This window comes from Nuphar pumila, chromosome 8, assembly GCF_984573655.1.
Source record: "Nuphar pumila chromosome 8, dmNupPumi1.hap1.1, whole genome shotgun sequence".
NCBI classification, from domain to species: Eukaryota; Viridiplantae; Streptophyta; class Magnoliopsida; order Nymphaeales; family Nymphaeaceae; genus Nuphar; species Nuphar pumila.
Window position 1 is genome coordinate 48,303,897 of NC_143256.1, and position 288,358 is coordinate 48,592,254.

Sequence of the window (288,358 nt, forward strand, 5' to 3'; positions counted from 1 at the left end):
GATCTACTCAATGTGAATCCATATCACTTTACAGATCTAAAATCGGATATAAGATGAGAGAAATATCATCACAGCAAGTTACCTTCTTGATTTTAACCACGATTTTAAAGCTTTAAAAACCCGATTTGATGTCTGATTTTTTTGACAAGGTTCCCGAGGTCCAAAACCTCTGATTTTTCTACAGTAACTCAATAACTCATTCATGCATCACATAAAAAATCAGAAATAAACAATGAGAACTTCAATCCGAAATAACATTATCTTTACTGTTCTAAATCTAAAACACACAGAAATTTAAGAAACTTGAAAAACCATGCATTAACTAATGTAAATAAATAAAATAAACCATAAAACAGTAAATAAAACTTATTTCTATGCTATAGAACGTAAAACAAACATGAATAAACCATGAAAATAAAATAAAAACAGGGAATCAATGGCTGGAATTTGATATCACCTTTAAAACATAGATTTAACCCATTAAAAAGGGTAAATCATATATTTTATTGGTTAATAATGTAAATAATCATATTAAAATCAATTCTAATGGATTAAAATCCCTGTAAATCACCCAAAACAGGGTTATATCACCATATTGGATCATTCTTGCTGATTCTTGATGGTTCTTGAGGTGAAACTATGGTTGATCTTCCATAAGGAGGGGTATCTAAGCCTAGATCTAGGTTTAAAACATTAAAATCATTAAATAAAATATGAAAAAGGCAAAGGAATTCATACCTTGGAGTTGCAGCAATGGAGGAAGGGCTGGAGAGGAGAGAGAAGCTCCAAGAATCCAAAGGAAAGCAAGTTGGAAAAATCGACCCCCCTATGGCTTTCTATTTATAAAAAAAAATTAGGTTAAAAATCAAATGTTTTAAAAAAATTGGACTCTTCTAAGGGGGGCGATTTTGGGGTGTAAAGACTATCCTACCCCTAGCCTAAATTATCCTATTTAATACCTAATTAACCCCTAGACTCTCCTAAAAAATCCCCAAATGTAATGCCACTTGGCATTTTCTACATTTGGCTTTTTTAAAACACCTTTAAAAACCTTTAAAAACACTAGTTTTAAAAACTAAACTTCAAAATGGGTTTTCAAAATGATATTAACTCTTCTAAACCCCTAACACTAACCAAGACACTGACTAACCCTAGTCTAGCCCTGACTTACTCGAATATGGCGCCACCCCGAGTGGGCCCTACTTGAGTTTTTCAAAAAGCGATTTTAGAACTTGAAATTGAAGGAGTTTTCAAAAGATTTTCAAAAGTAATCTTAAAATTAGGATTTTTGAAATGGCATAGGGTTCTAACTGAATTAGAATTCCTCTGGATATGGTGCCAACTGAGTGGGCCCACATCGAATTTTGAAAATTTTGAAATACACACTGAAAATGGCTTTGAAAAGGGGTTAAAATCGATATTTGAAATTCAAGATCTTTGAAAATAGGGTCTCAAGCGAACTGGAACTCAGGGTTAGAGTCCGGAACTCTTAGGACTCTGAGATTTTAGATTTTAAAAGCCAAATGAAAGAATTTTCAAAAGATTTTATCAAGAAATGATGAAATAAGTCAGAAAATACAGTCAGGGTTAGACTCCTAACTCGACCGAACTCTAAAATAGAGTCCTGAACTAACTGGACTCTGTAAAATGACCTAAATTTTGAAAACAACCGAAAAAGACTGTAGATGGAAGTAAACAGACTTCAAAATAGATTTTTGACTGGATTTGGACTCTGGGACAGAGTCCTGATCGGACTGAAACTTTCAAAAATTTGAGAAATTTGATGAATAGAGAAATTCAGAAGCGACACCATCTCAATGGGCCTCATCTGTGAATTGAAATCGATTAAAATTTGAATTTGAAATGAATCCAGATTGTTTTCTGAGAAAATATTTCGAAATATAAAGTCCTGGGGTTGGAAAATGACAAAGTATTGAATAAAAACCCAGGTTTTGAAATTGATTTTGAAATAAAAGCTTTAAAATTCAAATCTGGATTGAATGTTTTGAAATAGGAGTGCTAGATATCGAAAATGAAATGCAATGACATGCAATGCTATGCAGAATACATGCAATGACATGCAATGATCTGTAATGACACTGGATGAGGGTGAAAATTTGGGGTGTTTACAGATGCCCCTCTTTGCTGCTAAGCCGATTGAAAGCCGAGCTTAGTGGCAAAGAAAACACACCAAATTTGGATTATAAAAATGCCCCAGTTAGATGAATCTGACTGGGTACGAAAGAATTAGTTCAAGTGATGATGATAGATATGAAATGAAGAATAAGGAAAAAATTTTACTTCGAAAAGAAGTGAGATTCAGGTTTTGCCCTTAACCGGGATGGGATGGGAAATACCTCGTATGGAACGAAGCTCAGGCTTAACCCTTAACCTGACCGGGTTGAAAATGAAATACCTCATCAAGGGAGGCTCAGGTTTGTACCCTTGACCTGATTGGGTGGAAAATGGAATACCTCATCAAAGGAGGCCCAAGTTTATACCCTTAACCTGATTGGGCGGAAAATGAAATACCTCATCAAAGGAGGCTCAGGTTTATACCCTTATCCTGATCGGGCAGAAAATGGAATACCTCATCAAAGGAGGACCAGGTTTATACCCTTAACCTGATTGGGCAATGAAAATGAAATACCTCATCAAAGGAGGCTCAGGTTTATAACCTTATCCTGATTGGGCAGAAAATGAAATACCTCATCAAAGGAGGCTCAGGTTTATACCCTTATCCTGATCGGGCAGAAAATGAAATACCTCATCAAAGGAGGCCCAGGTTTGTACCCTTATCCTGATTGGGCAGAAAATGAAATACCTCATCAAAGGAGGCTCAGGTTTATACCCTTAACCTGATCGGGCAGAAAATGAAATACCTCATCAAAGGAGGCTCAGGTTTATACCCTTAACCTGATCGGCCAGAAAATGAAATACCTCATCAAAGGAGGCTCAGGTTTATACCCTTAACCTGATTGGGCAGAAAAATGGAATACCTCATCAAAGGAGGCTCAGGTTTATACCCTTAACCTGATTGGGCAGAAAGATGGAATACCTCATCAAAGGAGGCTCAGGTTTATACCCTTAACCTGATTGGGCAGAAAATGGAATACCTCGTCAAATGAGTCTCATGTTTATTCCCTTAACCTGATTGGGCAGAAAATGAAATACCTCATCAAATGAGGCTCAGGTTTATACCCTTATCCTGATCGGGCAGAAAATGGACGGAATCCTCGAAAGAAGAGACCGTGATGAAACCTTCGGATTTCCGCACAATGAATCCGATAGGGGTTTTGCAAAAGGAAGGAAATTGGGGTCCCTAAAGTTTGAAAAGGGATTGATTTTGGGTGCCTCATTGCTGAGACTAATTAACTTTTGAAATTGCCTTTTGCTGAAATTGGTGGCTTAACCTCAAGCCGAAATTGGACTGTCTATGGTGGGACAGTGGGGACACAGGGAAGTGTGCGAATCTGAGAGCCCGTGCGCTCAGATTATACCAATAGAAGGGAAGGAATCTTGAAAACTCCCGTTATCAAGTCCTTAAAAGGGATAACAACTGATGTCAGGATGCACCAAAGATGAACCTCAAGCTCTCGCTTTACGCCAGAATAGCTAGAAAATATTGTCAAAATGTTGAAAATTATTGTTGATTCAAAATAATTGAAAATAATGCACATTGTTTTGAAAGTATTCCCTCTTTTTTACCTGAAGTATTACCTCCGACTGGGCTTAACTCCGTAGAATCAAGATTCGAATTCAAATTACTTGCGATTGACTTTCTTTCAAGGAAGCTATCAATTTCCTTGATATGGACGGAAAAGAAAGTATTCTTGATATTGCGAGAGCTATTGGTGAAAGAATATTGATAAAAGAATTTCACAAAATTAAAGAAGATTCTTGATAGATTTGGAAGTCTGATATCCTGGGATTCTTTTCTCATGATGATCTTTCTGCACTCTCTTTTTATCAGATTGGAGCTCTCTTGGATTTTTTGGGAATTACATCATCCTTCATTTTGGAGATGTCCTGACTTTTCTCTCTTTTTTTCCTTGGGAAGGGTACGTCATAAACTCCTTCATCTCAGAGATGTTCCGATCCTTCTTTTCTCTCAGGGATTATCTTGATAGTTATTGGCTTATTGGTTGGGAATCTCTTGATGATAGCTGGAATCAAATATCTTTTAGGGTTTGTCGGTAGGCTCATCACACTCGCCTTCATCTCGACGGTGATCTGAACTTTCCCTGGAAGAATCCGTCACAAACTTCATCATCTTGGAGATGATCCAAATCTTCTTTGGCCCCGGGGGTCGATTCGCTTAATTCGCCTTCATCTTGACGACAATTGAGAGATCCCTTTTGCAGATATTTAATTGCAGCTTAGGTGATTGAGGAGATATGAAAATTGAGTGGAATTTTCTGTATCACCCAGGATATTTCGACTGCTTTATTTTTCAAGAATGGTCTTTAAAAATGTGCCATTAACTGCGATCAATATCAATCACTCATGGCTTTGCAACAACATTGAATTCTCTTTGCTGGCCATATCGCGGATTTATTCTTTATCCTTTTGGTTGGCCAATAAAAAGATTTTGAACTTTGAATCCTTTTTCGCGAAAGCTTTGTCCTTTCGGAAGTAATACTGAGGGTATTCTGAGGTAATAATTTTGTGCAATAAAGATTTTTGAAATCAACAAATATTTAATGACAAATTGGCAAAACTTTCTTGAAATCCTTTTGTGAAAGCGAGCATTTGAAGCACAACGCAACACATCCATGACAAAAATTCTCTTCTCCTTTCCCCAAAGGAGAAGATTCAGAAATTAGAATTGGGAATTACTCCTCTCTTCCCTGAAGAGGAGGTGTTTGCAAAACGAACTTTCGAAGAGAAATTAAGCTTTCGTCAAAACTTCCTAACATTAGGCTTCTCTTATGGAAAGGGGCCCGGAATTGGTGAGGTTGGTAAATTGGTCATGAAGGAACGAGTTCATCACACTCTCCCTGAAAAGAGGGTCCTTCATGATGAAATGGCCTAGTCTGGAATCATGGGGCCACAAGGAAAGCAAGTCTCCGTCGAGTCTCTCCCTATAAAAAGGGTTCCTTGTGTGAAATTTGGAATTTTGTTTTGCAAACGGTTCACAAAGACACGAGTCCCTTCAAACTCTCCCCGAAAAGGGGCTAAGTGAACGAATTGGATAGCATGCGAAAAGAGCGAGCTCCCTCGAACTCTCCCTATAAAAAGGGTCTCTCGCAAGAGAAAATAATTGAAATTGGGTATTGGGTGACTCAAAAGGGTCAAATTTTGGAAATTGGAATTTTGAAATTGGAAATTGGAAATTGGAAATTGGAAATTGAAAATTGAAAATTGATAATTGGAAATTGGAAATTGGAAATTGGAAATTGGAAATTTGGAAATTGATGTTCGGAAATTGGAAATTGATTGACCCGAAGGTCGAAATTGTGAATTGGTTTACTGAGAATGACATGGGTTCTGTAGGGATTCGACCTATGAACTATCTATTCCATAGGGATTTAACCTAAGGATCATAGTTTAAGAAGGAATGATTCCAACTTGTGAGCTTTGAATGGACCAGGTGCTAAACTGGGTTTTTGAGGGAAGATTCGAATCGGAATTCAACTCTTCAAGGAAAACTAGATGAATTGGATTTTGAAAGAGAATTCGAGTCGGAACTCGAATCTTCTAGACCAGTTCTGAATTGGATTTAGAAGAAGATTCAAGTCGGGACTCGGATCTTCTAGACCAACTCTGAAGGAAAGGAAAACTCGGATCGGAACCCGAATCTTTGAAGGAAAACTAGATCCATCGTGGAAGGAGAAGAAATTCAAGTCGGAACCCGAATCCCAAAGGCAAACTGGATCAACTAGAAGGAAAGAAGATTCGAGTCGGAACTCGAATCTCGAAGGAAAACTAAACCGGTTAGAAGGAAAGGAAATTCGAGTCGAAACTCGAATTCCGGAGGAAAACTAGGTTAACCAAAAGGAAAGAGGATTCGAGTCGGAACTCGAATCCCGCAGGAAAACTTAAACCGGTGTGGAAGGAAAGGAAATTCGAGTCGGAACTCGAATTCCGAAGGAAAACTAGGTTAACCAGAAGGAAAGAAGATTCGAGTCGGAACTCAAATCCCAAAGGCAAACTTAAACCGGTGTGGAAGGAAAGGAAATTCGAGTCGGAACTCGAATCCCAAAGGAAAACTAAATTAGTGGACACTGAATTTTAAAGTGTACCAGTGCAAACACCGGATTTTGAAAATGTGCCAATACAAGCATTATGTTTCGAAAAATTACCAGTACGAATACCGGGTTTTGGAAGATTACCAGTACGAGTGTTAGATTTTGGAAGGTTACCAGTACGAGCACTGGATTTTAAAAGGTTATCAGTACGAGCGATGGATTTTAAATGGTTACCAGTACGAGCACTGGGTTTTGGAAATTTACCAGCACGAACACTGGATTTTTGAAAAATTACCAGCACAACACTGGATTCTGAAGAATTACTAATTGATTTTGACAGAAAATTTTCAGTCTTCACCCTCACGACGACTTGGACAACTGTTGGGGTCTCAGGATTTATCCCTTATCCTGAATGTGTAATCGATGCAAATGCAAATTGATGCAGATGAATGCGAATGAATGCATGCAAATGCAAATGAATGTAAATGGGTGCACATGCATGCAAAATGAGAGATTTGTTTGATCCTGCCTGCATACAAGATATTTGTAGGTAAAAACAAAATTTCAAAAATGCCCCAGTGTAACTGGGAAAAGAATTTTGATTATTATTGAAGAAAATTTGGAAGAATTACAAAGAATAGGGAATTTTTCAAGTATAGAATTTTTTCAAATGTCGAGCATTGATGAAATCTGGTAATTCTATTCCATCAGCATTGATGAGCCGATATGAATTGCGAGGTAGTGCCTCTTTGACAACATAAGGACCTTCCCAATTTGGCGACCATTTGCCGCCCGGGCGATGCCTGAGGTAAGCTGTTGATCTGAGCACTAGATCATTGACCCAAAATTTTCTCTCAATGACAGATTTTGCATATTGTCGGGCTATCCTCTGGCGATAGGATTGAGCATGCTCTGCTGCTCTGAGCCTTCTTTCATCGAGCAAATCAAGTTATACCAGTCGCTGTTGCTGATACTGATCAAGAGGTAATTCTAGAAGTGATGCAAATTTCAGAGCAGGTTTCTGAACATGTAGAGGCAGTACTACTTCAGTTCCGTAGACAAGTTCTGACGGAGTAACATTCGTTGGAGTTCGAATGGTGGTTCTGTATGCCCATAATGCATCATGAATCTTTTCATGCCAGTCACGGCCCGTTTCTAAAGTTCGCTCCAGGATTCGAATCAGAATCTTGTTGGTGGCCTCTGCCTGACCATTCCCTTGAGGATAATAAGGAGCGGAAAAATGATGATGAATTTTCAATTTTGAGCAGAATGTCCTCATTCTTGAAATGACTGCCATTATCCGACACAATATCATGCGGTATACCGAAACGGCAAAGGATATTCTTATGGATGAAAGAAACCACGTGTCGACCTTCTACTGTGCGTAGAGTGACTGCTTCTACCCATTTAGTAAAATATTCTGTTGCGGCCAGAAAATATTTATGACCATTGGAGGCTGAAGGAGTGATGGGGCCTACGACATCGAAAGCCCACATGGAAAATGGCCATGGCAAGACGACAGATTGCAAGTATGTCGTTGGCGCATGAATGGAAGGCGCATGCATCTGACATTGAACGCACTTCTTCACAAAACGATAGCAATCTTGTTGCATAGCTCTCCAATAATATTCTGCTTGGATGATTTGTTTGACGAGAGTCTGATAGCCAAACATCTAGAATACTCAGAACTGAATCCACGACGATAAAGGACGTCGGTAAGAATAAAATATCGAGCAGACATGCGTTGAATTGCTCGCTGCTCTCTCTTTGATAATTCTGGAGGAAATTCGCCAGTTTTAATGAAATTCTTGATATCATGATACCAGGGCTTCTTCTTTTGCTCAGCCTGGTTTATCCGCTCTACTGAGACGAAAGCAAGTTGATCAAGTCCACCAATTTCAAATGAGCGACAAGATTCTCCGTTCTTGAAAGACATGATGGATCCCAGATTGGCTAAACTGTCTGCAACTTGATTGAAATCTCTCTTGATATGAAAAAGTTGGAATTCTTCGAATTTGTTGGCAAGAGCTGAGACAATCTTCTGGTAAGGAAGTAATTTTTGATCTTTCACTTGCCATTCGGCCAGAACTTGATTGGCGATTAACAAAGAATCGCCATAAACATGCACTCTTCTGACATTAAAATCCTGTAGAATTTTCAGACCTTGTATCAAAGCTTCATACTCGGCCATATTGTGAGTGCACTAAAAATCCAGTTTGAGAGAAAAGGGAATCATCTCTTTCACTGGTGTGATTAGCAGAATTCCGATTCCTATGCCTGCCATATTCTTGGAACCGTCGAAGAATAAATTCCAAATTGGGGATTGTTTAATATTGCAGATCCGCTCATCGGGGAAATCATCCTCAGCTTTAACATCCTCTGCTAGGGGAAAATCTGCTAATTGGTCTGCAATTGCTTGGCCTTTGATAGATTGCTGAGAGACATATTCCAAGTCGTATTGCATTAATAGGACTTGCCATTTGGCGATTCATCCGCTGAGAAATGGTTGTTCAAGAACGTACTTGAGAGGATTTAATTTAGATAGAATCTTGACTTCAGACGCCAATAGATAATGTCGCAATTTCTGACACATCCATACCAGAGCTAGGCATGTCTTCTCTATCTGAGAGTATTTCTTCTCATAATCAATAAAGGTCTTGCTCACATAGTAAATGGCATGTTCTATCAAGATGCCTTCTTCGTATTGCGCCAAGAATTCGCCGCAAGCAACTTGATTAACTTAAATGTATAGCAATAGGGGTTTTCCTAATTCTGGCGGCTTTAAAACAGGAGGATTGAGAAGATATTTCTTGATGCGTTCGAACGACTGCTGACACTCTGGTCCCCATTCGAACCTCACTCCTTTTCTGAGCAAATGATTGAAAGGCTCACATCTCATGGCCAAATTGGAATTGAATCGCCGAATTGATTGCATGTGTCCTTGAAGGCTACGCAATTCTTTGAGATTAGTCGGGGGCGGCATGCCAATGATAGCTTTGGCCTTAGCGGGATCCATTTCTATCCCCTTCTTGCTGACCAAGAAGCCTAGCAACTTGCCTGATTCGACTCCAAAAACACATTTTTGTGGATTGAGTCTTAGCTTGTAAAGAATGAGTCGCTTGAAAACTTGATTAAGAGCTTCGATGTGATCTTCCTCTTCTTTGGATTTCACCAGAATATCATCGACATATGCATCCATGATTTTGTGCATCTGATCATGGAATATAACGGCCATAGCGCGCTGATAAGTGGTTCCAGCATTCCTGAGCCCAAAAGGCATGACTGTGTAACAGAAAGTGCCCCATGGCGTGGTAAAGGATGTTTTGGATTGGTCACGAGCGGCCAACTTGATTTGATTATATCCGGAGTATCCGTCCATAAAGGAGAACATAGCATGCCCGGCTGTGCTATCGACTAGGAGATCAATGTTTGGGAGCGGATAGTCATCCTTTGGAGTGGCTTTATTGAGATCACGGAAGTCGATACAGATTCGCACTTTCTCATTCTTCTTAGGAACTGCTACGATATTCGCCAACCAATCCGGGTAATCGATTGCTCGAATGAATCCTGCTTTAAGCAGATCCTCAAGTCCTTCCTTGACCTGTTGCTCGATTCGAGGATCCATTTTTCTCAACTTCTGCTTGACTGGTTTCGCCTCAGGCTTCAAAACGAGGCGATGTTCCACCAATTTCGGATCTAAACCTGGCATATCCTCATAAGTCCATGCGAATACTTCTTCATGCTGCTTGAGGAAATTAGTGAGCCTTTTTTTCTCTCCTGGGCTCAAACCACTGCCAATTTTGAGAATTCTAGGATTGTCTTCTGATCCGATATTGATATCCTCAGTCGGATCTTGAACTAAGGATGATGGCTCATCTTGCTTCTGAACCGATGCAAATTCTGGCAGTTCCTGAAGAGCTGAATCGAACTCTGCGGATTCTTCTGACTGTTTTGCAGTTTGACCACATTCTGCTCTTATTCTGACCTGATGAATTATTGCTGATTTCGAACAAGCTTTTGGGTTAAAGACGAGCTTCTTGATAGATCGGGAAGACATTCTGAAAATTGGAGGATAAATTGATTTAGGGAAATTGCTCATCATGAAATAAATTGCTTTTATTGAAAATAATTGGAAAGATAAAAGAGCAAAATAATTTCAATTTTGTGAAGATTTAATATTGAGGAGTAAAGAGACAAACGGCATCAAGATAGACAAAGGAAACTGGAAACTTTATTGAAAGATAGAATTAATCAAAATGACAATGATGAAAATGAAATGGGATATCATCCCGACAAAAGAATAGAAAAAGAAAGACAAAGGAATTCTTCTAATGCGCTCCCTTAATGAAAATAGTCCCTTTCTGAGATCTTCGGCCATTAAAGCCCAATCTGGTTCTTTTAGGGCAGTGCTGAGGAATCACTGGTTCAAGACGACCATCTTCATTTTTGCCTAGGCCTCGAAAAGGCTGGTAGCCGTGCTTCACTAATAAATCAAATCCCTTCTTAGCTTTCATAAATTGGGAGAAAAGCGGATGATCCTTAAGTGTGCTGTAATCAATTCGTCCTCCAATCTTGAAGAACTGTGGACCTCCCCATCGGGTCGCAGCCACTGTATGCTCGGGTCGCTCTGTCGTCTGCATGATTCCTGAATCCTCTTCGAAGCTGACCTCTTCAATACCCCTAATGCTAGGGATATCAGTAGTGAAGGAGGGCCTGGGAACCATGGGCTGTGCTAGCCTTCGCTCCGGATCTTCGCCTAAGACTGTCGTGATCATACCACCTTTTGATCACTTGATGCACTGATGAAGAGTAGACGGTACTGCGTTTGTGTTGTGGATCCATGGTCTCCCGAGAAGTAGATTATAAGTGGGCGGCACATTGACCACGTGAAAGAGAATTGAATGGACCGAGTAGTTAATGAAGATCTCTAGGAATATTTTTCCTTTCGCTGTTTGGCCATGATTGTCGAATCCATAAATGGTGATTGGATCTGGAATGTATTCTTCTTCTTTTATGCCCGAAGCTTTGGCGGTCATTTCCGGACATATATTGAGGTTGCTGCCTCCATCGATCAGCACATGAGGAACTGTCATCCCTCTGGTTCGAACCACAACATACAAGGCGTTGTTATGGAACACATGAGGCTTAGGGAGATCCTCATCGAAGAAAGTAACTGGAGCATTAGTCATGGCCTGATTGACTATGTGGGCCATGTCTTTCGGAGTTATGCTTGGTTTCACCTTGATTTTCTGCAACAGATTATTTAATACTTGCTGATGTTTAGCGGAAGCTTGGGTTAAGTCCAAAATTGAGACATTAGATAATGTTGTAATAGGCTTTAGAGTGGATGTCTCGCTTTTCTTTGTGGTGGACTTAATGAGATGCTTAGGGAGCCATGGCATACTTTTGGCTACCTCGGGAGATATCCCAGCGGGCTTGTCAGATACTTTCAATTTGCCGAAAGCTGAAATAAGGTCCATCTTCTGGGCCTTGGACCGAGCCTACTGCAATACCAGGACTTGATGCTGAGCTTGCATGTCATTTTCAGAGCACGGCTTGATATGCTCCTGTGGTTGAAACGACTGTTCGGTGATGACTACTGTAGAATGATGAGGAAATGGCTCTTTTAGAATATCTATATTTTCATCTTCCGCACCTTCTACCAGAAGATTTTTATCAATAAGGTACTGAACAATATTCTTCAGAACGAAGCAATTCTCAGTGTTGTGCCCCACTGTTCTGTGGAACTTGCAGAATTGGTCTTTGAATTTTCTCATAGGAACGGGAGGATCGGCCAGCCTTGGCAACTTGACCATCTCCTTGGTCAACATGTACTCGAGCACAGTCTCGAGTGATTGATCTAATGGAGTGAATTTCCTGTCATAGCTCCATCCTTCATGCTTCACTTTCTCTCGGGGTTTTGATCCCTGCTCTAGCGGCTTGCTGAATTGCGGGATCGACTTCCCTTTCTGATCATTCCTGTTTGAACCTCCTGCCCCATAACAGAAGTCTCTATTCTGCCCCTTGCGATGATTCCATTTATTATTACTGACAGAATTAGTGAAGTGAGTCTTCTTCTTTGACTCGTTCTGGCCGCTGTTCTTGGTGAAAGTGAAACCTTCATAGAAACCATTCTCCATACTCAATTCGAGCCATTCGGCTCGCTCTGTTAACTCTATAAAGGTTCTGGATGGTGTGGTGGAGATGAGGCCTTTTAGAGGCTGCGAGAAATTGCTTAGAATCAAGGACAAAGCATGCCCTTCTGATATGGGGTCTCTCATCTTGTTGCAAGCTGACCTCCAGCGGTGGATGAAGTCTCTAGCTTTTTCATTTTCTCTCTGTTTCAGGCCACAGAGGTGGCTAAGGGTCGGGAGCGCCTCAGCATTGAACATAAAGCGCTCAATGAACATATTTACCACCTTATCAAATTCTTTCAGCTCTATGGGGTTGATGTGCTCCGAGTACCATTTAGCTGCCGTTCCCTCCAGACTGCGAGGGAAGCAAAGGAAGAGTGCCCGATTGTCACGCTTGAATCATGAACATTCAGCGAAAAACATGGCGAAATGAGCCTTAGGGTCGCCAGAACCATCAAACTTGATAAATTTTCTAGGGAGATTATCCAGATTGTCATCCCCATCTAAACCATCATAGAAGTCTTCGCTGGTGAAGACTTTCTTGCCCTTGTCGCGGGCCTACAGATCTTTGACCATCCTCATCATATCTTTTAATTGTGACTGAGTAGGGTCATCAACAGACTGATTTTTGGATTTGTAAGCCGACCCCTGACCCTGAGTTGACCTTTTGGATTCATATTTATTTTCACATTCCTTGTCAGCATCGTCAGCTGATTCTGACTCATCAAATATTTCCTCGTGACGACTCTGCTTTTTGCTGATCTTCACATTCTTGACGGCATGACCTTTATCTTTTTGTTTGGTCTGAATTTGCTCAGTACTGTCCTCAGCTTGCTCTGCCAGCATCTGGGTCATCATTTTTTTGAACATGACGTACATTTGGGGATCGATGCCATCATCCGCCTGCTGACCCTGACTCTGGATTGATCGAGGTGAGTCCATCTCTTCTTCTGAAGCTACTGAATACGCGACGCCTTCAACTGATGCGGTTTTCTTTCTGGATCTTGTATGAACCATCGGGTATCACAAATGTTCTCTTGGATGTTGCTGGTGCTCTCTGCAGGGCAGAACTGATGGTTAGGCTTCTGAAGGAAATTTGGTTTGGAGGAAAATATTTGTTGAGAATTTTGGTAGACAATTGAAATAATGTCCCATTACTAGGGATTGAGTCGTCGCTGGGATTACGACAATTATGTTGCTATTATTTGCAAGATAAACAACTGAAAATATGCCTTGTTACCTAGGCGAGGTCGTCAAACCAAAGTGAAATGTAAAATAAAGGAATTTTATTGTGGCGAAAAACATGATTTTATCAATAATACACTTGACAGAGGGGAGGGGGACAGACAATTTTCCACCACTCTACAAAATCAGAAGACACACGAGGACCAGGAAAAATAGTAAGATTGACAAAGGAATCTCAGCCATATCTGGCAGAATGGTATGCTCCGGACCACTGATCTGATGCGAGATCGAATTCTGGCAGAACCCCGGCTAGTTGACGAATCTCTACGCGCTTCTGCCTCTGAGAGAACTGCCTGACACACCGCTCTGGATGATAGTATGCGCAGAAAAACGGGCCAAGTAGTCTGAATCGCTTGCCGTAAGCATAAGTGTATATGGGAGGTGATTTCTGGCGATCAAAGTAGTCCCATACGACCTCTTCCTCCTGAAGGTTGTCGATCAAGAACCGGTATCGCGCAACTGAAAGAAGCTTTTCACCATTGTATCTAAAGGAACTGGCTCGGACTGGCACATGTCGGAGGAACCAAGACTGCAAGGCATAGGTGCACCCTTCGACTAGGATCGACTCTCCAAGTGCGAAACGAGTCAACCCTCGGTATAGAAAAGCGAGTGCGGCCATGGCTATTGAGAGGTGGCTGGTCTGTCGACTTCCCCATCTTCTGAACTATTCTGATATCCATGTAAATCCATCCATCGGGAAAGAAAGCTAATCCTACCGTGCACAGAACCATCGCGTGCTGAATTCTCTCTCGAGCTGTTCTGGACAGCGAGCTGACTTCCACAAATGTCCCATACTGTCTGTAGATTTCGAGCAGGTCCACATATTCATTTCCATCCTCCTCTATCAATGGCCAAGACTTGCATCCTGTCATGCGAGCTAAGGCATCCTTAGGGTCCAGACCCTTAACATTAATCAGAAACTGTTTCTCCAATGGATCTCCAGGCTGACCGGCTGGCTCGGGCAATCCCATAATCTCTGAAAATTCATCCATCAGTACTGTCATCTCGCCCCACGGGAACCAGAAGGTAGAAGTGCTTGGATTCCACCGCTCTGCTAGTGCATGAATCAAGTTGCTGTTGACTGTCTGCTTTCCTACTGCGGACGCCAGTTCCAATCCACACTCGTCCAGATGGTCCGAAAACATACGAGAGAAGTTCTTGAACCATGAATAATACCACCGGGGAAAGAAGGATCCGGTGCTGAGGACTCGATGTTCGGGAAGACTTTGTCGCACCTCGTAGGAGATGTGACCCTCAGGGAAGACTGAATCAAGCTGACTGGATGCCATCGGACTGGAAGACATGGAAATTGGAATAAGACTTGGGAAAATACAGGAAATTTGAGAAAAATGCAGGCAGGATAAAAATAAAGCAGGAAATTCGAGATCCAGAAAAAAGGAAAGATGGGAAATCACCTGGAGTTTTGAAGGAAATTAAGGGAAATTTGGAAAATCATCCAGGGTTTGATGAAATATGAAGAAATAAATGGAAAATGAAGTATTTGGAAAATCGTCCAAGGTTTAAAACATGGACAGTACATAGATTGGGGAATTTTGAGAAAATCGTCCAGTATTTTAGAAAATTGGGAAAATATGGAAAATAAAAAGGAAATAACATATTCAATCAAATTTTGCATAAACAAGTATGCATAAACAACATTCCCTAAAAACTGACTCTAGATGCACAAATTTTGAAATGGCTGTGGGACCTTAATCCTAACTCTAAGGCTCAGATCATCTGTATCCAATCCAGTTATGCCTATATACTCAAGCCAAGGCTCAATGTACGTGGCATAAAATCAATTTCTCCGGTTCTAGGTTCAAGTTTTCCAACATCCTTGAGCACCTGCCGATATATGTTGGACTATGGCCCTTGGTACGTGGCAGGGGGGTTTTCACCCAAATAGGTGGCCCAGTTGTGAGGCTCTGTCCCGAACTATGGTTCTGGAAGAGAGCCCAGCAACGTGAAGACCGGGACAATATAGGTGGGGGTGGTTTTTGAAAAACATGAGCACATGCAATCAAATAGAAGGCTCTAAGTCCTTAAGAGATAGATTTTTGAAATATTTGAAGAAGCAAGCATTGTTTTCATACAATTCCTAAATTGAGGAGTGTTGTATTAGACCTAAGTCTATGTGAGCATGAATAATTCTCCTCAATATGGTCCTACCAAACCATACCTAGTCTATATGCATTCCATGTCAGCTGGGTTCAAGTCTAGGTTCCTAGGTTCACATGATATCATAAAGCAAAACTGACATTCCATGGAAATCGATTTTGACAATTTGAACTAAGTAGAGCATTAGATTGATCAGGCAAAGACAGGTCCCATCACGGTCGCCAAACCTGTTATCATCGCAAAATTTTACTTTTGCAAATCAAACTGACCTTTGAAAAAGATTTTTGAAAATAACTCGCCTCCGTTTTAAAATGCGGAAAAATTCCAAAGAATGGGACTCGCCTGTCGGTACGAGGTTCAACCGTTCCTGCCGCCTTTAACAGGGGTAATTGAACCAAGGATCAATCTTACGCTCTACTCTATTCAACTTGTCTAAATCATATTCTAATTTCTAAATGCACATAGAATCAGGCATGTGCTATGAATTTTCAGAAAATGCACATTTGAAAACATGATGTTTGCTTTGAATGATTGAAATATTTAGAAAATGTAAATCTTGGAAATGATATCACATGAGAAATCGTGAAATGGGATTTGAAATGTACTTCAGAGAGAAGTAAAAATCAATTTTGAGGAATCCTTGACATTTGGTGAAAATCGATTCTGAGAGACTTGGTTTCTCTGAATTCAAACTTTGAAATTGAAATTCTAACTTAGAAAATTTGAATTTGGAACTTGGGAAATACTTGAAATATTCTTTGAAATTCAATGCTTTTGGGAAAATCAATTTTGCTATAAGACTTAGGAGATTTTAAGGAATTCAATTTCCTTGACTTAGAATTTGAATTGGAATTGGCAAATGCATGAAATGAATGAATATGGATTTGAGGAATTGAGAAATACTTTTTTGTATTTTCTGAAATGTAGTGCATTTTGAAGTTAGCCTAAGAGTGTAGGCTGAATGTGGCTAATGTGAAGATCCTAAATCTAGATATCCTTCATATTCTGACTATGGCCATAAATACGAATTCCACCAAGTTTATAAACTTCATAAAAGCTAGTGTATGTGCCATTCGTGTAGACCATGGTGAATTTGTAAAAATATGCATGAATCATCATCCATCACACATTAAAATTATAAAAATAAACTATATGCAATGCAACCTAAGCTAAGCAGGAAATGTAAATTCTTATTCCAAAGTTTAATTACAAGTTACATCACTATTGAAATTTAAATACATGAAAAAAATAAAGTCTTCAATGTACCTGCAAAACTAGAAAACTTTGTTGATGAAAATATGTTGGCTTTTCTAGATTTATCCAACAATATCAGGAAATTGTTGGATTTTGCTAGATATAAGCCTTTTCCTTGATTCCCTTAAAAAAAAATGATAAAGTATGAAATAAAATTGAATAAATATGAAAGAGAAGATATGAAATTTCGAAATTGGGGTCAAAATGACCAAAATACCCCTAATAACAAGACTATGGCCTTGAAATTAGGGTTTTTAGAAAGATATTTTGATAAAATGCAAATTTTGAAATTTGAATGGAATAAACTCAAACCAAATATGCTATGACATGATTAAAAATATGAAATTAGGGTTAGGGATTTCGAAATTTAGGTCAAATGACCAAATTGCCCCCAATAGCAAGACTATGGCCTTGAAATCAGGGTTTTTAGAAATAGATTTTTTTGTAAAAACTTAGGTTTTATGCACTAAATGAAACCAAATGAGCATAAAATTAAACCTAAAGCATCCTAATATGATTATGAACATGATTAAATCTTAAAAATATATGCTCATGCACGAAAATCCAATAATATCACAAAAACTGTGATTTTAGCAGTGTTTTTGGATCTTTCAGGAACCCGGTTTTGCAATTTGCTTAATTCAGCCATCAAATGGATTCCAAAATCCATAGAAATTGGTACCTGCACTTGTTATAACCCTAATATCGAATTGGAATTATAAAAAAAAAAATTTGACAATAAATTAATCCGAAAATTGCATTAAACCCTAAAATATGTTATTTTTGACCTAATTCACCAACCAGTCTCAATCCAAGACCTGAACCAGGGATCAAATCTCCATGGAAATTTATTAAATTTTACAGAGACTAACTAAAAAGAAAAACAGAGATTTCCCAATTTACAGATCGGAAAAATCATCTCCGGTTAGGGAGAAACTCTTCCAGCAATCTGAGCTAAAATATATCACTCTTAACAGGGATTAAAACAGCTCTTCCAGATTGAAAATACAGACATAAATAGCAATTCTTAACAAAAATCTCTGAAATTTTAGTGGTGAATATTAGACAGAAAAATAACAATACTCACTTTTTACAGATCATGAATCGGATCTGTGGTTTGGGATTTATGACTAACACAAGTCTGATTAGGGTTTTGGTAAACCCTAACGAGTTTTAAATTTAAAAACAGATTCTCTAAAAGGGGAAAAATACTAAACAGAGATAAAAAAATCCGAAAATTTCACAGCAGACAGATCTACGCAATGTGAATCCATAGCACTTTACAGATCTAAAATCGGATATAAGATGAGAGAAATATCAACACAGCAAGTTACCTTCTTGATTTTAACCATGATTTTAAAGCTTTAAAAACCCGATTTGATGTCTGATTTTTTTGACAGAGTTTCCGAGGTGTAAAACCTCTGATTTTTCTACAGTAACTCAATAACTCATTCATGCATCACATATAAAAAAATCAGAAATAAACAATGAGAACTTAAATCCGAAATAACATTATCTTTACTGTTCTAAACCTAAAACACACAGAAATTTAAGAAACTTGAAAAACCATGCATTAACTAATGTAAATAAATAAAATAAACCATAAAACAGTAAATAAAACTTATTTCTATGCTATAGAACGTAAAACAAACATGAATAAACCATAAAAATAAAATAAAAATAGGGAAGCAATGGCTGGAATTTGATATCACCTTTAAAACATAGATTTAACCCATTAAAAAGGGTAAATCATATATTTTATTGGTTAATAATATAAAGAATCATATTAAAATCAATTCTAATGGATTAAAATACCTGTAAATCACCCAAAATAGGGTTAGATCACCTTCTTGGATCGTTCTTGCTGATTCTTGATGGTTCTTGAGGTAAAACTATGGTTGATCTTCCATAAGGAGGGGTATCTAAGCCTAGATCTAGGTTTAAAACATTAAAATCATTAAATAAAATATGAAAAAGGCAAAGGAATTCATACCTTGGAGTTGCAGCAATGGAGGAAGGGCTGGAGAGGAGAGAGAAGCTCCAAGAATCCAAAGGAAAGCAAGTTGGAAAAATCGACCCCCCTATGGCTTTCTATTTATAAAAAAAAATTAGGTTAAAAATCAAATGTTTTAAAAAAATTGGACTCTTCTAAGGGGGGCGATTTTGGGGTGTAAAGACTATCCTACCCCTAGCCTAAATTATCCTATTTAATACCTAATTAACCCCTAGACTCTCCTAAAAAATTCCCAAATGTAATGCCACTTGGCATTTTCTACATTTGGCTTTTTTAAAACACCTTTAAAAACCTTTAAAAACACTAGTTTTAAAAACTAAACTTCAAAATGGGTTTTCAAAATGATATTAACTCTTCTAAACCCCTAACACTAACCAAGACACTGACTAACCCTAGTCTAGCCCTGACTTACTCGAATATGGCGCCACCTCGAGTGGGCCCTACTTGAGTTTTTCAAAATGCGATTTTAGAACTTGAAATTGAAGGAGTTTTCAAAAGATTTTCAAAAGTAATCTTAAAATTAGGATTTTTGAAATGGCATAGGGTTCTAACTGAATTAGAATTCCTCTGGATATGGTGCCAACTGAGTGGGCCCACATCGAATTTTGAAAATTTTGAAATACACAATGAAAATGGCTTTGAAAAGGGGTTAAAATCGATATTTGAAATTAAAGATCTTTGAAAATAGGGTCTCAAGCGAACTGGAACTCCGGGTTAGAGTCCTGAACTCTTAGGACTCTGAGATTTTAGATTTTAAAAGCCAAATGAAAGAATTTTCAAAAAATTTTATCAAGAAATGATGAAATAAGTCAGAAAACACAGTCATGGTTAGACTCCTAACTCGACCGAACTCTAAAATAGAGTCCTGAACTAACTGGACTCTGTAAAATGACCTAAATTTTGAAAACAACCGAAAAAGACTGAAGATGGAAGTAAACAGACTTCAAAACAGATTTTTGACTGGATTTGGACTCTGGGACAGAGTCCTGATCGGACTGAAACTTTCAAAAATTTGAGAAATTTGATGAATAGAGAAATTCAGAAGCGACACCATCTCAATGGTCCTCATCTGTGAATTGAAATTGATTAAAATTTGAATTTGAAATGAATCCAGATTGTTTTCTGAGAAAATATTTCGAAATATAAAGTCTTGGGGTTGGAAAATGATAGAGTATTGAATAAAAACCCAGGTTTTGAAATTGATTTTGAAATAAAAGCTTTAAAATTCAAATCTGGATTGAATGTTTTGAAATAGGAGTGCTAGATCTCGAAAATGAAATGCAATGACATGCAATGCTATGCAATGACATGCAATGCTATGCAGAATACATGCAATGACATGCAATGATCTGTAATGACACTGGATGAGGGTGAAAATTTGGGGTGTTTACACTATAGAACCTTCAAAATGATATGAATGCACGAATGAAGATTCTCAGAATGCTCTTTTCTTTTCACACAGATGATTCTCTTTGTCAAAGAGCTTTTCTTGACTTTTTCTCTTTCTTTTTCTAGGCTCTCTCTTTTCAAATATTGAATAGGAATTTTTCTCTTTGTAAGCTCACATGTCTTGTTCGAAATACTATTTTGTTAGTGTATATATAGCCTCAAAAAAATAGTCGTTGCCTTTTTTAAATGATGGTCCTTTTAAGATGTGAGATGTCAAGTCAATTAAAAAACAACTTTGTGTAAAAAGATATGTGTACTATATTGCTTTTTCGAAAAGTCTTCTTTCCATAAGTGTAGCATTTGGGGTACACTATTTATTGTTGTATTTTAGATGAGATATAATTTGTAAAAGGTCTATTCTTATAATAAATGATTTGTAGTACATTGAACGTTGGAGTGTAAGTTATCATGTAGTTTTGTCTTTATTCAATTTAATGATTTGTAGTACATTAGTATTTTTATTACAAATCGTCACTTCTTTACTTAAATATATGTAAGTACAATAAATGCTTTGTTGAGTACTTTATTTATAAATGGTCATTTCACAAATGCTTTTTGAGGTGTCATTTAATGTTTACAGAAAGAATGATGACTTTAAGTAAGTCAACATTCTTGAGTGTGGATTTTATTATTAAATAAATAGTCATTTTTCAAATGCTTTTGACGTGGATTTTAATGCTTACAGAAAGAATGATGACTTTAAGTATAAGTTGACATTCTTGAGTGTGGATTTTAGTATTAAATAAATAAATGGTCATATCCTGAGTAAATGCTTTGAAGTACCATTTAATGCTTATTAAAAACTGATGTTCTCAAATATAAGTCGTCATTTCTTGAGTGAGTATTTTTGAAATACATTTAGTGCTTTGAATAATACATATATTAAAATTGTCATTTCTTGAATTAATTGCTTTAAAGTACAATTATTGCTTGAGTATTTTAAATAATGTTTTCAAATACAAGTCGTCATTTCTTAAAAAACTGTTTTGTTCAACAATAAATGTTTGTGTATAAAAATAATGTTCATTTTCTCAAATCATCATTTTTCAAATGAATGCTTGTGTATATCTTTTCACAATTTGTCTTTTCTTACATAAATACTTATGTATTATGAACCAAAATTTCTTACGTAAATGTTTGTGTATTATGAACCAATGCATTTTGTCTTTTCTTACATAAATGCTTATGTATTATGTACCAATACATCTTTTCACAATTTGTCTTTTCTTACATAAATGTTTGTAGGAAGTACAATTAATGCTTTTGAAATCATGAGCTATTATATCTTGTCAAAATGTCTTTTTCATAAATGCTTGTAGAAAGTACAATGATTTGTTTCAAAAAGGTGTTTTTGAAATACTACAATATACATAACGTATCCTTTTATGAAAGCTTTACTTTTTGTAAATAAATGTCTTGTATGATTTCAAAGCATATAGTCTAATATGAAATATGCATGCTTTTGAATGTTCAGTTACATATGACTATAAAGAAGAAAAAAATCTTCATCTTAAAGTAGCCATTCTTCTTGGATAATCTTTATGGATGTATGGCCCATCAAGCTTTTTCTTCAGAGTAGTATGATTGCATCAACTAGTTGCACTTGATCAAGTTGTCTTCACTCTTCTTAAGTGAAATAACCTTGCATCAAATACTCGTTAAATACATAGCGCATCATATCCAGTCATAGTATAACATGTTCAGTTTCATATATGAAAGCATATCATATTTATCATATCTCATGAAAGCATATTATGTATTTATCATGTATCATATATATGCATCATGAAAGCATATCATATTTATCATGTATCATCAAAACATAGTTTCTCAACATTCTTCCCCTTTTTGATGATGACAATATATGCTCCCGCTTTCAATAAGCCATATATATATAATGTTTTGAATATGATATCAGAAATAAAAAATACATAAAAAATAGTAATCATAAGAAAACACCATAATTAACATAAAAAAGTTTGTGTACACTTCATGTGTATGAGATAAAGAGTTAAACGTTTTTCTCCTACATAGGAGAGGTAGGTTTTCTCTACCCCTTTGTCATTGACAAAAAGGAGGGATCAAAGTAGAAGAGTTAATATTATAGACTAGGTTGAAGCAAGTTGAGAGTTGAAGACAACAATTCAAGAAATGGATTTCATAAAATACATGGGGCGATCCATTGTTTTGAGAAAGGGTGAAGAAGAAAGTGAGCTCAATTCATGTGAAAGAGATGAATAGAGATAAAGTCAAGCTATGACATCATGTCATAATAATGAAAAGACATAAAGAGAAATTTTAAGTTGGGCGTATGAGGAGAAGTTCAATAATGTCATAAAGAAGCAAACAACAAGTTGAGAGAGTAGTCAAAGAAAAGAGTGATGAGAGACATGAATTTTCCAATAAGACATGGATAGATAAGAGGACAAAAATAATTAATGAGTGACATGAGATGAAAGACATAAAAAAAATGTCATGATTGTCTTGAATTAATGTTTATAGCTCATATAGGTATAACAGACATATTGTTGAAAGACATAGTTTTAAAGACAAAAGAAACTCGACATGGGAGAGTCCATTTGTTTGTGAGAATAAAAAGTGAAGTTTTAAAATCTTGTCATAGGGCCAAATCCATGGTTTTGAGATGACAAAAGGTGAATTCAAATTTTGTGAAAGAGAGAGAAAGATGGGACCAATGAAAAATAGGACAACTAAACTTAATTAATTTGCTATGTAAAAAATATAAGAAGAAAGACATGATTGTCTAAAATGAGTTTTGTATAGATTCCTATAGAGATGTGTAAAAGAGGTGATTAGACATAAAGTTGAGTGTACTTAAAGATAATATATTTGTGAATAAGGGTAAAAAAAATTGGCGATAAAGAAGAAGTTCAATAATGAAAAACACACAATACATTGAGAGAAATATCAAAGAGAAGAGAGATGAGAGACATGGGGGTCGATCCAAAGTTCAGAAACATAAAGGAATGTCATGATTAATTTATGTTCCCTTATTGATAGTCGTGAGAGAGGAGAGGATGATGGTGAAGTGACTTGTATTTGATAAAAAGAATAATAATAATTTTTTAAGAAAGAGGGGCCAAAAATGGCTTGTAAAGATGATGAGACCTAAAGTAGAATAAATCAGAAGTAGTATTTGAGAGAGGATACCAAAAGTGACGAGAGAAGCAAAAAAATAAAAATAATTGGTTTTAAAAAAGAAAACACAATGCATGAATGAACCAAAGTGACATGGGTGACAGGATAGAATACAATAAAATGAACATAAGAGTATAAAATATGGTTAAATAAGAATTCGAAACGAATCGTGAAGAAAAAGAGGTCAATAAAAAATGTGAACTCGTGTAAGATGGTTTTACTATGTTCTGGTTAGACATATATTAGATTCAGTGAATTTAAACAAATTAATTATAGCTTATAAATTACTTAGTTTACAGATTCTTAATTCTCTTCTGATTCGTATAAAGTCTTCATGTTTTAAAGGTTTAGTGAAAATGTCTCCTAATTGTTGATTAGTGGGTATAAATTCAAGTTTAATTATGTTATTTAAAACTTGTTCTCTTAAAAAGTGGTGTCTAATTTGTATGTTCTTTGTACGTGAGTGAAGAAAAGGATTTTTAGACAAATTGACTGCACTTGTATTATCACAGAAAATAGTTGTATTTTCAAATATTAAACCAAAATCATTTAAGGTTTGTTTCATCAAAGTCAATACCTTCCTTCTGATTGTATCCTTGAGCCACAAGCCTTGCCTTGTTTTTTATAACATTACCTGATTCATCCAGCTTGTTTCTGAAGATCCATCTGGTCTCAATGATTTGATGATCTTTTGGTTTTGGTACAAGATCCCACACATCATTTCTTTGGAACTGGTTAAGTTCTTCAGTCATGGCTAGCATCCAGAACTCGTCAATGATAGCTTCATTAATCTTCTTAGGTTCAAGTTGAGAAATGAAAGCTATATTTGCAATACGTTCCAGCTAAGCTCTTGTTTGAACCCCCTTAGTCAGGTCTCCCAAAATTTGCTTTTGAGGATGATTTTTGATTTCAGCAAAAGTTCTTTGATGATCATCTTCATTAGATTTAGCTGTGTTATCTAAGAAAAAATATGTACTTTCAAGATCATCATTGTTAGTCTGTTTATGAACAGATTGATCAACAGATTCACAAAAACTGACATGCATAGATTCTTCAATAGAATTAGAACTCTTATTAAAAACTCTGTAAGCTTTACTATGACTTGAATATCCTAAGAGTATGCCTTCAACGGATTCAGCATCAAATTTATCAAGGCTATCTTTTGTGTTAAGGATAAAGCATTTACACCCAAAGACTTTGAAGTAGTCTATTCTTGGAGTTCTGTCATAGAATAGTTCATAGGGAGTTTTATTCAATAAGGGCCTGATAAGAACTCTATTTGAGATATAGCATGTAGTGTTAACAGCTTCAACCCAAAAATATTTAGCAAGATTATTATGTTGGAGCATAGTTCTAGTAGATTCTTGAAAGGTTCTATTCTTTCTTTCTACTACACCATTTTGAGGTGTAGCTCTAGGAAATGCAAAGTTATGTGAAATATCATGCAAGTTACAAAAATTTACAAAAAGATCATTATCAAATTATCATCCATGGTTACTACGATTTTTAACAATTGTAGAAGATTTTTCATTTTGTAATTTTTTTACATAAAATTTCAAATTCACAAAACGTATTACTTTTGTTTTTCAAAAATATTACCCAAGTGAACCTTGAGTAATCATCAACAATGACAAAAGCATATTTATTACGATTAAGACTAGCTACCCTAGAAGGACCAAAAAGATCCAGGTGGAGAAGCTCTAAAGGTCTTTTACTTGAAACAATATTTTTTGATTTGAAAGATGATTTTGACAATTTTCCTAATTGACATGCATCACAAAAATAGTCATTTTTAAATGATATTTTAGGTAACCCACGTACTAAATTGTTTTTAGCTAATTTAGACATGTATTTTGAGTTGACATGACCCATTCTTATGTGTCATAAATTTTGAGTGTCATTATTAGCTATAAGACAGTGTTCAGTAATGTTCTCTAGGTATAATTCATATATATTATTTCTTCTTATACCTTTTAAAATGATATTTTCGTTGGTGTCTGCTATAAGGCATGCATCATGTTTAAAGCTAATATTATAACCTGTGTCACACATTTGACTTATACTTAAGAGGTTATGTTTTAAGCCTTTAACAAGGAGAACATCTTTGATAAAAGGTTTATCGATATTACCAATATTGTCAATACCAATTATCAAACCTTTGTTGTTATCTCCAAAGGTGACGGTTCCTCCTTCTTTATGATGAAGAACAACAAAAATATCTAGATGCCCTGTCATATGTTTTGAACATCCACTGTCTAGTATCCATCTGTTCTTCTTTGGAGCCTGCAAAACATTAAGTAAAAGTTCTTTTTGGTACCCGATCGGGTCCCTTTTTGTTAGACTTTGGAACCCATATCCATTTTGATTTGGGTTTATCTATAATCTTAGAGGAGTACAAGGAATTAAAATTAAGATTATAATACTCCTTTTCAGGTTCAGAAGAACATTTGACAAAAGTGATCTTTTGATTCATACAAGAAGGTTTGCTGAAGTGAGAGTAACCAATACCATTCTTGTAAAAAGAGAATTTTTGAGAGGATAGGAGTTTATCCAAGTTCTCTTTTCCTTTGGTAAACTCGAAAACCGTTTTCATAAGGTTTTCAGTTTTACTTTTTAATTCTGAAATTTGTACTTGAAGATTTTTAGTATTGGAGCTAGTAGAAGAGATTTCAAAAGTAAGCATAAAATTTTTCTTTTTCAACTCAGAAATTTCAATACTGAGTTTTTCAATTTTTTGAGAAAGCTCTAAATTTTCAGATATTAAACTTTTATTTTTTAGACTCATTTTTCTAGATTCTTCAAATAGTTCTTGAAAAGCATCTAGAAGTTCTTCAAAGAAAAAGTCAGAAATTTCACTTACAGAGCTTTCGTTTGCCATGAAGCACATGTTTGCAATTTCGGCTTCATCATCCTTAACTTTTCACTGGTGGATGGTTCTGAATCATCCCATTTAGCATAGAGAGCCTTCTTCTTGAAGAATCTTTTCTTTGGTTCATCGACTTTAGATCTTCTCTTTAGAAGAGGACAATCATGTTTTACGTGACCTGACTTATTGCATTGATAGCACATAGTGTTTTTTTTAGAATCTTTCTTTTCTTTGTGCTTTTTGGACAACCTGTTCTTTCTCATGAAGCGCTGAAATCTTTGAGTAAGTAGCGCAATTTCAGACTCATTTTCTGAGTCCTCATTCTTAGAGATGGCTGGGAAGGCTAGATTTTTCTTTGGAGATTGTTCTTCTTCCCTTCTTTCCTTCATATGAACTTCATAGGCCATAAGATTGCCTATTAAGTCGTTTAGAGTAAGCTTGCAAAGATCTTGGGCTTCTTCAATAGCTGTAGTCTTTTTCTCTCAGTCAGTTGTGAGAGATCTCAAAATCTTTTTCACCTTATCAGTCTGGGAATAAGTTTCTCCCAGAGATTTAAGATCATTGGTAATATTGGTGAATCTAGTGAACATTTCAGTAATGGTTTCATCTTTGATCATCTTGAAAAGTTCATATTTTCGAACCAATGATGAGATCTTAGCTTCTTTTACTCTGTTTGTTCCCTCATGAATAACTTCCAGAGAATGCCAAATATCATGAGCAGAATCACAAATGGATATTCTGTTAAATTCATTTTGGTCTATGGCACAGTATAGAGCATTCATGGCTTTTGCATTTAAGTTTGTCATTTTTCTTTCTTCATTAGTCCATGAAGAGTAGTCTGATGTAGGAGAAGAATATGGACATTCTACGATATTCCATACAACAAAATCTACAGACTTGAGAAATATGGTCATTCTACATTTCTAATATCCATAGTTAGTGCCATTAAAAAATGGAGGGCGAGATGAGTGTTGACCTTCGATGTCACGAGCATAAGAGGTTGATGTCATTTTTGTGTTGGAAGACTTGTTATGTCGAAACCAGCAGAACCTGCGTTGATACCAAATGAAATTCCACTAGAGGGGGGGTGAATAGTGAAATTTGTTGCAGATCGATAATATAAAAAATATGATAATAAGGCACAACACAATAAACACAGAATTTATACTGGTTCGGCCGAGTTACTGCCCTATATCCAGTCCTCAAGTAAAATACTTGAGCCTTTCACTATAAAATCCGAGTTACCCGATAAATAGTACAACACCCTCTTCCTCAGAGGTCTACTTCTCTCAACAGAGAAGGGAAACACCCTCTTTCTCAGAGGTCTACTTCTCTCAACAGAGAAGGGAACACCCTCTTTCACAGAGGTCTACTTCTCTCAACAGAGAAGGGAAACACCCTTTTTCTCAGAGGTCTACTTCTCTCAACAGAGAAGGGATACAGTGAATAACAGAAAGTTACAATACTTTCTATAGAACCTTTAGAATGATATGAATGCACGAATGAAGATTCTCAGAATGCTCTTTTCTTTTCACACAGATGATTCTCTTTGTCAAAGAGCTTTTTTTGACTTTTTCTCTTTCTTTTCTAGGCTCTCTCTTTTCAAATATTGAATAGGATTCTTTCTCTTTGTAAGCTCACATCTCTTGTTCGAAATACTATTTTTTTAGTGTATATATAGCCTCAAAAAAATAGTCGTTGCCTTTTTTAAATGATGGTCCTTTTAAGATGTGAGATGTCAAGTCAATTAAAAAACAACTTTGTGTAAAAAGATATGTGTACTATATTGCTTTTTCGAAAAGTCTTCTTTCCATAAGTGTAGCATTTGGGGTACACTATTTATTGTTGTATTTTAGATGAGATATAATTTGTAAAAGGTCTATTCTTATAATAAATGATTTGTAGTACATTGAACGTTGGAGTGTAAGTTATCATGTAGTTTTGTCTTTATTCAATTTAATGATTTGTAGTACATTAGTATTTTTATTACAAATCGTCACTTCTTTACTTAAATATATGTAAGTACAATAAATGCTTTGTTGAGTACTTTATTTATAAATGGTCATTTCACAAATGCTTTTTGAGGTGTCATTTAATGTTTACAGAAAGAATGATGACTTTAAGTAAGTCGACATTCTTGAGTGTGGATTTTATTATTAAATAAATAGTCATTTTTCAAATGCTTTTGACGTGGCTTTTAATGCTTACAGAAAGAATGATGACTTTAAATATAAGTCGACATTCTTGAGTGTGGATTTTAGTATTAAATAAATAAATGGTCATATCCTGAGTAAATGCTTTGAAGTACCATTTAATGCTTATTAAAAAATGATGTTCTCAAATATAAGTCGTCATTTCTTGAGTGAGTATTTTTGAAATACATTTACTGCTTTGAATAATACATATATTAAAATTGTCATTTCTTGAATTAATTGCTTTAAAGTACAATTATTGCTTGAGTATTTTAAATAATGTTTTCAAATACAAGTCGTCATTTCTTAAAAAAATGTTTTGTTCAACAATAAATGTTTGTGTATAAAAATAATGTTCATTTTCTCAAATCATCATTTTTCAAATGAATGCTTGTGTATATTTTTTCACAATTTGTCTTTTCTTACATAAATGCTTGTGTATTATGAACCAAAATTTCTTACGTAAATGTTTGTGTATTATAAACCAATACATTTTGTCTTTTCTTACATAAATGCTTATGTATTATGAACCAATACATCTTTTCACAATTTGTCTTTTCTTACATAAATGCTTGTAGGAAGTACAATTAATGCTTTTGAAATCATGAGCTATTATATCTTGTCAAAATGTCTTTTTCATAAATGCTTGTAGAAAGTACAATGATTTGTTTAAAAAATGTATTTTTGAAATGCTACAATATACATAACGTATCCTTTTATGAAAGCTTTACTTTTTGTAAATAAATGGCTTGTATGATTTCAAAGCATATAGTCTAATATGAAATATGCATGCTTCTGAAGGTTCAGTTATATATGACTATAAAGAAGAAAAAATTCTTCATCTTGAAGTAGCCGATCTTCTTGGATAATCTTTATGGATGTATGGCCCATCAAGCTTTTTCTTCAAAGTAGTATGATTGCATCAACTAGTTGCACTTGATCAAGTTGTCTTCACTATTCTTAAGTGAAATAACCTTGCATCAAATACTCGTTAAATACATAGCACATCATATCCAGTCATAATATAACATGTTCAGTTTCATATATGAAAGCATATCATATTTATCATATCTCATGAAAGCATATCATGTATTTATCGTGTATCATATATATGCATCATGAAAGCATATCATATTTATCATGTATCATCAAAACATAGTTTTTCAACACCTTTCCCCTCTCTACTCTTTTCTCTTTCTCCCAACCGTGGACACCATCTCCATCTTTTTGAAAGCCTCGAAGGTGAGACACCGCTTCCCTTATCCATGTTGGGAGAAACGTTGGATTTTATTTGAGCATGCTTGCATGCATTTCGTTGAGCAAAATAGTGGTAAGACTCCATGAGATCAGATTCCATTTGCTCTTGTTTTTCCATTTCATGTATTTGCTTTTCCTCGTTATTGCAATGTAGTTGCACAATGGTTGGAAGCCATTAAACATTTCTTGCGTTTTCCTTTGTTCGTCGCATCTTGTTCATTATGGCTTGTTTCGTGACAGCTAAGGTTTTGTCAAGGCATGATTCAGTTGGTAAGGAGGCCACGGTTTGGCACAAGCCCAGCAAACCCACCTATTCGGGTTAGCCCCTTTTTGGGTGCTGCTGGCTTAGGCTAAATAGGCTGAGCCATGGTGGAGTGCACCATTGCTTCTCTTCTTTTTTTTATCTCATTTTGTTTTCTGTTCGTTGGGCCATGGACGCCATGAGCCATTTGCTTTTAATGTTGTTCGGTTGGACGAGTCCAGCCTACTGGACGTGTCCAGTAGGTGCGTCTCAGGTCGACCACAAACGGGTCTGCCTGGGCGCCCCTCTCTTTTACCTTTTTGGTTCAACGTGAACCTTGGCCGAACCCACCAACTAAGGTGGGTGTGGGCCAGTTTGCCTCCGGCCTAACATGGTCTGGACCGAATATGGTCCAGACCTGTCAAAGGCCGTTCCATAGCTATGTCCGGCTGGGGCGTTGAGCCCTTCATATTTTTTTTTTGGTTGCTGTCATGATGCAGCCATGCAACGGTTAGGCTGCAGCCGGGTGCAGGTTGTTGGGCCTGCACCCCTCCCTTCGGTGCTGGTTGAGCCCAGCCTGGGTCTGGACAATTGGTCCAGACTGTATTCAAGCCTGAGCACGACCTGCATGGTCTGAACCAGTTGGTCCAGACCTGGACATGTTTTGGTGGCTGAGCCACGCTTGGTCTGGACGCCCAGTCCAGACCCCTGCATATTGTTTGAGCCAGCCTAGCGTGGGCCTGGACTAATCACTCTAGGCCTGGGTTGTCTTTCACTTGCTGAGACCCCCGCCCATGGCCTCAACCTGGACCGGACCCACTCGGTCCAGGTGGATTGGCTCCTGCGATGGGGTGACAACATAGTCTGTTGTCTCCCTTTCGTTTCAGCAGTGTCGCCCATATCGGGCCTGCTGTGTGCGCGTGGTGCCCATGGCACCGAGTGGCTGGTAAGTTAGTGAGTATGTTTTGGACAACTCCAGCCCAACAGTTGGAACTTCCTCCATTTCGCCGCACTTTTTGCTTTGTTAGCGAGCCTCCGGTTGCAGCCTTTAAGGCTGCATATGAGCTTGACACAGGTTGAATTACCCAAGTGGTAACATAGGTTCTGACATGTTACGACATGAATGAAGAGCGCGCGATTGCCCCAAAGCAAGTATAAAAATGTATACGTAGCTATGTATGCGCAAAGAAATGATAAAATCGTCAATTTGTGTAGTGTAGATTCCCCCCCCCCCCCCCTCGTTGGGTATGGTCGCTTTTGCATAGAACACAATGTTGCAAATGATACCTTCTTAAATGACTTCAAAATAAGAGTTTTACGTAATCAAGAGATTTATGGCACTTCTCTTGTCATACACGACACAACACAAATTATGTAAGTGTATCATCACGAGTTATGTGTTGCAAGATATCGTAACAAAGTGCGCAATAAAATGATAAACCCATCAATACGGGTAATGTGGATGCATACTTTTAAGCATGTGTCCGCTTTCGCAATAGAACGCAAAATGCTTGCAAATGACACCTTATTGAATGCCTTCAAGTAAAATGAGGTTTTTGCGTAATTAAGAAACCTATGGCATATGTCATCAAATAAATGCATTCATCATGCTCATATCTGTCATATTTGAAGGTACAAATCACTTTGGCAATTGGATACATTTCCTTAAGTACGAAGGGACCTTGAGGCACGTGTATGGAAATATAGTCTTTTGAGACTTATGTGATATTTGGAACTCCTTAGCGAGTTTTGGTGCGAGTGATGGCCCCACCTCGCGAGACGAGCTCGCTTACGTTAAAAATACATGGTTTTTATGCTTCAACACGTCTCTTGATTCGTTCTAGTAATGCTTTCCATGGCAAAATGTTTCTAACTGTCTCATCGTAATGCTCGATGTTCTATGTCGTCACATTGCTAGTTCACGTACTATCACACATATATGTCCACTTGTATCTATGCACAGTTCACGATAACTTATTTGTTCTCCATGACACATTCTCCTGTGTGGTTACATTAATTGATTATGTTCTGTGATGCATATCATGCTATGATTGCTATGATTTGTGAAATGAGTAGTCGTAGTTATTTTCTCATGTCTTGCTTAATTGCATTGACTCATGCTAGTTGTTATTGTAAGACCCACGAATTTTCTGAGGAATTTATTGCTTACTTAAGGTTGAAATGTATGCTTTTGTGTGATTATGAGATATAGCACGTGATTTGAAGTGAATTGACTGTGCTTTGTATTTCTACCTTATACGCGCGACCCAAAAAAAATCACATAAATACACTGTGTAAGTAAGAAGTGCCTAATTCTGGATGACTTAGCTTCTGAAATTTTAAGGGTTAATTTATAATATATTTTTATAGCTTGTCCCCGAATTGGGGACTTATACGACGTAAAAACCTTGTCAGTGCATGTGAATTATTCTAAATTTCCCCTATTTTTCAGAAACCCTAGGTGTATATTTTTATCTACCTACATTTCTTTTCTCTCTTTAGATCAAATTTTCTTCAAAAACCCTGGAAAATTTCCTTTAAAAAATCCTCGATCTTTTAGAAATTTCCAGGTTTGATTCTTCAAGAGTCTATCCGTAAGTCCTGCATTCTATCTAATTCTCCTCATTCTTCTTTGCCCCAGTATCATTTCGATGGAGACCGATTCTCTCGATGTTGTCTTTCCCCGAGATCATGTCTTCTATCAAATACAAGATAAATCCCCAGATCATCGGGTCATCCAGTCTCATCCTTTCTTCCCTCGGTGGTATTATTCTTGGTTCGCCACCTTCTCGCGTATGTTCCCAGACCACTTGGATGACTGTGGGTTAGAGATGGCATTGGCAGTAGGCAAGCGAACTATCAACAGAAGTTTAATTCAAGTTATGGAAGAACAGTAGAATCCACGTACCTGCACATTTTGGTTTCCATGGGGAGAAATGACTCTACTCATGGACGAATTCAATGATATTATGGGATTGCCCGAACTAGCTGGTCAGCCAGATGATCCTGTCAAGCAACAATTTCTGATCAACATCAAAGGAGTGGATGTTCGAGAAGCCTTGGCCAGAGCAACAGAGAGCAGATCCTGGCCTCTCACTGAGATCGATGGAAATCAGTTCATTGACCTATTCGGACTCTATCGCAAGTACGGAGCTTACGAAGAGGTTGACACTTTGTCTCGAGCAGCAAAAGACATAATTCACCATGCAATGATCCTATGCACAGTGGGACTAGCTTTCTTCCAAGATGGTCAAAATTTCATAGATATTAGAGTTGCTCAGCTCTTTCGAAGATGGGGAAGCAAGCAGACCTGTCAGCTTTCAGTTTCTATGGCAGCCTTGGCTTTTCTTTACCAAGGCTTGGCTCGTTTTGCCCTCGGAGAGACTATTCTGGTAGAAGGATGCACTTATGCTGTACAGTCATGGTTCCTGCGACATGTGCCATCAAAGGCCAATTCTTTCAGATTCAACAGTAAGCAGCCGAAGTCGGCCAGTCAATATCGAGCCTTGATCGAGAAACTGCATCAGGAGTTGATTGTTTGGGACTTCTTTGTCAGAAAAGAATCAGTTCATCGTTACACCTATGCTCGCAGCAAGCGCTACAGATTGCTTGGCCCCTTCTTCTGTGTTGATTATCAGCCAGAAAGATGTCTCAGGCAGTTTTCGCAGCGGCAAGTTGGTGCCAACATCCGCTTCCTGATGGGCAACATGCCAGAATTCAACCTACAGTCGGATCAGTGGTCTGGGGCATACCATGTCACCAAATATACTTGGGATTCCTTCATTTCCCTATCTTTATTTCCGGGATCAAATGTATCTTCCGAATATCAAGAGTGGTGGCAAACTGTCTGCCCACCCTCTCTTTGTCTTTGAATATTACTATCAATAAAAATTACTTTTTGGGCAAAATTTTATTCTTTTATTTTATTTTATAGCACAAATGGTCACGATTCTGGTGACGACCTCATCCCGGGTAAATGGGACATTCCTCCTACTTCTCTTTAATATCTCTTATCATGGTTGACGACCTCGCCTAGGTAACAATGCACATTTCTCTGTTACCATAAAGATGGTAACACAATTATCACAAGTCTTGTGATGACCCAATCCAGGGTAATGGGATAATCTCTTAAAATTGTTTACCAAAGCCCTTCATTCTTGCTTTTCTCAAAGAATTGTGATTTTCAAAAGGTTTCTTCCATACTCTAACCATTCCCGTATCTTGCAGAAAAACTTTGGCATCTCAAAAATGGTTCAGACAAGAGCTGGTAAACAAACTGTTCAGCAACACAGTGATAGCGAGAGAGAAGAGATGAATTCTCCCAGATCATCTAAGAAGCATGACTCAGGGGACGAGAGTGATGTTGATCCTGCTATGTACAGAGTCTTCCAAAAGATGATGTCCAAAATGAAAGCAGCTTCTAAAAGCAAGATTAAGAAAAAGCCCATGAAAAAGCCTGTCAAGATCAGTAAACGGAAAGTACAGCGTGACAGCACCTCGGAAGATTCTGAATCAGCAGAAGAAGTCTCTGAAGAAGAAGAGCAGCTGATTTATATCCCCAAGCATCTGCGACAGCCTAAGAGAACAGTTGAAGAGCCTGTGCCAATAAGCAAACCCAAATACGGGGCACCTGCGGAAGATCCCATTCAGGCATTAACGAAAATAGTCAAGGATCTACAAATCCGAGACAAGGGAAATAGGTCATACACCAGGCAGGATTTCTACCTTGGCTTAGAAGGGGATAAAAATCTGGAAAACCTCCCTCGAAAATTCATTAAGTTCGATGGAACCGGCGATCCTAAAGCTCATTTGGCCATGTTTTTCGCAGAATGCACTCGGTTCAACGAGGATAACCGTGCCCTTTTCCTCAGTTTCCCCCGCAGTTTCAAGGGGATAGCTGCCAAGTGGTACACCGAGCACGTCAATTTCATTGAATTGAGGGATTTTGATAAAGTTGTTAATATGTTTGTCGAGCGTTTTCTGTTCAATACAGAAGCTCTGCCCACACTAAACCATTTGTGCAACCTCAAGCAGGAACCCAATGAAAAGGCCAGAGATTTTATAGATAAGTGGAGTATTTATAATAAGATGAGAAATCCCATTTCTGAAGAGCACGCCCTCCAAATCATTCTCAATAACTTTTGTCAGCCTTTGAAAAGCCTCATTTTCCCATACCCATCCAAATCATTTATTGAATTGACAGAACGAGCAGAATGACTCGAAATGGGAGTCGAAAATGGAATGTATGAAGGTGTCACTTTGGCCAAGAATATCTAGGATCCAAAGAAAAAGGCACACTTTACTTACTCAGCCGACGCTCCCGGGGATAATCAAGGCAGTAGCAGCAAGAATGGCAGTGGCAGTGGCACGAAGCCTGAGCAGAACAAAGGTAGAAAATGAAAGTTCTTCAAGAACAATGATAAGCCTCTCTTAAGCGGTCCTCAACAAAAAGGGGATCTTCAGGAAAAGCCCAAGCATATCGATTGGAGCAGGGATCGAAAATTTACTCCCCTCGATCAGCCTTTGGAAAAAGTTCTGGAATATTTACTATCCCATGGAATGGTAAAACTTCCTAAAGTTGCAGATCCGCCAGTAATCATGAGAAGATTCAAGAAGCAGTATTGCAAGTTTCACAGAGCGACAGGGCATGATACAGAATATTGCTTTGTCCTGAAAAGTTTGATTCAGGACTGCATTGACAAAAGCATCCTCATAGAAGACGAAGAGGAAGGCAAAATGGAAATCCTGTCTGCCCCATTCCCAAAACATTCAGCATCGACCATTTCAAAACATTCATTTCTTCCACAAAACCATATACATCCATGCTCCAGTGAAAAACTAAGTCTCCAGCATCAGGTAATGGTTCTACATCAGGATCAACCTACATCTCAGAAGATGAATATCTTCTCATTTCTGAACCAAAGGAATATATCAGTTGAGAATGGAAAAACTCAAGTTTTTCCAAAAAGATTCCTTAAGAAAGAAGCCTGCGCAGAGGAAGCAGAAACCTCTAAGGCAGCAGAAGAGCGAGCCAATAGTTTCCAAAAGCCGATTACAGCGCTCTCCAACATTTTCATCCTTGAATTAACTCATGATTCTCCTAAGCATCAAGAGAAGCTAGATGATTTATTGAGAAAGATTAAGGTGAAGCTAGGCACCACGCCAAAAGATATGGCACAAATAGAGAATCAGGCGATGACTAATGCGCCTATCACATTTTCAGATAAGGACCTGCCAAAGCCTCATTCTTTTCACAACAATGCATTATACATCGTGGTAAGGACCAGGGGCATGATTGTCCCACATGTACTTGTTGATGGAGGCAGCAAGCTCAACATTTGCCTAGAAATGACAGCAAAGGCTTTAGGATTGAAAGAAGAAGAATATGTGCCTGATCCTATCACCATCTATGGCTTCGACAATCATGGGCAGACTGCCAAGGGCAAGATCTTTCTGGAAATCTTCATTAATTACTCGGTGCACATAGTTTTGTTCTACGTCGTCAATGTGCCGCCAACTTACAATCTTTTATTCGGATGAACATGGATCCACAATGCTAATGTTGTTCCATCAACCCTCCATTAGTGCATGAAATGGTCCAAGGGAAGAATGATTACCACCATCTTGGGAGAAGATCCTGAAGAGAGGCTGCCACAGCCTATGATTCCCCGCCCAACATTTATGGCAGATATTCCAAGCATCCGAGAAGCTGATGAAACCATCCTCAGTGAAAGTTTAGAAATGTTGAAGCTGAGAGATGTCATGGATGAAGAAAATGTTGCAGCCACAGTCCAATGGCAGGGACCTTGTTTCTTCAAATTAGGAGGACGTATCAACTACACCTCCTTCAGAGATCATCCTTTATTTCCACAATTTTCCAAAGCAAGAAAAGGATTTGATCTGTTGATAAAACATGGATATCAGCCATTCCAAGGCATGGGGAAAAATGAGGACGGCATAGTGAAGCCTATCATTCTCGTTCAACATGCAGACAGTTCAGGGTTGGGGTTCACCGGCCAAGATTCTAGCAAGAAAACAGTTTTTGTCAGAGGAAATGAATGAAGATGATGTCTTAGTTTTCCTATTTTTCTTATCTTTCCGTTAAATCTTGTAGGGATAGCACTGTCCCAATCCTTTTGTTCAGTTTTGTAAATATTTTATTCTCAATCAATGAAAAACTTAATCTTTCCTTCATATTTGAGCATCTATCATTCTTTCTTATATTTTGTTCATGCCATTATTCTTTGCTATGTACAAAAAGCTTGTTGTTGGCTTATACTTTTCCTTAAAAACCTTTCTGGGCATTTTCAGGATCATAACTCCTAAATCAATGAAGAAATTCATTATCAACCCCAAATATTTAAAATTGGCAAGGATTCCTAAGATGAAAGACAGAGCAGAGGTCAGCTAGGCAGCAAAGCAGACCGAAGAGCTAGTAGAATTTGATTCCACTATCCAAGAATTGCGAGAATTTGCCCACATTCAGAAACAGGATGAAGAAGTCTTTGGTTCAAGGTCCAACTGAGGATATCAACATTGGTTCAAAAGATGATCCGAAAATTCTCAAAATCGGTTCGGGCCTACAAGCAGTAGAGAAAGAAAGACTTGTCTGATTCCTTAAGCAACATCAAGAAGTATTTGCCTGGACTTATGAAGATATGCCAGGATTAGATCCCAAGCTGGTTGAGCATCGACTCAAATTGAAACCAGATTTCAGACCGATCAAGCAGAAACTAAGGAAGTTAGACCCTCAAATTGAGCAGCAAGTCAAGGAAGGACTTGAAGATTTGTTAAAAGCAGGCTTTATCTGAGCCATTGATTACCCAAATTGGTTGGCAAATATCGTAGCAGTCCCTAAAAAGAACGGAAAAGTTCGGATCTGCATTGATTTCAGGGATCTCAACAAGGCTACCCCAAAAGATGATTATCCACTTCCCAACATTGATTTGTTGATCGATACTACAGCGGGTCACGCCATATTTTCTTTCATGGATGGATATTCAGAATATAACCAGATCAAGCTGGCCGTTCGTGATCAGTCAAAGACTTCCTTTACCATACCATGGGTAACCTTCTGCTATACAGTTATGATGTTTGGGCTAAAAAATGTTGGGGCAACCTATCAGAAGTGAATGGCCGTTATTTTTCATGATCAAATGCATAAAAATATAGATGCATATATGGATGACATTTTGGTCAAGTCTAAAGAAGAAGAGGATCACCTTGATGCTCTTGGTCAAGTCTTTGAAAGGCTTATCCTCTACAAGTTAAGACTTAATCCTCAGAAATGTGTTTTCAGAGTTGAGTTCGGCAAATTGCTCGGCTTCATTATCAGTAAGAAAGGAATAAAGGTGGACCCGGCCAAAGCAAAAGCCATTATTGATATGCCGCCTCCAACTAATCTCAGAGAACTACGAAGCCTGCAAGGGCGTATTCAGTCTATTCGCAGATTCATTTCCAATTTGGCTATGAGATATGAACCTTTCAATCATTTGCTAAGAAAAGGAGTTAAATTTGAATGGGGATCGGAATGTCAATGCTCGTTTGAGCGCATCAAGCAGTATCTCCTTAATCCACCAGTTTTGAAGCAGCCAAAATTGGGGAAGCCTCTCTTACTGTACATTTCTGTCAATCAGAATGCCTATGGTGGATTCCTTGCACAGTATGAAGGAGGCAGTCTGATAAAGCATGCCATCTACTATGTGAGCAAAACCTTTATTGATTATGAAAAGAAGTATTCTCAAATGGAGAAAACTTGTCTAGCGCTGGTTTGGATGTGCCAGAAATTAAGACATTACTTGTTGGCATCTGAAATCAAATTTCTATCAAAGCTTAATCCTATCAGATACATTCTTGAGCAACCATTTCTCACTGGACGGATTGCGAAGTGGCAAGTCCTTCTAATGCAATATGACTTAGAGTATGTTTCTCAAAAGTTGATTAAAGGCCAAGCGATCGCAGATCAGTTGGCAGATTTTCCTTTGACAGGAGAAATTAAAGCAGAGGATGATTTTCCTGATGAGCACAACTGCAATGTCCAACAACCTCCAATTTGGAATCTATTCTTCGATGGCTCTAAAAATATGTCTGGCATAGGGATTGGAATTTTGCTAATCACTCCAGAAAAAGAAATGATCCCTTATTCTCTCAAGCTTGGTTTCCAATGCACTCATAATATGGCCTAGTATGAAGCTCTAATACAAGGCCTCAAAATTCTGCAAAATTTCAAAGTTAAGAGAGTGCATGCCTTTGGCAATTCATTACTTGTTGTCAGTCAAGTTAACACTGAATGGCAAGTGAAAGATTCCAAATTGATTCCCTATCAAAAGATCGTCCTAGCTCTTGTGGACAACTTCGAAGAATTTCAGTTCAATCACATCAAAAGAGAGCACAATCAGATAGTCGATGGCTTAGCCAGCCTAAGCTTCATTCTACCCTTCAAAGGCAGTGAATCATGTCATTCTTTTAAAGTTGGCAGACTTGAGCAACCTGCTTTCATTTCAACCATACAAGTAAACCAGGTCAATCAAAAGGAGAAGCCTTGGTACCAAAATATCAAAAATTTTATTGAGACTGGTGAATTTCCACCAGAAATGCCAAAAAGGGAGCAACGTGCAATTCAGCGTATGTCCACCCATTATTTCATTCTTGCCAATGTCCTCTACCGCCGTGGGTTCAGTTCTGAGTATGCAAGATGCTTAGACAAAGAAGAAGCTATGAAAATTATCCAAGAGGCACATGAAGGGATTTGTGGTGGCCATGTTAGCTATCAAACTCTCGTCAAACAGATCGTCCGAGCAGGGTACTACTGGAATACCATGCAGCAGGACTGCCATCGATTTGTGAAGAAGTGCGTCAAGTGCCAAATGCACGCATCTTCCATTCATGCACCGGTCACATATCTACAATCAGTTGTTTCTCCTTGGCCATTTTCTATGTGGGCTTTCAACGTCGTAGGCCCGATTACTCCTTCTGCTTCAAATGGCCACAAATACTTTCTGGCTGCGACAGAATATTTCACCAAATGGGTTGAAGTTGTTGCTCTACGCACAGTAGAAGGCCGCCATGTGGTTTCTTTCATTCACAAGAACATTCTATGTCGCTTTGGCATACCACATGACATCGTGTCAGATAATGAAAACCATTTAAAAAATGAGATGATGAAAACTTTCTGTTCTAAATTCAAAATTTGTCACCATTTCTCAGCTCCCTACTATCCTCAAGGGAATTGCCAAGCAGAGGCTACCAATAAGGTTCTGATCCGCATTTTGGAAAGAACTGTGAGAACAGGTCGAGATTGGCATGAGAAAATTCATGATGCACTTTGGGCTTACCGAACCACTATTCGGACTCCGACTAACGCCACTCTTTCAGAACTTGTTTACGGAACTGAAGTAGTGTTGTCTCTCCATGTTCAGAAGTCTGCTCTCAAATTTGCTTCCTTTATAGAATTGCCACTTGATCAGTATCAGCAACAGAGATTGGTGCAGCTGGATCTACTGGATGAAAAGACTAGCTCAACACTATGCCAAGTCCGTCATTGAGAGAAAATTTCGAGTTAACGATTTGGTGCTCAGATCAACGGCTCATCTCAAGCATCGACCACGGGGCAAGTGGTCACCCAATTTGGAAGGCCCTTATGTGGTTAAGGAAGCATTGCCTCGCAACTCGTATCGTCTAATCAATGCAGATGGGGTGAAAATGCCAGATCTTGTCCACGCTCTGCATCTGAAGAAATTTTATACTTAGAATTTTCATTCTAAAGCATGTTGTACTATTCAAAGAGCCATTTCAATAAAACAATGATCTTCTATCAATTTTTACATTCTTCTCCATGACACTGGGGCATTTTTTTTTTTCATTTGTGATCTATAATCATCTTCCTTCATCATATGCAGGCAGGATTAGACAAAATTCTTTTCTCAAATCCTACTAACTTTCAAATGATCTGGTGATCTTTGATAATTTCCTTCATATGTTTTATTTTCTCAAATTAAATTTTCATCAAATTATTATCAATGTTTGTCAAAGTTTTAAACAATTTTCAACAATCTTATCTTTTATCCACCTTTGTCTTTAAAAAAGTACCCTTTCAGGTTAAGGGATAAACCTGATGCCTCCTTTCAATGAGGTATTCTTTTATTATTCCCCCCATTCAGGATAAGGGGATAAATCCTGAAAGCCGACCACATGCAATTAAACTATGATGGTCCACTAATTCTCACCAAGAACCTTTATCTTTTAAATTCATTTTGAAAATCTACCTCATCTTCAAAACCCAGTCCTCGCACTGGTTATTTCTCAAACTTTTCAATCATATATTGAGCTCATTTAGAAAATCCGATTCTCACACCGATAAGTTTCTAAATCCAGTCTTCTGATCAAAGACCTTCCTTCTGCAAAATTCAAGTTTTGACTTGAACATCCCAAAATTTGATATATTTCCAAAGGATCCAGCATCTCGCTCGTCATGTACTTCCAAAGGATCCAGCATCTCGCTGGTCATGTATTTTCAAAAGGATCCAACACTCGTTGGTCATGTCTTCCAAAAGATCCAGCATCTCGCTGGTCATATATTTCCAAAGGATCCAGCATCTCGCTGGTCACGTATTTTCAAAAGGATCCAACCCTTGTTGGTCATGTATTTCCAAAAGGATCCAACACTCGTTGGTCATGTCTTCCAAAAGACCCAGCTCCCGCTGGTCATGTATTCCAAAAGGATCCAACATCTCCCTGGTCATGTATTTCGAAAAATCCCAGCTCACAAGTGTCGAGCTCCCAAATCAATGTGTTCCACAAATCAAACCTTCAGTGTGCGATTTCTCCATTTTCTCATTTCCAAACCTTCAGTTCTCTAATCCCCCAAATCCATTAGTTTCCCAACATTTCATCGTTTTCTCAACCCTCGGGTTATAATCTCTCAATTTCAATCATTTTCAAATCTTCAAAACCTTTTCAAATCAAAATCCAGTTTCTCATAACTGGTCGGGATTCAAAATCCAGTTTTTCATAACTGGTCGAGATTTAAAATCCAGTGTTTTCACTGGTTGGGATTTTTAAAATCCAGTTTTTTATAACTGGTCGGGATTTAAAATCCAGTGTTTTCACTAGTCAGGATTTTCAAAATCCAGTTTTTCATAACTGGTCAGGATTTAAAATCCAGTTTTTCATAACTGGTCGGGATTTAAAATCCAGTGTTTTCACTGGTCAAGATTTTCAAAATCCAGTTTTTCATAACTGGTCGGGATTTAAAATCTAGTGTTTTCACTGGTCGGGATTTTCAAAACCCAGTTTTTCATAACTGGTCGGGATTTAAAATCCAGTGTTTTGACTGGTCAGGATTTTTAAAATCCAGTTTTTTATAACTGGTCGGGAATTAAAATCCAGTTTTTCATAACTGGTCGGGATTTGAAATCCAGTTTTTCATAACTGGTCGGGATTTAAAATCCAGTGTTTTCACTATTCGGGATTTTCAAAATCCATTTTTTCATAACTAGTCGGGATTTAAAATCCAGTGTTTTCACTGGTTGGGATTTAAAAAAAAAAATCAGTTTTTCATATCTGGTCGAGATTTAAAATTCAGTGTTTTCACTAGTCGGGATTTTCAAAATCCAGCTTTTCATCACTGGTCGGGATTCAAAATCTAGTGTTTTCACTGGTCAAGATTTTTAAAATCCAGTTTTTCATAACTGGTCGGGATTTAAAATCCAGTGTTTTCACTGGTCGGGATTTTCAAAATCCAGTTTTTCATAACTGGTTGGGATTTAAAATCCAGTGTTTTCACTGGTCGGGATTTTCAAAATCCAGTTTTTCATAACTGGTCGGGATTCAAAATCCAATGTTTTCACTAGTCGGGATTTTAAAAATTCAGTTTTTCATAACTGGTTGGGATTTAAAATCCAGTGTTTTCACTGGTCGGGATTTTCAAAATACAGTTTTTCATAACTGGTCGAGATTTAAAATCTAGTGTTTTCACTGGTCGGGATTTTTTAAAAACCAGTTTTTCATAACTGGTCAGGACTTAAAATCCAGTGTTTTCACTGGTCGGGATTTTCAAAATCCAGTTTTTCATAACTGGTCAGGATTTAAAATCCAGTGTTTTCCCTGGTCAGGGTTTTTAAAAATCCAGTTTTTCATAACTAGTCTAGATTTAAAATCCAGTGTTTTCACTGGTCAGGATTTTCAAAATCCAGTTTTTCATAACTGGTCGGGATTTAAAATCCAGTGTTTTCACTGGTCGGTATTTAAAATCCAGTGTTTTCATTGGTCGGGATTTTCAAAATCTAGTTTTTCATAACTGGTCGGGATTTAAAATCCAGTGTTTTCACTGGTCGGGATTTTCAAAACCCAGTTTTTCATAACTGGTCAAGATTTTAAATCCAGGTTCTCATAACTGGTCTGGATTTCCAAAATCCAAAGTTCTCTCATCAATCAAGTTATCCATGGTCTGATTTTTATAACATTCCTCTAAATTACAGCTAAAGGTCTCATCAAAATTCATATTGAGTGATTATTTCATAAAAGAATGCTGGAACATTATGCCAATTTGCTAAAAACAGTTGTTGATTCCAATATTCTTACTACATGAAAGAATTACCTCAGATTACCACTAGTATTTCTTTCCAAAGGGGTGAAACCTTTTGCAAAAAGAGGTAAAATTCAAAGCTTTTCCTATTGATAAACCAAAAGGATGTAAGAAATGTCCTCGGTATGATCAATGAAAGAAATCTTTAATGATGTTGAAAAGCCAGAAGCGAATTGATATTGATCATGGCTATGGCGCATGTTTAAAGACGACTATCTGGTAATCAGGTAGTGGAAATATCTTCAGCTACAAAAGAATCCACTCAATCCATGTCTCACATTCATTTAAAAGTTGCAATCAAATATCTGCAAAAGGGATCCCTCAACTGTCGTCAAGATGAAGACAAATATGCGAGATAGACCCCCGGGGCCAAAGAAGATTTGGATCATCTCCGAGATTAAGGAGTTTGTGACAGATCCTTCTAGAGAAAGTTCAGATCACCGTCAAGATGAAGGCGAGTGTGATGAACCTACCGACAAACCCTAAAAGATATTTGATTTCTGCTATCATCTAAAGACCTTTTGAGTCAATGTCATCAATAGAATCCCTGAGATAAAAGAAGGATCACAACATCTCCAAGATAAAGGAGTTTGTGACGTACCCTTCCCTGAAAAAGAGAGAAAAGTATGGACACATCCAAATGAAGGATGATGTGAAAAACCGAGAAAGTTCAGTGACTCAAAAAGAGTGCAAAAGGATCATCATGGGAAAACACCCAGATATCAGACTGCCAAATTTGTCAGAAGTCATCTTTTCTCGTGCAAAATTCTTTTATCAATATCTCTTCACTACTTGCTTTCATGAAATTAAGAATATTTCTTCTCTTCTCATATCAAGAAAATAGATAACTTCCTTGAAGAAAATCATGAGTGCTAAAATTTTGAATTTGACTCTTAGAACCAAGGAGTTAACCTCATTGGAGGAAATACTCTAAGTAAAAGAGGGAATATCTTTGCACATACGTGCACATTTTCAAGCGTTTGAGTCAACTAAAATTTTATCTTATTGGCAAAATTTTTTAGCTATTCTAAAAATGAAATAAATATTCAATATTCATTTTGATGCGACCTAGCGTTGTTTATATTTTTCAAAAAGAGTTGCCTCCTTCAGGAGAAGTATTTCTTCCTGTCCCATCACGGTTTTCTCATTTAAGAATCTCGTATGGTAGTACCCACTCAGGTTAAGGGTCAAAACCCGAATTTTCTGCGAAAGGTCATTCATTTCAAAAGCTATTTCAGTCTCAGCAAATGAGACGCCCATATCACCCCTTTTCCAAGCTTTAGGGAATCCCAATTTCATCCTTTTGCAAACCCTTTTCGGATTTGTTCGTCCAAACTCTGAAGGTCCCATCATGGTTTTTTCGTCTGAGGATTCCATTTGGTCGTCCTCTTCAGATTAAGGGTTAAGCCTGAACCTCGCTTCGCGAGGTATCTTCCTTTTTTAGGTTTGGGTTAAACCTAAGTCTTGTTCCTACAAACTTCCTCATTTTGACAAGATGTTTTCTTCCAAGTCCCATCATGGTTCTTCTCATCGAGGAATCCATGTTTTGCATATCCATTCAGGAAAGGATCATACTTGAGCTTCATCTCATGAAGCATTCTCCAAAAATGTCCCATCAAGATCCTCATGTATTCCATTCCTCATTCAATTCATCTTGATATAATTTTGTCCCATCCAGATTAAGGGCTAAACTTGAATCATTCCAAAAGGCATATCTTGTCCCACCCATGAGACTTGATCAAAATTCTTATTTCCACCATTTCGGGATTCTCATCCAAAGTCCCATCACGATTTCCTCATCTTCTATTGCTTAGTCATATCCTTTTTTGAGGATTTCGTTTCCCCAAAACCATTCAGGATAAGGTATTTAGCCTCAGAAGTCATATTTTCAAAATAATTCTTCCACACCCAGTTGAGATCTGCTGACTAGGGCATTTTCAAAATTTGGAGTGTTATCTTTGCCACTAAGCTCAGCTTTCAACCGGCTTAGTAGCAAAGAGGGGCATCTGTGAACACCCCAAAATTTTCAAAGTTTTGTAAAAATGTTCTTTTTGCCCCTGGCTCTATCTTCTGAGAAAATCAAGGCAATTTCAAAGCCAAATTTCAATTATTCTTCAGATCTTCTGGGTTAAATTCCATGTCAATATATCCAACTCTATTCTGAATCCGAACCCAGTGTTTTAAATCCAAATCTGAGCCTCGTTGTCCAATTTCCAAATTAAAATTACAAAAATACCAAAAAATGGTTTTGAATGGCTCAGGCAGTTCATCAGGCATTCTATTGGATCCGCAACTCTATATTTCTCGATTCGAGGTTTTAAACCTCGAATATTTCTTGAAAATCCAGATCCAAACTCATTTTCTGAAGAAATTTTTCCAAAATAGCCTTGAATTCTCAGAAAAACTCTCCTTTGTAAATATTTTGCAAAAATACAAAAAAAATAGTCTTAAATCTTTAGTTTTCTTATAAATCTTAGGATTTTACTCTAAAAATACAAAAAATGGAAAAACAACACAAAAACCAAAAAAATTGGAAAAACTACGAGAAAAACAAATGATTTTAAACTTTTTTTTAAGTTAATTTTGCTAAAAACGTCATTTTAAACCATTTTTTAAATTTTTTTCTTAAAAGGGACCCTTCTTTTGAAAAAAGGGAAAAACTTGCAACAACTCCTTCACGTGCATCCCTTCTCTCCTCACCAGCGTCGATCCTCAAACAACCTTCCCTATTTTCCACCTTCCATCTTCAACTGACCTCCCTCTCGAACCCTCCACTTTTTCTTTAAGAGGAGGCCTCCACCCATTATCGAGGGGAGCCACCAGAGCACCATCCATTGATTTTTCTCATATCCACCTTCATGCAGCAACCCTCGAGGCATCCATTTTCTTCCTTCGATAACCCATTATCGAGTTTTCTTCTGATCCATCCATCCATCATCCGTTGGTACACAACAAATTCTCCTTCAGCATCATCCATTATCAGACGGAAAATCATTCAGAGACATTTATAATTACAGTAAAGGAGATAAACCCATCCAACGGTTGCACGCAGAGAACTCATCTCTTCTACCTCCATCTCAGTGAATCAAGGAATTTTGTTGAGCAGGAAAGCAAGGAGAGAATCCTTCCTTGAATTCACAGTAAGCGAGTCTTCTATTCTCTTCTGTTTATTGTTTTCATAAACCTCGGAGTTGTTCTTCGTTATATGATAAGTAAGCCTTTGTTGTAATGTCGATCTGCATACAGCAGAATCAGCTTACATATGGCAACATTAACGGAACAACAAGCGTTCCAACATTTCTTTGTGTTTTCATTTTATTTATACTGTAATTTCACTCTTATTGGGTTGAGGCCATCAGATTCAATGATCTAATAGGGTTCATTTGAATCCTGGTCTAATTTATTTTTCTTTTTTTACCAAACTTTGTTTTCGTTTTTTATCTTCATGTGAGTTTTTGAATCGCCTATATGATCTCTATTTTTAACATTTGATCTCTTGCCTCTGTTAGCTATCGTTTTTTTATTTCCATTAACATGGTGGCTTCAGATAACTTGATTGTCGGCCTCACATCGGCCACTATATCATATATGCATCGCCATTCACTGCTTAAACATGAAGACATCACGTAGGAAGAGATCGTGCATCTCCTTATTTGATAGTTAGATCATGTACATTTAGATATTATATTTTTTTTTTGTTACAGTTGAATAATATGCATCCAGAGGTTAGGTCCTTTGGTAAATTCATTCATATAGATTCATTTAGAGGTTTGTTCCATCATATTTTCTTTCACAAGCATTTATACTTCGATGAAGGTATAATCCCCTGTTGCATTTGTGTTCATTGTTTTATATTCCATCAACACATTCACGATGCCTGCGCTTTCTTTACATAGTGTAAGCACCTGCTGTCACTAATTACAAACCTAGATGCACTCATATTGTAAGAACCATGATAATTCTGATATATATATTGAATTAAAATATGATTCAGTAATAGTAGTCTCTTGCTTTGACGCGAGAATTTTCTCGTAATTGTGCCAAAGTAGCGATACAAAGTCTTCATCGCGTAAAAATTTGAATTTCTAAGCGACGAAGGACAACCCTAGCAATCTAAGGTCCCATATTCTTAGATTCGATTTATAACATATCGAAGTAGGTTCACTCCGAATTTGGAACCTAAACGAGAAAAAAAAATAACTCGTTATTTCATGTATTTTGGTGAAAGGGGTATATCGGTAAATATGAGTCGGATCGAGGCCGAAATTCGTCGAAACTGGAGATCTAAATACGTAATATTGAAATCTAGGTCTTAAAATTATGAAATATAATTTAGAAATAAAGCATTTAAATTATTTAAATCTAACTTTTAAATAAGAAAGCAATTAGGGGTTTTGAATAACTAAATAGCAATTTTTATAAAACCTAATTCAGCTTTTTCAAAAAGTTTAAAGGAAGAAGCTTGTTTGGAAAATATTTAAGAAGTGGTTAGCATGGGCCCATGTCAGCCCATGCTACCTTGAAAAAAAAAAAAATTTAAAACAAGAAAAAAAAATGCATTTAATAAAGGATTTTTGAAAAGTTTGAAAAGAGACAAACTCAAGGTTTGTTTTTGGAAATTTGAAAAGGTGGGTGGCATGAAGCCACGTGAGCATGGGCTCAGCCCATGCTACTTCCTAAAAAAAAAGAGAAGTTTGAAAAAGTAGCTTTGAAAAGTCAATGGTCAAGGGAGTGGGTGGGGGTAGGTAGTCCTTGATGGGAGTGGGTAAAGGAGTAGGTAGAGAGTGGTTAGAGGGGAGGAGCCTTGTAGTCAAAACCTAGAGAGAGCTAGGGAGGGCTGGGGAGATGGAGAACCCTCCATCTCCTCTCCATTGTTCCCCACCCTTCATCTCCAACCACTCCAATTCCTCTCTATAAATCTTGAAGAAAGAGAGGAGAGAGAAAGAGTTGGCTCTTTCTCCTCCCCTCTCTCTCCTTCTTCTCTCTTCTCCCCCATCTTCTCTTTTGTTTTTTTTTGTGCTGTGTGTGTGAGGGTGGCACAGCCTCCAGCTGAAGGATTCCATCCCCTTTTTGCAAGGTGAGTTATCTTCCTACGTTTGAATTTTTTTTTGGATTAGCATATGCATGTTTTTGGTTTTGCCTTCTTGCTAAAAACCAAGTTGCATACATGATGAGGAATGAATTTTTGTGGTGGATTTAGATCCACAAAGGTTTCGTTTAAGTTGTTTAAGTTGTTGTTTCCAACTAGAGAATGTTTCTCATATATGTATTTTCCCTTGATTGCTTCTCGTTTTTCCCGAGTTGTCAGGGAACCCTCCGAAAAAACAAGCGTATCTTCCTGGATACGTGTCGGATCGGAGTGTTCTTAAACATTCTGGAAAGGGTAGACAGAGTTCTATAACTTCTCAGTTAAGAACTTTGTCTGTTTCGGCCTTCAGAGGTGTCAAAAATCCACGTTACGGGATGACAATGTTTCCCAAAAGCAACTCAGAAATGTCCTGGGTGACGCTTGGTCTTTCTGCGGTAACTCCTGGACTGCTTATCGGAGTGCGTACTTCTTAGACATTATGAAAAGCCCTAACCAAGCTCTACAACATTGTTGTTAATTGTTTTGTCTGTTTCGGCCTGTAGAGTTGTTGTTTTTCATCATTGTCAGCGGATGACTTGTTTCGTCAGCGGTCTGAAAATGATCCAGACAATGTCCGGCGTTTCCGATGTAACTCCTGGCCCATTTGACAAAACTCAGACTTTTTGACGTCTGTGGAAAGGTAACGAGTAGCTCCACAACTTTCATGTTCGGCATTTTTGCCGAAACAGCTTGTAAGCTGCCAGAAAATGGCTGCCTTTCGACTGCAGTTTATAAAAAAAAAATATATAAATAAATGTATATAGTGTTCAACGTTTTTAGTCCCTAACGTCCTGTCCATTCCTTGTGGGGTGGTGCTACCTGTCCGGTCTGTACCATTGTGGGACAGACCCAACTAGGTGCACACTGGTCCGAGCATGAGCTCGACCAAGTGCACCTAGCTGGACCTTTGGCGCAGCCTTTGTCCGCCGGGCGCTAGGCACCCCACCTCTCTTGGGCGCACCTAGGTGCGAGTATGGGCTGCGGTCTGCAGCTTTGGTTCGGACCCTTCCCTGGGTCTGACCAGGGGTACAGAAGTAGTACACACCTCCGTGTGCTACTCTGTCTCTTTTGAACTAGCTGGGTCTGGACCAACAGGGTCCCGACCATGCTGGTTGGCTTGACCCCCAGATGGAGGTCGTTGGGCAAGCGTGCGCCCCTTGGGTGCGGGCTGGGCCTACTACCCCTGGTCCGAACCCCCTGGGTTCAGACCAGGGGCTTTTCTTGCGGCCCATCTGGGTCTGGTCACCCCTGGACCAGACCCTGCTGGTGTGGGTTTTAGCCCTTGCCCACTTGGGCATTTGACCCAGCCGAGCCCCACTATGGGAGCTCGCCTAGGCACAGCCGGGTGCGGCTGCACCCGGGTGAGCTAGGCTTTGGCCCTTGGCCAGTGCTGCATCAAGGCAGCAGTTGGTCTGCACTTAAAGTACAGACCTAGTTTGACTTGGGCCTAGTGGCCCAGTCATGCAGCAGGCCCGACTTGGGCCTTGATCTTTGCCTTGGTGCCAAGTTGGCACCGGGTGCTAAGGCACCCGGCTACTCTGCCGCTCCTTTAGCAACCCGTGGGGCTGGGTTGGCAGCCCGTGGTCTGATCCATTCTCGGGCTCAAACCTATGTCTTTTTTACCACAAGTGGTCTGATTCAAAGGACCAAACCTTACGGCTTTGCCTTTGGGTCGGTTGGGACACCACCAACCGGTTCCCCGTGGTGGCACCAGTTCAGTCCGAACCACCTTGGATTCAGACCAAGGTGGGTTTATGGGCCTTGCCGGGTCTGATCCCACTGGGACCAGACCTAGCTGAGCGTCTCTTGGGAGCTCAGCAGACTAGTTACAACTTCCCTTTCATCGTAGCGAATGTGCAAGGCGAGAAAGTAGCTATAAAGTGAGAAAATTAGCTAGTGAGCAACGAGATAGTTGCGATCATGGGCATCGGATGCCCGTGCCTCATTGTCCTATCATGGCAGTGATGTGTTGAGCTTGTGACGTGTGTCATGCTACACTCTTGCGTGTACTTTCCCACCTGCGTTGGACGCCTCAGGCAGATAGCATCGTTCGTGCCCCTTTTTGGTGCGGGCAGAGTGCGGCCACGCACTTAGATATGCTAATGTAATTTCCATACGAGTGGGATTAAGTTAGGTCTCGCTCTCAACACACTTGATTGACGATTTTGTGAAGGTCCTCCACATAAGGTTTTGCTACGCGAGATTTGCCGCGATACGACGAGTGAGATACACGTATTTGGGAAAATATTTATTCCAGTCTTTGGACACTCGTCGCATATACAATGGCTATCGTATATGCATTTTGAGCCTTGTGCCACTCAAAAATAGCGAGTTGTATCATTTTAAAAAAAATATATATATTTGTTTGTATCGTTGCCCCTGCTCGATACCTGTGCTATTGATTTTGACTTTACGACCTTTCTTGTTTCGCACGTGCACGTTGGCACATCTTGATCGTAGGTTACCAAGTGCGGGTAGTCGAGTGTTACTTGTTGATTCATGTTCATATGTGATGACTATTTTACGCACCAGAGGCGTGCTTCACACTCGACGCGACATATGCTTGAAAGCTAGAACACCATCTGGGTATTTGCACAGTTTGACCTGTTTAGGTTTGGGACTCAGTTGGAGTCTTCGGGCAATGGCTCACGATCGTGAGAGAGCTCACGTATTGTGATACCCTAGAAATGGAAATGGTAGTGATGTGAGATCACTTTCACCGGCAGCGTGCTCTTCATGGGTCGGGTGAGGCCGAGCACGTGGGTGACATGGCTAAGACCTCGCTGCGCCCCGTGGGGACCACGAGGCATTTGTGAAGTTTTAAATTTGTGAAAAAGGCATGGGTTGGATATGCGTGCATTATCATAGTGCGAATATCACAATACGATCACTTGTTTACTGCCTTGTTAAATGCCACTTAGCCCTTGTACGTGTTCGCACGTGAGTAGAATGGAGATACGTAAATATGAACATTTACATTTGATGGTTGAGTCGTTATACTTTGCTTTTGCACCTATTGACATGTACGTCATGTGGATCGTATGCGACATCGGTACACATATATATATATATATATATATGTGGTAGTTCACCTCTTGGCATTAAGCTAATGCTTGTCGCATCCCCTGATTATTAAGGTATGATCATCGCCTTCGCCGGCAAGGCTCTTCACTATGCTGGTTGTACTGGAGCACGTAAATGTTCGAGTGTGACCTCGACATTTCTGCTCGTTTTGCCCTGCGGGGAACACAAGGCCAGATGAGCCTAAGTACCTCGGAATGAGGAATTGTGACTAGATACGCCTAATTGTGGATTGGGATACGCGATGATTTAATTGCTTTACTGCTTAAATGTCTGATTAGTTTCGTGTGCATTTTCATTGGGCACACGATTTACCCTTGGAATTTGCTCCATCTCGAACAGGAAAGAGGGGACTTGAAATATATTGTAGAACTATATACTTATCTTTGAAGACTGTTATGGATGTTATGAACTCCGTGGCGAGTTTGTGTGGGCTGTAGATCCATCTCGTGAGTTGAGCTCACCTGTGCTAAGGACGAGTGGTTACACGTATTTTTCCTTGTAGTATATCCTGTGTGTTTTGGATATATATAATTGATGAACATTCATCGTCACCCTGGAATGTGAATGCTAACCATTTGATCACGATAGTGCTGCTCATCCTTGATCGTGATGCTAGAGTTGTAGCTTCTTTGCTTACTCGCTTAGATGACTGCCGTCACTGTCTAAGTTGTTAGTGTTCGACACCGTCGCTTATCACTTGGAAGTACTCGTTACTTTGCTTACTTACTCAGATGTTTGAGGTTACTATCTAAACGTGTTAAGGCTTGATATTATCGCTTATCACTTAGTATTATTTTTACTTCACTGCTTGTGTTGGTACTGTCCTTGCGCTTGTCTCGTGCTTGGTACCTTAGTCGTTTCGTTGTTCAGTAGATGCTGGGCTTGTTTTCTTTGCTCAGTTCGTAGTAGTTGTTGTACTTGCTACTTTCACTGTTGCTTGGACTTGTAACACGTACACTTGCTTACTTGACACGCGCACTTGTACTTTGGTTTAAATGTTTCTAACTGTTCCATCATGTTAGAAATAGCCTGTTACTTGCAGTTTTCAAGCATGACATATCTGTATCCTATTTCATGCTTTATACCTTATGCTTTTCCTTAGAAATGATAAATGTATGGATGGTTTATCTCACCAGCTTGCAAGAGTACTGACCCCATTTTATGGGGATACAGGTGTTTGGCTTCTAGTGGTGTGATGGAGCTCGATGTGCGGCGGAGGACTGAACCCACACTCTAGAACTCGAAGATCTTGGCAGTGGTCGTTGGAAAAGGGAAATGATGTATATTGCTCACGTATCAATTTGTAATAAATAAAATGTTTCTTATTGTTGTTTCTTCCTGTGACTCGCTCAAAATTTCTCACTGTTTTCCCCTGCTAGTTTTCCTTTATGCGCAATGTTTTCAAAAAAAAAATTTACTCTGAAAATTTAAGGATTTTTCGACTTGGGATTTTGGGGCGTCGCAGAACTTGGTATCAAAGCCATGTTTTAGGAGTGTGGTTCAAGTCTCTGCACGCATCGACCATCGCACTGTAAGTATGCCTCATTTAGCATGATTGTGATTCTGTTGTTTAGTTGTCCTTTCTGCATGCTTGTGGTAGATTTCTCTTAAAAGGGTTTGTGTTGCGCTTGTGGATGTGGATTCCCAAACTAGTTCGTACTTCCTTTGTGTTTTCCAACGTCGTTGGATATGTTCATAATCTTATCCTTGTGAACGGTATATTTTTGGAAGCGATCTTTCGGTCAGAAGGTTAGAGCCCTGTCTGTGCCAATTGAATCTTTGTGTTCCTCGTTGGAGGATGTTGTTGTTCCCAGTTGTTTTTGGTGATGAGAACACGTGCGCCTAGCAGTGGCTTTTGCGTTGCCGATGATGGCAATCGACTTTTGAGAGGGTCGTTATTGGGAACGACATAACACCAAACTTCAGAGTGTTGTTGCTCTTGAGAGAGCATTGTGGGTATTCTTGTTTCCCAGCCATAGTCTGAGGGACTCGTGGTATCTTGAGTTGGCTCAGGTGATGATTCCTGGTAGTGCCAACGATGCCATCAGAGTGGTGATTCTCCGATGATGCCATTAGGGTGGTGATTCCCTAATGATGCTACTGAAGTGGTGACTCTTCAGTATTGCCGTTAGAGTAGTGACTCTCTAACGATGTCGTCGGGGTGACGATTCTCTGATGATGCCATTAGGGTGGTGATTCCCTAGTGATGCTACTGAGGTGGTGATTCCTCAGTATTGCCGTTAGAGTGGTGACTCTCTAACGATGCCATTAGGGTGGTGATTCCCTAATAATGCTACTGAAGTGGTGACTCTTCTGTATTGCCGTTAGAGTAGTGACTCTCTAACGATGCCGTCAGGGTAGTGATTCTCTGACGATGCCATTAGGGTGGTGACTCTCTAGTGATGCTACAGAGGTGGTGATTCCTCAGTATTGCCGTTAGAGTGTTGACTCTCTAACGATGCCATTAGGGTGGTGATTCCCTAGTGATGCTACTGAAGTGGTGATTCTTCAGTAATGCCGCTAGAGTGGTGATTCTCTAGCGATGCCGTCAAGGTGGTGACTCTTTGACGATGCCATTGAGGTGGTGATTCCCTCATGATGCTACTGGGGTGGTGACTCTCCAGTAATGCCGCTAGAGTGGTGATTCTCTAGCGATGCCATTAGAGTGGTGATTCTCTGATGAAGGTTGTTGAAGTGATGATTCTTCAACAATGTCATTTGAATGATGATTCACTTGTGATGATGTCGGAGTAGTGATCCTCCAAGCAACGTGTTAGAGTGGTGATTCTCTAATGTTGGTCATCAAGAATAGTGATTTTCTGATGACAGCGGCCCTATGTGGCATCGCTTGAGATATTGCACAATTAGATTTGTGTTGTGACATTGTTTGAATTATGCATCGTGTACTCGAAAACTTTTGAATGATTGTTGTGGTTATTACTTAGCAAAACCTATCGCTTAATAACTATTATATATGTTTGTCCTGATAGATGGCTTGGGAAGCCCAATACAACGATATTGTGGGTACTGTGAACAACCTTGCAGAGGTTGTACAACAGCAGGAGGTTGCGATGCAACAGATGGGTGCGAACCTTCAGCGGGTCGCCCATGATAGGCAGAACGTAGATACGGTCACCTACAAGCGCTTTATGGAATTAGATCCTCCTGCTTTCCTGGGTAAGACAGACCCTGAAGCTGCTGAGTCATGGTTACGAGAGATAGAACGTATTTTTCGCATTCTAGATGTCCCTGAGGAGCGGAAAGTGAACTTTGGCACCTATCGTTTGAAAGACCATGCTGAGAAGTGGTGGGACACGATCTCTACGGTTAAATTTCAAAATGGGAATGTTACGTGGGATGAATTTGTAGAGGTTTTTAACTCTGCATATTTTCCCAAGCATGAACGAAGCAAGAAGATGCAAGAGTTTTTGGATCTGCAACAGGGGACGATGACCCTATCTGATTATATCACCAAGTTTCGCAGTTTAGAACGATATTGTCCGAATGTGTACGTCCTGGAAAAGGATCGAGCAATGAAGTTTGCTCGTGGATTGAAGCCAACTCTGAGAACCAACGTGTTCACTAACGCACCAAAGTCACTTGACGAGGCCATCGAGGTAGCAACACTATTGGAAGAAGCCCAGATTGAGGAGCAGAAAAACCAGTGGAGTGGAGCCGAATCACAGACAAAGATTTTCGCGTGTACCAGTGAGAATGATCCCAAAGGAGATGAGTCCACACAGCCTACAAGGAAGCAAAAGCGTTAGGAAGACTACCAGAACCGCCAGCAACGAAGTCGATCTCGACGACAAAGTGTGCAACGAAAGTGCCGGCGATGCAACAGAGATCACGCTTTTGGAGTTTGCCCTCTCTACGACGGCAAGTGTTTCAAGTGTGAACAACCAGGACATATTGCTAAGTTTTGTCCAAAGAGGTCTATTGGAGACCTTGCTCATGCTCATTAAGCTCTATCGACAGAAGATGACGTGATGACGAACGAGGAAGCTGTCAGGATCGTTGATCATCGAGATCAAAGTTTTGCGTACCGAAACCATTCCGTTGGTAAAGGTACGGTGGCAACACCATGGCATCGAAGAATGCTCATGGGAGCCTGAAGCGTGTATAAGGGAAGACTGTCCCGACTTTTGTGTTTGTGATTTCGTGGACGAAATCCTCTTTAAGGAGGGTAGGATATAAGAACCATGATAATTCTGATATATATATTGAATTAAAATATGATTCAGTAATAGTAGTCTCTTGCTTTGACGCGAGAATTTTCTCGTAATTGTGCCAAAGTAGCGATACAAAGTCTTCATCGCGTAAAAATTTGAATTTCTAAGCGACGAAGGACAACCCTAGCAATCTAAGGTCCCATATTCTTAGATTCGATTTATAACATATCGAAGTAGGTTCACTCCGAATTTGGAACCTAAACGAGAAAAAAAAATATCTCGTTATTTCATGTATTTTGGTGAAAGGGGTATATCGGTAAATATGAGTCGGATCGAGACCCGAATTCGTCGAAACTGGAGATCTAAATATGTAATATTGAAATCTAGGTCTTAAAATTATGAAATGTAATTTAGAAATAAAGCATTTAAATTATTTAAATCTAACTTTTAAATAAGAAAGCAATTAGGGGTTTTGAATAACTAAATAGCAATTTTTATAAAACCTAATTCAGCTTTTTCAAAAAGTCTAAAGGAAGAAGCTTGTTTGGAGAATATTTAAGAAGTGGTTAGCATGGGCCCATGTCAGCCCATGCTACCTTGAAAAAAAACAAAATTTAAAACAAGAAAAAAAAATGCATTTAATAAAGGATTTTTGAAAAGTTTGAAAAGAGACAAACTCAAGGTTTTTTTTGGAAATTTGAAAAGGTGGGTGGCATGAAGCCACGTGAGCATGGGCTCAGCCCATGCTACTTCCTAAAAAAAAGAGAAGTTTGAAAAAGTAGCTTTGAAAAGTCAAGGGTCAAGGGAGTGCGTGGGGGTAGGTAGTCCTTGATGGGAGTGGGTAAAGGAGTAGGTAGAGAGTGGTTAGAGGGGAGGAGCCTTGTAGTCAAAACCTAGAGAGAGCTAGGGAGGGCTGGGGAGATGGAGAACTCTCCATCTCCTCTCCATTGTTCCCCACCCTTCATCTCCAACCACTCCAATTCCTCTCTATAAATCTTGAAGAAAGAGAGGAGAGAGAAAGAGTTGGCTCTTTCTCCTCCCCTCTCTCTCCTTCTCTCTTCTCCCCCATCTTCTCTTTTGTTTTTTTTGTGCTGTGTGTGTGAGGGTGGCACAGCCTCCAGCTGAAGGATTCCATCCCCTTTTTGCAAGGTGAGTTATCTTCCTACGTTTGAATTTTTTTTTGGATTAGCATATGCATGTTTTTGGTTTTGCCTTCTTGCTAAAAACCAAGTTGCATACATGATGAGGAATGAATTTTTGTGGTGGATTTAGATCCACAAAGGTTTTGTTTAAGTTGTTTAAGTTGTTGTTTCCAACTAGAAAATGTTTCTCATATATGTATTTTCCCTTGATTGCTTCTCGTTTTTCCCTAGTTGTCAGGAAACCCTCTGATAAAACAAGCGTATCTCCCTGGATACGTGTCGGATCGGAGTGTTCTTGGACATTCTGGAAAGGGTAGACAGAGTTATACAACTTCCCAGTTAAGCACTTTGTCTGTTTCGGCATTCAGGGAGGTCAAAAATCTACGTTACGGGATGACAATGTTTCCCATCAGCAACTCAGAAATGTCCTGGGTGACGCTTGGTCTTTCTGCGGTAACTCCTGGACTGCTTATCAGAGTGCGTACTTCTTAGACATTATGAAAAGCCCTAACCGAGCTCTACAACATTGTTGTTAATCGTTTTGTCTGTTTCGGCCTGTAGAGTTGTTGTTTTTCATCATTGTCGGCGGATGACTTGTTTCGTCAGCGGTCTGAAAATGATCCAGACAATGTCCGGCGTTTCCGCTGTAACTCCTGGCCCATTTGACAAAACTCAGACTTTTTAACGTCTGTGGAAAGGTAACGAGTAGCTCCACAACTTTCATGTTCGGCATTTTTGCCGAAACAGCTTGCAAGCTGCCAGAAAATGGCAGCCTTTCGACTGCAGTTTAGAAAAAAAAAATATATAAATATATGTATATAGTGTTCAACGTTTTTAGTCCCTAACATCCTGTCCATTCCTTGTGGGGTGGTGCTACCTGTCCGGTCTGTACCATTGTGGGACAGACCCAACTAGGTGCACACTGGTCCGAGCATGAGCTCGACCAAGTGCACCTAGCTGGACCTTTGGCGCAGCCTTTGGCCGCCGGGCGCTAGGCACCCCACCTCTCTTGGGCGCACCTAGGTGCGAGTATGGGCTGCGGTCTGCAGCTTTGGTTCGGACCCTTCCCTGGGTCCGACCAGGGGTACAGGAGTAGTACACACCTCCGTGTGCTACTATGTCTCTTTTGAACTAGCTGGGTCTGGACCCACAGCGTCCCGACCATGCTGGTTGGCTTGACCCCCGGATGGAGGTCGTTGGGCAAGCGTGCGCCCCTTGGGTGCGGGCTGGGCCTACTACCCCTGGTCCGAACCCCTTGGGTTCAGACCAGGGGCTTTTCTTGCGGCCCATCTGGGTCTGGTCACCCCTGGACCAGACCCTGCTGGTGTGGGTTTTAGCCCTTGCCCACTTGGGCATTTGACCCAGCCGAGCCCCACTATGGGAGCTCGCCTAGGCACAGCCGGGTGCGGCTGCACCCGGGTGAGCTAGGCTTTGGCCCTTGGCCAGTGCTGCATCAAGGCAGCAGTTGGTCTGCACTTAAAGTACAGACCTAGTTTGACTTGGGCCTAGTGGCCCAGTCATGCAGCAGGCCCGACTTGGGCCTCGATCTTTGCCTTGGTGCCAAGTTGGCACCGGGTGCTAAGGCACCCGGCTACTCTGCCGCCCCTTTAGCAACCCGTGGGGCTGGGTTGGCAGCCCGTGGTCTGAGCCATTCTCGGGCTCAAACCTATGTCTTTTTTACCACAAGTGGTCTGATTCAAAGGACCAAACCTTACGGCTTTGCCTTTGGGTCGGTTGGGACACCACCAACCGGTTCCCCGTGGTGGCACCAGTTCAGTCTGAACCACCTTGGATTCAGACCAAGGTGGGTTTATGGGCCTTGCCGGGTCTGATCCCACTGGGACCAGACCTAGCTGAGCGTCTCTTGGGAGCTCAGCAGACTAGTTACAACTTCCCCTTCATCGTAGCGAATGTGCAAGGCGAGAAAGTAGCTATAAAGTGAGAAAATTAGCTAGTGAGCAACGAGATAGTTGCGATCATGGGCATCGGATGCCCGTGCCTCATTGTCCTATCATGGCAGTGATGTGTTGAGCTTGTGACGTGTGTCATGCTACACACTTGCGTGTACTTTCCCACCTGTGTTGGACGCCTCAGGCAGATAGCATCGTTCGTGCCCCTTTTTGGTGCGGGCAGAGTGCGGCCACGCACTTGGATATGCTAATGTAATTTCCATACGAGTGGGATTAAGTTAGGTCTCACTCTCAGCACACTTGATTGACGATTTTGTGAAGGTCCTCCACATAAGGTTTTGCTACGCGAGATTTGCCGCGATACGACGATTGAGATACACGTATTTTGGAAAATATTTATTCCAGTCTTTGGACACTCGTCGCATATACAATGGCTATCGTATATGCATTTTGAGCCTTGTGCCACTCAAAAATAGCGAGTTGTGTCATTTTAAAAAAAAATATATATTTGTTTGTATCGTTGCCCCGGCTCGATACCTGTGCTATTGATTTTGACTTTACGACCTTTCTTGTTTCGCACGTGCACGTTGGCACATCTTGATCGTAGGTCACCGAGTGCGGGTAGTCGAGTGTTACTTGTTGATTCATGTTCATATGTGATGACTATTTTACGCACCAGAGGCGTGCTTCACACTCGATGCGACATATGCTTGAAAGCTAGAACACCATCTGGGTATTTGCACAGTTTGACCTGTTTAGGTTTGGGACTCAGTTGGAGTCTTCGGGCAATGGCTCACGATCGTGAGAGAGCTCACGTATTGTGATACCCTAGAAATGGAAATGGTAGTGATGTGAGATCACTTTCACCGGCAGCGTGCTCTTCATGGGTCGGGTGAGGCCGAGCACGTGGGTGACATGGCTAAGACCTCGCTGCGTGCCCCGTGGGGACCACGAGGCATTTGTGAAGTTTTAAATTTGTGAAAAAGGCTTGGGTTGGATATGCGTGCATTATCATAGTGCGAATATCACAATACGATCACTTGTTTACTGCCTTGTTAAATGCCACTTAGCCCTTGTACGTGTTCGCACGTGAGTAGAATGGAGATACGTAAATATGAACATTTACATTTGATGGTTGAGTCGTTATACTTTGCTTTTGCACCTATTGACATGTACGTCATGTGGATCGTATGCGACATCGGTACACATATATATATATGCGGTAGTTCACCTCTTGGCATTAAGCTAATGCTTGTTGCATCCCCTGATTATTAAGGTATGATCATCGCCTTCGCCGGCAAGGCTCTTCACTATGCTGGTTGTACTGGAGCACGTAAATGTTCGAGTGTGACCTCGACATTCCTGCTCGTTTTGCCCTGCGGGGAACACAAGGCCAGATGAGCCTAAGTACCTCGGAATGAGGAATTGTGACTAGATACGCCTAATTGTGGATTGGGATACGCGATGATTTAATTGCTTTACTACTTAAATGTCTGATTAGTTTCGTGTGCATTTTCATTGGGCACACGATTTACCCTTGGAATTTGCTCCATCTCGAACGGGAAAGAGGGGACTTGAAGTATATTGTAGAACTATATACTTATCTTTGAAGACTGTTATGGATGTTATGAACTCCATGGCGAGTTTGTGTGGGCTGTAGATCCATCTCGTGAGTTGAGCTCACCTGTGCTAAGGACGAGTGGTTACACGTATTTTTCCTTGTAGTATATCCTGTGTGTTTTGGATATATATAATTGATGAACATTCATTGTCACCCTGGAATGTGAATGCTAACCATTTGATCACGATAGTGCTGCTCATCCTTGATCGTGATGCTAGAGTTGTAGCTTCTTTGCTTACTCGCTTAGATGACTGCCGTCACTGTCTAAGTTGTTAGTGTTCGACACCATCGCTTATCACTTGGAAGTACTCGTTACTTTGCTTACTTACTCAGATGTTTGAGGTTACTATCTAAACGTGTTAAGGCTTGATATTATCGCTTATCACTTAGTATTATTTTTACTTCACTGCTTGTGTTGGTACTGTCCTTGCGCTTGTCTCGTGCTTGGTTCCTTAGTCGTTTCGTTGTTCAGTAGATGCTGGGCTTGTTTTCTTTGCTCAGTTCGTAGTAGTTGTTGTACTTGCTACTTTCACTGTTGCTTGGACTTGTAACACGTACACTTGCTTACTTGACACGCGCACTTGTACTTTGGTTTAAATGTTTCTAACTGTTCCATCATGTTAGAAATAGCCTGTTACTTGCAGTTTTCAAGCATGACATATCTGTATCCTATTTCATGCTTTATACCTTATGCTTTTCCTTAGAAATGATAAATGTATGGATCGTTTATCTCACCAGCTCGCAAGAGTACTGACCCCATTTTATGGGGATACAGGTGTTTGGCTTCTAGTGGTGCGATGGAGCTCGATGTGTGGCGGAGGACTGAACCCACACTCTAGAACTCGAAGATCTTGGCAGTGGTCGTTGGAAAAGGGAAATGATGTATATTGCTCACGTATCAATTTGTAATAAATAAAATGTTTCTTATTGTTGTTTCTTCTTGTGACTCGCTCAAAAATTCCCACTGTTTTCCCCTGCTAGTTTTCCTTTATGCGCAATGTTTTCAAAAAAAAAATTTACTCTGAAAATTTAAGGATTTTTCAACTTGGGATTTTGGGGCGTCGCAGAACTTGGTATCAAAGCCATGTTTTAGGAGTGTGGTTCAAGTCTCTGCACGCATCGACCATCGCACTGTAAGTATGCCTCATTTAGCATGATTGTGATTCTGTTGTTTAGTTGTCCTTTCTGCATGCTTGTGGTAGATTTCTCTTAAAAGGGTTTGTGTTGCGCTTGTGGATGTGGATTCCCAAACTAGTTCGTACTTCCTTTGTGTTTTCCAACGTCGTTGGATATATTCATAATCTTATCCTTGTGAACGGTATATTTTTGGAAGCGATCTTTCGGTCAGAAGGTTAGAGCCCTGTCTGTGCCGATTGAATCTTTGTGTTCCTCGTTGGAGGATGTTGTTGTTCCCAGTTGTTTTTGGTGATGAGAACACGTGCGCCTAGCAGTGGCTTTTGCGTTGCCGATGATGGCAATCGACTTTTGAGAGGGTCGTTATTGGGAACGACATAACACCAAACTTCAGAGTGTTGTTGCTCTTGAGAGAGCATTGTGGGTATTCTTGTTTCCCAGCCATAGTCTGAGGGACTCGTGGTATCTTGAGTTGGCTCACGTGATGATTCCTGGTAGTGCCAACGACGCCTTCGGAGTGGTGATTCTCCGATGATGCCATTAGGGTGGTGATTCCCTAATGATGCTACTGAAGTGGTGACTCTTCAGTATTGCCGTTAGAGTAGTGACTCTCTAACGATGTCGTCGGGGTGACGATTCTCTGATGATGCCATTAGGGTGGTGATTCCCTAGTGATGCTACTGAGGTGGTGATTCCTCAGTATTGCCGTTAGAGTGGTGACTCTCTAACGATGCCATTAGAGTGGTGATTCCCTAATAATGCTACTGAAGTGGTGACTCTTCAGTATTACCGTTAGAGTAGTGACACTCTAACGATGCCGTCAGGGTAGTGATTATCTGACGATGCCATTAGGGTGGTGACTCTCTAGTGATGCTACTGAGGTGGTGATTCCTCAGTATTGCCGTTAAAGTGTTGACTCTCTAACGATGCCATTAGGGTGGTGATTCCCTAGTGATGCTACTGAAGTGGTGATTCTTCAGTAATGCCGCTAGAGTGGTGATTCTCTAGCGATGCCGTCAAGGTGGTGACTCTTTGACGATGCCATTGAGATGGTGATTCCCTCATGATGCTACTGGGGTGGTGACTCTCCAGTAATGCCGCTAGAGTGGTGATTCTCTAGCGATGCCATTAGAGTGGTGATTCTCTGATGAAGGTTGTTGAAGTGATGATTCTTCAACAATGTCATTTGAATGATGATTCACTTGTGATGATGTCGGAGTAGTGATCTTCCGGGCAACGTGTTAGAGTGGTGATTCTCTAATGTTGGTCATCAAGAATAGTGATTTTCTGATGACAGCGGCCCTATGTGGCATCGCTTGAGATATTGCGCAATTAGATTTGTGTTGTGACATTGTTTGAATTATGCATCGTGTACTCAAAAACTTTTGAATGATTGTTGTGGTTATTACTTAGCAAAACCTATCGCTTAATAACTATTATATTTGTTTGTCCTGATAGATGGCCTGGGAAGCCCAATGCAACGATATTATGGGTACTGTGAACAACCTTGCAGAGGTTGTACAACAGCAGGTGGTTGCGATGCAACAGATGGGTGCGAACCTTCAGCGGGTCGCCCATGATAGGCAGAACGTAGGTACGGTCACCTACAAGCGCTTTATGGAATTAGATCCTCCTGCTTTCCTGGGTAAGACAGACCCTGAAGCTGCTGAGTCATGGTTACGAGAGATAGAACGTATTTTTCGCGTTCTGGATGTCCCTGAGGAGCGGAAAGTGAACTTTGGCACCTATCGTTTGAAAGACCATGCTGAGAAGTGGTGGGACACGATCTCTACGGTTAAATTTCAAAATGGGAATGTTACGTGGGATGAATTTGTAGAGGTTTTTAACTCTGCATATTTTCCTAAGCATGAACGAAGCAAGAAGATGCAAGAGTTTTTGGATCTGCAACAGGGGACGATGACCCTATCTGATTATATCACCAAGTTTCGCAGTTTGGAACGATATTGTCCGAATGTGTACGTCCTGGAAAAGGATCGAGCAATGAAGTTTGCTCGTGGATTGAAGCCAACTCTGAGAACCAACGTGTTCACTAACGCACCAAAGTCACTTGACGAGGCCATCGAGGTAGCAACACTATTGGAAGAAGCCCAGATTGAGGAGCAGAAAAACCAGTGGAGTGGAGCCGGATCACAGACAAAGATTTTCGCGTGTACCAGTGAGAAGGATCCCAGAGGAGATGAGTCCACACAGCCTACAAGGAAGCAAAAGCGTCAGGAAGACTACCAGAACCGCCAGCAACGAAGTCGATCTCGACGACAAAGTGTGCAATGAAAGTGCCGGCGATGCAACAGAGATCACGCTTTTGGAGTTTGCCCTCTCTACGACGGCAAGTGTTTCAAGTGTGAACAACCAGGACATATTGCTAAGTTTTGTCCAAAGAGGTCTATTGGAGACTTTGCTCATGCTGATTAAGCTCTATCGACAGAAGATGACGTGATGACGAACGAGGAAGCTGTCAGGATCGTTGATCATCGAGATCAAAGTTTTGCGTATCGAAACCATTCCGTTGGTAAAGGTACGGTGGCAACACCATGGCATCGAAGAATGCTCATGGGAGCCTGAAGCGTGTATAAGGGAAGACTGTCCCGACTTTTGTGTTTATGATTTCGTGGATGAAATCCTCTTTAAGGAGGGTAGGATGTAAGAACCATGATAATTCTGATATATATATTGAATTAAAATATGATTCAGTAATAGTAGTCTCTTGCTTTGACGCGAGAATTTTCTCGTAATTGTGCCAAAGTAGCGATACAAAGTCTTCATCGCGTAAAAATTTGAATTTCTAAGCGACGAAGGACAACCCTAGCAATCTAAGGTCCCATATTCTTAGATTCGATTTATAACATATCGAAGTAGGTTCACTCCGAATTTGGAAACTAAACGAGAAAAAAAAATATCTCGTTATTTTATGTATTTTGGTGAAAGGGGTATATCGGTAAATACGAGTCGGATCGAGGCCCGAATTCGTCGAAACTGGAGATCTAAATACGTAATATTGAAATCTAGGTCTTAAAATTATGAAATATAATTTAGAAATAAAGCATTTAAATTATTTAAATCTAACTTTTAAATAAGAAAGCAATTAGGGGTTTTGAATAACTAAATAGCAATTTTATAAAACCTAATTCAGCTTTTTCAAAAAGTTTAAAGGAAGAAGCTTGTTTGGAGAATATTTAAGAAGTGGTTAGCATGGGCCCATGTCAGCCCATGCTACCTTGAAAAAAAAAAATTTTAAAACAAGAAAAAAAAATGCATTTAATAAAGGATTTTTGAAAAGTTTGAAAAGAGACAAACTCAAGGTTTGTTTTTAGAAATTTGAAAAGGTGGGTGGCATGAAGCCACGTGAGCATGGGCACAGCCCATGCTACTTCCTAAAAAAAAAGAGAAGTTTGAAAAAGTAGCTTTGAAAAGTCAATGGTCAAGGGAGTGGGTGGGGGTAGGTAGTCCTTGATGGGAGTGGGTAAAGGAGTAGGTAGAGAGTGGTTAGAGGGGAGGAGCCTTGTAGTCAAAACCTAGAGAGAGCTAGGGAGGGCTGGGGAGATGGAGAACCCTCCATCTCCTCTCCATTGTTCCCCACCCTTCATCTCCAACCACTCCAATTCCTCTCTATAAATCTTGAAGAAAGAGAGGAGAGAGAAAGAGTTGGCTCTTTCTCCTCCCCTCTCTCTCCTTCTTCTCTCTTCTCCCCCATCTTCTCTTTTGTTTTTTTTGTGCTGTGTGTGTGAGGGTGGCACAGCCTCCAGCTGAAGGATTCCATCCCCTTTTTGCAAGGTGAGTTATCTTCCTACGTTTGAATTTTTTTTTGGATTAGCATATGCATGTTTTTGGTTTTGCCTTCTTGCTAAAAACCAAGTTGCATACATGATGAGGAATGAATTTTTGTGGTGGATTTAGATCCACAAAGGTTTCATTTAAGTTGTTTAAGTTGTTGTTTCCAACTAGAAAATGTTTCTCATATATGTATTTTCCCTTGATTGCTTCTCGTTTTTCCCGAGTTGTCAGGGAACCCTTCGATAAAACAAGCGTATCTCCCTGGATACGTGTCGGATCGGAGTGTTCTTGGACATTCTGGAAAGGGTAGACAGATTTCTACAACTTTTCAGTTAAGAACTTTGTCTGTTTTGGCTTTTAGAGACGTCAAAAATCCACGTTACGGGATGACAATGTTTCCCATCAGCAACTCAGAAATGTCCTGGGTGACGCTTGGTCTTTCTGCGGTAACTCCTGGACTGCTTATCAGAGTGCGTACTTCTTAGACATTATGAAAATCCCTAACCGAGCTCTACAACATTGTTGTTAATCGTTTTGTCTGTTTCGGCCTGTAGAGTTGTTGTTTTTCATCATTGTCGGCGGATGACTTGTTTCGTCAGCGGTCTGAAAATGATCCAGACAATGTCCGGCATTTCCGCTGTAACTCCTGGCCCATTTGACGAAACTCAGACTTTTTGACGTCTGTGGAAAGGTAACGAGTAGCTCCACAACTTTCATGTTCGGCATTTTTGCCGAAATCTGCCAGAAAATGGCAGCCTTTCGACTGCAGTTTAGAAAAAAAAATATATAAATATATGTATATAGTGTTCAACGTTTTTAGTCCCTAACATCCTGTCCATTCCTTGTGGGGTGGTGCTACCTGTCCGGTCTGTACCATTGTGGGACAGACCCAACTAGGTGCACACTGGTCCGAGCATGAGCTCGACCAAGTGCACCTAGCTGGACCTTTGGCGCAGCCTTTGGCCGCCGGGCGCTAGGCACCCCACCTCTCTTGGGCGCACCTAGGTGCGAGTATGGGCTGCGGTCTGCAGCTTTGGTTCGGACCCTTCCCTGGGTCCGACCAGGGGTACAGGAGTAGTACACACCTCCGTGTGCTACTTTGTCTCTTTTGAACTAGCTGGGTCTGGACCCACAGGGTCTCGACCGTGCTGGTTGGCTTGACCCCCGGATGGAGGTCGTTGGGCAAGCGTGCGCCCCTTGGGTGCGGGCTGGGCCTACTACCCCTGGTCCGAACCCCTTGGGTTCAGACCAGGGGCTTTTCTTGCGGCCCATCTGGGTCTGGTCACCCCTGGACCAGACCCTGCTGGTGTGGGTTTTAGCCCTTGCCCACTTGGGCATTTGACCCAGCCGAGCCCCACTATGGGAGCTCGTCTAGGCACAGCCGGGTGCGGCTGCACCCGGGTGAGCTAGGCTTTGGCCCTTGGCCAGTGCTGAATCAAGGCAGCAGTTGGTCTGCAGTTAAAGTACAGACCTAGTTTGACTTGGGCCTAGTGGCCCAGTCATGCAGCAAGCCCGACTTGGGCCTCGATCTTTGCCTTGGTGCCAAGTTGGCACCGGGTGCTAAGGCACCCGGCTACTCTGCCGCCCCTTTAGCAACCCGTGGGGCTGGGTTGGCAGCCCATGGTCTGAGCCATTCTCGGGCTCAAACCTATGTCTTTTTTACCACAAGTGGTCTGATTCAAAGGACCAAACCTTACGGCTTTGCCTTTGGGTCGGTTGGGACACCACCAACCGGTTCCCCGTGGTGGCACCAGTTCAGTCCGAACCACCTTGGATTCAGACCAAGGTGGGTTTATGGGCCTTGCCGGGTCTGATCCCACTGGGACCAGACCTAGCTGAGCGTCTCTTGGGAGCTCAGCAGACTAGTTCCCCTTCATCGTAGCGAATCTGCAAGGCGAGAAAGTAGCTATAAAGTGAGAAAATTAGCTAGTGAGCAACGAGATAGTTGCAATCTTGGGCATCGGATGCCCGTGCCTCATTGTCCTATCGTGGCAGTGATGTGTTGAGCTTGTGACGTGTGTCATGCTACACACTTGCGTGTACTTTCCCACCTGCGTTGGACGCCTCAGGCAGATAGCATCATTCGTGCCCCTTTTTGGTGCGGGCAGAGTGCGGCCATGCACTTGGATATGCTAATGTAATTTCCATACGAGTGGGATTAAGTTAGGTCTCATTCTCAACACACTTGATTGACGATTTTGTGAAGGTCCTCCACAGAAGGTTTTGCTACGCGAGATTTGCCGCGATACGATGATTGAGATACACGTATTTGGGAAAATATTTATTCCAGTCTTTGGACACTCGTCGCATATACAATGGCTATCGTATATGCATTTTGAGCCTTGTGCCACTCAAAAATAGCGAGTTGTGTCATTTTAAAAAAATATATATATTTGTTTGTATCGTTGCCCCGGCTCGATACCTGTGCTATTGATTTTGACTTTACGACCTTTCTTGTTTCGCACGTGCACGTTGGCACATCTTGATCGTAGGTCACCGAGTGTGGGTAGTCGAGTGTTACTTGTTGATTCATGTTCATATGTGATGATTATTTTACGCACGAGAGGCGTGCTTCACACTCGACGCGACATATGCTTGAAAGCTAGAACACCATCTGGGTATTTGCACAGTTTGACCTGTTTAGGTTTGGGACTCAGTTGGAGTCTTCGGGCAATGGCTCACGATCGTGAGAGAGCTCACGTATTGTGATACCCTAGAAATGGAAATGGTAGTGATGTGAGATCACTTTCACCGGCAGCGTGCTCTTCATGGGTCGGGTGAGGCCGAGCACGTGGGTGACATGGCTAAGACCTCGCTGCGTGCCCCGTGGGGACCATGAGGCATTTGTGAAGTTTTAAATTTGTGAAAAAGGCATGGGTTGGATATGCGTGCATTATCATAGTGCGAATATCACAATACAATCACTTGTTTACTGCCTTGTTAAATGCCACTTAGCCCTTGTACGTGTTCGCACGTGAGTAGAATGGAGATACGTAAATATGAACATTTACATTTGATGGTTGAGTCGTTATACTTTGCTTTTGCACCTATTGACATGTACGTCATGTGGATCGTATGCGACATCGGTACACATATATATATATATGCGGTAGTTCAGCTCTTGGCATTAAGCTAATGCTTGTTGCATCCCCTGATTATTAAGGTATGATCATCGCCTTCGCCGGCAAGGCTCTTCACTATGCTGGTTGTACTGGAGCACGTAAATGTTCGAGTGTGACCTCGACATTTCTGCTCGTTTTGCCCTGCGGGGAACACAAGGCCAGATGAGCCTAAGTACCTCGGAATGAGGAATTGTGACTAGATACACCTAATTGTGGATTGGGATACGCGATGATTTAATTGCTTTACTGCTTAAATGTCTGATTAGTTTCGTGTGCATTTTCATTGGGCACACGATTTACCCTTGGAATTTGCTCCATCTCGAACGGGAAAGAGGGGACTTGAAGTATATTGTAGAACTATATACTTATCTTTGAAGACTGTTATGGATGTTATGAACTCCGTGGCGAGTTTGTGTGGGCTGTAGATCCATCTCGTGAGTTGAGCTCACCTGTGCTAAGGACGAGTGGTTACACGTATTTTTCCTTGTAGTATATCCTGTGTGTTTTGGATATATATAATTGATGAACATTCATCGTCACCCTGGAATGTGAATGCTAACCATTTGATCACGATAGTGCTGCTCATCCTTGATCGTGATGCTAGAGTTGTAGCTTCTTTGCTTACTCGCTTAGATGACTGCCGTCACTGTCTAAGTTGTTAGTGTTCGACACCGTCGCTTATCACTTGGAAGTACTCGTTACTTTGCTTACTTACTCAGATGTTTGAGGTTACTATCTAAACGTGTTAAGGCTTGATATTATCGCTTATCACTTAGTATTATTTTTACTTCACTGCTTGTGTTGGTACTGTCCTTGCGCTTGTCTCGTGCTTGGTTCCTTAGTCGTTTCGTTGTTCAGTAGATGCTGGGCTTGTTTTCTTTGCTCAGTTCGTAGTAGTTGTTGTACTTGCTACTTTCACTGTTGCTTGGACTTGTAACACGTACACTTGCTTACTTGACACGCGCACTTGTACTTTGGTTTAAATGTTTCTAACTGTTCCATCATGTTAGAAATAGCCTGTTACTTGCAGTTTTCAAGCATGACATATCTGTATCCTATTTCATGCTTTATACCTTATGCTTTTCCTTAGAAATGATAAATGTATGGATCGTTTATCTCACCAGCTCGCAAGAGTACTGACCCCATTTTATGGGGATACAGGTGTTTGGCTTCTAGTGGTGCGATGGAGCTCGATGTGCGGCGGAGGACTGAACCCACACTCTAGAACTCGAAGATCTTGGCAGTGGTCGTTGGAAAAGGGAAATGATGTATATTGCTCATGTATCAATTTGTAATAAATAAAATGTTTCTTATTGTTGTTTCTTCCTGTGACTCGCTCAAAAATTCCCACTGTTTTCCCCTGCTAGTTTTCCTTTATGCGCAATGTTTTCAAAAAAAAAATTTACTCTGAAAATTTAAGGATTTTCCAACTTGGGATTTTGGGGCGTCACACATATCCAGTCATGCCATTTGTGCGTTACTGTCTCCAGACATAATCAGTGAGCTCATTCATAGAGCTCGCTAGGGATTTACATCCTTTTCATGGATCTGTCTGTTGAACCCACTCACTGGACTCACCCAATATATACACTCTCTGTAAGTATACCCATTGAATTCATCACATTAGTTTCAATTCTAACAGTGGTACAATCCCTTACATCTGAACTTCTTTCTTGCTCACTATTTGAAAATCACTTACAGAAGGATGCCATAACACAACAACCAATTGGCTCTCCAATTCAAATCACCAGGTCTGGTGTACCTTCTCTGCAGTAGAAGGCTATGAGGGTCCTTGGAAATATCATTTCAATTAGGCCAAATATCATTGCAGCTGCAGAGACGTATGCTTCAACAACAACACAATGCAGTATACCACGCGAGCTTCCAAAGATACCTTCATTCCATAAATTTGCCAGACGTGAGCAATATGCACAAAGAGATGAATTAGAGTCTAATAGGAAGTGGTGGCCTGGAAGTGATCTAGAAAAACAAGATTTTACAGCAGAAATTGATTCTAGAAATTACAGGGTTAGGAATTGGTATGTTGACTTTTCTGCAACTTGTGGTAATCTTGAGGGGTCAAGAATATCTGGTGAAAATTCCCAGCTAGATTTTTCAAGTGATATCCGATTGAATTTCCATGAGCATTCTGGGGAAAGGGGAGCAGTGCGAAACAGATTCTTTCTTGGTTTATGCTTTATGAGAATCTGTTTTGTCTCGCTTTTTTTTTTCATTTAATTTCGAAATATTATCTTGAAGTGCCAGCTGTTACATTAGTGAGAATGATTCATTCTGGTATATAAAATCATTGTTGTGGATACATTGAATGTTTCTGCTAAATGTTGGGAAACGACAGTGCAGTTAGCATTGAAGTAATGGCATAACAGGAGACCACCGATGCTCTCTCTTCTGAGTGCATCTCAGATCCCATCTATATTGTATATCCCACAGTGTGCACACCACCCACTGTGTGGATAGATCACCATTTCTAGCACACACCAAGACACCTCCCAGCACCTTTTTACGGCAGCGATTTTGCATTCACTGCTTATCCTGAACCTGTGAAGGCATTGTACAGTAGTTTGCATCACACCTTTCCTTATACCTTCACCTTCCTTTACTATTCATTGTTCTACTTCCTACTATCCATACTTTCATCATATACAGCATAGAGTATATCTTTGCTGTCATCATTTTTTTTCTTTTTCTATTCATCATTGTCATAGAGACAACGCACTTGGCGCAACTTACTTGCATCAATTCCTTGCTGTTGTCATTTGTTATGGCATCATACCACACACTGCCATTCCAACTGGCACCATCCTCTTACACTTTAATGTCTAAATTTCTCTCCATTTATGAACATTGCTGCCCCCACATCCTATTACCTGCAGTAAGTATCTCAAACAACACCCTGCTGTTGTCATCCAACAACATCCCCTGTACAATGCTTTTGTGTCCCCACTTAGGTATAACTCACTGCTAGTATTGCTGCACCTGTATAGTTCCTTCCCATTCACCATTCCACCTATATACATATATATATATATAGATAGATAGATAGATATGTATATATATATATATATATTCATATATGTATACATATATGTATATAGATATACATATAAATGTATATATATGCATATATACATGTACATAGGTATATATCACTTTCATCTTTTCGACACTTTAGATCTTAAATATCTTGGCATGTGAGCATTTTTATCATTGACACCCATATATGTGCAATTTTCCTCTATTTTCATACTAATGAAGTGTTTTGCAGGAAATATGTGGAAAATGTCATTACTTGGGATTTGTATTTTCAATTATAAGCGTTGTAATAAATTAGATCTTAATGAGAATTTACATTTTCTGTTCTAGATTAGAATGAATGAGCATATAAATATCATTTGTTGCATCATTTTCCTTCATTTCAAAGTTTCACAAATGGGAACACGAATGGCACGTGCACCATTTCGTAAGAGGTAATTAATCCTAAATCGATGATTTACATCAATGACCATAGTCAGGATGTAAACAAAACTTAGGATTTTTATCTTTTATAAAATAACACTAGATCCACACTAAAATAATACTGGATCCTTTTCAAAATTCATCATATTTTCTTTAAATATTTTCCTCTTTTATCAGAGTTTAGTCTAAAATTGATTCAATACATATATCAATGGCCATAGTCAGGATATATTGAGAATTAATTTCATTTTAAACTGTATAAAAGCACCAAAATGTATTTTATTCTTCATTTGAATTTAGATATGATTATTATATAATACATTCAATGACCATAGTCAGGAGTGTATTATATCATTAATCTTATTTACATTCATTTAAAGAATGAAATATGACTTTCAAATACAATTTCAAAAATTATTTAAATTCATTCATCATTTAGGATAGAATTGCATCATATTTTTAAAATTCCCTTTTCAAAATTCCAAGTGATTCTTTTTCTTTATTTCTCAGATCAAATCTTATTTATGGATTCAAATTCAATTCTATCTCATTTTCAAGATTCAAACTCGATTTCAAAGTCCAATTTGACTTTGAAATTTCAAAATCTTTTTTGTATTCAAAATTCAAATTTCCAATTCAATTCAAAATTCAATTTCAAAGTTCAATGTAACTTTGAAGTTTCTGATTCATTTTCAAAATCAAAATCAAGTTTATCTTCTCATCTTCAAAATTCAAAATCAAAGTTTGAGATTGATTCTGAATCTCAAAGCTTGACCCTTCCTAAGTTTTAAATTCAATCTGAGTTTCCAAAAACCCAGATCCATCTTCAAAAGTCCCATATGGACTTTCAAAATCCAAATCCAAAGTTAAAACCAACTTCACCTTGGATCTCAGACCTTCAAGATCCAAAAAACCATTTTAGGATCCAAAATTCAATTCTATCTCAGAATCTCAGACTTCAGATCCAAATTCCATTTAGGATCCAGAATCCAATTCCATCTTGGATCTTAGACTTCATATTCAATCCCCATTTAGGATCTTAAATCCAAAATCCAACCTCACCTTGGATCTCAGACTTTAAATCCAAAATCCATTTTAGGATCCAGAATCAAACTTCACCTTGGATCTCAGACTTCAAATCCAAAATTCATTTTAGGATCCAGAATCCACTTCTATCTTGGATCTCAGACTTCAGATCCAAATTCCATCATTGGATCTCAGATTTCAGATCCAATTCCCATTTGGGATTCTAAATCCAGCATTCAATCTCATCTTGGATCTCGATTCCATTTAGGATTCAAACTTGGGATTCAAATTCCATCTTGAATTCCAAATTTTTGAATCAAATTTTATTCCAACTCTCAAATCCAATCCCATTTCATTCCAGGTTTCAAAATCCCAGTTTATCTTGATCTCCAAAATTTCAAAAACCAATTCTGTTTCTCAAATCCTATTTGGACTTCTTAAATCTCATTCTGATTTTAAACTTCAAAAGTTAGGATTCAATTTTAAACATATATTCTGGTCCAAAACTCTAATTCAGAGTCCATTTTATGACTTTGAAAATTCCATTCTCCTCCTTTTATTTCAACTTCAAAAACATTCCTTTCAAAGTCCAGATTTATTTTTTTTCAAACTCTGATTATTCTAAAACTCGGAACCTTAAAATCTTAAAGTTCTAAGTTAGAAACCATTTCTTCACTCTATTCATCAGAAACACTTGGAGATTTCCAAAATCATTTTTAAAAAAGCATACATCCTTGCATCTGCACAAGCATGATTCTTTGTGCATCTAGACTTAGAATAAATTCTTAGATAATCTTTTTAGCAAAGCAAAAGGCATAAATTCGACCCTTTGTTCGATTACCTTTGGTAAAGGCGCCAGGAACGGTCGAACCTCATACCGATGAGCGAATCATGTCTCCTAGTTTTCCCGCAAATATTTCAAAAAAAAAATGGAGGCGAGTTATTTTCTTAAATATCTTCAAAATTAAGGTCAAGTGAGACCCCGCAAAAGAGTTCCTCTCTCTTCTTCCTTTTCTCATTTCTCTTCTCTCTTTCTTTCTATCTTTTATTTTCTCCCTTCAAAAAGGAGGAAATAGAGGTTGGAAAGGAAAAGAAAAGGAAGAGAGAGAAATACCAAGATAGGAAAATTTTTGCGATGATCACACCTCCTTGTCGGTTGGTTTTGGCTGTAGCGCCTAGCACTGCTTCTTGGCTAGTGCGAGCTGCACCATGGTTGGTTTGGACGCCTTTGTCCAGACCAGTGACCATTGTTCTTCCCCTCCCGAGTTTGAACTCGGGCCTGCGGCAGGCCCGAATCCTAGTCGCTGCACTTGAACAGATTTCGGTTTAGGTGTCATTCTTGTTCGGCATGGTGCAAGTCTGGACCAGACTTGTCAAGGGCTCCCTGTCCCTTTGACGCACGCACAAGTTTGTTCCAGACTTGTGTTTGGCCCTTTACACCTGAACCCAGCTTGGTTCAGGGTGTTTCTCGTGGACCCTTGAGCTGGGACAAGTCTGGACCAAATTCCAGACTTGCTGCCATTTGTTTCCGGACCCCATGGTTCAGCTGTCCGGGGCTGGACACTTGTCCATACCGATGGCGGCGTGCCCGCAGGTCAGCAGCACCCAGTGACGATGCTTGCGGTTACTACAATTTCGTGGTTGTGTTAGCCGGTTCGAGTAAGTCTGGACCGAATGTCCAGACTTGCCACCGAGCCTTTCCGGACCCCATGGTCCAGATGTGTGGGTTTGGACTGTTGTCCAGACCTGCAGGCCACTTGGACTCGCGTGGTAGTGGCACCTATACAGTGTTTCGGGTAGCTTCTATTTCCATGTTGTGCGGCTGCAGTCTGATGACAACAGCATGTGTGTTTTGATGATGCATAAATATCACGTTTTATTAATACATTTTCACTGCATAAATGCATCATCTATAGGTTTAAAGCATATACTTAGGTGCATAATGATGTTAGGGAGCTCTGGTTCGAATTTCATCAAAATCGGAGTTAATTTGAAGGAATTATGGCATTTACAGTGTAACGGGTCAAATATCGGATCCGATTTGAGAGATTTGGATCCAGACGCCCATTTGGACTTTGGATCTGGACCAAATTACATGGATTTAACCCAGATCCAGCCCACTTAAGTTTTGTAAAAACATTTTCTAAAAACCCCCTGCAGAAAGAGGCGCCCAACAAATATTTTTATTTTAAACCTGTTTTTGAAAATAAACCCAAAGTAGCCAAAACGTCAAAAGGGAGAGGGGGCGCCCATTCCAGCTTGTCTTTGCCTTGGTTTTTGTGCCCTAGGGGCATGATTCTAACTCCAGCCCCCGTCTCATCCTCCATCTTCACGCCATCTCCATTAGAGCATGAAAATAAGCTTGAGATCCAAGCTTTTTCTTGCCTTCTTTCACAACCTCTCCATTTCTTTAATCTCCATTGTTGTTGTGTTTTGCAGGTGCAGCAGAGGTGGGAAACACTTTTCTTGGGTGGAAGTGCGAAACACTCCAACGAGAAGGGCCGGCTCTACCTCCATCCGGTCTTCTACGCCCCCCGATCGAGAATCGGTTCACACTTCATCTTCGGTGGATTTCCAACGTGTTGTAGCTGTAGGACATGGTACCATGGTGTATTTCCAGCATCAACGAGGTCCCGAACGGTGCAAAGCCAAGCAAAGTCCGCTCTTCTTCATCCCCCCACTCTTCGGATCGCCCAAAAGGTAGGTCTTCTCACCCATTGCTTCCAGTTAAAACCTATCATGTGCGTGTGTAATATGTGGGTGTTTTTCTGTATTTTTGTCAGCCTTAGTATAGCTTTTGTTCGTGCAAAAGCCAGCACGTAGTGTGTTTAGGTTTTATGTTGGTGAAAATCATCTTTTTCATCCAACGTTTGGAGTTTTTAGCTCTTTTTGGGTGCGTGCGTGTGTTTGAAATGAGAGTTCTATATGTCTGCATTTTTTCAGTTGTTCTAAGTCCATTAGTTCTTATTTTGTTCGAGTTTAGTACCTTAGGAAAAGTGACTATGTGATTTTCTATTTTGTGCGTTTTTAGATTTTGCTAAAATTATCTAGTCGAGTGTAGTTTTTCCGGTTTTTAGGTAGGACGTCCAACAGTTTGTAATTTGTTTTTGTGTGCTATTTTAATGTTAGTTTGTCAATTATTGTTTAGGTTTTTCATAGATTTTAATTCGTGTATTGTGTTTAGTATGAAATTCTGTTTTGTTCTTAGTCTAGCCGATTGTAGGAATATGTTAGAATTTGTTTTCTGTTATGATTTGATTTCCAGCATGTTAGTTGTTTAGTTTGTGTGTTTTTAGCTTCATGTAGATTGTTCTAATTATGTGTTAGTTTAGTTTAAATTAGATTTATATTTGGTGTTATGTTAGTAGTTAAATTAGCTATTTCGTTTTTCATATAGGTGTAGTCGTCTTCTCCAAATGTAGGTCGGCCATTAGAGGTCCAGCAAGGTTGCATGTTTCAGTTATTAGGTCATTAGGTTTTAGGAAATTAGAATTAAAATGTCTAGGTGCAATGTATTTTGTTTTAGGTAATTTAGCATTAATTGAGTAAGTTCGAATTGTGTGTAGGAATTAACTTAGATAGAATTGCTAATATCGGTTTTAATGTAGTATTAACTTAGTGATTTTTAATTTTTGTGTAGTAGTTAATATGGATAAGTTTGATTTTTGGTAGCTTTCCCTTTATGCCCTTTGTTTGAGTTGTATATATATTAATTTAGTTAGGTTAGTTTTATTTTAAGTCTAGGATGTAAATTCATGTAGATTTTAGTCAAAGGGCAGTAGCGTCTTTATGGTTGAGCATACGAATTTGGTAGAAGACTAATCCCTCTAAAATCGTGAATTGTAATTAAGAGGAAAGCCCTAATTCCCAACCAAGTCATAAATGCCTTCTCATTTTCAAAGTTGGAAACCCTTTGGAATTCAAAAGGGTCTTTTAATGAGGGTTACACGACTTTTGGAAACCCTTTGGAATTCCAAAGGTCCTTCCAAAAGCATACACGAATTTTGGGAAGTTTTGAACTTATAAATACTCATTTAAAGTCAACCCCAAAATCGTGTGGGATGCTTTGGGAATGTTTTCAAAAAGAGGATTTAATGCTTAATTCTCAAAAGAGTTCCAAAATAGTTACTCGATTTTGGCAAGAAGTTAAATGTTATCTCTTCTTTCAAGAGTTAGCCAAAATCGTGTAGTGTGATTTTAGAAGGTTTTCAAAAGGGATTCAATAGTTTTTTAATGCCTATTTGGAAAAACATGTGGATTTAAATAGCTGGACGGTTTTTGAAGATGAGTCTTTCCCTAAGAGCAATTAAGGCAATAATGAGAGAAGTTGGCCCCTACCAAAATCGTGTGTCTCAAATTCATTAGCCCTCTTTACTATTTTTGTTATTTGAATTAGCATTAATTAGGTGTTAATTAAATTAGTAATGTAGCATTAAAGTAGATTTTCTAAATTCGTGTATACTTATTTAGGTAGTTTTTAGTTTTAGGTTACATTTAAGTTAGGATTTAAATTAGATTTACATTAGTGTTTTAGGAAATAACATTTAGTTATTAGTGTAATTAATGATTTTAGGGTGGCGTGTAATGTAAAGCCCCATCTCTTAAAACCGCCCCCTACTAACCCTAGTTAGTGTATAACCTATGTAGTTAATTTAATTTATTAATTGTTAATTGTAGGTAATTAGTTATCCTAACTAACCATAGTTAATTACTAACCCTACCCTTAGTTAAAACCCAAATGCCTTAGTCAACCTAACCCTAGTTAGAACAAACCTTAGTTAGTTAGTAGTTCTAATTAGTTAACCCTAGTAGTTAGTCAAACCTAATTAACCCAAACCGACCTACTTATTAGACCCTAGTTAACCCTTACCTAAACCTAGTTAGCCATATAACCTTACCCCTAGTTAAACCTAGTTAGTTCTAACCGACCTTCATTAACCGAACCCTAGTTACACCCTCTTAACCATAACCACCCTTATCTAACCATAGTCAACTTTAGTAGACCGAAATTAGTTAGCCTACCCTTAGTCAACTAACCCTTGTTAGTTAGATTAACCCTAGGTATTTAGTTAACTTAATTAACCCAAACCGACCTTAGCTAGTTGACCTACTTACCCCAGTCGCCCCCTAGTCAAATCCATAACCTTAACCGACCCCTACCTTATCCCATCCGACCCTTGTCCACCATAGTTAAACCCTAGCTAACATAAACCGTAGTTAATTACTAACCCTAGCCTTAGTTAAACCCCTAATCCTATTTAGAATCTAACCCTAGTTAGTTTAACCGTAGATTAGTAATTGCTTTATTAGGTTAGAATTAACATTAGATTAATTAGTTCATTAGGTAATCATGTTAGCTAGAGTATGTTAGATTTAGTTAGATTTGTTATTTAGGTTAGATAGTTAATTAAGTTAGTTAGTAAGTTAGTAGTTGTTTTAGTAGGTATAATTAATATTAGAATAGATAGTTAAGTTAGTTAGTGATATTAGATATTATGCATTAGGTTTAATTAGAGTTTAGATTAATTTAGATATCTTATTTAGAGTGCTAGTGAGTTTAGGTTAGGTTAGTTCTTAAATTTTATAATGTAATGTAATTGTTATTGTTTTCTGTATTCTAACAGTAGATTAGGTTCAGTTAGGACTGCTTTTGTATGTAGTTCAATGTCCAAATGTCAAATGTGGATTAAAAGGGATGAATAGTGCACTGAACCAAAACCCTAATTTTTACCCGATCGTGCACTAGCTAGTTCATGTGGATTTTTCGTGAGTTTTCTGAATATTATTTTTCTATTCTCCACATTCGTGTGTTAACTGTCTGCCGACAAAATTTCAGCTCGATCCGAGTTGATTTGGTCTAGTTTTTAAGCGTATTATGAAAACAGCTTTTTCTGATTTTGAAATTTCGGGTCCAGCGATTTCCCAAATTATCCTGATTTTGAAACGCTTCGTTCTGGAGATCCAGAACGTATTTTTCACTTCTGTAAAATGTGTCAGTTCCTTGGATCTGTCTTTTATAGAATAGAAGTGATTTGACTAATTTTGGAATTCGTTTGACCACTCAAACTGTCGTTTTGCGAAAAGCTGTCATAATCCATTTTTGCCTTCTTTAGGGACAAAACAGTCTTTTAAGTAATTGTTTAATTTCGGGTAGTTTTACTGTTTTCTAGTTGTGTAATCAGTAAATTAATAGTATTTAGAGTAATTATAGTTATTTAGCTTAGTTAGTTTACTCAGTTAGTATAATCTTAGTTTTAGATGTTTAAATTAACTTTAATTTAATTTAGAAATAGTTTAGAAATAATGTAGATGTAATCTAGATAAATTCTTGATTTAGTTACTGACTTTGTGTTTTTATTGTGTAGGTTGTTAAGTTAGAACAGGTTCACAGGTGTAATTCAATTATAATGTGCGACTGCACTTGATGTGAAAAGACAGAAATGCCTCTGGAGACCTGCAGAAGACTTAGCCTCCGATTTTATTTTATTTTCATAGTTTAGAATGTTATTTAATGTAACTTGTAAACATTGACATAGTTGTAAACTTTGTTTTTATTAATAAAGTGTTATTTTAGAATTAATTCAGAATGTTCTCGTTCCCTGTGGATTCGACCCGTACTCGCCACTTCGGTGGAAAGTCGGTTTTATATCTTTGGTTGACGATTTTCCCATGTTTTCATTGAAAAATAATGTTGAAAAAAATATTCACTCCAAAAGTGCAACCATGTTTGTTGCAATCGTAGCATGACCTTTATTGCAACCAGAGTAGGTTGTTGCTGCAGTAGTTTCGGGGCAGCAAAGGTTCAGACTCCCGCCCTTGTGTGTTCGCAGGCGTTACGCATAGTATGGCTATCTTGGTTTGGCAGCACATCGCAATGTGCACGGCATAGTTGCCGAATCAACCTTTCGCAAACAACAACACACCTTGTCGCCTCTAGGGCAGAAAATGCATATAGTTAAATAAGTTTTTTTACCTTGTGCAACGGCATGCTTATGCTTCATAATCAGCCCTTACGTAATTTTGGGGTTCACAAACTATAAAGCAATTAAAGATATGCATGCAAAGCTTGTATTCATAATGTAAGGGTAAGAACTATAAATTTTTGTAGTTCGACTCACCTACGTTGAGGTTATGGTCGCCTCGACATAAACATGATATAGTCGCAAATGAATGCCTTCAAGTAAAATAGGGGTTTTCATAACTACGAAACTTAAGGCACAGGTCATCAAATGAAATTAGACACATAATCGTGCACGTTGTGTTTGTTTATGCACTCCCATGACTTGCTCGCACTACTTGAACATATTAGTCACATTGGAAAATGAATGGTTTCCCCTAAGCACGAGGGAGCTCGAGGCACTTCGTATGATTTTGCAGTCTTTTTAGACTTGTGCAACTCCTTGGCGAGTTGTTGTGGGCGATGGCCCCACTTAGCGAGAGGAGCTCGCTTATAGTTGTAATATATGGTTTATGAACCTTGGCACAGCTTGTGAGTCACGCATTACGTGACAAATGTTTCTAACTGTCTCATCATAACGTACAATGTTTGGTATTGGCACTTAACTAGTTCTCTCACTTATGACACGATGCACATGCTTGTCCACTTGTACTTGTGCACAGTTCATGATGACACATCTACTTGCATATCATAGTCTGTTGTTAGTACTTTATGTTCTGTGATGCATGCCTTGTTACAATGTTATGTATCGTGTTAGAAATTTATGTTCCTTGATGCATACCTTGCTATTTGATATGAGTTGTGAACTGAATAGTCGTAGATAGTTGCTCATGCTTTGTCTACTTGCACTGATTTCTGTTAGTTGCAGTCTTTAGTAGATCCATGTATAGTTTTATACTTGTTCATGCTGTATTTGCTCAAGTAATATAAGATTAGCATGCTATGTATGTCTTGAATAGCTTGCTTTCGATTTCCACACTTGATATATCGTGGTTTGGTTTGTCTCACCAGCTCGAAAGAGTACTGACCCTGTTTTATGGGGATACAGGTTTACTTAGACGTGCGATGGAGCTCGGTGTGCTGCAGCGGACTCAGAACCCACACTTCTGAACCTCACTTGTTGGATCCTGTCAGGTTGGTTTTGTATAAGGGAATGATATGTAAATTGGTAAAATGATTAATAAAAGTTGTTCCACTTTACTGTTGTTTCACTCATGTAGTGGCTGCCCAATATTTTCCGCTTATTCTATCCCTTTTTGGTTTCTTCCACACTTGCGTACTTGTTTCAAAAAAAAAAAGGAAAGTTTACTCAAAATTCAAAAGGATTTATAAGTGGGAAATCTGGGGGCGCTACAGTTTGGTATCAGAGCAGGTTTTAAAAGAGTTAAGAAGTGTGGTTCAAGTCTCTGCATGCATCAGCCTTCGCACTGTAAGTATTTCTTGTTCAGTTTCTGATTGTTTAATGACTTGTTCTGCCTGATTTGATGACCTTGTGTGTTTTTCGGGTGTCGTTTGATGTGAGACCCTATTTCGTGCTTAAGCCTCGTATATTGGGCTTAAGGCATCGATTATCAGAACCTAAGGGTTTGTTCACGCTTGTGGATCTAGTTTCCCAAGCTGTTTCGAGTTGACTTCTGTGAGATTGGAGATCTTTCGACTAAGATCTCAAGGGACTACTTGTGTAGTTCGCCCTTCTCGTTCCACATCATGTGGTGGAGACGATTGATTTATCGTAGCAATTATCGAGCTCTTAGCCTTATCGTGTTGTAGACGAGATGGCTTTGATAGAGATCGTCGTGTAAGGCTCAGAGTGGATGTTATCGCTCTCTTCCAACCTTGTTGGAATTGTTTGTAACCCTGTCATTGACAAAGGGTATCTCGTTTGATGTGATCCTTTTCTGGACAGAAGGCTGAAGCCTTGTCTGTGCCAGTGAGCCTCTGCGTATCCCATTGGCGGATACTGCTGATTTCCCCCCAGTCGTTCTTGACGATGAGAAAGTATCTGTTGTTTCGCGCTTAGCATAGTGCTCTTCAGTTGCCTATGATGGCACTTTGACTCCTGAGAGGGTCGTGTTCTGGGGATTGTTAACACCGATCATTCGGGTGTTGTTGCTCGAGAGAGAGCGTTGTAGAAATTTTTGTTTCCCCCACCACTGTCTGAAAGATTGTGATGCGTTGGCTCAAGAGGTGATTCATGGTAGCGCCAACTATGCCGCTGGATGGAGTAGCTCTCCAGCGATGCTGTTAGCATGGTGATTCGCTGATGATGCCATTAGAGTGGTGATTCTCTAATGAAGGTCATTGGAGTGGTGATTCTCCAGTGATACTGTTGGAGTAGCGACACTTTAGCAATGTCGTTAGCATGGTGATTCGCTGACAATGCCATTAGAGTGGCGATTCTCTAATGAAGGTCATTGGAGTGATGATTCTCTAGTAATACCGTTGGAGCGGCGACACTTCAGCAATACCGTTAGCGTGGTGATTCGCTAACGATGCCATTAGAGTGGTGATTCTCTAATGAAGGTCATTAGAGTGGTGATTCTCCAGTGATACAGTTAGAGCGGCAACGCTTTAGCGATGCCGTTGGCGTGGCGATTCGCTAATGATGCCATTAGGATGGTGATTTTCTAATGATGCCATTAGGATGGTGATTTCCTAATGAGGTTGCTGAGATGGTGATTCCCTGGCAAGGCCGTCAGCATGGCAATGCACTGATGTTGCCGTTAGCATAGTGATCCGCTGGCGATGTCATTAGGATGGCGATTTGCTAATGATGCCATTAGGATGGTGATTTCCTAATGATGCCGCTAGGGTGGTGTTTTCCGTAACGGTGATGTGATTAACGAGGTTACGATGAAGATATCCTGTGACGATGCTAGATGAGTAACGATGACTCTCGTGTTTTGTTGTGTCATGTGATAATGACTCTCCTTGTTTCGTTAGAATGGTGTTTCTCTAACGTTTGTCATCTAGAATAGTGATTTTCTAGCGATAGCGACCTTGTTTGGTGTCACTGGAGATCGTTTGTAGAACGTGCTTTCGTTGTGTTGTGTTGCACGATTGAATTGTGATGTGATTCCTGTCTGAATTATGTGTGTTTTGTGCTCATGATTGTTGTTTGATTTCTGCGATTGTCGTTTCGCAAGTATGGTTTTTCAAACCTACCGATTGACTTGCTTCATCTTCTTGTCATGATAGATGACTTGGAAGACTAGATGCAACGATATTATGGAGGTTGTGCAGCAGCAGACGGCTGCGATGCAACAGATGGGTGTGAATCTTCAGCACGTAGCCCAAGATGTGCAGAACAGTAGTGCAGTTACGTATAAGCGATTCATGGAATTAGATCCTTCTGCTTTTATGGGTAAGACAGACCCTGAAGCTGCTGAGTCATGGTTACGTGAGATAGAACGTATTTTTCGTGTTCTGGATGTCCCAGAGGAGAAAAAAGTGAGTTTTGGTACTTATCGCTTGAAAGACCATGCTGAGAAGTGGTGGGACATTGTTTCTTTGGTCAGATTCAAGGACGCGACTGTTACGTGGGACGAATTCGTTGAAGTTTTAACTCTGCTTACTTTCTGAAGCACGAGCGCAGAAGAAGATGCAAGAATTTCTAGATCTTCAGCAAGGAACGATGACCTTGTCTAATTATATTACGAGATTTCGTTGTTTGGAACGATATTGTCCGGACGTTTACATTGTGGAGCATGATCGAGCACTGAAGTTTGCTTGTGGTTTGAGGCCTACTTTGAGAACTAAGGTGTTCACTAGCGGGCCTAAATCGCTCGAAGAAGCTATTGAGGTAGCTACTCTGCTGGATGAAGACCAAGCGGAGCATCAGGCTCAGATTTGTGCGATTACCAGCGAGAAGAAACCTAGAAGGGTAGAGTCTTCGCCACCTACTAGGGAGCGAAAGCGTCAGAAAGTGCAGCCGAATCGCCAGTGTAAGCGATCCCAGCGATCGAATGTCCTGCGAAAGCGACCTCAGAGACCAAAAGTTCAACGAAAGTGTCGACAATGTGACGTAGATCACGGTCTTGGAACTTGTCCTTGTTTCAATGGCAAGTGTTTCAAGTGTGGACAGCCTGGGCATGTCGCCAAGTTTTGTCTAAAGAAGTCTGCGAGAGACTTAGTTGTGGACGATTAGGCGTTGTCAGACGAGATCTGACCATTTTGTTGTTTTGTGATTTCGCGGACGAAATCCTTCTTATGGAGGGTAGAATGTAAGACCCGCGAATTTTCTTAGGAATTTACTGCTTACTTAAGGTTGAAATGTATGCTTTGGTGTGATTATGAGATATAGCACGTGATTTGATGTGAATTGACTGTGCTTTGTATTTTTGCCTTGTACGCGCGACCCAAAAAAAAATCGCATAAATACACTGTGTAAGTAAGAAGTGCCTAATTATTGACAAATTAGCTTCTGAAATTTTAAGGGTTAATTTATAATATATTTTTATAGCTTGTCCCCAAATTCGGGACTTATACGACGTAAAAACCTTGTCAGTGCATGTGAATTACGAGTTTTGCTCTACGATTGAACCTGAATCGTAATACGCTTAATTCTCGCAATCGAATGAGAATTTGCTTGAGAGGCTTCAACCATTTCATATTAATTGAGGTTATATACAACACTAAATGATTTATCAGAATTTATTTAATATTTTAATGCATTAATTAAGCGTTGTTTTGAAACTTAAGGCATATCGGATTTTGGATTTGGATTCGGGTCAACTAGAGGACCCAAACCCTTTGGGCGTCCTCTCTAGAGGACCCTTTTGGGCTTGGTTGACCAACTGGTCAAGGTTTGACCAGATGGGTGGCAATTTTGAAATGTTTTTGCATGGCTTTTGAAATAGAGGCCTTGATTGGCCCTTGATCTTGTCAAAATCCTCATGATGGAGCCCAAAGCTCATCATGAGGGGACATTTTTCCAATAAAGGAGGCATGTGGCTGGCGCCCCATGGCTCATTTGTAATATCTTTAAAGCTTTTTAAATAGCCAAAGCCGATTGGCTAGCCTTAGGGGCACCCCATGTGATTTCTACAAACTTTAAGGGCTTTTCTAAAACCTTTTTGATGGCACACTTGAAAACCTTTTTAGAATTTCAAATACTAAACATGCAATGGGCATGGGTTGGCCATGGGGGGGCGTGGAGCACCCCAGTTGTCCATCTAGGCTGGACTAATCCCAGCCATCTGTTCCTCCTAACCCTAGCTACTTAAGCTTTGAAGAGAGAGAAAGAACTCATCCCTTGGGCGATTTTCTTGGAGGAGCCTCTCTCTCCCTTCTCTTGCTCTTCTTCCCCTAGGTGTGTGAGTGTGGTGTGGAGCACCACCTAGTTCCAGCCGTGAGCACCTCCTTCATCTCCTTATTTTCTATTGTAAAGCCGCGAAGGTGAGACACCTCCTTCCCTTTTTAACGATTGTGGATTTCGTTCAAGCAAAGTTCTATCTTTGTTTGCATTATTGAGCATTTTCGTTTTGATTCCTCATTTCCTGTTTATGTATTTTGCAAATGGGATGCACACTATGAGAATGTGTTTTTCGTTTTTAAGCAAGTCTTTATGCATTTGCTTTCGCCGCCATACCATGAGCATGGTTGGCTTGAGAGCATCACGATTTTTATCTTCCATTTGTTGATTTCCATAAGGATACATGCATTCATTTCCATTTCAGGTCCATGCACCATCTGCTTCTTTTCTTCCTTTGCATCTAATAACTTTTAGTTTTTGTTTCGCTTGGCTTTTGTCGTCGTACGCTCCTTCATTTGGCCCAACCGAATCTGGTCCAGACTGCTAGACGTGTCCAGCAGCCTGTTGACTTTGGAACGACTCCCTGCTAGGGCATCTTTCCCTTCTTCTTGCTTGTGGTGTGCTACGAACCGTGGCCAAGCCCACCGAACTGGATGGGTGTGGGTCGATTTGGCCCTGGCCTGACATGGTCTGGACCGACTGGTCCAGACCTGTCAAAAGCTTGCCTCACGCTGTTGGTTGGGGCATCCTTTTACTCGCCTCACTTCGGTCTTTCTCCTTTTGACCGCGCCCTCCCCGGGTGACTTGGGTGCGCAGGCACCCATGCGTTGTGCGCTAGCACTTTGGTGCTGGTCTCCTTGTCGGCTGGTGTTGGCTGCAGCGCCCAGCACTGCTTCCTGGCTAGTGCAAGCTGCACCATGGTTGGTCTGGAAGCCTTTGTCCAGACCAGTGACCAGCGCTCTTCCCCTCCCGAGTTTGAACTCGGGCCTACGGCAGGCCCGAATCCTAGTCGCTGCACCTGAACCGATTTCGGTTCAGGTGTCATCCTTGTTCGGCATGGTGCAAGTCTGGAGCAGACTTGCTGAGGGCTCCCTGGCCCTTTGACGCAGGCACAAGTCTGTTCCAGACTTGTGTTTGGCCCTTTACACCTGAACCCAGCTTGGTTCAGGGTGTTTCTCATGGACCTTTGAGCTGGGGCAAGTCTGGACCAAATTCTAGACTTGCTGCCATTTGTTTCCGGACCCCATGGTCCAGCTGTCCGGGGGCTGGACTCTTGTCTAGACCGGTGGCGGCGTGCCCGCAAGACAGCAGCACCTAGTGACGATGCTTGCGGTTACTACGATTCCGTGGTTGTGTTAGCCGGTTCAGGTAAGTCTGGACTGAATGTCCAGACTTCCCACCGAGGCTTTTCGGACCCCATGGTCAAGCTGCGTGGGTCTGGACTGTTGTCCAGACCTGTGGGCCACTTGGACTCGCGTGGCAGCGGCACCTATACGGTGTTTCGGGTAACTTCTATTCCCACGTTGTGCGGCTGCAGTCTGATGACAGCAGCATGTGTGTTTGTTGCAATCGTAGCATGACCTTTATTGCAACCATAGTAGGTTGTTGCTGCAATAGTTTCGGGGCAGCAAAGGTTCGGACCCCCACACTTGTGTGTTTGCGGGCGTTACGCGTAGTATGACTATCTTGGTTTGTCAGCACATCGCAATGTGCATGGCATAGTTGCCGAATCAACCTTTCGCAAACAACAACACACCTTGTCACCTCTAGGGCAGGAAATGCATATAGGTAAATAAGTTTTTTTTACCCTGTGCAATGGCATGCTTATGCTTCGTAATCAGCCCTTACGTAATTTTGGGGTTCGCAAACTGTAAAGCAATTAAAGATATGCATGCAAAGCTTGTATTAGCAACGTAAGGGTAAGAACTATCAATTTTTGTAGTTCGACTCACCTACGTTGAGGTTATGGTCGCCTCGACATAAACATGATATAGTCACAAATGAATGCCTTCAAGTAAAATAGGGGTTTTCATAACTACGAAACTTAAGGCACAGGTCATCAAATGAAATTAGCCACATAATCCTTCGCGTTATGTTTGTTTATGCACTCCCATGACTTGCTTGCACTACTTGAACGTATTAGTCACATTGGCAAATGAATGGTTTCCCCTAAGCACGACGGAGCTCGAGGCACTTGGTATGATTTTGCAATCTTTTGAGACTTGTGCAACTCCTTGGAGAGTTGTTGTGGGCGATGGCCCCACTTAGCGAGAGGAGCTCGCTTATAGTTGTAATATATGGTTTATGAACCTTGGCACAACTTGTGAGTCACGCATTACGTGACAAATGTTTCTAACTGTCTCATCATAACGTACAATGTTTGGTATTGGCACTTAACTAGTTCTCTCACTTATGACACGATGCACATGCTTGACCACTTGTACTTGTGCACAGTTCACGATGACACATCTACTTGCATATCACAGTCTATTGTTAGTACTTTATGTTCTGTGATGCATGCCTTGTTACAATGTTATGTATCGTGTTAGAAATTTATGTTCCTTGATGCATACCTTACTATTTGATATGAGCTGTGAACTGAATAGTCATAGATATTTGCTAATGCTTTGCCTACTTGCACTGATTTCTGTTAGTTGCAGTCTTTAGTAGATCCATGTATAGTTTTATACTTGTTCATGTTGTATTTGCTCAAGTATTGTAATATTAGCATGCTATTGAAATTCCACTAGAGGGGGGGTGAATAGTGAAATACGATGCAAGTTGATATAATAAAAAATAAAGCAATAAGACACAACACAATAAACACAGGATTTATACTGGTTCGGTGAAAACCCTGACCTACATCCAGTCCCCAAGCAAACCACTTGAGTTTTCCACTATAACATCCGAGTCACCGGATAAATAGTACAACACCCTCTTCCTCAGAGGTCTTCTTCTCTCAACAGAGAAGGGGCACACCCTCTTCCACAGAGGTCTTCTTCTCTCAACAGAGAAGGACAACACCCTCTTTCACAGAGGTCTTCTTCTCTCAACAGAGAAGGGCAACACCCTCTTTCACAGAGGTTTACTTCTTTCAACAAAGAAGGATTACAGTGAATAACAGAAAGTTACAATACTTCCTATAGAACCTTCAGGATGATATGAATGCACGAATGAAGGATTCTCAGAATGTTCTGTTTGTCACTCAGAAGATACTCTTTGTCAAAGAGTTATTTTTGACTTTTTCTCTTTCTTTTTCTAGGCTCTCTTTCAAATATCGAATAGGTATTTTTCTTGTTGTAAGCTCACTTGTCTATTTCATTCTCATCTGAATAGTTCATTTGAGTGTGTTTTTATAGCTTAAAAAAATAGTCGTTGGCTTTTTGAAATCATAGCCTTTTTGAGATGTGAAATGTCATGTCATTTCAAAAAACATCTTTAGAGAGATTCGAGAAAGTCTTCTATCCATAAAAGTAAAATATAGGGTACACTAGTCGTTGTAATATTTTAGGTAATATATATTTTATGTAAAAAGTCTATTTCTTACAATAGTACATTGAACGTTGGATTGTAGGTTGTCATATGGTTTTGTCTTTATCCTAATTAATGATTTGTGGTACATAGGTACTTCTTTACTTTAAATGAGTGTAAGTACAATGAGTGCTTTGAGATATTTATTTGTACATAGTCATGTCAAGTGTTTTCTTTATGTTGTGTTTTTCAAAGTCTACAGAGAGAATGAAGACTACAAGTTAGTCGACATTTTTGAGAAGGATATTTAACAAGGATTCTTTACAGAAGGTATTTAATGCTATACAAAGAGAATGATGACTTTAAGTAAGTCGACATTCTATGAGTTTGTAAAAAGGTAACTAGAGTCTTTTTCAAAACATATTATATTTGGTTTCTTTGTGTAGCCGATTTCATGTTTTGTCTTTTTCCTATATTTGAAATCATTTCTTTAAAGAGGGTAACTAGAGTCTTTTCAAAACATATTATATTTGTTTTCTTTGTGTAGTTGATTTCATGTTTTGTCTTTTTCCTATATTTGAAATCATTTCTTTAAAGAAGGTAACTAGAGTCTTTTCAAAACATATTATATTTGTTTTCTTTGTGTAGCCGATTTCATGTTTTGTCTTTTTCCTATATTTGAAATCATTTCTTTTCATGTTGTCTTGTATATGATATAAGGTACAATTATTACATTTTGAAATCATGTCAAAATACCTTTTTCATAAAGGGTTGTAAGAAGGTACAATTATTTGTTTTCAAAAAGGAGCTTTTTGAAACTATCGTATACTTTTATGAAATAGCTTTTATGAGTGAGTATGTAATATGCAATATGCATCCTTCTGAAGGTTCTGTTACAAATGACTCTAAAAAAGAAAAAATCTTCAACTTGAGGAAGCCGATCTCTTTAGATGGTCTTTAGGAGTGCATGGCTCAACAAGCTTTTTCTTCAAGGAGTATGATTGCATCATAGTTGTACTTGAACAAGAGGTCTCCATCCTTTTTGAGTGAGATATCCTTGCATCAAATACTCGTTAGATATATGGCAAAACATATCCAGTCATTATATTGAAAGTGCACTAGGATCGAGGCAACGAGCACTAGAGGGGGGTGAATAGTGCTTTTAAAACTTTCTGCGGAATATTGAATGATTTTGCAAATCTCAAAGCAAACACACAAAGAACACAAGATTTTATCCTGGTTCGGTCAAACCCGACCTACATCCAGTCCCCAAGCAAAACCCGCTTGAGATTTTCCACTATCAACCTTGTAAACTACAAGATCACACAGACCATAACCGGTCCCACTTTCAGTAACAATCCTACTGAAAGCAAACAACTCCTTTACACCAAGGAGTCCTTTTTACACAAAAGAAATAACAACTTACAATACAACCTATGAGCCTTCCTTTTGAATGCAAATGAGATGCAATTGGCTTTTGAGGTTGTTGAAATACTCTACTCACGAATTCACTATCTCTCAAAGTGATTTGAGTGAAAAACTGAAGTGAAAGTATCACGTGAGTGAGAAAACAAATACTTGAATGGATAGGAGTGAAAAGCAAGAAGTAATTCAATATAATTCTATTGAATTTCATTGTTTTGAGTGTAGAATGCACTCATATTTATAGTTAAAATATTTCATACGTTGAGAGTATGAAAGGGTGTCAAAACTGTCCATTTTGAACGATCAAAATGTTTGAAAAATGAAAAGACACGCCTTTTTGAAGTTTCAGGAAAACGGCAAAATTAGTCGACTGAAACATCAGTTAGTCGACTAATAGTTAGTTATTAGTAGACTGACAGTTATCGTCGGTCGACTGATCTGTTAATCGAGCCATTTGAAAATCTGAACTTTTGAAACTTAGTCGACTGGAGAAAAGTTAGTCGACTGATAATATCATCAGTAGTCTGAAAAAACTTTTAGTCGACTGCTGCTAAAAACTTCTGAAAAACAAACATTCTGTTCGGTCGACTGATAAAAAGAATTAGTCGACTGCTGCTAAATTTTTCAGAAAACACATGTTCTGTTCAGTCGACTGAAAAACCATTAGTCGACTGCTGCTAAATTTTACAGAAAACACATGTTCTGTTCAGTCGACTGAAAAATCATTAGTCGACTGCTGCTAATTTTCCAGAAAACATACATTCTGTCCAGTCGACTGATAAAATCTTCGGTCGACTAATTTGACAAAAATGACTTTTTAGAAAATATGGCGCGAAAGGATTAGTCGACTGATAAGTCTATTGGTCGACTAATAAACATGAAAATTTAAGAAAAGAGTTTTCTAAAAAGATTTTCAAAAGAGTTTCTTTTAGAAAAGTTTTTCTAAAGACTTTTAAGGTGAAATGCAACCTAAATATGCACTCTAAGTAAGGCTCTTACAAGAATCTAAGACTTTTAATGAATTAAACATTTGCACACTAGTCTTCAAGGATTCTTCACTGAATTCTTCAATTTCTTCATAGCCTTAGCTGAAATGCAGTTGATTCCACTTTCTCATCATCAAAACCTTGTACTTGAAGTATCATGTATGGCTTCATTGTCGTAACATATATAACATTTTTTAAGAAGACATATTATCATATCATATGACATTTAAATAAGACAGTGTATCATATTATGTGACATCAAAACAGAGTTTCTCAACATTCTCCCCCTTTTTGATGATGACAAAATATGCTCCCCCTGTCAAAAAGACATTATGCATAGAAATAATAATATCATAAATATTAAAAAAATGTTTAAAGAGAGAGTATTTCTCCAATAATGGAGACCGGGTTTCTCCCCCTTTGTCACAGACAAAAAGGAAGGGATCAGAGTATCAGAGTTATTACAGACCAAAAGTGATTAAAGTTATTACAGTCCCAAAAAAATAAGTTTATTTTGAGCCGGAGGAAGGGTGAAACTGTCGGAGTAATGCATCTTGGCCGAGTTGTAGTGAAGCTTGATTCTGCAGAAGGAGATCTTGGGTGTTCTGGACAGTGACAAGAGCTGTGAAGATGTCAAGGTCAGAAGTTGCTGCTTGATCTGCTTCGTGAGGGCCTTCGTCGTCAGAGTTTAAAGTAGAGGACTCTTCTTCATGGAGAGAGGAGTCATCAATTATATTGTTTGAGTAGTAGACGACATCTGTTGCACGAGGAATCTGGAAGAATTCAAGAATGAGTGTGATGAAATATCCGAAGGGAAGAGACTTAAGAGAACGAAAGTTGATCATGTTGTGGAAGATGACACTGGACCAGTTGATGGGAAAGGCATAGAAGATGGCATAAAGAAGAAGGGAGACTTCATTTGCAATAAATCCCCTGGAGGGCGACTTGGGGACGATATTGGAGGAAAGAATTTTGGATAGCAATAGAGCATGAGGTTTGAGATTGCTCTCATGCCATGGGAAGTGAGTGGAGCGAGTGGAGAGGAGGATTTTCTGAAACACAGAGTGGTCGAGAGGAACAATGTTGGAAAGTTCAATACCGTAAGAAGAAATATTCAAAATATTGCCTAACTGAGATATGTCAAAGGAGAAAATTTTTCCATGTACCATGGAAGTGATAGAAGAGTGATCATGGTCGATAGAAAGGTTGGTGTAGAAAACTTTGATAAGGTGAGGATAGATGGGCATTTGTTTAGGAGAGGCTAGAACATGAATAAGTTCAGAAAGAGAAGTTTGTAAGTCAAACGCTGGAAAGGCTTCAAGATGAACCAAGCTGCCTGGTAGGATTGTCAAAGATTTTATGTAGTGATAAGTGTGAATGAGATCCGGAAATCTCAACTCTGAAGCTTGGGGTAAGTCGGATGTGCAAGAGAATGCCATTGCAAGAGCCTAAAAAAAATGAGCAAGAGAGAAAGACTTGGAAAGGAGTAAGAGTTTGTAAGAGAATAGAGAAAATCGTGGGAAGGAGATATGAATCAATCTAATAAATAGAAGAAGAAATATAATGGTGATAAGAAATGAATGACATTGGAAGTGAAGGATTTTTAGATTTTAGTGGAAAGAGGAAATGCGTGAGTTGTAAAATAAGAGACTTGTGAATGACAAATCAAATCAATTTCGGAAGATAGTGTATTATATTAGTGAAGATATTAAGGACATAGTTTCAAAATAATATGTAACAAATTTTCTATGGGCAATCTTGTTGGATAGTGAGAAGAGTCATGAATTGAGTATGGAGTGTCATATTAAACGTAAGAGAAAGAATGATTCAAGAGTTTTTAAAGATTTTCGTGAAGATCATGAAGAATAGAGAGTGAATAATGGCCTAATAAGAACAAACAACTTTTTCAAAGGTTTACTTTATGTGAAAGCATTCCAAAATCGTGAAGAGGGAGTTTGGAATAGGACAAACATGAGAATATGATGAAATGCAATAATTTCTTATTTAAAAAGTGTATATTTTGATATACGTGAAAGGAGTGTGAATAGATATAAAGGAAGGTGATACGGATGTGTGAAGAAATGAGAGTGGTCATAAAAGACACAAATCACTTGAAGTTGGATAGGAAATGTATGACATAAAGTGGAGTAAAGGACAAGGTTTTAATGAGTCTCGATTGGAGAGAGATATAAAATATATGAGAGTGTCATGGTCACGGATGAAAAGGAACTTCGTATAATGTAGAGAGAGAGAGAGAGAGATAAAAAGGTGATACAAAACGTACTAATGAGTGGAGTACAAGTTTTTGAATAGAGAATTTTTACAATACTTTTTGTAAAAGATGTAAAGCATGAAGAGATGATAATAGATTGTTCTTAGGCTATGATATAATAGATGATATAGTAAAAATTTACGTGAGATATAATAACTTAAAAGGTGGTACGAGAGGATAATCATTTGAATTTTTCATGAAAGGCATTAATGTTTTAGTGATGTGTCTCGATAGGAAGAAAAGGAAGATATGATAGAGATAGAGTGTACGTAATATATGATATAACAAATGATATAGTAAAAATTTTACGTAAAAACATAGCAACTAGATCTTTAGAAGAAGGTAAAAAGAACCAAAAAATAATTATTCGATTTTGACTAAAATTTGAAAAGCAAGATTTCTCATAAACTAATATGTTATCATGTTGAAGGTGAATCAACTTATCGTAAGATAAGTTTTCACAAAAGGACAAAAAAAAATAATAAAAGAGTTATGAGATGAGTGATGTGAACAATGTCATGATAGCCTTTAATATAATTAGTTCTTATGGATATGAGTGAAAGGAGATAGGACAAGGAGTCATTATGAAGGTGTACTTGAAAGATGACAAGTTGAAAGACATAAAGAATGTGTCTTAAGAATTTAGAGTATACGTGAATATGGAAACCTAGTTTAAAAAAAATCGATAAGAAGAAAAAAACTTTTAAAGTAAGATTTTATCAAAACTTACAAGAAGTATTATAATAAGTGTGATTAATTTATAAGTCACTTAGTTTGCATATTCCTAGTTCTCTTCTAATTCGTATAAAGTCTTCATGTTTCAATGGTTTAGTGAATGTCTGCTAACTGTTGATTAGTGGGTATGAATTCGAGTTTAATTATGTTGTTTAAGACTTGTTCTCTTAAGAAGTGGTGTCTTATTTGAATGTGCTTAGTTCGTGAGTGTAAAATCGGATTCTTAGATAAGTTTATAGCAGTAGTATTATCACAGAAAATAGTTGTATTTTCAAAATTTAAACCAAAATCTTTTAAGGTTTGTTTCATCCAGATAACTTGTGTACAGACTAGGTTAGCAGCAATGTATTCGGCTTCAGTAGTTGATAAGGATACACAGTTTTGTTTCTTACTGAACCATGATACAAGTGAGTGTCCTAGCGTATGACATGTTCCACTTGTGCTTTTTCTGTCAGATTTACTTCCAGTAAAGTCAGCATCGCTGTATGAGATTAAATCAAATATAGAGGATTTTGAATAGAATAATACAAAATCAACTGTGTCTTTTAAATATCTCATTATTCTTTTTACAGCCTTAAGATGTGATTCTTTTGGATTTGACTGAAATCTAGCACACAAGCAAACACTGAACATAATATCTGGACGGCTAGCAGTTAAATAGAGAAGTGATCCTATCATACCTCGGTATACCTTTGTATCAACAGACTTACCATCTTCATCTTTGTCCAAAACAGTAGTAGTGCTCATAGGAGTAGATTTTGAAGCAGTTGAGTTCATGTTGAACCTCTTCAGAAGTTCACGAGCATACTTAGACTGATTGATGAAAACTCCATCCTTGGTTTGCTTAATATGCAGTCCAAGAAAGTAGGTGAGTTCTCCCATCATACTCATTTCAAATTCTTTCTGCATGGACTTAGAAAATTCTTCACAAAGAGTGCTGTTAGAAGATCCAAAGATGATATCGTCCACATATATTTGAACAATTAGGGTATGATTATTCACTATTTTCACAAATAAAGTAGAGTCTGCTTTGCCTACAGAAAAACCAGTTTTTAATAAAAAGGTTTTAAGTCTATCATACCAAGCACGAGGTGCTTGTTTTAATCCATACAAAGCACGTTTGAGTTTGAAAACATGATCTGGATATTGTTCATTTTTAAATCCTGGAGGTTGTTTTACATAAACTTCTTCATTTATAAGACCATTTAAAAAGGCACTTTTAATATCCATTTGATATAATTTGAAATCCATATAGCTTGCATATGCTAAAAACATTCTAATGGATTCAAGTCTAGCAAGAGGAGCAAATGTTTCATCAAAATCAATACCTTCCTCCTGGTTGTATCCTTGAGCTACTAGTCTTGCTTTGTTTCTTATAACATTACCTGTTTCATCTAGCTTGTTTCTGAAGATCCATCTTGTCCCAATGATCGGATGATCCTTTGGTCTTGGTACAAGATCCCAAACTTCATTCCTTTGGAATTGATTCAGTTCTTCAGTCATGGCTAGCATCCAGAACTCATCGATGATGGCTTCATCAATCTTCTTTGGTTCAAGTTGAGAAAGGAATGCCATATTTGCAATCCGTTCTAGCTGAGCTCTAGTCTGAACCCCCTTTGTTAGTTCTCCCAAAATCTGCTTTTGAGGATGATCTTTGATATCAACAAATGTTCTTTGATGATCATCTTCATTAGACTTAGCTGTGTTATCTAAAAATAAATCTATACTTTCAACATCATCATCGTTAGTTTGCTTATGAACAGATTGATCAATAGATTCACAGAAACTAACATGCATAGATTCTTCAATAGACTTAGAACTCTTATTGAAAACCCTGTATGCTTTACTATGACTTGAATATCCTAAAAATATGCCTTCAATAGATTTAGCATCAAATTTATCTAGGCTATCTTTTGTGTTTAGGATAAAGCATTTACATCCAAAGACTTTGAAATAGTCTATTCTTGGAGTTCTGTCATAGAATAGTTCATAGGGAGTTTTATTTAATAAGGGTCTAATGAGAACTCTATTTGTTATGTAGCATGCAGTATTAACAGCTTCTGCCCAAAATGATTTAGCAAGATTATTGTGTTGGAGCATAGTTCTAGCAGATTCCTGAAGGGTTCTATTCTTTCTTTCTACTACACCATTTTGAGGTGCAGCTCTAAGAAAGGCAAAGTTATGAGAAATACCATGCAAGTTACAAAATTTTTCAAAAAGTTCATTTTCAAATTCTCCTCCATGGTCACTACGGATTTTAACAATAGAACAAGATTTTTCATTTTGTAATTTTTTACATAAAATTTCAAATTGACAAAACGTATCACTTTTGTTTTTCAAAAATATTACCCAAGTAAATCTTGAGTAGTCATCTACAATGACAAAGACGTATTTATTGTGATTATGACTAGCTACTCTAGAAGGACCAAAGAGATCCAGGTGGAGAAGCTCTAGAGGTCTTTTGCTTGAAATGATATTTTTTGATTTAAAAGATGATTTGGACAGTTTTCCTAATTGACATACATCACAAAAATAATCTTTTTTAAAAGATATTTTGGGTAACCTACGTACCAACTTATCTTTAGCTAATTTAGACATATACTTAGAATTGACATGACCCATTCTCATGTGCCATAGATGTTGAGAGTCATTATTAGCTATGAGGCAATGTTCTGTGATGTTTTCTAGGTATAGTTCATATATATTATTTTTTCTTATACCTTTTAAGATAATATTTTCATTGATGTCTGCTATAAGACAAACATTATGATTAAAGCTAACATTATAACCTGTATCACACATTTGACTAATACTTAGAAGGTTATGTTTTAAGCCTTTAACCAGGAGAACGTCTTTGATAAGAGGTTTATCTATATTTCCAATATTACCAATACCTATTATCAAACCTTTGTTGTTATCCCCAAAGGTGACGATTCCTCCTTTTTTATGAAGAACAGCAAAGAGATCTGAATGTCCAGTCATGTGTTTTGAACATCCACTGCCTAGAATCCATCTGTTCTTCTTGTTTGGAGCCTATAAATCATTAAGTAAAATTTCTTTTTGGTACCCAATCGGGTCCCTTTTTGTTAGACTTTGGAACCCATATCCATTTGGATTTGGGTTTGTCTACAGCCTTAGAGGAGTTCAAAAAGTTAAAATTATAATACTCCTTATTTTGTTCAGAAGAACTTTTCACAAAAGTGGTCTTTTGATTCATACAAGAAGGCTTGTTGAAATGAGAGTAGCCAATACCATTCTTGTAGAAAGAGACTTTTTGAGAGGATAGGAGTTTATCCAAGTTCTCTTTTCCTTTAGTAAACTTGAAAACCGTTTTTATAAGGTTCTCAGTTTTACTTTTTAATTCTGAAATTTCTACTTGCAGATTTTTAGTCTTGAAGCTAGTAGACGAGATTTCAGAAGTAATAAGAAGATTTTTCTTTTGTAACTCAGAATTTTTAATACTGAGTTTTTCATTTTTCAAAAGGAGCTCTAGATTCTCAGATTTTAACTGTTTATTTTTTAGAATCGTTTTCCTTGATTCTTTAAAAAGTTCCTGAAAAGCATTTTGAAGATCTTCAAAGGAGAAATCAAGAGATTCACTTATAGAGCTTTCTGCCATGAAGCACATGTTGGCGGTTTTTGCTTCATCATCATTTGACTCTTCACTGGTGGATGGTTCTGAATCATCCCATTGAGCATGCAGAGCCTTTTTCTTGAAGAACCTTTTCTTTGGTTCCTCAGTCTTGGATTTTCTTTTGAGAAGAGGACAGTCACGTCTCAGGTGACCTGGCTTATTACACTGGTAGCACATAGAATCTTCTTTTGGGTCTTTTCTTTCTTTGTGCTTATTTGGAAGCCGGTTCCTTCTCATAAAGCGCTGAAATTTTCTGGTGAGTAGCGCAATCTCAGTTTCTTTTTCTGAGTCTTCATCCTCAGAATGGGCTGGGAAGGCTAGAGTTTTCTTGTTCTTCTTCCCTTCATGTGGACTTCATATGCCATAAGATTTCCTATTAGATCGTCCAGGGAAAGTTTGGATAAATCTTGAGCTTCTTCAATAGCAGTAGTCTTTTTCTCCCAATCAGTTGTGAGAGATCTCAAGATTTTCTTCACCTTTTCTGTCTGAGAGTGGGTTACACCCAGAGATTTCAGACAGTTGGTGATGTTGGTGAATCTGGTGAACATCTCTGTGATGGGTTCATCTTTGTTCATTTTGAACAACTCATATTTTCTGACAAAAGATGAGATTTTGGCTTCTTTCACTTTGTTGGTTCCTTCATGAATAACCTCCAAAGAATGCCAAATATCATATGCAGATTCACATACAGATATTCTATTGAATTCATTATGATCGATGGCACAATATAAGGCATTCATAGCCTTTGCATTTAGGTTTGCCATTTTCTTTTCTTCATCAGACCATAAGTTATAGTCTGCGGAAGGAGATGTGTATGGATGCTCAACAATTTTCCATACAGCAAAATTTATGGATTTGAGAAATATAGTCATTCTGCACTTCCAGTATCCATAGTTGGAGCCGTTAAAGAAAGGAGGACGAGATGCGTGTTGACCTTCAATATCACGAGCATAAGAGGTAGATGCCATATGTGCTGGAAGACTTGTTATGTCGAAACCAGCAAACCTGCTCTGATACCAAATGAAATTCCACTAGAGGGGGGGGGGGTGAATAGTGAAATACGATGCAAGTTGATATAATAAAAAATAAAGCAATAAGGCACAACACAATAAACACAGGATTTATACTGGTTCGGTCAAAACCCTGACCTACATCCTGTCCCCAAGCAAACCACTTGAGCTTTCCACTATAACATCCGAGTCACCGGATAAATAGTACAACACCCTCTTCCTCAGAGGTCTTCTTCTCTCAACAGAGAAGGGGCACACCCTCTTCCACAGAGGTCTTCTTCTCTCAACAGAGAAGGACAACACCCTCTTTCACAGAGGTCTTCTTCTCTCAACAGAGAAGGGCAACACCCTCTTTCACAGAGGTCTACTTCTTTCAACAAAGAAGGATTACAGTGAATAACAGAAAGTTATAATACTTCCTATAGAACCTTCAGGATGATATGAATGCACGAATGAAGGATTCTCAGAATGTTCTGTTTGTCACTCAGAAGATACTCTTTGTCAAAGAGTTATTTTTGACTTTTTCTCTTTCTTTTTCTAGGCTCTCTTTCAAATATCGAATAGGTATTTTTCTTGTTGTAAGCTCACTTGTCTATTTCATTCTCATCTGAATAGTTCATTTGAGTGTGTTTTTATAGCTTAAAAAAATAGTCGTTGGCTTTTTGAAATCATAGCCTTTTTGAGATGTGAAATGTCATGTCATTTCAAAAAACATCTTTAGAGAGATTCGAGAAAGTCTTCTATCCATAAAAGTAAAATATAGGGTACACTAGTCGTTGTAATATTTTAGGTAATATATATTTTATGTAAAAAGTCTATTTCTTATAATAGTACATTGAACGTTGGATTGTAGGTTGTCATATGGTTTTGTCTTTATCCTAATTAATGATTTGTGGTACATAGGTACTTCTTTACTTTAAATGAGTGTAAGTACAATGAGTGCTTTGAGATATTTATTTGTACATAGTCATGTCAAGTGTTTTCTTTATGTTGTGTTTTTCAAAGTCTACAGAGAGAATGAAGACTACAAGTTAGTCGACATTTTTGAGAAGGATATTTAACAAGGATTCTTTACAGAAGGTATTTAATGCTATACAAAGAGAATGATGACTTTAAGTAAGTCGACATTCTATGAGTTTGTAAAAAGGTAACTAGAGTCTTTTTCAAAACATATTATATTTGGTTTCTTTGTGTAGCCGATTTCATGTTTTGTCTTTTTCCTATATTTGAAATCATTTCTTTAAAGAGGGTAACTAGAGTCTTTTCAAAACATATTATATTTGTTTTCTTTGTGTAGTTGATTTCATGTTTTGTCTTTTTCCTATATTTGAAATCATTTCTTTAAAGAAGGTAACTAGAGTCTTTTCAAAACATATTATATTTGTTTTCTTTGTGTAGCCGATTTCATGTTTTGTCTTTTTCCTATATTTGAAATCATTTCTTTTCATGTTGTCTTGTATATGATATAAGGTACAATTATTACATTTTGAAATCATGTCAAAATACCTTTTTCATAAAGGGTTGTAAGAAGGTACAATTATTTGTTTTCAAAAAGGAGCTTTTTGAAACTATCGTATACTTTTATGAAATAGCTTTTATGAGTGAGTATGTAATATGCAATATGCATCCTTCTGAAGGTTCTGTTACAAATGACTCTAAAAAAGAAAAAATCTTCAACTTGAGGAAGCCGATCTCTTTAGATGGTCTTTAGGAGTGCATGGCTCAACAAGCTTTTTCTTCAAGGAGTATGATTGCATCATAGTTGTACTTGAACAAGAGGTCTCCATCCTTTTTGAGTGAGATATCCTTGCATCAAATACTCGTTAGATATATGGCAAAACATATCCAGTCATTATATAACATTTTCAAGAAGACATATTATCATATCATATGACATTTAAATAAGACAGTGTATCATATTATGTGACATCAAAACAGAGTTTCTCAACAGCTATGTATGTCTTGAATAGCTTGCTTTCGATTTCCACACTTGGTATATCGTGGTTTGGTTTTTCTCACCAGCTCGAAAGAGTACTGACCCCATTTTATGGGGATACAGGTTTACTTAGGCATGCAATGGAGCTCGGTGTGCTGCAGCGGACTCAGAACCCGCACTTTTGAACCTCACTTATTGGATCCTGGCAGTTTGGTTTTGTATAAGGGAATGATATGTAAATTGGTAAAATGATTAATAAAAGTTGTTCCACGTTACTGTTGTTTCACTCATGTAGTGGCCGCACAGGTGTAAACACCCCAAATTTTCACCCTCATCCAATGTTTGTCCATTTCATGTGTCATTGCATATCATTGCATGCATTCGGCATATCATTTCATCGCATTGCATGCCATTACATCTCATTCTCGAGATCCAACACTCCTGTTTTCAAAACATTCAATCCAGATTTGAATTTTAAAAACTTTTATTTCAAAATCAATTTCAAAACCTGGGTTTTTATTCAATACTCTGTCATTTTCCAACCCCAGGACTTTATATTTCGAAATATTTTCTCAAGGAAACAATCTGGATTCATTTCAAATTCAAATTTCAATCGATTTCAATTCACAGATGAGACCCATTGAGGTGGTGTCGCTTCTGAAGTCCTCTATTCATCAAATTTTTCAAATTTTTGAAAGTTTCAGTCCGATCAGTACTCTGTCTCAGAGTCCTGATCCGGTCAGGAGTCTGTTTTGAAGTCTGTTTTACTTCCATTTTCAATCTTTTCCGTTTGTTTTCGAAATTTAGGTCATTTTACAGAGTCCAGTTAGTTCAGGATTCTATTTTAGAGTTCGGTCGAGTTAGGAGTCTAACCCTGACTGTGTTTTCTGACTTATTTCATCATTTCTTGATAAAATCTTTTGAAAATTCTTTCATTTGGCTTTTAAAATCTAAAATCTCAGAGTCCTAAGAGTTCAGGACTCTAACCCGGAGTTCCAGTTCGCTTGAGACCCTATTTTCAAAGATCTTGAATTTCAAATATCAATTTTAACCCCTTTTCAAAGCCATTTTCAGTGTTTATTTCAAAATTTCCAAAACTCGATGTGGGCCCACTCAGTTGGCACCATATCCAGAGGAATTCTAACTCAGTTAGAACCCTATGCCATTTCAAAAATTTTAATTTTAAGATTGTCTTTGAAAATCCTTTTGAAAACTCCTTCAATTTCAAGTTTTAAAATCACTTTTTGAAAAACTCAAGTAGGGCCCACTCGGGTGGCGCCATATTTGAGTAAGTCAGGGCTAGACTAGGGTTAGTTGATGTCTTGGTTAGTGTTAGAGGTTTAGAAGAGTCAAAACCATTTTGAAAAACTCATTTTGAAAGTTAGTTTTTAAAACTAGTGTTTTTAAAGGTTTTTAAAGGTGTTTTAAAAACCCAATGTGAGAAAATGCCAAGTGGCACCACATTTGGGGGATTCTTAGGTTTAGCTAGGGGTTAATTAGGGATTAATTAGGATAATTTAGGTCAAGGGCATATAGGTAACTCCACCCAAAAATCGCCCCCCCTTAGAGAGTCCAAAGTTTTCAAAATTGTTGATTTTTAACCTAAAAATGTATTATAAAAAGAGGCTATAGGGAAGTCGATTTTATCATCTCTCTCCTATTGGATTCTTGGAGCTTCTCTCTCCTCTTCAGCCCTTCCTCCATTGCTGCAAGCATCAAGGTAATATTTTTAATATTTTTTTAGTTTTATTCAATACTTTTTCATGTTTTAAATCAATTTTAGCCATTGGTACCATCACCTTCATGGATTAAACCATGGATTCAACCTCAAGAACCATCAAGAATCAGCAAGAACGATCCAAGAAGGTGATCTAACCCTGTTTTGGATGATTTACATGGATTTTAATCCATTAGAATTGATTTTAATATGATTCTTTACATTATTAACCAATAAAATATATGATTTAACCTTTTTAATGGGTTAAATCTATGTTTTAAAGGTGATATCAAATTTCAGCCATTGATTCCCTGTTTTTATTTTATTTTCATGGTTTATTCATGTTTGTTTTACGTTCTATAGCATATAAATAATTTTTATTTACTGTTTTATGGTTTATTTTATTTATTTACATTAGTTAATGCATGGTTTTTCAAGTTTCTTAAATTTCTGTGTGTTCTAGGTTTAGAACAGTAAAGATGATGTTATTTCGGATTGAATCACTCATTGTTTATTTCTGATTTTTTTATATGTGGTGCATGCATGAGTTATTGAGTTACTGTAGAAAAATCAGAGGTTTTGGATTTCGGGAACCCTGCAAAAAAATCAGACATCAAATCGGGTTTTTAAAACTTTAAAATCGTGGTTAAAATCAAGAAGGTAACTTGCTGTTATGATATTTCTCTCATCTTATATCCGATTTTAGATATGTAAAGTGATATGGATTCACATTGAGTAGATATGTCTGCTGTGAAATTTTCAGATTTTTTGATCACTGTTTATTATTTTTCCCTTTTTAGAGAATCTGGTTTTAAATTTAAAACTCGTTAGGGTTTACCAAAACCCTAATCAGACTTGTGTTAGTCATAAATCCCAAACCACAGATCCGATTCTAGATCTGTAAAAAGTGAGTATTGTTATTTTTCTGTCTACTGTTCACTACTAAAATTTAAGAGATTTTTGTTTAGGATTGATATTTATGTATGTATTTTGAATCTGGAATAGCTGTTTTAATCCCTGTTAAGAGTGATATATTTTAGCCCAGATTGCCGGAAGGGTTTCTCCCTAACCATAGATAATTTTTCTGATCTGTAAATTGGAAAATATCAGTTTTTCTTCTTAGTTAGTATCTGTAAAATTTCATAAGTTTCCATGGAGATTTGACTCCTGGTTCAGGTCTTGGACTGAGACTGGTTGGTGAATTAGGTCAAAAATAGCATATTTTAGGGTTTAATGCAATTTTCGGATTAATTTAATGTCAAAAAATTATTTTTATAATTCCAATTCGACATTAGGGTTATAAAAAGTGCAGGTACCAATTTTTATGGATTTTTGAATCCATTTGATGGCTGAATTAAGCAAGTTGCAAAACCGGGTTCCTGAAAGATCCAAAAACACTGCTAAAATCACAGTTTTTGTGATATTATTGGATTTTCGTGCATAAGCATATATTTTTAGGGTTTAATCATGTTCATAATCATATTAGGATGCTTTAGGTTTAATTTGGTGCTCATTTGATTTCATTTAGTGCATAAAACCTAAGTTTTTACCAAAATCTATTTCTAAAAACCCTGATTTCAAGGCCATAGTCTTGCTATTGGGGGCAATTTGGTCATTTGACCTAAATTTCGAAATCCCTAACCCTAATTTTATATTTTAATCATGTCATAGCATATTTGGTTTGAGTTTATTCCATTCAAATTTCAAAACTTGCATTTTATCAAAATATCTTTCTAAAAACCCTAATTTCAAGGCCATAGTCTTGTTATGAGGGGTATTTTTGTTATTTTGACCCCAATTTCGAAATTTCATATTTTCTCTTTCATATTTATTCAATTTTATTTCATATTTTATCATTTTTATTTAAGGGAATCAAGGAAAAGGCTTATATCTAGCAAAATCCAGTAATTTCTAGATATTACTGAATAAATCTAGAAAAGCCAACATATTTTCATTAACAAAGTTTTCTAGTTTTGCAGGTACATTGAAGACTTTATTTTTCATGTATTTAAATTTCAATAGTGATGTAATTTGTAATTAAACTTTGGAATAAGATTTTACATTTCCTGCTTAGCTTAGGATGCATTGCATATAGTTTATTTTTTTTATAATGTTAATGTGTGATGGATGATAATTCATGCATATTTTTATAAATTCACCATGGTCTACACGAATGGCACATGCACTAGCTTTTATGAAGTTTATAAACTTGGTGGAATTCGTATTTATGGCCATAGTCAGAATATGAATGATACCCAGATTTATGATCTTCACATTAGCCACATTCAGCCTACACTCTTAGGCTAACTTCAAAAATGCACTGCATTTCTCAAAAATACAAAAAGTATTTCTCAATTCCTCAAATCCATATTCATTCATTTCATGCATTTGCTAATTCCAATTCCAATTTTCAATTCAAAGAAGTTCATTTTCTCAAAATCTCCTAAGTCTTATAGCAAAATCGATTTTCCCAAAAGCATTGAATTTCAAAGAATATTTCAAGTATTTCCCAAGTTCCAAATTCAAATTTTCTAAGTTAGAATTTCAATTTCCAAGTTTGAATTCAGAGAAACCAAGTCTCTCAGAATCGATTTTCACCAAATGTCAAGGATTCCTCAAAATCGATTTTATTTCTCTCAGAAGTACATTTCAAATCCCAATTCACGATTTCCAAGATTTACATTTTCTAAATATTTCAATCATTCAAAGCAAACATCATGTTTTCAAATATGCATTTCTTGAAAATTCATAGCACATGCCTGATTCTATGTGCATTTAGAAATTAGGATATGATTTAGACAAGTTGAATAGAGTAGAGCATAAGATTGATCCTTGGTTCAATTACCCCTCTTTAAGGTGGCAGGAACGGTTGAACCTCGTACCGACAGGCGAGTCCCATTCTACGGAATTTTACCGCATTTTTAAACGGAGGCGAGTTATTTTCAAAATCTTTTCAAAGGTCAGTTTGACTTGCAAAAGTAAAAATTTTGCGATGATAACAGGTTTGGCGACCGTGATGGGACCTGTCTTTGCCTGATCAATCTAATGCTCTACTTAGTTCAAATTGTCAAAATCGATTTCCATGGAATGTCAGCTTTGCTTTATGATATCATGTGAACCTAGGAGCCTAGACTTGAACCCAGCTGACATGGACTGCATGTAGACTAGGTATGGTTTGGTAGGACCATATTGAGGAGAATTATTCATGCTCACATAGACTTAGGTTTAATACAACACTCCTCAATTTAGGAATTGTATGAAAACAATGCTTGCTTCTTCAAATATTTCAAAAATCTATCTCTTTAGGACTTAGAGCCTTCTATTTGATTGCATGTGCTCATGTTTTTCAAAAACCACCCCCACCTATATTGTCCCAGTCTTCACGTTGCTGGGCTCTCTTCCAGAACCATAGTTCGGGACAGAGCCTCACAACTGGGCCACCTATTTGGGTGAAAACCCCCCTGCCACGTACCAAGGGCCATAGTCCAACGTATATCGGCAGGTGCTCAAGGATGTTGGAAAACTTGAACCTAGAACCGGAGGAATTGATTTTATGCCACGTACATTGAGCCTTGGCTCGAGTATATAGGCATAACTGGATTGGATACAGTTGATCTGAACCCTAGAGTTAGGATTAAGGTCCTACAGCTATTTCAAAATTTGTGCATCTAGAGTCAGCTTTACGGAATGCTGTATGTGCATACTTGTTTGTGCAGAATGTGATTGAATATGTTATAGTCATTTCCTTTTATTTTCCATATTTTCCCAATTTTCTAAAATACTGGACGATTTTCTCAAAATTCCCCAATCTATGTCCATGTACTGTCCATGTTTTAAAACCTTGGACGATTTTTCAAATACTTTATTTTCCATTTTTCATCAAACCCTGGACGATTTTCCAAATTTCCCTTAATTTCCTCAAAACTCCAGGTGATTTCCCATCTTTCCTGTCTTCTGGATCTCGAATTTCCTGCTTTATTTTTATCTTGCCTGCATTTTTCTCAAATTTCCTGTATTTTCCCAAGTCTCATTCCAATTTCCATGTCTTCCAGTCCGATGGCATCCAGTCAGCTTGATTGAGTCTTCCCTGAGGGTCACATCTCCTACGAGGTGCGACAAAGTCTTCCCGAACATCGAGTCCTCAGCACCGGATCCTTCTTTCCTCGGTGGTATTATTCATGGTTCAAGAACTTCTCTCGTATGTTTCCGGACCATCTGGACGAGTGTGGATTGGAACTGGCGTCCGCAGTGGGAAAGCAGACAGTCAACGACAACTTGATCCATGCACTAGCAGAGCGGTGGAATCCGAGCACTTCTACCTTCTGGTTCCCGTGGGGCGAGATGACAGTACTGATGGATGAACTATCAGAGATTATGGGATTGCCCGAGCCAACCGGTCAGCCTGGAGATCCATTGGAGAAACAATTTTTTATTAATGTCAAGGGTCTGGAGCCAAAAGATGCCTTAGCTCGCATGACTGGACGCAAGTCTTGGCCTCTGATTGAAGAAGACGGAAATGAATATGTGGACCTGCTCGAAATCTACAGACAGCATGGGACATTTGTGGAAGTCAGCTCGTTGTCCAGGACAGCTCGAGAAAGAATTCAGCATGCGATGGTTCTGTGCACGGTGGGATTAACTTTCTTTCCCGATGGACGGAATTACATGGATATCAGAATAATTCAGCTTATGAGAAGATGGGGAAGTCGACAGACCAGACACCTCTCAATAGCCATGGCCGCACTCGCTTTTCTATACCGAGGGTTGACTCGTTTCGCACTCGGAGAATCGATCCTAGTCGAAGGGTGCACCTATGCCTTGCAGTCTTGGTTCCTCCGACATGTGCCAGTCTGAGCCAGTTCCTTCAGATATAATGGTAAAAAGCTTCTTCCAGTTGCGCGATACCGGTTCTAGATCGACAACCTTCAGGAGGAAGAGGTTGTATGGGACTACTTTGATCGCCAGGAATCACCTCCCAGATACACTTATGCTTACGGCAAGCGATTCAGACTACTTGGCCCGTTTTTCTGCGCATACTATCATCCAGAGCGGTGTGTCAGGCGATTCTCTCAGAGGCAGAAGCGCGTAGAGATTCGTCCACTAGCCGGGGTTCTGCCAGAATTCGATCTCGCATCAGATCAGTGGTCCGGAGCATACCATTCTGCCAGACACGGCTGTGATTCTTTTGTCAGTCTTACTATCTTTCCTGGTCCCCGTGTATCTTCTGATTATCTGGAGTGGTGGAAAATTGTCTGTCCCCCTCCCCTCTGTCAAGTGTATTATTGAAAGAACCATGTTTTTCCCCTTAATAAAAATTCCTTTATTTTACATTGGTTTGACGACCTCGCCTAGGTAACAACGCATATTTTCAGTTGTTTATCTTACAAAGAATAGCAACACAATTGTCGTAATCCCAACGACGACTCAATCCCTAGTAATGGGATATTATTTCAATTGTCTACCAAAATTCTCAATAAATATTTTTCTCCAAACCAAATTTCCGTCAGAAGCCTAACCATCAGTTCTACCCTGCAGAGAGCATCAGAGAACATTTGCAATACCCGATGGTCAATACAAGATCCAGAAAGAAAACAACATCAGTTGAAGGCGTCGCGTAGTCAGTAGCTTGAGAAGAAGAAATGGACTCACCCCGATAAATCCAGAGTCAGGGTCAGCAGGCGGATAATGGCATCGATCCCCAAATGTACATCATGTTCAAAAAAATGATGACCAAGATGCTGGCAAGGCAAGCTGAGGCCAGCACTGAGCAAAATCAGACCAAACAGAAAGGTAAGGGTCATGCCGTCAAGAATGTAAAGATCAGCAAAAAGCAAAGTCGTCACGAGGAAATATCTGATGAGTCAGAATCAGCTGACGATGCTGACAAGGAATGTGAAAATAAATATGAATTCAAAAGGTCGACTCAGGGACAGGGGTCGGCTTACAAAACCAAAAACCAGTCTGTTAATGACCCTACCCAGTCACAGCTAAAAGACATGATGAAAATGGTCAAAGATCTGCAGGCCCGCGACAAGGGCAAGAAAGTCTTCACCAGTGAAGACTTCTATGATGGTTTAGATGGGGACAACAATCTGGATAATCTCCCCAGAAAATTTATCAAGTTTGATGGTTCTGGCGACCCTAAAGCTCATCTCGCCATGTTTTTCGCTGAATGTTCACGATTCAAGCGTGACAATCGGGCACTCTTCCTTTGCTTCCCTCGCAGTCTGGAGGGAACGACAGCTAAATGGTACTCGGAGAAGATCAACCCCATAGAGCTGAAAGAATTCGATAAGGTGGTAAATATGTTCATTGAGCGCTTTCTGTTCAATGCTGAGGCACTCCCGACCCTCAGCCATCTTTGTGGCCTGAAACAGAGAGAAAATGAAAAGGCCCGAGATTTTATCCACCGCTGGAGGTCAGCTTGTAATAAAATGAGAGATCCCATATCAGAGGGGCACGCTTTGTCTCTAATTCTGAGTAACTTCTCGCAGTCTCTAAAAGGCCTCATCTCCACCGCACCATCCAGAACCTTTATAGAGTTAACAGAGCGAGCCGAATGGCTCGAATTGAGTATGGAGAATGGTTTCTATGAAGGTTTCACTTTCACCAAGAACAGCGGCCAGAACGAGTCAAAGAAGAAGACTCACTTCACTAATTTTGTCAATAATAATAAATGGAATCATCGCAAGGGGCAGAATAGAGACTTCTGTTATGGGGCAGGAGGTTCAAACAGGAATGATCAGAAAGGGAAGCCGATCCCGCAATTCAGCAAGCCGCTTCAACTAGAACAGGGACCAAAACCCCGAGAGAAAGTGAAGCACGAAGGATGGAGCTATGAGAGGAAGTTCACTCCATTAGATCAATCACTCGAGACTGTGCTCGAGTACCTGTTGACCAAGGAGATGGTCAAATTGCCCAGGCTGGTCGATCCTTCCGCTCCTATGGGAAAATTCAAAGACCAATTCTGCAAATTTCATCGAACAGTGGGGCATAATACTGAGAATTGCTTCGTTCTGAAGAACATAGTTCAAGATCTTATTGACAAGAATCTTCTGATAGAAGGTGCCGAAAATGAGAATATAGAAATTTTGAAATAACCATTTCCCCCTTATAATACAGCGGTCATCTCTGAAGGAATGCACTAAGGGCATTTGCTTGTCTTTTCATTTCCATTTTTTTTATTTCCACATTCGGGATGATATCCCATTCCATTCTCATCATTGTCATTTTGATTAATTCTATCTTTCAATAAAGTTGCAAGTCTCCTTTGTCTATCTTGGTGCCATTTGTTTCTTTGCTTCTCAATATTAAATCTTCACAAAATTGAAATCATTTTGCTTTTTCATCTTTCCAATTATTTTCAATAAAAGCAATTTATTTCATGATGAGCAATTTCCCTAAATCAATTTATCCTTCAATTTTCAGAATGTCTTCCCGATCTATCAAGAAGCTCGTCTTTAATCCAAAAGCCTGTTCAAAATCAGCAATAATTCATCAGGTCAGAATAAGAACAGAATGCAGTCAGACTGCAAAGCAGTCAGAAGAATCCGCAGAGTTTGATTCAGCTCTTCAAGAACTGCCAGAATTTGCATCGGTTCAGAAGCAAGATGAGCCATCATCCTTAGTTCAAGATCCGACTAAGGATATCAATATCGGATCAGAAGACAATCCTAGAATTCTCAAAATTGGTAGTGGTTTGAGCCCAGGAGAGAAAGAAAGGCTCACTAATTTCCTCAAGCAGCATGAAGAAGTATTCGCATGGACTTATGAGGATATGCCAGGTTTAGATCCGAAATTGGTGGAACATCGCCTAGTTTTGAAGCCTGAGGCGAAACCAGTCAAGCAGAAGTTGAGAAAAATGGATCCTCGAATCGAGCAACAGGTCAAGGAAGGACTTGAGGATCTACTTAAAGCAGGATTCATTCGAGCAATTGATTACCCGGATTGGTTGGCGAATATCGTAGCAGTTCCTAAGAAGAATGAGAAAGTGCGAATCTGTATCGACTTCCGTGATCTCAATAAAGCCACTCCAAAGGATGACTATCCGCTCCCAAACATTGATCTCCTAGTCGATAGCACAGCCGGGCATGCTATGTTCTCCTTTATGGACGGATACTCCGGATATAATCAAATCAAGTTGGCCGCTCGTGACCAATCTAAAACATCCTTTACCACGCCATGGGGCACTTTCTGCTATACAGTCATGCCTTTTGGGCTTAAGAATGCTGGAGCCACTTATCAGCGCGCTATGGCCGTTATATTCCATGATCAGATGCACAAGACTATGGATGCATATGTCGATGATATTCTGGTGAAATCCAAAGAAGAGGAAGATCACATCGAAGCTCTCAATCAAGTTTTCAAGCGACTCATTCTTTACAAGCTAAGACTCAATCCACAAAAATGTGTTTTTGGAGTTGAATCAGGCAAGTTGCTAGGCTTCTTGGTCAGCAAGAAGGGGATAGAAATGGATCTCGCTAAGGCCAAAGCTATCATTGGCATGCCGCCCCCGACTAATCTCAAAGAATTGCGTAGCCTTCAAGGACGCATGCAATCAATTCGGCGATTCATTTCTAATTTGGCCATGAGATGTGAGCCTTTCAATCATTTGCTCGGAAAAGGAGTGAGGTTCGAATGGGGACCAGAGTGTCAGCAGTCGTTCGAACACATCAAGAATTATCTTCTCAATCCTCCTGTTTTAAAGCCGCCAGAATTAGGAAAACCCCTATTGCTATACATTTCAGTTAATCAAGTTGCTTGCGGCGGATTCTTGGCGCAATACGAAAAAGGCAGCTTGATAGAACATGCCATTTACTACGTGAGTAAGACCTTTATTGATTATGAGAAGAAATACTCTCAGATAGAGAAGACATGCCTAGCTCTGGTATGGATGTGTCAGAAATTGCGACATTATCTATTGGCGTCTGAAGTCAAGATTCTATCTAAATTAAATCCTCTCAAGTATATTCTTGAACAACCATTTCTCAGCGGACGAATCGCCAAATGGCAAGTTCTATTAATGCAATACGACTTGGAATATGTCTCTCAACAATCTATCAAAGGCCAAGCAATTGCAGACCAATTAGCAGATTTTCCTCTAGCAGAGGATATTAAAGCTGAGGATGATTTCCCCGATGAGCGGATCTGCAATATTCAACAATCCCCAATTTGGAATTTATTCTTCGACGGTTCCAAGAATATGGCAGGCATAGGAATCGGAATTCTGCTAATCACACCAGAGAAAGAGATGATTCCCTTTTCTCTCAAACTGGATTTTCAGTGCACTCACAATATGGCCGAGTATTAAGCTTTGAAACAAGGCCTGAAAATTCTACAAGATTTTAATGTCAAAAGAGTGCATGCTTATGGCGATTCTTTGTTAATCGTCAATCAAGTTCTGGTCGAATGGCAAGTGAAAGATCAGAAATTACTTCCTTACCAGAAGATTGTCTCAGCTCTTGCCAACAAATTCGAAGAATTCCAACTTTTCCATATCAAGAGAGATTTCAATCAAGTTGCAGACAGTTTAGCTAATCTGGGATCCATCATGTCTTTCAGGAGTGGAGAATCTTGTCGCTCATTTGAAATTGGCAGACTTGATCAACCCGCTTTCGTCCCAATAGAGCAGATAAACCAGGCTGAGCAGAAGAAGAAGCCTTGGTATCATGATATCAAGAATTTCATTAAAACTGGCGAATTTCCTCTAGAATTATCAAAGAGAGAGCAGCAAGCAATTCAACGCATGTCTGCTCGATATTTTATTCTTGCCGACGTCCTTTATCGTCGTGGATTCAGTTCTGACTATTCCAGATGTTTGGACGAAGAAGAAGCCAAAGAGGTTGTGCAAGAAGCACATGAAGGCATTTGCGGTGGTCATGTTGGCTATCAGACTCTCGTCAAACAAATCATCCGAGCAGGATATTATTGGAGAACTATGCAACAAGATTGCTATCGTTTTGTGAAGGAGTGCGTTCAATGTCAGATGCATGTGCCTTCCATTCATGCGCCAGCGCCATACTTGCAATCTGTCGTCTCGCCATGGCCATTTTCCATGTGGGCTTTCGATGTCGTAGGCCCCATCACTCCTTCAGCCTCCAATGGTCATAAATATTTTCTGGCCACAACAGAATATTTTACTAAATGGGTAGAAGCAGTCACTCTACGCACAGTAGAAGGTCGGCACGTAGTTTCTTTCATCCATAAGAATATCCTTTGCCGTTTCGGTATACCGCATGATATTGTGTCAGATAATGGCAGTCATTTCAAGAATGAGAGAATGAGGACATTCTGCTCAAAGTTCAAAATTCATCATCATTTTTCCGCTCCTTATTATCCTCAAGGGAATGGTCAGGCAGAGGCCACCAACAAGATTCTGATTCGAATCCTGGAGCGAACTTTAGAAACTGGCCGTGACTGGCATGAAAAGATTCATGATGCATTATGGGCATACAGAACCACCATTCGAACTCCAACGAATGCTACTCCGTCAGAACTTGTCTACGGAACTGAAGTAGTACTGCCTCTACATGTTCAGAAACCTGCTCTGAAATTTGCATCACTTCTAGAATTACCTCTTGATCAGTATCAGCAACAACGACTGGTACAACTTGATTTGCTCGATGAAAGAAGGCTCAGAGCAGCAGAGCATGCTCAATCCTATCGCCAGAGGATAGCCCGACAATATGCAAAATCTGTCATTGAGAGAAAATTTCGGGTCAATGATCTAGTGCTCAGATCAACAGCCTATCTCAGGCATCGCCCAGGTGGCAAATGGTCGCCAAATTGGGAAGGTCCTTATGTTGTCAAAGAGGCACTACCTCGCAATTCATATCGGCTCATCAATGCTGATGGAATAGAATTACCAGATCCCATCAATGCTCGACATTTGAAAAAATTCTATACTTGAACAACTCCCTATTCTTTGTAATTCTTCCAAATTTTCTTCAATAATGATCAAAATTCTTTTTCACAGTTACACTGGGGCATTTTAAAATTTTGTTTTTATCTACAAATACCCTGTATGCAGGCAGGATAAACAAATCTCTTATTTCATGCACCTGTGCATTCATGTGCATCAATTTGCATTCATTTGCATTCAATCGCATTAATAACGATATGGTCAGTATTGAGATTTCAATTATCAATCCCATCACAATTCCTAACGGTTCAAGATTGAAAGACAATCACCAAAACTGAACCAAAATCCAGTATCCAAACTGGTATATTTTTAAAACCGGTATGCGTACCGGTATCCTTTCAAAATCAAGAACTCGTGTTAGTGTTCCACTGAATGGTCATGTCAGTCGACCTCTTGAGTTCAATCCTCGTGTTGATCACTCATCAAATTTCCAATTTCCAATTATCAATTTCCAAATTTCCAATTTCCAATTTCCAATTATCAATTTCCAAATTTCCAATTTCCAATTTCCAATTTCCAATTTCCAATTTCCAATTTCCAATTTCCAATTTCCAATTTCCAATTTCCAATTTCCAAATTTCCAATTTCCAATTTCCAATTTCAAATATCAAATTTCAAAATTCCAATTTCCAAATTTTGACCCTTTTGGTCACCCAATACCCAATTTCAATTATTTTCTCTTGCGAGAGACCCTTTTTATAGGGAGAGTTCGAGGGAGCTCGCTCTTTTCGCATGCTATCCAATTCGTTCACTTAGCCACTTTTCAGGAAGAGTTTGAAGGGACTTGTGTCTTTGTGAACCGTTTGCAAAACAAAATTCCAAATTTCACACAAGGAACCCTTTTTATAGGGAGAGACTCGACGGAGACTTGCTTTCCTTGTGGCCCCCATAATTTCAGACTAGGCCATTTCATCATGAGGGACCCTCTTTTCAGGGAGAGTGTGATGAACTCGTTCCTTCATGACCAATTTACCAACCTCACCAATTCCGGCCCCCTTTCCATAAGAGAAGCCTAATGTTAGGAAGTTTTGACGAAAGCTTAATTTCTCTTCGAAAGTTCGTTTTGCAAACACCTCCTCTTCAGGGAAGAGAGGAGTAATTCCCAATTCCAATTTCTGAATCTTCTCCTTTGGGGAAAGGAGAAGAGAATTTTTGTCATGGATGTGTTGCGTTGTGCTTCAAATGCTCGCTTTCACAAAAGGATTTCAAGAAAGTTTTGCCAATTTGTCACTAAATATTTGTTGATTTCAAAAATCTTTATTGCACAAAATTATTACTTCAGAATACCCCCAGTATTACTTCCGAAAGGACAAAGCTTTCGCAAAAAAAGATTCAAAGTTCAAAATCTTTCTATTGGCCAACCAAAAGGATGAAGAATAAATCCGCGATATGGCCAGTAAAGAAAACTCAATGTTGTTGCAAAGCCATGTGTGATTGATATTGATCGCAGTCAATGGCACATTTTTAAAGACCATTCTTGAAAAAATAAAGCAGTCGAAATATCCTGGGTGATACAGAAAAATCCACTCAATTTTCATATCTCCTCAATCACCTAAGCTGCAATTAAATATCTGCAAAAGGGATCTCTCAATTGTCGTCAAGATGAAGGCGAATTAAGCGAGTCGACCCCTGGGGCTAAAGAAGATTTGGATCATCTCCAAGATGATGGAGTTTGTGACGGATCCTTCCAGGGAAAGTTCAGATCACCGTCGAGATGAAGGCGAGTGTGATGAGCCTACCGACAAACCCTAAAAGGTATTTAATTTCTGCTATCATCAAGAGATTTCCTACCAAAGAGCCAATAACTATCAAGATAATCCCTGAGAGAAAAAGAAGGATCGGAAGATCTCTGAGATGAAGAAGTTTGTGACGTACCCTTCCAAAAAAAAAAAGAGAGAGACAAGTCAGGACATCTCCAAAATGAAGGATGATGTAATTCCCAAAAAATCCAAGAGAGCTCCAATCTGCTAAAAAGAGAGTGCAGAAAGATCATCATGAGAAAAGAATCCCAGGATATCAGACTTCCAAATCTATCAAGAATCTTCTTTAATTTTGTGAAATTCTTTTATCAATATTCTTTCACCAATAGCCCTCGCAATATCAAGAATACTTTCTTTTCCGCCCATATCAAGGAAATTGATAGCTTCCTTGAAAGAAAGCCAATCGCAAGCAATTTGAATTTGAATCTTGATTCTACGGAGTTAAGCCCAGTCGGAGGTAATACTTTCGGTAGACAAGAAGGAATATTTTCACACCAATGTGCATCATTTTCAATTATTTTGAATCAACAACAATTTTCAACATTTTGACAATATTTTCTAGCTATCCTGGCATGAAGCGAGAGCTTGAGGTTCATCTTTGGCGCATCCTGACATCAGTTGTTATCCCTTTTAGGACTTGATAACGGGAGTTTTCAAGATTCCTTCCCTTCTTTGGTATAATCTGAGCGCCTGGGCTCTCAGATTCGCACACTTCCCTGTGTCCCCACTGTCCTACCATAGACAGTCCAATTTCGGCTTGAGGTTAAGCCACCTATTTCAGCAAAAAGCAATTTCAAAAGCTATTTAGTCTCAGCAATGAGACACCCAAAATCAAACCCTTTTCAAGCTTTAGGGACCCCAATTTCCTTCCTTTTGCAAAACCCCTATCGAATTCATTGTGCGGAAATCCGAAGGTTCCATCATGGTCTCTTCTTTTGAGGATTCCGTCCATTTTCATTGCCCAATCAGGATAAGAGTATAAACCTGAGCCTCCTTTGATGAGGTATTCCATTTTCTGCCCAATCAGGTTAAGGGTATAAACCTGGGCCTCCTTTGATGAGGTATTCCATTTTCTGCCCAATCAGGATAAGGGTATAAACCTGAGCCTCCTTTGATGAGGTATTCCATTTTCTGCCCAATCAGGTTAAGGGTATAAACCTGGGCCTCCTTTGATGAGGTATTCCATTTTCTGCCCAATCAGGTTAAGGGTATAAACCTGGGCCTCATTTGATGAGGTATTCCATTTTCCACCCGATCAGGTTAAGGGTACAAACCTGAGCCTCCTTTGATGAGGTATTCCATTTTCTGCCCGATCAGGTCAAGGGTACAAACCTGAGCCTCCTTTGATGAGGTATTCCATTTTCTGCCCGATCAGGTTAAGGGTACAAACCTGAGCCTCCTTTGATGAGGTATTCCATATTCATTTTCCGGTCAGGTTAAGGGTTAAACCTGAGCTTCGTTTCTACACGAGGTATTTTCTGTCCCATCCAGGTTAAGGGCAAAACCTGAATCTCACTTCATTTTGAAATAAAATTTTCTTCTTATTCTCCATTTCATATCTACCATCATCCCTTGGATTAATTCTTTCATACCCAGTCAGATTTATCTAACTGGGGCATTTTTATGGTTCAAATTTGGTATGTTTTCTTTGCCACTAAGCTCGGCTTTCAACCGGCTTAGCAGCAAAGAGGGGCATCTGTAAACACCCCAAATTTTCACCGTCATCCAATGTTTGTCCATTTCATGTGTCATTGCATATCATTGCATGCATTCGGCATATCATTTCATCGCATTGCATAGCATTGCATGCCATTACATCTCATTCTCGAGATCCAGCACTCCTGTTTTCAAAATATTCAATCCAGATTTGAATTTTAAAAGCTTTTATTTCAAAATCAATTTCAAAACCTGGGTTTTTATTCAATACTCTGTCATTTTCCAACCCCAGGACTTTATATTTCGAAATATTTTCTCAAGGAAACAATCTGGATTCATTTCAAATTCAAATTTGAATCGATTTCAATTCACAGATGAGACCCATTGAGGTGGTGTCGCTTCTGAAGTCCTTTATTCATCAAATTTTTCAAATTTTTGAAAGTTTCAGTCCGATCAGGACTCTGTCTCAGAGTCCTGATCCGGTCAGGAGTCTGTTTTGAAGTCTGTTTTACTTCCATTTTCAATCTTTTCCGTTTGTTTTCGAAATTTAGGTCATTTTACAGAGTCCAGTTAGTTCAGGATTCTATTTTAGAGTTCGGTCGAGTTAGGAGTCTAACCCTGACTGTGTTTTTTGACTTATTTCATCATTTCTTGATAAAATCTTTTGAAAATTCTTTCATTTGGCTTTTAAAATCTAAAATCTCAGAGTCCTAAGAGTTCAAGACTCTAACCCGGAGTTCCAGTTCGCTTGAGACCCTATTTTCAAAGATCTTGAATTTCAAATATCAATTTTAACCCCTTTTCAAAGCCATTTTCAGTGTTTATTTCAAAATTTCCAAAACTCGATGTGGGCCCACTCAGTTGGCACCATATCCAGAGGAATTCTAACTCAGTTAGAACCCTATGCCATTTCAAAAATTCTAATTTTAAGATTGTCTTTGAAAATCCTTTTGAAAACTCCTTCAATTTCAAGTTTTAAAATCACTTTTTGAAAAACTCAAGTAGGGCCCACTCGGGGTGACGCCATATTTGAGTAAGTCAGGGCTAGACTAGGGTTAGTTGATGTCTTGGTTAGTGTTATAGGTTTAGAAGAGTCAAAACCATTTTGAAAAACTCATTTTGAAAGTTAGTTTTTAAAACTAGTGTTTTTAAAGGTTTTTAAAGGTGTTTTAAAAACCCAATGTGAGAAAATGCCAAGTGGCACCACATTTGGGGGATTATTAGGTTTAGCTAGGGGTTAATTAGGGATTAATTAGGATAATTTAGGTCAAGGGCATATAGGTAACTCCACCCAAAAATCGCCCCCCCTTAGAGAGTCCAAAGTTTTCAAAATTGTTGATTTTTAACCTAAAAATGTATTATAAAAAGAGGCTATAGGGAAGTCGATTTTATCATCTCTCTCCTATTGGATTCTTGGAGCTTCTCTCTCCTCTTCAGCCCTTTCTCCATTGCTGCAAGCATCAAGGTAATATTTTTAATATTTTTTTAGTTTTATTCAATACTTTTTCATGTTTTAAATCAATTTTAGCCATTGGTACAATCACCTTCATGGATTAAACCATGGATTCAACCTCAAGAACCATCAAGAATCAGCAAGAACGATCCAAGAAGGTGATCTAACCTTGTTTTGGATGATTTACAGGGATTTTAATCCATTAGAATTGATTTTAATATGATTCTTTACATTATTAACCAATAAAATATATGATTTACCCTTTTTAATGGGTTAAATCTATGTTTTAAAGGTGATATCAAATTCCAGCCATTGATTCCCTATTTTTATTTTATTTTCATGGTTTATTCATGTTTGTTTTACGTTCTATAGCATAGAAATAAGTTTTATTTACTGTTTTATGGTTTATTTTATTTATTTACATTAAATAATGCATGGTTTGTCAAGTTTCTTAAATTTCTGTGTGTTCTAGGTTTAGAACAGTAAAGATAATGTTATTTCGGGTTGAAGTTCTCATTATTTATTTCTGATTTTTTTATATATGATGCATGCATGAGTTATTGAGCTACTGTAGAAAAATCAGAGGTTTTGGATCTCGGAAACCCTGTCAAAAACATCAGACATCAAATCGGGTTTTTAAAGCTTTAAAATCATGGTTAAAATCAAGAAGGTAACTTGATGTTATGATATTTCTCTCATCTTATATCCGATTTTAGATCTGTAAAGTGATATGGATTCACATTGAGTAGATATGTCTGCTGTGAAATTTTCAGATTTTTTTATCACTGTTTAGTATTTTTCCCTTTTTAGAGAATCTGGTTTTAAATTTAAAACTCGTTAGGGTTTACCAAAACCCTAATCAGACTTTTGTTAGTCATAAATCCCAAACCACAGATCCGATTCTAGATCTGTAAAAAATGAGTATTGTTATTTTTCTGTCTACTATTCACCACTAAAATTTCAGAGATTTTTGTTTAGAATTGATATTTATGTCTGTATTTTCAATCTGGAATAGTTGTTTTAATCCCTGTTAAGAGTGATATATTTTAGCCCAGATTGCCGGAAGGGTTTCTCCCTAACGAGAGATGATTTTTCCAATCTGTAAATTGGGAAATCTTTGTTTTTCTTCTTAGTTAGTCTCTGTAAAATTTCATAAGTTTCCATGGAGATTTGACCCCTGGTTCAGGTCTTGGACTGAGACTGGTTGGTGAATTAGGTCAAAAATAGCATATTTTAGGGTTTAATGCAATTTTCGGATTAATTTAATGTCAAAAAATTATTTTTATAATTCCAATTCGACATTAGGGTTATAAAAAGTGCAGGTACCAATGTTTATAGATTTTGGAATCCATTTGATGGCTGAATTAAGCAAGTTGCAAAACCGGGTTCCTGAAAGATCCAAAAACACTGCTAAAATCACAGCTTTTGTGATATTATTAGATTTTCGTGCATAAGCATATATTTTTAGGGTTTAATCATGTTCATAATCATATTATGATGCTTTAGGTTTAATTTTGTGCTCATTTGATTTCATTTAGTGCATAAAACCTAAGTTTTTACCAAAATCTATTTCTAAAAACCCTGATTTCAAGGCCATAGTCTTGCTATTGGGTGCAATTTGGTCATTTGACCTAAATTTCGAAATCCCTAACCCTAATTTCATATTTTAATCATGTCATAGCATATTTGGTTTGAGTTTATTCCATTCAAATTTCAAAACTTGCATTTTATCAAAATATCTATCTAAAAACCCTAATTTCAAGGCCATAGTGTTGTTATGAGGGGTATTTTGGTCATTTTGACCCCAATTTCGAAATTTCATATTTTCTCTTTCATATTTATTCAATTTTATTTCATATTTTATCATTTTTTTTAAGGGAATCAAGGAAAAGGCTTATATCTAGCAAAATCCAGTAATTTCTAGATATTACTGGATAAATCTAGAAAAGCCAACATATTTTCATTAACAAAGTTTTCTAGTTTTGCAGGTACATTGAAGACTTTATTTTTCATGTATTTAAATTTCAATAGTGATGTAATTTGTAATTAAACTTTGGAATAAGAATTTACATTTCCTGCTTAGCTTAGGATGCATTGCATATAGTTTATTTTTTTTATAATGTTAATGTGTGATGGATGATGATTCATGCATATTTTTATAAATTCACCATGGTCTACACGAATGGCACATGCACTAGCTTTTATGAAGTTTATAAACTTGGTGGAATTCGTATTTATGGCCATAGTCAGAATATGAATGATACCCAGATTTATGATCTTCACATTAGCCACATTCAGCCTACACTCTTAGGCTAACTTCAAAAATGCACTGCATTTCTCAAAAATACAAAAAGTATTTCTCAATTCCTCAAATCCATATTCATTCATTTCATGCATTTGCTAATTCCAATTCCAATTTTCAATTCAAAGAAGTTCATTTTCTCAAAATCTCCTAAGTCTTATAGCAAAATCGATTTTCCCAAAAGCATTGAATTTCAAAGAATATTTCAAGTATTTCCCAAGTTCCAAATTCAAATTTTCTAAGTTAGAATTTCAATTTCCAAGTTTGAATTCAGAGAAACCAAGTCTCTCAGAATCGATTTTCACCAAATGTCAAGGATTCCTCAAAATCGATTTTATTTCTCTCAGAAGTACATTTCAAATCCCAATTCACGATTTCCAAGATTTACATTTTCTAAATATTTCAATCATTCAAAGCAAACATCATGTTTTCAAATATGCATTTCTTGAAAATTCATAGCACATGCCTGATTCTATGTGCATTTAGAAATTAGGATATGATTTAGACAAGTTGAATAGAGTAGAGCATAAGATTGATCCTTGGTTCAATTACCCCTCTTTAAGGTGGCAGGAACGGTTGAACCTCGTACCGACAGGCGAGTCCCATTCTACGGAATTTTACCGCATTTTTAAACGGAGGCGAGTTATTTTCAAAATCTTTTCAAAGGTCAGTTTGACTTGCAAAAGTAAAAATTTTGCGATGATAACAGGTTTGGCGACCGTGATGGGACCTGTCTTTGCCTGATCAATCTAATGCTCTACTTAGTTCAAATTGTCAAAATCGATTTCCATGGAATGTCAGCTTTGCTTTATGATATCATGTGAACCTAGGAGCCTAGACTTGAACCCAGCTGACATGGACTGCATGTAGACTAGGTATGGTTTGGTAGGACCATATTGAGGAGAATTATTCATGCTCACATAGACTTAGGTCTAATACAACACTCCTCAATTTAGGAATTGTATGAAAACAATGCTTGCTTCTTCAAATATTTCAAAAATCTATCTCTTTAGGACTTAGAGCCTTCTATTTGATTGCATGTGCTCATGTTTTTCAAAAACCACCCCCACCTATATTGTCCCAGTCTTCACGTTGCTGGGCTCTCTTCCAGAACCATAGTTCGGGACAGAGCCTCACAACTGGGCCACCTATTTGGGTGAAAACCCCCCTGCCACGTACCAAGGGCCATAGTCCAACGTATATCGGCAGGTGCTCAAGGATGTTGGAAAACTTGAACCTAGAACCGGAGGAATTGATTTTATGCCACGTACATTGAGCCTTGGCTCGAGTATATAGGCATAACTGGATTGGATACAGTTGATCTGAACCCTAGAGTTAGGATTAAGGTCCTACAGCTATTTCAAAATTTGTGCATCTAGAGTCAGCTTTACGGAATGCTGTATGTGCATACTTGTTTGTGCAGAATGTGATTGAATATGTTATAGTCATTTCCTTTTATTTTCCATATTTTCCCAATTTTCTAAAATACTGGATGATTTTCTCAAAATTCCCCAATCTATGTCCATGTACTGTCCATGTTTTAAAACCTTGGACGATTTTTCAAATACTTCATTTTCCATTTTTCATCAAACCCTGGACGATTTTCCAAATTTCCCTTAATTTCCTCAAAACTCCAGGTGATTTCCCATCTTTCCTGTCTTCTGGATCTCGAATTTCCTGCTTTATTTTTATCTTGCCTGCATTTTTCTCAAATTTCCTGTATTTTCCCAAGTCTCATTCCAATTTCCATGTCTTCCAGTCCGATGGCATCCAGTCAGCTTGATTGAGTCTTCCTTGAGGGTCACATCTCCTACGAGGTGCGACAAAGTCTTCCCGAACATCGAGTCCTCAGCACCGGATCCTTCTTTCCCCGGTGGTATTATTTATGGTTCAAGAACTTCTCTCGTATGTTTCCGGACCATCTGGACGAGTGTGGATTGGAACTGGCGTCCGCAGTGGGAAAGCAGACAGTCAACGACAACTTGATCCATGCACTAGCAGAGCGGTGGAATCCGAGCACTTCTACCTTCTGGTTCCCGTGGGGCGAGATGACAGTACTGATGGATGAACTATCAGAGATTATGGGATTGCCCGAGCCAGCCGGTCAGCCTGGAGATCCATTGGAGAAACAATTTTTGATTAATGTCAAGGGTCTGGAGCCAAAAGATGCCTTAGCTCGCTTGACTGGACGCAAGTCTTGGCCTCTGATTGAAGAAGACGGAAATGAATATGTGGACCTGCTCGAAATCTACAGACAGCATGGGACATTTGTGGAAGTCAGCTCGTTGTCCAAGACAGCTCGAGAAAGAATTCAGCATGCGATGGTTCTGTGCACGGTGGGATTAACTTTCTTTCCCGATGGACGGAATTACATGGATATCAGAATAATTCAGCTTATGAGGAGATGGGGAAGTCGACAGACCAACCACCTCTCAATAGCCATGGCCGCACTCGCTTTTCTATACCGAGGGTTGACTCGTTTCGCACTCGAAGAGTCGATCCTAGTCGAAGGGTGCACCTATGCCTTGCAGTCTTGGTTCCTCCGACATGTGCCAGTCCGAGCCAGTTCCTTCAGATATAATGGTAAAAAGCTTCTTCCAGTTGCGCGATACCGGTTCTTGATTGACAACCTTCAGGAGGAAGAGGTCGTATGGGACTACTTTGATCGCCAGGAATCACCTCCCAGATACACTTATGCTTACGGCAAACGATTCAGACTACTTGGCCCTTTTTTCTGCGCATACTATCATCCAGAGCGATGTGTCAGGCAAACCTGTTATCATCCGTTTTGCTCCAGGTGATTTTCCATCTTTCCTTTCTTCTGGATCTCGAATTTTTTGCTTCATTTTATCCTGCCTGCAAATCTCTTTCAAAATTCCTGTATTTTCCCAGGTCTTATTCCAATTTCCATGTCATCCAGTCTGATGGCATCCAGTCAACTTGATTCAGTCTTCCCTGAGGGTCACATCTCCTACGAGGTGCGACAAAGTCTTCCTGAACATCGAGTCCTCAGCACCGGATCTTTCTTTCCCCGGTGGTATTATTCATGGTTCAAGAACTTCTCTCATATGTTTTTGGACCATCTGGACGAGTCTGGATTGGAACTGGCGTCCGCAGTGGGAAAGCAGACAGTCAACGGCAACTTGATCCATGCACTAGCAGAGCGGTGGAATCCGAGCACTTCTACCTTCTGGTTCCCGTGGGGCGAGATGACAGTGCTGATGGATGAATTTTCAGAGATCATGGGATTGCCCGAGCCAGCCGGTCAGCCTGGAGATCCATTGAAGAAACAGTTTTTGATTAATGTTAAGGGTCTGGACCTTAAGGATGCCCTAGCCCGCATGACAGGACGCAAGTCTTGGCCTCTGATTGAAGAAGATGGAAATGAATATGTGGATCTGCTCGAAATCTATAGACAGTATGGGACATTCGTAGAAGTCAGCTCGTTGTCCAGGACAACTCGAGAAAGAATTCAGCATGCGATGGTTCTGTGCATGGTGGGATTAGCTTTCTTTCCCGATGGACGAAATTACATGGATATTAGAATAGTTCAGCTTCTAAGGAGATGGGGAAGTCGACAGACCAGCCGCCTCTCAATAGCCATGGCCGCACTCGCCTTTCTATACCGAGGGTTGACTCGTTTCGCACTCGGAGAATCGATCCTAGTCGAAGGATGCACCTATGCCTTGCAGTCTTGGTTCCTCCGGCATGTGCCAGTCCGAGCCAGTTCCTTCAGATACAATGGTGAGAAGCTCCTTCCAGTTGCACGATACCGATTCTTGATCGACAACCTTTAGGAGGAAGAGGTCGTATGGGACTACTTTGATCGCTAGGAATCACCTCCCAGATATACTTATGCATACGGCAAGCGATTCAGGCTACTGGGCCCGTTCTTCTGCCCATATTATCATCCAGAGCGGTGTGTCAGGCAGTTCTCTCAGAGGCAGAAGCGCGTAGAGATTCGTCCACTAGCCGGGGTTCTGCCAGAATTCGATCTCACATCAGATCAGTGGTCCGGAGCATACCATTCTGCCAGACATGGCTGGAATTCCTTTGTCAGTCTTACTATTTTTCCTGGTCCTCGTGTATCTTCTGATTATCTGGAGTGGTGGAAAATTGTCTGTCCCCCTCCCCTCTGTCAAGTGTATTATTGATAAAATCATGTTTTTCCTCTCAATAAAAATTCCTTTATTTTACATTGGTTTGACAACCTCGCCTATGTAACAAGGCATATTTTCAGTTGTTTATCCTGCAAAGAATAGCAACACAATTGTCGTAATCCCAGCGACGACTCAATCCCTAGTAATGGGATATTATTTCAATTGTCTACCAAAATTCTCAACAAATATTTTCCTCCAAACCAAATTTCCTTCAGAAGCCTAACCATCAGTTTTGCCCTGCAGAGAGCATCAGTAATATCCAAGAGAACATTTGCGATACCCGATGGTTGATACAAGATCCAGAAAGAAAGCCGCATCAGTTGAAGGCATCGCGTACTCGGTAGCTTAAGAAGAAGAGATGGACTCACCTCGATCAATCCAGAGTCAGGGTCAGCAGGCGGATGATGGCATCGATCCCCAAATGTACGTCATGTTCAAAAAAATGATGACCAAGATGCTGGCAGAACAAGCTGAGGCCAGTACTGAGCAAATTCAGACTAAGCAGAAAGATAAGGGTCATGCCGTCAAGAATGTGAAGATCAGTAAAAAGCAGAATCGTCATGAGGAAATGTCTGATGAGTCAGAATCAGCAGATGATACTGACCAAGAGTATGAAAACAAGCAAGAATTCAAAAGGTCGACTCAGGGGCAGGGGTCGGCCTACAAATCCAAGAATCAGTCTGTTGACGACCCTACGCAGTCACAACTGAAAGATGTGATGAAAATAGTTAAGGATCTTCAAACTCGTGACAAGGGCAAAAGAGTCTTTACAAGTGAAGACTTCTATGACGGACTGGATGGGGATGATGATCTTGATAATCTCCCCAAGAAATTTATCAAGTTTGATGGTTCGGGTGACCCAAAAGCACATCTCGCCCTATTCTTCGCAGAATGTTCCAGGTTCAAGAGGAACAATCGTGCCTTATTTCTCTGCTTCCCTCGCAGTTTGGAAGGTGTCGCAGCAAAGTGGTACTCAGAGCACATTAATCCGATAGAACTGAAAGAATTCGACAAAGTGGTCAATTTATTTATCGAGCGCTTTCTATTCAACGCTGAAGCACTCCCGACTCTCAGTCATCTCTGCAGTCTGAGGCAGAAGGAAAACAAGAAGGCCAGGGATTTCATTCATAGATGGAAATCCGCTTGCAATAAGATGTGCGAGCCAATAGCAGAAAGACACGCACTATCTTTGATCCTGAGCAACTTTTCGCAACCCCTGAGGGGACTAATTTCTACATCTCCATCGAAGAGCTTCATAGAACTAACAGAACGAGCCGAATGGCTCGAGTTGAGTATGGAGAACGGGTCTTATGAAGGTTTTATGTTTACAAAGAATAACAGTCAACAAGAATCAAAGAAGAAAGCCCATTTTACCTACTCTGCCAATAACAGTAAGAATCAGAACAAAGGAAATGGAAAAAATCATAGTTATGCTTCAGGAGGGTCAAATCCCAACAAAAGTGATCAGAAAGGCAAGTCGATTATTCAATATGATAAGCAGCCACAGCAAACCCTCGAACAAAGATCAAGACCACAAGAAAAGCCGAAGCGGGAAGGATGGAGTTATAACCGCAAGTTTACTCCTCTAGACCAGTCCCTCGAGACAGTATTAGAATATATGCTCGGCAGTGATATGATTAAGCTTCCAAGGGTAGCTGACCCGCCAGTGGTTATGGGAAAAATGAAGGACAGATTCTGCAAGTTCCACCGAACTGTGGGACATGATACCGAGAACTGTTTCGTTCTCAAAAACATCATACAAGATTATGTTGACAAAAATCTGTTAGTAGAAGGGGCTGAAGATGAGAAAATGGAGATTCTAAAACAGCCTTTCTTGCAGCACTCAACAGCAATGATATCTGATCATCCCTTTCAGCCACAAGATCATATCCGACCATGCCCTAGCAGTGATATCAATGTGCAACATCAGGTATTAGTATTGCATAAGGCCCAGTCCGGTTCTCAAAAGATGGACCTCGTTTCAGCATTCAGTAAGCTGAAAGTTTCGAGAGAACCCGCTAGAATATCTCCAGAGGTAGCCAAAAGAATGCCATGGTTACCCAAGAACCTTGTCAAATCTACTTCGGAAAAAGGGAGAAAACTAGAAGAAAAGGTCTACACGGTGCAAAGACCAATCACTGCCTTCTCTAATATCCCTATCCTTGAGTTGGCACGTGCCTCTCCTAAGCATCAGCAAGTTCTGGACGATTTACTGCGAAAGATCAAAGTCAAGCCAGACACCACACCTGAAGACATGGCTCAGATCGTTAATCAGGCCATGACCAATGCTCCCATAACCTTCTCAGATGAGGATCTGCCAAAACCTCACGCATTTCATAACAATGCCTTGTACATTATGGTGCGAACCAGGGGAATGACTGTACCCCACGTGCTTGTAGATGGAGGCAGTAGCCTCAACATTTGTCCTGAAATGACTGCCAAGGCTCTGGGTATAAAAGAAGAAGAGTATACACCGGATCCAATCACCATTTATGGGTTTGATAATCATGGACAGACAGCAAAGGGAAAGATCTTCTTGGAAATATTTATCAACTACTCTGTTCATACAGTGCCTTTCCATGTCGTTAACGTGCCACCAACGTATAATCTTCTACTGGGAAGAACATGGATTCATAATGCCAACGCCGTGCCATCCACTCTGCATCAGTGCATCAAGTGGTCTAAAGGTGGCATGATAACTACTGTTTTGGGGGAAGATCCTGAAGAGAGGCTACCTCAGCCTATGATCCCTAGGCCAACTTATACTGCTGATATCCCTAGCATTAGAGAAAGTGAAGAAATTGTTCTCAGAGAAAGCCTTGAAATGCTAAAGTTAGGAGCAACATCAGAGACAAATCACACAGCAGCGATGGTCCAATGGCAAGGACCACATTTCTTTAAGATTGGAGGTCGTCTCGATTACAGTACTTTCAAAGACCATCCTCTTTTCCCGCAGTTTGTTAGAACCAAGAAAGGATTTGACCTGTTACTGAAGCATGATTATCAGCCTTTTAAAGGATTGGGCAAGAACGGAGATGGCCGGCTAGAGCCAGTGATCCCTGATCATCATCCGCGCAGGGCAGGACTAGGATTCACGGGCAAAAGATCCCACAAAAATACTGTCTTCATTAAAGGGATCCATTAAAAAATTTTCTACCATCTGTCTTTTCTATTTCATTCATTTGATTTTTGCAGTTTGTAGGGACAATGTCCCATTTCAGTTCATTTTAAATGTCCTTATTTCATTTCAAGTCTTCAATAAAGTTATCAAGTTTCTCGTCTATCTGGATGTCATCTTTCTCTTATTCCTCTGTAATTTGTCTTCAAAAATTATTTGTTCTTATCTTTTTTATAACCATGCAATTTATGTCATAGTAAAGGAGCTTTCTCTAAAAGCTATTCCTTTTCAAAATTTCAGAATGTCTTCTCAACCGATAAAAAGGTTAGTCATTAATCCTTCAATCCTATCGAAACCGGCAAAGATATATCGGGTCCGAGCAAGAGCAGGGGACAGTAAGGTCACAAAGCAGTCAAAAGAAATGGCAAAATTCGATTCGTCGCTTCCAGAGTTGCCAGAATTTACAGCGATTCAGAAACAAGATGAACCATTGACCCTAGTCCAGGATCCGACTGAGGACATCAATATTGGTTCAGAAGATAGTCCAAAAATTCTCAAGATCGGCACCAGCCTAAGTACAGATGAGAAGGAAAGGCTCATTGACTTTCTCAAGCAACACCAAGAAGTATTCGCATGGACTTATGAAGATATGCCAGGTTTAGATCCTAAATTGGTGGAACATCGACTCGTTCTGAAGCCTGATGCGAAACCTGTTAAACAAAAGTTAAGGAAAATGGATCCTCGAATCGAGCAACAGGTCAAGGAAGGACTTGAGGACCTGCTTAAAGCAGGATTCATTCGAGCAATAGATTATCCGGACTGGTTGGCGAATATCATTGCAGTTCCCAAGAAAAATGGCAAAGTGCAAATTTGTATCGACTTTCGCGATCTCAATAAAGCTACTCCAAAGGATGACTATCCCCTCCCAAATATTGACCTCCTAGTTGATAGCACGGCTGGGCATGCCATGTTTTCCTTCATAGACGGATACTCCGGATATAATCAGATCAAGTTAGCCGCTCGTGACCAATCCAAAACATCCTTCACTACGCCATGGGGCACTTTCTGTTATACAGTCATGCCGTTTGGGCTCAAAAATGCTGGGGCAACTTATCAGCGTGCAATGGCTGCCATTTTCCATGATCAGATGCACAAGACTATGGATGCATATGTTGATGACATCCTGGTCAAATCCAAAGAAGAAGAAGATCATATTGATGCCTTAAGTCAAGTCTTCAAGCGGCTTATTCTTTATAAGCTAAGACTCAACCCTCAGAAGTGTGTCTTCGGAGTTGAATCAGGCAAATTGCTAGGCTTCTTGGTCAGCAAAAAGGGGATAGAAATGGATCCCGCTAAAGCAAAGGCCATCATTGACATGCCACCTCCAACTACTCTTAAGGAGTTGCGTAGTCTTCAGGGACGTATGCAATCAATTCGGAGATTCATATCCAACCTTGCCATGAGATGTGAACCTTTCAATCATCTACTCAGAAAAGGAGTGAAATTTGAATGGGGACCAGAGTGTCAGCAATCGTTTGAGCGTATCAAGAAATATCTTCTTAATCCGACCGTTCTAAAGCCACCAGAATTGGGAAAGCCTCTCTTGCTATACGTTTCAGTTAACCAAGCCGCTTGTGGCGGATTCTTGGCACAATATGAAGAAGGCAGTTTGGTTGAACATGCCATTTACTATGTAAGCAAGACTTTCATTGACTACGAGAAGAAATATTCTCAAATAGAGAAGACATGCCTAGCACTGGTATGGATGTGTCAGAAGCTGAGACATTACTTGTTAGCATCAGAAGTTAAGATTCTCTCAAAACTTAATCCTCTCAAGTATATTCTCAAACAACCATTTCTTAGTGGACGGATTGCTAAGTGGCAAGTCCTGTTAATGCAGTATGATTTGGGGTATGTTTCTCAGCAATCTATCAAAGGTCAAGCAATTGTAGACCAATTGGCAGATTTTCCTTTAACAGAAGATGTTAGAGTCGAGGATAGCTTTCCCGATGAGCGGATCTGTAATGTTCAACAATCCCCAGTTTGGAATCTGTTTTTCGATGGATCCAAGAACATGGCCGGCATAGGAGTCGGAATCTTGCTGATCACACCAGAGAAAGAGATGATCCCCTTTTCTATGAAACTGGATTTTCAATGTACCCATAATATGGCTGAGTATGAAGCTTTAATACAAGGTATGAGAATTTTGCAAGACTTCAATATTCAGAGGGTACACGCTTTCGGCGATTCATTGCTCGTCGTCAGCCAAGTCAAAGCTGAATGGCAGGTAAAAGATCAGAAGTTGCTCCCTTACCAAAAGATCATTTTATCCCTTATCAACAATTTCGATGAATTTCAGCTTTTCCATATTAAAAGAGAGTTTAATCAAATAGCTGATGGTTTGGCCAGCCTGGGCTCCATTATGTCTTTCAGAAATGGAGAATCCTGTCGCTCCTTTGAAATCGGTAGACTTGACCAACCTGCCTTCGTTCCGGTAATGCAAGTCAACCAGGCGGAACAGAAAAAGAAGCCTTGGTATCAAGATATCAAAAACTTTATTGAAACTGGTGAGCTTCCACCAGAACTATCAAAGAAGGAGCAAAAAGCAATTCGGCATATGTCCGCCCGCTATTTTATCCTTGCCAATGTTCTTTATCGTCGTGGGTTCAGTTCTGAGTATTCCAGGTGCTTAGACGAAGAAGAAGCTAAAGAAATCATACGAGAAGCGCATGAAGGTATTTGCGGTGGTCATGTCGGCTACCAAACCCTTGTTAAACAAATCATTCGGGCAGGATACTATTGGAGAACCATGCAGCAAGACTGCTATCGTTTTGTGAAGAAGTGCGTTTAGTGTCAGATACACGCACCTTCCATTCATGCGCCAGCCACGTACTTGCAATCAATCGTGTCTCCATGGCCATTTTCTATGTGGGCCTTCAACGTCGTAGGACCCATCTCTCCTTCAGCTTCTAATGGTCATAAATATTTCCTTGCCGCAACAGAGTATTTCACCAAATGGGTTGAAGCCGTCACTCTGCGTACAGTGGAAGGTCGACATGTAGTCTCGTTCATTCATAAGAACATTCTTTGTCGTTTCGGTATACCACACGACATCGTGTCAGATAATGGTACTCATTTCAAGAATGAGAGAATGAAGATCTTTTGTTCAAAATTTAGAATTCATCATCATTTTTCAGCTCCTTATTATCCACAAGGAAATGGTCAGGCAGAAGCAACCAACAAAAGTTTGATTCGCATCTTGGAAAGAACCGTTGAGACGGGTCGTGATTGGCACGAGAAAATTCATGATGCACTTTGGGCATATCGAACTACCATTCGAACCCCAACCAATGCGACTCCTTCAGAACTTGTTTATGGGACTGAGGTGGTGTTACCTCTTCATGTTCAGAAACCCGCCCTTAAGTTCGCATCTCTTTTAGAGCTACCACTCGATCAGTATCAGCAACAGAGATTGGTACAGTTAGATTTACTCGATGAAAAAAGACTCAAAGCAGCAGAACACGCTCAGTCTTATCGTCAGAGGATAGCAAGGCAATATGCCAAGTCAGTCATCGAAAGGAGATTCCAAGTTAATGACTTGGTCCTTAGATCAACGACTCATCTCAAGCATCGTCCACGTGGCAAATGGTCACCAAACTGGGAAGGTCCCTACGTGGTGAAAGAAGCGTTGCCCCGTAATTCATATCGTCTGATTAATGCAGACGGGGTAGAACTATCTGACCCCATTAATGCTCGACATCTGAAGAAATTCTATACCTAGAAAATCTCTATCCTATCTTTTGTATTCTTCAAAAATTCTCCTCAATAAATGAATAATTATTCTTTGGTCAAAATACCCCTCTTCCCCAGAATATACTGGGGCATTCTTGTTAAAGTTGCCTTTTATCCAAAACAATTTGTGTGCAGGCAGGATCTAATAAATCTCTCATTTTGCACGCATGTGCACTCAGTTGCATCCATTTGCATTTGCACGCATTCATCTGCGTCAATTTACATTGAATTTCCCATTCAGGATAAGGGATAAATCCTGAGACCCCGGCAAGTCGTCCAAGTCATCGCCAATTGATGACCCTTCAAAACCCAGTGCTCGTACTGGTAATCTTTTAAAAACCAGTGCTCGTACTGGTAATCTTTTGAAAACCCAGTGCTCGTACTGGTAATCTTTTAAAAACCAGTGCTCGTACTGGTAATCTTTTGAAAACCCAGTGCTCGTACTGGTAATCTTTAAAACCCAGTGCTCGTACTGGTAATCTTTTAAAAAACCAGTGCTCGTATTGGTAATCTTTTAAAATTCAGTGCTCGTACTGATAACCTTTTAAAATCCAGTGCTCGTACTGGTAACCTTTTAAAGTCCAGTGCTCGTACTGGTATCCTTTAAAAATCCAGTGCTCGTACTGATAGTCTTTTAAAATTCAGTGCTCGTACTAATAACTTTTTAAAATCCAGTGCTCGTACTGGTAGTCTTTTAAAGTCCAGTGCTCGTACTGGTATCCTTTAAAAATTCAGTGCTCGTACTAGTAATATTTTAAAATACAGTGCTCGTACTGATAACTTTTTAAAAACCCAGTGCTCGTACTGGTAATCTTTTAAAATTCAGTGCTCGTACTGATAACCTTTTAAAATCCAGTGCTCGTACTGGTAACCTTTTAAAGTCCAGTGCTCGTATTGGTATCCTGTAAAAATCCAGTGCTCATACTGGTAGTCTTTTAAAATTCAGTGCTCGTACTGATAACTTTTTAAAATCCAGTGCTCGTACTGGTAGTCTTTTAAAGTCCAGTGCTCGTACTGGTATCCTTTAAAAATCCAGTGCTCGTACTGGTAATCTTTTAAAATTCAGTGCTCGTACTGATAACTTTTTAAAATCCAGTGCTCGTACTGGTAGCCTTTTAAAATCCAGTGCTCGTACTGGTAATCTTTTAAAATACAGTGCTCGTATTGGTACTTTGCAAAAGTTCGGTCTTCATACTGGTCGCAACATAACTCTCACATTGAGGTTCAGGCTCAATCTTTAGACCTGCGAACCAAACAATCTGTATCAGACTCTTGGGTCGTTCCATTCTGTTAATCTGACATTCGGGGTGCCGATTTTGTCAAGACCTCTAGTCATTCGTGTTATCAAGCAGTTCTTTGAGTTATCAAAAGCTATCAAAATCAATCACCAAGTATCTCTCTTGCGAGGGACCCTTTTTCCAGGGAGAGTTCGAGGGAGCTCGTTTCTTTTCGCATGTCTTTATTGTTCGGTCGTTGAACCCCTTTTTCTAGGGAGAGTTTGAAGGGACTCGTGATTCACGAACAGTTTGCAAAATAATCTTTATTGTCACACAAGGAACCCTTTTTCTAGGGAGAGTTTCGACGGAAGCTCGTCCTCCTTGTAGCCTTAAATGTCTTTTGTTAGGCCACCCCCGTCGTCGAGGACCCTTTTTCCAGGGAGAGTGTGATGAACTCGTTCCTCTATGATATCCTTTCAATCTCTGTTAGCGGCCCCCTTTCCATAAGAAAAGCCTAGAAATAGGGAGTTTTGACGAAAACTCTATTTCTCTTCGAAAGTTCGTTTTGCAAACACTTCCTCTTCAGGGAAGAGAGGAGTATCTTTTGTTACCCGTTCAGGTAAGGGTCAAGCCTGAGTCTCTCCTTTGGGGAAAGGAGAGGAGAATCTAGCCACGGATGTGTCATATAGATCTCAAATGATTTCCTTCACCAAGGATTCCAAGAATATTTTGCCAATTTGCCATAAAAAAAAATAGTTGTTGATTCCAAAATCTTTATCGCATAAAATTGTACCTCAGAATATCTTCAGTATTACTTCCGAAGTGACAAAGCTTTTGCGAAAAAGGATTCAAAATTCAAAATCTTTCTATTGGCCAACCAAAAGGATGAATAATAAATCCGCGATATGGCCAGCAAAGAAAATTCAATGTTGTTGCAAAGCCAGAAGTGATTGATATTGATCACAGTCAATGGCATATTTTTAAAGATCATTCTTGGAAAATAAGCAGTCGAAATATCCTAGGTGATACAGAAAAATCCACTCAATCTCCATGTCCCCTCAATCACCTAAGCTGCAATTAAATATCTGCAAAAGGGATCTCTCAACTGTCGTCAAGATGAAGGCGAATTAGACGAGTCGACCCCCGGGGCCAAAGAAGATTTGGATCATCTCCAAGATGACGGAGTTTGTGACGGATCCTTCCAGAGAAAGTCCAGATCACCGTCGAGATGAAGGCGAGTGTGATGGACCTCTCGACAATCCCTAAAAGGTATTTAATTTCTGTTATCATCAAGAGATTCCTAACCAATGAGCCAATAACCGTCAATATAATCCCTGAGAGAAAAGAAGGATCGGAACATCTCTGAGATGAAGGAGTTTGTGACGTACCCTTCCAAAAAAAATAAAGAGAGAAAAGCCAGGACATCTCCAAAATGAAGGATGATGTAATTCCCGAAAAATCCAAGAGAGCTCCAATTCTGTCAAAAAAGAGTGCAGAAAGATCATCATGAGAAAAGAATCCCAGGATATCAGACTGCCGAATCTATCAAGAATCTTCTTTAATTTTATGAAATTCTTTTATCAATATCCTTTCGCTAATAGCTCTCGCAATATCAAGAATACATTCTTTTCCGTCCATATCAATGAAATTGATAGCCTCCTTGAAGGAAAGTCAATTGCAAGTAATTTGAATTCGAATCTTGATTCTACGGAGTTAAGCCCAGTCGGAGGTAATACTTCAGGTAGAAAAGAGGGAATATTTTTCATATATATATGTGCTTATCATTCTTGAATTAACTACAATTTTTATCTTATTGGCAATCTTTTCAAGTTATCCCGACATGAAGTGAGAACTTGATATTTATTTTGATGTATCCAGGCGTTGTTGTTATCCCTTTTAGGATCAGATGATGGGAGTTGTCCAAGATCCTTCTCTTCTTGTTTTGATCTGAGTGCCTGGGCTCTCAGATTCGCACACTTCCCTGTGCTCCCCACTGTCCCACCATAGACAGTTCTCGTTCAGGTTAAGGGTTAAACCTGAATTTTCCGCAAAAGGTCATCTGTCTTAAAAGCCATTCAGTCTTAGCAATGAGACGTCCAAGATCAATCCCTTTTTAAGCTTTAGGGAACCCTCTTTCTTCCTTTTGCAAACCCCTCTCGGATTTATTGTGCAGAATTCGAAGGTCCCATCATGGTTTCTTCATTTGAGGATTCCGTATATCGTCCCCTTTCAGGTTAAGGGTTAAGCCTGAGCCTCGTTTTTCCACGAGGTATCGTCCCCTTTCAGGTTAAGGGTTAAGCCTGAGCCTCATTTTTCCACGAGGTATTTCCTGTCCCATCCAGGTTAAGGGCAAAACCTGAATCTCACTTCTTTTCGAAGTAAAATTTTCTCCTTATTCTTCATTTCAAATCTATCATCATCCTTTGAACTAATTCTTTCATACCCAGTCAGATTCATCTAACTGGGGCATTTTTATAGTCCAAATTTGGTATGTTTTTTTTCCCACTAAGCTCGGCTTTCAACCGGCTTAGCAGCAAAGAGGGGCATCTGTAAACACACCAAATTTTTACCTTCATCCAGTGTTTGTCCATTTCATAAGTCATTACAGATCATTGCATGTCATTGCATGTATTCTACATAGCATTGCATGTCATTGCATAGCATTACATGTCATTGTATCTCATTTTCGAGATCCAGCACTCCTATTTCAAAACAATCAATCCAGATTTGAATTTTAAAGCTTTATTTCAAAATCAATTTCAAAACCTGGGTTTTTATTCAATACTCTGTCATTTTCCAACCCCAGGACTTTATATTTCGAAATATTTTCTCAAGGAAACAATCTGGATTCATTTCAAATTCAAATTTTAATCGATTTCAAGTCACAGATGAGACCCATTGAGGTGGTGTCGCTTCTGAAGTCCTCTATTCATCAAATTTCTCAAAATTTTGAAAGTTTCAGTCCGATCAGGACTCTGTCTTAGAGTCCTGATCCGGTCAGGAGTCTGTTTTGAGGTCAGTTTTACTTCCATTTTCAATCTTTTCTGTTTGCTTTCGAAATCTAGGTCATTTCACAGAGTCCAGTTAGTTCAGGACTCTATTTTAGAGTTCGGTCGAGTTAGGAGTCTAACCCTGACTGTGTTTTCTGACTTATTTCATCATTTCTTGATAAAATCTTTTGAAAATTCTTTCATTTGGCTTTTAAAATCTAAAATCTCAGAGTCCTAAGAGTTCAGGACTCTAATCCGGAGTTCCAGTTCGCTTGAGACCCTATTTTCAAAGATCTTGAATTTCAAATACTGATTTTAACCCCTTTTCAAAGCCATTTTCAGTGTTTATTTCAAAAATGTTCAAAATTCGATGTGGGACCACTCAGTTGGCACCATATCCAGAGGAATTCTAACTCAGTTAGGACCTTATGACATTTCAAAAATCCTAATTTTAAGTTTACTTTTGAAAATCTTTTGAAAACTCCTTCAATTTCAAGTTTTAAAATCGCTTTTTGAAAAAAACTCAAGTAGGGCCCACTCGGGGTGGCGCCATATTCGAGTAAGTCAGGGCTAGACTAGGGTTAGTTGATTTCTTGGTTAGTGTTAGAGGTTTAGAAGAGTCAAAACCATTTTGAAAAACTCATTTTTGAAAGTTAGTTTTTAAAACTAGTGTTTTTAAAGGTTTTTAAAAGTGTTTTAAAAACCCAATGTGAGAGAATGCCAAGTGGCACCACATTTAGGGGATTTTTAGGATTAGCTAGGGGTTAATTAGGCATTATTTAGGATAATTTAGACTAGGGGTAGTTAGGTAACTCCACCCCAAAATCGCCCCCCCTTTTAGAGACCAAAATTTTCAAAATTGTCAATTTTTAAACCTAATTTTTTTATTATAAATAGAGGCATAAGGGGGGTCGATTTTCCCATCTCTCTCCTATTGAGTCCTTGGAGCTTTTCTCTCTTCTCCATCCCTTCCTCCATTGCAGCAGCCTCAAGATAATGTTTTTCTTTAATTTTTAGTTTTTATTTAATGTTTTTCATTGTTTTAAGCATGATTTAGCCATTGGCACCATCATCTTCATGGATTAAACCATGGAGTTGACCTCAAGAACCATCAAGAATCAGCAAGAACGATCCAAGAAGGTGATTTAACCCTGTTTTGGATGATTTACAGAGATTTTAATCCATTAGAATTGATTTTAATATGATTCTTTGCATTATTAACCAATAAAATATATGATTTACCCTTTTTAATGGGTTAAATCTATGTTTTAAAGGTGATATCAAATTCCAGCCATTGATTTCCTGTTTTTAATTTATTTTCATGGTTTATTTATGTTTGTTTTACGTTCTATAGCATAGAAATAATTTTTATTTACTGTTTTATGGTTTATTTTATTTATTTACATTAATTAATGCATGGTTTTTCAAGTTTCTTAAATTTTTGTGTGTTCTAGGTTTAGAACAGTAAAGATGATGTTATTTCGGATTGAAGCACTCATTGTTTATTTCTGATTTTTTTATATGTGGTGCATGCATGAGTTATTGAGTTACGGTAGAAAAATTAGAGGTTTTGGATTTCGGGAACTCTGTCAAAAAAATCAGACATCAAATCGGGTTTTTAAAGCTTAAAATCATGGTTAAAATCAAGAAGGTAACTTGCTGTGATGATATTTCTCTCATCTTATATCCGATTTTAGATATGTAAAGTGCTATGGATTCACATTGAATAGATCTGTCTTCTGTGAATTGTTCGGATTTTTCGACCACTGTTTAGTATTTTTCCCTTTTCATAGAATCTGTTAGTCAATTTAAAGCTCGTTAGGGTTTACCAAAACCCTAATCAAACGTGTGTTAGTCATAAATCTCAAACCACAGATCCGATTTTAGATCTGTTAAAAGTGAGTATTGTTATTTTTCTGTCTACTGTTCATCACTAAAATTTCAGAGATTTTTGTTTAGAATTGCTATTTATGTCTGTATTTTCAATCTGGAATAGCTGTTTTAATCCCTGTTAAGAGTGATATATTTTAGCTCATATTTCCGGAAAGGTTTCTCCCTAACCGGAGATGATTTTTTCGATCTGTAAATTGGGAAATCTTTGTTTTTCTTTCTAGTTAGTCTCTATGAAATTTCATAAATTTCCATGGAGATTTGACCCCTGGTTCAGGTCTTGGACTGAGACTGGTTGATGAATTAGGTCAAAAATAGCATATTTTAGGGTTTAATGCAATTTTCGGATTAATTTAATGTCAAAAAATTATTTTTATAATTCCAATTCGACATTAGGGTTATAAAAAGTGCAAGTACCAATTTTTATGGATTTTGGAATCCATTTGATGGCTGAATTGAGCAAATTGCAAAACCGGGTTCCTGAAAGATCCAAAAACACTGCAAAAATCACAGTTTTTGTGATATTATTGGATTTTCGTGCATAAGCATATATTTTTAGGGTTTAATCATGTTCATAATCATGTTAGGATGCTTTAGGTTTAATTTTGTGCTCATTTGATTTCATTTAGTGCATAAAACCTAAGTTTTTACCAAAATCTCTTTCTAAAAACCTTGATTTCAAGGCCATAGTCTTGCTATCGGGGGTAATTTGGTTATTTGACCTAAATTTTGAAATCCCTAACCCTAATTTTTACATATTTAAGCATGTCATATCATATTTAGCTTAGTTTATTCCATTCAAATTTCAAAACTTGCATTTTATCAAAATATCTTTCTGAAAACCCTAATTTCAAGGCCATAGTCTTGTTATTAGGGGTATTTTGGTCATTTTGACCCCAATTTCAAAATTTCATATTTTACCTTTATTATTTCTTCAAATTTTATCATTTTGATTTAAGGGAATCATGGCAAAAAGGCTTATATCTAGCAAAATCCAACAATTTCCTGATATTGTTGGATAAATCTAGAAAAGCCAACATATATTCATTAACCAAGTTTTCTAGTTTTGCAGGTACATTGAAGACTTTATTTTTCATGTATTTAAATTTCAATAGTGATGTAACTTGTAATTAAACTTTGGAATAAGAATTTACATTTCCTGCTTAGCTTAGGTTGCATTGCATATAGTTTATTTTTATAATTTTAATGTGTGATGGATGATGATTCATGCATATTTTTTACAAATTCACCATGGTCTACACAAATGGCACATGCACTAGCTTCTATGAAGTTTATAAACTTGGTGGAATTTGTATTTATGGCCATAGTCAGAATACGAATGATACTCAGATTTATAATCTTCACATTAGCCACATTCAGCCTACACTCTTAGGCTAACTTCAAAAATGCACTGCATTTCTCAAAATACAAAAAGTATTTCTCAATTCCTAAAAATCATATTCATTCATTTCAAGTATTTCCCAAGTTCCAAATTCAAATTTTCTAAGTTAGAATTTCAATTTCCAAGTTGGAATTCAGAAAGACCAAGTCTCTCAGAATCGATTTTCACCAAATGTCAAGGATTCCTCAAAATCGATTTTATTTCTCTCAGAAGTACATTTCAAAATCCCATTTCACGATTTTTCATGTGATATCATTTCCAAGATTTACATTTTCTTAATATTTCAATCATTCAAAGCAAACATCATGTTTTCAAATGTGCATTTTCTGAAAATTCATAGCACATGCCTGATTCTATGTGCATTTAGAAATTAGAATATGATTTAGACAAGTTGAATAGAGTAGAGCATAAGATTGATCCTTGGTTCAATTACCCCTGTTAAAGGTGGCAGGAACGGTTGAACCTCGTACCGACAGGTGAGTCCCATTCTACGGAATTTTCCCGCATTTTAAAAACGGAGGCGAGTTATTTTCAAAAATCTTTTTCAAAGGTCAGTTTGATTTGCAAAAGTAAAAATTTTGCGATGATAACACATGTGCTCATGTTTTTCAAAAACCACCCCCACCTATATTGTCCCGGTCTTCACGTTGCTGGGCTCTCTTCCAGAACCATAGTTCGGGACAGAGCCTCACAACTGGGCCACCTATTTGGGTGAAAAACCCCCTGCCACGTACCAAGGGCCATAGTCCAACATATATCGGTAGGTGCTCAAGGATCTTGGAAAACTTGAACCTAGAACCAGAGGAATTGATTTTATGCCACGTACATTGAGCCTTGGCTCGAGTATATAGGCATAACTGGATTGGATACAGTTGATCTGAACCCTAGAGTTAGGATTAAGGTCCTACAGCTATTTCAAAATTTGTGCATCTAGAGTCAGCTTTTAGGGAATGTTGTATGTGCATACTTGTTTGTGCAGAATGTGATTGAATATGTTATAGTCATTTCCTTTTATTTTCCATATTTTCCCAATTTTCTAAAATACTGGACGATTTTCTCAAAATTCCTCAATCTATGTCCATGTACTGTCCATGTTTTAAAACCTTGGACGATTTTTCAAATACTTCATTTTCCATTTTTCATCAAACCCTGGACGATTTTCCAAATTTCCCTTAATTTCCTCAAAACTCTAGGTGATTTCTCATCTTTTCTGTCTTCTGGATCTCGAATTTCCTGCTTTATTTTTATCCTGCCTGCATTTTTCTCAAAATTCCTGTATTTTCTCAAGTCTCATTCCAATTTCCATGTCTTCCAGTCTGATGGCATCGAGTCAGCTTGATTCAGTCTTCCCTGAGGGTCACATCTCCTACGAGGTGCGACAAAGTCTTCTCGAACATCGAGTCCTCAGCACCGGATCCTTCTTTCCCCGGTGGTATTATTCATGGTTCAAGAACTTCTTTCATATGTTTCCGGACCATCTGGACGAGTGTGGATTGGAACTAGCGTCCGCAGTGGGAAAGCAGACAGTCAACGGCAAGTTTATCCATGCACTAGCAGAGCGGTGGAATCCGAGCACTTCTACCTTCTGGTTCCCGTGGGGCAAGATGACAGTACTGATGGATGAACTCTCAGAGATTATGGGATTGCCCGAGCCAGCCGGTCAGCCTGGAGATCCATTGGAGAAACAGTTTTTGATTAATGTCAAGGGTCTGGACCCAAAAGATGCCTTAGCTCGCATGACTGGACGCAAGTCTTGGCCTCTGATTGAAGAAGACGGAAATGAATATGTGGACCTGCTCGAAATCTACAGACAGCATGGGACATTTGTGGAAGTCAGCTCGTTGTCCAGGAAAGCTCGAGAAAGAATTCAGCATGCGATGGTTCTGTGCACGGTGGGATTAACTTTATTTCCCGATGGACGGAATTACATGGATATCAGAATAATTCAGCTTATGAGGAGATGGGGAAGTCGACAGACCACCCACCTCTCAATAGCCATGGCCGCACTCGCTTTTCTATACCGAGGGTTGACTCGTTTCGCACTTGGAGAGTCGATCCTAGTCGAAGGGTGCACCTATGCCTTGCAGTCTTGGTTCCTCCGACATGTGCCAGTCTGAGCCAGTTCCTTCAGATATAATGTTAAAAAGCTTCTTCCAGTTGCTCGATACCGGTTCTTGATCGACAACCTTCAGGAGGAAGAGGTCGTATGGGACTACTTTGATCGCCAGGAATCACCTCCCAGATACACTTATGCTTACGGCAAGCGATTCAGACTACTTGGCCCGTTTTTCTGCGCATACTATCATCCAGAGCGGTGTGTCAGGCAGTTCTCTCAGAGGCAGAAGTGCGTAGAGATTCGTCCACTAGCCGGGGTTCTGCCAGAATTCGATCTCGCATCAGATCAGTGGTCCGGAGCATACCATTCTGCCAGACATGGCTGGGATTCTTTTGTTAGTCTTACTATCTTTCCTGGTCCCCGTGTATCTTCTGATTATCTGGAGTGGTGAAAAATTGTCTGTCCCCCTCCCCTCTGTCAAGTGTATTATTGAAAGAACCATGTTTTTCCCCTCAATAAAAATTCCTTTATTTTACATTGGTTTGACGACCTCGCCTAGGTAACAAGGCATATTTTCAGTTGTTTATCTTGCAAAGAATAGCAACACAATTGTCGTAATCCCAACGACGACTCAATCCCTAGTAATGGGATATTATTTCAATTGTCTACCAAAATTCTCAATAAATATTTTTCTCCAAACCAAATTTCCGTCAGAAGCCTAACCATCAGTTCTACCCTGCAAAGAGCATCAGAGAACATTTGCAATACCCGATGGTCAATACAAGATCCAGAAAGAAAACCACATCAGTTGAAGGCGTCGCGTACTCAGTAGCTTCAGAAGAAGAGATGGACTCACCCCGATCAATCCAGAGTCAGGGTCAGCAGGCGAATGATGGCATCGATCCCCAAATGTACATCATGTTCAAAAAAATGATGACCAAGATGCTGGCAGAGCAAGCTGAGGCCAGTACTGAGCAAAATCAGACCAAACAGAAAGGTAAGGGTCATGCCGTCAAGAATGTAAAGATCAGCAAAAAGCAGAGTCATCACGAGGAAATATCTGATGAGTCAGAATCAGCTGACGATGCTCACAAGGAATGTGAAAATAAATATGAATTCAAAAGGTCGACTCAGGGACAGGGGTCGGCTTACAAATCCAAAAACCAGTCTGTTAATGACCCTACCCAGTCACAGCTAAAAGACATGATGAAAATGGTCAAAGATCTGCAGGCCCGCGACAAGGGCAAGAAAGTCTTCACCAGCGAAGACTTCTATGATGGTTTAGATGGGGACGACAATCTGGATAATCTCCCCAGAAAATTTATCAAGTTTGATGGTTCTGGCGACCCTAAAGCTCATCTCGCCATGTTTTTCGCTGAATGTTCACGATTCAAGCGTGACAATCGGGCACTCTTCCTTTGCTTCCCTCGCAGTCTGGAGGGAATGACAGCTAAATGGTACTCGGAGCACATCAACCCCATAGAGCTGAAAGAATTCGATAAGGTGGTAAATATGTTCATTGAGCGCTTTCTGTTCAATGCTGAGGCACTCCCGACCCTCAGCCATCTCTGTGGCCTGAAACAGAGAGAAAATGAAAAGGCCCGAGATTTTATCCACCGCTGGAGGTCAGCTTGTAATAAAATGAGAGATCCCATATCAGAGGGTGTTATCGTCGCAAAAAAATTTTCCACGTCTTCCCTTCCTTGCAGAAGAGAGAGGAAAATGCTTTCGCGATTCAAACTTGACCGAATTTTGGAAATTGTTTTGAAATACTCGCCTCCGTTTTAAAAATTGCGGGAAAATCCATGGGATGGGGCTCGACCTGTCGGTACGAGGTTCGACCGTTCCTGCCGCCTTTAACAGGGGTAATCGAACCAAGGACCAAAATTATGCTTGACTTAGTAAAATCATTGAAATTATGTTCTATCCTAGATGCACAGAGAATTCAGGCATGTGCTATGAGATTTGGTAAAATATGGGTTGGAAAACTATGATGTATGCTTAGAAAACATTTGGAGTTGAAAAGCATTTCTCAGGAAAATATGGAAATCAATCTCTCAGAAAAACTCAGACGAAGAAGGTTTGAAAATCTAGGGAAAGTTTATAAAGACTTAGAAAATCTTGAAGAAGCGAGAATCTCGAGAAAATCTTGAGAAATTTTATAAAGATCTGGAAAATCACGAAGAGATGAGAATCTCAGAAAAATTTTTAGAAAGCTTAGAAAGACTTGGAAAACCATGAGGAAATAAGAATCTCAGGAAAACTTTAAGAAAGCTTAGAAAGATTTGGAACACCATGAGGAAATGAGAATCTCAGGAAAATTTTGAGAAAGCTTAGAAAGACTTGGAAAACCATGAGGAAATAAGAATATCAGGAAATTTTTAAGAAAGCTTAGAAAGATTTGGAACACCATGAGGAACTGAGAATCTCAGGAAAATTTTGAGAAAGTTTATAAAAACTTAGAAAACCCTGAAGAAATGAGAATCTCAGGAAAAGTTTGAGAAAGTTATAAAGACTTGGAAAACTATGAAGAAATGAGAATCTCGGGAAAATTGGAAGGAATTCTTGAGAAAAGATGAATACTTGAAAGGAAAGCATTTGTTGGGAAAACTCGGACTTTGAGAATTTTCTTAAGAAAATGATAGAAAATTTTGTAGGAAAAATTCATTGGAGAAGGAAATTCAAAACTTAGGAAATTGAATTCCTGAGAATCTTGTCTTTTGAAATGTTGGAAAATCAACTTGGATTCTTGAGAAAGATGAAAAATTCCTTTTAAAAAGAATCTTAAGAAAATAACATTTTCAGAGAAAATCATGGGAAAATTTTGATTTGGAAAAATCCAACTTCGAATATCATCATAGTTTCTTGAGAAATCGATTCCATGAAGTGAAAATCTCTTGAGAAAATCATGAGAAAAACAAATGATGCAAATGATTTGAATGAATGAATGCAGTTTGAAAAGATTTCTGGAAAATCTGTTGGAAAAATATGGATTAAGCCAAAGTAAATCCTTCACATATTCTGACTGTGGCCATGAATATGTTCAGAGTTTATTTGAGTTAATTCACAATATTTTGAAAACATTGGAAATATGAGGTGCATTTTCAAGATAGCCTAAGAGTGTAGGCTCAATGTGACTGGTAGAGAGATGATGGATCTGGGTCTCCTCCATATTCCGACTAGGGCCGTAAATATAGATTCCATCGAGTTCATCAACTCTCTAAGAGTTGGTGCACGTGCCATTCGTGTTCATCCACGGTGAATTTTGAAAATTGAGATATATGCATCATAGAATCAGGATATTACTGAAATCAAACTATATGAGATGCGGCCTAATCTAAGCAGTAAAAGTAAATCTTATTCCAAGGTTTACATTGGATTGTTACATTGCTTGACATAAAGTAAAAAAAAAAATGAAATGGAGCCGAGGAATCAGCATCTTCTAGATTTTCCTGCAAAATGAGAGTTAGTACAAGATAACCAAAAAAATGGGTATATATATATACATATTATATACCAAAGAGATGTATATCAAAATTTACTAAAATTGATGCTAAATGATATGTATCAATGGAAGTGTATTTACATGAGGAAATATATACATGAATGCTCATATATGGAAATAAGGACACATGAAGGCATATATATATATAAGTATATATCTATGTATATATATATACATATATATATATACATATATACGTATACATATAGGTAGATATACATATGTATTGATATATATATACCTATAATAAGAAAATATACACATTTAAGGGAAATTCTATATAATGGGTAAAATCAGAAATTACAGGTATAGACAGTTTCTGTAGGTGATTTTACAAGGCCGTAATTCCCAAATTACAACATATTTTTCAATAAAAAGGGGTATGGAGCTTCCCTATATATCAATAATGAAACACGCCAAAAATGGTATAGAGATCATGAACGGATATGGATATATCCGTTCATGAAGGTGGCTGTTTATCAAGACTGCACTCCTGCAGCAGAAAAGATGGTAAATACATAATGTGCAGGAAATGCACTGTGGAAACACCATGGGCTGTTTCAAGGATATTAGGAAAAGGGTTGTGAAAAGCTTAGTGGAGAGGTGAAGATGTTGTGGAAAGTGATAAAACAAAGTATGTACTTGGTGCTGCAAATGGGGGTGATATTATAACAATACAGCAAACAGGAAAAGTGCTTCTGTGTTATTGAAGTGATGCTGAAAATGATAAATGTGGGAGGATATACAGGTAGCTGCTGAGTCTACCTAAACATTACAAATGATGAAACCAACAACTGATGAATGAAGTTAAGTTACAAATAACAAATGCTTGAAAGTAATACACTGGATGAATGTAACTACACTAACCAGAAAACACATACATACAAAAATTAGAACTTAGACTAAAAGGAAATTCAGTAAATATATCCAGGGGATATATACAACGCATTATGGATTGAAATCCAATAGAAATGGGAATGGTAAAGAACCAGACTTTTCCATAAGATGTCAATATGAATAGGGAAGTGGAAAGCATAAAGAATCCAGGCTACATGTTAGTGATTTGGCTACAGCCGTATTGGCAGATCAAGGAACCCACGACAGAGGTTCATTTCTGTAGCAACTGAGTAAATAATGGATCAACATAAATATCTTCTGTTTCAAAAAAAAAAATGCTCAAAGGGCAGTAAATTGGTATTCAAAACTAATGTATAATCAAAAGAAAGAAACAGCCATGAGTTGGCTGATGCTTCAGAACATACAAAGAAAAGGGATGAATGCTCTAATGCAAAAGAAGAAGAAAAAAAAAATGCAGGAATTCATTGATGTGCAAAGAATGTTTTAAAAAAAAAAATGCTCAAAGGGCAGTAAATCTATATTCAAAGCTAATGTATAATCAAAAGAAACAAACAGCCATGAGTTGGCTGATGCTTCAGAACATACAAAGAAAATGGATGAATCAGGGAAATGAGGAATGAGAAAAGGTGAGAACCAAAGAAAAAAAAAAAGAATAACACCGATGAACAGGAGAATGACTCACCGTGAATCAAACGAAAGGCTTCTTCTTGTGGATCCCCTGTGGCTGGGCTGAAGGAGAGATGAGAAGGAGCTTTGGAGAGCTCTCTGCAATCTGGACCGGAGAGCCAAAATCCCTAAAGGGTAAAAGCTTCACGGCCAGCCCAAAGGGTACCTGCAAAAATAAAAAAGTAAGAGATCCATCGACCTCCTGCCACCCGAGAGGCACAAAGGTTTTGATAGATGAGAGGGCTGGAGTTTCCTTCTGAATGAAAGGGGACGGACAACAGTTGGCTGGGCTGAAGTGAGGATGCAGGAACCGTTGAAAGCTTGGTTGCTGGGCTGAAGAAGGAGCACGTTGGCTGGGCTGGTTTTCCTACTGTGGCTAGAATGAAGAAGGTAGGCGTTGGAGGTGGGAAAGCTCCACGCTCAGCCTCTTGCTGGCTGGGCTAAAGAAGAGGGCAGCCAGTGGTGTATCTTCTTGATGGCTGGTGCTGGAGAAGAGAATGGACAGCAACCGATGGATCTTCTTGATGGCTGGTGCTGGAGAAGAGGATGGACAGCAGCTGATGGGTTGAAGAAGATGCAGTTTTGCTGCTGGACTGAAGAAGATGGGAAGGAGCTGGTTCTTCCTGCTGATGGGCTGAAGAAGGTGTGGCAACCTTTGAAAAACGCCAGATGGAGGAAGTGGCTGGCCTAGAAGGGAAAAGCTCCACCCCCTTTGTGAATCCCCTGCAATCAAAACCCAAGAAAACTCCTCAATCGGCCTCTCCCCTTTGGTTGTAGAAAAAAATCGTTCCCTCTTGGTGAATCCCCTGTGATAAGCACAAAAGACCTCCCTTTTGCATTCAAAACCCCCCTTCTTTAAAGAATTTTCAGCCTCCTTAAAAAAAAGCGCAGCCCCCCTCTTCTAAAAAAAAAAAACGCAACTCTCTAGTTCCGTTACATTTTCTTTTTTTTTAAAATGTTTGAAAGTTTTGTAACTGAAATTTTGAAAATCCGCCGTTTTGGAGGTGGATGAAATCTTAGGTTTTTAAAACCATTTTGGGTTCATTTACCTAAGTTTTAGGTAAAAATGAATATTTTTTGGAAAGTTTGGTTGTGGCGCCGTTTTGGGGCTGTTTCTTTTAAAAAAAAATGAATAGTAAATAAAATAAATAAATAAAAAATAAAAAGAATAAAATTAATTGGGAGATGCCACCTCAGCCAATTTTTTAAAATTCTTTTTGAAAATAAAGTTTTATTTTGTTTTAGCAAATCTTTTATTTTCAAGTGGAGTGCCGCAAGTGTGTGGGCCCACTATTTTAGGACATAACATAAAAAAATAAAATAAAAATAAGAAAATAAAAAGAAGAGGAATTTACAAAATTGGTGCCATCTTCGGGTGGGTCCCGCTTGAAAGTAAGAAACTTACTTGGGAATCTGAGTATGATGCTAGTTCAAAGGCGGGTCCCGCTCCATTTATTTGAAAATACGAGATAAAATATTATTTGTTTTTCAAGAATTTGGAAAATTGGCTTTTCAGGGCAAAAATATGGATAAAGTAAATGTAAAAAAAAAAAAAATTGTAAAGAGATTTAAAATCTTTTTGCAAAATTTTTGAGTTAAAATCTTTAAAATCAGTATCCAAATATCCAGATTGTTTTCCTAAAAAAACTTTTGTAATTAAAAAGTCCTGGGGGTAAAATGGGAAAAATTGGTAATTTTGAATACCCAGGGTTTTAAAAATCAATTTGAAAAAGTTTAAAAATCAAATCTGGATGGACAATTTTGAAAATCAGGAGTTCTGAATCTCAAAATGACATGTTGTGCAGTGAAATGATGCAATGATATGCAAAGACATGTTCTATGAAATGTCACTCTGAGCTCGGACTTGGAAATTTTAGCTTTTTGTCCAAAAAAAGGATTTTGAAATTTTGCCCTTTAAAGATGTCTCTGAACCTAAATATGGAAATTTTGAGGCTCAAGAGTGAAATTTAGGACTTTCTGCAAGGTTCAATCTTGGAAAATGACCATTTTTCCCTTCATGGGTTCCGGAGAACCGAAATGGGGTGATTGAGGGCAATGTAAGGGAGGTGAGTGAAAATTTGGGGTGTTTACAGATGCCCCTCTTTGCTACTAAGCCGGCTTATGGTCGAGCTTAGTGGCAAAGAAAACACACCAAATTTGGGCTATATAAAATGCCCCAGTTAGAAGGATCTGACTGGGTATGAAGAAGTTAGCCCGAGGAAGATGGTAGATATGACATGGAGAATAAAGAGAAAATAGATTTGCTCTGAGAGAGCGAAGTTCAGGTTTTTGCCCTTAACCTGGATGGGACAGAAAACGCTTCGTATGGAACGAAGCTCAGGTTTGACCCTTGACCTGATTGGGAAATGGAATATCTCATCGAAATGAGACTCAGGTTTGTACCCTTAACCTGATCGGGTGGAAAATGGAATACCTCTTCAAGGGAGGCTCAGGTTTATACCCTTATCCTGATTGGGCGGAAAATGAATACCTCTTTGAATGAGGCTCAGGTTTGTACCCTTATCCTGATCGGGCGGAAAATGGAATACCTCTTTGAATAAGGCTCAGGTTTGTACCCTTATCCTGATCGGGTGGAAAATGGATTTGTATGATGGAACCTTCGGATTTTGCACAATAAATTCAACAGGGGTTTTGCAAAAGGATGGAAAATGGGGTCCCTAAAGCTTGAAAAGGGGTTGATCTTGGGTGTCTCATTGCTGAGACTAAAATCAGCTTTTGAAATTGCCTCTTTTGCGGGAAATGATTGGTGGTTCGACCTCGAACCGAAATGGGGCTGTCCATGGTGGGACAGTGGGGACACAGGGAAGTGTGCAATCTGAGAGTTCATGCTCTCAAAGAAGGGAAGGAATCAAGTCCTTAAGAGGGATTTAAAATTGGTGTCAGGATGCATTGAAAACGGACATCAAGCTCTCACTTCATGTCAGGATAGCTAGAAAATATTGTCAAAATGTTGGAAATTTTGCTGTTGATTCAAAATATTTGAAAATGTTGCACATTTTTTCAAAGATATTCTTTCTTTTCTACCCAAAGCATTACCTCCAAATAAGGTTCACTTCGTAGAATCAAGATTTAGCATCCAAATTGCTTGCAATTGACCTTCTTCAAAGAAATTATCAATCTCCTTGATATGAACAAGAAAGAGAATTTGATATTATGAAAGCAACTGATGAAAGAATATTGATAATAGAATTGCACAAATTTAAAGAAATTCTTGGCAAATTTTGGCAGTTTGATATCCTGGGAGCTTCTCTCATGATAATCTTTTTGCACTCTTTTGACTCTTTTGAGTTTTTTGTTGCATTCTCCTTCATTTTGGAGATGTTCTGACTTTTTCTCTCTTTCTTTTTCCTCTCTCGCTCTCTTTTGGGAAGAGTACGTCACAAACTCCTTCAACATGGAGATGTTTCGATCCTTCTTTGACGATATTGGTTCTTGGGTTTAGAGATCTTTGGATGATAGCTGAAATTAAATATCTTTTAGGGATTGTCGGGAGGTTCATCGCATCTGCCTTCATCTCGACAGTGCTTTGGACTTTCCCTAGAAGGATCCGTCGCAAACTCCGTCATCTTGGAGATGTTTCGAATCTTCTTTGGCCCCGGGGTCTATTCGCCTAATTCGCCTTCATCTTGACGACAGGTGAGAGATCCCTTTTGTGGATATTTAATTGCAGCTTAGGTGATTTGGAGGAAACGGGGCTTGGGTAAATGCTCTCTTTTCTAGCGCTCAGGATATTTCCACTGCCTTATTTTACAAGAATAATCTTTAAAGATGCGCCATTGACTGTGATCAATATAAATCATTTATGGCTTTGCAATAACACTGAATCTTCTTTGCTGGCCATATCGAGGATTTATCCTTCATCCTTTTGGTTGGCCAATAGAAAGCATTTGAAGTTTTAAATCTCTTTTCGCAAAAGCTTCACTCTTTTGGAAGTAATGCTGAAGATAGACTGAGGTAAGGGTTTGTATAATAAAGTTTTTGAAATCAATAAATAATTGATTGACAAATTGACAAAATTTTCTTGAAATCTTGGGTGAAAGTGATCATTTGAGGTCCGGTTCAACACATCCATGACGAAAATTATCCTCTCCTTTCCCCAAAGGAGGTGACTATCAGTTTACTGGGAACAATATCAGTTCAATTAAGAACGACCATCGGTTCGTTGAGAACTATATCAGTTCAATTAAGAACAACCATCGCTGGAAATAATATCAGTTCAATGAAGAACGACCATCGGTTCATTTGGAACACTATCAGTTCAATGAAGAACAACTATCAGTTCGCTTGGGAACACTATCAGTTCGATAAAGAACGACTATCAGTTCACTTGGAACACTATCAGTTCAATGAAGAACGACTATCAGTTCACTTGGGAACAATATCAGTTCAATTAAGAACGACCATCGGTGGGAATAATATCAGTTCAATTAAGAACGACCATCGATTCGCTGGAACACTATCAGTTCAATGAGGAACATCTATCAGTTCACTGGAAACACTATCAGTTCAATGAAGAACGACTATCAGTTCACTGGGAACACTATCAGTTCGATGAAGAACGACTATCAGTTCACTTGGAACACTATCAGTTCAATGAAGAACGACTATCAGTTCACTTGGAACACTATCAGTTCTATGAAGAACGACTATCAGTTCACTTGGGAACGCTATCAGTTCACTGAAGAACGAGGATCATTATAGAGAGTTGGATTACTTTTATGAATGGTTTCAGGATTATCCCCTTATCCTGAACGGAGAATGGAAATTGGATGACCTGGCGGTCGAAATTGAGAATTTTGGTAGTTTAAAAATTGGAGATTGGATGACCCGGAGGTCAAAATTGAAGAATTATGGAAAATGATTCAGGTTTATCCCTTAACCTGAAGGGGAATGTTGATGTAAATTTAATGCAAATGAATATGATTAAATGCAAATTGATGTAAATGAATGCAGAATTAATGCAAATGAGTGCATATATATGCAAAATGAGATATTGGTTTATCCTGCCTGCATACAGGATGTTTTGAGGTAAAGATAAATTTTCAAAAAAAATGCCCCAATGTGACTGGGGAGGAAAATCTTGAATAAAAAAAGGATAATTGACAAGCTTCTTGACTAATATACGTCCTCAAGATCATTCCTCACAAGAGAGACATTTTGAAAAGGAAGAAGAAGCAAATAAGATGGCGCCAAGCTATTGAAAAATTCGATGACTTTATTGATGCTTTAAAATCAAGGAAAGAGAATGGGATTACATTATTCTTTTTGAAAAAGCAAAATGGGAAATGGGAAATTGTTGGCATTGTCATCTTCTGGAATGATTGTGGAAAAAGTTTAGTCAGGATGACTAGTCCTCTTTTCCATCTTCAACAAGGAGCTTCTTGTCAATGCAGTCTTGAACAATGTTCTTAAGGACGAAGCAGTTTTCTGTATCATGCCCTACTGCTCGATGAAATTTGCAAAACTGTTCTTTGAATCTGCCCATAATTGCTGGAGGATAACTGGCTTTAGGCAACCGAACAAGGTCTTTCTCAAGCATATACTCGAGTATACTCTCGAGTGTCTGATCCAGAGGGGTGAATTCTCGATCAGTTCTCCAGTCTTTGCGCTTTGATTTTTCCTGATCTTTCTTTTGATGCTGAGGGCTGGATTGGAGAGGTTTATCACTGTTGATGTCCTTCCCTTTATGCCTTTTGATTCTCTCCAAACTGTTGCCATGATCATTCTTGTTGCCTTTGCTATTGTTGAAAGATTTGGCCGCAAAAGTGAAGTGAGCCTTCTTTTTGGCATCTTGACTGTTTCTTGCAATGGTAAGGCCTTCATAGACTCCATTCTCTACTCCCATTTCGAGCCATTCAGCTCGTTCAATGAGTTTAACGAAAGACTTGGAGGGTGAGGTAGAGATTAATCCTCTCAGAGGTTGCGAAAAATTGTTGAGGATTAAGGATAAAGCATGTCTTTCTGATATAGGATCCCTCATTTTGTTGCAGGTCTCTCTCCATCTGTGAATGAAGTCCCTTGCCTTTTCATTTTCATTTTGTCTTAGATTGCAGAGATGGCTCAATGTTGGGAGTGCTTCAGTATTGAACAGAAATCGCTCAATGAATAGGTTGACCACCTTATCGAATTCTCGCAGCTCAATTGGATTGATATGCTTGGAGTACCACTTGGCGGCAGTGCCTTCTAAGCTACGAGGAAAACAGAGAAATAGGGCCCTATTGTCTCTCTTGAATTTGGAACATTCGACGAAGAACATGGCGAGATGGGCTTTCGGGTCACCAGAACCATCGAACTTGATGAACTTGCGAGGCAGATTTTCCAGATCTTCGTCTCCTTCTAAGCCATCATAAAAATCTTCGCTAGTGAAGACTTTCTTGCCCTTCTCGCGAGCTTGCAGGTCTTTAACAACTTTGGCCATTTCTTTGAACTGTGACTGCAGGGGCTCTTCTGCAACTTGATTCTTTGATTTGCGACTCCTCCTTTGTTTTTGGCCCTGTTTCTGAAATACCGGAGGCACCTCATATTCTTCATTGGTGTCTTCCTCTAATTCTGATTCATCTGATATTTCTTCTGGCTGAATTTGCTTCTTGGAGTTCTTCTTATCCTTGTGCCCATGGAACTTCTCTCTGAATGGGTTCTTCTCTACACTGGTCCCAGCCTGTTCACTCATCATTTTGGTCATCATTTTCTGGAACATAGCATACATTTGTGGGTCTATGCCATCCTCCTCTTGTTGTTGATCTTGATTCACGGGATGATCCATTTCGCCTTCTGAGGCTGAGGAGTGTTGTGATGATGTGGTTCTTCTTCCTGACCTTGTTCGAACTATCAAATATTAAGGATGCTCTCTCTACAAGATGAAGTCTTGATTAGACTCTGAGGGAACTTTACATTGGGAGGAAAATGATTATTGACGATATGGTAAACAATTGGAAGAATATCCCATTACTAGGGATGGAGTCGTCGCTGAAATCACGATAATTGTGTTGTCATTCTTTGTAAGAGAAATAACAACGAAAAATGTGCCTTGTTACCTAGGCGAGATCATCAACCACGAGGAAAATACCATTTTTAAAGGAAAGAGATATCTCTTGAAAAAACAATCCGCAAACGGATTTAGAATAAGGAGAAGGCAAGTGGGTAAACAATTTCCACCGCAATAATCAAGGTATGCACAAAAAAAATACGATGAAGAATTTTGCAAATAGACAAAAGAATTGAAAATTCAATGAGAGAAAACATATGATTTTGAAAAATTGCAGGCAGGATAAAATGCAGCTGAAAATTTGAGATCCAGTAGAACGGGAGAATGAAAAATCACCTGGAGTTTTGAAAGAAATTGGATATTTGGGAAAATCTTCCAGGGTTTGAGAAAATAAAGGGAAAAGATGAGAAATATGGATATTTGAAAATATTTTGGGAAAATGTAAGGAAATAGAGGTAATAGACAAACAATCACATCCTGCGCAAACATTCATGCACATACAGCACTCCCTAAAACGCTGACTCTAGATGCATTATTTTGAAAATAGCTGTAGGACCCTAATCCTAACTCTAAGTTCAGATCATCTTTGTCCAATCCAGTTATGCCGATATACCCGAACCGAAATTCGAGGTATGTGGCATATAATTTCAACTCCGGTTCTAAGGTAAGATTTTCCAACATCCTTGAGCGCCTACCGATATACTTCGCACTGTGGCCCGCGGTACGTGGTAGGGGGGTGTTAACCCAAATAGGTGACCCAGTTGTGAGGCTCTGTCCCGAACTAGGGTTCTGAAAGAGAGCCCAGCAACGTGAAGACCGGGTAATGATAGGTAATTGGGGTTTGAAAAAATGATCACATGCAAGAAATAGATGGCTCTAAATCCTAGAGAGATAGATTTTGAAAATCTTTGAAGAAGCATACATTGTTTGCATTCAGATCCTAAATTGAGGAGAGTTGTATTCAGACCTAAGTCTAGGTGAACATGAAAAATATCTCCTCAATCTGGTCCTACCAAACCATGCCTAAGTTATATGCAGTCAATGTCAGCTAGGTCAGAATCTAGGCTCCTAGGTTCGCATGATATAAAAAGTAAAGAGCTGACATTTTGTGAATACATAATTTCAATAATGGAACTAAGTCAAGCATAATTTAGGTCAAACAAGGACAGGTCCCATCTCGGTCGCCAAACCAGTTATCGTCGCAAAAAAATTTTCCCCGTCTTCCCTTCCTTGCAGAAGAGAGAGGAAAATGCTTTCGCGATTCAAACTTGACCGGATTTTGGAAATTGTTTTGAAATACTCGCCTCCGTTTTAAAAATTGCGGGAAAATCCATGGGATGGGGCTCGACCTGTCGGTACGAGGTTCGACCGTTCCTGCCGCCTTTAACAGGGGTAATCGAACCAAGGACCAAAATTATGGTTGACTTAGTAAAATCATTGAAATTATGTTCTATCCTAGATGCACAGAGAATTCAGGCATGTGCTATGAGATTTGGTAAAATATGGGTTGGAAAACTATGATGTATGCTTAGAAAACATTTGGAGTTGAAAAGCATTTCTCAGGAAAATATGGAAATCAATCTCTCAGAAAAACTCAGACGAAGAAGGTTTGAAAATCTAGGGAAAGTTTATAAAGACTTAGAAAATCTTGAAGAAGCGAGAATCTCGAGAAAATCTTGAGAAATTTTATAAAGATCTGGAAAATCACGAAGAGATGAGAATCTCAGAAAAATTTTTAGAAAGCTTAGAAAGACTTGGAAAACCATGAGGAAATAAGAATCTCAGGAAAACTTTAAGAAAGCTTAGAAAGATTTGGAACACCATGAGGAAATGAGAATCTCAGGAAAATTTTGAGAAAGCTTAGAAAGACTTGGAAAACCATGAGGAAATAAGAATATCAGGAAATTTTTAAGAAAGCTTAGAAAGATTTGGAACACCATGAGGAACTGAGAATCTCAGGAAAATTTTGAGAAAGTTTATAAAAACTTAGAAAACCCTGAAGAAATGAGAATCTCAGGAAAAGTTTGAGAAAGTTATAAAGACTTGGAAAACTATGAAGAAATGAGAATCTCGGGAAAATTGGAAGGAATTCTTGAGAAAAGATGAATACTTGAAAGGAAAGCATTTGTTGGGAAAACTCAGACTTTGAGAATTTTCTTAAGAAAATGATAGAAAATTTTGTAGGAAAAATTCATTGGAGAAGGAAATTCAAAACTTAGGAAATTGAATTCCTGAGAATCTTGTCTTTTGAAATGTTGGAAAATCAACTTGGATTCTTGAGAAAGATGAAAAATTCCTTTTAAAAAGAATCTTAAGAAAATAACATTTTCAGAGAAAATCATGGGAAAATTTTGATTTGGAAAAATCCAACTTCGAATATCATCATAGTTTCTTGAGAAATCGATTCCATGAAGTGAAAATCTCTTGAGAAAATCATGAGAAAAACAAATGATGCAAATGATTTGAATGAATGAATGCAGTTTGAAAAGATTTCTGGAAAATCTGTTGGAAAAATATGGATTAAGCCAAAGTAAATCCTTCACATATTCTGACTGTGGCCATGAATATGTTCAGAGTTTATTTGAGTTAATTCACAATATTTTGAAAACATTGGAAATATGAGGTGCATTTTCAAGATAGCCTAAGAGTGTAGGCTCAATGTGACTGGTAGAGAGATGATGGATCTGGGTCTCCTCCATATTCCGACTAGGGCCGTAAATATAGATTCCATCGAGTTCATCAACTCTCTAAGAGTTGGTGCACGTGCCATTCGTGTTCATCCACGGTGAATTTTGAAAATTGAGATATATGCATCATAGAATCAGGATATTACTGAAATCAAACTATATGAGATGCGGCCTAATCTAAGCAGTAAAAGTAAATCTTATTCCAAGGTTTACATTGGATTGTTACATTGCTTGACATAAAGTAAAAAAAAAAATGAAATGGAGCCGAGGAATCAGCATCTTCTAGATTTTCCTGCAAAATGAGAGTTAGTACAAGATAACCAAAAAAATGGGTATATATATATACATATTATATACCAAAGAGATGTATATCAAAATTTACTAAAATTGATGCTAAATGATATGTATCAATGGAAGTGTATTTACATGAGAAAATATATACATGAATGCTCATATATGGAAATAAGGACACATGAAGGCATATATATATATAAGTATATATCTATGTATATATATATACATATATATATACATATATACGTATACATATAGGTAGATATACATATGTATTGATATATATATACCTATAATAAGAAAATATACACATTTAAGGGAAATTCTATATAATGGGTAAAATCAGAAATTACAGGTATAGACAGTTTCTGTAGGTGATTTTACAAGGCCGTAATTCCCAAATTACAACATATTTTTCAATAAAAAGGGGTATGGAGCTTCCCTATATATCAATAATGAAACACGCCAAAAATGGTATAGAGATCATGAACAGATATGGATATATCCGTTCATGAAGGTGGCTGTTTATCAAGACTGCACTCCTGCAGCAGAAAAGATGGTAAATACATAATGTGCAGGAAATGCACTGTGGAAACACCATGGGCTGTTTCAAGGATATTAGGAAAAGGGTTGTGAAAAGCTTAGTGGAGAGGTGAAGATGTTGTGGAAAGTGATAAAACAAAGTATGTACTTGGTGCTGCAAATGGGGGTGATATTATAACAATACAGCAAACAGGAAAAGTGCTTCTGTGTTATTGAAGTGATGCTGAAAATGATAAATGTGGGAGGATATACAGGTAGCTGCTGAGTCTACCTAAACATTACAAATGATGAAACCAACAACTGATGAATGAAGTTAAGTTACAAATAACAAATGCTTGAAAGTAATACACTGGATGAATGTAACTACACTAACCAGAAAACACATACATACAAAAATTAGAACTTAGACTAAAAGGAAATTCAGTAAATATATCCAGGGGATATATACAACGCATTATGGATTGAAATCCAATAGAAATGGGAATGGTAAAGAACCAGACTTTTCCATAAGATGTCAATATGAATAGGGAAGTGGAAAGCATAAAGAATCCAGGCTACATGTTAGTGATTTGGCTACAGCCGTATTGGCAGATCAAGGAACCCACGACAGAGGTTCATTTCTGTAGCAACTGAGTAAATAATGGATCAACATAAATATCTTCTGTTTCAAAAAAAAAAATGCTCAAAGGGCAGTAAATTGGTATTCAAAACTAATGTATAATCAAAAGAAAGAAACAGCCATGAGTTGGCTGATGCTTCAGAACATACAAAGAAAAGGGATGAATGCTCTAATGCAAAAGAAGAAGAAAAAAAAAATGCAGGAATTCATTGATGTGCAAAGAATGTTTTAAAAAAAAAAATGCTCAAAGGGCAGTAAATCTATATTCAAAGCTAATGTATAATCAAAAGAAACAAACAGCCATGAGTTGGCTGATGCTTCAGAACATACAAAGAAAATGGATGAATCAGGGAAATGAGGAATGAGAAAAGGTGAGAACCAAAGAAAAAAAAAAGGAATAACACCGATGAACAGGAGAATGACTCACCGTGAATCAAACGAAAGGCTTCTTCTTGTGGATCCCCTGTGGCTGGGCTGAAGGAGAGATGAGAAGGAGCTTTGGAGAGCTCTCTGCAATCTGGACCGGAGAGCCAAAATCCCTAAAGGGTAAAAGCTTCACGGCCAGCCCAAAGGGTACCTGCAAAAATAAAAAAGTAAGAGATCCATCGACCTCCTGCCACCCGAGAGGCACAAAGGTTTTGATAGATGAGAGGGCTGGAGTTTCCTTCTGAATGAAAGGGGACGGACAACAGTTGGCTGGGCTGAAGTGAGGATGCAGGAACCGTTGAAAGCTTGGTTGCTGGGCTGAAGAAGGAGCACGTTGGCTGGGCTGGTTTTCCTACTGTGGCTAGAATGAAGAAGGTAGGCGTTGGAGGTGGGAAAGCTCCACGCTCAGCCTCTTGCTGGCTGGGCTAAAGAAGAGGGCAGCCAGTGGTGTATCTTCTTGATGGCTGGTGCTGGAGAAGAGAATGGACAGCAACCGATGGATCTTCTTGATGGCTGGTGCTGGAGAAGAGGATGGACAGCAGATGATGGGTTGAAGAAGATGCAGTTTTGCTGCTGGACTGAAGAAGATGGGAAGGAGCTGGTTCTTCCTGCTGATGGGCTGAAGAAGGTGTGGCAACCTTTGAAAAACGCCAGATGGAGGAAGTGGCTGGCCTAGAAGGGAAAAGCTCCACCCCCTTTGTGAATCCCCTGCAATCAAAACCCAAGAAAACTCCTCAATCGGCCTCTCCCCTTTGGTTGTAGAAAAAAATCGTTCCCTCTTGGTGAATCCCCTGTGATAAGCACAAAAGACCTCCCTTTTGCATTCAAAACCCCCCTTCTTTAAAGAATTTTCAGCCTCCTTAAAAAAAAGCGCAGCCCCCCTCTTCTAAAAAAAAAAAACGCAACTCTCTAGTTCCGTTACATTTTCTTTTTTTTTAAAATGTTTGAAAGTTTTGTAACTGAAATTTTGAAAATCCGCCGTTTTGGAGGTGGATGAAATCTTAGGTTTTTAAAACCATTTTGGGTTCATTTACCTAAGTTTTAGGTAAAAATGAATATTTTTTGGAAAGTTTGGTTGTGGCGCCGTTTTGGGGCTGTTTCTTTTAAAAAAAAATGAATAGTAAATAAAATAAATAAATAAAAAATAAAAAGAATAAAATTAATTGGGAGATGCCACCTCAGCCAATTTTTTAAAATTCTTTTTGAAAATAAAGTTTTATTTTGTTTTAGCAAATCTTTTATTTTCAAGTGGAGTGCCGCAAGTGTGTGGGCCCAGTATTTTAGGACATAACATAAAAAAATAAAATAAAAATAAGAAAATAAAAAGAAGAGGAATTTACAAAATTTGTGCCATCTTCGGGTGGGTCCCGCTTGAAAGTAAGAAACTTACCATGGAATCTGAGTTTGATGCTAGTTCAAAGGCGGGTCCCTCTCCATTTATTTGAAAATACGAGATAAAATATTATTTGTTTTTCAAGAATTTGGAAAATTGGCTTTTCAGGGCAAAAATATGGATAAAGTAAATGTAAAAAAAGAAAAAAATTGTAAAGAGATTTAAAATCTTTTTGCAAAATTTTTGAGATAAAATCTTTAAAATCAGTATCCAAATATCCAGATTGTTTTCCTAAAAAAAACTTTTGTAATTAAAAAGTCCTGGGGGTAAAATGGGAAAAATTGGTAATTTTGAATACCCAGGGTTTTAAAAATCAATTTGAAAAAGTTTAAAAATCAAATCTGGATGGACAATTTTGAAAATCAGGAGTTCTGAATCTCAAAATGACATGTTGTGCAGTGAAATGATGCAATGCTATGCAAAGACATGTTCTATGAAATGTCACTCTGAGCTCGGACTTGGAAATTTTAGCTTTTTGTCCAAAAAAAGGATTTTGAAATTTTGCCCTTTGAAGATGTCTCTGAACCTAAATATGGAAATTTTGAGGCTCAAGAGTGAATTTAGGACTTTCTGCAAGGTTCAATCTTGGAAAATGACCATTTTGCCCTTCATGGGTTCCGGAGAACCGAAATGGGGTGATTGAGGGCAATGTCAGGGAGGTGAGTGAAAATTTGGGGTGTTTACAGAGGGGCACGCTTTGTCTTTAATTCTGAGTAACTTCTCGCAGCCTCTAAAAGGCCTCATCTCCACCGCACCATCCAGAACCTTTATAGAGTTAACAGAGCGAGCCGAATGGCTCAAATTGAGTATGGAGAATGGTTTCTATGAAGGTTTCACTTTCACCAAGAACAGCGGCCAGAACGAGTCAAAGAAGAAGACTCACTTCACTAATTCTGTCAATAATAATAAATGGAATCATCGCAAGGGGCAGAATAGAGACTTCTGTTATGGGGCAGGAGGTTCAAACAGGAATGATCAGAAAGGGAAGTCGATCCCGCAATTCAGCAAGCCGCTTCAACTAGAACAGGGACCAAAACCCCAAGAGAAAGTGAAGCACGAAGGATGGAGCTATGAGAGGAAGTTCACTCCATTAGATCAATCACTCGAGACTGTGCTCGAGTACCTGTTGACCAAGGAGATGGTCAAATTGCCCAGGCTGGTCGATCCTTCCGCTCCTATGGGAAAATTCAAAGACCAATTTTGCAAATTTCATCGAACAGTGGGGCATAATACTGAGAATTGCTTCGTTCTGAAGAACATAGTTCAAGATCTTATTGACAAGAATCTTCTGATAGAAGGTGCCGAAGATGAGAATATAGAAATTTTGAAATAACCATTTCCCCCTTATAATACAGCGGTCATCTCTGAAGGAATGCACTAAGGGCATTTGCTTGTCTTTTCATTTCCATTTTTTTTATTTCCACATTCGGGATGATATCCCATTCCATTCTCATCATTGTCATTTTGATTAATTCTATCTTTCAATAAAGTTGCAAGTCTCCTTTGTCTATCTTGGTGCCATTTGTTTCTTTGCTTCTCAATATTAAATCTTCACAAAATTGAAATCATTTTGCTTTTTCATCTTTCCAATTATTTTCAATAAAAGCAATTTATTTCATGATGAGCAATTTCCCTAAATCAATTTATCCTCCAATTTTCAGAATGTCTTCCCGATCTATCAAGAAGCTCGTCTTTAATCCAAAAGCCTGTTCGAAATCAGCAATAATTCATCAGGTCAGAATAAGAACAGAATGCAGTCAGACTGCAAAGCAGTCAGAAGAATCCGCAGAGTTTGATTCAGCTCTTCAAGAACTGCCAGAATTTGCATCGGTTCAGAAGCAAGATGAGCCATCATCCTTAGTTCATGATCCGACTAAGGATATCAATATCGGATCAGAAGACAATCCTAGAATTCTCAAAATTGGTAGTGGTTTGAGCCCAGGAGAGAAAGAAAGGCTCACTAATTTCCTCAAGCAGCATGAAGAAGTATTCGCATGGACTTATGAGGATATGCCAGGTTTAGATCCGAAATTGGTGGAACATCGCCTCGTTTTGAAGCCTGAGGCGAAACCAGTCAAGCAGAAGTTGAGAAAAATGGATCCTCGAATCGAGCAACAGGTCAAGGAAGGACTTGAGGATCTACTTAAAGCGGGATTCATTCGAGCAATTGATTACCCGGATTGGTTGGAGAATATCGTAGCAGTTCCTAAGAAGAATGGGAAAGTGCGAATCTGTATCGACTTCCGTGATCTCAATAAAGCCACTCCAAAGGATGACTATCCGCTCCCAAACATTGATCTCCTAGTCGATAGCACAGCCGGGCATGCTATGTTCTCCTTTATGGACGGATACTCCGGATATAATCAAATCAAGTTGGCCGCTCGTGACCAATCTAAAACATCCTTTACCACGCCATGGGGCACTTTCTGCTATACAGTCATGCCTTTTGGGCTTAAGAATGCTGGAGCCACTTATCAGCGCGCTATGGCCGTTATATTCCATGATCAGATGCACAAGACTATGGATGCATATGTCGATGATATTCTGGTGAAATCCAAAGAAGAGGAAGATCACATCGAAGCTCTCAATCAAGTTTTCAAGCGACTCATTCTTTACAAGCTAAGACTCAATCCACAAAAATGTGTTTTTGGAGTCGAATCAGGCAAGTTGCTAGGCTTCTTGGTCAGCAAGAAGGGGATAGAAATGGATCCCGCTAAGGCCAAAGCTATCATTGGCATGCCGCCCCCGACTAATCTCAAAGAATTGCGTAGCCTTCAAGGACGCATGCAATCAATTCGGCGATTCATTTCTAATTTGGCCATGAGATGTGAGCCTTTCAATCATTTGCTCGGAAAAGGAGTGAGGTTCGAATGGGGACCAGAGTGTCAGCAGTCGTTCGAACGCATCAAGAAATATCTTCTCAATCCTCCTGTTTTAAAGCCGCCAGAATTAGGAAAAACCCTATTGCTATACATTTCAGTTAATCAAGTTGCTTGCGGCGGATTCTTGGCGCAATACGAAAAAGGCAGCTTGATAGAACATGCCATTTACTACGTGAGTAAGACCTTTATTGATTATGAGAAGAAATACTCTCAGATAGAGAAGACATGCCTAGCTCTGGTATGGATGTGTCTGAAATTGCGACATTATCTATTGGTGTCTGAAGTCAAGATTCTATCTAAATTAAATCCTCTCAAGTATATTCTTGAACAACCATTTCTCAGCGGACGAATCGCCAAATGGCAAGTTCTATTAATGCAATACGACTTGGAATATGTCTCTCAACAATCTATCAAAGGCCAAGCAATTGTAGACCAATTAGCAGATTTTCCTCTAGCAGAGGATATTAAAGCTGAGGATGATTTCCCCGATGAGCGGATCTGCAATATTCAACAATCCCCAATTTGGAATTTATTCTTCGACGGTTCCAAGAATATGGCAGGCATAGGAATCGGAATTCTGCTAATCACACCAGAGAAAGAGATGATTCCCTTTTCTCTCAAACTGGATTTTCAGTGCACTCACAATATGGCCGAGTATTAAGCTTTGATACAAGGTCTGAAAATTCTACAAGATTTTAATGTCAAAAGAGTGCATGCTTATGGCGATTCTTTGTTAATCGTCAATCAAGTTCTGGTCGAATGGCAAGTGAAAGATCAGAAATTACTTCCTTACCAGAAGATTGTCTCAGCTCTTGCCAACAAATTCGAAGAATTCCAACTTTTCCATATCAAGAGAGATTTCAATCAAGTTGCAGACAGTTTAGCTAATCTGGGATCCATCATGTCTTTCAGGAGTGGAGAATCTTGTCGCTCATTTGAAATTGGCAGACTTGATCAACCCGCTTTCGTCCCAATAGAGCAGATAAACCAGGCTGAGCAGAAGAAGAAGCCTTGGTATCATGATATCAAGAATTTCATTAAAACTGGCGAATTTCCTCTAGAATTATCAAAGAGAGAGCAGCAAGCAATTCAACGCATGTCTGCTCGATATTTTATTCTTGCCGACGTCCTTTATCGTTGTGGATTCAGTTCTGAGTATTCCAGATGTTTGGACGAAGAAGAAGCCGAAGAGGTTGTGCAAGAAGCACATGAAGGCATTTGCGGTGGTCATGTTGGCTATCAGACTCTCGTCAAACAAATCATCCGAGCAGGATATTATTGGAGAACTATGCAACAAGATTGCTATCGTTTTGTGAAGGAGTGTGTTCAATGTCAGATGCATGCGCCTTCCATTCATGCGCCAGCGCCATACTTGCAATCTGTCGTCTCGCCATGACCATTTTCCATGTGGGCTTTCGATGTCGTAGCCCCATCACTCCTTCAGCCTCCAATGGTCATAAATATTTTCTGGCCGCAACAGAATATTTTACTAAATGGGTAGAAGCAGTCACTCTACGCACAGTAGAAGGTCGGCACGTAGTTTCTTTCATCCATAAGAATATCCTTTGCCGTTTCGGTATATCGCATGATATTGTGTCAGATAATGGCAGTCATTTCAAGAATGAGAGAATGAGGACATTCTACTCAAAGTTCAAAATTCATCATCATTTTTCCGCTCCTTATTATCCTCAAGGGAATGGTCAGGCAGAGGCCACCAACAAGATTCTGATTCGAATCCTGGAGCGAACTTTAGAAACGGGCCGTGACTGGCATGAAAAGATTCATGATGCATTATGGGCATACAGAACCACCATTCGAACTCCAACGAATGCTACTCCGTCAGAACTTGTCTACGGAACTGAAGTAGTACTGCCTCTACATGTTCAGAAACCTGCTCTGAAATTTGCATCACTTCTAGAATTACCTCTTGATCAGTATCAGCAACAGCGACTGGTACAACTTGATTTGCTCGATGAAAGAAGGCTCAGAGCAGCAGAGCATGCTCAATCCTATCGCCAGAGGATAGCCCGACAATATGCAAAATCTGTCATTGAGAGAAAATTTCGGGTCAATGATCTAGTGCTCAGATCAACAGCCTATCTCAAGCATCGCCCAGGTGGCAAATGGTCGCCAAATTGGGAAGGTCCTTATGTTGTCAAAGAGGCACTACCTCGCAATTCATATCGGCTCATCAATGCTGATGGAATAGAATTACCAGATCCCATCAATGCTCGACATTTGAAAAAATTCTATACTTGAACAACTCCCTGTTCTTTGTAATTCTTCCAAATTTTCTTCAATAATGATCAAAATTCTTTTTCACAGTTACACTGGGGCATTTTAAAATTTTGTTTTTATCTACAAATACCCTGTATGCAGGCAGGATAAACAAATCTCTTATTTCATGCACCTGTGCATTCATGTGCATCAATTTGCATTCAATCGCATTAATAACGATATGGTCAGTATTGAGATTTCAATTATCAATCCCATCACAATTCCTAACGGTTCAAGATTGAAAGACAATCACCAAAACTGAACCAAAATCCAGTATCCAAACTGGTACATTTTTAAAACCGGTATGCGTACCGGTATCCTTTCAAAATCAAGAACTCGTGTTAGTGTTCCACTGAATGGTCATGTCAGTCGACCTCTTGAGTTCAATCCTCGTGTTGATCACTCATCAAATTTCCAATTTCCAATTATCAATTTCCAAATTTCCAATTTCCAATTTCCAATTTCCAATTATCAATTTCCAAATTTCCAATTTCCAATTTCCAATTTCCAATTTCCAAATTTCCAATTTCCAATTTCCAATTTCCAATTTCAAATATCAAATTTCAAAATTCCAATTTCCAAATTTTGACCCTTTTGGTCACCCAATACCCAATTTCAATTATTTTCTCTTGCGAGAGACCCTTTTTATAGGGAGAGTTCGAGGGAGCTCGCTCTTTTCGCATGCTATCCAATTCGTTCACTTAGCCACTTTTCAGGAAGAGTTTGAAGGGACTCGTGTCTTTGTGAACCGTTTGCAAAACAAAATTCCAAATTTCACACAAGGAACCCTTTTTATAGGGAGAGACTCGACGGAGACTTGCTTTCCTTGTGGCCCCCATAATTTCAGACTAGGCCATTTCATCATGAGGGACCCTCTTTTCAGGGAGAGTGTGATGAACTCGTTCCTTCATGACCAATTTACCAACCTCACCAATTCCGGCCCCCTTTCCATAAGAGAAGCTTAATTTCTCTTCGAAAGTTCATTTTGCAAACACCTCCTCTTCAGGGAAGAGAGGAGTAATTCCCAATTCCAATTTCTGAATCTTCTCCTTTGGGGAAAGGAGAAGAGAATTTTTGTCATGGATGTGTTGCGTTGTGCTTCAAATGCTCGCTTTCACAAAAGGATTTCAAAAAAGTTTTGCCAATTTGTCACTAAATATTTGTTGATTTCAAAAATCTTTATTGCACAAAATTATTACTTCAGAATACCCCCAGTATTACTTCCGAAAGGACAAAGCTTTCGCGAAAAAGGATTCAAAGTTCAAAATCTTTCTATTGGCCAACCAAAAGGATGAAGAATAAATCCGCGATATGGCCAGTAAAGAAAACTCAATGTTGTTGCAAAGCCATGTGTGATTGATATTGATCGCAGTCAATGGCACATTTTTAAAGACCATTCTTGAAAAAATAAAGCAGTCGAAATATCCTGGGTGATACAGAAAAATCCACTCAATTTTCATATCTCCTCAATCACCTAAGCTGCAATTAAATATCTGCAAAAGGGATCTCTCAATTGTCGTCAAGATGAAGGCGAATTAAGCGAGTCGACCCCTGGGGCTAAAGAAGATTTGGATCATCTCCAAGATGATGGAGTTTGTGATGGATCCTTCCAGGGAAAGTTCAGATCACCGTCGAGATGAAGGCGAGTGTGATGAGCCTACCGACAAACCCTAAAAGGTATTTAATTTCTGCTATCATCAAGAGATTTCCTACCAAAGAGCCAATAACTATCAAGATAATCCCTGAGAGAAAAGAAGGATCGGAACATCTCTGAGATGAAGGAGTTTATGACGTACCCTTCCAAAAAAAAAAAGAGAGAGACAAGTCAGGACATCTCCAAAATGAAGGATGATGTAATTCCCAAAAAATCCAAGAGAGCTCCAATCTGCTAAAAAGAGAGTGCAGAAAGATCATCATGAGAAAAGAATCCCAGGATATCAGACTTCCAAATCTATCAAGAATCTTCTTTAATTTTGTGAAATTCTTTTATCAATATTCTTTCACCAATAGCCCTCGCAATATCAAGAATACTTTCTTTTCCGCCCATATCAAGGAAATTGATAGCTTCCTTGAAAGAAAGCCAATCGCAAGCAATTTGAATTTGAATCTTGATTCTACGGAGTTAAGCCCAGTCAGAGGTAATACTTTTGGTAGACAAGAAGGAATATTTTCACACCAATGTGCATCATTTTCAATTATTTTGAATCAACAACAATTTTCAACATTTTGACAATATTTTCTAGCTATCCTGGCATGAAACGAGAGCTTGAGGTTCATCTTTGGCGCATCTTGACATCAGTTGTTATCCCTTTTAGGACTTGATAACGGGAGTTTTCAAGATTCCTTCCCTTCTTTGGTATAATCTGAGCGCCTGGGCTCTCAGATTCGCACACTTCCCTGTGTCCCCACTGTCCTACCATAGACAGTCCAATTTCGGCTTGAGGTTAAGCCACCTATTTCAGCAAAAAGCAATTTCAAAAGCTATTTAGTCTCAGCAATGAGACACCCAAAATCAAACCCTTTTCAAGCTTTAGGGACCCCAATTTCCTTCCTTTTGCAAAACCCCTATCGGATTCATTGTGCGGAAATCTGAAGGTTCCATCATGGTCTCTTCTTTCGAGGATTCCGTCCATTTTCATTGCCCAATCAGGATAAGGGTATAAACCTGAGCCTCCTTTGATGAGGTATTCCATTTTCTGCCCAATCAGGTTAAGGGTATAAACCTGGGCCTCCTTTGATGAGGTATTCCATTTTCTGCCCAATCAGGATAAGGGTATAAACCTGAGCCTCCTTTGATGAGGTATTCCATTTTCTGCCCAATCAGGTTAAGGGTATAAACCTGGGCCTCCTTTGATGAGGTATTCCATTTTCTGCCCAATCAGGTTAAGGGTATAAACCTGGGCCTCATTTGATGAGGTATTCCATTTTTCACCCGATCAGGTTAAGGGTACAAACCTGAGCCTCCTTTGATGAGGTATTCCATTTTCTGCCCGATCAGGTCAAGGGTACAAACCTGAGCCTCCTTTGATGAGGTATTCCATTTTCTGCCCGATCAGGTTAAGGGTACAAACCTGAGACTCCTTTGATGAGGTATTCCATTTTCATTTCCCGGTCAGGTTAAGGGTTAAACTTGAGCTTCGTTTCTACACGAGGTATTTTCTGTCCCATCCAGGTTAAGGGCAAAACCTGAATCTCACTTCATTTTGAAATAAAATTTTCTTCTTATTCTCCATTTCATATCTACCATCATCCCTTGGATTAATTCTTTCATACCCAGTCAGATTTATCTAACTGGGGCATTTTTATGGTTCAAATTTGGTATGTTTTCTTTGCCACTAAGCTCGGCTTTCAACCGGCTTAGCAGCAAAGAGGGGCATCTGTAAACACCCCAAATTTTCACCCTCATCCAATGTTTGTCCATTTCATTTGTCATTGCATATCATTGCATGCATTCGGCATATCATTTCATCGCATTGCATAGCATTGCATGCCATTACATCTCATTCTCGAGATCCAGCACTCCTGTTTTCAAAATATTCAATCCAGATTTGAATTTTAAAAGCTTTTATTTCAAAATCAATTTCAAAACCTGGGTTTTTATTCAATACTCTGTCATTTTCCAACCCCAGGACTTTATATTTCGAAATATTTTCTCAAGGAAACAATCTGGATTCATTTCAAATTCAAATTTGAATCGATTTCAATTCACAGATGAGACCCATTGAGGTGGTGTCGCTTCTGAAGTCCTCTATTCATCAAATTTTTCAAATTTTTGAAAGTTTCAGTCCGATCAGAACTCTGTCTCAGAGTCCTGATCCGGTCAGGAGTCTGTTTTGAAGTCTGTTTTACTTCCATTTTCAATCTTTTCCGTTTGTTTTCGAAATTTAGGTCATTTTACAGAGTCCAGTTAGTTCAGGATTCTATTTTAGAGTTCGGTCGAGTTAGGAGTCTAACCCTGACTGTGTTTTCTGACTTATTTCATCATTTCTTGATAAAATCTTTTGAAAATTCTTTCATTTGGCTTTTAAAATCTAAAATCTCAGAGTCCTAAGAGTTCAGGACTCTAACCCGGAGTTCCAGTTCGCTTGAGACCCTATTTTCAAAGATCTTGAATTTCAAATATCAATTTTAACCCCTTTTCAAAGCCATTTTCAGTGTTTATTTCAAAATTTCCAAAACTCGATGTGGGCCCACTCAGTTGGCACCATATCCCGAGGAATTCTAACTCAGTTAGAACCCTATGCCATTTCAAAAATTCTAATTTTAAGATTGTCTTTGAAAATCCTTTTGAAAACTCCTTCAATTTCAAGTTTTAAAATCACTTTTTGAAAAACTCAAGTAGGGCCCACTCGGGGTGGCGCCATATTTGAGTAAGTCAGGGCTAGACTAGGGTTAGTTGATGTCTTGGTTAGTGTTAGAGGTTTAGAAGAGTCAAAACCATTTTGAAAAACTCATTTTGAAAGTTAGTTTTTAAAACTAGTGTTTTTAAAGGTTTTTAAAGGTGTTTTAAAAACCCAATGTGAGAAAATGCCAAGTGGCACCACATTTGGGGGATTATTAGGTTTAGCTAGGGGTTAATTAGGGATTAATTAGGATAATTTAGGTCAAGGGCATATAGGTAACTCCACCCAAAAATCGCCCCCCCCTTAGAGAGTCCAAAGTTTTCAAAATTGTTGATTTTTAACCTAAAAATGTATTATAAAAAGAGGCTATAGGGAAGTCGATTTTATCATCTCTCTCCTATTGGATTCTTGGAGCTTCTCTCTCCTCTTCAGCCCTTTCTCCATTGCTGCAAGCATCAAGGTAATATTTTTAATATTTTTTTAGTTTTATTCAATACTTTTTCATGTTTTAAATCAATTTTAGCCATTGGTACCATCACCTTCATGGATTAAACCATGGATTCAACCTCAAGAACCATCAAGAATCATCAAGAACGATCCAAGAAGGTGATCTAACCCTGTTTTGGATGATTTACAGGGATTTTAATCCATTAGAATTGATTTTAATATGATTCTTTACATTATTAACCAATAAAATATATGATTTACCCTTTTTAATGGGTTAAATCTATGTTTTAAAGGTGATATCAAATTCCAGCCATTGATTCCCTATTTTTATTTTATTTTCATGGTTTATTCATGTTTGTTTTACGTTCTATAGCATAGAAATAAGTTTTATTTACTGTTTTATGGTTTATTTTATTTATTTACATTAAATAATGCATGGTTTGTCAAGTTTCTTAAATTTCTGTGTGTTCTAGGTTTAGAACAGTAAAGATAATGTTATTTTGGGTTGAAGTTCTCATTATTTATTTCTGATTTTTTTATATATGATGCATGCATGAGTTATTGAGCTACTGTAGAAAAATCAGAGGTTTTGGATCTCGGGAACCCTGTCAAAAACATCAGACATCAAATCGGGTTTTTAAAGCTTTAAAATCATGGTTAAAATCAAGAAGGTAACTTGATGTTATTATATTTCTCTCATCTTATATCCGATTTTAGATCTGTAAAGTGATATGGATTCACATTGAGTAGATATGTCTGCTGTGAAATTTTCAGATTTTTTTATCACTGTTTAGTATTTTTCCCTTTTTAGAGAATCTGGTTTTAAATTTAAAACTCGTTAGGGTTTACCAAAACCCTAATCAGACTTTTGTTAGTCATAAATCCCAAACCACAGATCCGATTCCAGATCTGTAAAAAATGAGTATTGTTATTTTTCTGTCTACTGTTCACCACTAAAATTTCAGAGATTTTTGTTTAGGATTGATATTTATGTCTGTATTTTCAATCTGGAATAGCTGTTTTAATCCCTGTTAAGAGTGATATATTTTAGCCCAGATTGCCGGAAGGGTTTCTCCCTAACCAGAGATGATTTTTCCGATCTGTAAATTGGGAAATCTTTGTTTTTCTTCTTAGTTAGTCTCTGTAAAATTTCATAAGTTTTCATGGAGATTTGATTCATGATTCAGGTCTTGGACTGAGACTGGTTGGTGAATTAGGTCAAAAATAGCATATTTTAGGGTTTAATGCAATTTTCGGATTAATTTAATGTCAAAAAATTATTTTTATAATTCCAATTCGACATTAGGGTTATAAAGAGTGCAGGTACCAATGTTTATAGATTTTGGAATCCATTTGATGGCTGAATTAAGCAAGTTGCAAAACCGGGTTCCTGAAAGATCCAAAAACACTGCTAAAATCACAGTTTTTGTGATATTATTGGATTTTCGTGCATAAGCATATATTTTTAGGGTTTAATCATGTTTATAATCATATTAGGATGCTTTAGGTTTAATTTGGTGCTCATTTGATTTCATTTAGTGCATAAAACCTAAGTTTTTACCAAAATCTATTTCTAAAAACCCTGATTTCAAGGCCATAGTCTTGCTATTGGGGGCAATTTGGTCATTTGACCTAAATTTCGAAATCCCTAACCCTAATTTCATATTTTAATCATCTCATAGCATATTTGGTTTGAGTTTATTCCATTCAAATTTCAAAAACTTGCATTTTATCAAAATATCTTTCTAAAAACCCTAATTTCAAGGCCATAGTCTTGTTATGAGGGGTATTTTGGTCATTTTGACCCCAATTTCGAAATTTCATATTTTCTCTTTCATATTTATTCAATTTTATTTCATATTTTATCATTTTTTTTTAAGGGAATCAAGGAAAAGGCTTATATCTAGCAAAATCCAGTAATTTCTAGATATTACTGGATAAATCTAGAAAAGCCAACATATTTTCATTAACAAAGTTTTCTAGTTTTGCAGGTACATTGAAGACTTTATTTTTCATGTATTTAAATTTCAATAGTGATGTAATTTGTAATTAAACTTTGGAATAAGAATTTACATTTCCTGCTTAGCTTAGAATGCATTGCATATAGTTTATTTTTTTTATAATGTTATTGTGTGATGGATGCTGATTCATGCATATTTTTATAAATTCACCATGGTCTACACGAATGGCACATGCACTAGCTTTTATGAAGTTTATAAACTTGGTGGAATTCGTATTTATGGCTATAGTCAGAATATGAATGATACCCAGATTTATGATCTTCACATTAGCCACATTCAGCCTACACTCTTAGGCTAACTTCAAAAATGCATTGCATTTCTCAAAAATACAAAAAGTATTTCTCAATTCCTCAAATCCATATTCATTCATTTCATGCATTTGCTAATTCCAATTCCAATTTTCAATTCAAAGAAATTCATTTTCTCAAAATCTCCTAAGTCTTATAGCAAAATCGATTTTCCCAAAAGCATTGAATTTCAAAGAATATTTCAAGTATTTCCCAAGTTCCAAATTCAAATTTTCTAAGTTAGAATTTCAATTTCCAAGTTTGAATTCAGAGAAACCAAGTCTCTCAGAATCGATTTTCACCAAAAATCAAGGATTCCTCAAAATCGATTTTATTTCTCTCAGAAGTACATTTCAAATCTCAATTCACGATTTCCAAGATTTACATTTTCTAAATATTTCAATCATTCAAAGCAAACATCATGTTTTCAAATATGCATTTCTTGAAAATTCATAGCACATGCCTGATTCTATGTGCATTTAGAAATTAGGATATGATTTAGACAAGTTGAATAGAGTAGAGCATAAGATTGATCCTTGGTTCAATTACCCCTCTTTAAGGTGGCAGGAACGGTTGAACCTCGTACCGACAGGCGAGTCCCATTCTACGGAATTTTCCCACATTTTTAAACGGAGGCGAGTTATTTTCAAAATCTTTTCAAAGGTCAGTTTGACTTGCAAAAGTAAAAATTTTGCGATGATAACAGGTTTGGCGACCGTGATGGGACCTGTCTTTGCCTGATCAATCTAATGCTCTACTTAGTTCAAATTGTCAAAATCGATTTCCATGGAATGTCAGCTTTGCTTTATGATATCATGTGAACCTAGGAGCCTAGACTTGAACCCAGCTGACATGGACTGCATGTAGACTAGGTATGGTTTGGTAGGACCATATTGAGGAGAATTATTCATGCTCACATAGACTTAGGTCTAATACAAGACTCCTCAATTTAGGAATTGTATGAAAACAGTGCTTGCTTCTTCAAATATTTCAAAAATCTATCTCTTTAGGACTTAGAGCCTTCTATTTGATTGCATGTGCTCATGTTTTTCAAAAACCACCCCCACCTATATTGTCCCGGTCTTCACGTTGCTGGGCTCTCTTCCAGAACCATAGTTCGGGACAGAGCCTCACAACTGGGCCACCTATTTGGGTGAAAACCCCCCTGCCACGTACCAAGGGCCATAGTCCAACGTATATCGGCAGGTGCTCAAGGATGTTGGAAAACTTGAACCTAGAACCGGAGGAATTGATTTTATGCCACGTACATTGAGCCTTGGCTCGAGTATATAGGCATAACTGGATTGGATACAGTTGATCTGAACCCTAGAGTTAGGATTAAGGTCCTACAGCTATTTCAAAATTTGTGCATCTAGAGTCAGCTTTACGGAATGCTGTATGTGCATACTTGTTTGTGCAGAATGTGATTGAATATGTTATAGTCATTTCCTTTTATTTTCCATATTTTCCCAATTTTCTAAAATACTGGATGATTTTCTCAAAATTCCCCAATCTATGTCCATGTACTGTCCATGTTTTAAAACCTTGGACGATTTTTCAAATACTTCATTTTCTATTTTTCATCAAACCCTGGACGATTTTCCAAATTTCCCTTAATTTCCTCAAAACTCCAGGTGATTTCCCATCTTTCCTGTCTTCTGGATCTCGAATTTCCTGCTTTATTTTTATCTTGCCTGCATTTTTCTCAAATTTCCTGTATTTTCCCAAGTCTCATTCCAATTTCCATGTCTTCCAGTCCGATGGCATCCAGTCAGCTTGATTCAGTCTTCCCTGAGGGTCACATCTCCTACGAGGTGCGACAAAGTCTTCCCGAACATCGAGTCCTCAGCACCGGATCCTTCTTTCCCCGGTGGTATTATTCATGGTTCAAGAACTTCTCTCGTATGTTTTCGGACCATCTGGACGAGTGTGGATTGGAACTGGCGTCCGCAGTGGGAAAGCAGACAGTCAACGACAACTTGATCCATGCACTAGCAGAGCGGTGGAATCCGAGCACTTCTACCTTCTGGTTCCCGTGGGGCGAGATGACAGTACTGATGGATGAACTATCAGAGATTATGGGATTGCCCGAGCCAGCCGGTCAGCCTGGAGATCCATTGGAGAAACAATTTTTGATTAATGTCAATGGTCTGGAGCCAAAAGATGCCTTAGCTCGCATGACTGGACGCAAGTCTTGGCCTCTGATTGAAGAAGACGGAAATGAATATGTGGACCTACTCGAAATCTACAGACAGCATGGGACATTTGTGGAAGTCAGCTCGTTGTCCAGGACAGCTCGAGAAAGAATTCAGCATGCGATGGTTCTGTGCACGGTGGGATTAACTTTCTTTCCCGATGGACGGAATTACATAGATATCAGAATAATTCAGCTTATGAGGAGATGGGGAAGTCGACAGACCAGCCACCTCTCAATAGCCATGGCCGCACTCGCTTTTCTATACCGAGGGTTGACTCGTTTCGCACTCGAAGAGTCGATCCTAGTCGAAGGGTGCACCTATGCCTTGCAGTCTTGGTTCCTCCGACATGTGCCAGTCCGAGCCAGTTCCTTCAGATATAATGGTAAAAAGCTTCTTCCAGTTGCGCGATACCGGTTCTTGATTGACAACCTTCAGGAGGAAGAGGTCGTATGGGACTACTTTGATCGCCAGGAATCACCTCCCAGATACACTTATGCTTACGGCAAGCGATTCAGACTACTTGGCCCGTTTTTCTGCGCATACTATCATCCAGAGCGGTGTGTCAGGCAAACCTGTTATCATCCGTTTTGCTCCAGGTGATTTTCCATCTTTCCTTTCTTCTGGATCTCGAATTTTTTGCTTCATTTTATCCTGCCTGCAAATCTCTTTCAAAATTCCTGTATTTTCCCAAGTCTTATTCCAATTTCCATGTCTTCCAGTCTGATGGCATCCAGTCAGCTTGATTCAGTCTTCCCTGAGGGTCACATCTCCTACGAGGTGCGACAAAGTCTTCCTGAACATCGAGTCCTCAGCACCGGATCTTTCTTTCCCCGGTGTTATTATTCATGGTTCAAGAACTTCTCTCGTATGTTTCTGGACCATCTGGACGAGTGTGGATTGGAACTGGCGTCCGCAGTGGGAAAGCAGACAGTCAACGGCAACTTGATCCATGCCCTAGCAGAGCGGTGGAATCCGAGCACTTCTACCTTCTGGTTCCCGTGGGGCGAGATGACAGTGCTGATGGATGAATTTTCAGAGATCATGGGATTGCCCGAGCCAGCCGGTCAGCCTGGAGATCCATTGGAGAAACAATTTTTGATTAATGTTAAGGGTCTGGACCTTAAGGATGCCTTAGCCCGCATGACAGGACGCAAGTCTTGGCCTCTGATTGAAGAAGATGGAAATGAATATGTGGATCTGCTCGAAATCTATAGACAGTATGGGACATTCGTAGAAGTCAGCTCGTTGTCCAGGACAGCTCGAGAAAGAATTCAGCATGCGATGGTTCTGTGCACGGTGGGATTAGCTTTCTTTCCCGATGGACGAAATTACATGGATATTAGAATAGTTCAGCTTCTAAGGAGATGGGGAAGTCGACAGACCAGCCGCCTCTCAATAGCCATGGCCGCACTCGCCTTTCTATACCGAGGGTTGACTCGTTTCGCACTCGGAGAATCGATCCTAGTCGAAGGATGCACCTATGCTTTGCAGTCTTGGTTCCTCCGGCATGTGCCAGTCCGAGCCAGTTCCTTCAGATACAATGGTGAGAAGCTCCTTCCAGTTGCACGATACCGATTCTTGATCGACAACCTTCAGGAGGAAGAGGTCGTATGGGACTACTTTGATCGCCAGGAATCACCTCCCAGATATACTTATGCATACGGCAAGCGATTCAGGCTACTGGGTCCGTTCTTCTGCGCATATTATCATCCAGAGCGGTGTGTCAGGCAGTTCTCTCAGAGGCAGAAGCGCGTAGAGATTCGTCCACTAGCCGGGGTTCTGCCAGAATTCGATCTCACATCAGATCAGTGGTCCGGAGCATACCATTCTGCCAGACATGGCTGGGATTCCTTTGTCAGTCTTACTATTTTTCCTGGTCCTCATGTATCTTCTGATTATCTGGAGTGGTGGAAAATTGTCTGTCCCCCTCCCCTCTGTCAAGTGTATTATTGATAAAATCATGTTTTTCCTCTCAATAAAAATTCCTTTATTTTACATTGGTTTGACAACCTCGCCTAGGTAACAAGGCATATTTTCAGTTGTTTATCCTGCAAAGAATAGCAACACAATTGTCGTAATCCCAGCGACGACTCAATCCCTAGTAATGGGATATTATTTCAATTGTCTACCAAAATTCTCAACAAATATTTTCCTCCACACCAAATTTCCTTCAGAAGCCTAACCATCAGTTCTGCCCTGCAGAGAGCATCAGTAATATCCAAGAGAACATTTGCGATACCCGATGGTTGATACAAGATCCAGAAAGAAAGCTGCATCAGTTGAAGGCGTCGCGTACTCGGTAGCTTCAGAAGAAGAGATGGACTCACCTCGATCAATCCAGAGTCAGGGTCAGCAGGCGGATGATGGCATCGATCCCCAAATGTACGTCATGTTCAAAAAAATGATGACCAAGATGCTGGCAGAACAAGCTGAGGCCAGTACTGAGCAAATTCAGACTAAGCAGAAAGATAAGGGTCATGCCGTCAAGAATGTGAAGATCAGTAAAAAGCAGAATCGTCATGAGGAAATGTCTGATGAGTCAGAATCAGCAGATGATACTGACCAAGAGTATGAAAACAAGCAAGAATTCAAAAGGTCGACTCAGGGGCAGGGGTCGGCCTACAAATCCAAGAATCAGTCTGTTGACGACCCTACGCAGTCACAACTGAAAGATGTGATGAAAATAGTTAAGGATCTTCAAACTCGTGACAAGGGCAAAAGAGTCTTTACAAGTGAAGACTTCTATGACGGACTGGATGGGGATGATGATCTTGATAATCTCCCCAAGAAATTTATCAAGTTTGATGGTTCGGGTGACCCAAAAGCACATCTCGCCCTATTCTTCGCAGAATGTTCCAGGTTCAAGAGGAACAATCGTGCCTTATTTCTCTGCTTCCCTCGCAGTTTGGAAGGTGTCGCAGCAAAGTGGTACTCAGAGCACATTAATCCGATAGAACTGAAAGAATTCGACAAAGTGGTCAATTTATTTATCGAGCGCTTTCTATTCAACGCTGAAGCACTCCCGACTCTCAGTCATCTCTGCAGTCTGAGGCAGAAGGAAAACAAGAAGGCCAGGGATTTCATTCATAGATGGAAATCCGCTTGCAATAAGATGTGCGAGCCAATAGCAGAAAGACACGCACTATCTTTGATCCTGAGCAACTTTTCGCAACCCCTGAGGGGACTAATTTCTACATCTCCATCGAAGAGCTTCATAGAACTAACAGAACGAGCCGAATGGCTCGAGTTGAGTATGGAGAACGGGTCTTATGAAGGTTTTATGTTTACAAAGAATAACAGTCAACAAGAATCAAAGAAGAAAGCCCATTTTACCTACTCTGCCAATAACAGTAAGAATCAGAACAAAGGAAATGGAAAAAATCATAGTTATGCTTCAGGAGGGTCAAATCCCAACAAAAGTGATCAGAAAGGCAAGTCGATTATTCAATATGATAAGCAACCACAGCAAACCCTCGAACAAAGATCAAGACCACAAGAAAAGCCGAAGCGGGAAGGATGGAGTTATAACCGCAAGTTTACTCCTCTAGACCAGTCCCTCGAGATAGTATTAGAATATATGCTCGGCAGTGATATGATTAAGCTTCCAAGGGTAGCTGACCCGCCAGTGGTTATGGGAAAAATGAAGGACAGATTCTGCAAGTTCCACCGAACTGTGGGACATGATACCGAGAACTGTTTCGTTCTCAAAAACATCATACAAGATTATGTTGACAAAAATCTGTTAGTAGAAGGGGCTGAAGATGAGAAAATGGAGATTCTAAAACAGCCTTTCTTGCAGCACTCAACAGCAATGATATCTGATCATCCCTTTCAGCCACAAGATCATATCCGACCATGCCCTAGCAGTGATATCAATGTGCAGCATCAGGTATTAGTATTGCATAAGGCCCAGTCCGGTTCTCAAAAGATGGACCTCGTTTCAGCATTCAGTAAGCTGAAAGTTTCGAGAGAACCCGCTAGAATATCTCCAGAGGTAGCCAAAAGAATGCCATGGTTACCCAAGAACCTTGTCAAATCTACTTCGGAAAAAGGGAGAAAACTAGAAGAAAAGGTCGACACGGTGCAAAGACCAATCATTGCCTTCTCTAATATCCCTATCCTTGAGTTGGCACGTGCCTCTCCTAAGCATCAGCAAGTTCTGGACGATTTACTGCGAAAGATCAAAGTCAAGCCAGACACCACACCTGAAGACATGGCTCAGATCGTTAATCAGGCCATGACCAATGCTCCCATAACCTTCTCAGATGAGGATCTGCCAAAACCTCACGCATTTCATAACAATGCCTTGTACATTATGGTGCGAACCAGGGGAATGACTGTACCCCACGTGCTTGTAGATGGAGGCAGTAGCCTCAACATTTGTCCTGAAATGACTGCCAAGGCTCTGGGTATAAAAGAAGAAGAGTATACACCGGATCCGATCACCATTTATGGGTTTGATAATCATGGACAGACAGCAAAGGGAAAGATCTTCTTGGAAATATTTATCAACTACTCTGTTCATACAGTGCCTTTCCATGTCGTTAACGTGCCACCAACGTATAATCTTCTACTGGGAAGAACATGGATTCATAATGCCAACGCCGTGCCATCCACTCTGCATCAGTGCATCAAGTGGTCTAAAGGTGGCATGATAACTACTGTTTTGGGGGAAGATCCTGAAGAGAGGCTACCTCAGCCTATGATCCCTAGGCCAACTTATACTGCTGATATCCCTAGCATTAGGGAAAGTGAAGAAATTGTTCTCAGTGAAAGCCTTGAAATGCTAAAGTTAGGAGCAACATCAGAGACAAATCACACAGCAGCGATGGTCCAATGGCAAGGACCACATTTCTTTAAGATTGGAGGTCGTCTCGATTACAGTACTTTCAAAGACCATCCTCTTTTCCCGCAGTTTGTTAGAACCAAGAAAGGATTTGACCTGTTATTGAAGCATGATTATCAGCCTTTCAAAGGATTGGGCAAGAACGGAGATGGCCGGCTAGAGCCAGTGATCCCTGATCATCATCCGCGCAGGGCAGGACTAGGATTCACGGGCAAAAGATCCCACAAAAATACTGTCTTCATTAAAGGGATCCATTAAAAAATTTTCTACCATCTGTCTTTTCTATTTCATTCATTTGATTTTTGCAGTTTGTAGGGACAATGTCCCATTTCAGTTCATTTTAAATGTCCTTATTTCATTTCAAGTCTTCAATAAAGTTATCAAGTTTCTCGTCTATCTGGATGTCATCTTTCTCTTATTCCTCTGCAATTTGTCTTCAAAAATCATTTGTTCTTATCTTTTTTATTCCCATGCAATTTATGTCATAGTAAAGGAGCTTTCTCTAAAAGCTATTCCTTTTTAAAATTTCAGAATGTCTTCTCAACCGATAAAAAGATTAGTCATTAATCCTTCAATCCTATCGAAACCGGCAAAGATATATCGGGTCCGAGCAAGAGCAGGGGACAGTAAGGTCACAAAGCAGTCAGAAGAAATGGCAAAATTCGATTCGTCGCTTCCAGAGCTGCCAGAATTTGCAGCGATTCAGAAACAAGATGAACCATTGACCCTAGTCCAGGATCCGACTGAGGACATCAATATTGGTTCAGAAGATAGTCCGAAAATTCTCAAGATCGGCACCAGCCTAAGTACAGATGAGAAGGAAAGGCTCATTGACTTTCTCAAGCAACACCAAGAAGTATTCGCATGGACTTATGAAGATATGCCAGGTTTAGATCCTAAATTGGTGGAACATCGACTCGTTCTGAAGCCTGATGCGAAACCTGTTAAACAAAAGTTAAGGAAAATGGATCCTCGAATCGAGCAACAGGTCAAGGAAGGACTTGAGGACTTGCTTAAAGCAGGATTCATTCGAGCAATAGATTATCCGGACTGGTTGGCGAATATCATTGCAGTTCCCAAGAAAAATGGCAAAGTGCGAATTTGTATCGACTTTCGCGATCTCAATAAAGCTACTCCAAAGGATGACTATCCCCTCCCAAATATTGACCTCCTAGTTGATAGCACGTCTGGGCATGCCATGTTTTCCTTCATGGACGGATACTTCGGATATAATCAGATCAAGTTAGCCGCTCGTGACCAATCCAAAACATCCTTCACTACGCCATGGGGCACTTTCTGTTATACAGTCATGCCGTTTGGGCTCAAAAATGCTGGGCCAACTTATCAGCGTGCAAAGGCTGCCATTTTCCATGATCAGATGCACAAGACTATGGATGCATATGTTGATGACATCCTGGTCAAATCCAAAGAAGAAGAAGATCATATCGATGCCTTAAGTCAAGTCTTCAAGCGGCTTATTCTTTATAAGCTAAGACTCAACCCTCAGAAGTGTGTCTTCGGAGTTGAATCAGGCAAATTGCTAGGCTTCTTGGTCAGCAAAAAGGGGATAGAAATGGATCCCGCTAAAGCAAAGGCCATAATTGACATGCCACCTCCAACTACTCTTAAGGAGTTGCGTAGTCTTCAGGGACGTATGCAATCAATTCGGAGATTCATATCCAACCTTGCCATGAGATGTGAACCTTTCAATCATCTACTCAGAAAAGGAGTGAAATTTGAATGGGGACCAGAGTGTCAGCAATCGTTTGAGCGTATCAAGAAATATCTTCTTAATCCTCCCGTTCTAAAGCCACCAGAATTGGGAAAGCCTCTCTTGCTATACGTTTCAGTTAACCAAGCCGCTTGTGGCGGATTCTTGGCACAATATGAAGAAGGCAGTTTGGTTGAACATGCCATTTACTATGTAAGCAAGACTTTCATTGACTACGAGAAGAAATATTCTCAAATAGAGAAGACATGTCTAGCACTGGTATGGATGTGTCAGAAACTGAGACATTACTTGTTAGCATCAGAAGTCAAGATTCTCTCAAAACTTAATCCTCTCAAGTATATTCTCGAACAACCATTTCTTAGTGGACAGATTGCTAAGTGGCAAGTCCTGTTAATGCAGTATGATCTGGGGTATGTTTCTCAGCAATCTATCAAAGGTCAAGCAATTGCAGACCAATTGGCAGATTTTCCTTTAGCAGAAGATGTTAGAGTCGAGGATAGCTTTCCCGATGAGCGGATCTGTAATGTTCAACAATCCCCAGTTTGGAATCTGTTTTTCGACGGATCCAAGAACATGGCCGGCATAGGAGTCGGAATCTTGCTGATCACACCAGAGAAAGAGATGATCCCCTTTTCTCTGAAACTGGATTTTCAATGTACCCATAATATGGCTGAGTATGAAGCTTTAATACAAGGTATGAGAATTTTGCAAGACTTCAATGTTCAGAGGGTACACGCTTTCGGCGATTCATTGCTCGTCGTCAGCCAAGTCAAAGCTGAATGGCAGGTAAAAGATCAGAAGTTGCTCCCTTACCAAAAGATCATTTTATCCCTTATCAACAATTTCGATGAATTTCAGCTTTTCCATATTAAAAGAGAGTTTAATCAAATAGCTGATGGTTTGGCCAGCCTGGGCTCCATTATGTCTTTCAGAAATGGAAAATCCTGTCGCTCCTTTGAAATCGGTAGACTTGACCAACCTGCCTTCGTTCCGGTAATGCAAGTCAACCAGGCGGAACAGAAAAAGAAGCCTTGGTATCAAGATATCAAAAACTTTATTGAAACTAGTGAGCTTCCACCAGAACTATCAAAGAAGGAGCAAAAAGCAATTCAGCATATGTCCGCCCGCTATTTTATCCTTGCCAATGTTCTTTATCGTCGTGGGTTCAGTTCTGAGTATTCCAGGTGCTTAGACGAAGAAGAAGCTAAAGAAATCATACGAGAAGCGCATGAAGGTATTTGCGGTGGTCATGTCGGCTACCAAACCCTTGTTAAACAAATCATTCGGGCAGGATACTATTGGAGAACCATGCAGCAAGACTGCTATCGTTTTGTGAAGAAGTGCATTCAGTGTCAGATACACGCACCTTCCATTCATGCGCCAGCCACGTACTTGCAATCAGTCGTGTCTCCATGGCCATTTTCTATGTGGGCCTTCAACGTCGTAGGACCCATCTCTCCTTCAGCTTCTAATGGTCATAAATATTTCCTTGCCGCAACAGAGTATTTCACCAAATGGGTTGAAGCCGTCACTCTGCGTACAGTGGAAGGTCGACATGTAGTCTCGTTCATTCATAAGAACATTCTTTGTCGTTTCGGTATACCACACGACATCGTGTCAGATAATGGTACTCATTTCAAGAATGAGAGAATGAAGATCTTTTGTTCAAAATTCAGAATTCATCATCATTTTTCAGCTCCTTATTATCCACAAGGAAATGGTCAGGCAGAAGCAACCAACAAAAGTTTGATTCGCATCTTGGAAAGAACCGTTGAGACGGGTCGTGATTGGCACGAGAAAATTCATGATGCACTTTGGGCATATCGAACTACCATTCGAACCCCAACCAATGCGACTCCTTCAGAACTTGTTTATGGGACTGAGGTGGTGTTACATCTTCATGTTCAGAAACCCGCCCTTAAGTTCGCATCTCTTTTAGAGCTACCACTCGATCAGTATCAGCAACAGAGATTGGTACAGTTAGATTTACTCGATGAAAAAAGACTCAAAGCAGCAGAACACGCTCAGTCTTATCGTCAGAGGATAGCAAGGCAATATGCCAAGTCAGTCATCGAAAGGAGATTCCAAGTTAATGACTTGGTCCTTAGATCAACGGCTCATCTCAAGCATCGTCCACGTGGCAAATGGTCACCAAACTGGGAAGATCCCTACGTGGTGAAAGAAGTGTTGCCCCGTAATTCATATCGTCTGATTAATGCAGACGGGGTAGAACTATCTGACCCCATTAATGCTCGACATCTGAAGAAATTCTATACCTAGAAAATCTCTATCCTATCTTTTGTATTCTTCAAAAATTCTCCTCAATAAATGATCAATTATTCTTTGGTCAAAATACCCCTCTTCCCCAGAATATACTGGGGCATTCTTGTTAAAGTTGCCTTTTATCCAAAACAATTTGTGTGCAGGCAGGATCTAATAAATCTCTCATTTTGCACGCATGTGCACTCAGTTGCATCCATTTGCATTTGCACGCATTCATCTGCGTCAATTTACATTGAATTTCCCATTCAGGATAAGGGATAAATCCTGAGACCCCGGCAAGTCGTCCAAGTCATCGCCAATTGATGACCCTTCAAAACCCAGTGCTCGTACTGGTAATCTTTTAAAAACCAGTGCTCGTACTGGTAATCTTTTGAAAACCCAGTGCTCGTACTGGTAATCTTTTAAAAACCAGTGCTCGTACTGGTAATCTTTAAAACCCAGTGCTCGTACTGGTAATCTTTTAAAAAACTAGTGCTCGTATTGGTAATCTTTTAAAATTCAGTGCTCGTACTGATAACCTTTTAAAATCCAGTGCTCGTACTGGTAACCTTTTAAAGTCCAGTGCTCGTACTGGTATCCTTTAAAAATCCAGTGCTCGTACTGATAGTCTTTTAAAATTAGGTGCTCGTACTAATAACTTTTTAAAATCCAGTGCTCGTACTGGTAGTCTTTTAAAGTCCAGTGCTCGTACTGGTATCCTTTAAAAATCCAGTGCTCGTACTGGTAATATTTTAAAATACAGTGCTCGTACTGATAACTTTTTAAAAACCCAGTGCTCGTACTGGTAATCTTTTAAAATTCAGTGCTCGTACTGATAACCTTTTAAAATCCAGTGCTCGTACTGGTAACCTTTTAAAGTCCAGTGCTCGTACTGGTATCCTTTAAAAATCCAGTGCTCGTACTGGTAGTCTTTTAAAATTCAGTGCTCGTACTGATAACTTTTTAAAATCCAGTGCTCGTACTGGTAGTCTTTTAAAGTCCAGTGCTCGTACTGGTATCCTTTAAAAATCCAGTGCTCGTACTGGTAATCTTTTAAAATTCAGTGCTCGTACTGATAACTTTTTAAAATCCAGTGCTCGTACTAGTAGCCTTTTAAAATTCAGTGCTCGTACTGGTAATCTTTTAAAATACAGTGCTCGTATTGGTACTTTGCAAAAGTTCGGTCTTCATACTGGTCGCAACATAACTCTCACATTGAGGTTCAGGCTCAATCTTTAGACCTGCGAACCAAACAATCTGTATCAAACTCTTAGGTCGTTCCATTTTGTTAATCTGACATTCGGGGTGCCGATTTTGTCAAGACCTCTAGTCATTCGTGTTATCAAGCAGTTCTTTGAGTTATCAAAAGCTATCAAAATCAATCGCCAAGTATCTCTCTTGCGAGGGACCCTTTTTCCAGGGAGAGTTCGAGGGAGCTCGTTTATTTTCGCATGTCTTTATTGTTCGGTCGTTGAACCCCTTTTTCTAGGGAGAGTTTGAAGGGACTCGTGATTCACGAACAGTTTGCAAAATAATCTTTATTGTCACACAAGGAACCCTTTTTCTAGGGAGAGTTTCGACGGAAGCTCGTCCTCCTTGTAGCCTTAAATGTCTTTTGTTAGGCCACCCCCGTCGTCGAGGACCCTTTTTCCAGGGAGAGTGTGATGAACTCGTTCCTCTATGATATCCTTTCAATCTCTGTTAGCGGCCCCCTTTCCATAAGAAAAGCCTAGAAATAGGGAGTTTTGACGAAAACTCTATTTCTCTTCGAAAGTTCGTTTTGCAAACACTTCCTCTTCAGGGAAGAGAGGAGTATCTTTTGTTACCCGTTCAGGTAAGGGTCAAGCCTGAGTCTCTCCTTTGGGGAAAGGAGAGGAGAATCTAGCCACGGATGTGTCATATAGATCTCAAATGATTTCCTTCACCAAGGATTCCAAGAATATTTTGCCAATTTGCCATAAAAAAAATAGTTGTTGATTCCAAAATCTTTATCGCATAAAATTGTACCTCGGAATATCTTCAGTATTACTTCCGAAGTGACAAAGCTTTTGCGAAAAAGGATTCAAAATTCAAAATCTTTCTATTGGCCAACCAAAAGGATGAAGAATAAATCCGCGATATGGTCAGCAAAGAAAATTCAATGTTGTTGCAAAGCCAGAAGTGATTGATATTGATCACAGTCAATGGCATATTTTTAAAGATCATTCTTGGAAAATAAGCAGTCGAAATATCTTGGGTGATACAGAAAAATCCACTCAATCTCCATGTCCCCTCAATCACCTAAGCTGCAATTAAATATCTGCAAAAGGGATCTCTCAACTGTCGTCAAGATGAAGGCGAATTAGACGAGTCGACCCCCGGGGCCAAAGAAGATTTGGATCATCTCCAAGATGACAGAGTTTGTGACGGATCCTTCCAGAGAAAGTCCAGATCACCGTCGAGATGAAGGCGAGTGTGATGGACCTCTCGACAATCCCTAAAAGGTATTTAATTTCTGTTATCATCAAGAGATTCCTAACCAATGAGCCAATAACCGTCAATATAATCCCTGACAGAAAAGAAGGATCGGAACATCTCTGAGATGAAGGAGTTTGTGACGTACCCTTCCAAAAAAAATAAAGAGAGAAAAGCCAGGACATCTCCAAAATGAAGGATGATGTAATTCCCGAAAAATCCAAGAGAGCTCCAATTCTGTCAAAAAAGAGTGCAGAAAGATCATCATGAGAAAAGAATCCCAGGATATCAGACTGCCGAATCTATCAAGAATCTTCTTTAATTTTGTGAAATTCTTTTATCAATATCCTTTCGCTAATAGCTCTCGCAATATCAAGAATACATTCTTTTCCGTCCATATTAATGAAATTGATAGCCTCCTTGAAGGAAAGTCAATTGCAAGTAATTTGAATTCGAATCTTGATTCTACGGAGTTAAGCCCAGTCGGAGGTAATACTTCAGGTAGAAAAGAGGGAATATTTTTCATATATATATGTGCTTATCATTCTTGAATTAACTACAATTTTTATCTTATTGGCAATCTTTTCAAGTTATCCCGACATGAAGTGAGAACTTGATATTTATTTTGATGTATCCAGGCGTTGTTGTTATTAGGATCGGATGATGGGAGTTGTCCAAGATCCTTCCCTTCTTGTTTTGATCTGAGTGCCTGGGCTCTCAGATTCGCACACTTCCCTGTGCTCCCCACTGTCCCACCATAGACAGTTCCCGTTCAGGTTAAGGGTTAAACCTGAATTTTCCGCAAAAGGTCATCTGTCTTAAAAGCCATTCTGTCTTAGCAATGAGACGTCCAAGATCAATCCCTTTTTAAGCTTTAGGGAACCCCCTTTCTTCCTTTTGCAAACCCCTCTCGGATTTATTGTGCAGAATTCGAAGGTCCCATCATGGTTTCTTCATTTGAGGATTCCGTATATCGTCCCCTTTCAGGTTAAGGGTTAAGCCTGAGCCTCGTTTTTCCACGAGGTATCGTCCCCTTTCAGGTTAAGGGTTAAGCCTGAGCCTCGTTTTTCCACGAGGTATTTCCTGTCCCATCCAGGTTAAGGGCAAAACCTGAATCTCACTTCTTTTCGAAGTAAAATTTTCTCCTTATTCTTCATTTCATATCTATCATCATCCTTTGAACTAATTCTTTCATACCCAGTCAGATTCATCTAACTGGGGCATTTTTATAGTCCAAATTTGGTATGTTTTCTTTGCCACTAAGCTCGGCTTTCAACCGGCTTAGCAGCAAAGAGGGGCATCTGTAAACACACCAAATTTTTACCTTCATCCAGTGTTTGTCCATTTCATAAGTCATTACAGATCATTGCATGTCATTGCATGTATTCTGCATAGCATTGCATGTCATTGCATAGCATTGCATGTCATTGTATCTCATTTTCGAGATCCAGCACTCCTATTTCAAAACAATCAATCCAGATTTGAATTTTAAAGCTTTATTTCAAAATCAATTTCAAAACCTGGGTTTTTATTCAATACTCTGTCATTTTCCAACCCCAGGACTTTATATTTCGAAATATTTTCTCAAGGAAACAATCTGGATTCATTTCAAATTCAAATTTTAATCGATTTCAAGTTACAGATGAGACCCATTGAGGTGGTGTCGCTTCTGAAGTCCTCTATTCATCAAATTTCTCAAAATTTTGAAAGTTTCAGTCCGATCAGGACTCTGTCTCAGAGTCCTGATCCGGTCAGGAGTCTGTTTTGAGGTCAGTTTTACTTCCATTTTCAATCTTTTCTGTTTGCTTTCGAAATCTAGGTCATTTCACAGAGTCCAGTTAGTTCAGGACTCTATTTTAGAGTTCGGTCGAGTTAGGAGTCTCACCCTGACTGTGTTTTCTGACTTATTTCATCATTTCTTGATAAAATCTTTTGAAAATTCTTTCATTTGGCTTTTAAAATCTAAAATCTCAGAGTCCTAAGAGTTCAGGACTCTAACCCGGAGTTCCAGTTCGCTTGAGACCCTATTTTCAAAGATCTTGAATTTCAAATACTGATTTTAACCCCTTTTCAAAGCCATTTTCAGTGTTTATTTCAAAAATGTTCAAAATTCGATGTGGGACCACTCAGTTGGCACCATATCCAGAGGAATTCTAACTCAGTTAGGACCTTATGACATTTCAAAAATCCTAATTTTAAGTTTACTTTTGAAAATCTTTTGAAAACTCCTTCAATTTCAAGTTTTAAAATCGCTTTTTGAAAAAAACTCAAGTAGGGCCCACTCGGGGTGGCGCCATATTCGAGTAAGTCAGGGCTAGACTAGGGTTAGTTGATGTCTTGGTTAGTGTTAGAGGTTTAGAAGAGTCAAAACCATTTTGAAAAGCTCATTTTTGAAAGTTAGTTTTTAAAACTAGTGTTTTTAAAAGTGTTTTAAAAACCCAATGTGAGAGAATGCCAAGTGGCACCACATTTGGGGGATTTTTAGGATTAGCTAGGGGTTAATTAGGCATTATTTAGGATAATTTAGACTAGGGGTAGTTAGGTAACTCCACCCCAAAATCGCCCCCCCTTTTAGAGACCAAAATTTTAAAAATTGTCAATTTTTAAACCTAATTTTTTTATTATAAATAGAGGCATAAGGGGGGTCGATTTTCCCATCTCTCTCCTATTGAGTCCTTGGAGCTTCTCTCTCTTCTCCATCCCTTCCTCCATTGCAGCAGCCTCAAGGTAATGTTTTTCTTTAATTTTTAGTTTTTATTTAATGTTTTTCATTGTTTTAAGCATGATTTAGCCATTGGCACCATCATCTTCATGGATTAAACCATGGAGTTGACCTCAAGAATCAGCAAGAACGATCCAAGAAGGTGATCTAACCCTGTTTTGGATGATTTACAGATATTTTAATCCATTAGAATTGATTTTAATATGATTCTTTGCATTATTAACCAATAAAATATATGATTTACCCTTTTTAATGGGTTAAATCTATGTTTTAAAGGTGATATCAAATTCCAGCCATTGATTCCCTGTTTTTAATTTATTTTCATGGTTTATTTATGTTTGTTTTACGTTCTATAGCATATAAATAATTTTTATTTACTGTTTTATGGTTTATTTTATTTATTTACATTAATTAATGCATGTTTTTTCAAGTTTCTTAAATTTCTGTGTGTTCTAGGTTTAGAACAGTAAAGATGATGTTATTTCGGATTGAAGCACTCATTGTTTATTTCTGATTTTTTTATATGTGGTGCATGCATGAGTTATTGAGTTACGGTAGAAAAATTAGAGGTTTTGGATTTCGGAAACTCTGTCAAAAAAATCAGACATCAAATCAGGTTTTTAAAGCTTTAAAATCGTGGTTAAAATCAAGAAGGTAACTTGCTGTGATGATATTTCTCTCATCTTATATCCGATTTTAGATATGTAAAGTGCTATGGATTCACATTGAATATATCTGTTTTCTGTGAATTGTTCGGATTTTTCGACCACTGTTTAGTATTTTTCCCTTTTCATAGAATCTGTTAGTCAATTTAAAGCTCGTTAAGGTTTACCAAAACCCTAATCAGACGTGTGTTAGTCATAAATCCCAAACCACAGATCCGATTTTAGATCTGTAAAAAGTGAGTATTGTTATTTTTCTGTCTACTGTTCATCACTAAAATTTCAGAGATTTTTGTTTAGAATTGCTATTTATGTCTGTATTTTCAATCTGGAATAGCTGTTTTAATCCCTGTTAAGAGTGATATATTTTAGCTCATATTGCCGGAAGGGTTTCTCCCTAACCGGAGATGATTTTTCCGATCTGTAAATTGGGAAATCTTTGTTTTTCTTTCTAGTTTGTCTCTATGAAATTTCATAAATTTATATGGAGATTTGACCCCTGGTTCAGGTCGTGGACTGAGACTGGTTGATGAATTAGGTCAAAAATAGCATATTTTAGGGTTTAATGCAATTTTCGGATTAATTTAATGTCAAAAAATTGTTTTTATAATTCCAATTCGACATTAGGGTTATAAAAAGTGCAAGTACCAATTTTTATGGATTTTGGAATCCATTTTATGGCTGAATTGAGCAAATTGCAAAACCGGGTTCCTGAAAGATCCAAAAACACTGCAAAAATCACAGTTTTTGTGATATTATTGGATTTTCGTGCATAAGCATATATTTTTAGGGTTTAATCATGTTCATAATCATGTTAGGATGCTTTAGGTTTAATTTTGTGCTCATTTGATTTCATTTAGTGCATAAAACCTAAGTTTTTACCAAAATCTCTTTCTAAAAACCTTGATTTCAAGGCCATAGTCTTGCTATCGGGGGTAATTTGGTCATTTGACCTAAATTTTGAAATCCCTAACCCTAATTTTTACATATTTAAGCATGTCATATCATATTTAGCTTAGTTTATTCCATTCAAATTTCAAAGCTTGCATTTTATCAAAATATCTTTCTGAAAACCCTAATTTCAAGGCCATAGTCTTGTTATTAGGGGTATTTTGGTCATTTTGACCCCAATTTCAAAATTTCATATTTTACCTTTATTATTTCTTCATATTTTATCATTTTGATTTAAGGGAATCATGGCAAAAAGGCTTATATCTAGCAAAATCCAACAATTTCTTGATATTGTTGGATAAATCTAGAAAAGCCAACATATATTCATTAACCAAGTTTTCTAGTTTTGCAGGTATATTGAAGACTTTATTTTTCATGTATTTAAATTTCAATAGTGATGTAACTTGTAATTAAACTTTGGAATAAGAATTTACATTTCCTGCTTAGCTTAGGTTGCATATAGTTTATTTTTATAATTTTAATGTGTGATGGATGATGATTCATGCATATTTTTTACAAATTCACCATGGTCTACACAAATGGCACATGCACTAGCTTCTATGAAGTTTATAAACTTGGTGGAATTTGTATTTATGGCCATAGTCAGAATACGAATGATACTCAGATTTATAATCTTCACATTAGCCACATTCAGCCTACACTCTTAGGCTAACTTCAAAAATGCACTGCATTTCTCAAAATACAAAAAGTATTTCTCAATTCCTCAAAATCATATTCATACTAAAAGAACATCAAGTTCGAAAAATGACTTTAATGTGAAAATATCTTCAATAAAATCAAGTCCAAAGATGACTTGGTTAACCCACAAGAATCATAAAGCGGCTAAGTGCACAAAGGCACAATGAAATACTCACAAATGCACAAAGGCATAAAAATAATATAGAATCTTTATTTAGAGAACTTAAAATCTTTAGAAAGAACTAATGAACTTTATGCAATTATGTGAATCATGCACATGAAACAACAAATGAAAAGATAACAACTTTTATTAAAGGTGAGTTAATTAAATTTATGCATACCACAATGTGGTCACAATAATCAATTAAAAACATAATCCACTCACCCATCCTAGAGTGAATTTAAGTATAGAGGACCAAATATATATATATATATAATTATCAATAAAATGCATGAATTTTATTTATAAATATTTTTCTATACAAGGAAGGAACAAGTAGTAAAGAATTTTAAAAGATTCATTAAAGAATTTAAAAGATCCTACATGACAAAGGGAATTATATAAGTAAGTCAAAACCAATTTGCAAATTTAAAAAATCCCATAATATCATGAAATGGTATATTTTAAAAGTTGCCGTTGACTGTCTGCTTTCCCACTGCGGACGCCAGTTCCAATCCACACTCGTCCAGATGGTCCGGAAACATATGAAAGAAGTTCTTGAACCATGAATAATACCACCGGGGAAAGAAGGATCCGGTGCTGAGGACTCGATGTTCGGGAAGACTTTGTCGCACCTCGTAGGAGATGTGACCCTCAGAGAAGACTGAATCAAGCTGACTGGATGCCATCAGACTGGAAGACATGGAAATTGGAATGAGACTTGAGAAAATACAGGAATTTTGAGAAAAATGCAGGCAGGATAAAAATAAAGCAGGAAATTCGAGATCCAGAAGACAGAAAAGATGGGAAATCACCTAGAGTTTTGAGGAAATTAAGGGAAATTTGGAAAATCGTCCAGGGTTTGATGAAAAATGGAAAATGAAGTATTTGAAAAATCGTCCAAGGTTTTAAAACATGGACAGTACATGGACATAGATTGGGGAATTTTGAGAAAATCGTCCAGTATTTTAGAAAATTGGGAAAATATGGAAAATAAAAGGAAATGACTATAACATATTCAATCACATTCTGCACAAACAAGTATGCACATACAGCATTCCCTAAAAGCTGACTCTAGATGCACAAATTTTGAAATAGTTGTAGGACCTTAATCCTAACTCTAGGGTTCAGATCAACTGTATCCAATCCAGTTATGCCTATATACTCGAGCCAAGGCTCAATGTACGTGGCATAAAATCAATTCCTCCGGTTCTAGGTTCAAGTTTTCCAAGATCCTTGAGCACCTACTGATATACGTTGGACTATGGCCCTTGGTACGTGGCAGGGGGGTTTTCACCCAAATAGGTGGCCCAGTTGTGAGGCTCTGTCCCGAACTATGGTTCTGGAAGAGAGCCCAGCAACGTGAAGACCGGGACAATATAGGTGGGGGTGGTTTTTGAAAAACATGAGCACATGTGTTATCATCGCAAAATTTTTACTTTTGCAAATCAAACTGACCTTTGAAAAAGATTTTTGAAAATAACTCGCCTCCGTTTTTCAAATGCGGGAAAATTCCGTAGAATGGGACTCACCTGTCGGTACGAGGTTCAACCGTTCCTGCCACCTTTAACAGGGGTAATTGAACCAAGGATCAATCTTATGCTCTACTCTATTCAACTTGTCTAAATCATATTCTAATTTCTAAATGCACATAGAATCAGGCATGTGCTATGAATTTTCAGAAAATGCACATTTGAAAACATGATGTTTGCTTTGAATGATTGAAATATTAAGAAAATGTAAATCTTGGAAATGATCACATGAAAAATCGTGAAATGGGATTTTGAAATGTACTTCTGAGAGAAATAAAATCGATTTTGAGGAATCCTTGACCTTATTTCAAGTTTGGCAAGGACATTCAAAAGAAGGAGCTGAAGACTGCAAATTTCTTTTATTTCCTTTATTTAGTGATGTAATAATGTAAATTTTGGAATAAGAGAGTTAATTTCCTGCTTAGACTAGGAAGCATGTCATATAGTTTGAATTTATGCAATATCCTGCTTATATGATTCATGCATTGTTATTTCAAAAGCACTATGGATGTTCACGAATGGCACGTGCACCAACTCTTAGGGAGTTGATGAACTCGGTGGAATCCATATTTACGGCCCTAGTCGGAATATGGATGAGACCCAGATCCATCATCTTTCTACTAGTCACATAGAGCCTACACTCTTAGGCTATCTTAAAATGCACATCATATTTCCAAAGTTTTCAAAATCATGTGCATCAAATCCACTAAGTTCTGAACATATTCATGGCCACAGTCAGAATATGTGAAGGATTTATTTGGACTTAATGCACATTTTCCAACCAATTCCTCAGAAAATCTTTTCAAAGGGCATTCATTCACTCATGTCATTTGCATCATGAAATCATTTTCTCAAGAAAACTTCATTCTCAAGAGATCGATTTCTCAAGAAACTCTATGGATTTTCCAAAATCGGTTTTCCCAAGTCAAGTTTTTCACAGTTTTCCTTGGAAAATGTTATTTTCTTAAGATTTTCAAAAAGAATTTTCCAATCTTCCCCAAAGATCAAAATCGATTTCCAAGTATTTCAAGGTTAAGATTCTCAGGTTTTCAACTTCCCAAGTTTCAATTTTCCTTTTCCACAAGGGATTTCCAATGAATTTCCATCATTTTCTAAGAAAACTCTCAAAGTCCAAGTTTTCCTAAGAAGTGTTTCCCTTTTAAAGGTTCACCCTTTTCTCAAGAATCACTTCCATTTTCCCAGGATTTTCAACCATTCATGATTTTCCCACAACTTCATGAACTTTCCCATAATTTCAAAAACCCTTTTTTTTTTCTTCACATGAGTTTTCCTGAGAAATTGACTTTCAGCTTTTTCCTGAGAGAATCTTTTCAACTCCAAATATTTTCCAAGCATACATCATGTTTTCCCAAGCTGCATTTTCCAAAATCTCATAGCACATGCCTGAATTCTTTGTGCATATAGGATAGAACACGATTTTGATGATTTAACTAAGTTAAGCACAATTTTGGTCCTTGGTTCGATTACCCCTATTAAAGGCGGCAGGAACGGTCGAACCTCGTACCGACAGGTCGAGCCCCATCCCATGGATTTTCCCGCAATTTTCAAAACGGAGGCGAGTATTTCAAAACCATTTTCAAAATCCGGTCAAGTTTGAATCGCAAAAGCATTTTCCCTCTCTCTCTTCCGCAAGGAAGGGAAGACGGGGGAAAAATTTCGCGACGAGAACACCAATCACTCGAGGACGTGCTCGAGTACATGCTATCAAAAGAGATGGTCAAATTGCCCAGATTGGCCGATCCCCCTGTGCCCATGGGGAAATGGAAAGATCAGTTCTGCAAGTTCCACAGGACAGTGGGACACAACACTGAGAACTGCTTTGTTCTCAAAAACATCGTGCAAGATCTCATTGAAAAGAATCTATTGGTAGAAGGAGAAGAAGAAGAGAAGATGAACATTCTCAATCACCCCTTCCCTTCGCACACCACAGCAGTAGTGTCTGCACAACCATTTCTACCGCATGAGCATATCAAGCAATGTTCTGCGCAAGACCTACAAGTTCAGCACCAGGTATCGGTACTACGACAAGCAGCTCCAGATTCTAAGAAGATGGACTTAATTTCAGCATTCGGTAAAATGAAAGTTGCGAAAGCACCTGTGAAGTCAGTTCCCAAGTCAAAAGGAACTCCTGACTTCTTCAAGCAAATCGTTAGACCAAGGTCAGAAAGGTCAAGTCAGAAGCCTCTGATTGCTCTATCCAATGTCTCCATCCTTGACTTGACCAAGAATTCTAGTAAGCACCAGCAAGTACTGGATGATTTACTCACGAAAATCAAGGTTAAGCCCAGTACCACTCCTGAAGACATGGCACAGATTATGAACTCTGCCATGACCAATGCGCCAATCACCTTCTCAGATGAGGACCTTCCAAAGCCTCATTCCTTTCATAATAATGCCTTGTACATTGTCGTTCGAGTCAGAGGAATAACAGTTCCCCATGTACTGGTCGATGGAGGCAGTAGCCTCAACATATGTCCCGAAATGACCGCAAAGGCGTTAGGGATCAAAGATGAAGAATATATTCTGGATCCCATCACTATCTATGGGTTTGACAATCATGGTCAAACGGCCAAGGGCAAGATATTCCTGGAAGTGTTCATCAACTATTCAGTGCATTTAGTGCTTTTTCACGTGGTTAATATACCACCAACCTACAACTTGCTGCTCGAAAGGACATGGATTCACAATGCTAATGCAGTGCCTTCCACCCTACATCAATGTGTGAAGTGGTCAAAAGGTGGAATGATTACCACAATACTGGGAGAATAACCAGAAGAAAGGCTCCCGCAGCCCATGATTCCTCGGCCATCATTCAATGCGGATATTCCCAGCATCAGGGAAAGCGAAGAGATCAACCTCAGAGAAAATCGAGAAATACTCCAGGCATCCTCAGAACTATCTTCGCACACAGTAGCCACGACCCGATGGAAAGGTCCTCAATTCTTCAAGGTCGGAGGCCGAATCGACTACAGCACCATTAAGGGTCACCCATTGTTTCCACAATTTATGAAGTCAAAAAAAGGATTCGATTTGCTCCTGAAGCATGGCTATCAACCCTTCAAGGGACTCGGCCAGAACGAAGATGGCCGCATCGAGCCAGTGATCCAGAAACATCGTCCCCACAGAGCAGGACTAGGGTTCTCCGGAGGAAGCTCATCAAGGAAGACTGTTTTTGTCAAAGGAGCACAATGAAGACCATTTGTTATTTTCTTTCTATTCTTTTCCAAATAAATGTCTCATTTTACCAATGTCATTGATCAATTCAATCAATAAAATTCCAAGTTTCTTTGTCTATCCGGATGCCATCTACTCCCTTTTTGTCTGTCTCATCATTTTATAATTCAATGCCATTTTATGTATGGTTCTCTTCAAATGATTGCTTGTCTTACTATAGGCCAATTTGTCTGAACCAAATTTCTTCTCCAAAATTTCAGAATGACTTCTCGGACAATCAAGAAGCTCGTTCTCAATCCCAAGGCCTTTCAGAAGTCGACAACAATTCACAGAATCAAAGCAAGCACCGGAAATGATTAGATTGCAAAGCAGTCAGATGATTGTGCAGAACACGATCAGTCTCTCCAGGAATTACCGGAGTTCACCGCAGTTCAGAAGCAGGACGAACCATCTCCTCTAGTACAAGATCCAACTGAAGGTGTCAATATCGGTTCAGAGGAAGATCCAAAAATTCTCCAGATCGGAACCAGTCTGAGTTCAGAAGAAAAGAAAAGGTTTACAAATTTTCTCAAGCGGCATGAAGAAGTGTTCGCATGGACATATGAAGACATGCCGGGCTTAGACCCCAAATTGGTCGAGCACCGACTCATCTTGAAGCCTGACACTAAACCAGTTAAACAAAAGCTGAGAAAAATGGATCCCAGAATAGAACAACAAGTCAAAGAAGGACTTGAAGATTTGCTCAAAGCAGGATTTATCCGAGCTATTGACTACCCGGATTGGTTAGCCAATATCGTCATTGTCCCAAAGAAAAGTGGCAAAGTAAGGATCTGCATAGACTTCAGAGACCTCAATAAGGCAACTCTGAAGGATGACTATCCACTTCCAAGCATCAATCTTCTAGTCGATAGCACGACAGGACACGCCATGTTCTCTTTCATGGACGGATATTCCGGCTACAATCAGATTAAGTTGGTCGCCCGCGACCAATCAAAAACTTCCTTCACTACGCCTTGGGGCACTTTTTGCTATACAGTTATGCCTTTTGGGCTCAAGAATGCTGGAGCAACGTATCAACGGGCAATGGCTGTCATCTTTCACGATCAGATGCGCAAAATCATGGATGCGTATGTTGATGATATTCTCGTGAAATCTAAAGAGGAAGAAGATCACCTCGAAGCTCTTGATCAAGTCTTCAAGAGACTCATTCTTTACAAGTTAAGGCTTAACCCGCAAAAATGTGTCTTTGGAGTCGAATCAGGCAAACTATTGGGTTTTCTGGTCAGCAAAAGGGGAATTGAAGTTGACCCAGTCAAAGCAAAGGCTATTATTGATATGCCACCCCCAAAGAATCTCAAAGAACTGCGTAGCCTCCAAGGAAGTATGCAATCAATCCGGCGATTTATTTCCAATTTGGCAATGAGATGCGAACCTTTCAACCACTTGCTCAGAAAAGGAGTGAAGTTTGAATGGGGACCAGAGTGCCAGCAATCGTTCGATCGAATCAAGAAGTATCTTCTTAATCCTCCCATCCTAAAGCCACCAGAATTGGGAAAACCTCTTTTGCTATACATCTCAGTCAATCAAGTCGCCTGTGGCGGATTCTTGGCGCAATACAAAGAAGGCAGCTTGATAGAACATGCCATTTATTACGTGAGTAAGACTTTCATAGATTATGAGAAGAGATACTCTCAAATAGAGAAGACCTGCCTAGCTCTGGTATGGATGTGTCAGAAGCTAAGACACTACCTGTTGGCATCAGAAGTCAAAATCCTGTCTAAACTCAATCCTCTCAAGTACATTTTAGAGCAACCCTTCCTTAGCGGACGAGTCGCCAAATGGCAAGTCTTATTGATGCAGTATGATTTAGAATATGTCTCGCAGCAATCAATCAAAGGCCAAGCAATTGCGGATCAATTGACAGATTTTCCTCTGGCAGAAGAAGCGAAAGCCGAAGATGACTTCCCTGATGAGCAAATTTGCAATATCCAGCAATCTCCAGTCTGGAATTTATTTTTCGATGGTTCTAAGAATATGGTGGGAATAGGCATCGGAATCCTATTAATTACTCCTGAGAAGGAGATGATTCCATTTTCTCTCAAGCTAGACTTTCAATGCACTCACAATATGGCTGAATACGAAGCCCTGATTCGAGGTCTAAAGATTCTATTAGACTTCAATGTCAAGAGAGTACATGCCTACGGTGACTCATTACTTGTTGTCAATCAAGTTCGAGCCGAATGGCAAGTCAAAGATCAGAAGTTATTTCCCTATCAGAAAATTGTTTCAGCTCTCGTCAGCAAGTTTGAAGAATTTCAGTTATTCCACATCAAGAGAGATTTTAATCAAGTGGCCGATAGCCTAGCCAGTTTAGGCTCCATTATGGCATTCAAGAATGAAGAATCTTGTCGCTCTTTTAAAATTGGCAGACTTGACCAACCTGCTTTCATTCCAGCGGAACAGGTAAACTAGGCTGAGCAAAAGAAGAAGCCTTGGTATTACAACATCAAAACTTTCATAGAAACTGGCGAGTTTCCTCCAGAACTCTCAAAGAAAGAGCAGCGAGCAATCCAGCGTATGTCTACTCGATACTTCATTTTGGCCAATGTCCTCTATCATCGTGGATTCAGTTCAGAGTATTCCAGATGTTTAGATGAAGACGAAGCCAAAGAAGTCGTGCGAGAAGCACACGAAGGCATTTGTGGTGGCGACGTTGGCTACCAAACCCTTGTCAAGCAAATCATCAGAGCAGGTTATTACTGGAAGACTATGCAACAAGACTGCTATCATTATGTGAAGAAGTGTGTACAATGCCAGATACACGCACCTTCTATTCATGCCCCGACAACTTATTTACAGTCTGTTGTTTCTCCATGGTCGTTCTCCATGTGGGCCTTCGATGTTGTAGGTCCCATCACTCCTTCAGCTTCAAATGACCACAAATACTTCCTTGCCGCAACAAAATATTTCACCAAGTGGGTAGAAGCTATCACTCTTCGCACAGTAGAAGGCCGACACGTGGTCTCTTTTATTCACAAGAACATCCTTTGCCGTTTCGGCATCCCACATGACATTGTGTCAGACAATGGCAGTCATTTCAAGAATGAAAAGATGAAGACATTCTGCTCAAAATTCAAGATCTATGACCATTTTTCCGCTCCATATTATCCTCAAGGGAATGGTCAGGCAGAGGCCACCAACAAGATTTTAATTCGTATCTTGGAGCGAACTGTGGAAACAGGCCGTGACTAGCATGAGAAGATCCACGATGCACTATGGGCCTACCGGACCACTATTCGTACACCAACCAATGCTACCCCATCAGAACTGGTCTATGGGACAGAAGTAGTATTGCCGCTACATGTTCAGAAGCCCGCTTTGAAATTTGCTTCACTTCTGCAATTACCTCTTGATCAATACCAGCAGCAGCGACTAGTGCAGCTAGACTTACTCGACGAGAGAAGGCTAAAAGCAGCAGAGCATGCTCAATCCTATCGCCAGAGAGTAGCCAGGCAATATGCGAAATCTATCATCAAAAGAAGATTCAAAGTCAATGATTTAGTACTTCGATCCACAGCTTATCTCAAGCATCGTCCCGGCGGCAAATGGTCGCCAAATTGGGAAGGTCCCTACGTTGTCAAAGAAGCATTACCCCGCAACTCATATCGGCTCATCAATGCCGATGGGGTAGAATTGCCAGATCCTATTAATGCTCGACACTTGAAAAAGTTTTATACTTGAAACATTCATTCTCCTCTTGTAATCCTTCCTGTTTCCTTCAAATAATGATTCAACTTTCTTTCCCAGTTACACTGGGGCATTTTTGAAATTTTGTTCTGTACGCAGGCAGGATAAACAAATTCCTCATTTCATGCACATATGCATTCATATGCATCAATTCATATTCATTTGCATTCAACTGCATTAACAATAATCTGGTCAGTATTGGGATTTCAACAAACAGTCCCATCACGATTCCTAAATGATTCAAAATCGAAAGGTCATCACCAATACTGAACCAAAACCCAGCGCTCGGACTGGTATTATTTCAAAATCCAGTACTCAAACTGGCACATTTTCAAAATCCCAATTTTTCAGAAAACTGAGTTCCGACTCGGGTTTTTTATTCAAATCATTTTCATTTGTTGATCCGGGTTCCGACTCGAGATCTCTCTATATATTCGAGCTCCTCATTTTCATTTGTTGATCCGGGTTCCGACTCGTGATCTCATTATCTTATTTGAGCTCTGATTTGAGCTCTTCATTTTCTTTTGTTGATCCGAGTTCCGACTCGTGATCTCATTATCTTATTCGAGCTCAGATGCGAGCTCTTCATTTTCTTTGGTTGATCCGGGTTCCGACTCGAGATCTCTTTAGTTATTCGAGCCTTGACTCGAGCGCTTCATTTTCTTCTGTTAATCCGGGTTCCGACTCGTGATCTCTGAATTTTATTCGAGCTCTGACTTGAACTCATCATTCTCCCTTATTGATACAAGTCATTTTGATCCTTAGGGTCTGTCGATTGCTCAAATTTGACATTTTGACCTCCAAATTCCAATTTAAATCTTCAAATCAAGCAATTCTCCAATTTCGACCTCTGGGTCACCCAATTTCCAATTCTCAACCTCAATTTCCAATTTCCAATTTTCGACCTTCGGGTCAATCAATTTCCAATCTTTGACCTTCATTTCTCAATTTCGACCTTTAGGTCACTCAATTCTCAATTTCGACCTTCGGGTCACACAATTTCGACCTTTCGGTCAACCAATTCTCAATTTCGACCTTTTTGGTCAAATCAATTCTCAATTTCGACCGCGAGGTCATCCAAATTTCGACCTTCGGGTCATTCAATTCTCAACAACCGATTTTCCAATTTCTAATTTCGACCTTCGGGTCAATCAATCTCAATATCCAATTTCAATCATTTCCTCTTGCGAAAGACCCTTTTTAGGGAGAGTTCGAGGGAGCTCGTTCTTTCGCATGCTATCCAATTTGTTCACTTAGCCCCTTTTCAGGGAGAGTTTGAAGGGACTCGCATCTTTGTGAACCGTTTGCAAAACAATTTCCAATTTCACACAAGAAACCCTTTTTAAGGGAGAGGCTCGACGGAGACTCGTTTCCTTGTGACCCCCCAATTTCATACTAGGTCATTTTTCATCATGAAAGACCCTCTTTGCAGGGAGAGTGTGATGGACTCGTTCCTTTCATGACCCAATTTTCAAATCTCACTATTATCGGGCCCCTTTCCATAAGAGAAGCCTAATATTAGGAAGCTTTGACGAAAGCTCAATTTCTCTTCGAAAGTTCGTTTTGCAAACACCTCCTCTTCAGGGAAGAGAGGAGTATTTCCCAATTCCCATTCAGGTAAGGGCTAAGCCTGAGTCTCTCTTTTTGGGGAAAAAGAGAGGAGAATTTTCGTCACGGATGTATTGAGCCGGATTTAAAACGCTCTCTTTCACCAAGGATTTCAAGAAAATTTTATCAATTTGTCAATCAATTAATTGTTGATTTCAGAATCTTTATTGCACAAGCCTTTATCTCAATTTACCTTCAGCATTACTTCCAAAAGAGTGAAGCTTTTGCGAAAAGAGATTCAAAATTCAAATTCTTTTTATTGGCCAACCAAAAAGATGAAGGATAAGTCCTCGATATGGCCAGAAAAGAAGATTCAATGTTATTGAAAAGTTGTAGATGATTGATATTGATCGCAGCTATGGCACATCTTTAAGGATTATTCTTGTAAAGACAAGGCAGTGGAAATATCCTGAGTGCTAGAAAAGAGAGAATTCGCCCTAACCCTGTCTCCTCAGAATCACCTAAGCTGCAATTAAATATCCGCAAAAGGGATCTCTCACCTGTCGTCAAGATGAAGGCAAATTAGGCGAGTAGACCCCCGGGGCCAAAGAAGATTCGAAACATCTCCAAGATGACGGAGTTTGTGACGGATCCTTCCAGGGAAGGTCCAAAGCACTGTCAAGATGAAGGCAGATGCGATGAACCCCCTCGACAATCCCTAAAAGATATTTAATTTCAGCTAAAGATCTTCCAGCCAATGAGCCAATATCATCAAAATAACACATAAACCAATATCATCAAAGGAGGATCGAAACATCTCCAAGTTGAAGGAGTTTGTGACGTACCCTATTCCCAAAAGAGAGAAAGAGAGGAAAAAGAAAGAGAGAAAAAGTCAAAACATCTCCAAAATGAAGGAGAATATAGCCAAAAAACTCAAAGAGAGCCAAAAGAGTGCAGAAAGACTATCATGAGAGAAGCTCTCAGGATATCAAACTGCCAGATCTATCAAGAATCCTCTTTAATCTTGTGAAATTCTATTATCAATACTCTTTCATCAATTGCTTTCATAATATCAAATTCTCTTTCCCGCTCATATCAAGGAAATTGGTAACTTCCTTGAAGAAGGTCAATTGCGAGCAATTTGGATTTCAAGTCTCGATTCTACAAAGTGAACCTTGCTTGGAGGTAATGCTTTAGGTAGAAAAGAAGGAATATCTTTGCAACAATGTGCAACATTTTCAAAAATTTTGAATCAACAGCAGAATTTCCAACATTTTGACAATATTTTTCCAGCTATCCTGACGTGAAGTGAGAGCTTGATATCCGTCTTTGATACATCCAGACACCAATTTTAAATCCCTCTTAAGGACTTGATTCCTTCCCTTCTTTGAGAGCATGAACTCTCAGATTGCACACTTCCCTGTGTCCCCACTGTCCCACCATAGACAGTCCCATTTCGGCTTGAGGTCAAGCCACCAATTCCAGCAAAAGGCAATTTCAAAAGCTGATTTTAGTCTCAGCAATGAGACGCCCAAGATCAATCCCTTTTCAAGCTTTAGGGAGCCCATTTTTCTTCCTTTTGCAAAAACCCTGTCGGATTTATTGTGCAAGATCCGAAGGTTCCATCATGGTCTCTTCTTTCGAGGAGTCCATTCCATTTCTGCCCAATCAGGATAAGGGTACAAACCTGAGCCTCATTCAAAGAGGTATTCCATTTCCGCCCGATCAGGATAAGGGTATAAACCTGAGCCTCATTCAAAGAGGTATTCCATCTTCCGCCCGATCAGGATAAGGGTATAAACTTGAGCCTCATTTGATGAGGTATTTCATTTTCCACCCGATCAGGATAAGGGTATAAACCTGAGCCTCAATCAAAGAGGTATTTCATTTTCCACCCGATCAGGATAAGGGTATAAACCTGAGCCTCAATCAAAGAGGTATTTCATTTTCCACCCGATCAGGATAAGGGTATAAACCTGAGCCTCAATCAAAGAGGTATTTCCATTTTCCACCCGATCAGGATAAGGGTATAAACCTGAGCCTCATTCAAAGAGGTACTTCATTTTCCACCCGATCAGGATAAGGGTATAAACTTGAGCCTCAATCAAAGAGGTATTTCATTTTCCACCCGATCAGGATAAGGGTATAAACCTGAGCCTCAATCAAAGAGGTATTTCATTTTCCGCCCGATCAGGATAAGGGTACAAACTTGAGCCTCAATCAAAGAGGTATTCCATTTTCCGCCCAATCAGTATAAGGGTATAAACCTGAGCCTCAATCAAAGAGGTATTTCATTTTCCGCCCGATCAGGATAAGGGTACAAACCTGAGCCTCATCCAAAGAGGTATTTCATTTTCCGCCCGATCAGGATAAGGGTACAAACCTGAGCCTCATCCAAAGAGGTATTTCATTTTCCGCCCGATCAGGATAAGGGTACAAACCTGAGCCTCATCCAAAGAGGTATTTCATTTTCCGCCCGATCAGGATAAGGGTATAAACCTGAGCCTCAATCAAAGAGGTATTTCATTTCCCACCCGATTAGGATAAGGGTATAAACCTAAGCCTCAATCAAAGAGGTATTTCATTGTCCGCCCGATCAGGATAAGGGTACAAACCTGAGCCTCAATCAAGGAGGTATTTCATTTTCCGCCCGATCAGGATAAGGGTACAAACCTGAGCCTTAATCAAAGAGGTATTTCATTTTCCACTCGATCAGGATAGGGGTATAAACCTGAGCCTCAATCAAGGAGGTATTTCATTTGCCGCCCGATCAGGATAAGGGTACAAACCTGAGCCTCAACCAATGAGATATTTCCATTTTCCGCCCGATCAGGATAAGGGTACAAACCTGAGCCTCAATCAAAGAGGTATTCCATTTTCCGCCCGGTCAGGTTAAGGGTACAAACCTGAGTCTCATTTCTATGAGATATTTCATTCCCCAATCAGGTCAAGGGTTCAAACCTGAGCTTCGTTCCATGCGAGATATTTCTGTCCCATCCAGGTTAAGGGCAAAAACCTGAATTTTGCTCTCACAAAGCAAATCTTTCCTTTCCATTCTTCGCTTCATATCTACCATCTTCCTCGGGCTAATTTCTTCACACCCAGTCAGATCCTTCTAACTGGAGCATTTTTTTATGTATAGCCCAAATTTGGTGTGTTTTTCTTTGCCACTAAGCTCGGCCATGAGCCGGCTTAGTAGCAAAGAGGGGCATCTGTAAACACCCCAAATTTTTACTCACCTCCCCGACAGTTCCACCAAGCATCATCATCCAGCCTCTGAAATCGCTGGAGGGCAAAATGGTCATTTTCTGAGCTTGGACCTTGAAAAAGTCCAAATTTCATCTGAAACTCTCAAAATTTCTCTAAATTTTAACTCAGATGTTCAAAAAAATTTATTCCTGACAGGAGACAGACACCTCCAAAGTCTTGGTTCAAGATTGCATTTCATAAGACATGACATTGCATATCATTGCATGAGCATTTCAAATCACTGCACTGCACAACATGACATTTCGAGGTCCAGAACTCTTGATTTCAAAATTTTCAATCCAGATTAGAATTTTAACTCTTTTCAAAATTGATTTCAAAACCCTGGGTCTTCAAAATTATCAATTCTTCCCATTTTACCCCTAGGGCTCTGAATTTCAAAATATTTTCTCAGGAAAACGATCTGGATAGTTTTCAATATAGATTTCAGCCACTTCACCTCAGATTTTGCCCTTTTTAACAATTTCAAATATCCTCCTTTTACAAAATTGCCCTACAGGGGCCAACTCTTTCCAAAAAATCCTGTTTTACCAATTAGTCCAGATTTTATGAAAATTCCAAAAAGAAGTTGTTGTTTTATCCTTATTTCAGTAAAGAAGTAATGTGGGACCCACACTGAGGTGGTGTCACACAAGCTTTTCTTTTGAATATTTGAATTTTGAAAAACCCAAAAATATAAGAGCCTTGTCCCCTGGATTGGTGCCACTTGTCCTTTCTCTCTCCTCTCATCTACATGCCAAGTGTCAGTGTGGGGCTACCTTAAGAACCCGCCACATGTCATCCCATGTATCTGCCATGTGTCACCCTATCCATCCTGCGCCATGTGTCATTCCAAGACTACCAGGAGATGCCACGTGTCATAGGTTGTCCTGTCTAGAAAAGTGGAGCTTGTCTCCCCTGAGGTGGCGCCACTTGAAGTGTGTCTCCTGCAGAGGACACGTGTCAACCTCTCCCTCCTTCTAGAAAAGTAACCTGACACATGTCTCTCCCTACTTTTCTCAGAAAAGTAGGAGACATGTGTCACTCCTAAATTCCTACAGAAAAGGTAGGCTTGTCTCCTCTGAGGTGGCGCCATCTGGAGTGTGTCTCTTGCAGAGGACACATGTCAAGCTCTCATTCCCTTAGAAAAAGCAAATGCCATGTGTCATTTCCTGCTCTCTTCAGAAAAAGCAAATTATTCAAATGTTCAAACAGGGCCTAGGTGGCGCAAATCCTGAGCTCTGATCTTTCCAGATGGCCTATGAGGGCACCACATGTCCCTTCCCTCCTTTTCCTCCCTCTTGCCACATGGCATTGTAGGAGCCACCCTGAGGTGGCGCCACATGTCCATCCTCCATTCCTCCAGGGCTAACCTCCATTTGAAATTCAAATTCTCCTCTGAGGTGGCGCCATCTGAAGAACCTCCTCCAGCAGGCTGACACTTGGAACCATCCTGGACTGCCACATGTCCAGATCTCCTTTCTCCAGAAAAGGTAGAATTCAAATTCCTCTCAGGTGGCGCCTTCTGAGCCCATTGCTCTGTCCTTCTGACATGTGTCAAACACCTTTTGAGGTGGCACCATTCCAGGACTCCACTTGGCTCCATTTTGATTTTTATTTTATTTTTAATAAAAGTAGCCCACCATGAGGTGGCGCCACCTGAGGACTCCCTACAAAAGGTGAGTTTGAATTTCAAATTCCAAGAGAACACCCTCTGAGGTGGCGCCTTCTGGGAGTTCCCTGCAGAGAGAATCAAGCAAACTTTTGAAAAAATCCAAATTCCCCCTGCTGAGGTGTCTCACCCACAAAATTTCCATTTTTTTTATTTTTCTCAAAAATCAAAATAGCCTCATAAGGTGGCGCCACCTGAGGGCTCCCTGCAAAAGCCAAATTCGAATTTCAAACCCCCAGATGGCACCCCCTGAGATGGCGCCACATGGAGGGCTCAGATTGAGCCTGTTTGAATTTCAAATTTCTTCAGAAAATTTATAAAAACAAGGCTCCACGCCCAAGAGAAGAGAGCATCTTTGGAGACCATTTTTGTGAATTTGAAAATCCGACCTAGCCTCCCTAAAATCTGATTTTGAACTTTGGAAATCGTGCCCCCTTTGGCTCATTGGAGAAGGTGGAGTAAAGTTCGTGCAGTGGCCAATTCGATTCAAGCGGAGGTCGATTTTGGTGAACCATCTGAAGCACGGAGCAAAGAACGAAGGAAGCTCGTGATAGATGCCCCTTTCAAGAGCTTCTACGCTGCATAACGAAGCAAGGTGCACTTCTTTTCCCCTTGATGTGATTCCATAATTCGAATCGGGAGTCGTTTGAAGAAAGAGCTTATCCGAGGGATGGATTGAGCTATTCTCATAAAACGACATATATAAAAATGTTTCATTATGATTCCTTGATGATTTTTAACATTCATGTAGTTATCTAGGTTTAATTTGCATTTTATTTCATTCATTCAGCATATTTCATGAATTAATTAGGATTAATTTAGCATTTATTTCAATTCTGCTTATTTTCAGTAGGTCTCTGTTTTTGTCAGTCAGTCCACACGTCTGCATTTATTTTTTATTCAAAATCCAAAAAAAATCACGGAATGCGCCCTTAGGTGTCCCTGAAATTTTGCCAAAAATTCGGATGCATTTGAATTTGTTTACTGCGGTAAACATTCAAAATGCCAAGTCGGGTTTTGTTACCCGGGATGCATTTTGAAAATCATTTGCAGACTTGTAAAATCGAGATATCCCTCATTGGAGATCCGATTTTCGATCCAAAAGATGTTCTGAACTCGGGAGAATGTTTAGTTTTTAATATAATTTTTTCAGAGTTTTTTGATTTTTTTAATGTCTAAAAAAAAATCCGAGAGTTTGGGGCACGTGTCAGAGCCTAATTTGGGCCTCTGAGATCTTGGATCGACTTAGGGCTATGGTTTCTCTTTGTGTGGTGCTCCAAATCCAAAACTGTAAAAAGTGAAAGTTATGTCCGAGGTGTCCTCTGTTTGAATCTGAAAGCCTGTGATTTTTAGAACAGTGTTGATCCCTGCTTCGGATTTGTTTTGTCAATCCCCTGTTTTGCTACATTTGTCTGTTCTGTTAGTTTAGGCAGGAATAGTTATATTTGTATCTGTGATTCCGTTGATCAAATGCCAAAGTCATAAACATGAAAGTTGTTTATGTAGGCGTCGTGCATAGCTATGATTAATTTCATAAATTTCCATGGCTGTTTTATATTTTTTTGGCATTTTACATCAGATTAAGGTGATTTTTACCTCTGTCAGAACTAAATCCCTGTTTCTGAACTCTCCACGGCTCAAATCCCGAGGCTGTAAAAACAAAAAATGTTCCATTTCGGGTCTTTTAGCAGTCTGCAAAATATCAGAAGTTTTCATGGTGTAAATATTGCATCATCATGTTAAGCATTGCATTTGGTTCGGATCCATAGGCAAAATCCACCATTTTAGGACTTTCTTTGAATTTTAGCATTTAAATCATATCATTTCGTGATTTTTAGCATTCTAGGTTGTTTATCAGAGTAATTAGATGCTTTATACCGAATTTGGTGCAATTTGAAATCCATTTGAGGTTCGGATTAGCCATAATACCAAAACAGGGTCCCGCAGGACCCAGATCCAAGTGAAAAACAAGCGAAATTCGTTATTTTGGATAAATTGCAAAATGTCAAATTCTGATTTTACAGTCCTAATGTGTTTAGCAGCATGTCATACTGCATTTCATCATCATTGAATTTAATTTGAATTTCGAAATCCCAATTTTACTAAGTTTGCCTTCAAAAAACCCTAATTTTAAAGGTGTAACTTTAATTTTAGGGGTATTTTGGTCATTTTGACCCCAATTCCGAATTTCAAACTGTTTTCCACTGAATTCCCTGCATTACATCATTTCAAATATCAAGAAAGCATGATCATAGGGTTTATATCCAATTAAATCCAATAATTTCATAATATTATTGGAAAAGTTTGGAAAAACCCACATATTTGAGCTAACCTTATTTCAAGTTTGGCAGGAACATTCAAAAGAAGGAGCTGAAGTCTGCAAATTTCTTTTATTTCCTTTATTTAGTGATGTAATAATGTAAATTTTGGAATAAGAGAGTTAATTTCCTGCTTAGACTAGGATGCATGTCATATAGTTTGAATTTATGCAAATATCCTGCTTATGTGATGCATACATCTTATTTCAAAAGCACTATAGATGTTCACGAATGGCACGTGCACCAACTCTTAGGGAGTTGATGGACTCGGTGGGATCCATATTTACGGCCCTAGTCGGAATATGGACGAGACCCAGATCCGTCATCTTTCTACTAGTCACATAGAGCCTACACTCTTAGGCTATCTTAAAATGCACATCATATTTCCAAAGTTTTCAAAATCATGTGCATCAAATCAACTAAGTTCTGAACATATTCATGGCCACAGTCAGAATATGTGAAGGATTTATTTGGACTTAATGCACATTTTCCAATCAATTCCTCAGAAAATCTTTTCAAAGGGCATTCATTTACTCATGTCATTTGCATCATGAAATCATTGATTTTCTCAAGATTTTCTCAAGAATACTTCATTCTCAAGAAATCGATTTCTCAAGAAACTCTAAGGATTTTCCAAAATCGGTTTTCCAAAGACAAGTTTTTCCACAGTTTTCCCTGGAAAATGATATTTTCTTAAGAGATTCAAAAGAGTTTTCCAATCTTTCCCCAAGATCAAAATCGATTTCCAAGTATTTCAAGGGTAAAAATTCCTAGGATTTCAATTTCCCAAGTTTTGAATTTCCTTACCCAATGAGTTTTCCTATAAATTTTCCATTATTTTCCTAAGAAAACTCTCAAAGTCCAAGTTTTCCTAAGAAGTATTTCCCTTTTCAAACGTTCACCTTTTTTCAAGAATCACTTCCATTTTCCCAGGATTTTCAACTATTCCTGATTTTCTCACATCTTTATAAGCTTTCTCATGTTTTCAAAAACCCTTTTTATCTGAGTTTCCTGAGAAATTGACCCTTTTCCTGAGAGATTATTTCCAACTCCAAATGTTTTCTAAGCATACATCATGTTTTCCAACTTGCATTTTCCAAAATCTCATAGCACATGCCTGAATTCTTTGTGCATTTAGGATAGAACACGATTTTGATGATTTAACTAAGTCAAGCATAGTTTTGGTCCTTGGTTCGATTACCCCTGTTAAAGGCGGCAGGAACGGTCGAACCTCGTACCGACAGGTCGAGCCCCATCCCATGGATTTTCCCACAATTTTCAAAAACGGAGGCGAGTATTTCAAAAGCAATTTCCAAAATTCGGTCAAGTTTGAAGCGCGAAAGCGTTTCCTCTTTCTCTCTTCCGCAAGGAAGGGAAGACAGGGGAAAAATTTCGCGACGATAACAGCTGGCTCGGGCAATCCCATGATTTCTGAAAATTCATTCATCAGTATTGTCATCTCGCCCCACGGGAACCAGAAGGTAGAAGTGCTCGGATTCCACCGTTCTGCTAGTGCATGGATCAAGTTGTCGTTGACTGTCTGCTTTCCCACTGCGGACGCCAGTTCTAACCCACAATCGTCCAAGTGGTCCGGAAACATACGAGAGAAATTCTTGAACCATAAATAGTACCACCGGAGAAATAAGGATCCGGTGCTGAGGACTCGATGCTCGGGAAGACTTTGTCGCACCTCGTAGGAGATGTGACCCTCAGGGAAGACTGAATCAAGCTGACTGGATGCCATCAGACTGGAAAGCATGGAAAATTGAAATAAGACTTGGGAAAATACAGAAAATTTGAGGGAAATGCAGGCAGGATAAAAATAAAGTAGGAAATTTGAGATCCAGAAGACAGGAAAGATGGGAAATCACCTGGAGTTTTGAAGGAAATTTAGGGAAATTTGGAAAATCGTCCAGGGTTTGATGAAGAAATGAAGTATTTGGAAAATCGTCCAAGGTTTAAAACATGGACAGTACATGGACATAGATTGGGGAATTTTGAGAAAATCGTCTAGTATTTTAGAAAATTGGGAAAATATGGAAAATAAAAAAGAAATAACACATTCAATCACATTCTGCATAAACAAGTATGCACATACAGCCTTCCCTAAAAGCTGACTCTAGATGCACAAATTTTGAAATAGCTGTAGGACCTTAATCCTAACTCTAAGGTTCAGATCAACTGTATCCAATCCAGTTATGCCTATATACTCAAGCCAAGGCTCGATGTACGTGGCATAAAATCAATTTCTCCGGTTCTAGGTTCAAGTTTTCCAACATCCTTGAGCACCTGCCAATATACGTTGGACTATGGCCCTTGGTACGTGGCAGGGGGGTTTTCACCCAAATAGGTGGCCCAGTTGTGAGGCTTTGTCCCGAACTATGATTCTGGAAGAGAGCCCAGCAACGTGAAGACCGGGACAATATAGGTGGGGTGATTTTTGAAAAACATGAGCACATGCAATCAAACAGAAGGCTCTAAGTCCTAAAGAGATAGAATTTTGAAATATTTGAAGAAGCAACCATTGTTTTCATACAATTCCTAAATTGAGGAGTGTTGTATTAGACCTAAGTCTATGTGAGCATGAATAATTCTCCTCAATATGGTCCTACCAAACCATACCTAGTCTATATGCATTCCAAGTCAGCTGGGTTCAAGTCTAGGCTCCTAGGTTCACATGATAGCATAAATTAAAAGCTGACATTCCATGGAAATCGATTTTGACAATTTGAACTAAGTAGAGCATTAGATTGATCAGGCAAAGACAGGTCCGATCACGGTCGCCAAACCTGTTATCATCGCAAAATTTTTAACCTTTTGCAAATCAAACTGACCTTTGAAAAAGATTTTGAAAATAACTCGCCTCCGTTTTTAAAATGCGGGAAAATTCCGTAGAATGGGACTCGCCTGTCGGTACGAGGTTCAACCGTTCCTGCCACCTTTAACAGGGGTAATTGAACCAAGGATCAATCTTATGCTCTACTCTATTCAACTTGTCTAAATCATATTCTAATTTCTAAATGCACATAGAATCAGGCATGTGCTATGAATTTTCAGAAAATGCACATTTTGAAAACATGATGTTTGCTTTGAATGATTGAAATATTTAGAAAATGTAAATCTTGGAAAATCGTGAATTGGGATTTGAAATGTACTTCTGAGAGAAATAAAATCGATTTTGAGGAATCCTTGACATTTGGTGAAAATCGATTCTGAGAGACATGGTTTCTCTGAATTCAAACTTGGAAATTGAAATTCTAACTTAGAAAATTTGAATTTGGAACTTGGGAAATACTTGAAATATCATTGGCAAATCCATATTCTTTTGAATAAGACTTAGAAAATTTCTAACTTCAAACTTTGAAATTGACTGCATAACTTTGGAAAATTGAGTTTATGAACTTGAGAAACACTTGAAATATTCTTTGAAATTCAATGCTTTTGGGAAAATCGATTTTGCTATAAGACTTGGGAGATTTTGAGGAAATGAACTTCTTTGAATTGAGATTTGAATTGGAATTGGCAAATGCATGAAATGAATGAATATGGATATGAGGAATTGAGAAATACTTTTTGTATTTTTGAGAAATGCAGTGCATTTTTGAAGTTAGCCTAAGAGTGTAGGCTGAATGTGGCTAATGTGAAGATTATAAATCTGAGTATCATTTGTATTTTGACTATGGCCATAAATACAAATTCCACCAAGTTTATAAACTTCATAGAAGCTAGTGCATGTGCCATTCGTGTAGACTATGGTGAATTTGTAAAAATATGCATGAATCATCATCCATCACACATTAACATTATTTATATGCAATGCAGCCTAAGCTAAGCAGGAAATGTAAATTCTTATTCCAAAGTTTAATTACAAATTACATCACTATTGAAATTTAAATACATGAAAAATAAAGTCTTCAATGTACTTGCAAAACTAGAAAACTTGGTTAATGAAAATATGTTGGCTTTTCTAGATTTATCCAGTAATATCTAGAAATTACCGGATTTTGCTAGATATAAGCCTTTTCCTTGATTCTCTTAAATAAAAATGATAAAGTATGAAATAAAATAGAATAAATAAGGAAGATAAGATATGAAATTTCGAAATTGGGGTCCAAATGACCAAAATACCCCTAATAACAAGACTATGGCCTTGAAATTAGGGTTTTTTAGAAAGATATTTGGATAAAATGCAAGTTTTGAAATTTGAATGGAATAAGCTAAGCTAAATATGATGTGACATGATTAAAAATTATGGAAATTAGGGTTAAGGATTTCGAAATTGAGGTCAAATGACCAAATTACCCCCGATAGCAAGACTATGGCCTTGAAATCAGGGTTTTCTGAAATAGATTTTGGTAAAAACTTAGGTTTCTTGCACTAAATGAAATCAAATGAGCATCAAATTAAACCTAAAGCATCCTAATATGATTATGAACATGATTAAACCATAAAAATATATGCTTATGCACGAAAATCCAATAATATCACAAAAACTGTGATTTTAGCAGTGTTTTTTGATCTTTCAAGAACCCGGTTTTGCAATTTGCTTAATTCAGCCATCAATCAGATTCCAAAAATCCTCAAAATTGGTACCTGCACTTGTTATAACCCTAATGTTGAATTGGAATTATAAAAATAATTTTTTAACATTGAATTAATCTGAAAATTGCATTAAACCCTAAAAATATGTTATTTTTGACCTAATTCACCAACCAGTCTCAGTCCAAGACCTGAACCAGGGGTCAAATCTCTATAAAAATCCATGAAATTTTACAAAAACTAACTAAGAAGAAAAACAGAGATTTCCCAATTTACAGATCGGAAAAAGCATCTCCGGTTAGGGAGAAACCTTTCCGGCAATCTGAGTTAAAATATATCACTTTTAACAGGGATTAAAACGGCTACTTCAGATTGAAAATACAGACATAAATAGCAATCCTAAACAAAAATCTCTGAAATTTTAGTGGTGAACAGTAGACAGAAAAATAACAATACTCACTTTTTACAGATTATGAATCGGATCTGTGGTTTGGGATTTATGACTAACACAAGTCTGATTAGGGTTTTGGTAAACCCTAACGAGTTTTAAATTTAAAAACAGATTCTCTGAAAGAGGCAAAATACTAAACAGTGATCAAAAAATCCGAAAATTTCATAGCAGACAGATCTACTCAATGTGAATCCATATCACTTTACAGATCTAAAATCGGATATAAAATGAGAGAAATATCATCACAGCAAGTTACCTTCTTGATTTTAACCACGATTTTAAAGCTTTAAAAACCCGGTTTGATGTCTACTTTTTTTGACAGGGTTCCCGAGCTTCAAAACCTATGATTTTTCTACAGTAACTCCATAACTCATGCATTCACCACATATAAAAAAATCAGAAATAAAAAATGAGTACTTCAATCTGAAATAACATTATCTTTACTGTTCTAAACCTAAAACACACAGAAATTTAAGAAACTTGAAAAACCATGCATTAACTAATATAAATCAATAAAATAAACCATAAAACAGTAAATAAAAATTATTTCTATGCTATAGAACGTAAAACAAACATGAATAAACCATGAAAATAAAATAAAAACAGGGAATCAATGGCTGGAATTTGATATCACCTTTAAAACATAGATTTAACCCATTAAAAGGGTAAATCATATATTTTATTGGTTAATAATGTAAAGAATCATATTAAAATCAATTCTAATGGATTAAAATCCCTATAAATCACATAAAACAGGGTTAGATCACCTTCTTGGATCGTTCTTGCTGATTCTTGATGGTTCTTGAGGTTAAACCATGGTTGGATCTTCATAAGGAGGGGTGTCCAAGCCTAGATCTAGGTTTAAATCATTAAAAACACTAAATAAAATATTAAAAATTGAAAAAATTATTTACCTTGGAGTTGCTGCAATGGAGGAAGGCTGGAGAGGAGAGAGAAGCTCCAAGAATCCAATAGGAGGTGGCTGGAAAAATCATCCCCCCTGGGGCCTCTTTATAAAGAAATTTTGTTTAGGTTAAAAAATCAAGTTTTCTAAAAATTTTGGACTCTCTAAGGGGGGCGATTTTGGGGTGTAAAGACTATCCTACCCCTAGCCTAAATTATCCTATTTAATACCTAATTAACCCCTATACTCTCCTAAAAAATCCCCAAATGTAATGCCACTTGGCATTTTTAATATTTGAGTTTTAAAACACCTTTTAAAAACCTTTAAAAACACTAGTTTTAAAAACTAAACTTCAAAAATGAGTTTTTAAAATGAATTTTGACTCTTCTAAACCTCTAACACTAACCAAGACACTGACTAACCCTAGTCTAGCCCTGACTTACTCGAATATGGCGCCACCCCGAGTGGGCCCTACTTGAGTTTTTACAAAAATATGATTTTAAAACTTGAAATTGAAGGAGTTTTCAAAAGGATTTTCAAAAGTAATCTTAAAATTAGAATTTTTGAAATGGCATAAGGTTCTAACTGAATTAGAATTCCTCTGGATATGGTGCCAACTGAGTGGGCCCACATCGAGTTTTGGAAATTTTGAAATAAACACTGAAAATGGCTTTGAAAAAGGGTTAAAATCGACATTTAAAATTCAAGATCTTTGAAAATAGGGTCTCAAGCGAACTGGAACTCTGAGTTAGAGTCCTGAACTCTTAGGACTCTGAGATTTTAAATTTTAGAATTCAAATGTAAAATTTTTTGAAAGATTTTATCGAGAAATGATGAAATAAGTCAGAAAACACAGTCAGGGTTAGACTCCTAACTCGACCGAACTCTAAAATAGAGTCCTGAACTAACTGGACTCTGTAAAATGACCTAAATTTCGAAAACAAACGGAAAAGATTGAAAATGGAAGTAAAACAGACTTCTGACCGGATTAGGACTCTGAGATAGAGTCCTGATCGGACTGAAACTTTCAAAAATTTGAGAAATTTGATGAATAGAGGAATTCAGAAGCGACACCACCTCAATGGGTCTCATCTGTGAATTGAAATCGATTAAAATTTGAATTTGAAATGAATTCAGATTGTTTCCTTGAGAAAATATTTCGAAATATAAAGTCCTGGGGTTGGAAAATGACAGAGTGTTGAATAAAAACCCAGGTTTTAAAATTGATTTTGAAATAAAAGCTTTAAAATTCAAATCTGGATTGAATGTTTTGAAATAGGAGTGCTAGATCTCGAAAATGAAATGCAATGACATGCAACGACATGCAATGCTATGCACTGCGATGAAATGATATGCAGAATACATGTAATGATATGCAATGACACATGAAATGGACAAACATTGGATGAGGGTGAAAAGTTGGGGTGTTTACACTGGCTTAGTCTTTGGCTTTAAAACGAGGCGATGTTCGACCAATTTGGGGTCTAAGCCCGGCATATCTTCATATGTCCATGCAAACACTTCTTCATGTTGCTTGAGAAAATTTGTAAGCCTTTCCTTTTCTTCCGGACTCAGACTGGTTCCGATCTGGAGAATTTTGGGATCTTCCTCTGAACCAATATTGACATCTTCAGTCGGATATTGTACTAGAGGAGATGGTTCGTCCTGCTTCTGAACTGCGGCGAACTCTGGTAATTCCTGCACAATCATCTGACTGCTTTGCAATCTTGCCATCTTCAGTGCTTGCTTTGACTCTGTGAATTGCTGCCAACTTCTGAAAAGCCTTGGGATTAAGAATGAGCTTCTTGATTGTCCGAGAAGTCATTCTGAAATTTTGGATAAGAAATTTGGTTCAGATAAAATTGCCCATCGTAAGACAAGCAATCATTTGAAGAGAACTATGCATAAAATGGCATTAAAAATTATAAAATGAAGAGATGGACGGAAAGGACACAGATGGCATTCAGATAGAAAAAGAAAATTGGAATTTTATTGATTTTGAATTGATCAAAGACATTGATAAAATGAGACATTTATTTTGGAAAGAATAGAAGGAAAATAACAAATGGTCTTCAATGTGCCCCTTTGACAAAAACAGTCTTCTTTGGTGAGCTTCCGCCAGAGAACCCCAGTCCTGCTCTGTGGGGACGATGCTTTTGGATCATTGGCTCGATGCGGCCATCTTCATTTTTGCCGAGTCCTTTGAAGGGTTGATAACCATGCTTCAGGAGTAAATCAAATCCCTTTCTTGCCTTCATGAATTGCGGGAACAACGAATGATCTTTGATGGTACTGTAGTTAACCTGACCTCTAACCTTAAAGAATTGAGGACCTCTCCATCGGGTCATGGCTACAGTGTGCAAGGATAGTTCCGAGGATGCCTGGAGTATTTCTCGATTTTCTCCGAGACTGATTTCTTCACTCTCCCTGATGCTGGGGATATCCGCCGTGAATGATGGTCGGGGGATCATGGGCTACGTGAGCCTTTCTTCTGGGTCTTCTTCCAGCACTGTTGTAATCATTCCACCTTTTGACCATTTTACACATTGATGAAGGGTGGAAGGCACTGCATTTGCATTGTGGATCCATATTCTTCCGAGCAGTAGGTTGTAGGTGGGTGGTACATTAACCACATGGAAAAGTATTGAATGCACTGAATAGTTGATGAACACTTCCAGAAATATCTTGCTCTTAGTTGTTTGACCATGATTGTCAAACCCATAGATAGTGATAGGGTCTGGAATGTATTCTTCATCCTTGATCCCTAATGCCTTTGCTGTCATCTCGGGATATATGTTGAGTCTGCTGCCTCCATCAACTAGCACATGTAGTACCGTCATTCCTCTCACTCGAACAACGATGTACAAAGCATTATTATGAAAGGAATGAGGCTTTGGAAGGTCCTCATCCGAGAAAGTGATTAGTGCATTGATCATGGCTGAATTCACTATTTGTGCCATGTCTTCAGGAGTGGTACTGGGTTTGACTTTGATTTTTCTGAGCAAATCATCCAGTACTTGGTGTTTGCGGGAATTCTTGGCTAAGTCCAAAATTGAAACATTGGACAGAGCAGTTAGAGGCTTCTGAGTTGAAGTTTCTCCCTTTTTTGTAAGGGATTTGAGAAAATGCTTTGGGAACCCTGGAATTTTACTGGCTGCTGTAGGAAATATTTCGGCTGGCTCCGCTGATACTTTTAGCTTATCAAAAGCTGAAATTATGTCCACCTTCTTGGTGGCTGGTGCTGCTTGTCGCAGTACTGAAACCTGGTGCTGAACTCGGAGATCTTGTGCAGAACATGGCTTGATGTGTTCGTGAGGCAGGAATGGCTGTGCAGATACTACTACCGTGGTGTGTGAAGGAAAGGGCTACTTTAGAATATCCATTTTTTCTTCTTCTTCTCCTTCCACTAAAAGATTTTTATCAATAAGATCTTGCACAATGTTTTTTAGAACAAAGCAGTCCTCAGTGTTGTGTCCCACTGTCTTGTGGAACTTGCAAAACTAATCTTTCCATTTCCCCATGGGCACAGGGGGATCGACCAATCTAGGCAACTTAACCATCTCTTTTGACAACATATACTCGAGCACATCTTCGAGTGATTGATCGAGAGGAGTAAACATTCGGTCATAGCTCCATCCTACATGTTTGATCTTCTCACGCAATTTCGACCCTTGATCCTGCTGTATTGAGGAGCAGGCTTTCCTTTCTGATCTTTGTTGTTTGAACTGCCTGTGCCGTAGCAGTAATCTTTCTTCTGCCCTTTATACTGATTTCAACTATTATTGTTATTGTTGTTGTTGGCAGAATAGGTGAAGTGAGCTTTCTTCTTCTGCTCACCTTGGGGGTTGTTTTTGGAAAAAATGAAGCCTTCGTAGACTCCATTCTCCACACTCAGCTCGAGCCATTTGGCTCGTTCAGTCAACTCGATGAAAGTCCAGGATGGTGCAGTAGAGATTAATTCTCTTAATGGTTGCGAAAAGTTGTTGAGAATCAATGACAGGGTGTGCCTTTCCGAGATAGGATCTCTCATTTTGTTACAGGCTGACCTCCATCTGTGAATGAAATCCTGTGCTTTGTCATTCTCATTCTGCCTTAAATTGCAGAGATGACTTAGTGTAGGAAGCGCCTTTGTGTTGAACAAGAAGCGTTCAATAAACAGGTTTACAACTTTGTCGAACGCCTTGAGCTCGATGGGGTTGATATGCTCAGCATACCACTTAGCTGCAACTTCTTCCAATTTGCGGGGGAAGCATAGAAATAGTGCCCGGTTGTCCCTCTTAAACCTCAAGCACTCGGCAAAGAAAGTGGCAAGATGAGCTTTCAGGTCGCCAGAACCGTCAAACTTGATGAATTTTCGGAGAAGATTCTCCAGATCTTCATCACCTTCTAAGCCGTCATAAAAGTCTTCGCTGATGAAGACTTTCCTGCCATTGTCGTGGGCTTGGAGATCCTTAACAACTCGGGCCATTTCCCTGAACTGCGCTTGTAGAGGCACTTCTGTGACCTGACTCTTTGATTTGCGGCTTTTTTTTTTGTTCTTGGCCCCGCTTCTGAAATGCCGGAGGCACTTCATACTCTTCATCGGTATCTTCAATTGAGTCTATTTCGTCTGAGATCTCTTCCGGCTGAACTTGCTTCTTGGAAACCTTCTTATCCCTGTGACTATGGAACTTTTCTCTGAATGGATTTCTTTCTGAGCTGGTTCCGGGCTGTTCATTCATCATCTTATTCATCATTTTTCGGAGCATGGCATACATTTGCGGGTCTATGCCATCATCTTCTTGTTGCTGCTCTTGACTCCTCTCGGATCGCGGGGAGCCCATCTCTTCTTCTGAGCCCGACGAGTAGTGAGATGCCATTGTTTTTTTGCCTGATCTTGTCCGAACCATCAAATGTTATAGATGCTCTCTACAGGGAAAAGACCTGATTAGATTATTAAGGAATTGGCTTTTGGAAGAAATATTTGCTGAAAATATGGTAGACAATTTGAAAAAGTTATACCATTACTAGGGATTGAGTCATCGCAGGAATCACGATAATTGTGTTGTCATTCTTTTTGCAAGAGAAATAAACAACGAAAATATGCCTTATTACTTAGGCGAGGTCGTCAAACCACAATAAAGAGAGAAAATTTTATTGGAATGAGAAAATTGAACTTTTATTGATCTTGACAAAAAGGTGGAGGACAAACAATTTGCCACCATTCATGATAGTCGGCAGACACTCTAGGACCAAGAAAGATTTTAAGAGAAACAAAGGAATCCCAGCCGTAGCGGGCAGAATGATATGCTCCGGACCATTGTGCGGAAGTGAGATCAAATTCTGCCATAGCTCTTGATAGTAGTCTGACTTCAATGTACTGCTGCCTCTGGGAGAACTGCCGAACACACCGCTCTGGTTGGTAGTAAGTACAGAAGAATGGTCCCAAGAATTTGAACCGCTTGCCATAAGCGTATGTATATTTGGGAGGGGACAAGTGTCGATCAAAATAGTCCCAGACTACGTCATCTTCTTGAATGTTGTCGGTCATGGACCGGTACTGTGCCACTGGAAGAAGTTCTTGACCATTGTATCTAAAAGAGCTTGCTCGGGCTGGAACATGCTGGAAGAACCAGGATTGAAGTGCGTAGATGCAACCTTCAACGAGAATGGACTCTCCAAGTGAGAAACGTGTCAGACCCCGGTACAAGAAAGCAAGAGCTGCCATGGCTATGGAAAGACGATTGGTCTGTCGACTCCCCCATCTTTGCATAAGCTGGATTATTCTGATATCCATGTAGTTTTGTCCATCTGGGAAGAGGGCTAATCCTATAGTGCATAGAACCATTGCATTCTGAATTCTTTCTTTAGCTATCCTTGATAGCGAACTAACTTCAACGAAGGTCCCGTACTGGCGGTACAACTCGAGCAGGTTGACATATTCATTTCCGTCCAACTAGATCAGGGGCCAGGATCGGCGGCCTGTCATATGAGCTAAGGAGTCTCGGTGATCCAAACCCTTGACATTGATAAGGAATTGATGTTCTAATGGATCTCCTGGTTGACCGGCTGGTTCTGATAATCCCATGATTTCTGAAAATTCATCCATTAACATGGTCATCTCCCCCCATGGGAACCAAAAGGTACAGGTTTGTGGATGTCATCGTTCTGCCATTGCATGGATCAGGTTGTCGTTGATGGTCTGCTTTCCGACTGCTGACGTCAATTCTAATCCGCACTCACTCAAATGGTCCGGGAACATTCGAGAAAAGCTTTTGAGCCAAGAATACTACCACCGGAGAATGAAAGTTCCGGTGCTAAGGGCTCGATGTTCAGGACAACCTTGTTGCACCTCGTAGGAGATGTGACCTTCAGGAAAGATATGATCGACTTGACTGGATGCCATCAAACTGAAAACAGAGAAAGACTCAGAATGAGACTGTGGGAAATTTTGAAAAATTTTGCAAGCAGGATACAAAATGCAGCTGGAAATTCGAGATCCAGTAGAAAGGTAGAATGGAAAATCACCTGGATTTTTTAAAGAAATGGGATATTTTGAAAAGTCATTCAGGGTTTGAGAAAATAAAGGAAAAGGTGAAAAATATGGAAATTTGAAAAATATTTTTGGGAAAATGTAAGAAAATAGAGGTAACATACGAATAATCACATCCTGCACAAACATTTATGCACATTCAGCACTCCCTAAAAGGCTGACTCTAGATGCATCATTTTGAAAATAGCTGTAGGACCTTAATCCTAACTTTAGGTTCAGATCATCTTTGTCCAATCCAGTTATGCCGATATACCCGAATCGAAATCCGAGGTACGTGGCATATAATCTCAACCCCGGTTCTAAGGTAAGGTTTTCCAACATCCTTGAGCGCCTACCAATATACTTCGGACTGTGGCCCGCGGTACGTGGTAGGGGGGTGTTAACCCAAATAGTTGGCCCAGTTGTGAGGCTCTGTCCCGAACTAGGGTTCTGGAAGAGAGCCCAGCAACGTGAAGACCGGGTAATGATAGGTAATTGAGGTTTGAAAAAATGATCACATGTAAGAAATAGATGGCTCTAAGTCCTAGAGAGATAGATTTTTGAAAACTTTGAAGAAGCATACATTGTTCGCATTCAGATCCTAAATTAAGGAGAGTTATATTTAGACCTAAGTCTATGTGAACATGAAAATATCTCATCAATCTGGTCCTACCAAACCATGCCTAAGCTATATGCAGTCAATGTCAGCTAGGTCAGAATCTAGGCTCCTAGGTTTGCATGATATTAGAAAATAAATAACTGACATTTTGTGAACACAATTTTGAGAATTAAACTAAGCCAAGCACATTTTTTATCAAACAAGGACAGGTCCCATCACGGTCGCCAAACCTGTTATCGTCGCAAAATTTTTCCGTCTTCCCTTCCCTTGCGGGAGAGAAAGAGGAAAACTGCTTTCGCGAGTCAAACTTGACTGGATTTTGGAAATTGTTTTGATATACTCGTCTCCGTTTTGAAAATAGCGGGAAAATCCATGGGATGGGGCTCGACCTGTTGGTACGAGGTTCGACCATTCCTGCCGCCTTTAACAGAGGTAATCAAACCAAGGACCAAAATGTGTGCTTGGCTTAGTGAATTCCTTGAAATTATATTTTATCCTAAATGCACAGAGAATTCAGGCATCTGCTATAGGATTTTGTAAAAAAATAGTTGGAAAACGTGATGTATGCTTCGACAACATTTTGGAGTTGGGAAATATTTCTCAGAAAAAAAGATGGAAATCAGTTTCTCAGGAAACTCTGATAAAAAGGATTTAAAATCTCGAGAAAATTTATGAAGATTTGGGAAAATCATGAATGGTTGAAAATCTTAGGAAAATAGAAGTGATTCTTGAGAAAAAGGTGAACACTGGAAGAGAAAATGCTGATCAGAGAAAATCTAGCTTTGAAAAGTTTTCTCAAGAAAATAAGCAAAATTCATTGAAAAACTCTTTAGAGAAGGAAAATTGAAACTCCATAATTGAAACCCTGAGAATCTTAACCTTGAAATACTTGGAAATCGATTTTGATTTTTGAGAAAGATGAGAAATTCCCTTTAAAAAATGAATCTTAAGAAAATGACATTTTCCAGGGGAAATCACGGGAAAACTTGACTTGGAAAATCCGATTTTGAAAATTTTAGAAATTTCTTGAGAAATTGATTTCCATGGAGTGAAACTTTTCTCAAGAAAATCATGAGAAAGCAGATGATGCCATGATGCAGAAGATTTGAATGAATGAATACACTTTGAAAAGATTTTCTGATAAATTTGTTGGAAAAATGCGTATTAAGTCAAAATAAATCCTTCACATATTATGACTGTGGCCATGAATATGTTCAGGGTTTATTTGAGTTAATTCACAATGTTTTGCAAAATTAGAAATATGATGTGCATTTTTAAGATATCCTAAGAGTGTAGGCTCAATGTGACTGGTAGAAAGATGATGGATCTGAGTTTTGTCCATATTCTGACTAGGGCCGTAAATATGGACTCCACCGAGTTCATCAACTCCCTAAGAGTTGGTGCACGTGCCATTCGTGTACATCCATAGTGCTTTTGCAATAGAATGCATGATTCATAAGATCAGGATATTACAAAATCAAACTACATGATATGCATCCTAATCTAAGCAGAGAAAAGTAAATATTATTCCAAGGTTTACATTTGATTGTTACATTGTTGACAAAAATAAAAATATAACTAAATATTTGATAGCACAAAAAAGAAACCACATCTTCCAGATTTTCCTGCAAAATGAGAATTAGTACGAGAAATATGGCTTACAAAGGAGAGATTTGCAAATTTTACCTCAATGAACATACATAGGTAGTTACACCAGGACTACAATCAAAATATACAATACAACGGCTAAAAACATAACTGAAATGCCTGTGGTGATATCTAGGCACCAAGTTTAGACTAAAATGAAAATATATATATATATATGCTAAATGAAATGTGATAATGGATTTGTATTTATAGGGGAAAATATCTACCTAAGTGCTTATATGTGAAAAGCAATGTATATGAAGAGATACATGTATAGACATATAGGTGTACGTATACATATATGTACGTATATGAATGTAGGTGTATATATATACAGATAAATATTAAAATATGAATAACAATGGATTTTCCATAGATAATAGTTATCTACATAAAGGGACATATACATGCATGGGCTATACATAGTGGAGATTACTGTGCAAAAGGCTAATAATTTGCAGAAAATTTATGCTGAATTTAGATAGCTATGTTAATGGATGAGCCGTGGCTAGGGTGTACAGGAGAAGAGTAATGGTAGGTAGATAGAAAGGGGAAAAGATGGAAAAGTAAGAACAGGAAAATCTATCTATTCCATACGTGTTACAAGCCTATTTGTGGTAATCTTGACACAGGATGCTACATGTGTATCTGTATGGAGAAAAAAAAAAGACTATACATACAGGACCTATACCCCAAAGCCCAAAAAAAAAAAATATACAGATTTTGGATACACGGATTTCACATTCCCCCTAAAAAAAAAAAAATCTGCAACTACAGTTTTATCAGTCTATACAGCCAACTATTGCAACTTTCCTATGTTTTCTCAAGTAACAATCTTGACAGAGGGCATCATAAAGTGATCAACTGCTGGCACACAAAAAAAAAGTATTATTGTCACTTTCACCAAAATGGCTTTCCTCAGCGTCCAGCCATTAAAATCGAAGCACACTTTCCCCTCACATTATGGCCCAATAAATTTTCTTGATGGCTGAGAACTATGCAAAAGGGGAGTTTGGAAAGTAAAGGAAATGGGAAAAGAAACCTGATACGAACACGATTTGAAATATAACTACCTAATTCTTAAACAGTTGGATATACAGACATGAACATCAATCTTACAACAGATGTGTCAAACCAAGCTTCCATCTCAAATCATACCTCATCCAAGATTGTTTTAAGGCAATAAAAGAAAATGACATAATATATAGAGTGCCAAGGAGCTGGATGATTGTATTGGCTACTGTACATATATGACAGTTTAGAGCAGAACACACTTGAGTTTATCTATATGCTGTAACATAGGATAATGGAGAGGGTTTAGCAAAACAAAAGGATATAGTCCAAAACTGAAATGAAAATTAATGCTGCTGATTAATATGCAAATGGACGAACACCATTAGTAAAGGAAGTAAAAGAAAAGAGGCATGCAGTAAGCTACGTGAAACAAGGCATGAGTTCTGGAAAACAGAGAAATCTGGAAAGTCATAAAGTACCACAGCATACAGATGACAACAGTAACTACAACAATGAGACATTATAACGAATTAAGATAAGCATTTGTGTCACATTCAGATGTTGCACTTAGGTCAAGAGTGCCATTTTCTGTACGTTAAATCCATAAGTATTATCGTTTTGGGCCATGACATGCGTATGCTTTTTAAAAAAAGAAAAAAAAATTTGTATGGATAATAAAAAAAAAAGATTGAAGTACAGAGGAGTTATAGTAAACATTACTATGTGGGGAAACATGGGGAATAACAAGGCTTTCTAAAGGAAGGTGAGAATGATACCAGCTAATATCACCTCCACTGAATTTGTAACAAAATTTAGAATGTTAACAGGCTAGAAATTAGTTGCAGAATGACTCCAATAGCGTAAGTGGAGTCATGAATACGTAACAGAATGATCCAGATGTGCAGGTCACGAATTGCAATGAAGAGATTATCTGAAAACATTTTAGATGCTGGAATAAATTATGCAAAAGCTTTTGAGAGAGAAAAAAAATGACGATTTTAGGACAATGCTGAAATGAATTGTGCAAAAGCTTTTTAAAAAAAAAATGACGATTTGGGGATCATGCTGGAATGAATTGTGCAAAAGCCTTTTAAGAAAAAAAATGATGATTTTAGGATCATGCTGGAATGAGAATGCCATTAAAGGGGCATCATCGATTCCAGACACATTGGAAAACCCAAGGTGCAAGCCACATCCATCATTGTCACGGGTTTTGCATTTGCAGAGGACATAAACGCAGTGCCTAATTCGCACAAATGTAGAGGTAAAGGGGGTCATTACCTTGATTTGGCAGAGGCTGAAGAAGTGCTTCTTACAGGGTGATCTGAGCCTCCAAGAAATTGCCTATTGTCCTCTTTGAAAAGCTCGATCAATCTCAGGTGGAAGAAGCAGGAGAAAGGAAGAAGTTCCCCTCCGCTGGGAAGAGAGGAAGGCAGATGATGAAGGGAGGAAGAGCTAGAGTCACCGATGGGATCTTTTGCTACTAAACTGAAGGCAAGGTGAAAATGTTGGCTGCTTATGCTGATGGGCTGAAGGAGATGCATGAACACGCTGGACTTCTTGCGGCTGATGGGCTGAAGGAGATGAGAGCAGGAACTCGTGAACAGGGGAGAGCTGGGATTAAGGGAAGTCGTTGATGCCTCTTTGCTGGACCCTCCTCCTCTCTTTAATAGCCGGCCCTTCAAATCCCCCTTTTTCCTCCCCTTTAGCCCACCTTGATAACCCTTAAAACAGACTTTTAAAATTTTTTGAAATCTTTTTGAAAAAGGGGAACTCGCCGTTTTGAGAGGGAACGGCTCCTACTCTTAAGATGACCTTTGAAAACTTAGGTAAAATGGGGGTTTTACAGTGGCGCCCTTTGGGGCTGAAAAAGTAATACAAAAGGACAATGGGTAAAATGGTTTTTAAGGTGGCGCCACCTCATTGGATTTGAAACTCTTTGAAGTAAAAAAGAAAGGTTTGCTTTTCTTGGTAGGGAGTCTTAGTGGGGCGCCACCTACGTGGGCCCACTAATTATTTTATTAAAATTGAGTTAAATAAAAAAAGAAAGAAATTTAAATAAGTAAATAATAAAAAAAAAAGTTTTATAAATTGGTGCCACTTCCGAATGGGCACTATTTTGAAAATAAGAGAATTTTTTGAGAATTTGAGTGTGACACCACCTCGAGGTGGGTCCCACGTCACTTATTTGAAATAAAGGCCAAATGAGATATTTTGGAATTTTCACAATAATAGGCTAGTTTAGAAAACACGAAGTGAATTTTGGTTTGATTTCAAAATTTGGAAGAAATTGGTTATTCATGGCAAAATTTGGAAAGATGCGGAGAAATTCTAAGCCTTTTTGTAAAAGTTTGAAATAAGGTCTTATGAATTTGAAATTGTGTCCCCCTCTTTTCAATTGACAAAATCTTGAAAATCAATGTCCTAAACTATCCAGATCGTTTTCTTGAGAAAATTTTTGTAATTTGGAGTCCTGGGGGTAAAATGGGAAGAATTTGGCAATTTTAAAAACCCAGGGATTTGAAATCAATTTTGAAATATTTAAAACTCGAATCTGGATTGACATTTTTGAAAATCAGGAGTTCTGGATCTCAAAATGACATGTTGTGCATTGAAATGATATAAAATGCTCATGCGATGTTATGCAAAGACATGTTTTCCTGAAATGCTCCTCTGAATTAAGAATTTGAAAATTCTGACTTCTGGTTAAGCCTGAGATTTTGAAAATTTGCAGTTTGAAGATGTTTCTAAGTTTAAATAGAGAAGTTTTGAGGCTCGAGAATGGAATTTAGGACTTTCTGTAAGGCTCAATCTCAAAAAATGACCATTTTGCCCTTCATTGATTTCGGAGAATCAGAATGTAATGATTGATGGAAATGTCAAGAAGGTGAGTGAAAAATTGGGGTGTTTACAATCAAGACTCTAATCCTGATTTCAATTTTGAGAAAATCTTTCAAAATTCTTTCCATCTATCAAAATTGTTACACTTTTATCAAAGAATTTCAAAATTCTGAGGTTTTATCCCAGAGTCCTGATCAAATCAGGACTCTACCCCAGAGTCCTGATTGAATCAGGACTCTATCCAAAATTGGTTTTCATACTTCATTTTCACTGGTTTTCAAAAGCTTTGCTTAAATTTCATCATTTACTTATCAGAAAAACAAAATTTTTTAGAGTTCTGATCGCAATAGAACACAAAATGCTTACAAATGACACCTTATCGAATGCCTTCAAGTAAAATGAGGTTTTTGCATAATTAAGAAACCTATGGCATATGTCATCAAATGAATGCATTCATCATGCTCATATCTGTCATATTTGAAGGTACGAATCACTTTGGCCATTGGATACATTTCCCTAAGTACGAAGGGACCTTGAGGCACGTGTATGGAAATATAGTCTTTTGAGACTTATGTGATATTTGGAACTCTTTAGCGAGTTTTGGTGCGGGTGATTGTGAACACCCCAAATTTTTCAAAATATTGTAAATATTCTCTTTTTGCCCCTAACCCCATTTTTTGAGTAATTTAGTCAGTTTTAAATCTAAATTCCAGTTTATTTCTCAGATTTTACTGAATTTAATTCATTTTATATGTCTGACTCGATTTTGGATCCGGATCCAATATCAGAATCCAAATCTGAGCTTCATTATCCAATTTTTTTAAACCAAATTCTCAAAATTACCAAAATAACTTTTGAAAAGCTCAGACAGTTCGTCCGGTATCTGTTTGGATCCATAGCATTGTATTTCTCGATTCGAGGTTCAAAACTTGAATATTTTCTCAAAACCTGAATCCAAACTCGTTTTCTGAAGAATTTTTTAAAAAAAAATAACCCTGATTTCTCAGAAAACCCTTCTTTGTAAATATTTCTCAAAAATTACAAAAAGGTTTTTAAAATCCCTTATTTTCCCTAGTTTCATAGTTTTATTTCAAAAATATCAAAAAATTTGGAAAATACAAAGAAAAAGAAAAGAAAAAATCTATAAAATAAAATAAGAAATATAATAGAAAAGAAACAAAAAAAAATTGGTTTTTTTAAAAACACCTTTTTGGAAATTAGTTTTGTTAAAATCCACGTTTTAACAAAAACTGTTGGACACTGTTTTTGAAAATTTTCTGAATTCAGAAGGACCAAAAGTGTAAAAAATCTAACAACCCCTCGTTATAAAGAGAGGCCGCAAGAGAGGGTTTAGGGCATCGTCTTCACCCCCGCACCCCTAGTTTCTTCTCCTTCCTCTCTATGATCCGTCATTCATCTCCTTATTGCATTCTTCATGATCTCCTCTTTTCCATCCGTCTTCATCCCTCTGATTTTCTCTCTGTAATCCTTCTCTCCATCGCCTGAAGGAAATGGTTCGATCATCCCCTGCAACAATCAAGTAAGCAAACCTCTCTTATTCTTCAATAGCAGAAGACTTCCGCCATAGGAGAGTGTGATCATCGCAAAATTTTTCCTCTATAGTGGTTTCTCTCTCTTCTCTTTTCCTTTCCAACCTCTATTTCCTCCTTTTTGAAGGGAGAAAATAAAAGAAAGAAAAGAAAGAGAGAAGAGAAAAGAAAGTAAGAAAGAGAGAGTAATTCTTTTGCGGGTTTTCACTTGACCTTGATTTGAAAATATTTAGCAAATAACTCGCCTCCGTTTTGAAAATATTTGCGGGAAAAATGGAGAGACGGGATTCGCTCGTCGGTACGAGGTTCGACCGTTCCTGGCGCCTTTACCAGGGGTAATCGAACCAAGGATTGAATTTATGCCTTTTGCTTTGCCTAAATATTATCTAAGAATTTATTCTAACCCTAAATGCACAAAGAATCATGCTTGTGCAATGTAAAGATGTATGCTCTTTTTGAAAGATGTTTTGAAAACTTCCAAGTATTCTGAGATGAACTTGATAATGGAGTGAAGAGATGATTTCTGAATGATTGAATCTAATTTTGAACTTGAAATAGATCAGAGAAGTTCTAAGTCTTTTAAAATAATCAAAGTTGGGAAAATAAATCTTTGAATTTGGAAAGAATGATTTGAAGCTAAAAATAAAAGGAAATGGAGTTTCAAAGTTAGAAATGAACTTTGAATTTTAAACTTAGAATGAAGATAAGGAAATGAGTATTTGAAGTGGAATTGAAATTCAAATTTGAAATCAGGATGGACTTGAGAAATCCAAATGGTATTTAAAAAATGGAAACGGATTTAGAAGGTTCAGGTAAGATCTGAAATTGGATTTGAAATCTAGAATTGGGAATGGAATTGAATTCCCGATCCTAAAATGGATTCTCGATCTTAAAATGGATTTTGGATCTGAAGTCTGAGATCCAAGGTAAAATTGGGTTCTGGATCCTAAAATGGATTTGGATCTGAAGTCTGAGATCCAAGGTAGAATTTGGGTTCTGGATCCTAAAATGGATTTGGATCTGAAGTTTGAGATCCAGGATGGAAGTTGAGTTCTGGATCCTAAAATGGATTCGGATCTGAAGTCTGAGATCCAAAAGTGGAATTGGATTCTGGTTCCTAAAATGGAACTGGATCTGAAGTCTGTGATCCAATGTAGAGTTGGACTCTGGACCCTAAGATGGATTTTGGATCTGAAGCCTGAGATCCAAAGTAGAATTGGATTCTGGATCCAAAATCTTAAATAGGAATTGGATCTGAAGTCTGAGATCCAAAAGTGGATTGGGTTCTGGATCCTAAAATGGATTTTTGGATCTGAAGTTTGAGATCCAAGGTGAAGTTGGATTCTGGATCCAAAATCTTAAATAGGAATTGGGTCCGAAATTTGGAATCCGAGATGAATTTTGGATCTAACTTTGGACTTGGAATTTTTAATTTTGATTTGAGATTTTGAGCTCTGAATATATAAATGAATTTCAAAGTCAAATTGGACTTTGAATTTGAAAACTTGATTTTTGGAATTTAGAAAATGAATCAAGAATTTCAAAGTTAAATTGAACTTTGAATTTGATTGGAATTTTTGAATATAAAATGAATTTGAAATCTCAAAGTTAAATTTGAACTTTGAGATTGGAAATGAAATAGAATTGAAAATGAAAAGATGAATTGGATTTTACAAGAATTGAAGATAAGAAGATATTTACATCGCTTGGAGTTTTGAAAAGGGAATTTTAAAAATATGATGCAGTTCTATCCTAAGTGATGAATGATTTTAGATAGTTTTGAAATTAGATTTTGAAAAGCTCCCCGACATTTCCACCAAGCATCATCATTCAGCCTTTGAAATCGCCGGAGGGCAAAATGGTCATTTTCTGAGCCCGGACCTTACAGAAGTCTAAATTTTATCTGCAACTCTCAAAATTTCTCTATTTTTAGCTCAGACGTTCAAAATTTTATTCCTGACAGAAGACAGGCATCTCCAAGTCTTGGTTCAAGATTCTATTGCATAAGACATGACATTGCATATCATTGCATGAGCATTTCATATCACTGCACTGCACAACATGTCATTTCGAGGTCCAGAACTCTTGATTTCAAAATTTTCAATCCAGATTAGAATTTCAACTATTTTCAAAGTCGATTCCAAAACCCTGGGTCTTCAAAATTATCAATTCTTTCCATTTTACCCCCAGGGCTCTGAATTTCAAAATATTTCCTCAAGAAAATGATCTGGATAGTTTTCAATATGGATTTCAATCACTTCACCTTAGATTTTTCCCTTTTGTCAGCTATTTCAACTGTCTTCCTTTTACAAAATCTCCTTACAGGGGCCAACTCTTTCCAAAAACTTCTGTTTTACCAATTAGTCCAGATTTTATGAAAATTCCAAAAAGAAGTTGTTGTTTTATCCTTATTTCAATAAAGAAGCAATGTGGGACCTACACTGAGGTGGTGTCACATAGGCTTTTCTTTTGAAAAACCTGAATTTTGAAAAACCCAAAAATATAGGAGCCTTGTCCCCTGGATTGGTGCCACTTGTCTTTTCTCTCTCCTCCCATTTATCTGTCAAGTGTCAGTGTGGGGCTACCTTAAGAAGCCGCCACATGTCATTAGACACCATCTTCACCCTGCGCCATGTGTCATTCCAAAGATCATCCATGAGATGCCAAGTGTCTTGTGTTGTCCTGGCCAGAAAAAGCAAAACTTGTCTCCTCTGAGGTGGCGCCATTTGAAGTGTGTCTCCTGCAGAGGACACGTGTCACTCCTAGCTTTCTCCAGAAAAAGGTAGGCTTGTCTCCTCTGAGGTGGCGCCATTTGAAGTGTGTCTCTTGCAGAGGACACATGTCAATCTCTCATCTTCTCAGAAAAATCAAATGCCATGTGTCACTCTCTGCTCTTCTCAGAAAAAGTAGATGCCATGTGTCACTCTCTGCGATTCTTAGAAAAAGTAGATGCCATGTGTCATTTCCTGCTCTCTTCAGAAAAATTGGAATTCAAATATTCAAATCTCTCCAGCGGTGGCGCAAATCCTGAACTTCACATTTTCCATTTTGTCAGAGATGGCGCCACATGGCTTGGGCCTCCTTCTCTTCCCTCTGCCACGTGTCAATCTCTGCTTCTTTCAGAAAAAGCAGGATGACACATGTCTTTCCCCTACTTTTCTCAGAAAAGTAGATGACACATGTCATGTCCAGCTTCCTTCAGAAAAAGTAGAGGACTCATGTCACACTTGGCTTCCTTCAGAAAAGCAACCATTCAAAAAATTTTAGACAAGAGCTAGGTGGCAAAAATCCTGGAGTTCTACCTTTTTCTACTTTGAATATGAGGGCGCCACATGTCCCTTGCTTTTCCCTTCTGCCACATGGCATTGTAGGAGCCACTCTGAGGAACTGCCACATGTCCCTCCTCCATTCCTCCAGGCCAACCTCCATTTGAAATTCAAATTCTCCTCTGAGGTGGCGCCATTTGAGAGAAGGCTTCTTCAGACAGCTGACACTTGTCTGCCACATGTCCAGACCTCCCTGCATCAGAAAAAGTAGAACCCCCTCTATGAGGTGGCGCATTCTGCTTCCTCCATTCCTGTTCTCCTGCCACATGGCAGTGTGGAGCAACTTGGAGGGGGGCGCCACATGTCAGCCTCTCCTTTCTTGCAGAAAAGTAGAATTTGAATTCTTCTGAGGTGGCACAGTCTGCTTCCTCCACTCCTGTCCTTCTGACACATGTCAAGAGCCTCCATAGGTGGTGCCACATGGCATGCTCCTATTGTCTCCAGCTTTACACCTCAAAACACCTTTTGAGGTGGCGCCAATCTAGAGCCCCACTTGCAGAGAAAATCAAGCAAACCCAATTTTGAAAATTTTCAAATTCTGCTGAGTTGTCTCAACCACAAAATTTCCCATTTTATTTTGTCAAAAAAATCAAAATAGCACCCCTGAGATGGCGCCACATGGAGGGCTCAGATTGAGCCTGTTTGAAATTCAAATTTTTTAGAAAAAGTCTATAAAAATAAAGCTCCACGCCCAGCTTGAGGAGCTCTTTTTGGGACTTGGAAATTCGACCTAGACTTGCTTCAGAATCTGATTTTGAACCTTAGAATTCACGCCCCCCCCTTTGGCTCAGTGAAGAAGGTGCAGTAGGTCGATTTTGGTGAATCATCCGAAGCCCGGAGCGAAGGATGAACAAAGCCCTTGGTAGCAGTCCTTTTCAAGAGTTTTAAAGTTGCGTAACGAAGCAAGGTGAACCTCTTTTCCTCTTAATTTGATTTCATAATTTGATTCGGGAGTCATTTGAAGAAAGAGCTCATCCGAGAGATAGCTTGAGCTATTCTCATAAAATGACATATATAAAAATACATGATTATGATTCTTTGATGATTTTTAACATTCATGCATTTATCTAGATTTAATTTGCATTTTATTTCGTTAATTTAGCATGTTTCATGAATTAATTAGGATTAATTTAGCATTTATTTCAATTCTGCTCAGTTTCAGTAGTTCTCTGTTTTTGTCAGTCAGTCTACATGTCATTTCATGCGTGTAATTTTTGTTAAAAAATCCAAAAAAATCATGAAATGCGCCCTTATGTGTCCCTAGAAATGTGACCAAAATTAGGAAGCATTTGAATTCGTTTACTGTGGTAAATGTTCAAAAAGGTGAGTCGGGTTTTACCACCCGGGATGTATTTTAAATTTTTACTTCCGAGTTGTAAAATCGCGATCTCCCTCATGGGTGATCCGATTTTCAATCCGAAAGATGTCATAAACTCGTAAAATGTATAATTTTTAATATGATTTTATCAGATTTTTATGATTTTTGTTTATGTCTGACAAAAATCCGAGAGTTCGAAACACGTGTCAGAGCCTGATTTGGGCCTCTGAGACTTTGGATCGATTTAGGTCGATGAATTCTCTTTGGGTATTAATCAAAATCCAAATCTGTAAAAAGTAAAATTTATGTCCGGGATGTTCTTTGTGTGAATATGAAAGATTATGATTTTTAGAACAGTGGTGATACCTGTTTCGGATTTTTCTTGTCAGTCATCTGTTTGGTCACATTTGTCTGTTCTGTTATTGTAGGCATGAAAAATTATATTTTTATCTGTGTTTCTGTTAATCAAATGCCAAAGTCTCGAACATAAAAGTTATCTCTGTAGGTGTCTTAAGTATCTCTGTTAAATATCAGAAATTTCCATGGCTGTTTTATATTTATTTAGCATTTTATATTAGATTAGATTGATTTTTACCTCCGTCAGAACCAAATCCCTGTTACCGAACTCACCATGGCTCAAATCCTGAGGCTGTAAAAACCAAAAATGTTTCATTTCGGGTCTTTTAGCAGTCTGCAAAATATCAGAAGTTTTTATGGTGTAAATCTTGCATTATCATATTAAGCATTGCATTTGGTTCGGGTCCATAGGCGAAATCCATCATTTTAGGACTTTCTTTAAATTTTAGCATTCAAATCATATCATTTCGTGCATTTTAGCATTCTAGGCTGTTTATCAGAGTATGTAGATGCTTCATACAGAATTCGGTGTGATTTGGAATTCATTTGAGGCTTGATTTAGCCATAATATCATCAAAACAGGGGCCCGCAGGACCCTGATCCAAGCGAAAAACAAGCAAAATTCGTTATTTTGGATAAATTGCAAAATGTCAAATTCTGATTTTACAGTCCTAAGGTGTTTAGCAGCATGTCATAATGCCTCATCATGCATTTCATCATCATTTGATTCAATTTGAATTTTGAAATCTCAATTTTACCAAGTTTTCCTTCAAAAAACCCTGATTTTAAAGGTATAACTTTATAATTAGGGGTATTTTGGTCATTTTGACCCCAATTCCGAATTTGAAACTATTTTCTACTAAATTTCCTGCATTTACATCATTTCAAATATCAAGAAAGTATGAGAATAGGGTTTATATCCAATTAAATCCAATAATTTCATAATATTATTGGAAAATCTTGGAAAAACCCACATATTTAAGCTCACCTTATTTCAAGTTTGGCAGGGATATTCAAAAGAAGGAGCTGAAGTCTGCAAATTTCTTTCATTTCATTTATTCAGTGATGTAATAATGTAAAATTTGGAATAAGAGATTTAATTTCCTGCTTAGACTAGGATGCATATCATATAGTTTGAATTTATGCAATATCCTGTTTCTATGATTCATGCATTTTATTTCAAAAGCACTATGGATGTACACAAATGGCACGTGCACCAACTCTTAGGGAGTTGATGAACTCGGTGGAATCCATATTTACGGCCCTAGTCAGAATATGGACGAGACCCAGATCCATCATCTTTCTACTAGTCACATTGAGCCTACAATCTTAGGCTATCTTAAAATGCACATCACATTTCTAATATTTTCAAAGTATTGTGCATTAAATCAATTAAACTCTGAACATATTCATGGCCACAGTCAGGGTATGTGAAGGATTTATTTTGACTTAATACACATTTTCCAACAAATTTCTTAGAAAATCTTTCAAAGTGCATTCATTCACTCATATCATTTGCATCATGAAATCCTTGGTTTTCCCATGATTTTCTTAAGAAAACTTCATTCTCAAGAAATCGATTTCTCAAGAAACTTTTTTTGGATTTTCCAAAATCGGTTTTCCCAAGTTAATTTTTCACAGTTTTCCATGGAAACCAGTCTCTCAAGAAACTTCCAAGTTGGATTTCCAAAATCAAAGTTTTCCCTCGATTTTCCCTGGAAAATGTTATTTTCTTAAGATTTTCAAAAAGAGTTTTCCAATCTTCCTCAAGAATCAAAAATCGATTTCCAAGTATTTCAAGGGTAAGATTCCCAGGATTTCAATTTCCTAAATTTCAGTTTTCTTCTCCAATGAGTTTTCCTATAAATTTTCCATCGTTTTCCTAAGAAAGTCCTCAAAGTCAGAGTTTTCCTGAGAAATGTTTCCATTTTCAAATGTTCACCTTTTTCTCAAGAATCACTTCTATTTTCCCAGGATTTTCAACTATTCATGGTTTTCCCACATCTTTATGAGTTTTCTCGTGATTTCAAAAACCCTTTTTTCATCTGAGTTTCCTGAGAAATTGACCTTTTCTCTGAGAAATGTTTTTCAACTCCAAATGTTTTTCAAGCATACATCATGTTTTTCCTACTTCCATTTTCCAAAATCTCATAGCACATGCCTGAATTCTCTGTGTATTTAGGATAGAACATAATTTCGATGATTTAACTAAGTCAAGCACAATTTTGGTCCTTGGTTCGATTACCCCTGTTAAAGGCGGCAGGAACGGTCGAACCTCGTATCGACAGGTCGAGCCCCATCCCATGTATTTTCCCGCAATTTTCAAAACGGAGGCGAGTATTTCAAAACAATTTCCAAAATCCGGTCAAGTTTGAATCGCGAAAGCGTTTCCCTCTTTCTCTTCCGCAAGGAAAGGAAGACGGGAAAAATTTTGCGACGATAACAGGTTTGGCGACCGTGATGGCACCTGTCCTCGTCTTGTCAAAATAGTGCTTGACTTAGTTCAATTATCGAAATTGTGTTCACAAAATGTCAGCTCTTTACTTTTTATATCATGTGAACCTAGGAGCCTAGATTCTGACCTAGGTGACATTGATTGCATATAGACTAGGCATGGTTTGGTAGGACCAGATTAAGGAGAAATTTTCATGTTCACATAGACTTAGGTCTAAATACAACTCTCCTCAATTTAGGATCTGAATGCAAACAATGTATGCTTCTTCAAAGTTTTCAAAATCTATCTCTCTAGGATTTAGAGCCCTCTATTTCTTGCATGTGATCATTTTTTAAAAAAATCTCCATTACCTATCATTACCCGGTCTTCACGTTGCTGGGCTCTCTTCCAGAACCCTAGTTCGGGACAGAGCCTCACAACTGGGCCAACTATTTGGGTTAACACCCCCCTACCACGTACCGCGGGCCACAGTCCGAAGTATATCGGTAAGCGCTCAAGGATGTTGGAAAACCTTACCTTAGAACCGGGGTTGAGATTATATGCCACGTACCTCGGATTTCGATTCGGGTATATCGGCATAACTGGATTGGACAAAGATGATCTGAACCTAAAGTTAGGATTAAGGTCCTACAGCTGTTTTCAAAATGATGCATCTAGAGTCAGCCTTTTAGGGAGTGCTGAATGTGCATAAATGTTTGTGCAGGATGTGATTATTCGTATGTTACCTCTATTTTCTTACATTTTCCCAAAAATATTTTTCAAATTTCCATATTTCTCGCCTTTTCCTTTATTTTCTCAAACCCTGGATGATTTTCCCAAATATCCAATTTCTTTCAAAACTCCAGGAGATTTTCCACTCTACCTTTCTACTGGATCTCGAATTTCCAGCTGCATTTTATCCTGCCTGCAATAGTTTTCCAAAATTTTCCCACATTTTCCCAAAAGTCTCATTCTGAGTCTTTCTCGATTTTCAGTTCGATGGCATCCAGTCAAGTCGATCCAATCTTTCCTGAAGGTCACATCTCCTACGAGGTGCAACAAGGTCGTCTTGAACATCGAGCCCTCAGCACCGAAACTTTCATTCCCCGATGGTACTATTCCTGGCTAAAAAGCTTTTCCCGAATGTTCCCGGACCATTTGAGCGAGTGCGGATTAGAATTGATGTCAGCAGTTGGAAAGCAAACCATCAATGGCAACCTGATCCATGCAATGGCAGAGCGATGGAATCCTCGGACGTGTACCTTCTGGTTCCCATGGGGGAGAAATGACCGTTTTAATGGATGAATTTTCAGAGATCATGGGGTTACAAGAACCAGCTGGTCAACCAAGCGATCCATTAGAACATCGATTCCTTATCAATGTCAAGGGTTTGGACCCCCGAGACTCCTTAGCTCGTATGACAGGCCGTCGATCTTGGCCCCTGATCTAGTTGGAGGGAAATGAATATGTTGACCTAGTCGAGTTGTACCGCCAGTACGGGACCTTCGTTGAAGTCAGTTCGCTATCCAGGACAGCTAAAGAAAGGTTTCAGAATGCAATGGTCCTGTGCACTGTAGGATTATCCATCTTTCCAGATGGACAAAACTCTATGGACATCAGAATAATCCAGCTTATGAGAAGATGGGGAAGTCGGCAGACCAACCGTCTTTCCATAGCCATGGCAGCGTTAGCTTTCCTATATCGAGGCCTGACTCGATTTTCACTTGGAGAATCCATTTTAGTTGAAGGTTGCATCTACGCACTTCAGTCCTGGTTCTTCCAGCATGTTCCAGCTCGAGCAAGCTCTTTCAGATACAATGGCCAAGAACTTCTCCCAGTGTCGCAGTACCGATCCATGATCAACAACATTCAAGAAGATGACATTGTTTGAGACTATTTTGATCGGCAATTGTCCCCTCCCAGATATACGTACGCTTATGGCAAGCGGTTCAAGTTATTGGGACAATTCTTCTGCACTTACTACCAACCAGAGAGATGTGTTCGACAATTCTCCCAGAGGCAGCAGTATGTCGAAGCCTGACTGTTATCAGGAGCCATGGCAGAGTTCGATCTCACCTCCGCACAATGGTCCGGGGCATATCATTCCGCCTGCTACGGCTGGGATTCCTTTGTTTCTCTTAAAATCTTTCTTGGTTCTAGAGTGTCTGTCGACTATCATGAATGGTGGCAAATTGTCTGTCCTCCACCTCTCTGTCAAGATCAATAAAATCATATTTTCCTCATTTCTATTTTCTCTCTTTCTATTTGTGGTTTGACGACCTCGCCTAGGTAACAAGGCATATTTTCGTTGTTCATTTTCTTTTGCAAAAAGAATGACAACACAATTGTCGTGATTCTCGCGGCGACTCAGTCCCTAGTAATGGGACATCTTTTTCAAATTGTCTACCATATTTTCAACAAATATTTCTTCCAAAAATCAATTCCTACAAAATCTAATCAGGTTTTTGCTCTGCGGAGAGCTTTTACAACATTTGATGGTGCAAACAAGATCAGGCAAAAAGACAACAGCACCGCAGTACTCGTCAGCTTCGGAAGAAGAGATGGGTTCCCCCCGATCCGAGAGGAGTCAAGAGCAGCAACAAGAAGATGATGGCATAGACCCTCAAATGTATGTCATGTTTCGAAAAATGATGAACAAAATGATGAATGAGCAGCCCGGGACCAGCTCAGAAAGGAATCCATTCAGAGAAAAGTTCCATGGTCATAGGGGTAAGAAGGCTTCCAAAAGGCAAATCCAGTCAGAGGAAATCTTAGATGAATCAGACTCCATTGAAGATACGGATGAAGAATATGAAGTGCCTCCAGCATTTCAGAAACGTGGCCAAAGTAAAAGCCGCAGATCAAAAAGCCGAGATGCAGAAGAGCCCTTGCAAGCACAGTTCAAGGAAATGGCCCGAGTTGTCAAGGATCTACAAGCCCGCGACAAGGGCAAGAAAGTCTTCACCAGTGAGGACTTCTATGACGGCCTAGAAGGGGATGATGATCTGGAGAATCTTCCCCGAAAATTTATCAAGTTCGACGGTTCTGGCGACCCAAAAGCGCATCTCGCCACTTTCTTTGCAGAATGCTCTCGGTTCAAAAGGGACAACAGAGCACTGTTCTTATGTTTTCCCCGCAGCTTGGAAGGAGTTGCAGCTAAGTGGTATGCTGAGCATATCAACCCCATCGAGCTCAAGGAATTCGATAAAGTCGAAAATCTATTTATTGAACGCTTCTTGTTCAACACAGAAGCGTTGCCTACATTGAGTCATCTCTGTAATCTCAGGCAGAATGAGAATGAAAAGGCACGGGACTTTATCCACAGATGGAGATCGGCCTGCAACAAAATGAGAGATCCTATCTCGGAAAGGCACGCCATGTCCTTAATCCTCAACAACTTTTCGCAGCCGTTAAGAGGATTGATCTCCACAGCACTATCACGTACCTTCCTCGAATTGACTGAAAGAGCCAAATGGCTCGAACTGAGTGTGAAAAATGGAGTCTATGAAGGCTTCACATTCTCCAAGAACAACTCCCAAGGTGAGCAGAAGAAAAAAGCTCACTTCACTTACTCTGCCAACAACAACAACAAAGGTTGAAATCAGCACAAAGGGCAGAAAAGAGATTAATTCTACAGCTCAGGCAGTTCAAACAACAAGGATCATAAAGCAAAACCTGCTCCTCAGTATAGCAAGCCTCCTCAGCATAACCAAGGGCCGAAACTGCGTGAGAAGACTAAACATGAAGGATGGAGTTACGATAGAAAGTTTACTCCTCTAGACCAATCACTCGAAGATGTGCTCGAGTATATGCTGTCAAAAGAGATGGTCAAGTTGCCTAGATTGGCCGATCCCCCTATGCCCATGGGGAAGTGGAAAGATCAGTTTTGCAAGTTCCACAGGACGGTGGGACACAACACTGAGAACTGCTTTGTTCTTAAAAACATTATACAAGATCTCATTGAAAAAAATCTTTTAGTGGAAGGAGAAGAAGAAGAAAAAATGGATATTCTCAATCAACCCTTTCCACCACACACCACAGCAGTAGTGTCGGCACAGCCATTCTTACCGCATGAGCACATCAAGCCGTGTTTTGCACAAGATCTCCAGGTTCAGCATCAGGTGTCAGTGCTACGACAGGCAGCTCCAGCTTCTAAGAAGCTGAACCTAATTTCAGCATTCAGCAAGATGAAAGTTTCAGAAGCACCTATAAAGTCAGCCCCCAAGTCAAAGGGAACTCCTGACTTCTTCAAGCAAATCATCAAACCCAGGCCGGAAAATTCAAGTCAGAAGCCTCTGACCGCTCTATCCAATGTCTCCATCTTTGATTTGGCCAAAAATTCTAGCAAGCACCAGCGAGCACTGGAAGATTTACTGAGGAAAATCAAAGTTAAGCCCAGTACCACTCCGGAAGACATGGCACAGATAGTGAATTCGGCCATGACCAACGCACCAATTACCTTCTCGGATGAGGACCTTCCAAAGCCTCATTCCTTTCATAATAATGCTTTGTACATTGTCGTTCGAGTCAGAGGAATGACAGTACCACATGTGCTGGTCGATGGAGGCAGTAGCCTCAATATTTGTCCAGAGATGACCGCAAAAGCATTAGGGATCAAGGATGAAGAATATATTCCAGATCCCATCACTATCTACGGGTTTGACAACCATGGTCAAACGGCAAAAGGAAAGATATTTCTGGAAGTGTTCATCAACTATTCGGTGCATTCAGTACTTTTCCACGTGGTTAATGTGCCACCCACCTACAACTTGCTGCTCGGAAGGACGTGAATTCATAATGCAAATGCAGTGCCTTCCACCCTGCATTAATGTGTAAAATGGTCAAAAGGTGGAATGATTACCACAATACTGGGAGAAGACCCAGAAGAAAGGCTCCCGCAGCCAATGATTCCTCGGCCCTCATTCAATGCGGATATTCCCAGCATCAGGAAAAGTGAAGAGATCAATCTCAGAGAGAATCAAGAAATACTCCGGGCATCATCAGAACTATCTCTGCACACGGTAGCCACGACTCGATGGAGAAGTCCTAAATTCTTCAAGGTTGGAGGCCGGATCAACTACAGTACCATTAAGGATCACCCATTGTTTCCACAATTCATGAAGTCAAGAAAGGGATTTGAGTTGCTTCTAAAACATGGTTATCAACCCTTCAAAGGACTCGGCAAGAATGAAGATGGTCACATCGAGCCAGTGATCCAGAAGCATCGTCCCCACAGGGCAGGATTGGGGTTCTCCGGAGGAAGCTCATCAAGGAAGACTGTTTTTGTCAAAGGGGCACACTAAAGACCATTTGTTATTTCTTTCCATTCTTTCCAAAATAAATGTCTCATTTTATCAAATGTCATTGATCAATTCAATCAATAAAATTCCAAGTTTCTTTGTCTATCTGGATGCCATTTATTCCCTTTCTGTTTATCTCTTCATTTTATAATTCAATGCCATTTTATGCATGGTTCTCTTCAAATGATTGCTTGTCTCGCTATAAGCCGATTTATCTGAACCAAATCTCTTATCCAAATTTTCAGAATGACTTCTCGGACAATCAAGAAGCTCGTTCTCAATCCCAAGGCTTTTCAGAAGTCGGCAGCAATTCACAGAGTCAAGGCGAGCACCAAAGATGGCAAGATTGCAAAGCGATCAGATGATTGTGTAGAATATGATCAGTCTCTTCAAGAGTTACCAGAGTTCACCGCAGTTCAGAAGAAGGACGAACCATCTCCTCTAGTACAAGATCCTACTGAAGATGTCAATATCGGTTCAGAGGAAGATCCCAAAATTCTCCAGATCGGAACCAGTCTGAGTCCGGAAGAAAAGGAAAGGCTCACTAATTTTCTCAAGCAACATCAAGAAGTATTCGCGTGGACATATGAAGATATGCCGGGCTTAGACCCAAAATTAGTCGAACACCATCTTTTCTTGAAGCCAGATGCTAAGCCAGTTAAGCAGAAGCTGAGAAAAATGGATCCAAGGATAGAACAACAAGTCAAGGAAGGACTTGAAGATCTGCTCAAAGCAGGATTTATCCGAGCTATTGACTACCCAGATTGGTTAGCCAATATCGTCGTTGTCCCAAAGAAAAGTGGCAAAGTAAGGATCTGCATAGACTTCCGAGACCTCAATAAGGCAACCCCGAAGGATGATTATCTACTTCCAAGCATCGATCTTCTAGTCGATAGCACGGCAGGACATGCTATGTTCTCTTTCATAGATGGATATTCCGGCTACAATCAGATTAAGTTGGCCGCTCGCGACCAATCAAAAACTTCCTTCACCACGCCTTGGGGCACTTTTCGCTATACAGTTATGCCTTTTGGGCTCAAGAATGCCGGAGTAACGTATCAACGGGCAATGGCCGTTATCTTTCACGATCAGATGCGCAAAATCATGGATGCGTATGTTGACGATATCCTCGTGAAATCTAAAGAGGGAGAAGATCACCTTGAAGCCCTTGATCAAGTCTTTAAGCGACTCATCCTTTATAAGTTAAGGCTTAACCTGCAAAAGTGTGTCTTTGGAGTCGAATCAGGCAAACTGTTGGGTTTTCTGGTCAGCAAAAAGGGAATTGAAATTGACCCAGCCAAAGCAAAGGCTATCATTGATATGCCACCCCCAACAAATCTCAAAGAATTGCGTAGCCTTCAAGGACGTATGGAATCAATCCGGCGATTTATTTTCAACTTGGCAATGAGATGCGAACCTTTCAACCACCTGCTCAGAAAAGGAGTGAAGTTCCAATGGGGACCAGAGTGTCAGCAATCATTCGATCGAATCAAGAAGTATCTTCTCAATCCTCCAATCCTGAAACCGCCAGAATTGGGAAAACCTCTTTTATTATATATCTCAGTCAATCAAGTCGCATGCGGCGGATTCTTGGCGCAATACAAAGAAGGCAGCTTGATAGAGCATGCCATTTATTACGTGAGTAAGACTTTCATAGATTATGAAAAGAGATACTCTCAAATAGAGAAGACCTGCCTAGCACTGGTATGGTTGTGTCAGAAGTTAAGACACTACCTGCTGGCATCTGAAGTCAAAATTTTGTCCAAGCTCAATCCTCTCAAATACATCTTGGAGCAACCTTTCCTCAGCGGACGGGTCGCAAAATGGCAAGTCTTACTGATGCAGTACGACTTAGAATATGTCTCGCAACAATCAATCAAAGGCCAAGCAATTGCAGACCAATTACCGGATTTTCGTTTAGCGGAAGAGGTGAAAGCCGAAGATGATTTCCCAGATGAGCAAATTTACAATATCCAGCAATATCCAGTCTGGAATTTGTTTTTCGATGGTTCCAAGAATATGGCCGGAATAGGCATTGGGATCTTATTAATCACTCTTGAGAAGGAGATGATTCCATTTTCTCTCAAGTTAAACTTTCAATGCACCCATAACATGGCTGAATATGAAGCCCTGATTCAAGGTCTAAAAATTCTATTAGATTTCAAGGTTAAGAGAGTACATGCCTACGACGACTCATTACTTGTTGTCAATCAGGTTCGAGCTGAATGGCAAGTCAAAGATCAGAAGCTATTCCCCTATCAGAAAATTGTTTCAGCTCTTGTCATCAAGTTTGAAGAATTTCAGCTCTTCCATATCAAGAGAGATTTTAATCAAGTGGCGGATAGCCTAGCCAGTTTAGGCTCCATTATGGCATTCAGAAATGGAGAATCATGTCGCTCCTTTGAAATTGGCAAACTTGACCAACCTGCTTTCCTTCCAGCGGAACAAGTAAACCAGGCTGAACAAAGGAAGAAGCCTTGGTATTACAACATCAAGACTTTCATAGAAACTGGTGAATTCCCTCCAGAAATCTCAAAGAGAGAGCAACGGGCAATCCAGCGTATGTCTACTCGATACTTCATTTTGGCCAATGTCCTCTATCGTCGTGGATTCAGTTCAGAATATTCCAGATGTTTAGATGAAGAAGAAGCCAAAGAAGTCATGCGAGAAGCACACGAAGGCATTTGTGGTGGCCACGTCGGCTACCAAACCCTTGTCAAACAGATCATCAGAGCAGGTTACTACTGGAAGACCATGCAACAAGACTGTTATCATTATGTGAAGAAGTGTGTGCAATGCCAAATACACGCACCTTCTATTCATGCTCTGGCAACTTATTTACAATCCGTTGTTTCTCCATGGCCATTCTCTATGTGGGCCTTTGATGTCGTAGGTCCCATCACTCCTTCAGCTTCAAATGACCACAAATACTTCCTTGCCGCAACAGAATATTTCACCAAGTGGGTAGAAGCTATCACTCTTCGCACAGTAGAAGGCCGACACGTGGTCTCTTTCATTCACAAGAACATCCTTTGCCGTTTCGGCATCCCGCATGACATCGTGTCAGACAATGGCAGTCATTTCAAGAATGAAAAGATGAAGACATTCTGCTCAAAGTTCAAGATCTGTCATCATTTTTCCGCTCCCTACTATCCCCAAGGGAATGGTCAGGCAGAGGCCACCAACAAAATTTTAATTTGTATCTTGGAGCGAACTGTAGAAACAGGCCCTGACTGGCATGAGAAGATCCATGATGCATTATGGGCCTACCGGACCACCATTCGCACTCCAACGAATGCTACTCCATCAGAATTGGTCTATGGAACAGAAGTAGTATTGCCGCTACATGTTCAGAAGCCTGCTTTGAAGTTCGCATCGCTTCTAGAATTACCTCTTGATCAATACCAGCAGCAGCGACTAGTGCAGCTAGACTTACTCAACGAGAAAAGGCTAAAAGCAGTAGAGCATGCTCAATCCTATCGCCAGAGAGTAGCCAGGCAATATGCGAAGTCTATCATCGAAAGAAGATTCAAAGTCAATGATTTAGTACTTCGATCCACAGCTTATCTCAAGCATCGTCCAAGCGGCAAATGGTCGCCAAATTGGGAAGGTCCCTATGTTATCAAAGAAGCATTACCCCGCAACTCATATCGGCTCATCAATGCCGATGGGGTAGAATTGCCGGATCCCATTAATGCTCGACACTTGAAAAAGTTTTATACTTGAAACATTTATTCTCCTCTTGTAATCCTTCCTATATTCTTCAAATAATGATCAAACTTTCTTTTCCCAGTATACACTGGGGCATTTTTAAATTTTGTTCTGTATACAGGCAGGATAAACAAATTCCTCATTTCACGCACTTGTGCATTCATGTGCATCAATTCATATTCATTTGCATTCAACTGCATTGACAACAATCTGGTCAGTATTGGGATTTCAACAAACATTCCCATCACAATTCCTAATGATTCAAAATTGAAAGGGAATCACCAATACTGAACCAAAACCCAATGCTCGAACTAGTATTATTTTAAAATCCAGAGTTCAAACTGGTACATTTTCAAAATCCCAACTTTTCTGAAAACCGAGTTCTGACTCGGGTTTTTATTCAAATCATTTTTTCCTTTGTTGATCCGGGTTCCGACTCGAGATCTCTTTATCTATTTGAGCTCAGATTCGAGCTCTTTATTTCCCTTTGTTGATCCGGGTTCCGACTCGAGATCTCTTTATTCATTCGAGCTCTAACTCGAGCTCTTCATTTTTTCATTTGTTGATCCGGGTTCCGACTCGAGATCTCTTTATTCATTCAAGCTCCTATTCGAGCTCTTCATTTTCCTTTGTTGATCCGAGTTCCGACTCGTGATCTCATTACCTTACTCGAGCCCTGACTCGAGCTCTTCATTTTCCTTTGTTGATCCGAGTTCCGACTCGTGATCTCATTACCTTACTCGAGCCCTGACTCGAGCTCTTCATTTTTCTCTGTTGATCCGAGTTCCGACTCGTGATCTAATTACCTTACTCGATCCCTGACTCGAGCTCTTCATTTTCTTATGTTGATCCGGGTTCCGACTCGTGATCTCTGTATTTATTCGGGCCCTGACTCAAGCTCATTATTCTCCTTGTTGATCCAAGTCATTTCGATCATCAGGGTCTGTCAATTACTCAAATTTGATATTTTTCCCTCCAAATTTCAATTTAAATGTTCAAACCAGGCAATTCTCCAATTCCGACCTCTGGGGTCACCCAATTTCCAATTCTCAATTTCAATTACCAATTTCTAATTTTCAACCTTCGGGTCAATCAATTTCCAATTTTCGACCTCCGGGTCAATCAATTTTCAATTTTCGACCCTCAGATCAATCAATTGCCAAATTTTCGACCTTCGGGTCAACCAATTTCCAATTTTCGACCTTCGGGTCAATCATTTTCCAATCTTTGACCTTCGGGTCACTCAATTTCCAAATTTCGACCTTCGGGTCACTCAATTCCAAATTTCGACCTTCGGGTCACTCAATTCACAATTTCGACCTTTTGGTCAACCAATTCTCAATTTCGACCTTCGAGTCACACAATTTCGACCTTTTGGTCAACCAATTCTCAATTTCGACCGTCAGGTCATCCAATTTCGATCTTCGAGTCATTCAATTTCTAGTAACCAATTTTCCAATTTCCAATTTCGACCTTTGGGTCAATCAATCTCAATATCCAATTTCAAATCATTTTCTCTTGCGAGAGACCCTTTTAGGGAGAGTTTGAGGGAGCTCGTTCTTTTCGCATGCTATCCAATTCGTTCACTTAGCCCCTTTTCAGGGAGAGTTTGAAGGGACTCGCGTCTTTGTGAACCGTTTGCAAAACAATTTCCAATTTTACACGAGGAACCCTTTTTAAGGGAGAGGCTCGACAAAGACTCGCTTTTCTTGTGACCCCCCAATTTCATACTAGGCCATTTTCGTCATGAAGGACCCTCTTGGCAGGGAGAGTCTGATGGACTCGTTCCTTTCATGACCCAATTTTCAGACCTCACTATTATCGGCCCCCTTTCCATAAGAGAAGCCTAATATTAGGGAGCTTTGACGAAGGCTCAATTTCTCTTCGAAAGTTCGTTTTGCAAACACCTCCTCTTCAGGGAAGAGAGGAGTATTTCCCATTTCCCATTCAGGTAAGGGCTAAGCCTAAGTCTCTCTTTTTGGGGAAAAAGAGAGGAGAATTTTCGTCACGAACGTGTTGCGCCGGATTTCAAATACTCACTTTCACCAAGGATTTCAAGAAAATTTTGTCAATTTGTCAAATCAATTATTAGTTGATTTCAGAATCTTCACGGCACAAATATTTATTTCGGTTTGCCTTTAGCATTACTTCCAAAAGAGCAAAGCTTTTGCAAAAAGAGATTCAAACTTCAAATTCTTTCTATTGGCCAACCAAAAGGATGAAGGATGAATCCTCGATATGGCCAGAAAAGAAGATTCATCGTTATTACAAAGCCATGGATGATTGATATTGATCGCAGTCAATGGCACATCTTTAAAGACTATTCTTGTAAAGAAGAGGCAGTGGAAATATCCTGAGTGTTAGAAAAGAGAGCATTCACCCAAGCCTTGTCCCCTCAAAATCACCTAAGCTGCAATTAAATATCCGCAAAAGGGATCTTTCACCTGTCGTCAAGATGAAGGCAAATTAGGCGAGTAGACCCTCGGGGCCAAAGAAGATTCGAAACATCTCCAAGATGACGGAGCTTGTGACGGATCCTTCCAAGGAAAGTCCAAAGCACTGTCGAGATGAAGGCAGATGCGATGAACCTCTCGACAATCCCTAAAAGATATTTAATTTCAGCTATCATCCAAAGATCTCCAAACAACATCGTCCAAGAAGGATCGAAACATCTCCAAGTTGAAGGAGTTTGTGACGTACCCTTCCAAAAGAGAGAAAGGGAGGAAGAAGAAAGAGAGAAAAAAATCAGAACATCTCCAAAATGAAGGAGAATATAGCCAAGACACTAGAGAGCCGAAAGAGTGCATAAAGATTATCAGGAGAGAAGCTCTCAGGATATCAAACTGCCAGATCTATCAAGAATCTTCTTTAAATTTGTGAAATTCTACTATCAATATTCTTTCATCAACTGCTTTCACAATATCAAATTCTCTTTCCTGCTCATATCAAGGAAATTGATAGCTTCCTTGAAGAAGGGCAATTGCAAATAATTTGGGTTTCCAATCTTGATTCTACAAAAGTGAACCTTGTTTGGAGGTAATGCTTTGGGTAGAAAAAAAAAAGAATATCTTTGCAACCACGTGCAGCATTTTCAAAAATTTTGAATCAATAGCAAAATTTCCAAAATTTCCAACATTTTGACAATATTTTCTAACTATCGTGACGTGAAGTGAGAGCTTGATGTCCGTCTTTGATACATCCTGACACCAATTTCAAATCCCTCTTAAGGACTTGATTCCTTCCCTTCTTTGAGAGCGTAAGCTCTCAGATTAGCACACTTCCCTGTGTCCCCACTGTCCCACCATAGACATTCCCATTTCGGTTTGAGGTCGAACCACCAATCATTTTCCCGCAAAAGGCAATTTCAAAAGCTATTTAGTCTCAGCAATGAGACGCCCAAGATCAATCCCTTTTCAAGCTTTAGGGACCCCATTTTCCTTCCTTTTGCGAAAACCCTATCGGATTTATTGTGCAAAATCCGAAGGTTCCATCATCGTCTCTTCTTTCGAGGATTTCATTCCATTTTCTGCCCGATCAGGATAAGGGTACAAACCTGAGCCTCGTTTGATGAGGTATTTCATTTTCTGCCTGATCAGGATAAGGGTACAAACCTGAGCCTCAATCAAAGAGGTATTTCATCTTCCGCTCGATCAGGTTAAGGGTACAAACCTGAGTCTCATTTCGATGAGATATTCCATTCCCCAATCAGGTTAAGGGCCAAACCTGAGCTTCGTTCCATACGAGGTATTTCTGTCCCATCCAGGTTAAGGGCATAAACCTGAATTTCACTCCCAAAGAGTGAGTCTTTTCTCTTCATTCTTCGCTTCATATCTACCATTTTCCTCGGGCTAATTTCTTCACACCCAGTCAGATCCTTCTAACTGGGGCATTTTTTTATATATAGCCCAAATTTGGTGTGTTTTTCTTTGCCACTAAGCTCGGCCATGAGCCGGCTTAGTGGCAAAGAGGGGCATCTGTAAACACCCCAAATTTTCATTCACCTCCCCGACATTTCCACCAAGAATCATCATTCAGCCTTTGAAATCGCTGGAGGGCAAAATGGTCATTTTCTAAGCCCGGACCTTACAGAAGTCTAAATTTTTTCTGCAACTCTCAAAATTTCTCTATTTTTAGCTCAGACGTTCAAAATTTTATTCCTGACAGGAGACAGGCATCTCCAAGTCTTGGTTCAAGATTCTATTGCATAAGACATGACATTGCATATCATTGCATTAGCATTTCATATCACTGCACTGCACAACATGTCATTTCGAGGTCCAGAACTCTTGATTTCAAAATTTTCAATCCAGATTAGAATTTCAACTATTTTCAAAGTCGATTCCAAAACCCTGGGTCTTCAAAATTATCAATTCTCCCCATTTTACCCCAGGGCTCTGAATTTCAAAATATTTCCTCAAGAAAATGATCTGGATAGTTTTCAATATGGATTTCAATCACTTCACCTTAGATTTTTCCCTTTTGTCAGCTATTTCAACTGTCTTTCTTTTACAAAATCGCCTTACAGGGGCCAACTCTTTCCAAAAACTTCTGTTTTACCAATTAGTCCATATTTTATGAAAATTCCAAAAAGAAGTTGTTGTTTTATCCTTATTTCAATAAAGAAGCAATGTGGGACCCACACTGAGGTGGTGTCACATAGGCCTTTCTTTTAAAAAACCTGAATTTTAAAAAACCCAAAAATATAGGAGCCTTGTCCCCTGGATTGGTGCCACTTGTCTTTTCTCTCTCCTCCCATTTATCTGTCAAGTGTCAGTGTGGGGCTACTTTAAGAAGCCGCCACATGTCATTAGACACCATCTTCACCATGCGCCATGTGTTGTCCTGGCAAGAAAAAGCAAAACTTGTCTCCTCTGAGGTGGCGCCATTTAAAGTGTGTCTCCTGCAGAGGACACGTGTCACTCCTAGCTTCCTCCAGAAAAAGGTAGGCTTGTCTCCTCTGAGGTGGCGCCATTTGAAGTGTGTCTCTTACAGAGGACACATGTCAATCTCTCATCTTCTCAGAAAAAGCAAATGCCATGTGTCACTCTCTGCTCTTCTCAGAAAAAGTAGATGCCATGTGTCACTCTCTGCTCTTCTCAGAAAAAGTAGATGCCATGTGTCATTTCCTGCTCTCTTCAGAAAAACTGGAATTCAAATATTCAAATCTTTCCAGCGGTGGCGCAAATCCTGAACTTCAGCTTTTCCATTTTGTCTGAGATGGCACCACATGGCTTAGGCCTCCTTCTCTTCCCTCTGCCACGTGTCAATCTCTGCTTCTTTCAGAAAAAGCAGGATGACACATGTCTTTCCCCTACTTTTCTCAGAAAAGTAGATGACACATGTCATGTCCAGCTTCCTTCAGAAAAAGTAGAGGACACCTGTCACTCTTGGCTTCCTTCAGAAAAGCAACCATTCAAAAATTTTCAGACAAGAGCTAGGTGGCGAAAATCCTGGAGTTCTACCTTTTTCTACTTTGAATATGAGGGCGCCACATTCCCCTTGCTTTTCCCTTCTGCCACATGGCATTGTAGGAGCCACTCTGAGGAACTGCCACATGTCTCTCCTCCATTCCTCCAGGGCCAACCTCCATTTGAAATTCAAATTCTCCTCTGAGGTGGCACCATTTGAGAGAAGGCTTCTCTAGACAGCTGACACTTGTCTGCCACATGTCCAGACCTCCCTGCATCAGAAAAAGTGGAAAAAACCCCCTATGAGGTGGCGCATTCTGCTTCCTCCATTCCTGTTCTCCTGCCACATGGCAGTGTGGAGAAACTTGGAGGGGGGCGCCACATGTCAGCCTCTCCTTTCCTGCAGAAAAGTATAATTTGAATTCCTCGGAGGTGGCACAGTCTGCTTCCTCCACTCCTGTCCTTCTGACACATGTCAAGAGCCTCCAGAGGTGGTGCCACATGGCATGCTCCTATTATCTCCAGCTTTACACCTCAAAACACCTTTTGAGGTGGCGCCAATCTAGAGCCCCACTTGGCTTCATCCCTTTTATTTATTTTATTTTTTTAATAAAAATAGCCCCATGAGGTGGTGCCACCTGAGGGCTCCCTACAAAAGCCAAATTTTGAATTTCAAACCCCAGGTAGCACCCCCTGAGGTGGCGCAATCTCGGAGCTTCCTGCAGAGAAAATCAAGCTAACCCAATTTTGAAAATTTTCAAATTCTGTTGAGGTGTCTCATCCACAAAATTTCCCATTTTATTTTCTCAAAAAAATCAAAATAGCACCCCTGAGAAGGCGCCACATGGACGGCTCAGATTGAGCCTGTTTGAAATTCAAATTTTATAGAAAAAGTCTATAAAAATAAGGCTCCATGCCCAGCTTGAGGAGCTCTTTTTGGGACTTGGAAATTCGACCTAGACTTGCTTCAGAATCTGATTTTGAACCTTAGAATTCACGCCCCCCCCTTTGGCTCAGTGAAGAAGGTGCAGTACGTCAATTTTGGTGAATCATCCGAAGCCCGGAGCGAAGGACGAACAAAGCTCTTCGTAGCAGTCCCTTTCAAGAGTTTCAAAGCTGCGTAACGAAGCAAGGTGCACCTCTTTTCCTCTTGATTTGATTTCATAATTTGATTCGGGAGTCGTTTGAAGAAAGAGCTCATCCGAGAGATGGATTGAGCTATTCTCATAAAACGACATATATAAAAATACATGATTATGATTCCTTGATGATTTTTAGCATTCATGCATTTAGCTAGATTTAATTTGCATTTTATTTCATTAATTTAGAATGTTTCATGAATTAATTAGGATTAATTTAGCATTTATTTCAATTCTGCTCAGTTTCAGTAGTTCTCTGTTTTTGTCAGTCAGTCCACACGTCATTTCATGTGTGTAATTTTTGTTAACAAATCCAAACAAATCATGGAATGCGCCATTAGGTGTCCCTAGAAATGTGCCAAAAATTCGGAAGCATTTGAATTCGTTTACTGTGGTAAACGTTCAAAAAGGTGAGTCGGGTTTTACCACCCGGGATGCATTTTAAATTTTTACTTCCGACTTGTAAAATCGAGATCTCCCTCATGGGAGATCCGATTTTCTATCCGAAAGATGTTCTGAACTCGAAAGGATGTCTAGTTTTTAACCTGATTTTAACAGATTTGTCTGATTTTTTTTATGTCTGACAAAAATCCAAGACTGCGGGACACGTGTCAGAGCCTGATTTGGGCCTCTGAGACTTTGGATCGATTTAGGTTGATGGGTTCTCTTTGGGTATTGATCCAAATCCAAATCTTTAAAAAGTAAAAGTTATGTCCGGGATGTTTTCTGTGTGAATATGAAAGCTTGTGATTTTATAAACAGTGGTGATACCTGTTTCGGATTTTTCTTGTCAGTCACCTGTTTGGTCACATTTGTCTGTTCTGTTATTTTAGGCGTGAAAAACTATATTTTTATCTGTGTTTCTGTTAATCAAATGCCAAAGTCATGAACATAAAAGTTGTCCCTGTAGGTGTCTTGCGTATCTCTGTTAAATATCAGAATTTTCCATGGTTGTTTTCTATTTATTTAGCATTTTATATTAGATTAGACTCTCTATTTTTAAGGGAGAGACTCGACGGAGACTCGCTTTTCTTGTGACCCCCCAATTTCATACTAGGCCATTTTCGTCATGAAGGACCCTCTTGGCAGGGAGAGTGTGATGGACTCGTTCCTTTCATGACCCAATTTTTAGACCTCACTATTATCGGCCCCCTTTCCATAAGAGAAGCCTAATATTAGGGAGCTTTGACGAAGGCTCAATTTCTCTTCGAAAGTTCATTTTGCAAACACCTCCTCTTCAGAGAAGAGAGGAGTATTTCCCATTTCCCATTCAGGTAAGGGCTAAGCCTAAGTCTCTCTTTTTGGGAAAAAAGAGAGGAGAATTTTTGTCACGAAAGTGTTGGGCCGGATTTCAAATACTCACTTTCACCAAGGATTTCAAGAATATTTTGTCAATTTGTCAAATCAATTATTTGTTGATTTCAGAATCTTCACGGCACAAATCTTTATTTCGGTTTGCCTTTAGCATTACTTCCAAAAGAGCAAAGCTTTTGCAAAAAGAGATTCAAACTTCAAATTCTTTCTATTGGCCAACCAAAAGGATGAAGGATGAATCCTCGATATGGCCAGAAAAGAAGATTCAACGTTATTGCAAAGCCATGGATGATTGATATTGATCGCAGTCAATGGCACATCTTTAAAGACTATTCTTGTAAAGACGAGGCAGTGAAAATATCCTGAGTGTTAGAAAAGAGAGCATTCACCCAAGCCTTGTCCCCTCAAAATCACCTAAGCTGCAATTAAATATCCGCAAAAGGGATCTCTCACCTGTCGTCAAGATGAAGGCGAATTAGGCGAGTAGACCCTCGGGGCCAAAGAAGATTCGAAACATCTCCAAGATGACGGAGCTTGTGACGGATCCTTCCTGGGAAAGTCCAAAGCACTGTCGAGATGAAGGCAGATGCGATGAACCTCTCAACAATCCCTAAAAGATATTTAATTTCAGCTATCATCCAAAGATCTCCAAACAACATCGTCCAAGAAGGATCGAAACATCTCCAAGTTGAAGGAGTTTGTGACGTACCCTTCCAAAAGAGAGAAAGGGAGGAAGAAGAAAGAGAGAAAAAAATCAGAACATCTCCAAAATGAAGGAGAATATAGCCAAGACACCAGAGAGCCGAAAGAGTGCAGAAAGATTATCAGGAGAGAAGCTCTCAGGATATCAAACTGCCAGATCTATCAAGAATCTTCTTTAAATTTGTGAAATTCTACTATCAATATTCTTTCATCAACTGCTTTTACAATATCAAATTCTCTTTCCTGCTCATATCAAGGAAATTGATAGCTTCCTTGAAGAAGAGCAATTGCAAATAATTTGGGTTTCCAATCTTGATTCTACAAAAGTGAACCTTGTTTGGAGGTAATGCTTTGGGTAGAAAAAAAAAAAAGAATATCTTTGCAACCACGTGCAGCATTTTCAAAAATTTTGAATCAACAGCAAAATTTCCAAAATTTCCAACATTTTTACAATATTTTCTAACTATCCTGACGTGAAGTGAGAGCTTGATGTCCGTCTTTGATACATCCTGACACCAATTTCAAATCCGTCTTAAGGACTTGATTCCTTCCCTTCTTTGAGAGCGTAAGCTCTCAGATTAGCACACTTCCCTGTGTCCCCACTGTCCCACCATAGACTGTCCCATTTCGGTTTGAGGTCGAACCACCAATCATTTTCCCGCAAAAGGCAATTTCAAAAGCTATTTAGTCTCAGCAATGAGACGCCCAAGATCAATCCCTTTTCAAGCTTTAGGGACCCCATTTTCCTTCCTTTTGCGAAAACCCTATCGGATTTATTGTGCAAAATCCGAAGGTTCCATCATGGTCTCTTCTTTCGAGGATTCCATTCCATTTTCTGCCTGATCAGGATAAGGGTACAAACCTGAGCCTCGTTTGATGAGGTATTTCATTTTCTGCCCGATCAGGATAAGGGTACAAACCTGAGCCTCAATCAAAGAGGTATTTCATCTTCCGTCCGATCAGGTTAAGGGTACAAACCTGAGTCTCATTTCGATGAGATATTCCATTCCCCAATCAGGTTAAGGGCCAAACCTGAGCTTCGTTCCATACGAGGTATTTCTGTCCCATCCAGGTTAAGGGCATAAACCTGAATTTCACTCCCAAAGAGTGAGCCTTTTCTCTTCATTCTTTGCTTCATATCTACCATTTTCCTCGGGCTAATTTTCTCACACCCAGTCAGATCCTTCTAACTGGGGCATTTTTTTATATATAGCCCAAATTTGGTGTGTTTTTCTTTGCCACTAAGCTCGGCCATGAGCCGGCTTAGTGGCAAAGAGGGGCATCTGTAAACACCCCAAATTTTCATTCACCTCCCCGACATTTCCACCAAGCATCATCATTCAGCCTTTGAAATCGCCGGAGGGCAAAATGGTCATTTTCTGAGCCCGGACCTTACAGAAGTTTAAATTTGATCCGCAACTCTCAAAATTTCTCTATTTTTAGCTCAGACGTTCAAAATTTTATTCCTGACAGGAGACAGGCATCTCCAAGTCTTGGTTCAAGATTCTATTGCATAAGACATGACATTGCATATCATTGCATGAGCATTTCATATCACTGCACTGCACAACATGTCATTTCGAGGTCCATAACTCTTGATTTCAAAATTTTCAATCCAGATTTGAATTTCAACTATTTTCAAAGTCGATTCCGAAACCCTGGGTCTTCAAAATTATCAATTCTTCCCATTTTACCCCCAGGGCTCTGAATTTCAAAATATTTCCTCAAGAAAACGATCTGGATAGTTTTCAATATGGATTTCAATCACTTCACCTCAGATTTTTCCCTTTTGTCAGCTATTTCAACTGTCTTCCTTTTACAAAATCGCCTTACAGGGGCCAACTCTTTCCAAAAACTTCTGTTTTACCAATTAGTCCAGATTTTATGAAAATTCCAAAAAGAAGTTTATTGTTTTATCTTTATTTCAATAAAGAAGCAATGTGGGACCCACACTGAGGTGGTGTCACATAGGCTTTTCTTTTGAAAAAACTGAATTTTGAAAAACCCAAAAATATAGGAGCCTTGTCCTCTGGATTGGTGCCACTTGTCTTTTCTCTCTCCTCCCATTTATCTGTCAAGTGTCAGTGTGGGCTACCTTAAGAAGCCGCCACATGTCATTAGACACCATCTTCACCTTGCGCCATGTGTCATTCCAAAGATCATCCATGAGATGCCAAGTGTCCTGTGTTGTCCTGGCCAGAAAAAGCAAAACTTGTCTCCTCTGAGGTGGCGCCATTTGAAGTGTGTCTCCTGCAGAGGACACGTGTCACTCCTAGCTTCCTCCAGAAAAAGGTAGGCTTGTCTCCTCTGAGGTGGCTCCATTTGAAGTGTGTCTCTTGCAAAGGACACATGTCAATCTCTCATCTTCTCAGAAAAAGCAAATGCCATGTGTCACTCTCTGCTCTTCTCAGAAAAAGTAGATGCCATGTGTCACTCTCTGCTCTTCTCAGCAAAAGTAGATGCCATGTGTCATTTCCTGCTATCTTCAGAAAAACTGGAATTCAAATATTCAAATCTCTCCAGAGGTGGCGCAAATCCTGAACTTCACCTTTTCCATTTTGTTTGAGATGGCGCCACATGGCTTGGGCCTCCTTCTCTTCCCTCTGCCACGTGTCAATCTCTGCTTCTTTCAGAAAAAAGCAGGATGACACATGTCTTTCCCCTACTTTTCTCAGAAAAGTAGATGACACATGTCATGTCCAACTTCCTTCAAAAAAAGTAGAGGACACATGTCACTCTTGGCTTCCTTCAGAAAAGCAACCATTCAAAAATTTTCAGACAAGAGCTAGGTGGCGAAAATCCTGGAGTTCTACCTTTTTCTACTTTGAATTTGAGGGTGCCACATGTCACTTGTTTTTCCCTTCTGCCACATGGCAATGTAGGAGCCACTCTGAGGAACTGCCACATGTCTCTCCTCCATTCCTCCAGGGCCAACCTCCATTTGAAATTCAAATTCTCCCTTGAGGTGGCGCCATTTGAGAGAAGGCTTCTCCAGACAGCTGACACTTGTCTGCCACATGTCCAGACCTCCCTGCATCAGAAAAAGTAGAAAAACCCCCCTATGAGGTGGCGCATTCTGCTTCCTCCATTCCTGTTCTCCTGCCACATGGCAGTGTGGAGCAACTTGGAGGGGGGCGCCACATGTCAGCCTCTCCTTTCCTACAGAAAAGTAGAATTTGAATTCCTCTGAGGTGGCACAGTCTGCTTCCTCCACTTCTATCCTTCTGACACATGTCAAGAGCCTCCAGAGGTGGTGCCACATGGCATGCTCCTATTGTCTCCAGCTTTACACCTCAAAACACCTTTTGAGGTGGCGCCAATCTAGAGCCCCACTTGGCTTCATCCCTTTTATTTATTTTATTTTTTTAATAAAAATAGCCCCATGAGGTGGCGCCACCTGAGGGCTCCCTACAAAAGCCAAATTTTGAATTTCAAACCCCAGGTAGCACCCCCTGAGGTGGCGCAATCTGGGAGCTTCCTGCAGAGAAAATCAAGCAAACCCAATTTTAAAAATTTTCAAATTCTGTTGAGGTGTCTCATTCACAAAATTTCCCATTTTATTTTCTCAAAAAAATCAAAATAGCACCCCTGAGATGGCGCCACATGGAGGGCTCAGATTGAGCCTGTTTGAAATTCAAATTTTTCAGAAAAAGTCTATAAAAATAAGGCTCCACGCCCAGCTTGAGGAGCTCTTTTTGGGACTTAGAAATTCGACCTAGACTTGCTTCAGAATCTGATTTTGAACCTTAGAATTCACGCCCCCCCCTTTGGCTCAGTGAAGAAGGTGCAGTAGGTCGATTTTGGTGAATCATCCGAAGCCCGGAGCGAAGGACGAACAAAGCTCTTCGTAGCAGTCCCTTTCAAGAGTTTCAAAGCTGCGTAACGAAGCAAGGTGCACCTCTTTTCCTCTTGATTTGATTTCATAATTTGATTCGGGAGAAGTTTGAAGAAAGAGCTCATCCGAGAGATGGATTGAGCTATTCTCATAAAACGACATATATAAAAATACATGATTATGATTCCTTGATGATTTTTAGCATTCATGCATTTAGCTAGATTTAATTTGCATTTTATTTCATTAATTTAGCATGTTTCATGAATTAATTAGGATTAATTTAGCATTTATTTCAATTCTACTCAGTTTCAGTAGTTCTCTGTTTTTGTCAGTCAGTCCACACGTCATTTCATGCGTGTAATTTTTGTTAACAAATCCAAACAAATCATGGAATGCGCCATTAGGTGTCCCTAGAAATGTGCCAAAAATTCGGAAGCATTTGAATTCGTTTACTGCGGTAAACGTTCAAAAAGGTGAGTCGGGTTTTACCACCCGGGATGCATTTTAATTTTTTACTTCCGACTTGTAAAATCGAGATCTCCCTCATGGGAGATCCAATTTTCGATCTGAAAGATGTTCTGAACTCGAAAGGATGTCTAGTTTTTAACCTGATTTTAACAGATTTGTCTGATTTTTTTTTTATGTCTGACAAAAATCCGAGACTGCGGGACACGTGTCAGAGCCTGATTTGGGCCTCTGAGACTTTGGATCGATTTAGGTCGATGGGTTCTCTTTGGGTATTGATCCAAATCCAAATCTTCAAAAAGTAAAAGTTATGTCCGAGATGTTCTCTGTGTGAATATGAAAGCTTGTGATTTTATGAACAGTGGTGATACCTGTTTCGGATTTTTCTTGTCAGTCACCTGTTTGGTCACATTTGTCTGTTCTGTTATTTTAGGCATGAAAAACTATATTTTTATCTGTGTTTCTGTTAATCAAATGCCAAAGTTATGAACATAAAAGTTGTCCCTGTAGGTGTCTTGCGTATGTCTGTTAAATATCAGAAATTTCCATGCCTGTTTTCTATTTATTTAGCATTTTATATTAGATTAAATTGATTTTTACCTCCGTCAGAACCAAATCCCTGTTACCGAACTCACCATGGCTCAAATCCCGAGGCTGTAAAAAACAAAAATGTTCCATTTTGGGTCCTTTAGCAGTTTAAAAAATATCAGAAGTTTTTATGGTGTAAATCTTGCATTATCATATTAAGCATTGCATTTGGTTCGGGTCCATAGGCGAAATCCATCATTTTAGGACTTTCTTTAAATTTTAGCATTCAAATCATATCATTTCGTACATTTTAGCATTCTAGGCTGTTTATCATAGTATGTAGATGCTTCATACCGAATTTGGTGTGATTTGGAATTCATTTGAGGCTTTATTTAGCCATAATATCATCAAAATAGGGCCCCACAGGACCCTGATCCAAGCGAAAAACAAGTGAAATTCGTTATTTTGGAAAAATTGCAAAATGTCAAATTCTGATTTTATAGTCCTAAGGTGTTTAGCAGCATGTCATAATGCCTCATCATGCATTTCATCATCATTTGATTCAATTTGCATTTCGAAATCTCAATTTTACCAAGTTTTCCTTCAAAAAACCCTGATTTTAAAGGTATAACTTTATAATTAGGGGTATTTTGGTCATTTTGACCCCAATTCCGAATTTCAAACTATTTTCTACTGAATTTCCTGCATTTACATCATTTCAAATATCAAGGAAGTATGAGAATAGGGTTTATATCCAATTAAATCCAATAATTTCATAATATTATTGGAAAATCTTGGGAAAACCCACATATTTGAGCTAACCTTATTTCAAGTTTGGCAGAGATATTCAAAAGAAGGAGCTGAAGTCTGCAAATTTCTTTCATTTCAATTATTTAGTGATGTAATAATGTAAAATTTGAAATAAGAGATTTAATTTCCTGCTTAGACTAGGATGCATATCATATAGTTTGAATTTATGCAATATCCTATTTCTATGATTCATGCATTTTATTTCAAAAGCACTATGGATGTACACGAATGGCACATGCACCAACTCTTAGGGAGTTGATGAACTCGGTGGAATCCATATTTACGGCCCTAGTCGGAATATGGACGAGACCCAGATCCATCATCTTTCTACTAGTCACATTGAGCCTACACTCTTAGGCTATCTTAAAATGCACATCATATTTCTAATATTTTCAAAGTATTGTGCATTAAATCAATTAAACTCTGAACATATTCATGGCCACAGTCAGGATATGTGAAGGATTTATTTTGACTTAATACACATTTTCCAACAAATGTCTTAGAAAATCTTTCAAAGTGCATTCATTCACTCATATCATTTGCATCATGAAATCCTTGGTTTTCCCATGATTTTCTTAAGAAAACTTCATTCTTAAGAAATCGATTTCTCAAGAAACTCTGAGGATTTTCCAAAATCGGTTTTCCCAAGTTAAGTTTTCACAGTTTTCCATGGAAACCAGTCTCTCAAGAAACTTCCAAGTTGGATTTCCAAAATCAAAGTTTTCCCTCGATTTTCCTTGGAAAATGTTATTTTCTTAAGATTTTCAAAAAGAGTTTTTCAATCTTCCTCAAGAATCAAAAATCGATTTCCAAGTATTTCAAGGGTAAGATTCCCAGGATTTCAATTTCCTAAATTTCAGTTTTCTTCTCCAATGAGTTTTCCTATAAATTTTCCATCGTTTTCCTAAGAAAGTCCTCAAAGTTAGAGTTTTCCTGAGAAATGTTCCCCTTTTCAAATGTTCACCTTTTTCTCAAGAATCACTTCTATTTTCCCAGGATTTTCAACTATTCATGGTTTTCCCACATCTTTATGAGCTTTCTTGTGATTTCAAAAACCCTTTTTTCATCTGAGTTTCCTGAGAAATTGACCTTTTTCCTGAGAAATGTTTTTCAACTCCAAATGTTTTTCAAGCATACATCATGTTTTTCCTACTTCCATTTTCCAAAATCTCATAGCACATGCCTGAATTCTCTGTGCATTTAGGATAGAACATGATTTCGATGATTTAACTAAGTCAATCACAATTTTGGTCCTTGGTTCGATTACCCCTGTTAAAGGCGGCAGGAACGGTCGAACCTCGTACCGACAGGTCGAGCCCCATCCCATGGATTTTCCCGCAATTTTCAAAACGGAGGCGAGTATTTCAAAATAATTTCCAAAATCCGGTCAAGTTTGAATCGCGAAAGCGTTTCCCTCTTTCTCTTCCGCAAGGAAAGGAAGACGGGAAAAATTTCGCGATGATAACAGGAAAGCCTACGAATAGACATGGGACCGTAACAGGCTTACACTACACCAACAACCTGCAGATGTACCAATATTGTAAATGCCACATAGAAGTTGTTGGTCAATTGATAGATGATGTGATGTAAGCAACATGAAGAGCTGAGTTGCACAGCTACAATAGGGTGAGATGTGGTGATGAATGTTGCAGCAGCTATGTACCATGAATGGGACTGTATTTTCTAAGACAAGTATGAGAGTGGAAAGGACGAGTGCCACAGATGTAAGCTAGGCGTATTATGCCCAAATGGGTTTAGTGATGCAAGAATTATGTATAAAGGAGTACATAGTGATGACAATGACAATATAGAGGTGCAATTGATGTAGAAAAGGAAAAGGGAATAAACAGTGTCATGGCAGCTGAATGCAAATGCTGGATGGAGGTGTTAAAATACAAAGACCTGGCTGATGTATAAGTGCAATAAATATGCAATGAATAGAAACATACAGGTGATGGTACATATAAAAGAGAGGGAAGAAAAAAAAAACTAAGCAGAGCCTATTTTACAGTGAATTAAAAATTGGTTTTAACGCCTCAATGTATTCCACAGTAAAACCAGCAATAGGCCTCAATATATTTTAATGCCATGCTGATCTTTTTTTTTATGAGAAATTCGTGCCCAGATTCTTCTTATTTATCATATAACTTTGAGATCAGCTTACCCAGTTAACCGAATTAGAACAATGACGAACAAAATAAATATCAATTAGCACCATGATATATATTCAGCAACAAAAATCTGCAGATATGGAATTCTTTCCATTGAAAAAAAAAATTTGATTAGATGGATTGTGTCCTAGCAAAGGGAAATTGAGTATTTAACCACCTATATGGTCCCTGGTATATTTTTTTTTTGAAAGGGGAATGAAATGGAGTCATTGCTATGTACATCTACCAGTTGGCTCTTTATTACAGGGCACAATGAACATGATCCCTACTTAAAACATTGCATCCAGAAAATTTAGAGACGAGATATTATTACTAACATCCTTAATAATAATAACTTTCTCAAACTATTGGCCTGTATTACCTGGACGGAAATAGGGTTCGAAATATGGACACAAGCCTTGAATATCAAACACAAGGAAACTTTCAAAAATATATAGCATGGCGGAATTCATAGGGGGTTAGAGAGGTTTATAACAAAGTACCCAAGCAACCGACTTAGCACTAAAGGGAAGGGATCTCTCATGCTGGAATTAAAACTACTATGAGAGTATGGAGACCAACAAGCTCACTCGCAATCAAGGTTGCCATACAACAAAGTGGGACATTTCCATTTTACAATATAATGGTGCTTTAGAAAGGAAATCATTCATAGAAAACAAGCTATCAGATGGTCATAACATATATGAATGCCTTTAGTTAACTAGTAACTTGTTGAAGAGGTGGCGGTGAGGTGACGAAAATGAAAGTTTCTCAGGTGACTGCAAGAACGAACACGTGTGTGGGTGTGCGCCTGTACATTATTTATGTGAAGGGCAGGGATCAAACCTGGTCGCAGCTAAGAAATGTTGGTTCTTGCTTGTATTAACCGACTGAATGCTTCCTCTGACTGAACTTAGTGTTGATATCAAAATGAAAGCACAAGATCAAAGTGCAGAAATCTCCTTACTGAACTTAGTGCTGATATCAAAATGTAAAGCACAAGATCAAAGTGCAAAAATCCTGCAGAACCAAAAGAAATGACATAAGGCCATTGGAAAACTAAGTGAACTAAGATACATAGATGAAGGTAAACAGGGGTAGCAAACATTCTTTAAATCTGACATAGATGAAGTTTCATATTCCATCCTAACATATGCTTACTCATCGAAACAGAAAGCTAGCAAACCGGATGCTTAAGTGATACAGTGAACTTACCGAAATTCAAAAGAAATCAGAATGAAACTTTCAGCAAAGCCAGGATTAGAAATTACATTCAGTAATGAAACCCCTACAAAAATCAGCATATGAAAATTAATAGTTAGGAGTAAGACACAACGGGAATTCACAATGAATTTCGAGCCTCTAAACATAGTGCCATTGCCCAATCTCAATGAATTTTAGATCCTCATGTGGTAGGCTTTTCAGTTCTGCTCCTTGCCGCAACTTGATTTTTGTCCTTTCCCTGAGATAACCTTAATCACCGGGTTAGTCCTGGCGATCTTGAGGATATACTAATGCCGAAAGGATCAACCTAAATACAAGAACAAGTCATCGAACGAATCACCACGAGCTTTTGTAGTGAATCTGCTAAGTTTAAAAGGGGATTCCTGACCCATTAGGTGTTAGTTGGATTTCAACTTGGAATGGAATGGCTCACGATAAAATCTAACGTTGATCTTCATGACAGATTAGTACAGGTAAGAATCATGAAATGGAGTCACTCCAGGGTTATCAAACATCGAAACCAAACATGAAATTCCCTGACAAATTAGATGTAAGCATGATTTTAGACCACCAGAATGTAATATTTGAAAATAAACACAGAGAATTACTAACTGTTAACATCCAATTACTCCCCAAATTGATGCAATCATGGATGCCACGGTGCAAAATTACATCAATAACTATAATCTTGTAGTGAATCAGACACCAAAAGGTAGAAGAAATTTGCGAACCAGAAACTGGAAATCAAAAACGAAATAGCACATGGACATAGGATTGAAAGTCATCCTTTAATCAACAATGACAATTACTATGGAAATCGATAATCAATAAGAGGAAAAGAGGAAAAGAAAGAGAGAAATAAATAAATAAATAAATAAACAAAAAAAAAGAAAGGAAATCAATGAAATACCACATTAACCATCTTTGTCAAACTTAATGAGAACCCAATAAGACTCGGTTAGTAGCATTCAAATCTGATTCCAGTACCCAGACAACTTGCCAGGGAAGCATTCTTACTGGAGGTCAGTGAAAAGTATGTAAAACAAATGCTTCCATGCCGAAATTTGTTCAGTTGGCAAGCAAAAGATCATTCGATCGAACATCAGAAATTACTACACTTCGAAGCCCCAAAAAAAAAGAAAGAAAAAGAAAATAGAAATGGAAATTCCTAACTAAACAGAAATGTTAAAAGAATAAAACAACGATATGAGCAAGACTTTGATATGTTGGGATACGTTGATCCCATTAATTTTGCATATAGGAGCCGGTATTGCTATAAGCAAACCGACATACTCAATGGTGCGTCCATGGGGTAAAACCAGGGAAATGTGAAGGGGATAATATGATGAAACGAGAACAGAAACTAGAAATATAGTGCCGTAAGGAAATATCGATGGAGAACTAGAGATGAGAGAGGGATTCTTACCAGCTTCTTGCAGAGGGGGGGGGGGGGGTTATCTCGAGGGATGCCGCAGGAAGTGGATAGGTCAAACAATGGATGCTACTGGATGCTACTGGATGATACAGGAGGGAGTTCCTTCCTCTTCTATTGTGAAAGCCCCTTCTTGTTGAAGAAGAACGGGGGGTTCAGATGGGAGAAATGTGACGGAGAAGCGACTCGCGGATGAGAGTGAATAAACGAGATCAGGATGTTGAGAATCTCCTCTTTTTTTTCTTCTCCCCCATTTTTCTTCTTATGATGCCTTGTTTTTATAGGCTTCAGAAGGATCGAGAGAGGTCGTTATGTATCGACGGTCGAGAAGGAAGGAGAGGCGTCCATTGGTGATGGACGATGGGAGGGATGAAGATGGAATCACCGTTGGAGATGAACGGGAGATGGAAGCCATGGAGGATCGGAGCGTTCGGTGGAAGCTCCTGCGGCTGAGGGTTTTTGGTAAGAGAGAGGGCTTGGGTGCGGCTGCTTGCGGTTGAGGAGGGGTTTCGTAACCCTAATACGATTTTTCTTTTTTCTGTTAAAACCCTCCTGCTTTGAAGATTTTCAAAAAAAGGCGGTGGTTTTTGTGATCATCGCAAAAATTTTCCTCTTATAATATTCTCTCTCTTCCTTCTCTTTTCCTTTCTAACCTCTATTTCCTCCTTTTTGAAGGGAGAAAATAAAAGGGCATAAAGAAAGAGAGAAGAGAAAAGAAAAGAAGAGAAGACGAATTCTTTTGCGGGGTCTCACTTGACATTAATTTTGAAAATATTTAGAAAATGACTCGCCTCCGTTTTGAAATATATTGCGGGAAAATGGAGAGATGGGATTCGCTCGTCGGTACGAGGTTCGACCATTCCTGGCGCCTTTACCAGGGGTAATCGACCCAAGGATCGAATCTATGCCTTTTGCTTTGCCTAAATATCATCTAAGAATTTATCCTAAAGATCTAAATGCACAAAGAATCATGCTTGTGCAATACAAGGATGTATGCTCTTTTTGAAAGATGTTTTGAAAATTTCCAAGTATTCTGAGATGAACTTGGTAAGGGAGTGAAGAAATGATTGAATCTAACTTAGAACTTGAGATAGATCAGAGAAATTCTAAGTCTTTAAAGTAATTTAGAGTTGGAAGAATAAATCTTGATTTTGGAAAGAGAATGATTTAAAGCTGAGATAAAAAGGGAAAGAAAGAAAATTTTCAAAGTTTAGAAGATGGACTTTGAACTTAGAGATAAAATTGAAAATGGAATTGAATTTCAGATTTGAAATCAGGATGGATTTGAGAAATCCAAATGGTATTTGAAAATAGAAATGGATTTAGGAAGTTCAGATGAGATCTGAAAATGGAATTGGATTTGAAATCCAAACTTGGGAATGGAATTGGATCCTAGATCTTAACTAGAATTGGATCCAAGATTTGGAATCCAAGATGGAATTAGGTTCTGAATCCTAGGATGGATTTTTTTGAATCTCAAAATGGATTTAGAATCTGAGATCCAAGATAGAGTTGGACTCTGGATTCTAAAAATGGATTTTGGATCTGAAGTCTGAGATCCAAGATAGAGTCGGGTTATGGATCCTAAAATGGATTCGGATCTTAAAGTCTGAGAAAGAATCGAATTGGACTCTGGACCCTAAAATAGATTTGAATCTGAAGATCTGAGATCCAAGATAGAGCCGGGCTCTGGATCCTAAGATGGATTTTGGATCTGAAGATGGATTTAGGATCTGAAATTTGAGATCCAAGATAGAGTTGGACTCTAGATCCTATGATGGATTTTGGATCTAAAGTCTGCGATCCAAAGTAGAATTGGATTCTGGATCCTAAAGTGGAATGGGGATCTGAAGTCTAAGATCCAATGTGAAGTTGGATTCTGGATCTAGAATCCTAAATGGGAATTGGATCCGAAATCTGGAATCCAAGATGTAATTTGGATCTAATTTTGGATTTTCAAAAATTGGTTTGAGAATAAATGAATTTCAAAGTCAAATTGGACTTTGATTTTAGAGCTTTGAAATTGAAATTCAGAAAATGAATCAAGAATCTCGAAGTTAGATTGAACTTTGGATTTGATTGGAGTTTTGAAAATGAATTTGGAATTTCAAAGTCAAATTGAACTTTGAAATCTGATTTGAATTGGAATTTTTGAATATAAAATGAATCTGAAATTTCAAAGTCGAATTGAACTTTGAAATCTGATTTAAATTGGAATTTTTGAATGTAAAATGAACTTGAAATCTCAAAGTTTAAATTGGACTTTGAGATTTGAAAATGAAAAGATGAATTAGATTTTTACAAGAATTGAAGATTTGATTGAAGAAGATATTAACATCACTTGGATTTTGGAAAAAAAAATTTGAAAATATGATGCAGTTCTATCCTAAGTGATGAATGAATTTAGAGAATTTTGAAATTGGATTTTGAAAATCATATTTCATTCTTTACATGAATTGAAATAAGATTGAAAATAAAATACATCCCTGACTATGGTCATTGAATGTATTATATAATGATCTATATTTAAATTCAGGTGAAGAATAAAACATATTTTTGTGCTTTTATAGAGTTTAAAATGAAATTAACTCTCAATATACCCTGACTATGGTCATTGGTATATATTTTCAGCCAATTTTAAGTTAAACTCTAATAAAAGAAGGAAATATTTGAAAATATAATGATTTTTTAAAGAGAGGATCCAGTGTGGATCCAATGTTATTTCATAAAAGATAAAAATCCTAAGTCTTGTTCACATCCTGACTATGGCCATTGATGTAAATCATCAACTTAGGATTTAATCACCTCTTATGGAACGGTGCACGTGCCATTCGTGTTTCACCATTGTGAGATTTTGAGAAATAAAGGTAAAAGCATGAAAACAAGCACTTTATGGCCTTTACAATGCTCATTCAATTTAATCTAAGAATTGGAAATGTAAATTTTATACCTAATTTATTACAACTTTGAATTGCAAATATTAGAAATTTCTACTCCAAGAGAGAAATTCAAGCTTCTTATATATTCCTGCAAAACAGAGTTAGCACATGACTGGATGTGATGATACTGAAAAAAAAAATACTATTTAAGAGCCAATGTGTATGTAATCATAATGAAATGGGTATGCACCTATCTAAATGTGATAATTATACTAAATGAAGGGTATAAAAAAAAAGTATATATAACATCTTACATTGATGATGAAGCCTACATACCTTGGTTTAAGGGTGATCCATAGGCCCATGAAGGAGATTTTGAATGCATATGTATGACATCTAAACTGATTGGGCAAGGGGTAGAGGTACATGGAATCTACAACCTTACTTGGGTTGTTTACAAAGGAGATGGAGCTGATGATGTTATATAATTAATGAAGTAGAAGATGTTGTAAAAGGGGTGAAGTTGTGTATGTGTAATAATGTCATGATAGTGGTGATATACTGAGATTTTTTTACTGCTATGTGAGACAGCAGTGGCATAAGGAGTGGAGTTAGTATAGCAGAACATGTAGTGAAATCAGTTGTTGGAGTGTAACATGGATGGTGCTGGATGTTATGAAGGTTATGCAGGGTTTTATGTGTAAGTAGGAATGGAATATGCATGGCTGATGCAGAAAAACCTCTTTTGACTTGAACACATCATCTAAAGGAAGACTATTTTCCAAAACCTGCAAATGATTGCCAAAGAGCTCAATTTGGGAAACCGCAACATCATCATATAACCCTATGAATACCTCAAATGTCGCCTTGTATCAAAATATTGTATCTTCATTGACCCCCTTTGATTCTCAACAACTGCTTCCAGCTAGTTTATTCGACTTTTCTCAGCAAGCTAGCTGCTTCTTGAAGAAGAGATTGGTATGTTACAAGTTGTGAGTACAGGTGAAAAGGGGACAACAAGTTGGAGGTTGGGCTGTTACACAGGACTATGAATAGTGTAAAATGCAATGAAGTGGGTAAGCATGCAGAAGTGGAAATAGTAGGTGTGATGTACACTTAAAGGAGGTTAGCAGGAAGGTGAATGGGAAGGGATGGCAGCGCTGAGGGAATGATGCTACAAATAGTATGCTGGGAGATGCATAACAGTGTAATAGTGATTGTGCAAATATGATTGTGTTAAGGTACAACAAAGAGGTAGTGAGGGAGATATGTATAAACAATAAAAAAAAGAGTATGCTCATGGTGAGAATGGACTGGGGATTAAGCGATTTGCAGGAAATCAATGCTGCAACTATAGGTATTAACACAAGGTGGATGTGCAGGGATGCATGACTCATAGCAGTGCCTGGGCACTGCTATGGATATGTAAATGGTTACAGCAGTGCTAGGCACTGCTATAAACATGTGGAAGGTTACCACAAGTGGATGGAATGTTTGGAGTTTCAACAAGGAAGGTGGCGGTGGGAAGCGATGTGGTAGCTGGGACGTGGCTGATAATACCGTGGACATATTGAAATGCACTGGGATGTGATGGCATATGTTGTGGTAGGCTACAAGGTGAATAGTGTCATTAGTAGAAAACATGTGTTGGTGATGAGGCTGTAACTCATAGATGACACGGTTGATGTTGTGCATAATGAAGAGAATGTGGTCATGAATGAAGAGAGTGATGAATAGGTGCTGTAAGTAAGTAAAGGTGCAGCGACAATATGTAGGGAAGTAAAGGTGTAGACTGTAGAGCCATGAATACCTTCCTAAGGCTTTTAGAATATAGATATTCTACAGCATCCACCACAGCATTGGAAGTAAAAAAAAAGAAAAGAATTTGCTTTTGAATAACAGATACCTTCAACTTTCCAGACAAAAAGAAGTTATGTAAATTTTCCAGATGCTCCATACACAAATGGCCATGCTGGACCTAGGAAAATTTCAGCCACAGTTTGGCCTTTCGGTGAGCTTCAACATGCTTAATAGCCTTTTTATGAGTTTGAGAATGTCATATCAGTTGCAAAGAATCATCTGAATTTGCAAATGTTGATTCAAGACTATTGAAGTGGAAATATTTTCTGAATCATCAAAGGTTGGCGTCCACTTTTATTTTCTGACAGCAATAACCTTCACCTTTGATCAAATCCTGTGCAGAACTTCTGCACTTGTGGAATCACCTGGCACTTCCAAATACATTGAGCTAGCACACACTATATCATCATATTCATTGTAATGACTAATTGCAAGTCGTTCTTCCTGCAACAATGGTGATTATCCTCATCATATGAAATCAGTAACAAGAGGTAATGAGACAAGCATGACTAAGAAGATCGATTCAAAAATTTGCTCAGCCTCGTAGGGAACTATACAATTTTCATTTTCCTGTTAGTATTATCCCTGACACATTCTGAGACGATGCCAATCCTCTTTAAACAAAATATCTTCAGCAAACCCCACGCCCCTTGAGTGTCATGCTGCAGGGGAATGAAGAGGCACAGGTATTTCGGCGCCCAGATGTAATACGATAGATCTTATGGCAGATTTACAGTAGTGCACGGTGAGTATAGAAGGGATGTGCTATGGTTGAGATTCAGTTCCATGCTGCTGGTGGGTGGATAGGATCATACCCAGATATTTCTTATGCAAGATTAATAATGATGTTCAGAGTAATTCACTCAGATTTGATCGTGAGACAATCATACCATGACCAAAGACGCTAGCATATGACCATCAACTTCTAAAAAAAAAGGAAAATGACTAATATCGTAAAAAAAAAATGGCATAGAACAATTAATAAACTATGAAATCTAAAGAGAATGCTTCAGCAGAAATACAGAGACAAGGCTAATGATGACAACGAGACTTTAAAAAAAAAAAGATCAACAGAATGCATAAATTGAAATAGACATGATTTTTCAAAACAGAAATACGGTAAAGAGCAAAAAAAACAAACAAACAAAAAAACAAAACCAAATAATGAATCCAACGCTAAAACGAGAAATAAAAAAAAAATGCATGTTGATAATCAAAACGACTAGAAGAAATAATAACATAAAGAAAAATGTTGGCCGATGTATCACAAGGGAACTAGAATTCTTAAACAACGAAAGGAATGAGAAAAAAAAATGTATTGGAATGGGGCCATTCCATTAATGTTGCACATTGGATAAATTGATCTGCTATAAGCAAATCAATGCTACCACTGGTGCTTCAGATGGGAGCAAGAGGAATCGAGGAAAAAAAAAAAAGGAGTCTTACCTTGGTTATTTGTTGTTGGGAGGATCGTTTAGGTAACTGCAGATGCTTTAGAATGATCGTCACAATTCCGATGGAATGAAAACAGGTGACTTGGGCAATTGAGTAACAATGTTCCTTCTGCAATCCGGGTGAATGCTCAATGGCGTTCCTGGCTGATCGTAGATTGTAATGGAGGATATGAGAGGGTAAAGCTGGATGAAGCCGATGGAATGAATGAAAATGGACGACAGTGGAGAGGTAGGAGACAGAGGGTGCGTGAAAAAGAGGAGGCTATCTACAGGAAAGGGGAGGGGTGAAGACGATCCCCTTCTTCTCCTGCGTGATCCCTTCTTAAAGATGAAGAAGAGCCTTCGAGAGGGTATTTGTTGGATATGGAGGGCCATCCAGTGGAAGAGGGAGCGATAGATGGTGATCAGGAGAATGGCTGTTATGAAGTTTTCTAAATTCCCAAGGGAGGCTTCCTTCAGGAGCTTTTCTAAAATAGTGGTCTTTGATTTTCAAAAAGGGGGTTTTAAAAGAGGTTTTTAGCAAAGTTCCACTCTTTCAAGCTTAAAAATCATTTGACTTCTTTATTTTTTTCCAATTTTTTTGATTTTTGTGTTATTTTTCATTTTTTTGTATTTTTGGAATAAAAATCTAAGAATTTACGAGAAAACAAAGATTAAACACTAATTTTTTTGTATTTTTCTGAGAAATATTTACAAAAGTATTTTTCTGAGAATTTCTGACCATTTTGGGGAAATTTCTTCAGAAGAATGGGTTCGGACCCGAGTTTTGAGAAAATGTTTGAGTTTTGGAACTCGAATCGAGAGAAACAACATGATGGATCCAAACGAATGTCGGATGGATTGTCCGAGCTATTTAAAAACTATTTTTGGTATTTTCTGAAATTTTAATTTAAAAGTTGGACAACGAGGCTCAAATTTGGATCTGGACAATGGATCCAGATCTGAAATCAATTTAAACATATAAAATTAATTTAATTTCAATAAATCTTGAGAAATAAACTGGAATTTAGATTAAAAATGACTCATTTGCTCAAAAAATGAATTTAGGGGCAAAAAGGGAATATTTAAAAGATTTTTGAAAATTTTGGGGTGTTCACAGTTTTCCAAAAAGCTTTTGCAAAAACTTGTTTTTAGTAAAAAGGCTTATTCTTCAAGAAGTTTTTTTTTCCAAAAAAAGATTTTTGTTTCCAAATTTTATATATTTTTTTTGTTCTTTTCTTCATATATATATATATATATATATATATATATATATATTGTATCTTTTTGTTATTTTCTATATATATATAGATATTTTTGTGATTTTGGAATAATATTCTAAAATCTAAGCAAAATAAGAGATTTAAAAACTATTTTTGTAATTTTGAAAAATATGTACAAAAGATGAGTCTTTTGAGAAAACTTTTGAAATTTTCTTAGACAACGGGTTTGGATCCAAGGTTTTTGAGAAAGTATTCGAGTTTTGGTTCTCGAATCGAGGACTATAGGACAATGGACCCAAACAAATGCCGGATGGACTGTCTGATCCTTTCAAAAATTCATTTTTGGAATTTTATGAATTTTGATCAAAATTTGGATAGCGAGGCTCAGATTTTGATTTTAACTGGATATGGACCAAAATTAAGTCAGATATAAGAAGATTGATTTAATTCCAGAAAATTCAAGAATAAACCGGAGTTTTGTTTTAAAGTGACTCAATTTTGTCAGAAAATGAGGGTCAGAGGCAAAAGGGGATATTTATGACATTTTGAAAAATTTGGGGTGTTCACAGATGCCCCTCTTTGCTACTAAGCCAGTTGAAAGCCGAGCTTAGTGACAAAGAAACACTCCAAATTTTAAAAAAATGTTCCAGTCAACATATCTCAACTGGGTGTTGAAGAATTTATTTTGAAAGCATGGCTTTTCAGGCTTAAAACCTTTATCCTGAATGCTCCTGGGGGGACGAAATCCTCGATGATGACATAACTGAATGATAGAAATGAGGAAATTATGATGGGACTTTGGGTAAAGATCCCAAAAATAGTGAAAGATAAGAATTTTGATCAAGTCTCGTCGGTGAGACCAGATCAACCTTTTGGAATGACTCAGGTTTAGCCCTTAACCTGGATGGGATGAAGATATATCAAGATAATTTGGGATGGGGTTTCATAAGCAGACCTCGATGGGACATTTTGAGAGAAATGCCTCGTGAGATGAAATTTCAAGGATGATCCTTTCCTGGATGGATGTACAGAGCATGAATTCCTTTGTGGGGAAAAACCATGATGGGATGGGAGGATTAACTCGTTGAAACGAGGTTCAGGTTTAACCCAAACCTGAACGGAAGGTACCTCGTAGAACGAGGTTCAGGCTTAACCCTTAACCTGAAGGGGACGACCATACAGAATCCTTAGATGAAGAAAACCGTGATGGGACAACAAAAATACATCGCCAAAGCGAGATTCAGGTTTAGCCCTTAACTTGAGTGGGGACAACCATACGGATTTCTCAAAACCGTGATGGGACAGGAGAGATACTTCAACTGAATGGGTAACTCTTCTAGAAGATATAAACAACACTAGGTTGCATCAAAATGGATATTGAATACTTATTTCATTCTTAGAATATCTAGAAAATTTTGCCAATAAGATAAATTTATAGTTGACTTCAACGCTTGAAAATGTGCACATGTGTGCAAAGATATTCCCTCTTTTACCCAGAGTATTTCCTCCAACGAGGTTAACTCCTCGGTTTTTAAGAGTCAAATTCAAAATTTCAACGCTGATGATTTTCTTCAAGGAAGCTATCCATTTTCTTGATATGAGAAGAGAAGGAATATTCTTAATTTCATAAAAGCAAGAGGTGAAAAGATATTGATAAAAGAATTTTGCATAAGAGAAGATGACTTCCGGCAATTTAGCCAGTTTGATATCTGAGTGTTTTCTCATGATAATCTTTTTTTTGCACTCTTATTGGGTTATTGAACTTTTTTGGGCTTTTTACATCATCCTTCATTTTGGAGATGTCCTGACTTTTCTCTCTTTTTCAGGGAAGGGTACGTCACAAACTCCTTCATCTCAGAGATGCTCTGATCCTTCATTTTCTCAGGGATTATATATGATGGTATTGGCATCTTTTAGATGATAGCGGAAATCAAATATCTTTTAGGGTTTGTCGGTAGGTCCATCACACTCGCCTTCATCTCGACGGTGATCTGAACTTTCCCTCGAAGGATCCTTCACAAACTCCTTCATCTTGGTAGATGATCCAAATTTTCTTTGGCCCCGGGGGTCTGCTCGCCTATTCGTCTTCATCTTGACGACAATTGAGAGATCCTATTTGCAGTTATTTGATTATAGCTCTAAGTGGATGAGGAGACATGAATGAGTGGATTCTTTTTATCGCTCAGGATATTTCCACTACCTAATTGCCAAAAAATTGTCCTTAAACATGCGCCATAGCTATGATCAATATCAATTCGCTTCCGTCTTTTTAATGTCATCGAATATTTCTTTTGCCCATCATACTGAGGACATTTCTTACATCCTTTTGGTTGATCAACAGGAAAAGATTAGAATTTTACCTCTTTTTCGCAAAAAGTAATCTGAGGTAATACTTTTGTGTAGTAAGATTTATTGGAATCAACAAATATTTTTAGCAATTTGGCAAATTTTTCATGAATTCTTTGTGAAATAATCACTCAATATAGATTTTGATACGACCTTTAGTTGCAATTTATGATTTTGGACATTCTGACCAGTAAAACTGGAACCTTTCATTTAACGACCAACGAAGGAGCTGAAACCTTTCATTTAACGACCAACGAAGTAACTGGGACCTTTTATTTAACGACCAGCGAAGGAGCTGAAACATTTCATTTAAGGACCAGCGAAGTAGCTGGGACATTTCATTTAACGACCAACGAAGTAGCTGGGACATTTCATTTAACGACCAACGAAGTAGCTGGGACATTTCATTTACTCATATAACGACCAGCGAAGTAGCTGGGACATTTCATTTAATCATTTAACGACCAGCGAAGTAGCTGGGACATTTCATTTAATCATTTAACGACCAGCGAAGTAGCTGGGACATTTTATTTAATCATTTAACGACCAGCGAAGTAGCTGAGACCTTTCATTTAATCATTTAACGACCAGCGAAGTAGCTGGGACATTTCATTTAATCATTTAACGACCAGCGAAGTAGCTGGGACATTTCATTTAATCATTTAACGACCAGCGAAGTAGCTGGGACATTTCATTTAATCATTTAATGACCAGTGAAGTAGCTGGGACTTTTCATTTAATCATTTAACGACCAGCGAAGTAGCTGGGACATTTCTTTTAATCATTTAACGACCAGCGAAGTAGCTGGGACATTTCTTTTAATCATTTAACTACCAGCGAAGTAGCTGGGACTTTTCATTTAATCATTTAACGACCAGCGAAGTAGCTGGGACTTTTCATTTAATCATTTTACGACCAGCGAAGTAGCTGGGACTTTTCATTTAATCATTTAACGACCAGCAAAGTAGCTGGGACTTTTCATTTAATCATTTAGTGACCAGCGAAGTAGCTGGGACTTTTCATTTAATCATTTAACGACCTGCGAAGTAGCTGGGACATTTCATTTAATCATTTAACGACCAACGAAGTAGCTGGGATCTTTTCATTTAATCATTTAACAACCAGCGAAGTAGCTGGGACTTTTCATTTAATCATTTAACGACCAACGAAGTAGCTGGGACATTTCATTTAACGACCAGCGGAGTAGCTGGAACATTTCATTTAACGACCAGGGAAGTAGCTGGGACATTTTATTTAACGGTCTTTGATTTAAGATTGAGACTTTCTGGGGGACAAACAGCACGAGGACTGAACTTCATCTTTAGATTTGAAACTATAATCTTGTAGTGAATCAGACACCAAAAGGTAGAAGAAATTTGCAAACCAGAAACTGGAAATCAGAAACGAAATAGCACATGGACTTAGGATTGAAAGTCATCCTTTAATCAACAATGACAATTACTATGGAAATCGCTAATCAATAAGAGGAAAAGAAAGAGAGAAAAAATAAATAAATAAACAAAAAAAAAGAAAGAAAGAAAGGAAATCAATGAAATACCACATTAACCATCTTTGTCAAACTTAATGGGAACCCAATAAGACTCGGTTAGTAGCATTCAAATCTGATTCCAGTACCCAATCAACTTGCCAGGGAAGCGTTCTTACTGAAGGTCAGTGAAAAGTATATAAAACAAATGCTCCGATGCCAAAATTTGTTCAGTTGGCAAGCAAAGGATCATTCGATCGAACATCAGAAATTACTACACTTCGAAGCCCCCCCCCCCAAAAAAAAAAAAAGAAAATAGAAATGGAAATTCCTAACTAAACAGAAATGTTAAAAGAATAAAACAATGATATGAGCAAGGCTTTGATATGTTGGGATACGTTGATCCCATTAATTTTGCGTATAAGGAGCCGGTATTGCTATAAGCAAACCGACATACTCGATGGTGCGTCCATGGGGTAAAACCAGAGAAATGTGAAGGGGATAATATGATGAAACGAGAACGGGAACTAGAAATACAGTGTCGTAAGGAAATATCGATGGCGAACCAAAGATGAGAGAGGGATTCTTACCAGCTTCTTGCAGGGGGGGGGGAGGGTATCTTGCGGGATGCCGCAGGAAGTGGATAGGTCGAACAATGGATGCTACTGGATGATACAAGAGAGAGTTCCTTCCTCTTCTACTGTGAAAGCCCCTTCTCGTTGAAGAAGAAGGGGGGGTTCAGATGGGAGAAATGCGACAGAGAAGCGACTCGCGGATGAGAGTGAATGAACGAGAGCGGGATGCTGAGAATCTCCTTTTTTTTTTCTTCTCCCCCCTTTTTCTTCTCATGATGCCTTGTTTTTATAGGCTTCAGAAGGATCGAGAGAGGTCGTTATGTATCGACGGTCGAAAATGAAGGAGAGGCGTCCATTGGTGATGGGCGATGGGAGGGATGAAGATGGAATCATTGTTGGAGATGAACGGGAGATGGAAGCCATGGAGGATCGCAGAGTTCGGTGGAAGCTCCTGCGGCTGAGAGTTTTTGGTAAGAGAGACGGCTTGGGTGTGGCTGCTTGCGGCTGATGAGGGGTTTCGTAACCCTAATACGATTTTTCTTTTTTATGTTAAAACCCTCCTGCTTTGAAGATTTTCAAAAAAAGGCGGTGGTTTTCCAAAAAGCTTTTGCAAAAACTTGTTTTTAGTAAAAAGGCTTATTCTTCAAGAAGAAGTTTTTTTTTTCCAAAAACCGATTTTTGTTTCCAAATTTTTATATTTTTCTTTTTTTTTTGTTATTTTCTTCATATATATATATATTGTATCTTTTTGTTATTTTCTATATATATATTTTTTTGTGATTTTGGAACAATATTCTAAAATCTAAGCAAAATAAGAGATTTAAAAACTATTGTTGTAATTTTGAAAAGAATGTATAAAAGATGAGTCTTCTGAGAAAACTTTTGAAATTTTCTTAGACAACGGGTTCGGATCCAAGGTTTTTGAGAAAGTATTCGAATTTTGGTTCTCGAATCGAAGACTATAGGACAATGGACCAAAACAAATGCCGGATGGACTGTCTGATCCTTTCAAAGATTCATTTTTTGAATTTTATAAACTTTGATCAAAATTTGGATGGCGAGGCTTAGATTTTGATTTTAACTGGATAAGGACCAAAATTAAGTCAGATATAAGAAGATTGATTTAATTCCAAAAAATTCGAGAATAAACCGGAGTTTTGTTTTAAAGTGACTCAATTTTGTCAGAAAATGAGGGTCAGAGGCAAAAGAGGATATTTACGACATTTTGAAAAATTTGGGGTGTTCACACATGCCTCTCTTTGCTACTAAGCCGGTTGAAAGCCGAGCTTAGTGGCAAAGAAACACTCTAAATTTTGAAAAATGTTCCAGTCAGCAGATCTGAACTAGGTGTGGAAGAATATATTTTGAAAGCATGGCTTTTCAGGCATAAAACCTTTATCCTGAATGGTCCTGGGAGGACGAAATCTTCGATGATGATATAACTGAATGATAGAAATGAGGAAATCGTGATGGGACTTTTGGTAAAGATCCCAAAAATAGTGAAAGATAAGAATTTTGATCAAGTCTCGTGGGTGGGACCAGATCAGCGTTTTGGAATGACTCAGGTTTAGCCCTTAACCTGGATGGGACGAAATTATATCAAGATAATTTGGGATGGGGCTTTATAAGCAGACCTCGATGGGACATTTTGAGAGAAATGCCTCGTGAAATGAAATTTCAAACATGATCCTTTCCTGGATGGATGTACAGAGCATGGATTCCTTTGTGGGGAAAAACCATGATGGGACGGAAGGATTAACTCATTGAAACGAGGTTCAGGTTTAACCCAAACCTGAACGGAAGGTACCTCGTAGAACGAGGTTCAGGCTTAACCCTTAACCTGAAGGGGACGACCATACAGAATCCTTAGATGAAGAAAACCGTGATGGGACAACAAAAATGCATCGCCAAAGCGAGATTCAGGTTTAGCCCTTAACCTGAGTGGGGACAACCATACGGATTTCTCAAAACCGTGATGGGACAGGAGAGATACTTCAACTGAATGGGGTAACTCTTCTAGAAGATATAAACAACACTAGGTTGCATCAAAATGGATATTGAATACTTATTTCATTCTTAGAATATCTAGAAAATTTTGCCAATAAGATAAATTTATAGTTGACTTCAACGCTTGAAAATGTGCACATGTGTGCAAAGACATTCCCTCTTTTACCCAAAGTATTTCCTCCAACGAGGTTAACTCCTCGGTCTTTTAGAGTCAAATTCAAAATTTCAGCACTGATGATTTTCTTCAAGGAAGCTATCCATTTCCTTGATATGAGAAGAGAAGAAAAATTCTTAATTTCATAAAAGCAAGAGGTGAAAAGATATTGATAAAAGAATTTTGCATAAGAGAAGATGACTTCCGGCAATTTAGGCAATTTGATATCTGAGTGTTTTCTCATGATAATCTTTTTTTTGCACTCTTTTTGGGTGATTGAACTTTTTCGGGCTTTTTACATCATCCTTCATTTTGGAGATGTCCTGACTTTTCTCTCTTTTTCAGGGAAGGGTACGTCACAAACTTCTTCATCTCAGAGATGCTCTGATCCTTCATTTTCTCAGGGATTATATATGATGATATTGGCTCAAAAGGGTTTTTAGATGATAGCGGAAATCAAATATCTTTTAGGGTTTGTTTGTAGGTCCATCACACTCGCCTTCATCTCGACGGTGATCTGAACTTTCCCTGGAAGGATCCTTCACAAACTCCTTCATCTTGGTAGATGATCCAAATCTTCTTTGGCCCCCGAGGTCTGCTCAACTATTCATCTTCATCTTGACGACAATTGAGAGATCCCTTTTGCAGATATTTGATTACAGCTCTAAGTGGATGAGGAGACATGAATGAGTGGATTCTTTTTATCGGTCAGGATATTTCCACTGCCTAATTGCCAGAAAATCGTCCTTAAACACGCGCCATAGCTAGGATCAATATCAATTCGCTTCCGTCTTTCTAATGTCATCGAATATTTCTTTTGCCAATCATACTGAGGACATTTTTTACATCCTTTTGGTTGATCAAGAGGAAAAGATTGGAATTTTACCATTTTTTTGCAAAAAGTTTCAATTTTTTGGAAAAAATGCTAGAGGTAATCTGAGGTAATTCTTTTGTGCAGTAAGATTTATTGAAATCAACAAATATTTTTAGCAAATGGCAAATTTTTCATGAATTCATTGTGAAATAATCACTCAATATAGATTTTGATACGACCTTTAGTTGCAATTTATGATTTTGGACATTCTGACCAGTAAAAATGGAACCTTTCATTTAACGACCAGCAAAGGAGTTGGAACCTTTCATTTAACGACCAGCGAAGTAGCTGGGACCTTTTATTTAACGACCAACGAAGGAGCTGGAACATTTTATTTAACGACCAGCGAAGTAGCTGGCACATTTCATTTAACGACCAGCGAAGTAGCTGGGACATTTCATTTAATCATTTAACGACCAACGAAGTAGCTGGAACATTTCATTTAATCATTTAACGACCAGCGAAGTAGCTGGGACATTTCATTTATTCATTTAACAACCAACGAAGTAGATGGGACATTTCATTTAATCATTTAACGACCAACGAAGTAGCTGGGACCTTTCATTTAATCATTTAACGACCAGCGAAGTAGCTGGGACATTTTATTTAATCATTTAACGACCAACGAAGTAGCTGGGACATTTCATTTAATCATTTAACGACCAACGAAGTAGCTGGGACATTTCATTTAATCATTTAACGACCAACAAAGTAGCTGGGACTTTTCATTTAATCATTTAACGACCAGCGAAGTAGCTTGAACATTTCATTTAATCATTTAACGACCAACGAAGTAGCTGGGACTTTTCATTTAATCATTTCACGACCAGCGAAGTAGCTGGGACTTTTCATTTAATCATTTAACGACCAGCGAAGTAGCTGGGACTTTTCATTTAATCATTTAACAACCAGCAAAGTAGCTGGGACTTTTCATTTAATCATTTAACGACCAACGAAGTAGCTGGGGACATTTCATTTAATCATTTAACGATCAGCGAAGTAGCTTGGATCTTTCATTTAATCATTTAACGACCAGCGAAGTAGCTGGGACTTTTCATTTAATCATTTAACGACCAACGAAGTAGCTGGGACATTTCATTTAACGACCAACAGAGTAGCTGGGACATTTCATTTAACGACCAGCGAAGTAGCTGGGACATTTTATTTAACGGTCTTTGATTTAAGATTGAGACTTTCTGGGGGACAAACAGCACGAGGACTGAACTTGATCTTTAGATTTGAGACTATAATCTTGGAGTGAATCAGACACCAAAAGGTAGAAGAAATTTGTGAACCAGAAACTGGAAATCAGAAACGAAATAGCACATGGACATAGGATTGAAAGTCATCCTTTAATCAATAATGACAATTACTATGGAAATCGTAAATCAATAAGAGGAAAAGAGGAAAAGAAAGAGAGAAAAAAAAAAGAAAGGAAATCAATGAAATACCACATTAACCATCTTTGTCAAACTTAATGAGAACCCAATAAGACTCGGTTAGTAGCATTCAAATCTGATTCCAGTACCCAAACAACTTGCCAGGGAAGCGTTCTTATTGGAGGTCAGTGAAAAGTATGTAAAACAAATGTTCCCATGCCGAAATTTGTTCAGTTGGCAAGCAAAGGATCATTCGATCGAACATCAAAAATTACTACACTTCAAAGCCCCAAAAAAAAAACAGAAAAGAAAATAGAAATGGAAATTCCTAACTAAACAGAAATTTTAAAAGAATAAAACAACGATATGAGCAAGGCTTTGATATGTTGGGATACGTTGATCCCATTAATTTTGCGTATGAGGAGCCGGTATTGCTATAAGCAAACCGGCATACTCGATGGTGCGTCCATGGGGTAAAACCAAAGAAATGTGAAGGGGATAATATGATGAAACGAGAACGGGAACTAGAAATACAGTGCCTTAAGGAAATTTCGATGGAAAACCAGAGATGAGAGAGGGATTCTTACCAGCTTCTTGCAGAGGGGGGGGGGGGTATCTCAAGGGATGCCGCAGGAAGTGGATAGGTCGAACAGTGGATGCTACGGGATGATACATGAGGGAGTTCCTTCCTCTTCTACTGTGAAAGCCTCTTCTTGTTGATGAAGAAGGGGGGGGTCAAATGGGAGAAATGCGACGGAGAAGTGACTCGCGGATGAGAGTGAATGGACGAGAGCAGGATGCTGAGAATCTCCTTTTTTTTTTCTCCCCCCTTTTTCTTCTCATGATGCCTTGTTTTTATAGGCTTCAGAAGGATCGAGAGAGGTCGTTATGTATCAACGGTCGAGAAGGAAGGAGAGGCATCCATTGGTGATGAGCGATGGGAGGGATGAAGATGGAATCACCGTTGGAAATGAACGGGAGATGGAAGCCATGGAGGATCGGAGGGTTCGGTGGAAGCTCCTGCGGCTGAGGGTTTTTGGTAAGAGAGAGGGCTTGGGTGCGGTTGCTTGCGGCTGAGGAGGGGTTTCGTAACCCTAATACGATTTTTCTTTTTTCTGTTAAAACCCTCCTGCTTTGAAGATTTTCAAAAAAAGGCAGTGGTTTTCCAAAAAACTTTTGCAAAAACTTGTTTTTAGTAAAAAGGCTTATTCTTCAAGAAGATTTTTTTTTTTCCAAAAACCGATTTTTGTTTCCATTTTTTTATATTTTTCTTTTTTTTTTTTGTTCTTTTTTCATATATATATATATATATATATATGTTGTATCTTTTTGTTATTTTCTATATATATATATATATATTTTTTTTTGTGTGATTTTGGAATAATATTCTAAAATCTAAGCAAAATAAGAGATTTAAAAATTATTTTTGTAATTTTGAAAAATATGTATAAAAGATGAGTCTTTTGAGAAAACTTTTGAAATTTTCTTAGACAACGGGTTCGGATCCAAGGTTTTTGAGAAAGTATTCGAGTTTTAGTTCTCGAATCGAGGACTATAGGACAATGGACCCAAACAAATGCCGGATGGACTGTCTGATCCTTTCAAAAATTCATTTTTGGAATTTCATGAATTTTGATCGAAATATGGATAGCGAGGCTCAGATTTTGATTTTAACTGGATATGGACCAAAATTAAGTCAGATATAAGAAGATTGATTTAAATCCAAAAAATTCGAGAATAAACCGGAGTTTTGTTTTAAAGTGACTCAATTTTGTCAGAAAATGAGGGTCAGAGGCAAAAGAGGATATTTACGACATTTTGAAAAATTTGGGGTGTTCACACATGCCTCTCTTTGCTACTAAGCCGGTTGAAAGCCGAGCTTAGTGGCAAAGAAACACTCTAAATTTTGAAAAATGTTCCAGTCAGCAGATCTGAACTAGGTGTGGAAGAATATATTTTGAAAGCATGGCTTTTCAGGCATAAAACCTTTATCCTGAATGGTCCTGGGAGGACGAAATCTTCGATGATGATATAACTGAATGATAGAAATGAGGAAATCGTGATGGGACTTTTGGTAAAGATCCCAAAAATAGTGAAAGATAAGAATTTTGATCAAGTCTCGTGGGTGGGACCAGATCAGCGTTTTGGAATGACTCAGGTTTAGCCCTTAACCTGGATGGGACGAAATTATATCAAGATAATTTGGGATGGGGCTTTATAAGCAGACCTCGATGGGACATTTTGAGAGAAATGCCTCGTGAAATGAAATTTCAAACATGATCCTTTCCTGGATGGATGTACAGAGCATGGATTCCTTTGTGGGGAAAAACCATGATGGGACGGAAGGATTAACTCATTGAAACGAGGTTCAGGTTTAACCCAAACCTGAACGGAAGGTACCCCGTAGAACGAGGTTCAGGCATAACCCTTAACTTGAAGGGGACGACCATACAGAATCCTTAGATGAAGAAAACCGTGATGGGACAACAAAAATACATCGCCAAAGCGAGATTCAGGTTTAGCCCTTAACTTGAGTGGGGACAACCATACAGATTTCTCAAAACCGTGATGGGACAGGAGAGATACTTCAACTGAATGGGTAACTCTTCTAGAAGATATAAACAACACTAGGTTGCATCAAAATGGATATTGAATACTTATTTCATTCTTAGAATATCTAGAAAATTTTGCCAATAAGATAAATTTATAGTTGACTTCAACGCTTGAAAATGTGCACATGTGTGCAAAGATATTCCCTCTTTTACCCAGAGTATTTCCTCCAACGAGGTTAACTCCTCGGTCTTTAAGAGTCAAATTCAAAATTTCAACGCTGATGATTTTCTTCAAGGAAGCTATCCATTTCCTTGATATGAGAAGAGAAGAAATATTCTTAATTTCATAAAAGCAAGAGGTGAAAAGATATTGATAAAAGAATTTTGCATAAGCGAATATGACTTCCGGCAATTTAGGCAATTTGATATCTGAGTGTTTTCTCATGATAATCTTTTTTTTGCACTCTTTTTGGGTGATTGAACTTTTTCGGGCTTTTTACATCATCCTTCATTTTGGAGATGTCCTGACTTTTCTCTCTTTTTCAGGGAAGGGTACGTCACAAACTCCTTCATCTCAGAGATGCTCTGATCCTTCATTTTCTCAGGGATTATATATGATGGTATTGGCTCAAAAGGTTTTTTAGATGATAGCGGAAATCAAATATCTTTTAGGGTTTGTTTGTAGGTCCATCACACTCGCCTTCATCTCGACGGTGATCTGAACTTTCCCTGGAAGGATCCTTTACAAACTCCTTCATCTTGGTAGATGATCCAAATCTTCTTTGGCCCCCGGGGTCTGCTCGCCTATTCATCTTCATCTTGACGACAATTGAGAGATCCCTTTTGCAGATATTTGATTACAGCTCTAAGTGGATGAGGAGACATGAATGAGTGGATTCTTTTTATCGCTCAGGATATTTCCACTGCCTAATTGCCAGAAAATCGTCCTTAAACACGCACCATATCTATGATCAATATCAATTCACTTCTGTCTTTTTAATGTCATCGAATATTACTTTTGCCAATCATACTGAGGACATTTCTTACATCCTTTTGGTTGATCAACAGGAAAAGATTGAAATTTTACCTCTTTTTCGCAAAAAGTTTCACCTTTTTCGAAAAAATGCTAGAGGTAATCTGAGGTAATTCTTTTGTGCAATAAGATTTATTGGAATCAACAAATATTTTTAGCAAATTGGCAAATTTTTCATGAATTCTTTGTGAAATAAGGTTAACTCCTCGGTCTTTAAGAGTCAAATTCAAAATTTCAGCGCTGATGATTTTCTTCAAGGAAGCTATCCATTTCCTTGATATGAGAAGAGAAGAAATATTCTTAATTTCATAAAAGCAAGAGGTGAAAAGATATTGATAAAAGAATTTTGCATAAGAGAAGATGACTTCCGACAATTTAGGAAGTTTGATATCTGAGTGTTTTCTCATGATAATCTTTTTTTTGCACTCTTTTTGGGTTATTGAACTTTTTCGGGCTTTTTACATCATCCTTCATTTTGGAGATTTCCTGACTTTTCTCTCTTTTTCAGGGAAGGGTACATCACCAACTCCTTCATCTCGGAGATGCTCCGATCCTTCATTTTCTCAGGGATTATATATGATGGTATTGGCTTAAAAGGTCTTTTAGATGATAGCGGAAATAAAATATCTTTTAGGGTTTGTCGGTAGGTCCATCACACTCGCCTTCATCTTGACGGTGATCTGAACTTTCCCTGGAAGGATCCTTCACAAACTCCTTCATCTTGGTAGATGATCCAAATCTTCTTTGGCCCCGGGGGTCTGCTCGCCTATTCGTCTTCATCTTGACGACAATTGAGAGATCCCTTTTGCAGATATTTGATTGCAGCTCTAAGTGGATGAGGAGACATGAATGAGTGGATTCTTTTTATCACTCAGGATATTTCCACTGCCTAATTGCCAGAAAATCGTCCTTAAACACGCGCCATAGCTATGATCAATATCAATTCGCTTTCGTCTTTTTAATGTCATCGAATATTTCTTTTGCCAATCATACTGAGGACATTTCTTACATCCTTTTGGTTGATCAACAGGAAAAGATTGAAATTTTACCTCTTTTTCGCAAAAAGTTTCACCTTTTTGGAAAAAATGCTAGAGGTAATCTGAGGTAATTCTTTTGTGCAATAAGATTTATTGGAATCAACAAATATTTTTAGCAAATTGGCAAATTTTTCATGAATTCTTTGTGAAATAAGGTTAACTCCTCGGTCTTTAAGAGTCAAATTCAAAATTTCAGCGCTGATGATTTTCTTCAAGGAAGCTATCCATTTCCTTGATATGAGAAGAGAAGAAATATTCTTAATTTCATAAAAGCAAGAGGTGAAAAGATATTGATAAAAGAATTTTGCATAAGAGAAGATGACTTCCGACAATTTAGGAAGTTTGATATCTGAGTGTTTTCTCATGATAATCTTTTTTTTGCACTCTTTTTGGGTTATTGAACTTTTTCGGGGTTTTTACATCATCCTTCATTTTGGAGATTTCCTGACTTTTCTCTCTTTTTCAGGGAAGGGTACATCACCAACTCCTTCATCTCGGAGATGCTCCGATCCTTCATTTTCTCAGGGATTATATATGATGGTATTGGCTTAAAAGGTCTTTTAGATGATAGCGAAAATAAAATATCTTTTAGGGTTTGTCGGTAGGTCCATCACACTCGCCTTCATCTTGACGGTGATCTGAACTTTCCCTGGAAGGATCCTTCACAAACTCCTTCATCTTGGTAGATGATCCAAATCTTCTTTGGCCCCGGGGGTCTGCTCGCCTATTCGTCTTCATCTTGACGACAATTGAGAGATCCCTTTTGCAGATATTTGATTGCAGCTCTAAGTGGATGAGGAGACATGAATGAGTGGATTCTTTTTATCACTCAGGATATTTCCACTGCCTAATTGCCAGAAAATCGTCCTTAAACACGCGCCATAGCTATGATCAATATCAATTCGCTTTCGTCTTTTTAATGTCATCGAATATTTCTTTTGCCAATCATACTGAGGACATTTCTTACATCCTTTTGGTTGATCAACAGGAAAAGATTTGAATTTTACCTCTTTTTCGCAAAAAAATTCACCTTTTTGAAAAAAATGCTAGAGGTAATCTTAGGTAATTCTTTTGTGCAGTAAGATTTATTGGAATCAACAAATATTTTTAGCAAATTGGCAAATTTTTCATGAATTCTTTGTGAAATAATCACAAAATAAGATTTTGATACGACCTTTAGTTGCAATTTATGATTTTGGACATTCTGACCAGTAAAATTGAAACCTTTCATTTAACGATCAGCGGAGGAGCTGGATACTTTCATTTAACGACCAACGAAGTAGCTCGGACATTTTATTTAACGAACAGCGAAGGAGCTGGAACATTTCATTTAACGACCAACGAAGTAGCTGGGACATTTCATTTAACGACGAGCGAAGTAGCTAGGACATTTCATTTAATCATTTAACGACCAACGAAGTAGCTGGGACATTTCATTTAATCATTTAATGACCAGCGAAGTAGCTGAGACATTTCATTTAATCATTTAACCACCAACGAAGTAGCTCGGACCTTTCATTTAATCATTTAACGACCAACGAAGTAGCTGGGACCTTTCATTTAATCATTTAACAACCACCGAAGTAGCTGGGACATTTCATTTAATCATTTAACGACCAGCGAAGTAGCTGGGACATTTCATTTAATCATTTAACAACCAACGAAGTAGCTGGGACATTTCATTTAATCATTTAACGACCAACGAAGTAGCTGGGACTTTTCATTTAATCATTTAACGACCAGCGAAGTAGCTGGGACATTTCATTTTATCATTTAACGACTAGCGAAGTAGCTGTGACTTTTCATTTAATCATTTAACGACCAACGAAGTAGCTGGGACTTTTCATTTAATCATTTAACGACCAGCGAAGTAGCTGGGACTTTTCATTTAATCATTTAACGACCAGCGAAGTAGCTGGGACTTTTCATTTAATCATTTAACGACCAGCGAAGTAGCTGGGACTTTTCATTTAATCATTTAACGACCAGCGAAGTAGCTGGGACATTTCATTTAATCATTTAACGACCAGCGAAGTAGCTGGGATCTTTCATTTAATCATTTAACGACCAGTGAAGTAGCTGGGACTTTTCATTTAATCATTTAACGAGTAGCGAAGTAGCTGGGACATTTCATTTAACGACCAACGGAGTAGCTGGGACATTTCATTTAACGACCAACGAAGTAGCTGGGACATTTTATTTAACGGTCTTTGATTTAAGATTGAGACTTTCTGGAGGACAAACAGCACGAGGACTGAACTTGATCTTTAGATTTGAAAACTTTAGCAAAATAACTAGTGCGAACACCGGGTTTTTCAACTGAGAGTCGGGAAGGAGACTGACATTTTTAAGATATTTAGAGATTGAAGCAAGAATGATTGCCAGGTTTTTAGGATTATCCCTTATCCTGAAGAGAAAATAGAATAGACATTTGAAGAGAATTTAGGAAACATGACTCAGGTTTATCCCTTAACCTGAAGGGGAAATAGAATAGACATTTATGGAGAATTTAGAATAAAATGATTCAGGTTTATCCCTTAACCTAAAAGAGAAAAGAATATATTGCGAAGAGATGACCTGAGACTTGAATTTAGAAGGGATATGACAAAATTTTATGATTTATGATCTATGATTTAGATGGACCAGCACAGCTAGCTGCATGCGATCCAATTTTCAGGATTAAACCCTTATCCTGATGGGGAATATAGAAAGAATAAACTTTGAGAAAACAGAAGGATATAGAACTTTGAAGAAAATGTAGAACATTTGAGGAAATTGATTTATTTTTGTAAAACAAATTCTCACAGGTAGCATTGTTGCCCCTATGAGTGACCTCAGGATTATCCCTTATTCTGAATGGGAAAAGGAATAGAAGTTGAAGAGAAATTGATATAAATTTAGAAATCAATAAAGATTGATAAAACTTGTATTTGCAAAAGAATTCTCATAGGTAGCATTGTTGCCCCTACGAGAGGTCTCAGGATTATCCCTTATCCTGAATGGGAAAAAGAATTTAAGGAATTTTTAAAGAGAAATTGATATAAATTTAGAAAATCAATGAAGGTTGACGAAACTTGTATTTACAAAAGAATCCTCATAGGTAGCGTTATTGCTCCTACGAGGGGTTTCAAGATTATCCCTTATCCTGAATGGGAAAAAGAATAGAATTTAAAGAGATTTAATAAAGGGAAATTGATATAAATCTAGAAAATCAACAAAGATTGACAAAAATTGTATTTACAAAAGAATCCTCATAGGTAGCGTTATTGCTCCTACGAGGGGTTTCAGGATTATCCCTTATCCTGAATGGGAAAAAGAATAGAATTTAAAGAGATTTAATGAAGGGAAATTGATATAAATCTAGAAAATCAACAAAGATTGACAAAACTTGTATTTACAAAAGAATCCTCTTAGGTAGCGTTATTGCTCCTACGAGGGTTTTCAGGATTATCCCTTATCCTGAATGAAAAAAAAATAGAATTTAAAGAGATTTAATAAAGGGAAATTGATATAAATCTAGAAAATCAACAAAGATTGACAAAACTTGTATTTACCAAAGAATCCTCATAGGTAGCGTTATTGCTCCTACGAGGGGTTTCAGGATTATCCCTTATCCTGAATGGGAAAAAGAATAGAATTTAAAGAGATTTAATAAAGGGAAATTGATATAAATCTAGAAAATCAACAAAGATTGACAAAACTTGTATTTACAAAAGAATCCTCATAGGTAGCGTTATTGCTCCTACGAGGGGTTTCAGGATTATCCCTTATCCTGAATGGGAAAAAGAATAGAATTTAAAGAGATTTAATAAAGGGAAATTGATATAAATCTAGAAAATCAACAAAGATTGACAAAACTTGTATTTACAAAAGAATACTCATAGGTAGCGTTATTGCTCCTACAAGGGGTTTCAGGATTATCCATTATCCTGAATGGGAAAAAGAATAGAATTTAAGGAAAATAAATGAAGAGAAATCGATATAAATTTAGAAAATCAATAAAGGTTGATGAAACTTGTATTTACAAAAGAATCCCCATAGGTAGCGTTATTGCTCCTACGAGGGGTTTCAGGATTATCCCTTATCCTGAATGGGAAAAAGAATAGAATTTAAAGAGATTTAATAAAGGAAAATTGATATAAATCTAGAAAATCAACGAAGATTGACAAAACTTGTATTTATAAAAGCATCCTCATAGGTAGCGTTATTGCTCCTACGAGGGGTTTCAGGATTATCCATTATCCTAAATGGGAAAAAGAATAGAATTTAAAGAGATTTAATAAAGGGAAATTGATATAAATCTAGAAAATCAACAAAGATTGACAAAACTTGTATTTACAAAAGAATCCTCATAGGTAGCGTTAT